General features: G+C 40.2%; 3 protein-coding genes and 1 pseudogene across 4 annotated transcripts; 3 read left to right on the top strand and 1 right to left on the bottom strand.

Moving 5' to 3' along the window:
- Window positions 1–22,330: 22,330 nt before the first annotated feature.
- Window positions 22,331–47,721, top strand: Muc91C (Mucin 91C). The gene is made up of 7 exons (XM_065225371.1): window positions 22,331–22,493; window positions 44,857–45,058; window positions 45,107–45,338; window positions 45,400–45,468; window positions 45,530–45,926; window positions 46,197–46,623; window positions 46,798–47,721. Exons 2-7 carry the CDS (start codon window positions 44,863–44,865, stop codon window positions 47,613–47,615), a joined length of 2,139 nt encoding a protein of 712 aa, XP_065081443.1. The 5' UTR covers window positions 22,331–22,493; window positions 44,857–44,862; the 3' UTR covers window positions 47,616–47,721.
- Window positions 47,722–72,932: 25,211 nt separating this feature from the next.
- Window positions 72,933–80,889, top strand: LOC135704015 (uncharacterized; annotated as a pseudogene).
- A 16,247-nt stretch (window positions 80,890–97,136) lies between these two features.
- Window positions 97,137–220,806, bottom strand: ChT (choline transporter). Its single transcript, XM_065225345.1, has 10 exons — window positions 219,328–220,806; window positions 144,749–145,533; window positions 131,156–131,263; window positions 130,580–131,034; window positions 130,379–130,508; window positions 129,993–130,314; window positions 120,718–120,760; window positions 110,633–110,862; window positions 110,418–110,529; window positions 97,137–98,984 (listed from the first exon to the last, which is right to left on the bottom strand). Exons 2-10 carry the CDS (start codon window positions 144,912–144,914, stop codon window positions 98,724–98,726), a joined length of 1,827 nt encoding a protein of 608 aa, XP_065081417.1. The 5' UTR covers window positions 144,915–145,533; window positions 219,328–220,806; the 3' UTR covers window positions 97,137–98,723.
- A 13,142-nt stretch (window positions 220,807–233,948) lies between these two features.
- Window positions 233,949–252,502, top strand: LOC135704001 (uncharacterized). 2 transcript variants are annotated; one of them, XM_065225364.1, is made up of 3 exons: window positions 233,949–234,125; window positions 245,531–246,407; window positions 252,262–252,502. In XM_065225364.1, the coding sequence occupies exons 2-3, from the start codon at window positions 245,591–245,593 to the stop codon at window positions 252,282–252,284; spliced, it is 840 nt and encodes a 279-aa protein (XP_065081436.1). In that variant the 5' UTR covers window positions 233,949–234,125; window positions 245,531–245,590; the 3' UTR covers window positions 252,285–252,502. The 2 variants fall into 2 exon arrangements, with proteins under 2 accessions (XP_065081436.1, XP_065081437.1); XM_065225365.1 differs by having other exon boundaries at window positions 233,950–234,125; window positions 245,531–246,423.
- Window positions 252,503–264,900: the final 12,398 nt, after the last annotated feature.

Genomic DNA, 264,900 nt, shown 5'->3' with positions numbered 1-264,900 from the left:
TGGCTACTATATCACACTGCAAAATACAGTGTTGCCCACAGAACAGCTGCTTGATCATGCCATAAGATTATCAATCTCTTAAGAGGTTACGCCTACCTGCAAACTTTCAAAAAATCGATTTTTTTTACTGTCCTAATCGAAAGTATATAAAGTCAAGAATATTTCCTCAAAAGATCAAGTTGATCCGATGAAAATTGTGAAAGTTATGCGACGTACAAAAATATTCACTTATAGTGGACTAAACCCAACTTGAAACTTTAAACGCGATTATCTCGGAATCATATTTTCAAAACCGGTGCCAAAAATTTCTCAAAATGTATACATTCGATTCGTCCGATTCGTTTTGATTTCTGTTCAGTACTATTTTGTGCAGTCCACGATCGTTCGGATTTCGTCTATCATTTAATTTCGATTTTTTACAGCCGATCAAAGACAAATTTTAAATTTTAAGGATCAAAAATCGGCACTTCAACTTTGAAAGACCGCCATTTTTTCAAAATAAATAAAAAAAAAAAACCGAACGATCAAGGACTAAAGGGTGATACGGTCAAAATTTGGTCAAGGGAAAACGCGTGTAAATCGGTGAAATCGTTTATTTAAAAAATCAAATTAAATTTCTTTTTCAAGTTCAATTAGTATAAAATTCAGGAAAAATATTCAGTTAGGCTTCCGCTTTTCCAAATCCGAATTGCCGGGCCTTACGCTTGACCCCTGCCATCAGATTTTGTACAGCCACCTTGTCCACCTTCTTCGCCGCAGAAAGCCAGTTTGCCTTAAACTGCTGCTCGCCCTTAGCAGTTTTTTTGGTCTTCTTTAGGTTCCGCTTGACAATAGCCCAGTATTTCTCAATTGGGCGGAGCTCTGGCGTGTTGGGAGGGTTCTTGTCCTTGGGAACCACCTGCACGTTGTTGGCGGCGTACCACTCCATGGCCTTTTTACCGTAATGGCAAGATGCCAAATCCGGCCAAAACAGTACGGAACAACCGTGTTTCTTCAGGAAAGGCAGCAGACGTTTATTCAAACACTCTTTCACGTAAATTTCTTGGTTGACAGTCCCGGAAGCTATGAAAATGCTGCTTTTCAAGCCACAGGTACAGATGGCTTGCCAAACCAGATATTTCTTTGCGAACTTTGACAGTTTCATGTGCTTGAAAACATCTGCTACCTTTCCCCTTCCTTTTGCCGTATAAAACTCCTGTCCCGGAAGCTGCTTGTAGTCGGCTTTGACGTAGGTTTCGTCGTCCATTACCACGCAGTCAAACTTCGTCAGCATCGTCGTGTACAGCCTCCGGGATCGCGCTTTGGCCGTCGTATTTTGTTTATCATCGCGATTTGGAGTCACTACCTTCTTGTAAGTCGATAGTCCGGCTCGTTTTTTGGCTCGATGCACGGTTGTAGACGATACACCCAGCTTATTTGCGGCATCTCGGAGAGAGAGGTTAGGGTTTCGCTTGAAACTACCGGCAACTCTCTTTGTCGTCTCAGCGGTTTCCGGTTTTCGATTTCCCCCCGATCCAGACTTCCTGGCTGTCGACAAACGTTCCCCAAACACTTTAATTACATTTGTAACGGTTGATTTGGCAACTTTTAGCGATTTTGCCAACTTTGCGTGCGAGTAGCTCGGATTTTCGCGATGCGCGAGCAAAATTTTGATACGCTACTCTTCTTGCTTGGACGGCATTTTGACAACTGAAGAGTGAATTCCAAAATCAAAATAGGAGCAACATTCTACACACACACACCTTCAAAATGAGGGGTGTTCAGGTTTTTTAAATGCAAAATTGAAAGAAATACGTCAAGTTGATATTGACCAAATTTTGACCGTATCACCCTTTAGTTTAACACATGCTTAACGATTTGGCATGGTTTTTTTTTATTTCAGATGATTACATCACAAACCGCAGTTGGCACCTCAAAAAGCGTTTTTTAGAACATCGTCTACGGGGAGCAGCCGTGCGGGGCACCAGGACCTCGTTTTTACAGCATCGACTGATAAATGTACCATTTACTGTGTGTTCAATAAACGGCAGAAAACCGATTTTCAATATGTTGCGTCGTTTTCGAGAAAAAAAAAATCCAAGCTTTCGCTTTTTTTCGGTCTTGCAGGTAGGCGTAACCCCTTAAACAATTAATATCAATTTAATTTGACATTTGGCTGAAAAACTATATGCTGCAAAGTTTTAGCTTAGGAAATTTCCCGTAAGAATAAATATAGAAATTTTCGAAAAAGTAATATGGAAAATGGGCAGAACACAATAAACAAAAAGTTTCGTTTTCCCATAGTAAATTCCATATAAACTGCGAATAGTTTGTGCCAAGTCAGTTTCTTACTAAATGAGTTTTAATTTTGGGAGGCTAATCAGGACCTGATTTGAAACCGTTTCAGATTTTGCATCAGACTAATATACACGGACGGATCGCTTTCCCGAGCCGGCGTCGGAATTAAAGTAGCCGGAATTTCAGCACCGATGAGTAGCAGCCTACCTCCACAATGCTCGGTTTTCTCCGCTGAAGCTGCGACCATTTTTGTTGCCGTTGCAACACCCTCGAACCAGCCCATACTGGTGCTCTCCGATTCGTACAGCGTGATACAAGCCCTTACATCTGAACCCCGACTCACCCCTCACAGATAAAAATTCAGAAATTTAATAGTGATTTAAACATTCATTCACGTAAACTTGTATTTCATTTCACGCAACCGAGCAACTTGTAAACAATGTTGTTTACAAAAATGGGCTTTTGTATACAATATTTGCTACATTGCATGAAATGTCACAGCACTTTACATGATATATAATGTAAACTTATATTATATGTGATGCTCCTTTTATGTGCATCATACTAAACAGAAATTTGCACTACTTTTTAACTGTGCTGGATACAGAGTATCGTGGAGCCCACACCTCCGAACACGGTGTATTCCTGGATCCCTGGGCACTGCGGGATCCCAGGAAATAGCAAAGCCGACAGCCTTGCAGGATCTGGACCAGCTGGCCCCCGTTACTTCGACGAAGTGCCACTACAGGCGATAATAGTCAGCAAAATGTGGGAAGCCTGAGAAGTAGAGTGGTGCCAATCCCAATCCCTCTTCATCCGAAGAATCAATGGAACGACGAGCAAGTGGAAGGATATGTCGAAAATACGGGGCCAGAAGGTGGTTTCTCGTCTTAGGACAGGCCATACAAGGATCGCACATAGTTTTGGTGGGACGCAGTTCCACGGAATGCGCTACGTTTTCGGAACCACTGCATCGGTGGAGCACATCCAGTGCCTGCGTCCGCAATACCAACATATACGGGAGCAGTACGCACTTCCCAACAGCATTAGGAACATACTGGGCGACGAACCTTCCCCTTTAGCGACAGTTATTTATTTTCTCAACTACGCTGGGCTATACAACAACATTTAGGTTTTTTAACTTTCCTTTGGATGACGGGACATCTTTGCTGGACGGGGGATGGTTGAGCTCCGATCTCTTTCAGATCCCCACATAACTTTCATGTACCAGATTGCTTTTTTTTTCGTTGCCTGTATTATTAGTCTTTTACTAGAATCTGTTTTAATTGCTCCTAATTTAAAGAGATGAACCAGCGGCTAAAAATCTCTCTAATAAAGACAAAAAAAAATGCATATTAGCTTATTGCGTGCTCTCAACTTAGTGTTCTAAATGCACTTGCACAGTTATTAATTGGGAGCTACTTCGGCCTAATCGCCCATTTTGGGCCTATTGAGCAGAAAACTTCAAATAAATCCATGATTTCAGAGTTAACAAGTCAATTATGCGTTTGGTACGATACTTTAGTTAATAAGCTACCGAACGAAGTCAATGAGAACGCGTGGTATGAAAGTTTGCACCCATTATTCCCAAAAACAAAAGAAGCGCTCCGACCGAATCAATTTGTATCTTCATCCGATAGGCCGAAGTGATTTCATGGGCTTTTCAATTGCGTTTCAATACGTAAGGCCGAGTTTAAAATCCGTAGGCCGAGTTTGGCGTCAAGAAGCAGTGTTGGACTTTTGACAATATCTCAACGATTGGTTTCTCGTTTTCAAATCTTATGGTACGTACGGAAAGGTAAATAAATTTGGAAGTCATCAGTAATAATAACATTCCGTTTGGTGCTAAACTGATCCAGATGAAGAAAGACTAAGTGCGGGTTATGCTTAATGGGGTATTTAACCCTACCAAAGCATGAATTTGTATATTGTGTGGCAAGCACAATGATACTCTATGCCCAGGGAAGTCGAGAAAATTTTCAACCCTCTCTTAACCTCGGGCCGGCTGCCCACGCACTCTTGGTGGACTCGTCGGGGGACAAGGTAGACCAATCACCAAACGAACAATAACTGGAAACCAACTTTCATGCACCTAGGGCTCAGAAATTTAGGAATAAGGAGATGTTCACATTGATTTTATGTTCTTTTTTTATTTAAATATACATGATGGTAGGGAAAGGAGGGGACATAGGGTAAAGGGAACGATGCGGCCATTCAGCTCCCGTTGACGTCATGCAAGTGTAGATAGAGAGACAGAGAGTTCTTCTAGCGACATACCTATTGCTGGTTACTCGGTGGTGGGATGCTTATGGAAGGAGGAGAAGCACATCGGTATCATTCACTGGCAAGCGGGGGCGGACCCGCCGGACCTCACCAAGCTGACACCTCCCTAGCGTTCGCTTCTCCGCTACACAACCGTGTGTAGCCGACCGAAATAGCGTAGTGGTCTCGGAAGCTACCTGCACCCAGGATGGGGATTACGTCCGTGTGTTAAGGGCCCTTTGGCACTTCCTCGGGGCCGAACGGAGATTAGTTCGGGCTTTCGTGACTCACGTGATACAATCTGGACCTCCGAGCACACTAGCATTCACTCCGGCAAACGACGATCTTCACTATTCCCACGTGGCTCCGTTGTCCGACCGACAAGGGTGGTTCACAGAGAATCTTCTGATTGTCCCAAATGCTAGCTCTCCAATAGCCGACTTTCCTCAACGAGTGGGAAGATTCTCTTGCGACGGCGTTACAGGGTTAGAGCGGCAATCTGGGGTCACCAAGACTCTGAAGATACCCTTCTCCCGACCGAGGAGGCCGTGATTTGGCGTGTAGATGACACCGAGAAACGTGCAACACCGTGACACTTTTCTTCGCTGGTTTAACCAGAGTCTTACTCGGGCACCGTGCAAATAACCGCACACTCCACGAAACGTTTTGGTCCTTCGTACTCAGATTCACCGCGTGTACGAACGGTCTAAATTCCTTCCAAGATGGCTTCGGGAAGACTATCAAAATCACTTTTCGCGACGATCTCCGTGTACTCTGTACACTCTCCCCTTAGCCGATCCCCAACTTGTCTTTCATCCCATCCTCTCCTTTTCGTACTCTCCCTCTCAACTCTCTTTCTCTCTCTTTCGCCGGTTGGCTTCCGGAAATAGGAAAACGTATCCCATTTCGCTCCATCGGAGATGTGCAGGGTGCACGTAATTTGCACACGGTGGGTTTATTAGTATTTATATTTTTGTGACAATTTTAGTGCGGAATTGTGCCGTCTTTTTTATTATTTACATCATGATCATTGGACAAATAACGCAAGCGCGGTTTAGATTGGTCCAATGATGTTTTTTTTCGTTTGTTGGTTTTCGATAACTTTTAGCTACATGCAAAGCTTTACATCAACTTAATATGGGGCTGGGTAACGAATTAAATAGGTGATAGATTTTATGTTAAACACAAATGAACGAAGGTGGTTTGAATATAGGTATATATGTACACTGATAGGCAAAATAAAGTGCCCACCCCATCATTTTTGAAATTTCTCTCATTTATTTGGTTCAAATTCAAATAAACACACCGTAGTCTGTTTCGATGTCTTACCTTTATTATTCTTTTAAAGTTACACCTATGGAATACTGAAAATATAAAGTTTTACTTGAAGTAAAAGAAAATCAATTTGGATTGAAAAAGAAAACAGTGACAAAAAAAAGTGCCCACTTCAAAAATCGGTATGTTTTCGATAAGTTTCCATCGGAAAACCCCTCGATTGTTTTTGTTTTGAAAGTTTGACATGTATTGAAGCAAACGGGTGGAACTGGTGCATTTGTACACGTGATCGCATTTGAATCAGTTGAAAAAAATGGAGGACGTAGTGATTTCGAAAGCAATTCCCGTGTGTATCCGAAAATTGGTTGTTCGTGATGTGCAAAACGGTGAATCGCACCGGTCTGTCGCTAGGAAGTACAATATCAGCAAAACAGCGGTCGGGAAAATTCTGCAGAAAATGAAATCGTTCGGATCAGTGGTGGATCGCCCTGGCAGAGGCAGGATGCGCAAAACGGATGCGAGAACGGACACCAAGATCATGCGTGAAGTGAAGAAGAACCCGAAGGTAACTGTCCGCGAGATCCAGGAGGCTCTTCAGCTAACAGTTTCCAGTCGAACTGTTCGTCGCCGTCTCGTAGCACAGGGGTTGAACAGCAAAGTTGCTCGGAAGCGCCCATTTATCAGCAAGGCAAACAAAGTCAAACGGCTTAAGTTTGCTAAGGAGCATGCTGATAAGCCCCTAGAGTTCTGGAAAACGGTTCTCTGGACGGACGAATCAAAATTCGAACTGTTCAACCGGAAGCGACGGGTTCGTGTGTGGTGTAGATCGGGTGAGGAGCTTCAGGAGCGCCACATACAAGGCACGGTGAAGCATGGAGGAGGAAATGTGATGGTCTGGGGGTGCTTTTCGTGGGGTGGAGTGGGAAGCCTGGTGAAAATCGACGGGATAATGACGGCAGATTCCTACATCGACATCCTGCGGGAAAATCTGGAAGTTTCGCTGATCCAGACGGGCCTTGAGGAGAAATTCGTATTCCAGCAGGACAACGATCCGAAGCATACTGCCAAGAAGACTAAGTCTTTCTTCCGGTCATGTCGAATTAAACCACTGGAATGGCCTCCACAAAGCCCGGACCTCAACCCCATCGAGAATTTGTGGGCGATTCTCGATGCCAGGGTTGACAAAACTGGTGTTACCAATAAAAATAACTATTTTGAAGCCCTGGAGCGCGCCTGGGAAGAACTAGATCCACAGCACCTGAAGAATCTAGTGGAGAGCATGCCGAAGCGCCTGCAGCTGGTCCTGAAGGCCAAAGGAGGACACATTAACTATTAGGCTGGTATTCTTTTACTTTATTTTATGTTTTCTGGAGTTAAAATGCAGTGGGCACTTTTTTTTGTCACTGTTCTTTTTTACACCCATTTTCATTTTTTTTTCTTCGAGTCAGTCTCTTCTTTTTATCTGGTATTCTATAAGTGAAACTTAAAAAGAATATAAAGAATAAGATATAAAAAATACTACAGTGTATTTACTTTAATTTGAACCAAATAAATGAGAGAAATTCAAAAAATGATGGGGTGGGCACTTTATTTTGCCTATCAGTGTACGTATATAATGCAAATATGGGTATTTAAGTAATGGTGAGCCTTCCTATGGCAAACAATTAAGTATTAATCTAGCTTCCTATAAATTAAATTGTGTGCATTGCAAAAGCTGTACAATCCAATCGGCTTTTAGCATTGTTAGAGGTTTGAAGATTGACCGGTAACACCGAAAAGATTCCCTCGACCGGACCGAGAATCGAACCCGCCACCTTCGGCTTGGTAATACCATGCCTTTACTGACTAGGCTATGAGGCCCCATACAACGTGACCTAACTATGAATAATTTAACCTAATTTGCAAGTACTCCACTCCTCCAGTGTCTGAAGACCAGCCAGGCGGTAGATCTCAGAATTTCGAGTCCACGGGGGCTCTTGAGGATCATTCTAATACCCCGTTCATATTACAGCGTATATCACGTGATATACGCTGTCTTGCAATGAGCACTCATACATCTAGTTTTCACTGGAAATCCTATGTATGAGTGCTCTTTGCAAGACAGCCTATATTACGTGATATAGGCTGTAATGTGGACGGGGTATTAGGATCTGGTTCTGGATCCTTTGGAGTTTGAGGTGATGGTACTTAGTCCAGCTCTCCAGAATTGGCGTTCCGTACTCAATGGCAGGGCGGATGATTTGCTTGTGGACAGCAAGCTTGTTTTTAATGGTAAGGGTGGACTTTCTGTTGATAAGTTGATAGAGTGACCTAATCAAGATGTTGCACTTGGATGATTTGTCCACATGGAAACGGAACAGCAAATTGCTCTCTGGGGTGAGACCAATGTAGATGACTTGCCCCGTAACGTGGGTAGATCACCTTTTCGTGGTACGTTACGGGATGTAAGATCTACCACCGATTCCTATTCCCGACTACTTCAAACTAGGGTAACAGGATTTTTCAGTATTCAAAGGAACACATCTTAGTCCTTGTTACTTTTTATTCCTTGTTGATAGTGACAAAACTCGACTTTGTCCAATGAGGATGATCTTGAAACAACACGCAGAAAAAAAAAACATAGTTCATTCAAATAAAGCACGATTCATTTCAAACAAAATTTTGAATAGAATATAGATCAATAAAATCCATAGAGTAATCCAATAAAAATATTGAATTGAAATAATGCCACCAGCTTTATTGAATTAAACATCGATTTTTATTGAATCAAAAAAATGTTTACTTGATTGAATCAACCTGCAGCATTTTTTAGAGCAACGAATAATTTTAGTTGTAGCGATTCATATTTTTTTATTGTATCAAAATCAAATTTATGTTAATCAATAAATATTGTTTTCCCTTATTTATTCTATTACAATTCAGGTTTTTAGAAAATTGCGAAGAATACGCTTGCTCGCATAAAAAGCATTCTTCGAGCGGGAATCAAATTCAATCATATCATTCAAATATGAAAACGTTAACGAACCAAATTTGTAACAATTTTATGGTATTACTGCATTTTGTTCCACGTCACCGCTGAAATTGTAATTACATGAATTAGTTTGATAATAATTTGAAAGAATCTACACAACTTGATAAAATTATAGCTTACATTTTAAGAACAATAATAACGGAGGCAAAGGCAGGAGGAACTTCTTTTCGTTTGCCAAACGATGCTGATACAGACTGACAGTTTGAAACGTGCACTTAAAAAATATTCAGTTAAAACAATCAAAGTAACCATTTCGATTGAAAAAATATATAATTGTTACAAACCAAATATCGTTTATTTAAATCAATCGCATTAATTATGCAATTCAATCAAATTAATATATTTAAAGTGAATGGAGTGCTCTATTCATTTAAAACTTTTTTATGAACAGAAACAAACCAAGGCATTGTATTAAAGAACAACAAAATATTTTGTTGATTCATTACAGAGCGTTTTTTCAGCGTGAAGGAAAAAATGAGTTAGTTAGTCTTCATCCATGTGGTTCCTAATCTTCTATTCGTTGTTCTCTAGTTTGAAGTGGTTAAGAGTCTACAATTGTCTGCGGTTGCAATTGGTTTTCAGGTTAGACAGCCCAGTACCTTGGTACTGCCTACGAATCGTGTTGTGGAGTCTAATGAGGACTTTAGTGGGCCTGTAAAAGTTCAGAGTATTACTCACCTGTCTGGATACTGGAACATGTTGCTCCCTGGCCCGGGAAATCGCTTCATCGATGGAGCGCAGACACCGGTCGATGTCGTTGGTCATTTCCGGGTGTCAACGCAGTGTTGGAACTGCGACCAATCTACCCGATGGTAGTTTCGCCGCGATGCTTGGAACTTGTTGTCTGAGGAACCCAATTCAGCCACCACCGGATAGTGGCCCGAGCTGAGTTCCTGATAGACGACAGGTTACGAGATGTTGTTGCCCATGCTGCTGATGTAGATATCGATGGTGGCGTGAGTGCCCAATATGTTGTACTGCGCTTCCTGCAGATCGTTGTTCATGATGGTGCCGTTTTGATTGCACCGAGTGTTGCCCCAAGCTTGATGTTTGGCGTTCAGGTTGCCAGCGATGATGTATTTTTGCCGCCGCCGTGTCAGCTTGATGATATCATCGTCGAAGGTCCGCTGCTGACCCATCCCTGTTGTTGACTTGTCTGGGGCTGTTGAGAAGCGTACTACGGCGATCGCGCTCACATTGAAGTTCCCCCCGATGCTGCTGCAAGGGTTTGTGGATCAAAACCAACCATTGTCCAGCTACCGTACGTCAACGAAGCTTACTAATACAAACATGAACCGAAGCTGCAATCGTTGCAACTGCATATGAGGGTCATGACCGGCAAATCCCCAGCAGAAATCGGCACCATCGCGAATCGATCTAACGAGGCCATATCAATTTAAGGACTCGGCAATAGCGGCCACACTTTGTGTTCTTTTCATGTAGAATAAGTAGAATAAATGTTTAGCACAGTAAAAATAAACTATGTATAGTGTGTAAAATAAATGTAGTGTTTTTAAGGTGAACCAAAGGTGTTATTTTCGTGTGTGCTAGTCGACAGGAGAAAAATATACCACAGTCCAACAGAAAATCAAGGAAACACCCCATAATATACAGTCCTCTCATCGAAGGCTCGAAGGTAAGGATCAGAGTACCAAGCATTGGTCCTTCGAACCGGATACCACGGGATTTGGATTGCTATTTTGATCGACACGGCTATGGAGCCGTAAGATTGTGAATTACCATCCATTGTTCCGACATAGTCTTCGATAGGCTATTATTCGCCGTAGGACGCTACTCAACAGGGGCAGTAAGTCGCAATGATGGTGATGGGGCCTAGCGATGTGCCGACTTCAACCTCGATGGCTTCGATAATATTGAGTTGAAAGTTCGGCAGAAGGTGGCAGTTGATATTACGCCTCACAGCAGCAGCTACTCCCCCTCCTCTTGCACTGGTTCTGTCGAGTCTCTAGAGCCGAAAGTCCGATAGGTAGATGTTGACTTCCGGCTTTAGATGGGTTTCAGTGATGATGGCAATGTCGATCTCGTTGGCGTTAAGGAAGTCAAGCAGTTCGATATGCTTGTTCTTCAGCGAACAAGTGTTCCAGTTTTCAATATTTATAACTTCACGTTCCATACTTAATGACAAAGGACAGGGCAGCATGAAGTTGTTCAGATCGGGTCTTGCACGTGCGCAGGATGATGATGACCTCTGCCACGAGTGTCACAAGTTCCTCCGAGGTAAATGGGGAATCGTCAACGGACTCACCTGACACAGCACTGGCATACAACAAAACAGGGGCAGTGGAGGGTGTTCGGCTGGTCCGCTGCAGCAATGAGGCAATGCTAGGCTGATCGACGGCCGGGGGCCTCTTACTCTATTGGAGAATACCCAGCGGGGTTGCTAAGGGCTCGTTGATTGTTGATGGAAAGCGGTGCTAGGTTCAGGACCAGTCGACGGGACTGAATTGCAGGGTACTGAGCATCAGTATTGGTCGGGGGTGCACGTTTTGCAGTGTTTACCGGTCTGGTTGCCTGTTGTCGCCTTTTGGCGAATATTAATGGATTCCGCTCGCTTGGAGCAGTCGCGAGTGGACGCACAGTGGTTTCCACCGCCGTTGGCACACTTTGGCTCGTTGTCATCAGCTTGACCACAGGACGCTGTCGGGTGGGTGCCTCCACATTTTTTCCTTGATTTGTTTTCCGTCGATCTTGTTTTCCGTGCTGAGCACCAAATGCTACCGACGCCAGGGAGGCAGCTCTCACACCTGGACTTTACCTATCGACTCATAAACCGGGGACCAACGGCCTCAGAACATCCCGGCGGCACCGACTGGGATTGAATCCAGGCCTGTTGGGGTGAGAGGTAATCACGCTACTCACTACACCATCGGCGCCGTTTAGCCTTCACACTTGTCACAGCGTGGCTTCATATGGCAATTCCTCATCGTGTATGGTTCTCCGACTTCGGCAATTCAGTTAATTTTGATTTATCTATGACGCAAGAGATTCGCGGAATCCCAGAGCATCATCGTTCTATGATTGCTCCGTCAACTTTCGCTGTAAATTTTGACCAAGTTGCAGGGTGGCAAGTGAACCAGGAAAATCGGGAAAAAGTCGGAAATTTATTTTCACCAGGAAAAACCGGGAAAAACCAGGAATTTCATAAGGGAAATAATCTTGTTTGTATAATTTAAATAGGTTTTAAATTTTATGTATGTCAAAGTTTCTTTTTATAAGCGGGTCAAAACTAACCATTTTGTTCAAGCTAAATCTTTCACACAACTAAACATTGATGAACAAAATTTACCCTGAGAATTTAGTAAATATATTTTGTATTTACTTTGAATGTAATTTTTTTCTCGAATCAATGGCATGTATGATTTGAACTTAATTGATAGCAGACTTAAGCAGTGCCGACGCGTAACTACTTTGAATTACCTGTGCAACATGTTCAATAAAAGAGTTCTATTTCTAAAAACTTCAGATAAGGCCTTCGAACTTCATGTAAGTTCTACAAAATTCGGGAAAGTCTTACAAGTTTCAGGAAAATCATGTGAACTACTGTGATGACCTACGACGGTCAGGAAATCTCTCCGAACCTTCAGAGAAGTTCTACAAATTTCAGAGAAGCCTTACGAACTTCAGGAAGTCCTTTAATCTTTGAGGAATAACTACGAATTTTACAGAATTTTCTACAGATTTAATGTAACTTCTACGACATTAAGGCATTGCTTAAAACTTAAGGATAATCCTATGACACTTATGGATTTTTTCCGAGCTTCAGAGAAGTCTTTAATACTCTTGAGAAGTCCTCTGAACTTAACATTGTTCTCCAAACTCAAAAAAGTTCCTAGAACTTCCGAGAAGTCGATTGAACTACAGGTATTCCTACGAAATTCATGGGAGCTCTCCAAACTTCAGGGAATTTCCAAGAAATTAAGGAAAGACCCACAAACTTTTGGAAAACCCTTCGATATTTAAAGCCTTATGAACTTCAAAGAAGCTCTTCTAAATTTAGGGTCCTCATTTATTCAGTTAAGTCCTTCAAACTTCAGGGAAGTCCTCAGATCTTCGAGAAAGTTCTTCGAACTTGAAGGAAGTCTTACGAACTTCTCAGAGTTTCTACGAACTTCGTGGTACTTCTACGATATTTAAGAAATTCCTATGAATTTCAAAAAACTCCGAACTTTAGGGAAGTTCTAAGATCTTAAAAAAAGTCCTTCGAACTTCGGGGAAGTACCATGAAATTCAGGCAATACAGGCAATACTACCTTAACGCTTCAAGGAAGTTCTACGAACTTTAGGGAGTTTCTATGAACTTCAGCAGTCAGTCTTTTTAAAAATAAGAGTTGTTAAACCAGCGTTGTTATAAAATCTTTTAATCATATGATTTTGAAATCATGTTGTAATCAAAATTCCTCTAAATAAGATCCTTAATCGTTGTTAATTTGCGGAAAATTTAAACAAACTGAAAATCCGTAAAATTGTTAGAAGCAAAGGTTTGTTTAAAGAGTCCTCATGCATATCACACTTTGCAATTTCACCTTGAGATAAACTAACCCATTGGCTAAAAATCTCAATAATAAAGTTAAAAAAAATCGCAGTTTCAAAAACAGAAATCTCAAGATTTAGGGGCTTATAGATCTCTAAATTTCAGACATTAGATAGGGCTCCGCGCTAGTCCGTCATATCTCAGCTTTTCTTCGTCATACACCCCTAAAATTGCTCATTTTTTGGTTTATCGCAAATGTTTCAGTGTCAATCGAAGTCAATCTTGTAAGCAAAGATGTTTTTGCAAAAACATGAGTGAAAACACTTTGCTATTATAGTTTTAGCACATAGAACGGAAATAAGCGCCATGATACGACGAAGTAGCGCGGCTCCCTACTAGCTTCTTTACAGCAAACAATCAGATTAAGATTTCACGGGCATTCACAAGAACCTTATTACCTATGTTGGTTTGTGAAATTCCGCATTACGCGAAGAGTTATGGTACAAGGATTCACGTTATTTTTTTTTATTAAAAATTGTTTTTTAAACACATGGTTTTTAAAACCAGGGAATTTTTAAATCATTGACCAGGAAAACCAGGAAAAACCAGGAGTTTCAAAATGGAAATTCACTTGCCACCCTGAAGTTGATTCCGCAAGATCGTTCTTCACATATGGATCACTAATAGAGGCGTCCGCTGGATTTGGTATTTTTAACGAATTTCATAGCGCCTCTCGAATGCTTCAAGCTCCTTGTTCCGTATATGTTGCTGAGCTGGTGGCAATACATTATACGCTAGAAACTATCGCCTCACTTGCACCGGATCACTACTTTATTTTCACGGATAGTATCAGTTCTGTTGAGGCTATTCGCTCTATGAGACCGGTAAAGCACTCCTCGTATTTTCTCATGAAAATATGAGAGCTTCTAAGTGCTTTATCTTTAAGACCTTTTGTCATCAATTGACCTTTGCATGGGTCCCATCTCATTACTCGATTTCGGGCAAAGAGATGATGGACTCACTTGCTATGAAAGGCGATATTTACGATCGACAAATCGCCTACGATGAATTTTTCTTCATTTATCGTTAACAGTCGCGAGCTGGCAAAATAAATGGAGTGAAGGGAGTTTGGGACGACGGCTATACTCGATCATCCCTACGGTGTCGAAGAGTCCTTGGTTCAAGGGGCTGGAGGAGGGACGAGACTCCATACGTGTGATGTCTAGCCTCATATCCAATCACTATTCGTTAAACGCTCACTTGTTCCGTGTTGGGCTGGGGGATAGCGATCTCTGTGAATGCGGACAAGGTTTCCAAGCAACCAAAAGTTTGGATTTTACTTGAGAAACGAACTCAAAAGTTCACATCTGGTTCAAATTTAGTTCCATGGAACTTTCTTGCTGATTAAGAAAGCACTACACATAAAAACAGAACTTAATGCTCTTTAAAGTAACGCCAAAATTTATTGGAACGTTTAAAGTTCAACAGAAGTTTCTTGTTCCCGTTCATTTGAACTGTGAAGTTCACAAAAAAGTGAATAAAGAACTTGTTTCGAACCTCTAACACAAAGTTCAATCTTAGTAATAACCGTACTTTTAAGCAGCGCGAAAGTTCACAATTAATCTATGTTGAACTTCTTTCGGAGTTTGAAGTACACGAAGTTCTAGATAAGTTCGACTTGAACCTTGACTTGAACTTGTAAACAACTATAGAAATGTCAATTTCTAGCAGCTTTTTCGTCACGGATCAATTTATCTTGTTTTGCGACACTGTTTGCGTTCGGCCAGAACAAAATGTGTCCACTTTTTGATATTCGCAGCCTTTGATCTGGAACGACCGAAAGCTCCTTACATCCTCGAGCGTTCAATGTTTCTACTACGGCGAATGGCATTTCTGTAAGTTAAAAATATATTGTATTTTAATATATTTCATTGAGGTTTGCGTTCCACTACCATACCTTGATCATTTTCTGAATAAAAAAAAGTCTCAAAACAGGTAAATTTACTACAATTAAGTCAAATTGTTTCGTACTTTTCGAAGTTACTGAAAACTTCTGCGGAAAACAAAACAAGCTGGCCGGACAAAATGGCCGCTTTTCACCACATGGTTCACAGGATGCAAACCCTTCCTCTTCCTCGATACAGGCAAATCAAAGGAAATAGCTCACATTTTTTAAATCGCTAGACTTAATGGGTATCAAGAAAAAAAAATTCAAGCAGTAATTGATAAAAGAACAAAGGATCATTTTTAGGCGTATTTCGACAACTCTTACACCAGTAACTGAGGGTTTAAAACGGGTAGCGGTGAATTTCGACAAAAACATTACCAAACCATTGATTTCAAAGTTTAGAAGTTTTGGTCTAGATTTAGTATTCAGCAGCAGGACAAATCAGCTGAAGTCACTGTTAGGATCAACAAAAGATTCAATAAATGTCTTAGGGAAAGCCGGAGTCTACAAAATCTCTTGCCCAGATTGCAATAAAACCTACATTGGTCAGACGAAAAGGACTTTGGAAACAAGGTTTAACCCTCCGTTACTCGCGCCAACTTTTGTAACACGAGTACTCGCGCGTTGTACTTTGTACAACAGTGTGAGTTTTCCATTGCCATTTTGCAGTCCAGCTATTAATCGATATGAAACCAACTGGTATGCCTTAACAAACTTGTTTTTAACTAAACAAGCTAAACTTTTATCACAGTTGACCCCCAAAAAATGCGGATAATAGAGAACACCGCGTAAACGGTGTCCGTACTACGTGGGATTTGACTTAATTGGTTACAACATGGAAAATCTCGAGATCCTGACCAGATAGAAAGCTACTGTATTTGGCAAAGTTGTTCAAGAGATCACAATTTTTTGCTGGTGGAGAGTAGTTCAGAATTTTCTCACTACGTAGCGCTAGAATACATGTGAAATTATCGCATGTGATATATATCGAGATCATGACCAGATAGAAAGTTACAGTCGTCGACAAAGTCGTTGATGAGATCAAAGTCTATTTCTTGGTGCACAATAGTTCAAAATTTTCTCAATGCGCGGCGCTAGTATGAACGTGAAATTCTCATACAAAATATCTCGAGATTCTGACCAGATAGAAAGTTACTGTCTTGGGCAAAGTTTTTCAGGAAGTCAAGATCTTTTCGTTGGTGGAGTAGTTCAGAAAATTTTCACTACGTGGCGCTAGTATATACGTGCAATTTTCGCATATACAATAGCTCAAGATCCTGAGCAGATAGAAAGCTACTGCAGTGTTCACTCGGCTGTCGACAAAAGCAGACCACTCTCGATGTGTGCCACGCGATCGTCTGTATACTCGGCAGCAACCATTGTGTGGTCCTCCTCATTGTTCTTCATCAGCAGTTCTTTCGGTCGATGCGTCGTCGACTTTGGAAAGCAACCGTTTCGTGATGAGTGTGTGAGTGCCGACCACGTTTTGCGTCCATTGCTGCAATGGACGCGCTCTGACCCTCGTTGGCGTACAACAATTTGCCATACAATGAAACCACTGGAAGCGGCTCCAGTTCTGATGGAGGAGGCTTTTTGGATAGCGGAAGATAAAGTGTTTATTGTGTTGTACCTTTTGACTATAGTTTTAAGATGTATTGTATAGTGACCAAGAATCCTCGGCTCTGTTAAGTTAATTCGGTTGAGCCTTATCAAATAAATTAATGAACAAAAAAAAAAAAAAAAAAAAAGAAAGCTACTGTCTTCGGCAAACTTGTTCAGGGAGTCAAGTATTTTTGGCTGGTGGACAGTAGTTCAGAACTTTCTCACTACACGGCGCTAATATACACGTGAAATTCTCACATAAAATATCTCGAAATCCTGACCAGATAGAAAGTTACTGTCTTAGGCAAAGCTGTTTAAGAGATCATAGCCTTTTTGCTGGTGAACAGTAGCTCAGAATCTTCTCACTAGGTAGTACTCGTACAAAACATGTTAAGTTCTCGCATGTGATACATCACTAGATCTTGACCAGATAGAGAGTAAATGTCTTTTGCAAAGTTGTTCAGGAAGTCATGATTTTTTCGTTGGTGGACAGTTGTTCAGTTCAGTTGTTTTCTCACTACTCGGTGCTAGTATACACATGCAATTCTCGCATATACAATAGCTCGAGATCCTGAGCAGATAGAAAGTTAATGTTTTCGGCAAACTTGTTCCGGAGATCAAGATTTTTTGGCTGGTGGAGTAGCCCAGAATTTTCTCACCACGTGGCGCTAGTAAACGTGTACAATTCTCGCGTATGCTATAGCTCGAGATTCTGAACAGGTAGTACATTACTGTTTTCGAAAAAGTTGTTCGTGAGGTCAATGCCTATTGCTTGGTGCACAATAGTTCAGAATTTTCACACTACGTGGCGTTAGTATACGCGCTAAATTCTCGCATGTAAAATATTCTGATCAGATAGATTTCGCTAGTGGACAGTAGTTCCAAATTTTCTCACTACGTAGCGCTAGAATACACGTCAAATTCTCGCATGTGGTTTGTTTCGAAATCCTGATCAGATAGCAAGTTACTGTCTTCGACAAAGTTGTTCAGGAGGTCAAAGCCTATTGCTTGGAGTACAAAAAGTTGAGAATTTCCTTAGCGGCGCTACTATACACGTGAAATTTTCACATATAAAATATCACGAGATTCTGACCAAATAGAATGTTACTGTCTTCGGCAAAGTTGTTCAGGGAGCCAAGGCCTTTTGGCTGGAGGACAGAAATTTTTTTTTTTTCACATTGCGCTTGTATACACGTGCAATTCTCGCATTAGATATATTTCGAGATTGCTAAACTGTCATCGGCAAAGTTGTCCAGGAGATTAAAACTTTTTCGTTGGTCGACAGTACAGAATTTTCTCACTACGCGGTGCTAGGATATACATGAAATCTTCGCATATTTAATATCTTGCGATCCTGAACAGATTGAAATTTACTGTATGTGGTAAAGCTGTTAAGGAGATAAAGATTTTTTGGCTGATGAACAGTAGTTCAGAAATTTCTCAAAAGTTGGCGGGCAATTCTCACATATCAAATATCATAAAATAAAAAATACAATTTATATCAGCCTAAGTGGGATAAGACAAATATATTCTGGATTTCTTTTCGTTCCACTTGTATACCTCTGATAAATTAGTGGTAACACGTATCTCAGATGGAAAACATTATCTTAAAAGATCAATATAACTGAAAATTCAACCAAATGAATGTTTAGAGTCAATTTCATTTAGACTAATTTCAAAATGACTTATCGAGGGGTCTAGAACAAAAAAAAAAATCCCTGTATTTACGTGTGCACGGACAACGAGACTAACTCAGAGAGTGAGGCACTTTTGCTCAGTTAAATATAGAAATTTATAAAACCGTACACTCCTGATCATAAGTTTAAAGACACCCCCTAAAAACATCCAATTTTCGTTCTTTTTAGAACATTTGAAATATTTGAATGGAAATACGAAGAGCCAAATTGCTCAATATCATTTTCAAATTTTGTATATCAAAGGTTCACCTTAAGTTACACTATTTTTCAAAATTTACTCTGAAGAATCATGATTAATTTTCTCAGAATTGAATTGAAAAAAAAAATAAATTAAAAGTAGTAGCAGAACCCTTATGCTTTACCATTCATACCATTCAAATAACCTAAGGAGATCAAAAATTGGACGTAAAATGAGAGAGCTTTGAACAAAACACATTTGCATGTTCATCATCCGGAAGAACTTTGCCGCATGTACAACTTTGACGATGACAGCTACTTCCTGACCTTAAGCTATAGCATATACAAATATTTTACATGCATACTAGCGCCACATACCGAAAATATTCTGAACTATTCACTGTTCACCAGTAAAAAAGCTTTGATCTCCTAAACAACTATGCCGATCATTGTAATTTTCTAGCTGTTCGGGATCTGGAGCTGTTGCATATATGAAGATTGCACGTGTATACTAGCGCAGCGCAGTGCGAAAAATTTGAACTACTGTTCACTAGCCAAAAGACCTTGACCTCCTGAACAACTTGGCACAAGACAGTAACTTTTTATTTGGTCAGGATCTCGAGATATTTTATACGTGAAAATTTCACGTGTATACTAGCGCCACAGGGTGAGAAAATTCTGAAACATTGTGCACCAAAAAATAGGCTTTAACCTCCTGAACAACTTTGTTTGCGACAGTAACTTTCTATCTGGTCAGGATCTCGAGATATATCACAGGCGAAAATTTCACATTTCACTAACACTACGTAGTGAGAAAGTTTTGAACAACTGTCCACGAACAAAAATTTTGTGATATCCTGAACAACTTTGCCGACGACAGTAATTTTCTATCTAGTCAAGAACTTGAGATATTTTATATGTGATAATTCCACATGTATACTAGCACCATGAAGTAAGAAAATTCTGAACTACTGTCCACCAGCCAAAAGACCTTGACCACCTGAACAACTTTGTCGTAGACAGTAACTTTCTATCTGATCAGGGTCTCGAGATATAGCATATGCGAGAAGTTTACATGTATACTAACGCCACGCGGTGAGAAAATTCTTAACTACTGTTTACCAGCCAAAAAGTCTTGACCTCCTAAACAACTTTGCCGAAGACAGTAACTTTCTAGCTGATCAAGATCTCGAGCTATTGAATATGCGAGAAAAGCACGTATATACTAGTGCCGCATAGTGAGAAAATTCTGAACTATTGGGCACCAAGCAATAGACTTTGACCTCCTGAAAAACTTTGTCACCCAACAAAAAGATCTTGATTTTCTGAAAAACTTTGCCGAATACATTTACTTTCTATCTGGTCGGGATCTAGAGATATTTGATATGCAAGAGTTTCACATGTATAGTAACGCCGCAAAGTGAGAAAACTCTGAACTACTGTCGACCTGCGAAAAAGCCTAGACCTCCTGAACAACTATGCCGAAGACAGTACCTTTCTATCTGGTTGGGCACTCGAGATATTTTTCATGAAAATTTCACGTGAATACTAGCGTCGCGTAGGGAGCAAATTCTGAACTATTGGGCACCAAGCAATAGACTTTGACCTCCTGAAAAACTTTGTGAAAGACAGTAACTTTCTAGCTGGTCAGGATCTCGAGATATATGTCATGCGAGAATTTCACATGTATACTAGCGCTACGTAGTGAGAAATTTCTGAACTACTGTCCGCCAGCCAAAAATACTTGACTCCTTGAACAAGTTTTCCGAAGACAGAAGCTTTCTATCTGCTCTGGATCTTGAGCTATTGTATATGAGAAAATTGTACGTATATACTAGCGCCACGTAGTGAGAATTTTTTGAACTACTCCACCAACGAAAAAATCTTGACTTCCTGAAAAACTTTGCCCAAGACAGTAACTTTCTATCTGGTCAGAATCTCGAGATATTTTGTATGAGAATTTCACGTGCATACTAGCGCCGCGTATTGAGAAAATTTTGAACTATTGTGCACCAAGAAATAGGCTTTGATCTCATCAACGACTTTGTCGACGACTGTAACTGGTCATGATCTCGATATTTATCACATGCGATAATTTCACATGTATTCTAGCGCTACGTAGTGAGAAAATTCGGAACTACCATGGATCGGAAATATAAGTAGTCAATATTCATCAAACAATTGTGTTTTGAACCACTAATCTTTAAACTTTCCTTTCAAATTACCTGCGCATTATTCAAGCGATAGTAATTCGGAAACAATTCTATGAGGAATATACTTTCCTTTTATAGAGCAGAACATGGAAAATATGTACCGCACTGTGCATCGGCGCCGTCTGTGACAAGTTTTAAGAGAATGCCATTCTGAGGAACTCTTCTGTTGTTTAGCTGTTGTTTAGAACTGGTTGTTTTCCGAGTTTCCCTGTCTTACCTCGACTAAAAACTGTATCGCTCTACATGTATGGTTATTGTAAGATTTCGAAGCACTCAAATTCCACGTCAATCCAAAATTCCCTGCTACACTAGGATTAATTAGTTCCAATCATCATCAGTAGGGAGACCCTACTGGGGTTTTTCGTGAAGAGAGGTACTGTGAGAACATAGCTTACCGCTGTATAAGAAAAGCGTGAATGAATATTTACTACCCTTGCTTGGAATATGTTCATTCTTATGATAAAATCGTTATTCCAACTAGCTCCAAGAATATATTAAGTGACACAAGAAACTATTTGAAATACTAAATCATCAGTGATTGATACCAAATTGTTTCCAAAAACGGGCGCACTGTGCATCTCACAACTTCTAATTGTTCTGCATTCACACGACCAATCGCAGTCCATTGACCATAACTGCTAACGATCATTCAATTATGTCTAACCGAATTAAATTACAAACCCATTTCCGTAACTAACGATCGATAGCACCGCGCGAATCCCACAGCGTACTGAGATTATCGTGCCGCTCTTCAGCATCTTCTCAGCTCGAGCGCGAGCTGCAAACGTAATCACTTGCCAAGCTCCAAGATTAAGACGCTGCGCTGGCTGAGAAGCTGCACTACCCGAGCAGTGCTTGAGAAACAAGACGAAAATAAAAATTCAGCTGATCATCTCCCCAAATCAGCCGTGACGAAGAGGAGTATTATGCTCCACCAAATAGCAAACTTCTCACTCTCACGTGGCTCATAGATCGCGCGTCTTCCACAGGTGGGTCGGTACGTATCTCCTTGGAACCAATGCTTCGTGCCTGATTCGGTTTCACTCTCGTTCACCAAAAGCCCCGTCGCGCTGTCTCGTGCGGAGAAGGGGCCTCATCTAGAAGTGAGCAGCAGCAGCAGCAGAAAAAAAATCTCCCCTAACCCCCGCGCTGAGATTGGTGGTGGGCTTTCCGTGTGTGTGGGACCCACTGTCTGTCGACGCTTCTTCTCACCCGATTCTGGCTGCCCAGGGGGGTCGCGACTGCTCTTCGGGCTCCGGGCGCGAGTCTCTAAACAAACGAAAAATTGCAGTTTTGTTTAGTTTTCGGTATAAAAGTGACGATTACTCCGATTTGAATATCATTCAGTTAAGTACATCGGTTCGGTTCATTAGTTTTTAAGAAACACAACACTAATCCGTTCCCCGTTCCGAGGATTACACGTTCATCAACCGTTTGAAGCATTCTTGGTAGCAGTGTTGGAAGACCAGCCTACTGCCAGAGACCAGCAGCCGTCGATTCCTGAGGAATAACCATCGAAGTAAGCCATCGATCTCTGAGCTTCTAGAATGGGGCATGTTTTGTGCCAGACAAGTGCAAAGTTTTCCGCTGAAAACTGTTCCAAACGAGATTTTCCCGCGCTAAACGAGTGATTTATCCAACGAAAACGGAAAATTGAATTTGTGCTTTAATGGGATGAACTATTTATTTTGTATGTGCAAACGGGAAAACTTTTACGTATGCAGCTCAGTGCACCAAGAACAGTGTGTGGGTGGGAGTGTGATAAAGGATGATAAAATTACAGTTTGAAAAGTGACTCGGGGCTTCGGGAAGCCCAGTGCGGATCTTCCAGTGACTGTGATTGAAAAAAAGTTTTCATCCCATTGTAGAAGGAACTGAACTGGATGTACGCCAATTAGCTGGCGGTTGTAGAACCGAGTGCACTGAGTTGAATTCATTCTTCCGGTTGCGCTGCATGGACTGGGATTTTGGTGTTTGTGAACGTTGTTTTTGGCTATGGGTGTTTAGCAACTGTGCCTTGCGAGGTTATGCATCTTTCGTAAAATATGTACTGTTATGAATGTTGATCCGGCTCAAACTCTGAACCTCAGCCATTTGGCTGGATTGTTCAACTTGTGTGGCTAGATTTAACTCAGAAAGTGTTGCAAACATCCTCTGTTTAAGACGTATAGGAAGAATTAATAGTATTACTTGTGCTTTAAAATTTAAAATGTAAAATTTTCATTCGTAACGAAATATTTTAGCACACATATTTACAGCATCATGTAATGAGTCAGGAAATTAGTGTGCCGTTAAAACTCTCGTTCAGTAAATAATTTAATTTTTAAAAAAATTATCAATGTCAGCCTAAAGCTTTTAAATTCCAGACATGTTTTTATTTTTTTCTGGTTTTGATCGCACGAAAAAACCGAGCACCGACTTTTAATAATTTGAAAAAAAAATAACACTCTTAAACAATATATTTTTTTTTATATCTTTATTAAGGAGACTTTCAGCCGTTGGCAAACAATATATATTTTCTATCTGCACTTCTGCTATAGAGAATTAAATCAATCCATACGGCAACGTAAACAATTGTACATATGTATTCACTTTGTATCTGTGGAATCGGTTTTGGTAGCTAAATAATAAGGAATGCTTGTTTAATTGTTAAGATGAATGAAGCACACTAGTTGCATTAGTCAGTGGCATAGAACAGTTTGTTAATCTTAACCATAGTGTGATCATAACTGTTGAAAAGCTTGAAATGTTTGCTCCACAGTGCTCAAACGGATCCAAATTGGTTCTTGAGCGTTTTCCTGGAATTCACTTTCCTCTTGGATACAACGTTCTAGCACTAATGAGTTTAAGTGTTTGATGAATGTCAGATTAATCAGAGGTTTTACTAGCTCCAGAAAGTCATAAAGGAAATCCAATTTTCATGTCTGAAAAGGATTTTTCAATTTAAGCTAAGTCATGAAATTTTATTCCATCCGTCCGTGGTTTTGCACAAACAGCAGTTCACATAGCCATTGAGAACTAACCAATAATGGTAAGAATTTAATCGTTTTTGGAAAAGTTCGGTTAGACGTTACCAAGTTAAAATATTAATCTTTTTTTCAATCTAGTTAGGATCATTTTTCATTTGTTAACGATACAGTAGGGTTCAATTTTCGCAATATTTGGCAGCTTTCTAAAAAAAATATAATTGCTAAGCTGTTTATTTTAACACGATCAAAATTTCTAAATTATCTGGAAAATCTATAGAAAATATAAATTAGAGTGTAATTCTATGCATCTAATCTAATCTAATCTAATCCAACACCAACACAGCCAGTTCTTGAAAGCATCCTGGAAAATGAAATATATATATATATATATACCAACATCATTTTTCTTGTCTATTTGATATATGTTTCACCTCAAAGATGCGTCACACATATCAAAACGGCCAGGCCTACTGTGGAGCATTTAAGGGGCAAGATGATTCAGAAAACATTCAGATCAGGTTAAGCTAATATGAAATATCACTAAAAGAGTCCCCAGGATCAGCCCTTGTGGTTCGCTTCTCCGTGACGTCGTGGCAAACAATTTTGAATTTATGAGGGTTCTGTAGACCATGAATTAGATTTGTAGCATACTTTAAAACCTCGATAATACTTACAATATTACTTGGGATATTAGCTGATTAAACAAAACATGCAGCCTTTATTGTAACTAAATACAACTAGAAAAAATTAACTAATAATTTACTTTGTTACTTCAACTGCCATTTTCTCAATCTTTTAAATTTGTCGATCCTCTTAACGGAATCCCTTTATGAAGAGCTTTGAGTGTGTTGGTTTATTTCCTTTTAATTCCGTTATAATTGCTAATCTTTTGAAAGATACGCGTATTTCGTCTACTACTTTCAGACTTCATCAGTGCCAAGTGGTGTTGAGTACTTGGCACTGATGAAGTCTGCAAGTAGTAGACGAAATACGCGTATCTGTCAAAAGATAAGGAATTATAACGGAATTAAAAGGAAATAAACCAACACACTCAAATCTCTTCATTTTCTCAATGCCTACTTTTTTCTATATGGGACTGATATGGGATTATAGGCAGTGTAGTGAGAGCACAGACAAACACCCAAGCAACCCACATGTCCTATAACAGTTTATATAATCTTTGTATGACTAGTTTTGGTTGTGTAGCAGTTTACTCAACATAATTCTGTGAATGTGTGTTACTCGGGCAGACATAACACATCGTCGCTTAAACATTACCGTCATATGTTGAGTACACTGTAGTGGGTAGTACGCTGAAAAGATGGCAGTAGTGTGAAAACGTCAAACGCAAGGGAATTGACTATGCGCGCCACAGGTGGCGGTACTACCAACTACAATACTTTTAAATTGACCGTTAAATGCTTGTTCCATGAACAACTTGTGAGTGTTATGTCTTGAGCATGAAAACTTATAATTCGAGCTGAGCTCATCCGAAGCAATCCTCGTCGTCAGTGATGAAACGAAATAATGTATATATAGCTAGCATAATCCTTACAATTTAAGAGTAATGGAATATTGCTCACCTATTACAATAACGAATCCCGCTCGTTGCATCAACGCAGTTCTATCAGTCTGCACTTAAATGTTGCCACAGTACAGTTAAAGTCGAAGAGGATGTAGAATTTGTTGAACCTAACCTAATTCCATTCAAACCTAACCTCACCAATTCACTACTATGGGGATTCAGATGGCCAATAATTGAAAATTGATTTACTCCAACTCAACGGAGGAAACCCTAGTAGTAATAAATCGGATATTCGACTCCTGGCTGCATTTTTCTTCTTTCTAAAATCAGCCTACACATTCAAAAGTAAACATTTAAACATTGGCCATTTTTTATCTACAAAAAGGCTAGATACTACCATTATTTTGCATACTGACGGAAAGTTAAAAAAATTCAGCCCAAACATTTCAAAAGGCCGAAATACATGTTGTAAACAATGGGTTTGTGCTTGACTTGGCTCTCTCGCACAAAAGTTCACACATGCAAAGTATCGACACTATCAGGTAGATGAATGTTGCCTCTACCAGCTGGTATCGTTAATTTGCAGAAGTGAGCTTTAATTTGCGAGAAATCGTTGTATACAAAAGCAGTTTTGCCCGAATGCAATGTTGTCAGTGAAATTTGGTTCTATATAATTTTCAATTAATGAAATATATTGTAATCCACATGGTTTCAGTTCAAAAAAGCATTGTTAAAAGTCACAATTTCTTCACAAAAGGGACCGTTCAAAAATGACGTAAGCAATTTTGTTTCCCTAAAAAAAAGGGCCACCTTGTTAAACGTGCTTCACGAGGCTCTCTTGAGATTCACTCATAATGTTTTTCTGGGCATTGATTAAGACCAGTGCTGATAAAAATCATTTCTTGCACACTCAACCACAGAGAACAGACATCCAAGCTTAAACAATTTTTTCGTAAAATTATGCGTAAGAATTAAAATTTAAATTGGGTTTGAAACACTAGCGCTGCCATACGGAATGTTGCGACTCGAGTTATCACTTTTGCAATTAATGAGTAAACTGAACTGAAATTTGGATTGATATTTTTGACCGCGTATCCAAATGAGCTGTCAAATCAGTTCAAAACAAACAAAACAAAACAACGGAAATTAATCGAGCTTCTGCGGAACCATTATTTTCGAATAAAAAACTAAGCTATTTTACAGTTTCCTGTAGATCTACAACTGCTTTTCGTTCCAATTTCAACTGGGCATAGTAGTCAGGAGCAAAATTGACTTTTGTTGAGTTCACTGGCGGCGTATCTTCAAATGATTAACTTCAATTAGCCCTCATTTAAATTCAGAAAATTGTGGTAAGATTTGAACACTGCTTACCCTGCATCCGTTCTTCCAGGAATTCAAAAAGCCTCCGGGGGAAGTGGTCGGAACATAACTTTTTCGTTGCAAGCGCTTGGACTCCACGTGAGAAGAAAATCTCCTGTAGTTCGGGCAATGCAACGTCCTTAGGAAAATGGTGAAAAGATTTTCGCTTGGTAACACCTTTCGACGTCGATGGGCTGCGGCACTAGCGCCACCACGATATTGCTAGTATCAAATGTCTATTCAAAATAGCAGTTGAATTTCTTACACACATTAGGAATTTGATTTGGATGTCTGTTGTCTGTGACTCAAGTTTGCTAAAAATAAAGACAACCTTAACATGCCAACTACCTGCATGAATTTGAATTTTGACATAACAGAATTTTTTGATCAAGGCAACCTCTTAGCACAGACAAACAGACGTAACTCTTCATTGTGTATCTTCGTTTACGCATTTAACGGTTGATTTGAATATTATCAGTTCCGCGAACTACTCGTCGCAGCGCTGGCATCGGATCACTTTGACATTTCTATACATTCTATAAAACTTTTATGCAATATTGTTTGCGAGTTAGCGAGCAAACTTGTTTTCCGCGAGAAGCCCGAGAGATGTCGTTACTGAGATCCTATGTTTTGAGATACTATGTTTTCAAGAAAAACTTTTTCAAAGAGTTACGTCTGTTTGTCTGTGCTCTTAGTATCGAAGTCAACATTTCAAGACCAACAATTGAAATTGCCTTAACTCCATTTTATAAACAAACCTTGTAAGGCCATTTTCTCGCGAACCGAAACCTTCTTTCGCAAACCTAAACCACAATCGGGTAGAGGAGAATTTCCCCTACCTGTTCATTATGTTGGTTTGCCTTTGCGGACTTCTGTTCGCAAGAAAATGGCCTTACAAGGTTTGTTTACAAAATGGAGTTAAGGCCATTTCAATTCTTGGTCTTGATTTCTTGATTACTTTTTCGAATGACGTATCAGCTTTTGTAAACAATGCTTTTGATCGTCAATTTGGCGTAACTGGCAGCTCGCCCACGCATACTAAATCCACTATCAAGTAGGGGAAAACTTCCCCTGTCTGATGGTAGTGTTGGCATGCGTGAGCGAGCTGCCAGTTACCCCAAATCGACGATCAAATGCATTGTTTACAAAAGCTGATACGTCCCTTTGAAAAAGTTATCGATATTTGTTTTTCTTCATTCGTGGCTGGATGTTCATTATAGCCTCTGTTGTTGTAAATATTAATATTCGTCTTCATCTTGGTGGGGATGATTGCAAATCTAGCTAGAGCTGGAATTAGGGCTTAACAGCTGTTGTAAACAATGACTTCTATCGATGATTTCTAGGAATTCAAGGCACGTCCATGCAGACTAACCTAACCATCGGATAGTGGAAGTCTTTCCCTACCCGATGAGGATGTTGGTTTGCGTGGGCGAACCTTGAATTTCTAGAAATCATCATGAGAAGACATTGTTTACAAAAGCTGTTAGGCCCTAATTCCAGCTCTATCTAGAAATGATTATTTTTATTTTACACAAATATAGCACTGAAGAACGTGTCGTGTTGATTTTTACACACAGATCAATGGCAAATTATTGCCTCATGCTGAATTGATGATAATATCTAGGGTTTTGGCTCTCTGGGGATCTGGGTCGACAATATTCAAAATAATCATTTAGCTCAAAATGAATTTGATTATTTTGCTTTTGAGGATCGCTTTTGATTTTTTGATAATTTTGGGTTGAATAATCATGCACTGGTGAATATCAACAAACTCGTATTCATTGATGGATAATGAACTTATTTGTTCATTTCGCTCGTACGTAACAGCGAAGATTTTCAAAACAAACGCAATTCATCTACACTGGGTTGAAGCGTTACTCTTTGTTTGTGAAGATAAACGATAAAAACATACACTGATTAAGACTCCATTAAGCCAGCAGATCTTCAAGAACTGCAGAGTAGTTTATAGAGATTAAAATATTTTGGATATATTATGTTTGGGGTGGCTTTATCAGTCTAGATGTAGAAACGATTATTGTTTACGTTCCCGACGTTTTGGCCGTAGAGTTTTGACCTTTTTCAAGGTAAAAAAGACGAACATCTACAGTCAAAACGTTGGGAACATAAGCAACAATCGTTTCTATATTTGGACTGAAAAAACCACCTCAAAAATAGTCCCAAAAATTTAGTAGAAACCATCCTTAGTGACTTGTTGATACCATTCCATGATGAGCATGATTGCAAAAGGATCTCTTAAACTTTACGGACTCATTGAGATTTTCAGGTCATTGTGCAATACTTCATTGAACATGTACACTACCGATCATAAGTTTAAGGACACCCCGAAAAAACCATGCAAATATGTTTTGTTCAACGATCTCTCATTTTACGCTCAATTTTCGATCTCTAAAGGCACAAGTGTTCTACTACTACTTTTATTTCAAAATTTGGCCAACCCAATTCTGTGAAAATCAGTCACGATTCTTCAGAGTAAATTTTGAAAAAAATTGTAACATTGGGTGAACTTTTAGAACACAAAATTTGAAAATTATATTGGGGAAAATTCGAGGAAAATTCCATTCAATACTTTTCAAATGATCCAAAGAGAACGAAAATTGGACGTAACATGACAGAGATATGAACATAACAAATCTGTTATGTTTTTTGGAGGGTGTCCTTAAACTTATGATCGGGAGTGTAGAACTTTGAGATATTAACTCCAGAAAAGTTTGGCGAGCATTGAATGCTTATTTGGACACCCTTTCATGATGAACATGTAGTCAAGAGATTCACTTTAGCTTCATGGACCATTTTCAGGACATTTTACAAGATTTCATTGAGCCTGTAAAACTTCAATATCTTGTTTGACGTTTGACGAGCATTCAATACTCTATTGATACCATTCCAGTATGTGCATGTTGTCATAAAGCTCTCTTGAACTTCACGGATTACTTCAGTTTATCAGTATTTTGTTCAAGACTGCGTTGAACCTGTCAGTGGCGTCGCCTTAACCTCAATCTACCTGTTCAATAACTCTCAAAACGTAAACAAACAATACAATATTGATTTCAATGGATATAAATCCTGTGCCTTTTGAAACCGATTGGAAGGAAAAAATGACTCCAAATAACGTTTTCAAAGTTGATTGAAAGGTAAACAGTGTGGTCACTCGACGCCACTGGAACCTGTATAGCTTTGTTATACTAACTTCAGAATAGTTTGGAGAGCATTCAATTTCTTATTACTACCATTTCATGTTGTGTTTGTTTTCAAGAGGCTAAAGACTTAAAGACTTTCCAGAAATTGTACAATACTTCATTGAACCTTTAGCAGTTCTAGATTGTAACTCCAGAATAGTTTGGCAAGCATGAAATACCTTGTATATATTATGCTATGATTTGCATGTTGTCAAGAGTTTCATGGACTCAAAAAGGATTTCATGACATTAGTGAGGACTTTGTTGGACCTGAAGAACTTAAAGATCTTAACTCCAGCATAGTTTCGGGAGCATTAGATATCTTATTGCTACCATTCCATTGTCAAGTGGATCTCTTGACCTTCACAGACTCATAAAGATGTTTTTGGATAATGTTCAATTCTTCATTGAGCCTTAAGAACTTTAAGATCTTAACTCCAGTGATTTTACTTCGAATGAAAACAATAAGTCTTCTTATTATTATTTGGATTTAATAAAGCTGGAGTCATTTAATATCTGGACGGAAAAACGGATGCATCTCGGAACCATCTTAATTAAATAATAATGTTGAGTACTCAAAATGAAGGTCATTACACTTTAAAGGAAAAATAGCGAAACAAATTATTCCGATTTGGTTTTGATGAAATCTCGAAATTTTTCGAATACATTTCATCATATTTTGGACAATCTGTTGGCTAACCTGAGCGGACGGTTTGTTCCACCATTTCTTCATCTCTGTCGCATCCCGAGTCACCTTTCCACTCTTCATCAACTTCTGTTTGACAATTGCCCAATTTTTCTCAATTGGGCGGAATTCAGAGCATTGATGTCCTTTTCGAAGAAATCTGCCCCGCTGTCTCGATACCACTGTAGAATTTCTCCGCTGTAGTGGCAACTTGCCAAATCAGGCCAAAACTTTACATGTCCATTGTGAGCCTTAATGTACGAAAGAATACGTTTTGTTGGGGCACTCCTGCTTGTACATTTTGGAATCGATAGTCTTTTTTGTCACGAAAACCTGCTTTGCTTTCTTGCAAATTTATCGGCAAAAACGAATTTGAACTTGCCTGGGACATCACCTCGACCAGTGGCTTTATAGAACATTTGTCCGGAAAGCTGCCCATAATCCATCTTCACGTACGTTTCGTCGTATATGAGGATGCATCCTTCGTACTTTGTAAGAACCTCATTGTACAACTTCCGGTCACGTCTTTTGACCAATAGATTCTGCTTCAGTGTCCTGTGTACTGTGTACAGTGTACTGGTCCGAAAAGATCGAAATCCTTCTCGCTGACGGCTCTTTCTGACGGTGCTTTGGCTGGCATTGAATTTGTTGGCGATATCATAATCCGACAGCCCTGGGTTTGCCCTAACCGTTCTCAGCACCTTCAAATGCAACTTCCGATCCTTATAGCGAATTCGTTTATTATTCAGTTCCAACCTGGATTGGGTATCAAGATTGGGTCTGCTTGTTTTCTGACAAACGTCAGTTTGCTCGTTTGTTTTTAACACCTAGCTCAGGTTGAGGTTCACACTGACAAAAAGTTCAGTTTCGCGGTTTCGATATTAGTTCCACTACCACGCTTGCTATGATCCTGCCGATCGATAGTATGCCACTCATGGGAAACGTTTGAAAACCAATTTCAACGACATCGCAATTTTTTAACCGGACCACGTCGAATTTTCCAAGTGGGTGTCTAAAATTAATTTTCGTTTCACGGCTTCCATCAAGTATAACTTAGCTGTTAAACAAAATGAATCGTGACAAACTTTTCAGTACTGAAAGAGGAAACATTTCAAAGCATTCCAGATCCGATCGCTAGGAGCACTGCAGTAAAATAAACAGTGCGTCCAGATATTAAATGACTCAAGCTTTACGTTCCGACTGGGACATTACGTCGGCCCTCAACTCAGTGTTCTTTGAGCACAGTTGTTAATTGAGAGCTTAGAGCCTGTACTACTTTTGCATTAGTATGATTGTGTGGCAAAGTATACCCGGGCAGGTAGAAAATGTTTCAATCCGAAAAATTCCTACTCAGATAAAAATATTTTGTAAATTTCAACCACCAACTGGAGCAGGATTTAAAATTTAAAATTGCACGATTAACTATCTGAAACTCAATTAATTAAAGGTTAAATTTACATGTTCATTTAAAGTCATACCGTTTCGAACTTTTAACATCTATGCAAAAACTCACATGATGTATGTAAAATTCAACGAATCTAATATTAAATACTTAATGTAAAAATAATGTTTATGTTGCTATATGTTTCAACTAAGGGCACAAAATACATCCATGCGTCAAATGTAAAATGAAAAAAAAAAATGCTATGTAGACCGTACTGGGAATCAAACCAAGTCACCTCTAGCATGGTCTTGTTTCATAACTGCGCCTTTACAAGCTGAGCTAAGGCAGGCCTCTGCAAGAAGTACACATAGAAATACTCAGAGGGAGAGATGAGCGAAGAGAAAATTTTGAGCCAAATGAACAAACTGCCAAAATCTAAGCAATCGAACATTCCCATTAGAATTTTTCAGAGGATTTCTTATTCTTACTACATTGATTTTGAGAGTATTGCAATCGAACAGAAATTAAAAAAAAAACCTTTGTTTCGTGTGCTTCTCAAATTCAACTAGTTTTTGGAATAAAAAACAAACTCTATTGATTAATTGAATTTATTTGGTTAATTAATAGCACCATGAAATGTGCCAAATATTCGAGGGGGACGACTCTATCTACGATGCAGAAAATATTGTGTTTTGCTGTGGCTAGCTGCGCGTACGCTGAGTAGATAGCAAGAAGATTTATCACAATTTTGAAGATTTCCTGCAAAAAAATGATGCGCGATGCAAGTAGATGCGAGAAATGAAAGAAGATTTTTCGAAAGAAGATTTTACCTAACATAATTTGTAGTTGTATTTCTTCTCCGACGTACGACAAGTTGATTTGGAGTCGTTAACGAATTTCTATCTGTGTCTATTATGCTGAAACATGGCCATCGATTCATTGATCATTTAGAGATCACGAAGTTAGTCATAAGCAAACAATGTGCCATTCTCGAATCAACTAGCTGCCGTAACCCGCTAAACATAAACGGATTCACGAGGCATCATCTGCTAACTGTTCCGCAAGCCTACAACTGTATTCCAAAAACATCTTCCGACAAGCGTGAGCCAGCTGCTCCATGCTCGCGCCATCAACGCTTCTTCCGACGACGACGACAACGTTCTGTCCCCTGCCTACCTTACCTACCTAGGCTACCTTCTTGTTTATTACTCCATTCAACCGGTACGGCCGCACTTTGATCACGTCACTGCTTTCCGCATGTTTCCTCCTCATAGCTATGGTAAGCAGTAGCGATGTGCTGAGATGGTGGTGATTTATTTGAATTTAAAATTCGCAACCGTTGTTGTTGGAGGGTCGTAAAAAACTTGCGCCCATAACAAGAGGCAAAAGCCGTGTCACGAACTTACTGCATAATCGGCACTGACAGCGGCGGCGACGGCGGCCGCGGTGGAAGACACTTTTGCATCACAGTACCTAGGTGCACTGCACGCTAAGAACAGATAAACCAAATGTAGGTTTAGTTCACCCAGATTGGGCGTGCATTTTTAACCCACATATGGGTAAATGAGAGTCAAATTTTCATAAAAATTACTGATATATAAATCATATTTACCCATATTTGGGTTAACAAATTTACCCACATTCTGCCTGCTTTACGTCCAAACTGGATGATTCCTTTGATCATTCTGGGTAAACTGATCTTAGCGTGTGTGGAGCAATCGGCTAGTGACTGGAAGAGATTCAAGATATACGGTCGCTGCTCGCCACAGACTCAGCGATGATGACCAGCAAATGAGCCGAAGCGGGCAGCGGGGTGAGGTGTAAATTAAATTAAGCTAACTAATTTTCTAATTATACCCTGTCTATTATTGGAGCAGGAGACATGGGATGGCCCCTGAAGCAGCGGTGGAGAGCTGTGAAGGTGGTATCTATTAAGATTATCGATTAATTGAGCGTTCAACATGCCACGATTCAGATCATGACGAAAGGGAAACGCACCCATTGCTTACGGGCCAATGGGTCCGATTGTTCGAACGGAAAACTGTGATGCACTTCAATAATGTGCACTTGTCGCTGGAAGCGATGACGTACAACAGTACATTACAAGCATAGACGGTGCATAACTTGCGGTGAGGTGTTACTTTATGTAATCGACATCAGCTGATTAATTTACTGTTGGTAGTAAAGTTGTCTTCGATGATGTTCTCCTCTTCTGATGCGAATTGGTATTAATAGAGGGTTTTATGGGCGATATGGTGGGAGGTGTGAATGTGGGAAATGCTACAACATTAGAGTCGTAGCTGAAATAACTACGACATAATGTCCATCCCTGATTTTGGATAAGTGTCAGTTCACTTACATTCGAGTAACTGATCTGGGCCAGGTTTGGCCTATATATACATATTACATAGTCATGGTGTCTGGCCGAACGGTCATTACGCTGAACTAAGTATTCGGGTATACACGAGATTAATAATTTTTTGAAATTTTGCGGGTTCAAAGAATGACCAATGGTATTTTGGAGATTTGCGAGCTTCTAGGAATGTTCCAGCTTACCCAGACCTAACAGTTTTATAAGAGTTTTGAGGCATAATTCAAGTTTTTCAGATATTTATTTTTTCTTGGTTCGAGCTTGGAAAAACACTAGAGTTCTCGGACTATTATTTCCACAGTTGCAGAAATTTAAAATATTCTCTGAAATTTTGAATATTCAAGTTTTGCAAATTGTTAAATTGTAAGATTTTGAAGTATGTTTCCTTCTTTCAAACATTCTATGGTCCTGATCATCAAAATCTTTAAAGTAAGGAGAAACTATTGTGTATTACAAAATGTTTTGAGTACGAAGCACTTGTGTATGCGACAAAAAGTGTTGCAACAATGATGTCACAAGGAGGCTGCATCGCTAATCGAGTAGAAGACGCTACAGAACTTCCCATCGCAAATCTTCCCTCCGAAACTCTCAGCTTGTGAGCGGAAGGTTACAAAAGATGAGAGTGATTGTTGTTTATTGATTTATTTGATAAGGCTCAAACGAATTAACTTTACAGAGCCGAGTATGGCAGTTACGCCAACGAGGGTCAGAGCGCTTCCATTGCAGCAATGGACGCAAAACGTGGTCAGCACTCACACACTCATCAATAAGCGGTTGCTTTCCAAAGTCGACGACGCATCGACCGAAAGAACTGCTGATGAAGAACAATGAGGAGATAACAGACGATCGCGTGGCACACATCGAGAGTGACCTGCTTTTGTCGACAGGCGAGTGAACACTGAGATGAGAGTGATGAAATCTGCTATTCTTTTTCATGTTATCATTCATCCGCTCTCACTTGCACACTGGAAGTACACGACGATCAATATCTCATACAAAACGGTCATCCGAAGCCTCCCAGAACGCACCTAATGCCATATCATCCACTCGCATGAGTAGATTTGGGTAGTCCCAAAGACTTCTGACTCTTCGGAAGACTACATAATCCAGAGTGCAAGTTAAAAAAGAATATATGAGGTTAATCGTTGGCTTTGTTCCGACTGCTACAGAGTATGTTGAGTTATGTTTTTGACTTATCAGTTTAACTAAACGCTAGATCATTTAGAAATGGAGCACTTTCAAAAGCGTATATTTTTTAACTTTTCTTTCAATCGAAAATTTTTCTAAGGATGAATTAAAGGTAATAACATTTTATTTCATTCAAATAACTGAAACAAATCATTCGTCGTTATTTCGAAGATATTCTCGCACTTTTCTGTTGATGCCGCTCACCAGCAGGGGCACACCTTCTTCAGTCACGTTCTTGGATAGCTGATTCGACTAATTCTTCATCCGACCAATGTCGCTGGTCACTACTCCCTCCATCATCAATTTCCGATTCATTATCGCCTAATACTTCTCTATCGGATGGAACTGGGCAGACTTTGGTGGATTCAGCTCTTTTGGGACGAACTGAACTCCATTGTTGTTGTACCATTGTAGCATGTCCTTGCTGTAATGGCAGCTGGCTAGATCTGGCCCAAACGCAATTGGACCATCATGGGACTTAATGAAGGTTAAAATCCGTTTGTTGAGGCACTCCCTTTTGTATACTTCCGAATTCATAGTCTTATCCGTCGCAAAAACGCTGGTTTTCTTGCCACCGGAACACATTTTCGCAAACTTATCCGCGAAATCAAACTTGACTGGAGTCCTTTTTGATTGGGTCGTATGTAACATTTATGTCAATTAGAGAGACGGGGTGTTTTGTTTTGGTGAACTAAAAATTGTTTCTATTTTCAATGAGAACGATAATTCTTTCAAAATTCCCATTAACTAACATCTCAGGAGTGTTGCTATCAACTGAGTAAGGTATTGATAGCGTTTCTGTTGAAAGTCAAACGTGTTTTAACTAATCAATACTATACGACCTTTTGCATGCCGTGTTTTTACATTCGATCGTGCGCTTTTTAGCGGTTTAAAAATGTATTATTATGAGTAATCACTCACAAAAACCGTAGTTATCATTTGATAGACCACCCACAACCGTTTAACATTGAATATTTGTAAAATTTGCACTTTTATCAGGAAAAAACAACAGGTCTTATGTACAGTTTTTACGCTTCTGTCAAATTTGTTACATACGACGATTGACACCCTCTTAGAAGTTAGGTGTTGTATGTAAAATTGAGCTATGTTTTGGTCAGTTGGCACATACGACGAATAGTTTTTTGACGATAAAATGAAACAGAAATGAGGTAGCGGTCGCAAATTTTGCCTGTAGTAAGAGTAAGCAGAGTAGGTCTGGTAGTATTAAAATGTCAATTTGTTTACATTTGTAACATACGACCCAATCAAAAAGGACTCCAGTGGAATCTGCCAGGAACCCGAGCAAAGCTGGAGATCAAATTGAAATCAAAATTTGCTGTTATGATGTAACTTATTTTGAATACTCCAGTTGATCTCATTTTGGTTGACTTAACGGTTAACACAGCAAAATTTTACACTGTTAAAGCAAACGGAAAACTAATCCTGCTTTTTAATGAAATCAATTTGATTACTCATTTTGCATTCATAATGTTTAACTGAATACGGGCTTGGCGTAGATGGTTAGCATCCATGCTTCTCACGCTGAAAGACTGAAATGCTGAAAGAGTCACATCTCACCCCGGGCAAGTCACAGTGTTAAATAAAACAAATAAACAATACTTATTAGTTCGACAACAGATGAACTTAAATTAAATTTTAATCAAGACGTTAACAGCAGAACTTCTAGTTTAGTTGCTTTCATTTAAAAAGTCTTGAATGCATAATGAAACCACAATATGATATCAGAATTATGTCGCAACAATTGAAATCAAAATGAGTTTTCAGTATAATAGGAACTGCAAAATTTAATATCGATTTGCTTCCATTTTGTTAACCGACTTTGCTCGGGAGCCTTGTCGCGAGCAAGGAGCCTTGTAGAATTTGAGCCTCGGCATTGGTTTGAAATCGGCTTTCACATCGTCGATCAAGACACATCTGACAAATTTCGTCAGCACCTGGTCGGACAGCTTACGGACCCGGGTTCAGGCCACTGTTTGTTGTTGGAAGCTTCAGTTGGAATGTTTACTTGCTTGGTAACATTTGAAGTCGGAGACGGATTTGCCGCACAGCACAGCGGGGTCAGCATTCAGTTCTTTCGCCAAATCATAATCCGAACAATTGGGATCAGCCTTGAATTTCGGTGCTTGGTTTGCACTTAGCGGGCAGTTGTGAGAGTTTTCTTGTACTTTATAATCACTCGCGCCACAGTACTTTTAGAATAATCCTGCAATTTTGCCAGCTCTCGAGTTGACGCTGATGAGTTTTGGAGGTAACTGTGCAGAATTTTTTTTTTCTTTTCGCCTCGCCCATGATGAATATATCTCGGATCCACGATAGTTTTAAACTTTGAAAAAATATACCTACACTGATAAATTGAACTATTCCCATTTTGCTTGAAATTTAATCAATTTGACATTAAACTCAGTTTAATCATATTGAATGATTAAAAATTAATCCTCTCTTTCTAAAAAATAAGCATCTGATATTAATCCCAGTTTAATCATGGTTGATTAGATTGTGGATTATCTTTTATTGAATAAATTTTAATCATTTTTGATTCTATTTTAATAATTTTTTATTGAATTTTAATCTTTTTTGATTATATATCAGTATTGAAAAAGAATAAAATTTAATAATGGAAAGATTATTTCGACTTTAATCATGCATGACTACTGCCGAAATAATCATGGCTCGGACTCAATAAGGTGAAGCGGGAAACTGCATACTTTTTAAGCTTTTTTGATTTAATTTATCTTTGAGTGTAGGAGAACTGCTTACAAACAACAAAACGCTGTCAAAAGTTTGCATATCCGACCACTGCGAGCTCCGCTATCGCCAAAATGAAGTGTCCCATTTCTAAATCTAGATAAATATTTCAAAAGGTCCTATCTGCATTGATCGATTCTCTTCATCGGCTTTCTCTTTCGTTAATAAGTCAGTTTCAAAACCTTTCCCTATTGTATTGGACGTTTTGGACGCTAGATAAGAAGCTCCTTTATCAAACTATGTGGTAAAATTAGCGTGAAATCTGTTTGCATAGCAGTTTTTATCACAAGAGAAAGTCGATGAAAAGAAAAGATTAAAGCAGATAGGACCATTTGAAATGTTCATCGAGAAATGAAATGCATGCTTGCTTTTAGCGCTACTCTATATGGACGATCAAATGTAAAATACTGTGGTAGCCACAGCAAGGTTCTGTCAAAACCTCAGCATTAAAACAACTTCATGATCCCCTCACCCGATCAAAACGTCGGGTGGAGCCGTAAAATTGTTTTAATTCAGATTAAAACTGAGACTGAGACTAAGACTGAGAAGCCAAAAACACTCACTTACCATGACAACTGAGTGTGACTAGCAAAGCTAGGTAGCAAAAGCTACTCCGCTTTGCACCTAGTGCAAAGGTCATAGCGAAAAAAGTTGGGAGCTATGTCAGCTACAATTGCAAGTCCAAAGGACCTCCAGAGCAAATTGCAGATAACCACCGTCGCGGAACTAGCACCCGCTGGAAATCATTATAAACAAGCCTATTCTACTTGAGAACAAATCAATCAGATCTAGCCCACAAGATCACTTCCCTTTTCCCTTCGTTGCCGTTATGTCAGTCTGAAGTCTATCATTTTTGGTTTCTGGAATGGTTATAATTTTCGGACACAGTAGGTGCTAGGGACCTCCCTTAGCTCAGTCGGTAAATGCGCAGCTACAAAGCTAGACCATGATAAAGGTGACTGGGTACGATACCCGGGCCGGTCTTGGAATTTTTCGGGTTAGAAAATGTCTCGACTTCCCTTGGCATAGAGGATGATTGTACTTACCTCACAATTATACTAATGCAAAATGGTACAGGCATGGAAGTGCATCTAGAACACTAAGTTGAGAGCACGCAATAAGCAAATTTTCCCTAAGCAATAAGCTTGAAATGGGAGGAAGAAGAATAATAATAAGAAGAAGGTGCTAGGCCTAAGGACTCCTATCCCCAGTCATGGATTTGCCATTTTTGCTTCCAGGGATTAGCATTTCATATTCAGCCGCTGGATGCTATTCCGACGTTGTTTGGGCCACTTCCTCATGGTGGATAGACGCTCGGTGAGGTTAAGTGAGCATAATACCGCGGATACACTTGTATGACAATCTATGAGCATTAGCTTTTTTGTATAATAAAACTCCCTTGTATAGTTTTTGTATAGTGCTCATAATTAGTATACAAACAATGATCATGCTCATAGCTTGTCATACAAGTGTATCCACGAAATAAATACTTATTGCAGTTGCAACTCACTTGACAGAGACTGTTGTTTCGAAGAAAATTCACAGAATCCACTATCAAATCTAGTGGTGGGCAAAATAGTTCCCCTTACTGAGCGGTTCTGACCTTTTCAGGTCACCACGGTGAACTTGTTCTTTGGAGCAGCTCTTCAGCTTGGACTTCATTGTTCAAAAGAAGATTCATTACGCCACTGGTGCTGGTTCACTAGTGCTGAAAATTTTTATGCTGACAAAAATCGCCAAGTGTCAAACACTACACACAATGCGAGCAAGCTGATCATGCTGAAAGCCAAAAAGTCAGTCAGCTTACAAATTCAGGAGCGCCTGGCACATCATGCTCACGTCCAGCTCAAGGTTCGCGCTCTCGCTCAGTGAACAAACTCTAGCTCAGCGGCTACATAGCAAACAGACTCTATCGTTCAGCTCCCGTTCGCGCTCTCGTTCAGTACAACCTGGGACGGGACTTGATAATCGGGTCGCAATTTCAAGCCAATTTACTCTCAAATCAGAGCCAATTCTATTGTCACTTTTAAAATAGACCAATGTAACATATCCACCATTTTGAGAAAATTGATGTTGAAGTTTGACAGATTATTATTTTAACTGTTTAGAAACAATACATTTTGCAATACTATTTTTACTATAATTTAAATTTCATGCTACAATATCGAAAAAACCCCATAGTACGTTTTGACTAGTCAAGTTGTGCATCGGACATGTTACATTTGACGATTTTTTTCAATGACTTAATCAATGAGTGCTACATTGGACGTTTTATTCTACATGATACATTCCCTTTCACAGACTTCAGAATATAGTACCTAACCTAACCAATGAGAACCAGTCATGTAAGGCAGTCCAATTGTCCGAAGTATCCATGACGTAACCATCATTTCAAAATGTACATTGGACAATTTTTGACCAACTCATCAAATTTAAATCGCTAAAAATTAGCAAAATTTTGCTGATTTTGGACTTGATGCAAACTTTCCAGCAAAATAAAACTACTGAAACATTCTGCAGTTTGAACTTCTGTCAAATTGAAAACATTTGACTGAATCTTCAGTAAATCTGTTTTTTTCTTTCTGATACTGCAGCAAATGTCTTTTGACAGTACTTAGCTGGATGTCCAGCAATATTTTTGTTTGGCACGTTTGCTGCAGTATCAGTAATATTTGATACATTTGTTTTCGCTTTAGTAAAAGTATAGATTAATGCAATTCACTGTATTGAATCTTTATTCAATTGTGTATTTAAATAAATCCAAGTAGATAATGAATAATTAATACGGTGAAAACATGCGATCTTGTATTTAATATTGACTCATTTAGCTTGCGATTCCAGGTAGAAAACCTTGTGAAGAGTGCTAAAATTATATGGACATATTGCTTAAATAATCAAATGATAAATCCAATTCTCTTACTTCGGTTCTCTTCCTGGTCAATTCGACTTGTAATCGCACGATGAATTTGTAAAAAAACGCACATTCTAAAAACTATGAACGCATTAATGTAAATCTCAAAACAAAAAACTTGTTTTGACAGATCATGTTGTTAGCTGAACATCCAGCAATATTTTCTAGCATGCTGATTATTTAGTATAAAGTGGTTTTGCTGGACTAAGTTCAGTTATCCATTTTGCTGGAGCTCGATTCAGAGGTTTGGTGTGTATGATTGATTATCTTAGATAAATGAAAGTAAATTTGGATGGGTGTTTTTGCATCACATACAATGATAGAAGAACAATAGCTTGTATCGATTAATTCGATTTGTTAACATTTGTTACTTAGTACCTTTTGAAAAGTTATGATCAATTATCGGATGATTGGCCGATTTGACTGTAGTAATAGTGGGATAAAAAGAACAAAGTGATCACAGTTACCTGACAGGCAGTGATGCCGGAATCAATGTTAAGTGCACTACGCGTTTTGAGCAATGGATGTTGTTGTTTGTTTATGATTGTTTTTATTTTGTTCATCAAAAAATATGTACAAAGTGCTATTACTGCGGTAGAAACTCCGAATCAAATAAAAATAAAAATAGAAACGTCATTCTGCAATGCTGGCAACATTGGTCAACTCCGTCAAACACTACGCATAAATTTTCGAAGGACGCTCATCAAAAACATGAACACATTAGAAGCTCGATTGTCAAGTCCCGTCCCGGAGTGCAACTAGGTCAGCTATCAGATCAAGTTTTGGTATGGTAAGCGAGTTAGCTACCAATTATTTAAAACGAGCTCATTCATCCTGGTCAACTAGTTGTTTGGCTAAGTTCATGAGCTAATTTCTCACCACACATGGGTCTCCTAGCAAGGATCTGGAAATCAGCAAAGTATACATCAAAGATGTATTGCTTGCATAGGAAGTAAATTTGGCCAGCATACACCTTCCGGTTGTATGAAACAGGTCAAACTCCGTCGTAATTTTTTTGTTTGGATAGATTTTATGGCAATATAGGTAACTTTTCACGAACTTCAATGGCAAAGAAATCACCAACACTGGCTGATTGGTTACACCTTCGAACCCTAGTATCTCCCATATCTTGCCCGTTTCATCCATAGGTAGCTTGCATTGGCATATCTAATTGGGATTCCTAGGAGTCCAGGCTCCCTCAAGAATGACCTAGGCCCTCTCCAGAATGTTTTGAAGTTTAATATAATTTAAACTATCGATATTACAATCTAGAGAGGGGCAGGAACCGTAGGCATCCCCGGATTACTTATTTGACATTCGCGACTATCCTTATATCCATTAACCGAAACCTACCCGTCCGGTAGCAAGCAGCCATGCTCAAAGCCCTTACTTATGTACTCAAGTGGTACATCGGATTCCCATGTTTTTCCAAAATTCCAAAATAGTAAAATCAAAGGCTTCAATGAGAAAGTTCAAAAGACTTAAAAGAAATGTCCAAAGGTCTTGGATCAGCAAATCTGATTCGATTATTAAAATTAACCTGCAGTCTGCTTCGAAGGTTTGTGGAACTCCTCATGGTATTTCCTGTATAGAGCTTTTCACATCCGCTTGTATTGGTGCGTTATGTGGGAGCATGTTAGTGAAAATCCTAGGAAAATACAAAACAAAAACGCTAAAACCGTACAGAATCATTTTTTACAACAAAACTACCCTCACTGAGGCTTAGGGGACAATGAAATATAGCTTTCGTCTGAACATACCAAGGGTGCACAACTTGAAGTTTTGACGATATTTCAGCGTTTAACGATTCACTTGCTACGAAACATGAAAATCCTTCAAGTCCACCAATTAACTGTAATTCCTTCGGTGATAGATGCAATTTGCCTCCAACTAAACCATTTCTAGTGGCTTTTCCTCATGCCATGTGATTCTACTATTAGATCACAACTATTTCAGAGGTAGCCCTGGTTTTTTTTCTAGCTATGCTACTCTCCCTGCAGCTTCATCCTGGATTGATCTGAGTTCACATTTATTAGAACTTAGTATCCGCACGTTACATGCTTAAGTTTTCCTACTGCATGCTTTCAACAATCCTAAGGTAAACGAATCAGCAAATATCAAATTTCAGCATCAAACATCAATGCTTCAATTTAATTTAAAAAAAAATACATCATCTGCTCTGGATTCAAACAATCGACACACTGTCATTTTAAAAAATCAACAAAAAAAACCTTCCTAATCATCTCTTTCTCGCTTGATGGTTAAATTTTCCACCAAAACAAACACAAAGTCTTAAACCTAGCCACAAAAGCAAATCACCTTCCAAAATTATTGCCCATCCCATGGCATCTTCGTTTCGCTATCCATGCTAAATTCGCTGTTCCGCATTAACTCCACTCGTCTCCGATGCTAGGTAAAAGCAGAAAACCAAAACAAAAACCCGCTTCAAACCACAGCCCAGCTATCCATAGCCTGACGCCCTGCCGGAGCTTTCCGCTAATCACCGTTCACACTATGCGCGGCAATGCGATCAATTGCACACCGGGAACCAAAACAGAGGGAGCAAGTGTGAATGTCGAGGTTCTTTCCCATCACAGCATGCCAAGCCGTCCGTCCGTCGCTGCTGGTCTTCCCAATCCCAACCCATTCATGTCGTCCGTTAGCAGTAGCAGCAGCTACTACAGCTGTCTAGTAGTAGCTGCTACCGCTTGAAAAAAAAACTAAACCATCCGTCTGTTCGCAATGTTCTCGCTTTACAGACCTCCACAAAAGAGACAAAACGCAAAACAAAGCGAAAAATAATTCAATTTGACAGCATAATTGCACATTTCTGCATCGACGATAACGATCGAGATGGCAACGGATAAGTGCATCTCGCGCTCCGCTCATTTTCTTGGCTTCGAATGGCTCGGTTTGCGAAAATATGTCTCTCGCTTGCCCAGGGAAGGAGAAGATGCGAGAAGATGAGCCGCGTTGCACCGTTTTATGGTTGCAGTAGCTTTGGAATTGCATAAGGCTTAATAATTCATCAATTTCATGTTCGGCTCAGATTGCACTGCTAACTGGGTGGCAGCTCGGTAATGATTTCCAACGGCTCGTGTCAAGCCAAACGATCGAAAAGTCATGTAAGATCTATGCCGATCTTTAGAGCATGCATTTTTTTTCGGAGGGGTTATGCGAAACGAAACAAAAACAATAAAGCACATGTAAACACACTGGCATCTAGGTTACGATCGTAAATATCCGACGCCACTCATCAGAATTGTTCGCTTGAAAGAAGATATACTAACAACCCCCGCAATAGCCGACAGATTACATTGTAATGTTTACAAGAAAAGCGCAGATTCCCGCGAGATTCCTATCAGACGATTATTTCCTACACATTCGTCGTGACGATTAATTGTAGGCCGCACGGCAGATGGAAAGGTTCAATCCATCACTTGTCAACACGTCGCACAACTCTGACCTCGTGAGATCTTTCAGCCCAAGCTAGGTTCTAATGTGTGAACTTTTCCTTTGTTCTTCTAGACGAGCATGAGATCGCAACATAAGCTCACAGCCCTTATGGTGCTGTGCTGTGCCCTAGGGCCAGCATTCGCCGCATCGCTAGCCAAACGAGAGGCGCCTCTTCCTGGTGGCAGCTATCTGCCTCCATCGAGTGGAGGAGGTGCCGGAGGTTATCCAGCAGCTGGTCCGCCGAGCGGCAGCTACGGCCCACCAAGCAGCGGAGGTGGACAAGGAGGTCACGGAGGACAAGGAGGTCACGGAGGACAAGGAGGACATGGAGGACAAGGAGGACAAGGCTACCCATCGGCTGGTGGTGCTCCATCTCAGCAATATGGTGCCCCATCACAGGGCGGACAGTCTCCATCTCAGCAGTACGGTGCACCATCGGGCGGAGCTCCATCCCAGCAGTATGGTGCTCCTTCCAGCGGAAGTGGTTTCGGAGGACGTCCACAGGGTCCTTCCCAGCAGTACGGTGCTCCAAGTGGTGGAAACGGTGCATCTCGGTAAGTCAATGCTAGAATGACTGTACGTGGAACAATCTACAAATTTTGCGGTATTTTACAGCCCATCTCAACAGTATGGTGCCCCAAGCAACGGCAATGGAAACGGACATGGATCGAATGGTGGCTCCCGGTAAGTTGCAAGTTACTCAAATTCATTCGCATGGCACTTAAAGCTGATTATCTTTCGGTAGGCCGCAAGCTCCATCTCAACAGTACGGTGCTCCATCGGGCGGTGCTCCATCCCAGCAATACGGTGCTCCATCGGGTGGTGCTCCATCCCAGCAGTACGGTGCCCCAAGCGGCGGTAGCGGTTCTCGCCCTCAGGCCCCATCCCAACAATACGGTGCTCCATCAGGCGGTGCTCCATCCCAGCAGTATGGTGCTCCAGGAGCTGGATCTCGTCCCCAGGCCCCATCTCAACAATACGGCGCTCCATCAGGCGGTGCCCCATCCCAACAATATGGTGCTCCATCGGGTGGTGCTCCATCTCAGCAATATGGTGCTCCTTCGGGTGGTGCCCCATCTCAGCAATACGGTGCTCCATCGGGCGGTGCTCCATCTCAGCAATACGGTGCTCCATCGGGTGGTGCTTCATCAGGACGTGCTCCATCTCAGCAATATGGTGCTCCATCGGGCGGTGCTCCATCTCAGCAATACGGTGCTCCATCGGGTGGTGCTCCATCGGGTGGTGCTCCATCGGGTGGTGCTCCATCCCAGCAATACGGTGCTCCATCGGGTGGTGCTCCATCCCAGCAATACGGTGCCCCAAGTGGCGGTAGCGGATCTCGTCCTCAAACCCCATCTCAGCAATATGGAGCTCCAGGAGCCGGATCTCGCCCTCAGTCCCCATCGCAACAGTATGGTGCCCCATCTGCTGGAGGTCAATCTCGCTCTCAAGCCCCATCTCAACAATACGGTGCTCCATCAGGCGGTGCTCCATCCCAGCAATACGGTGCTCCAGGTGCTGGATCTCGTCCTCAGTCACCATCTCAACAATACGGTGCTCCATCTCAGCAATATGGTGCTCCAGGAGCTGGATCTCGTCCTCAGGCCCCATCTCAGCAATACGGTGCTCCATCGGGCGGTGCCCCATCCCAGCAATACGGTGCTCCATCGGGTGGTGCCCCATCTCAGCAATACGGTGCTCCATCGGGCGGTGCCCCATCTCAACAATACGGTGCTCCATCGGGCGGTGCCCCATCTCAGCAATACGGTGCTCCATCAGGAGGTGCTCCATCTCAGCAATACGGTGCTCCATCTGGCGGTGCCCCATCTCAACAATATGGTGCCCCATCTAGTGGTTCTCCATCTCAGCAATACGGTGCTCCATCGGGTGGTGCCCCATCTCAGCAATACGGTGCCCCATCAAGCGGTTCCCCATCGGGTGGTGCCCCATCTCAGCAATATGGTGCCCCATCAGGTGGTGCCCCATCTCAGCAATACGGTGCCCCATCAGGAGGTGCCCCATCTCAGCAATATGGTGCTCCTTCTGCTAGCTCTCGCCAATCTGGACCTCCATCAACCAGCTATGGAGTGCCAGCCGGTCCATCAAGCGGAAGTGCCGGACGCCCATCTAGCCAATATGGTGCTCCTGCTCCTGGAGGCAGCGGTAGCGGTGGATTCGGAGGACGCCCAAGCCAGCAATATGGTGCTCCATCGACTGCTGTAGGCCAACCATCAAGCCAGTACGGAGCCCCAGCCCAGGGTGGAAGCAGCGGATTCGGAGGACGTCCAAGCCAGCAATATGGTGCCCCATCGACTGCTGTAGGTCAACCATCAAGCCAGTACGGAGCCCCAGCCCAGGGTGGAAGCAGTGGATTCGGAGGACGTCCAAGCCAGCAATACGGTGCCCCATCTCAGGGTGCAAGCAGTGGATTCGGAGGACGCCCAAGCCAACAGTATGGTGCCCCAGCTCAACAGGGAGGTAGCGGTGGACGTCCATCTCAACAGTATGGTGCTCCAGCCCCATCATCCCAATACGGAGCTCCATCTCAGTCTCAGGGTGCCTCATCCCGTGGAGGTGCTCCATCCCAGCAATATGGTGCCCCATCCCAGGGAGGTTCTCCTTCTCAGCAATACGGTGCCCCAAGCAGCGGAAGTGGGCACAGCAGTGGAGGACACCAGGCTAGCGCCTCCTTCGGAAACGGTTTCTCTCAAGCTTCGGCTAGCAGCAGTGGATACGCTTCCAACGGTGGATACAGCTCCGGTGGTCCTGGATCGTCCGTCCCAGCCACTCTCCCCCAGTCATACACACAGAGCGGAGGCTACAACTACTAAGCACTGACGAAACCTGAGACTCAGACAATGTGACACGCAATGATCATGAATGTGCCTTAAACGATAGAAGTTATGATTTTCGTTACTTATTGTTCCAAAATTTGCAACATTTTCCTCCTATCGATTTGACTATTTCCGGAAACTACAAAGTCACCACCAAAATACTCCCAAATGATCTGAGCAAAACGAGCTATCAACGAAACTGTGAAAATTCTAAACGGAACTATGTTTTAACTGTTTATGGTTAATTAATTTAAATTATTCTTATATTATAGCTTAATTTAATGTTTTTGTATGCTAGGAATGACAAAAAACTTGTTTTAAAGAAGAAGAAGAAAGCAAACGCTTTGTCAACAGAGAAGAATCATCCGAGAAAGTACGAATGCTGAAAGCGAGATTTCATCCAAGCAAGCTAGCTTACACGATTTGTACTGACACACGCACACATCTGCGGCGTATCAACTCGAACAAACTCACAACGACAAATACGCGCCAGAGGTATGCGCGCGAATAATACGTAATGCATTTTTTCCAAACAATTGTTATCGTCGCAAACTGGTTGTCCAAAATTTTGGATTCATTTTCATCAGGAAAATTGTTTCTCAAAGTTGGATGACGTTTGCAGACAGAAGAGAGCGAAGACGAACATGTGAAAATAAAAATGAAGCATTTGCAATCATCATTTTCCTCCATAAAATACGTAGTTGGTTTTCAAATTAATTTGTGTCCGAAAGTCAAGGTTGGTTTATATGGGTTCAAAAACGACTAAAATATAAACGTATACAAAATAATGAAAAATGAGCACAAAAAAATCATAAATTTTCCACTAAATTATTCAGGGGTACATCAATGAATAAATGAAAAGCCGCAATAGAATTGAAGAAAAAGGCATAAAAAAATTGAAAAGTTACTTTCGATAATTCAATAGTGATCGGTAAAAATGACGAAAAAGGCAAAAGCTAATCGCATTTGCTCAATTAAATATGGATAAAAGTACACTAAATGAAGCCATTTGAGCGCTTCCCAAATTACTAAAAGCAATCGGAGTTTAAAATATTTTCCAATAAAAATAGAAAAATGAGCAATGAAAAACTGAATAATCACAATGAATAAATCAAAACGGTCCTATACAAAGAATATTGGTACCAATAATTCAACCAAAAGTTGCTGTCAAAGCGTGTAAATTTTCCTAAGAAATAAATCTTAAAGGCGTCTAAAAACTGAAAGTGTTCCAGAAAACAGAAAGCAAATGTACGCTTGAAAACGAGAATGATCTATCGAAAAATATGTTATGTTCTTTGATACAAGAGAATTGTTCACACGGAAAGGCGAAAATGAGCAAATATTAATTAACAATATGCAATAAATAATAAAAATTTAGCAAATTAAATGCATGAGATATGCATGTAAAATTGAAGTTCATGAGCCAATAAATTAGATAAATTTGCAAATGATTTGTAAATAAAAGCAACACGCAAAAAACAACTGTGTCTCGGCTAGAAAGGTCGATGTCGATAAAGAAGATGAGCGAGTTTGATCGAAAATAAAAAAGTATCATTAAAAATGCAAAAGAAGCACTACAAAAAGCATTTTGAGCAATACAAAGACCACAAAAGTCACTATAAAGCAAAGAAAAATACCACGCAAATTTCCAAATGATCATAAAAATATCCAAAAAATTTCATGACAAACAAATCGAATCAGCCTTAAAAAATATGAAATGAGCAACAAACCTATTGAAAATGACGAATGAAAACATATTTTGAGCATTGAAAAACTCCTGGATGCGAATGAAAAGCGAAACTTTGAAGAGACACAACTGCGTAACAGTTGAAAAAGATGATAAGGCCAACCCTTATAAAAATAACCATAAAAAGGAGCTTAACGACGTGTTCGGGGTATCGTCCAAACCATTTGTGGAATAGTTTACGCATTCGGGTTATCGTTCGTTTATAGTATTTGTTTATTTGGGAATCAGATGAGTTGATGTGAGTGGAGCAGTATTGTTACAAAATGTTCCACAATGGCAGCGAACTTCTCAGAAACAGGAAATAACCATGGGCAGCGGTAAACCTTAACTTCATAGCAAACATTGAAACTCCTCTGGAAATGTCGATAAAGCAGACAACTGATTTGAATGATCCCTACTGGCAACCGACAATAGGTCTCTTTCCATACTTTCTGCAGCATGGGGTTTTCTTACAGCAATATACAACAGGGTGCAGCCAAAAGGATGTACGGAAACGGAAATAGTTTAGCACCGCAACAAAATCGCTTATAGGTATATGAAAGCTAGAAGCAAGGAAGTGGATAGGTAAAAAACGTTGCAGATTGGATTTTTCGAATTGAAGAGGACCATCAAAGACAACGAAACTGAATGGGAGAGAATGCAGCACAGGTGATTCAGTCCAGATTTAGGCTTTATTTCTCATCATCTCAAATAAAAGTTAACAAAGAGTATTGAAAAGAAGTTGACATTTGCTTTATTTCCTTCAAATATTGCAATTTTCACGAATTAGATGGTTTTGTGACAGCTTGTTACTTGAACACAGTATCATAGAAAAACAGCATATTTTTAGAAGAAAAAAAAATGTGAGGTTTGACGCATATGCCGAATCTGAAAAAGAAAGTTGAACTATAACGGATTTAAGGACATATTATCTACCGTCCCAGGATGACTGGCTTTCACAGCCACTTCAAACATTCGGAGGGCTCAGATCTAGAAGACTACTGGGATATCGCGCAACAATTTTGCTCACTCAGCACATCCAAATTTCTTGCCTGAATTTGCAATAGCCTCTAAGATTTGGGTTCTTGAATGCTTGAAGTGGCAGTGAAAGTCAGCCATCCTGGGACGCTGGATCATATGTCATTAAAAATACGAATATTACCTTAGGATCAACGTTAACGATCTAATCGATGATCAACGCTCGCTCATCGCTTTTGGCCTGCCAGCTGACGATGTGTTCGCCTCGGGCCGTAGTTTATAGCGACCGCGGGAAACAGCAGCAACTACGATATGGTGACAACTGTTGGTTTTAAAAAACGTGTAGCAGGTGGAACACCATGCACGTCAATCAATGTCCGTGGCATCCACCCGGTGAACGCAGCCGATACTTTGGCTGTATTCATCAAATGCAGTATACCGCGGATTGTGGAAAACGTCGATATCATGGATTAAAACGTCCTGCTTCTCATGTCCTGGGAGGAACGCGTACACCTTTCCATTGTCCCAGTCATTCACCGTACGGCATTTCTTGCCGCTTTGCAGCCAATCATGTGCCTTGCGCTCGATACTAATACCATACTCTCTCGCATGCTGGACCGTACAATTTGGCGCCGAGTATCTCTCCACTACGGTCAGAATTCGACTTTAGAAAATTCCGAACGGAACCCGTTCCTTCATCAGATGGCATTCTTTGATTGCTCTATTCACGGCCTCCAGGGCATTGTTCGTAGCTGGACAACCGGGCTGGTACGCTTCAAACCAATTTCTGTAGAACTCGTCAAACATATACTTGTCAAAAAAGCTTAAAAAGTCGGCGGAATCTTGATACTTTGCCTGGATACAGGCAAGGTCAAAGTGATGCTTCGTTGGGGAGATCTGCATGCGACTGATATCGGTTTGCACCTGGGCCATCTTATACTTCGAAAACTCCTAGGAGTTCTTCTTCAGATGCTTGCACACATTTTGCATCACGTGGAAAAAGCAGTTAACAAGCTGGGTATTCGACCCAAAGCTAAGGCAGCTTTTTTCAATGCGATTTCACCGTCAGAGATGAATGTCGCCACTGCCAGCGGTATTCCGAAGGCCTTGCACCTGTTTGCGATTGTAGCGAAAACGTAACAATAGTCCACCTCTTCTTGCCTCGTCACAGTAGCAAAAGCCACTGGGTGGGCATGTCGCATGCTATCAATAACGCAGATGACCATCAGGGGGTACCCCTGAAGGGTAGTCTTGTACGTACAATCAGCGGCAATGGTATCAAATGAAGTGAGCAAAGTTAATAGTTTTTTACTACTGTACACTACACGAAAACGGCCGTTCTCATGATCTATGTCATGACCGATTACAAAAGGTGTCTCCAGATCAGCTGGTACGGCTGAGCACGATTTGGCCCACTCTGCAAGCTCACCTAAATGTTGCAAATTAATTGGAATAGAGTCATATGTTAAATTACAATTAATTACAATACTTTGATGAGACAATGAATTCCCATTCCCACGCTCCTCCCCTGGTCCTAGCTTTAAACATTTCCCTCTAACCTCAAGAAGTGGGTGGTGGTGCGGTGGTGGTTTAGGGGGTTAAACGAGTGTTTTTTTTTTTGCAAAGCAATGTAAATAGATACAGGACTTCATTGTCATCTAGCAGCACAGCAAAAGGCAAAAGTATGTTCCCGCAAATTATGAAGTATTCGATTTTCTTTCAGCAAACTGGAGTAACTTACAGCAAAAGAAAAAAAAACAAGTTCGAGAACAAACATCTTACCGGTATACCTCGATTATTTGCACACAACACTTCCATCGCTGATTTCTTGGCAACTGCATCTCAATTACACAAACAATGTTTCCAATAGATAGGAGGATGTCTCCTCTATGAGATGTTACAAATCAACACTAATAAAAAAACAATCGATTGATTACCCAAATCATCGATTTATTCCATCCAAAACACGTCGGTAAGCAAAATAACCATAACAATTCTATTAAAGAATCATAATCTAACCATTAAAAAATTTGCTCCTCAATACATGTGTACAGTATTCACCTGAATAAAAAGAGTTTACTTTCCTTTCCCGTGCTTACGGAGAGAGAAGAGAAAACACTTTTATGACCTATAAGGCATTCCATGAGACGTTTCGCAGTTGAACTGACAGATAAAAAGCTGTGAGTGTGTGAGTGATCAGGTGTTGCCGATGCAAGATATAAATATAAACAAAGCAATTTTCAATGGGAAAGATCCATCAATTCAAGTGTGAACTGTAAAAAATTATCATGGAATGGCTTATTGTAACTGTCAAATCTACACAAATGCTACAAGAAGTTTGAATCGTATGCTTACGGTTTCTATCAGTCAAATTATTGACTTCGACTCTCAACCAATGATGCAACACTGTAAACCAGACGAATAGGAACCATGCCACGTACTGTGAGTGTTCGTTCAGCGTATCTTGAGCCAGATTATAGAACTTCGATTTACAGCAAATATTTCAAACATGTTAGCAGCATTATCAATAAAAACACATATTTACCGATTACCAAAGGGTCAAAAGATATGAAACAAAGGTTCAAACGTAAATTAGTTGGAGCTATTAGCTTGCTCACGCAACCTTGCACCACCATGTTTGGGAAATTTTATTCTACCTGACGGTTATGTTAGTTTTTGTGAATTAACTAAGAGATTCTTCAAATTTACGTTTGAAACTTTGTTTAGAAAAGTAGATACGGTCCATTTGACAATCATTGTATATCATTGTAGTATAGACTTCTCTGACGTTTGTAATGGGTTTCTTGCACTAATACTTATAATTTACCGAAAGTTCTTCACTAATACTTGTGCATTTCACAAACGTCAGAGAAGTCTACACGTTTAATAGGTAATAGTTGTAAACCTGTACCGAGCCACGCAACGCGAAGAAGAGAATAGTTCTAGACCAACAATGGAAATAAGAGGAACAACCAAACGTAAACAATGGCTTTAAACACAAATTTCTCGAGAATCAAAATACACCCACGCAAACTAACAATACCATTCTATAAAGGCGGTTTGCTCTATCAGATGCTGGTATTAGATTGTGTGGATGTGGTTTGATTCTCGAGAAATTTGCGTTTAAAGTCATTGTTTACGTTTGGTTGTTCCGCCTATTTCAATTGTTGGTCTAGAGTTTGTCGAGAAAAGTAATAACGTAACCCAAATAAAATTGTTATGGATATTTTGCTCAACGACGTATTCTGGGTATCATCCAAACCATTAGTGAATAAGTTCAATGATTTGGGTTATCATTCGTTTATGGTATTGTTTTTTTTTATTAGGGAAGGATGCGATCCACCACCTACGCAAAATTACATATAACAAATACCAATAGTATAATTACAATTAATAATGTTCATTTTGAGAGAAAAATGCGGTATGCAGACTATGTCAGCGGCGGAGAACGACCTTAAAATTTTCATATCTTTACTAGACATGTAGTTAATGAATACAAATGCAAGAATATAACTGAATAATGTCGTGTAGTTATCATTGGCGTAGTTAGGAAAAACAATCCGGAGGGGCCTGGGGGAGGGTACAACAAATGTTTAAAAATAAGGTTGGATTAAACTTGTTAATATACTGCAAAAAGCAGCAAAAACTATTTAAAAAAAACTCCTAGGTAAGGGGACTGACCCCCTTGACACCCCCATTAGCTACGCCACTGAAATGATGACAAAAATAATGCAGTCCAGATGTGCTCATACTTATTCTCAATTCTAATAATGATGAGGAAACTCTTACCTAACGACAGAGTTGCAGTGCCGTATATCTCAGCGGAAGCCTTTTTCACCGCGTAGTTTAAACGGTTTGTTGATATATTGGCATTTCGCACCCTCAAAACCTTCTTGATTTGTTTCTTCGGCATCCCAGCACGAAGCATCTCGTTTATGGTAGTGTAGTCCTCCTGTCGTAACGGCATTTTGGCTTTTGAATTTTCGTCCATTTCGTTGTAAGGTTTTCCCATAGTAATTTCCATACAAACTTCAAATGGTTTTTGCCAAGTCAGTTTCTTACCAAATCAGTTTAAATTTTGGGAGGCTAATCAGGACCCAATTTGGAACCGTTTTAGCACTGTGGAGCGGAAACTTCAAATTTGCATCAGTCTAATGTTCACAGTAAAATATCGACTGCAGCTCAATGATTACATAACATACGGCATAAAATGTAATCAAAGGCTTCAAATTAGATCCGGGTTAGGGACATATACCCTACCATGTTGAAACCTTCCACTAAGTTGAAGATAGCGCAGTTCTAAGAAACTTTGCTCGATGAACTGATGAGAAATCTATTTAAAAATTAAATAGGGGAATTTATGTATTCTCGTATAGCATTTTCTCAGCGTCACGCACGCATATCAAACCTTTGTAGGCCCTTTTCTCGCCAACCGAAGGTCGCTCACGCAAACCATCACCATCAATAGGTGTTGTTGGTTTAGGTGGGGGACCTGCGGTTGGCGAGAAAAGGGCCTACAAAGGTTTGCTTACAAAAAGCTTGTATGCCCTTTTCACATGTTGCCTTTGATATGACGTGTTTGTTTGATTACTTTTATCTACTGCTTGCTTCTCTATCTATTCCAATCGACATAATTGTTCAAAACTGTTTGAAACTGTTCGGCAACCTTTCCATTTGAACTGCGTGTTTCACCCCAGTAGGCCTAGGTTCAATCCCAGTCGGCGCCGCCGGGATGTTCTGAGGCATAACATCTCTGATCACGCCTTCTTTCGGAAGGGAAGTAAATCCGTTGGCCCCTGGCGTCGGTAGCATTGGTTCTCAGCACGGAAAACAAATCAAAGTAACAAAAAATTTGCGTGTTAAACAACAGTTATTATATCGGTAACTCGAAATCAGCCGCACTTTGAAGTGCGTATCTTTCATTTAAAGAAAAATCTGGCATAACAGGATTGCTCAGTCGTAAACATGTAATCAGATTGAAGCAGAAATACTGAGGAATCGTTTGAATACATTCAGCGAAGTGTTTTGATGGGAAAAAAAGTGAAATAAACATTTAAATTTTGGTTGCCGAAAACAGCCAATGGGTGCCGAAGCCGACGTTTACCCTACTCCATGAAAGGATGAGAAATCTATGTTCCGCATTCACAGCTAAATGAGTAGGCATAGGCAGTACTTTCTTGTTTTCATTCGTGTGTGTGATCCGGAATTTCTGACGATTTCCAAATTTAGAATCCCAACCCACAATTCCGGAGTGATTTGAGATTTGGGCGTAATTGCATTTGTAAACAAACACGTCAATCGTCGATTTCTCGCGAATAAAATCTCAATTTCGAAAACTAACAACACTATGAGGTAGAGAAATGATTCCTCTATCATTTGGTATAGTTATTTTACGAGATTGAGTTTTTATTGACGAGAAATCGGCGATTGACGTGTTTGTTTACAAAAGCAATTACGCCAAAATCTCAAATCACTATGGAATTGCAGTTTAAGGGAAAACAAATCACTAAACGGAGTAAAATTTCGGTCCATTACCTTATCACACAGGGTTTCCACTTGGGTTTCGGTAAATTATTCGATCCACTGGTCCAAATATATGAGTGTTGCCTTGTCCGACATCCTTTTTTTACTGCTGCTCCTACTCCTAGGTCTGCTGCTGCTGCTGCTACTGCCGGTCGGAGCGGGTGCTGATTAGCCAAATTCTGCTGCCTTTACCAACCAATCCCACACGGATAACGGGCATTCACTTGCAAGCTCGTAGCGCGGGGACCGTTCCGGAACGGTTACAACCGGATTCACACACGGAAAAGTCGAATGAAACCACTACCTAATTAAAACTTCCGAACTGACTTCCAATCGCAAGCACACTTCTAACAAAATGGCCGCAACGTTGTTGAAAATCAATCACGGACGTTCTACACTAGACTGGTCGAATGTCGACACCATTTCACTCCCGTCTTGCGTAAGAGCACCCATGGTGGGTAGAACATGGTGATACTAATAGCGAATTCGTTTATTATTCAGTTCCAACCTGGATCGGGTATCAAGGTTGGATCTGCTTGTTTTCTGACAAACGTCAGTTTGGTCGTTTGTTTATAAAACTTACCTCAGATTGAGGTTCGCACTGAGAAAAAGTTCGGGTTCGCACTGGGTTGGAACGATAATAAACGAATTCGCTATAACTCTCTCTAGTAAAAGTATGGACGACTGTCACCACAAAACTGAAAAAAAGATGTTCCAATCGAGCAAAGCAGTGCATTTTGACGGTTCGATTGGAACAACTTTTGACAGTTGTCCATACTTTTACTAGAGGTCTTTAGGTGATACAACTTTGTCACTATATGGTCGAGGAGATCGCGGGGGGGAAAAGTGCGGTTTTAGAGCAAATTGTAAACAAACGCGGACGCTCCTCCATAAAAAAAAATCGAGCATGGCTGAATCGACGGAGATGAGTTCGAGGTGGTGGATGAATTTGTGTACCTCGTGTACCCACCTCCGTACTAAATGTAGCATGTACAAGACGCTCATAAGACCGGTAGTTCTCTACGGGCACGAGACGTGGACGATGCTCGAGGAGGACCTGGAAGCACTGGGTGTTTTCGAACGACGAGTGCTTAGGACCATCTTTGGTGGGGTATGTGAGAACGGTGTATGGAGGCGAAGGATGAACCACGAGCTGGCGCAACTCTATGGCGAACCCTGTATCCTGAAAATTGCGAAAGCTGGACGGGTACGATGGACGGGACACGTTTTAAGAATGCCGGACAACAAACCCGCAAAAATGGTGTTTGCCTCGAATCCGGCCGGTACAAGACGAAGAGGAGCACAGCGAGCAAGGTGGTTGGACCAAGTGGAGCTCTTGGAAGTGTGGGACGGTCAATAAATTGGAGACAAGCAGCCACGGACCGAGTGAATTGGCGTAACATTGTGATGCAGGTGCAATCCTGAAGGATGTCGGACCAGGATAAGTAAGTAAGTAAAAAACTTCTATGGCGTACCCCATTCTGGTCGAAATTCTACACTACACTGAACCAAAACATCCGCCGCCCGTTGAATGAAATCTCATTCACCGTCAAGCAAAACCAGTGATTCCTGAGATTGAATGACAAACACGTCGAATGATTTTGTGATCAACAATAAGTGATTGCTGTTTACTTTTCAAACCATATTTTTTTCTTTGTTATCCGATAATCAGTTACATATTAAACGCACATTAAACATATGTTTTCTATCTTGAACCAAAATGAACATATTTCATCATAACCCCTTTATGAAAATTCATGAAATTATGAAATCATTAGCGATTCAGTGAAAAAGTAACTCCATTTTAAAAGAGCAGAAGTTATGAAGCAAGCTCAGTGCGGAAGTGCACATTTCAATCCGAAACTAGAATGTTGAATGTGCCAATGTTTCATCATTAAAATATAGAAAGTGTTTTGTTTTTTTTTTTCCTTGGATTTGTTTTACGTCGATCTTGTTTTCCGTGCTGAGCACCAATGCTACCGACGCCGCCAGGAATGCACCTGGACCTGGACCCTTCCTTATCAACCCATCAACTCATGAACCGGGGACCAACGGCTTTACTTCCCTTCCCAAGGAAGGCGTGATCAAAGATGTTATGCCTCAGAACATCCCGGCGGCGCCGACTGGGATTGAACCCAGGCCTGCTGGGGTGAGAGGTAATCACGCTTACCAGAAGTGTTTTGTTGATTTTATGTTGACCTCTGACGTTTTTATCTGAGTGGTGCGGAGAAACACGAAATGGTTGTCAAAAAGAATCCAACTGGTGCTGTCAAAAAGAATCCAACGATCTAGAGCTGCTAAAAGTGATACTTTTCTCATACAATCCCCGTCGGCAAAGAAAGTATTGTGGTCAATGTTGAAAATATTGTCATTTCGGCATTTTTTTACTAATATTCTTCAACAAAAAACTTGCTCAAATACTCGGATGTAAATAATGTAACGAACGAACGAACCTGCACGAACTGCTGAAGGAAGAATGCAAACAAACTTTATAAGAGTCATGTGGGTGTGCACTCCCAACACCATGTACACGTTATTTATGGAGCAAAGGGTGAACTTTCGACAGCATGTATATGCAAATTGTGAGCAGTGCATTAGCAAAAAAATTTGTGATATCGGAAAATTTTCAAGTTGTTTCCTGCTGACTTGCAAAACAAAAACGGCTGTGTTCGCAGTACCCAGGTTGTTAGTTATGAGCACTATATATGGAGTGATTAAAAAAAGGAGCACTTTTTAATCATTGCCAAAAAACAAAAAGGACGAAAAGTACCCATTTTATGAAGTACTTGTCGAATGCTCATTAATGAAAAAAGTTGGTTTTACTAATTTAATGAGCTAAGCCACTCTTCTTCAAAATGGGTCTTTTTACCCATTAATACCCGAAAAAAATAACAACAAAAATACATTAAAAAACAATGTAACAATAAGACGAAAATTATTGTCTTAACAATGATTTATTTTGTTACGTCTACAATAAATTTACCTTGATTTATGTTGTACTAAACCATAAATTTCATGGTAAATGGAAAATTCACAATATAAAAGGGAGGTGTTAAGTATCTTAACAATGAAATTATCGAGATTTCCCCATATATATTTTTTATTCAGTAACATTATATATTATTGTTATTTTACTGTTGGTTGGCGAATTTATTGATTAAAAATATAACAGTATACTTTAGAGTGTATGTGTTGGCTTGACAGATCTACTTTATTGACTTTAAAAAGAAATCGAAAAAATAAAACATCGCCCCGGGAAGGGAAGGGGGGGCCGGCGCCGGTGGTGTAGAGTAAGCGTGACTGCTCTCTCACCCCAATGGGTCTGGGTTCAATCCCAGCCGAGGTCGGTGGGATTTTTCTGAGGCATAAAAATCTCTGGTCACGCCTTCCTTCGGAAGGGAAGTAAAGCCGTTGGTCTCGGCCCTTATGCGTTGATGGGTACGATATCCTTAAGCAGGTGTGGAAGCTGCCTCTCTACACATTCGATTGTCGTCAATGGATGGCAATCGATGCCCGTCGGTGATTGGCACTAGATTGCGGAACAGAGGCCGACGTTAAATAAAGGAAAGTAAAAAAAAGGGAAGGGGGTGGTATGTCTGTTACGGGTGAGTCCTTTTTTACTGGTTATGGATTGAGATTTGATCCGGAACTTGTGAGAAATGCAGGTCAACTCCCCTGCACTCGATCTCCCAAGGTCACGTCTCCTTGGTGGTTGAGCGTCGGTGATAAGTTAATGCATTCGACTGGAGAGAATCGTCCATGAAATATGCTTCCACCTGAGAGTTCCTTCCTGACATCTTCAAGTGGTGGATTTTTGTATTATTATATTGTATGATTATTGACTGCACGGAAAAGGTCTGCATTAAGCGGGATTTAGATGAGGCAGGTGAGTTGAATTCAACTCAAACCGATCTGGTCGTAGGCGTTCAATTGAGGTGACTTGATTTGACTTGAATTGACTTGACAACGAATAGAGCAAGTCCGATATCGGTCAGATTTCTGGACGTTCATTTCGCAGTTCAAGCAACAATCAATACGAAACTAACGATTTTAAATTGGCTCACCACTTTAGTAGCCTATTGGTCCCAAGCAAACGATTAACGTACCCTATTCTAGTTGAAATTCTATTACTACACTATGTTTGTTTTGATTCGCTATGAAAGTTTGACATATAACATCAGGGGTGTGTGGATTCATGCAGAACATGCAGGGGTGAGTGAAATAGCTTGGGACTGCTTGGGACCGTTGTTCTGGTACTGAGTGAGCCAAAAATAATAATGATTTTCTTCGGGACCCAGTGGTCTTAGAGTTACCTCTATGGTTCAAGTGAGTTGAACGCTGAATTGAACCATCTTAACCCAGCTTTAAAGATGGTCTAGGATAAGAGATGAGCGGACGCGGACTTGCTGGTTTTGAGCCAAACGAACTGTCAAAGCATACAAGCAGTGCCTATCTTGATTACATTGGCAGTGTTGCTGACCCTCTCATAGTCTGCATGCTTCAATCAGATTTATTTTTATCGTTCGTGAAGTAACCCACAATGAAAACACACCAATATTTAATGTAACAACAATTTTTATTGTAATAAAGTTGTGCATTATTGTTCGAATCATGTTAACAATAAAATAAATGAAAAATACGATAAAAATCATTGTAACAACATTTTATTATGTACATTCATTGTACATGTAGGTAGCAGTTTTGCCGTTTTCGGAAGGGTACAACATTATAACAATCATTTTTATTGTCGACAATAAATATTAATGTTAGAGCATTGCTTCCACTGAAAATTTCACTGTATTTTTTTTCGGGTGGGTACTTTCAAATTAGCGTGTAATACCCCGTTCACACTATAGTCGCTATATAGCGACTATAGTTCACACTACAGCCTATATTACGTGATATAGAATTTCTTGATATCAAACGTCATACAAATTATTTCCAGTGAAAACTAGATGTATGGATGATGATATCAAGATAGGCTATATCACGTAATATAGGTTGTAGTGTGAACGGGGTATAAACCCCGTTTTGCGCCCCGTGGTGAAGGTGCTTTCAAGATGCTTACATATAGGTGTTCTTATGTGTCAAATTCACGATTCAGCCATGCTCGATTTTTTTTTATGGAGGAGCGTCCGCGTTTGTTTACAATTTGCTCTAAAACCGCACTTTTCCCCCCCGCGATCTCCTCGACCATATAGTGACAAAGTTGTATCACCTAAAGACCTCTAGTAAAAGTATGGACAACTGTCAAAAGTTGTTCCATTCGAACCGTCAAAATGCACTGCTTTGCTCGATTGGAACATCTTTTTTTCAGTTTTGTGGTGACAGTCGTCCATACTTTTACTAGAGAGAGTTATAGCGAATTCGTTTATTATCGTTCCAACCCAGTGCGAACCCGAACTTTTTCTCAGTGCGAACCTCAATCTGAGGTAAGTTTTATAAACAAACGACCAAACTGACGTTTGTCAGAAAACAAGCAGATCCAACCTTGATACCCGATCCAGGTTGGAACTGAATAATAAACGAATTCGCTATTAGTATCACCATGTTCTACCCACCATGGGTGCTCTTACGCAAGACGGGAGTGAAATGGTGTCGACATTCGACCAGTCTAGTGTAGAACGTCCGTGATTGATTTTCAACAACGTTGCGGCCATTTTGTTAGAAGTGTGCTTGCGATTGGAAGTCAGTTCGGAAGTTTTAATTAGGTAGTGGTTTCATTCGACTTTTCCGTGTGTGAATCCGGTTGTAACCGTTCCGGAACGGTCCCCGCGCTACGAGCTTGCAAGTGAATGCCCGTTATCCGTGTGGGATTGGTTGGTAAAGGCAGCAGAATTTGGCTAATCAGCACCCGCTCCGACCGGCAGTAGCAGCAGCAGCAGCAGACCTAGGAGTAGGAGCAGCAGTAAAAAAAGGATGTCGGACAAGGCAACACTCATATATTTGGACCAGTGGATCGAATAATTTACCGAAACCCAAGTGGAAACCCTGTGTGATAAGGTAATGGACCGAAATTTTACTCCGTTTAGTGTTTTGTTTTCCCTTAAACTGCAATTCCATAGTGATTTGAGATTTTGGCGTAATTGTTTTTGTAAACAAACACGTCAATCGCCGATTTCTCGTCAATAAAAACTCAATCTCGTAAAATAACTATACCAAATGATAGAGGAATCATTTCTCTACCTCATAGTGTTGTTAGTTTTCGAAATTGAGATTTTATTCGCGAGAAATCGACGATTGACGTGTTTGTTTACAAATGCAATTACGCCCAAATCTCAAATCACTCCGGAATTACGAGAATACGTAAATTCCCCTATTTAATTTTTAAATAGATTTCTCATCAGTTCATCGAGCAAAGTTTCTTAGAACTGCGCTATCTTCAACTTAGTGGAAGGTTTCAACATGGTAGGGTATATGTCCCTAACCCGGATCTAATTTGAAGCCTTTGATTACATTTTATGCCGTATGTTATGTAATCATTGAGCTGCAGTCGATATTTTACTGTGAACATTAGACTGATGCAAATTTGAAGTTTCCGCTCCACAGTGCTAAAACGGTTCCAAATTGGAACCTTATTTTTAAACATTTGTTGTACCCTCCCCCAGGCCCCTCCGGATTGTTTTTCCTAACTACGCCAATGATAACTACACGACATTATTCAGTTATATTCTTGCATTTGTATTCATTAACTACATGTCTAGTAAAGATATGAAAATTTTAAGGTCGTTCTCCGCCGCTGACATAGTCTGCATACCGCATTTTTCTCTCAAAATGAACATTATTAATTGTAATTATACTATTGGTATTTGTTATATGTAATTTTGCGTAGGTGGTGGATCGCATCCTTCCCTAATAAAAAAAAAACAGTACCATAAACGAATGATAACCCAAATCATTGAACTTATTCACTAATGGTTTGGATGATACCCAGAATACGTCGTTGAGCAAAATATCCATAACAATTTTATTTGGGTTACGTTATTACTTTTCTCGACAAACTCTAGACCAACAATTGAAATAGGCGGAACAACCAAACGTAAACAATGACTTTAAACGCAAATTTCTCGAGAATCAAACCACATCCACACAATCTAATACCAGCATCTGATAGAGCAAACCGCCTTTATAGAATGGTATTGTTAGTTTGCGTGGGTGTATTTTGATTCTCGAGAAATTTGTGTTTAAAGCCATTGTTTACGTTTGGTTGTTCCTCTTATTTCCATTGTTGGTCTAGAACTATTCTCTTCTTCGCGTTGCGTGGCTCGGTACAGGTTTACAACTATTACCTATTAAACGTGTAGACTTCTCTGACGTTTGTGAAATGCACAAGTATTAGTGAAGAACTTTCGGTAAATTATAAGTATTAGTGCAAGAAACCCATTACAAACGTCAGAGAAGTCTATACTACAATGATATACAATGATTGTCAAATGGACCGTATCTACTTTTCTAAACAAAGTTTCAAACGTAAATTTGAAGAATCTCTTAGTTAATTCACAAAAACTAACATAACCGTCAGGTAGAATAAAATTTCCCAAACATGGTGGTGCAAGGTTGCGTGAGCAAGCTAATAGCTCCAACTAATTTACGTTTGAACCTTTGTTTCATATCTTTTGACCCTTTGGTAATCGGTAAATATGTGTTTTTATTGATAATGCTGCTAACATGTTTGAAATATTTGCTGTAAATCGAAGTTCTATAATCTGGCTCAAGATACGCTGAACGAACACTCACAGTACGTGGCATGGTTCCTATTCGTCTGGTTTACAGTGTTGCATCATTGGTTGAGAGTCGAAGTCAATAATTTGACTGATAGAAACCGTAAGCATACGATTCAAACTTCTTGTAGCATTTGTGTAGATTTGACAGTTACAATAAGCCATTCCATGATAATTTTTTACAGTTCACACTTGAATTGATGGATCTTTCCCATTGAAAATTGCTTTGTTTATATTTATATCTTGCATCGGCAACACCTGATCACTCACACACTCACAGCTTTTTATCTGTCAGTTCAACTGCGAAACGTCTCATGGAATGCCTTATAGGTCATAAAAGTGTTTTCTCTTCTCTCTCCGTAAGCACGGGAAAGGAAAGTAAACTCTTTTTATTCAGGTGAATACTGTACACATGTATTGAGGAGCAAATTTTTTAATGGTTAGATTATGATTCTTTAATAGAATTGTTATGGTTATTTTGCTTACCGACGTGTTTTGGATGGAATAAATCGATGATTTGGGTAATCAATCGATTGTTTTTTTATTAGTGTTGATTTGTAACATCTCATAGAGGAGACATCCTCCTATCTATTGGAAACATTGTTTGTGTAATTGAGATGCAGTTGCCAAGAAATCAGCGATGGAAGTGTTGTGTGCAAATAATCGAGGTATACCGGTAAGATGTTTGTTCTCGAACTTGTTTTTTTTTCTTTTGCTGTAAGTTACTCCAGTTTGCTGAAAGAAAATCGAATACTTCATAATTTGCGGGAACATACTTTTGCCTTTTGCTGTGCTGCTAGATGACAATGAAGTCCTGTATCTATTTACATTGCTTTGCAAAAAAAAAAACACTCGTTTAACCCCCTAAACCACCACCGCACCACCACCCACTTCTTGAGGTTAGAGGGAAATGTTTAAAGCTAGGACCAGGGGAGGAGCGTGGGAATGGGAATTCATTGTCTCATCAAAGTATTGTAATTAATTGTAATTTAACATATGACTCTATTCCAATTAATTTGCAACATTTAGGTGAGCTTGCAGAGTGGGCCAAATCGTGCTCAACCGTACCAGCTGATCTGGAGACACCTTTTGTAATCGGTCATGACATAGATCATGAGAACGGCCGTTTTCGTGTAGTGTACAGTAGTAAAAAACTATTAACTTTGCTCACTTCATTTGATACCATTGCCGCTGATTGTACGTACAAGACTACCCTTCAGGGGTACCCCCTGATGGTCATCTGCGTTATTGATAGCATGCGACATGCCCACCCAGTGGCTTTTGCTACTGTGACGAGGCAAGAAGAGGTGGACTATTGTTACGTTTTCGCTACAATCGCAAACAGGTGCAAGGCCTTCGGAATACCGCTGGCAGTGGCGACATTCATCTCTGACGGTGAAATCGCATTGAAAAAAGCTGCCTTAGCTTTGGGTCGAATACCCAGCTTGTTAACTGCTTTTTCCACGTGATGCAAAATGTGTGCAAGCATCTGAAGAAGAACTCCTAGGAGTTTTCGAAGTATAAGATGGCCCAGGTGCAAACCGATATCAGTCGCATGCAGATCTCCCCAACGAAGCATCACTTTGACCTTGCCTGTATCCAGGCAAAGTATCAAGATTCCGCCGACTTTTTAAGCTTTTTTGACAAGTATATGTTTGACGAGTTCTACAGAAATTGGTTTGAAGCGTACCAGCCCGGTTGTCCAGCTACGAACAATGCCCTGGAGGCCGTGAATAGAGCAATCAAAGAATGCCATCTGATGAAGGAACGGGTTTCGTTCGGAATTTTCTAAAGTCGAATTCTGACCGTAGTGGAGAGATACTCGGCGCCAAATTGTACGGTCCAGCATGCGAGAGAGTATGGTATTAGTATCGAGCGCAAGGCACATGATTGGCTGCAAAGCGGCAAGAAATGCCGTACGGTGAATGACTGGGACAATGGAAAGGTGTACGCGTTCCTCCCAGGACATGAGAAGCAGGACGTTTTAATCCATGATATCGACGTTTTCCACAATCCGCGGTATACTGCATTTGATGAATACAGCCAAAGTATCGGCTGCGTTCACCGGGTGGATGCCACGGACATTGATTGACGTGCATGGTGTTCCACCTGCTACACGTTTTTTAAAACCAACAGTTGTCACCATATCGTAGTTGCTGCTGTTTCCCGCGGTCGCTATAAACTACGGCCCGAGGCGAACACATCGTCAGCTGGCAGGCCAAAAGCGATGAGCGAGCGTTGATCATCGATTAGATCGTTAACGTTGATCCTAAGGTAATATTCGTATTTTTAATGACATATGATCCAGCGTCCCAGGATGGCTGACTTTCACTGCCACTTCAAGCATTCAAGAACCCAAATCTTAGAGGCTATTGCAAATTCAGGCAAGAAATTTGGATGTGCTGAGTGAGCAAAATTGTTGCGCGATATCCCAGTAGTCTTCTAGATCTGAGCCCTCCGAATGTTTGAAGTGGCTGTGAAAGCCAGTCATCCTGGGACGGTAGATAATATGTCCTTAAATCCGTTATAGTTCAACTTTCTTTTTCAGATTCGGCATATGCGTCAAACCTCACATTTTTTTTTCTTCTAAAAATATGCTGTTTTTCTATGATACTGTGTTCAAGTAACAAGCTGTCACAAAACCATCTAATTCGTGAAAATTGCAATATTTGAAGGAAATAAAGCAAATGTCAACTTCTTTTCAATACTCTTTGTTAACTTTTATTTGAGATGATGAGAAATAAAGCCTAAATCTGGACTGAATCACCTGTGCTGCATTCTCTCCCATTCAGTTTCGTTGTCTTTGATGGTCCTCTTCAATTCGAAAAATCCAATCTGCAACGTTTTTTACCTATCCACTTCCTTGCTTCTAGCTTTCATATACCTATAAGCGATTTTGTTGCGGTGCTAAACTATTTCCGTTTCCGTACATCCTTTTGGCTGCACCCTGTTGTATATTGCTGTAAGAAAACCCCATGCTGCAGAAAGTATGGAAAGAGACCTATTGTCGGTTGCCAGTAGGGATCATTCAAATCAGTTGTCTGCTTTATCGACATTTCCAGAGGAGTTTCAATGTTTGCTATGAAGTTAAGGTTTACCGCTGCCCATGGTTATTTCCTGTTTCTGAGAAGTTCGCTGCCATTGTGGAACATTTTGTAACAATACTGCTCCACTCACATCAACTCATCTGATTCCCAAATAAACAAATACTATAAACGAACGATAACCCGAATGCGTAAACTATTCCACAAATGGTTTGGACGATACCCCGAACACGTCGTTAAGCTCCTTTTTATGGTTATTTTTATAAGGGTTGGCCTTATCATCTTTTTCAACTGTTACGCAGTTGTGTCTCTTCAAAGTTTCGCTTTTCATTCGCATCCAGGAGTTTTTCAATGCTCAAAATATGTTTTCATTCGTCATTTTCAATAGGTTTGTTGCTCATTTCATATTTTTTAAGGCTGATTCGATTTGTTTGTCATGAAATTTTTTGGATATTTTTATGATCATTTGGAAATTTGCGTGGTATTTTTCTTTGCTTTATAGTGACTTTTGTGGTCTTTGTATTGCTCAAAATGCTTTTTGTAGTGCTTCTTTTGCATTTTTAATGATACTTTTTTATTTTCGATCAAACTCGCTCATCTTCTTTATCGACATCGACCTTTCTAGCCGAGACACAGTTGTTTTTTGCGTGTTGCTTTTATTTACAAATCATTTGCAAATTTATCTAATTTATTGGCTCATGAACTTCAATTTTACATGCATATCTCATGCATTTAATTTGCTAAATTTTTATTATTTATTGCATATTGTTAATTAATATTTGCTCATTTTCGCCTTTCCGTGTGAACAATTCTCTTGTATCAAAGAACATAACATATTTTTCGATAGATCATTCTCGTTTTCAAGCGTACATTTGCTTTCTGTTTTCTGGAACACTTTCAGTTTTTAGACGCCTTTAAGATTTATTTCTTAGGAAAATTTACACGCTTTGACAGCAACTTTTGGTTGAATTATTGGTACCAATATTCTTTGTATAGGACCGTTTTGATTTATTCATTGTGATTATTCAGTTTTTCATTGCTCATTTTTCTATTTTTATTGGAAAATATTTTAAACTCCGATTGCTTTTAGTAATTTGGGAAGCGCTCAAATGGCTTCATTTAGTGTACTTTTATCCATATTTAATTGAGCAAATGCGATTAGCTTTTGCCTTTTTCGTCATTTTTACCGATCACTATTGAATTATCGAAAGTAACTTTTCAATTTTTTTATACCTTTTTCTTCAATTCTATTGCGGCTTTTCATTTATTCATTGATGTACCCCTGAATAATTTAGTGGAAAATTTATGATTTTTTTGTGCTCATTTTTCATTTTTTGTAGATGTTTAATTATGCTGCCGTTCAAAAACCATGCTTTATTTTCATACGATCAATTGATTGCAGCTGATCGGTAAAATTTGCATGTGTATTCGTATTAAAAAAAAGAAAATAGAATTTCCTGAGCTACTTAGATTGAAAATCACAAAATTTGGTTCATCAAGTGATCATACATACACAGCAAAAAATAAATTTTAATATTGCATCCAAGAGGATGCACCCCAAACGCTATCTTCGTTCATTTGAAGCATCAACTTCATGCATTAGCAGATGTTTTGGTTAACACATTGCTGACAAAAGATATCAACACTGATCGTAATTATAATCTCAACATACCTACTTTTTTTTTATTTGATTTGTTTTCCGTCGATCTTGTTTTCCGTACTGAGTACCAATGCTACCAACGCCAGTGAGACGACAGCTCCCACACCTGGATCCTACCTATCGACCCATTAACTCATGGACCGGGGACCAACGGCTTTACTTCCCCCTTATGAAGGAAGACGTGATTTTATGCCTCAGAAAATCTCGGCGGCGCCGACTGGAATTGAACCCAGGCCTTTTGGGGTGAGACGCAATCACGCTTTCAACTAAACCACCGGCACCGCCAATCTCAACATTCTGCGAATAATAAAGCAATCATCGAAACCGTTGTGCACTCCCTTCAAGTATCATGATGTAAGATAAATGCTGCATGAGTATAAAACAAACCAGCGAACTTTGATATTCCAAGCACATGATTAGACATTTTTCCTGCTGACCAGTCAATGGTTCCTTACTGTATGTAAAATGGTGGGATGAAAATGCCACAACAAGATGAAAGTTGTTGTTTCTTTTTACATTTGAACTTTACAGTGACAGTAAATAAATTGCCAACCCCGTGTACTGACTGAAGTCACGATGCGCCAATGACAATAATGATGACTTGTGGTCAACTTTAAAGGAGTTTCACTTATGTAAAGAGGTTATTTCATGAAAGGGCAGATCGTAGCAAGCTACGGCCTGTGGTGAACAGTTTAGTATCGTTTTCCCTTTCACGATATCAAGAGCAAATTTTCATTACGACGAAAAGTTATTCATATTGCCAATTAAACACATATAATCTCATAGTGATAGCAATGTTCAACATATTTAGCAGGGTTTTAATCATACAAAGCAGATCACTAGCTTTCATGCTAAAAATACTGGTTTTTGAGTCAAATGTTATTATACGTCGTTTTGTTGACCCCCCCCCCCCCCCCCCCCCATGTTACTTAAGGAAAAGTGTATTTACCAGGATATTTGGGAGAATTATCAATCACGTCTCCTTACGTGTAGTCCATTGATCATTTTAGCACCATCGAAACCATCTTAGCAACAAACAGTTCGATTTAGTCACTTTAATAATGAGAAAGCGAAACGACGAACGTGCACACACTTAAGACAATCGGCATCTCCATAGAAATCGGGTGTCTTAAGTAACATCGAAACATATTTTGATCGGAAGGTGATCCGGCTTAGATAGTCCGAGGTTTGACAGGAAAAAGTCCAGAGTGGAGGGATTTCCCGCCGGAGAGATGAAAGTGGGTTCGTCCGGAAATTGCACAGTGTACAGTCCATGTTGTGCGTGGTCGAACAATAGACATCCGTTCCGGTTCCTCTGGTAGTTCCGCCAAGCTTCATGGCGGGCGTTCAGGTCGCCCCCAACGATGAATCGAGAGCTAGTACGGGTGATGGCGGTCAGGTCCTTTTTGAATTGGATTCCTAGTCCATTGCTTGCGGTACACTGGCGTGGGAAGTAAACAGCGATAAACCGAACGTTTCCAGTTGGTGATTCCACATCCACACTAACGGCCTCGCTGATAGAAGTGTGGATGTGGGGCAGAGTGCAAAACTTGATTCCCTTTCTGACGATGACCGCTACCCCCCCCCCCCCCCCCCCTGGAGCTGGTGCGATCAAGCCGGATACTGTTGTGGTCAGGCAACCAGAAGCTGTCACCGGACTTTAGGTGGGTCTCGGTTAGAAGAACCACGTCGATGCTATGCTTGCGGAGGAAGTCGGCAAGCTCAATATATTTTGCTCTTACATAGCAAGCGTTCCTGGTAGCGATGGTTAGCGGTTTAGACACCATACTGGATGATGAACTTACCGAGCACTTGGATCTGTTCGGGCTTGTTGCGGCACTTACGCAGGGCACCGGTCATATTGATGAAAATCTCCATCAATTCATCCGCTGTGAGCAGATCGGGATTATTTGGTTGAGCTGTTGGTTGTCTCCAGAATCCAGGGAGGATGGAGAGCTTTGTCCAGCAGAAGATCCAGACGTTTCTTGAGGGGGGTGGTTCGCACCCTTGGATTCGCTTGTCCATGAAGAGGCGGAAAGTTCTCCGCCCTGAAAGCCGGGGCCTTATCCTTCCTTCGTGCTGGCTGATTTTTGGTGCGCGCCTGATTTCGGATGCGCTTGAAATCCTCGCGTTTAGGGCACTGCTTGTTGGATCCTTGGTGAGCACCACCACAGTTGACGTATTTTAACGCCACGGCTCCATCCGCAGGGCAGTTGGAAGTGGGGTGGTCTTGAGCGCAATTGCCACAGCGTGGCTTAATGTTGCAGTTGCGGGTGCCGTGTCCAAAGTTCAGACACCGTTGGCACTGAGTCACATCACGATGGCCGCCACGGTATGGCTCCCAGCGGACAATGATGGAATTGATGGAGCGGTTGGCTTTCAGCGCGTTGAGCGTCACCGTTCCCTTCTGGAAGTGTACCAGGAAAAGGCTATCTGGATACGCCTTCACATTTTCGTCCTTCCTTGTCATCCGATAGACGGCACTTGGGGCAAGCTTGTACCTGTCTCTGATTTCAGCTTCGATACACTTCGGGTCGAAGTTTGGTAGGCTTCTAATGACGACCTTGAATGGCTTCTCACCGGGAATGTCGTGGGTGAAGAATTCCACCTTGGAAGTCCTCAGGTGGGCGACGACCAAGTCATACTTCGCTTTGGTACGGAGCACCACCTTGGTGCCGACTCTGCACAACTTGTATTCGGCTTCACCCCCCAGCGTCGCTAGATCTGCGATGAGTTCATTAAGATGGGCATTTTTCACTACCAATGGAGGTAGCTTCACTTTTGCCGCACTCGGGCCGGCAGAATTTTCGTTGCCGATGGCGTCACCGAAATCACCGATGTCGCTGGCATTCGTCGTAGTGACATAGGACTGGCCTCGATTCTTCTTCCTTTTCTTGCTGCGTTTTTCCAACACAGCTGGCTGGATAGTCCCATCCATGGGGAGAACAGCAAACCTGTTCGAGGTAGGCACACCGGGGTTCTGGACTTTCGCCGGGCTTCGCGACCGATGCTTCCCCATTTTGGGGCACACACACACGCACGACACACCGCGAAAGAGAGAGCGCAAACACTATCGCCACGAACTTTTCAAACAACTCGAGAGAGCGAGCTAACACCGAACTGAACTATTTGACGATCAAGCAGAGAATGTGATGAGTTGAGGCTAGACAGCAGCGCTCTTTTATATTTTTTTCAGGTTAAAGCAGAATGATGTGCAACCAAATGGTACTCGATTATGACGACTGGGTTTGGGAAGAACGTTTATTTCATGAAAACATTGATAAAATTCTCACTTTTTATTTGTATATTGGACAATGCTTGACATTGTATATTGACATTCAATAAATTCTTGTTGAAAATCATTAGTCAGAATCATTGTTATTGTTGCGTAGAAAGATTTCTGATCAATTCAATGTTCAAAATCTTTCATAATTTTGTTACATGTTCCATTTTCGGTTTTCACAAAGTGAACTCATTGAGCTTTACCTCAAAGCCGTGTGTTAATTAGCTCGAGATCGCACCGGGCTGGCCAGGTAGTGTTCGATCGACCGGCCCCACGTGTCAAAGAGTCGAAGTTCAGCCTTGATACCAGGCACCGCGAGGAGTTCGCAACGACAGGCCCTCGCGCCATCCTACAATGATACCGCTGTCCGTGGCAGCCGTGCCATTCATCACACTCATCCAGCAGTCACGCAGCAAGTGACGCCGACGCGACGGCGCAACGACCACACAAAATGCTCTCCAGAGAATCTTGTAACCAAACTTGGAAGCAGGTGTGTAAGTGATTTTGATCAATTCTCTTCATCAACTTTCTCTTTGAAATAAAATACTACAAATTTGGTACGCCTACAATTCAAAAAAAGGTAAAAGTTAAGATAATAGATGATCGATCAATTAAAAGAACTAAATGCTCTTCACATTTGTTCCATTCACTAGCTCCTAGCACTAGGTCCTATGTCAAGCTTCCGTTTGTGCCCCTGGGCACAAACATCAGTATTCGACTGTTCACTATTTAGCGTACTATATGAACTTATAAACTTTATTCTTCAGCTTGGTGAACTTATTAATTCAAAGGTTGGCGTGGAAAAGAACAAGTGCTATTCTTCGGACCGTTAGCAGACCATATATTTCTCTTTTCTCAAAATTTCCCTTTTCCTTCTTGCTCCATTAGTCCCATTCCAAATTTCCCTTCTCCACCATGATCCGGGTGCTGGGTGTTGTTTTCGGTATGCTAAGTGTAGGTGTACAACAGTTGGTGTGTTTCTGTATTTAATTCGATCGTTCATACTGGAGTTCATGTTATTCAGTTCCCTGATTCCTATCTGTTTTATGTATATGAATAAGCCATTAGTGATTTACTATTCATTCACCATTCAATAAGTAACAATTTGAATAATGGTATCAATAATTCTAAACAAACATTAGTTCAATAGTTACTGATTACAAACTTTCATGGTTCTCAGACTTGAGCGCACCAAACAGCAGTATACTAGTGCATTGTTGTCTTGTTCGGTTTAGTGCTCACTCTTTACAGCACTGCTATCGCTCTGCTCGAGCTTTCTCCATAGGGCAAAGTACCCAAACGATAACACTTCATACGTGAAGTTTGCGATTTTCAGAGTTGGTTGGAAATTCTATCCAATCTGAAGCTTTAGTGTGATAATGTATCGGCTAGAGAAAGGTCTGAAGAGGGTAGGTTGATAGTTCCGCTAGAGTACGGCAGTATAAAAATTGAATAGAAGTTGAAAATGAGCAAAAGTAACACTAAAAACATAATTTCAAATGGTATGATAATTAGTTCATCGTATATAAGTACTACAACAGTACTATTTTAATTATTGAGTCATACTAATGTGTGATACGTGCAATATAAAACATAAGCGCACGAATCCATTTGGATTGTAAATTTGTTTGTATTAAATTGACATCACTCATGTATTCGGAAACACGTATGTAAAAGCGTGAAATTTTGATGACATATTTTGTTTGATAAATATCACAATTCAAGAATTTTATGTTTCAACATACAAATAAGAAGTATGTGGTACATTTCGTTTGGCAGGTTAGACATAATCAACCATTACAAAGACTTTGCATAGCCTGCAAATGTTTTGTAACAACATCCATAAGTTATCTAGTGAAAAATTATTCTATGAATTTTATAAACGTCCATATAAACCCATTTTGGGGGAACCACTGTTAAACTTGGTTTGGATTTCTTAGATTTCCGTGTTTGAACAACGAGAAACGACATTTTCCACATTTAATAGGTATATATAACAATACAACAGAAAGCCAACAGGCACTTCTTTCGGGAACGTTTGATTGAAGAACTCAGATAAAAGCGGCAGTAGCCAAATATATATATTTTTTTTAATTGATAATCAAATTTCGTTGGCAATCTGTTACATATGTGTTTGGAATGATTACTCAATACACTACGTATGTTTTTACCAGTTTTATAAAAGTTTTTTTTTCTAGTTACATAAACATGGAATATTTACATACTGGATATATGTTTCAGAATGTCCTAAGAATGTCATATTTTGGTTAATTTGAGACATTCAGGTACATCAAAAACTAAATCAACTACTTCTGGTTACACTGAATTAAAATTTCGTTTATACAACGAAACCGCTCGTTTGTTCTACGAATTTATTCGTTGTTTTCTGCAACGAAATGGATTTGTACATTGTATGAAGCTAGTTTCGTTAGAACTGCCACACTCGCTATCGCTAGACCCAACCAGCGGTCCACAAGTGTTGGTTGTGGAAACCGAAAAATGTGGAGTGTGTTAGTGAGGATGGGTAAAAATAACTTAATCATTGGAAGGAATAAATATGACAAAAAATAAAAACAGGCTCCAGACCGCACTCGACTCATGAACATTGCGACGAATGTTTCGTACCATTTATGAAAGATGTGTGTATGTAACAAAACACACAGAAAAAATGTACCCGACTTGAAATGACCGATCACAAATTTCCTGCAAATTATTTCGTGTGGTTTTCAAAAAATTAGATTGCTGTGTTTTTATGAAATCATGTGGTATCAAACTTGTCAATTTCAAGCAGAAAAATGAAACAAACTCGTCTGCAGGCTTTACAATAGTTTCTAAATCACATCTATCCGTGGTAACCCACTGTTCAAATGAAAGCTGATCAATGCATTTTTCCTCTAATTGTTTTAATAAAATGTTTTCTAATGCGGAAGAGTCTGGACAATCTTCACAACACCGCAGATAGCAATATGTTGTCTTGTTTTCACAAAGTAGGCTGTCAGTGAACGTTTTTACATCATTTAAATGGTTAAGTTTTTTCAAACTGTGTAAAATTAGATTGATGTTTTCATGCGTTGTGCACACGCAAACATTGTGGGTTCCAGAGCTGGTTAAAAGTTTACATTGCTTAGGGTGGAGTTTTGCAAATGAAGAGAATCCAATTTTTACATTGCAGTGAATTTCATTGAATCGTTTATAAGCTTCTCTCAAAGTCATCATTAGTAATCTTTTTTGAATGGCTTGTCGTTTTCCTTCTTTCTGCATGGACACGTAATCTTTTTGACCAGGCATTGCCCGGCTTATATCATCATCTTCAAAAAAATTTATGACTGCCAATTTTGTTTCATCACTTAAGGCTGTGCCATATTTTGCGGTTTTTGACGAATGACCTTCCTTTATCAACTTAGCCTCTGTTGCGATATATCTACTAGCATTAAATTGATCCATAACTTTTTGTGTTGACCATGAATAAGGCAATAACGATAAAATTAATAATTTTTCACTTCTTGCAGTGGATGCATTGGAAAACTTTTCCTTCATGATTTCTAAAACTTCTTTGAGTTCATTCACTTCGTCAGCCTCAGGCTCGAAGTTAAAAAGATTCTTTCTAATACCTTCGTTGATTTCACGGTGCTTCTTTTCGGGGTAGTGGATGTAGTTGAGTTTTCCCACGTCTATCGGTGATACCTGGATTCCTGCAATGCCTCGGTTGAATATCTCGATGTTGACTGGTTGAGTAAATTCTTGGTACGATTGAACTGAAGTAACTGATGTTATTGATGGTACAGTTGTAAGGCTTTCACAGCTCGGTACGACAGGTACTATCACTGTAGTTGGCATCTTTGAGCTTCCGGCAACATGCTGTTCCTCGTTTGAGATGAAAAGAGCTTGTTTATCAACACGAAGACGAAAGGACGTGCAAATGCAAAAACCAGTATCCAATCGATTTTAATTTCTGGATGGTAATATTCGAAATATTCCTCAGCTCTTTCGAGCACTTGACTTCCTCGAACGGCCGAATGCACCAGATAAAACATGCTCGTTCACTCATGTTGCTTCCTGTATTAAAAAAAATTAAAAATAATAATCTTTAAAAATGATTTCATTGAAATACAACTGAAGGTTATGCTTACCTTTTAACCAAATGGTGTTACACTTATTTCCTATGATAACTTTTTAAGATGTATGCGGTAAAAATCAATCTTTGTGATCAACTGCTTGTTTTCACCATTCAAACTCATTTAAGTATCAGATCGATAGGTATAATCTCTACATTAGGTACAGACAGATTTTTTTTGGTGTTCACTACTACAGTGTTGAGTATTTGACTTATTACCGTTAAGATCACTGATACAACTATGCAAAATTGAAGACAATGAATAAAAAAGAAAATTCATCGCTAGTTTGAGCATCATTTCACTTTTATTTAGTTCTAGCTCAATATTCATCAAATGAATTTTTTAGTTTTGTTAGTAACGATACCTTTTCATGGTATCAGATGTAATGAATCCTAACTTTTCAATAGGGCCTGTGTAGAAAAACACTAATGAAATAAACATATCTATATTGCAAAAACGGCTTGCTTGATTGCATTGGTGTCTTCGAGAAAGTTGTGCAAAATTAAAATGCAATTCTTGAAAAAATATACACGGTTGAAAAACATGTGTTTTTAATGTAAATGTAAAAATCGTGAAATTTTCAAAAAATCATAACTTTTTTGTTTTTGAGTTTACCATCACCAAACTTTGCCAGTTTGTAGCAAATATTATGAGCTTCAATGAGGCTTAAAAATGTAGTTTAAGTTTACCATCACCAAACTTTGCCAGTTTGTAGCAAATATTATGAGCTTCAATAAGGCTCAAAAATGTACTTTTTGAGAAATTAATTTTTTTAATAAGAAATATATTTTTTTTCATTGAAGCAAACGAATTTTTTTACAGTGTATATTTTTAACACTATTGCCAAAATAATATCTACAACTTTGCTCAAGACAGCAAATTAATCGAACAAAGCGTTTCAGCAATATAATTTTTTTAACTCATTAGTACTATTTTACACAGGCCCTGTTAGAAAAGTAGTCGTGATTCAATTTGAAGAACTGATAACACAAATTGGCATCTTTACTAAAAAAAATAACTGTGCAAATTTTCATCAAAATCGGAGCCGACAAATTAAAAAAAAAATTAAAAAATTCGTCAATCTGTAGAGAATTGCTCAGCTGAACCTAACGGTGTTTTTGAGATTGAAGAGATTGAAAAGAAGAATTCTGTCCTAGATGGTCATGCGAAACCAGAGATAAACGATAAAGTCAAGGAGCGTTTGCCATTGAGGCAAATTGAAGGCGGTGTCTCAGGTCTCTCCAATTTCGGAAGCAACGTTTTTCAGTATCGACAGTTTAGTCCTCAGCAACTGGAAGAGCTATTAAAAAAGACCATAACGGGCCAAAATATTATAAAAAGAGGATCAATCGGCCCACTCTCCATCGATAGCCAACGAGAACTGGTGCATATTATTGTGGAGTACCACTGTAGTGTGGGTCTACAGGCCAAGGAGGATATTCTCCGATGGTATTCGGAATGCATAGTTGCACTATTCAAACACGAAAAAACTGTAAGTACGATTATTAACCAATATAGTGGAGAACGGCTTCGGCCCTGACTCTTGCCACGGGTTTTTTTTTTCTAAAAAAAAATATTCAGCAATGTATTCAAAAGCTGCTCGGAACTTTGAAAACTAGTTATTCATTTTTTATATGCAAGTTATTAAAATTGTTGTTTCTATTTGCTTAGGAAACATATTTCATCCCACGTGCTAGTGGAAGAAAGAATCCAGGAGGCAAACTGTTTAATAAAATCGTCAACTTAAAGCAAAAAGCAGGAAAAAGGAAGTTCCGTGAGGAAGCACATTTGGCCGGACACCAAAGTACATCGGAGCCGGAAGCTTTTGAGAATGATCCCGCGGCTGAGGCAGCTATTCAGTGGCTGGATCAGAATACAAATCCGTAGACAACAGCCTTAGATAAATGGGAACTTTCGTACCCCATTCGTAAGAAGCAGCTTGGGAACAAGAAAATCATAGATGAATTGTACAGGCACTACAAACTATATCGGGACGAGCACGGATATCAAGCGGTGAGTTTATGCGGTTCTTTTTAATTATATATGTAGTTATTTTTATTAGAGGGAACTTACGGATTATTCTTAGTAATTAAAAGCCGTATAGTTTACATGAAATTCGATCATTTTATAAATATATATTTATTTAATTTCACAAATTTATTAACTTCCACCCAACAATACGATTAGGAAGGACAATTATATCATCGGCCTATCTTGAAACATAAACGATTACTTAAATGTCGAATTCTCATGAATGACAACATATCCACGCAACTAACTACAAAACACCCTGAAGGCCCACGCACATTAGATCCGGATCGGACACGTGGCGCAAAGTGACAGCTAAATCTATTGTCTAACTGTCAAATTTACGTCAACGCAACGCAAACGGATCTAATGTGGGTGGCCCTTGATAGAGCAGACTTTAATGTACCGGGTGGTGTAGTCAGTCAGCGTGGGTGTACTGTGAGTCGTGAGAAATTGACCATTAAAGTAATTCTTAACGTTCCGAGTAAGGCTCATCAGACTTGTTATTGAACGATACATAAATACCTATAGAACTTGCATCTGTACTGCTGCTGGTAGGTGAACAACACGGCCAATCATACCAACTCAGCGACTGAGATTAATTGACTCAGAGAATTTTCTTTCCATACGAAATTTACTCAGATTTGGAAAAAAAAACTGCAGTTACTCACAAGCTATGAGTAACTGCAGTTTATTCTAAATCTGAGTAAATTTCGTATGGAAAGAAAATTCTCTGAGTCAATTAATCTCAGTCGCTGAGTTGGTATGATTGGCCGTGAACCAAACTGATACGGTAGTTGTGATCGTCAATCTATGCTCAGACTAGTATGTATAGTTTATCCCGTTTATCCAAATTGGAATCATTGTGTCACTTATGTACTACAGTTATCCTCCGAAGAACGCGTTACCCATTGATTTCTACCCAACGCTTTTCCCGGCGGGTTTTCAACCAGTCAGTCTGTTGCATGTTAGTAGTGTCAATAGAGAACTAGTCAATCGCAGTTCTTCGGGGGAAAAGCTGTATTTGGAAGCACAGGAACATGCGCATGGATTGTTTACTGTCTGGCATCTGTGGTACTACGTTCCTGGTTGGCATCGTTCCATTCCGTTCCTGTAGTTGCACTGTAGACAAACTATCCGATACTGTTTGAGTTTTAGGTGAGAGTACTTAATACCTGCCTGTTAGGAAAAATCGAACGGCTAAAAAACATTAGAACTATTTATTTAACTTACTAGAGAAACCAGCAACTACAACTATCCAATAAACTATTCCAATCTGCTGGTACCAGAGCTTTTCAACGATTCCGGCATTACAAATTTTTATAAAAATAAAAACAAAACAGTTTAGATAGAGCTGGAATTAGGGCGTAACAGCTTTTGTAAACAATGACTTGTCTTGATGATTTCTCGGAAGCCATGGCTCTCACTGGCAAATCGACATCACCATCGAGTAGAGGAATACTTCTCCTACCCGATGGATATGAAGGTTTGTGTAGGCGTGCCTTGAATTCCGAGAAATCAACGAGAGAAGTCATTGTTTACAAAGGCTGTTACGCCCTAATTCCAGCTCTATCTAGAACTCACCTTGGTACTAAAGAGCCTGAATTTATTTTATTTCAAGCTGAACATTGCATTAGGTCCTAAGTAACATTGACAGATTCTCTTCGTCGACTTTCTCTTTGCATCCCCACGGCCATGTAAAGACATTCCCACTTAGTTTCAGCTCACAGATCGATAAAAGAAGCTTTTATGTAACATCTAATATAAAGAGCCTGAATTTATAAAGAGACGACATGTCAAAATTGGAACAATCGATTGTCTGACAAGGTCATAGGAAAAGTCATTCCAATCGAGCAGAAGACCTGTCAAATGGATAAAATGTCGCCTCTTTATAAATTCAGGCTCTTTAATCTAATACGTCAACCAGATAAAGAAACGGTTATGTGCTCAAGTTATAAACGAAAGAGAAAGTCGATGAAGAGAATCGATCAATGTTACTTAGGACCTAATGCAATGTTCAGCTATTCTCACTGCACACTACACGGCGAATGAGAACAACCCAAATTTGAGTTTAGTTCACTCATAATCGCCGAAAGTGCAGGAACTCAGCGATGAGTAAATTTGCCTCATGTTTTCCCAGGTTTTCCCAGGATTTTCCAGGGAAAAATTCCAGAATTCAAGAAAAGTAAAGATTGGATTCACTCAGTCTATTGGTACTACTCCGAGACTGAATAAAATTTTCGTCAATTTCCTCATTTTCCGGCAAATTTTTTAGGTTTTCCACAGAAAACCACGAGACAAATTTTACTCATCGCTGAGTTCCTGCACTTTTGGCGATTATGAGTGAACTAAACTCAAATTTGGGTCATACTCATTCGCCGTGAAGTGTAGTCTAATTATAAAGTATGTAACAAGGTATGGAAGTGCTTATACAAGTGCGTTTTTATGTTGTCAAGTTTCGTTAAATTACACATATTTTTTGCTATTACAACATATATACTTTATATTCTCTTCGAAGATTGACGTTGATTTTCGGATGATGTATGGTATCGACGATGGAGTTAAGAAGTGGAATTTGGCGTTTCCAAAACTGGTGAAATACCTAGATCGGCCATACAAAGACGATATTTCAAAGAAAATTCTGGAATGCCTAAAATCTCCAGAATCTGACTTAGGTAAGTAACCTGTTGTTATTTTTATTTAGGCCTGATTCCAAGTGAATTACTTATATTCTTTTAATTTAGATGTTAAACCCTGTGCCGTTCTCCTGCTTCTGAACAATGTTCTAAAACCAACAAAGGTAACTCGAAAATTTAAGCCATCGATTTTGGCAGGTCAGGAAGAAATCATATTGTTTGCGACATCAAACGACTTGGCTGCTGGCATCTTCACTAAATTCAACGAAGACTATTCTAAGTACGGATTTCAACCGGTTCCGAAACTGATATTCATCGGCGAAGGTATTGACTCTCTTGAAGGGGAGTTTCAGGTACGTTTCCAGGACTTCAGTTATCGATTCGATAGTGCAAGTAGAGCCATAGATGTTCTGGTTAAATTCTGTGCAGTTTTTGGTCTGGAGCATTCTCGTATTTCAAGACTGGTTTGGCTTTTTATATCCGCGTTCTTCTACAACGTTCCAGTGCAGGAGCAGTACGAGTGTATTAATAGTTTAAAGGCGTATCTTTTAAATTGAACATGTTTGCTTGCTTCATTGAAGGTTGTCTGCAAACGTTCGAAACGAGCAGTAACTATATTGAACATCTTCATAGCAACCACAAAACTCCGGTAAATTATCGTTATGTCTGTACATATCCAGAATGTAATCAGAAATCTTCTAATTGGTATTCATTTAAGCGTCATTGCATACGTCATGATAGTCGTGATGAGGAGAGCATTTCACCGGATACATGTTTAGAAAGTACTGATAATGAAACCGGGAAATAACGAAACCGATCATCAGCAAAATACAATATCAATACAAAATACAATATAATTGATGATTGATCAATTAAAAGAACTAAATGTTCACATTTGTTCCGTCCACTAGCGGTCCTACGTCAAGCGTCCGTTCGTGCCCCTAGGCACAGACCCTTCTACTTTTTTTCCCCAGTATTCGACTGTTCACTATTTAGCGTACTATGTAAACTTATAAACTTTATTCTTCAGCTTGGTGAACTAATTAATTCAATGGTTGGCGTAGAAAAGAACAAGTGCTATTCTTCGGATCGGTAGGAGACCATAAATTTCCCTTTTCGCAAAATGTCTCTTTCCTTCTTGCTCCATTAGTCCCATTCAGAATTTCCCTTCTCCACCATGATCCGGGAGGTGGGTGTTGTTTCCGGTATGCTAAGTATAGGTGTATAACAGTTGGTGTGTTTCTGTATTTAATTCGATCGTTCATACTGGAGTTCATGTTATTCAGTTCCCTAATTCCTATCTGTTTTATGTATATGAATAAGCCATTACTACTTCATTCCCCTTTCAATAAGGAAGAATATGAATAATAGTATCATTAACAAACAATAGTTCAATAATTACTGATTACAAACTTTCATGGTTCTCAGACTTCAGCGCACCGAACAGCAGTATACTAGTGCATTGAGACAGCAGTTCGGTTGAGTCATTGAGTGCTCGCTCAACTGCGATAGTTCCGCTAGAGTACGGCAGTATGAAAATTGAATCAACCTACCCTCTTCAGACCTTTCTCTAACCGATAGATTATCACACTAAAGCTTCCTGTTAGATAGCATTTCCAACCAACTCTGAAAATATTTTGGTCCTAGCTTTTGGGGAATGCCTACTCTGTCCAATGGCGTTGTTGGGTTGCCTGATTTATTTGTTATTTGCGATAAATGGTCGATTAAAGTGCAAAGTATCGTGTGGTGCGTAAAGTCGATGTGTACTTGCAGTTATTAATGTTGATAGCTTAAAGCCATTTCTATGTGTGTGAGCCTTCACAAAATTCCAGTGAAACATCAACCATGGTAATTATGCAACGTAATGCTGTCTCATTAACGGTTGTAGGGCTTGCAGCCACCATCATCATCCAAAACCACGTGTTTGGGTGTACTGGCAGTGTGTCTTTTGATCTATGTTTTCTTCACCCTCTCTTTATCTTCTTTCCCGCTCGTCAGATTGATACATGAGCTTTTGGATCGCGATAATGTCTGCTGATGGATGTAGGATTTTGTGTAAAGTCGCCCATTAGCCCGGGAAAACAACGACAACCATAAGCCAGCGAGCGGACCGTCAGTCTCAGTCAGTCAGTCAGTCAGTCAGTAGGGCAGTTATAATAACAATGGCATATTGCGCTTCGGTAACCGCACGCTGCTCGGAATGCTTCGAAGATGTTACATGAGATGCTGACGGATCGTGATGGGAAAATAATAGTCCTTCTGTCGCCTGTGCGATGAGGTACCGTAGTATCGTTTTATGAGTTAATTTGCCGCCATTGGGATCGTAAGTGTTTTGTTAGAGAATAGAGATGAACTCGTCTATTTAAATGGGAACGAACGATAAAGATCGTGTGTTCGGATCATGATCAATCATGTTCTGTATACTAAGATGATTGAGCAAGGTTCGTTGGATGCTAGAGCAATTAAACTGTGTACAGTTTATCCGAAAATTTTACAAATTTTGAGTGCTGTGTTAAAAAAAAAAAACAATTATGGTACTGTCATCATAAAACAATTATTCGTCCCATTTTTCCATGATAAGTGTTCATATATTTTTCCTTCCTTTTTTTTTCTGTCCCGTTAAATACTTTTAACAACAATTTATTCTTCTAATCTGTATGTCCTATTATAGTTGATATGTATCTGGTTTTCCATTTGCATCATTGTGTGGGTTCTCTTGGTTTTGTATGTGTTTTAGTTTACAGATATGTATATTTTCCATTATTCATTAAATACAGCTGATCTTCCTTTCTTCAAGTTTACTTTTCCCCTCATCACTCCCGTTTAATTGTTTATAACACTCTATTTTGATATGTTTATGATGTTTCCCACTTCTCCTTTACTCAACCTTCAAAGTTGTCTAACCGTCTGCCTCCTGTTCATTTCCTAGCCTCGCTCATAACTAATCAGAAAATCTGAACCAGCTCCTACATGGAAGCGACTAACAAGTCCGTCTCTTTCCATGTGTTAACAATCGTTAAACTCATTGATTCGATCCTACAACCATTTCTAACTCAATTCTCCCACTCGCAATATTCATCATCGAGAATTCAGATACAGTTAATACTACATTAGGTTTTGTTTTAATACCCTTCCCGTGTTGTTGTTGTTGTTCTTGTTTTTGTTTGTGTTTGTGTGTGTGTGTGTGTTCACCCTCAGCTTTTTTGTGTATATGTATAACCTATAATTACAATATTGTTTCCAGTTTAGTTGCTGCATCCTTTTCAATTATTATAACTCTTGTAATGTACACTTTATGTCTTGCTGGTCGTCTTTCGCTGCCCATTAATGCTTCTAATTCAATTTTTGGTTTTTAGCTTTGTTTTCTTTTGTTGTATATATATTTATATGTTTTTTCTTTTGCTCTCATTTACTTTGTTTCTTTGTTTAATGGTGTATAATAGTATAGTAACACTTGAGTAACAACAGGGGTGATACAATGAATTCCAATGAGATTTATTTTATGAATTTCTGAATGGATTCTCACTGCTGAGGGGAGTTACATGCTAGCGAACGATGATGAAACAGATTTTTTTTAAAGGAACATTTTTCATATAGATGGGAAAATGGTGAAGGTTGTTGTTTATGTTCAGCTTCTTCATTCAAAAGATATTTCAAACTAATCCAAACAGTTTTCCCATTGAATTCCCAAGAAATTCCCATGAGATACAGACGACATTCAAAAAGAGCAATGAAGAAGATATTACAAATGAATTCAAACTGTTTCTAAGGAACTTTAGTGATAGAAGCTACGGGACTCTAGTAAGAATTTAATGAATCAAAAAGATATTACATTGGAACTCTGATGGTAATCCAATTTCATACCTTCAGAATACCATTGAAGTATCTCCGGAATTACTTTGAATACTTTCAGGATTTTGTGAAATACTTTCAATGGATTCCTATCACATGGATTCCTTTGGATTACTTTGGAATAATTTCCGAGCACATTTGGAATACATTCTGGAATCATTTGGCAAATGTCTTGCAGTTCTTTGAAATACCCTCTGGTTTCCTTTGGAGTGCCTTCGAAATTCGTTTGGCATGCCTTCGCGGTTTCTTTAACACGCTTTCATCTTTTGAGCTATTTCAAAAGATTTCTAGAAGGTATTCCTATAAAGAAGATATTCTATAGAAATCCTGAATGTATTTCACAGAATTAAGAAGAGATTCCAAATGAATTTCGAAGGCATTCCGAAGGGATTCCAAAGGAACTTCGAAGGGATTCCAAATGAATTTGGAAGGCATTACAAAATAATTTCAAAGAAATCCATAGGGTATGACTTTGGGTATGACAAACACATCCAAAAGGATTCCAGAAGGTATTTCAATGAATCCCAGCAAGTATTCCAATAGTATTCCAAAGGAATACAGAAGGAATTTCAATTCCAGAAGGTATAGTAAAGGGATCAAACAAATAAGCAAAAGTAATTCTTATGGAATATTCTATCAATTTCCAATCGAAACTAGAAGGTATTCCAAATGAGTGCATATTAGAGTGATGCAAAATTTGAAATTTTCGCTCCACAATACTTAAACGATTCCAAATCGGATCTTGACTAACCTCTCAAAATTTGAACCCATTTGGTGAGAAACTGAGATGGCACAAATCATTTGAAGTTTGTATAGGAATTACTATGGTAAAACCAAAATTTTTGTTCATGTCTATCTAAAAATTCACCATATCAGTCTCCTTCAAAAGTTTTCAAATATACTTGTAGGAAATTTTCCCAGCTACAACTTTGCTCAAGACCCAAGGGGTAAGTCACTCAGCTCATTGTGCCGAAATTATATTCTACACAGTTTGGGCACATCCATCGGCACATTTTCGGCATACCTTCGGCACAATCTCGTTGGCATTAGATTGTAGTAAATAAAATGGGAGCACTGCTGGACAACTGTCATTGAAGTTTGTTCAGAACATTACGTGCTGTTTGACTGTATGTTCAGGGACATCTTCCGATTGAATATACCAGAGGAAGTCAGACCAGCAGTTCACTTATAGATCTAAATACGAAATGTAGGTTCTAGAGCGAACTCAAGAGGAAGAGGCAGTTTATCAGACCTCATTAGTACCCTTAATTCAAATAACTCTGCAACTCACACAAAACAAACTAAAGAAGTCTATTCGTCACCCTCTATAGTCGGTCTCCAACAATGCTCCCCACCGGTTCCAACTATTTCCGGACGAAATGCTAGGTTTCTGGTCTTCCTTTGAGGGCATTATTAAACACTAAAACACTGGACTTTTATTACCCTATGGATCACAAAACACACAAATTTCGCACACCCGCCACTTTCCGCGTCATCCTCAATCCGATTTATCCATGTGATTTCAAACCAAAACATTCAAGGTGTCAGAAATACCGGGTTGCCGGGATGGGTATTTTACAAACAATCGCAGCTTGCTCTATGACCGGCACAATAGTCACAGTTGCGGCACACTGACAAAAAAGATGAGCCAAGATAGGTGTGCGGAGTGACCTACCCCTAGTCAAGACCACTTTTTGATTAAATGCAAGGATCGAAAGTTTTCAATAGTTCAAAGAGCTGATGTCTTATGATCATGCTCAATCAACTGCTCAGCAGGCAACATTGGTGTTTCTGGGGCGTTGAATAGCGATGTGCGGTATAAGAGGTGAGGAGAAAGGAAACTAGTGGACTCTTTCATTCTAACGGTGTTCTTATTCAACAGCAGACGTGACGTCACGTCTGTTGCTGCATAAGAAGACGCGAGAACGAAAGAGTCCACTAGTTTCCTTTCTCCTCACCTCTTATACCACACATCGGTTGAATAGGACACAAAATGCATGGCTACTATGTCACACTGCAAAATACAGTGTTGCCTACAGAGCAGCTGCTTGATCATGTCATAAGTTTACCAATCTCTTAAATAATTAATAACTTTTTCCTGTCTCGTTTTACATAGAAATGATCTTGAGCAAAGTTGTAGCTGAGAAAATTTTCTATACGAATAGCTATTGACCTGTTACGCATCTCAATATGGAAAAAGACTAGAAGGTAATGAACAAAAAGTTGAGATTTCCCATAGTAATTTACATGTAAACTTCAAATGACTTGTGCGAAGTCTGTTTCTAATCAAAGGAGTTGTAACTTTGGGAGGCTAATCAGGACCCGATTTGAAACCATTTAAGCACTGTGGAGCGAAAAAGTCAAATTTTGCATCAGTCTATTGCATATAGTATTTTAATTGACCTCTGAAGGCAGCCCAAAGAGATCTAGAAGGTATTTTGAAGGAACTCAGAGGCTGCTCTAAAAGAATTTTAAACTTATTCCACTGGAATTTCCAAATTCAAATAAAGCCGGAAGGTATTCCAGCAAGGTTAAATTCTGAAGATATGCCAAATGTGGATTTTTGAAGATATTTATGAAGCATTCTCGAAGATTTGTCAAAAGAATTCCAAAGGTAGTCCAGGGAATTAGAAAATATTCTAAAATAAGTCAGAAGGTATTCCTAAAGACTTCTGAGGACACTCCAATGGAATCCAGATAGTGCTTCAAAGGACTGCAAGGAAGTCTTCAAAGGAATACAAAATGCATTCCAGATAAGATCCAGATATTCCAAAGTAATCGAAAGGAATCCCATAGATATTCCACAGGAATCCTGGCAGTATTTCACAGAATCCAGAAAGTATTCATATCAATTCCGAAGATTCTTCAAAAGAATTCTAAAGGCATTGGAATCTAGAAGAAATTTAAGGAATTAAGAAGGCATGCAATACCAAAAGAATATCACACAAGTATTTTTTTGGTATCCAAATTTAAATTTTGGTATTTACAAAGTATTTTGCATGCAATTTTTTGGTATTCTACCTCTTATCCCGGGAAGGAGAAAATAATTATTAAATAACTAATTCTGATCTGATACTAAAAAATGGTGTTGATCAGCATGACATAAGAGGTACAATACCAAAGAATAATACCAAAAAATTTCATGCAAAATACTTTGTAGATAACAAAAATTGAAATTTGGATACCAAAAAAATACCTGTGTGATATTATTTTGGTATTGCATTTGCAAAATTTGGTATTGTAATAGTATTGTGGGAACATTTTTTTGGTATTATTTTTTGGTATTTTAGGCTCATCCATACCAATTTAAGGTATCGAGATATTCGTTCCTGCTCGGGATGCCAGGCTGATCAACACCAAATTTTGGTATCAGGAACATAATTAGGTGTTCATAAGTTATTTTCTCCTGCTCGGGTTTCGAAGTTTTGTAGATTTGACTAAGATCCCTTGCATGCAGAGTACATTGAATCCACCTAAGATCAAGATCAGAAGATACTCGTTATTTTATTTAGTTCTGAGACTCGCTAGACATGTAATCGATAATTCTGGACGTTTTCTGGACTTACTAATGAAGTCCTGTGGACTAGTCTTCGATCGATGATGCTCATAGTTTTTATGAGCTAAGACAATCATAAGAAGTCTTGCAGAATTGTCAATGTTGTCCGTGACATAATCTTGTAATCCTCGATATCCACAATAGATCCAGATCATTCCATATCCAAGACATCGTCTTAAAATTCACTAGACAAAGAAATGAAGTTCGCTGGAATGGCTTTTAAAACCCTTCTTACTGAAACCCATCGTATTTGAATTCCAGAAGTTTCTAACGGGTATTTCAGATGTCCCCGAAGCGTTTGTTATGAGTGTTTCGTGTTTAGGCGTCAAAAATAGCAGACTTGGATTCAGACATTTCCAACGACGGAGATTGCAGACAATACCAACGAAGATTTCGTGAGAAGGAGAAGGGTGGCTGATGGCAGAAGCTGACCATTCAGGAGAAGAAAGTTCTCTACCGTGCGTCATTCTGGCAGACGTTTTCCGAAGCCAAGTACCCCACCGGCAAGCGGAAGATGAATCTTGTCTGCAATATCATCATGCTACTCGGGCAATGCTACAATCTGAAATTCCCACCAGCGGTAGTAGTAGCAGCAATAGACCTACAGTAGCTTCCCAGTGTCAGCAGTCGTGGTTAGGTATCTACTAAATTCGTCTGACTCCATACTGGTTGTAGTCGTTTGATGACTACCTTGTTGTTCCTTCATATTTTTTATTCTTGGTCATGCAGGAATCGCATATTAATTACCCTGAAACTGCTGCCGGTCAGGGATGCCATTCTCCCCAGTGTAAGCAGGGTGATGAGTTGAAAAGACACCTCGCACTATGACAAAAGCAAACTCACCCGAGAGATTTTTATTTTGTTTTCAGTTTCTATCGCTTCTCCCACTTCGCAAACAAATACAGTTTCTGATCTCGCACCTCCACCAGTCCAACACACCGGAGCGTATGAGTGATCACTATGGAGCACCGTAGAGAGTTCGTTTGCTTCACCGGGGAGAATCACCCCGGTGAAGACTTTGGTTGTTAGTTTGTTGCTAAGAGGAAGAGGAGACAACTGACTTCTTACTCTTTTATCTCTATTTCTATCTCTATCTCTATCTTACGCATTTCCAATCGGCCAATCACGAGCTGGTTCGCGCTTGACAGAAAAGTGATTCGTTTTCGCCCCCCGTATTGTCTTCTCTTCGTCTTAGGTTTGTTGCATACAAAGATTTTTTAAAGGTTACGTTTTCTTTTAACGTACAGTAGTCAATTATTTTAAAATTTGGTGTACACATTTTGGAAATGCGAATACGGGAAGTGCATCAGCGCACCATTATTGAAATTTGCTTCAGTTTAGTCTACAGACAGACATGGGACAGAGATCGATTAGGATCACAGCGGGAGTTCCACAAGGCTCCATCCTTGGTCCAACGCTCTGGACCGGGATGTACAACGGCGTGCTAACGCTGAAGCTGCCCAAAGGAGTTGAGATCGTTGGCTTGCGGACGACATCGTCTTGACGGTAACAGGCGAGACGCTGGAAGAGGTGGAAGTGCTGGCGACCGAGGTGATCAACATGATTGGTAACTGGATGTAAGGAGCGAAGCTGCAGATGGTCCATCATAAAACGGAAGTTCTATTGGACAGTAACTGTAAAGCGGTACAGCGGGAATCACCGTCGGGGGCATGCCATAACCTCAAAGTGGAAGACAGCGAGTGCTACAGGCGGAGGGAAGCCGGAAGAGTACGGAAAGTTGTGAGAGCGGAGTCGTTGGCTAAGTGGCAACAGGAGTGGAACACGGCAGAGAACGGTAGATGGACACGTAGACTAATAAAGAGATGAAACAACCTCTGGCTGAAAGTCTCGCTATTAAAGATAACCTAACCTAACCACGTAGACTAATACAGATTTTTTTTCGACCTGGGTGAACAGAAATCACGGAGACGTCAAATTCCACCTAACGCAGTTCTTGTCTGGCCGCGGCTGCTTCAGGAAGTATCTGCATCGATTCGGACACGCAGTGTCACCCCTCTGTTAGGAGTGTTGGAACGTGGATGAAACGCCGGAGCATGTGATCTTCGACTGTCCAAGGTTCGAGGCAGTTTTGTGAAGAGAGATGCCCGTGGAGAATGTCGTCGTTGAAATGTGTCGAGAGGAAGGCACTTGGAATGCCGTCAGCAGCTGCAGCGAAAATGGAGAGAGGAGCAGCGAGCTAGCCACACCAGAACACCCGATGAATATTGACGAGATGCCGCTTCAAGTTGAATACCGTGACCACTTTTAATGTTTCTTTTTCCATTTGCCCTGAAAAGCACAACATTCACAACCACCTTTTCGGTACTGTCCTCAAACCGCACTAAACTCAGCAACCCAAAGGCTTTCGGTGAAATGGCGTCCGATGAAATGGCATTCAGCAAAATTTTCCATAGTTAATTTTTTTTCGCCCTCCCTAGCTCAAAACCTGGCTACGCCCTTGTCGTTGTATACGTTTTTCAGCCATTTTATTGATGTTTTCACTCACTCACGTCAAGCTCTGCCGGAATCTTTGGAGAAACAATAACGCATTTGCGCTGCTATCTTTCTCACGGAAGTGAGTGTATAAACAGACAAAAAGTGAACTGTCAATATTCTCACTCTCTCGTGCTGTGTCTAAAAATCTCTCCAGTGGTGCCAGGAGAAATCTCCGAGGAGACAAGCAGAGATTCACCCCAGAGAATGATATCTCTTGCACCCGGGTGATTCTCCCCAGATAATTTTCAACTCTGCGCCGGTTCCGATTGCGTTTATTAAGACCGCGATTTACATTGGAACTGTTACCTCCGGTGTGGTTACCTTCACAATTCTGTTATCGGCATCTTTCTTAATGTTGCTGTTGCCGTCGGTGATACGAACAGTTGCGAAACAGCGTAGAGAGACCTCCACAGTCAATCGAATCCGAGTTCAGGGATGTGGGAGAAACATCTGTAATTGCAGATGTATCTGAAGAATGGTAGGATTGTTCGGCACCGAGGTGTTGTTAACACCGTACATTATCGCTTCAATGCTCCTTACCCATACAATTGACTCTCGGTCCGGATCCTATGGCCATCAAGTTAATACTTAATTCGAGTTAATTCTGGCCTACTCTGCGGGGCGTGGTGATTCTGAATAACATACGCCCTTTCAAATGCTGTAAAAAAACTTTTTTTTTGTTTGCCCCAACCAGAGATATTAACATTTGAAAAGTGCATATTTTTAGTATAAAAACGTCAATAACTCTTGATCGGCCAAATACATTGACAAGCTTTGCGCAGCAAAAATTTGCGCCTTCTTAAGATCTAAAAGTTATCTGAAGACACCTTTGCTGAGAAATTTGAAATAAGAAAACTAGAGCAAAAAACTGTTTTTTTAAGAGCCACCCTAACTCAATTTAAGAAAATAGCTCTAAATTGGCCAATTTAAGAGATACAAACAAGTTATTTTCAACAAAGTTGCTTGAAAATAGCTCAGCTATAACTTTGTTCAAGAATGTATACCTTAATTTATTCAAGCAATAAAGTTAGATTTTTGATTTTAATGATAATAGGAACCACCCTAGAATTCATTGTCATAAAAATGAGGGCCTAACTATAAGGAACAACTTTGTAGAAGAGACTTTTAGTCTAAAGTTTCAATTTCAGGCTCAAAACATATCATTCCACCTAAATCTGCATTCTGGACCACTGTGCAATGTACAGAGTTGGTTACCCCGAAAAAAAAAACTAAGTGTGCTGTGCTCGTGAACGGACGTGATTTATTCTCACGTCAAATATTTATATTTTTTAAATTTCTTATCCAAAAAGCGTGATGAGAATTCGTCGTTATTGTTGATGATTCTGGAGTGGACTAGTTGATCGTTTAAGTCATAGTGTGATTTATTGGGATTTCGCGAAAATAGACAATAGGACAAGCGCAGCTGGCCGGGTGGCGGAGCGCTACTAATTTAATGGTGGAAGGTTAGGGTAGACAAAGAGGAAAAATAAAAACATGTCTTTGGTGTGAGGAGAGATTTCCTAGAAACAAGTGGGGATAGGGAGAAAGTGGTGAAAACAGAAGTATTAGATTTATTAGAAGAATAGTGGATGAAGAGGATAATGGAAATAATACGCTATCGATATTGTTTTGAAGAGGAAGAATGATTCAGCGAAAAATTAACAGTGAATCTTCCGGATATTAGTGCATGGTGGCCGGAGAAAAATGTTTAAGGTAGCTGTTTAGATCACCGTGAGCACTTGGTGGTATTACGGGGCAGAGTTTGGTGAGATCAATCTGATTATAAATCTATTATAAATCATTTTTCCATATACTACTAAATACATGTCAGATTTGGAAACTTCTCGTTTCAAAATCTGAAAGTGTGTTTGCAGTACCATTATCAATATGATAACGGTAGTGTTTACATGCGGGGCTTATTGTAAGTGAAAGTAACCTCGGAATGGGCGTGACTCTCCAGATATTCTGAAATGGGTTGCTGGATCTGCAATAGAGCTATCACCTTCTAACTCCCGGACTAAAGCTGTCTACAATGACCATAAATGTGACATTGTAGAGAGAGTTCTTCCATAATAACACTGCGGGCCAGTGGGGGTTAGATGGAATGCACGCACGCACACACACTCACTTGTCTGTGTGTTTTCCGTATAAAAACTCTTTCGGTTGTGTGATACTTGAAAAATGAAGATTTTTAGCGGTTATCTCAATGAATTGATAAAGTTTGCGAATAGTTCTGGTGTCAAGGGGTACTCAACTTTGCACATCTCAATCTGAGCCGAGTATTTATCTATGCCGAGGCTGTGCCCAGCGTTGTGCTGAATGTGCCAAAGTGTAGCAATCAAGCTGTCAGTCTCAGTAACCCATGAGTTTGGCAACCCTGCAGTTATAACTTTTGAGATTATTTGTTAACCTTGTCAAGTTCTCACGGATGATTATACGAGTTATTTTTATATACTTGGTTCAACGATGCCAAACGAATGAGAAGATTGACAAGCGCTAGATCGTCGGCCACTGCTGGAACTGTTAGCCAGTATACGATGACCGTTGCCAACCTCGAAATTCTGCCCCTACACGAGAAGGAGAAGGGTGACTGATGGTAGAAGTTGTCTACCCATGAGAAGAAAGTTCTGTACCGGGTGTCATTCTGGTAGACGTTCACCGAATCCTGTATCATAAGTACTACAAGTACCGGAAAATGGAAGATGTGCCTCTACATTACCATCATGCTACTCGGGCAATCAGGAAGGATTCGACCAAAAATTCCCACCGGCAATAGTAGAAGCAGCAATACTCCTTCCGTAGCTTCCTAATGCCAGCTGTCGCTGTTGAGTACTGAATTCTTCTAACTCAGCTGTACAATTTTGGTGAGATAGTCAAACGACTGCGATTTTCCATGACTTTCAACTTTTGAACAACTTAAACAGGAGGTCCAAACCGCTGAGATTGATCATTAACGAATTTAAAATTTACTAGTATTGCTCTTCTTCGTCTTTCTGATGGCTCTCAACTTCTTACTTTAAATCCCTTGATCCACATCTTCCATCGACTAATATCCAACAGCATCCAAATGCTGGTCCAGGATCTTGATACCGCTTTGTCTCTGCTTTTTATTCATTCATATTTTTAGTCCTTGCTTGGTCTTGCCGGAATTGCATATTTATAGCCCTGAAAGTACTGGCGGTTCCGCTTGCGTTTATTAATACCACGGTTCCGATGGGCTTCGTTACCTCCGGTGTGGTTACCTTTGCAGTTCTGCAAGTAGAATCCTTCTTAAAGTTGTTAATACGGGATCCACTAACTCCACCAGCCTTCACAGTCAATCTAAACTCCGAGATGGCTCAGTCAGTGGACCATCAATCGACTGACTTTGACTAATATGTTTGGGTTTCCCGCAAAACATAAATCCTTTCGAAACTATGGACATCCGACAAATACCCTGTAGACAATTGTGTAATATTTTATTATGATTTAGGATAACCTTGATAAATTGACAACACCTCCCCCTTACTTTGAAGTAAGCAAAGTAGTAAACATTAGCAACGCTTGGCAAAATGTCAACACAAAGCAGTGATGCTGTTTTATATTATATTCTGTGCCATACTTGTCATCGTGTTCCCTAACGTGCCGATTAGTGGGCTACGATGTGCTTCGGCACACTGTGCAGAGTAGATTACCCCTTGTCTGGTGTCGTGTTTTCCCTCCGGTGTTTTGAACAACATCGATCACTGGTAGAAGTGCTATAATCAGAACATACTAAAGAAAAAAGTTCAAAACCAAGCAAGGACGATCTACGGAAGAAAATTGCCGCGTGAAGCACGGAATATACGAAGCGTTAGAGAAAAGGTACAAGGGATTCCAAAAGAAGCAGTCAACGGCGGCAGAAGAGCAGAATATGGTGAGAGCTGTCCAATTATTCTTTACAAATTAAATATCAAAATTAAACAAAATTCGGACCACGTTTGAAAAGAATATTTTCGAAAGTGGAAGTGTGTATGTATAACCAATGTCCATTTGATAATGGTGATGCATACATGCGGGGCTTATCGTGAGTGAAAGTGACCACGGAATGGGCGTGACTCTCCAGACATTCTGAAATGGGTTGCTGGATCTGCAATAGAGCTATCACCTTCTAACTCTCGGATTAAAGCAGTCTACAATGACCAGAGATCTTACATAATATCACTGTTGACCAGTGGGGGTTAGAGGAAATACACACACATATACATATTGGTTCGTTTCGTTGTTACAGTTTCTAGTATTGCGAGGGTCTAATCCAGGGTGCTGTATCTAATAATCGGTTTGCTATTGTCTTTGTACGTTGACGTGTGAACACTAGAGTGATGCAAAATTTGAAATTTTCGCTCCACAATACTTAAACTGACTAACCTCTCAAAATTTGAACCCATTTGGTGAGAAACTGAGATGGCACAAACCATTTGAAGTTTGTATGGGAATTACTATGGTAAAACCAAGATTTTTGGTCATGTCTATCTAATAATTCACCATATCGGTCTGCTTCAAAAACTTTCAACTGTACTTGTAGGAAATTTTCCCAGATACAACTTTGCCCCAGACCACTTTTTGATTAAATGCAAGGATAGAAAGTTATTAATGGTTCAATGCACTGATGTCTTATGATCATGCTCAATCAACTGCTCAGCAGGCAACATTGGTGTTTCTGGGGCGTTGAATAGGACACAAAAATCATGGCTACTATGTCACACTGCAAAATACAGTGTTGCCTACAGAGCAGCTGCTTGATCATGTCATAACTTTACCAATATCTTAAATAAATAATAAATTTTTCCTGTCTCGTTTTACATAGAAACAATCTTGAGCAAAGTTGTAGCTGAGAAAATTTTCTTTAAGATATGGCTATCGAACGGTTTCGCAGCTATATATGGAAAAAGACTAGAAGGCAATGAACTAAAACTTGAGATTTCCCATAGTAATTTACATGTAAACTTCAAATGGCTTGTGCGAAGTCTGTTTCTAACCAAATGAGTTGTAACTTTGGGAGGCTAATCAGGACCCGATTTGAAACCATTTAAGCACTGTGGAGCTAAAAAGTCAAATTTTGCATCAGTCTAGTGAACACACATATGTTGTTCACGATTTGATATTTGCACGTGAGTCTAAAAACCAAAGCAACCCGCAACATTTCTTCTCCTTTTTTCTTCTTTCACCGATGGACATCGATTGCCATCCATTGGAGGAAGGCAGCTTCCACACATGGGCCGGGACCAACGACTTTTTTTCCCTTCCGAAGGGAGACGTGACCAGAGATTTTTATGCCTCTGGAAAATCCCACCGACCTCGGCACCCATACCCATTGGGGTGAGAAAGTACACAGATAAAAATTCTGAATTTTAATTGTGATGTAAACATTCATTCACGTAGCCTTGTATTTCATTTCACGCAACCGAGCAACTTGCAAACAATGTTGTTTACAAATATGGGCTTTTGTATACAATATTTGCTACAAGGCATGAAATGTGTCAGAACTTTACATGATATATAATATAAACGTATATGATATGTGACGCTCCATTTATGTGCATCATATTGAACAGAAATTTACACTACTTTTTCGAACTGTGTAGTCACGTTTGCCACTACACAATCGACGCCGGCACCCATAATATTTGCATCAATACTTTTGAGTAGTGACAATATTTTTGTTCATGTGGTGCCTGCTTATTCCTCATCGGTGTTGACAACAGCAGCTGAGCAGGGTGTGGCAGACCTTTCTGATAGCTTACACGGTAATCCTAAAATACCCAATCTTGACTACAAAGCAAGTATTTTTTAAGGGAAACTGGGACTACCCATAAATGAGTACAATTTTACCTATTTATGAGTAATTACAACTAAAAAAATGAGTAGTAATTATTGATTTATGAGCAACAAATACTCATAAATGGGTAAAATGTTTACTCATTTAATGGGTAGTTCAAGCTTCCCTCAAAATGCTTGCTTTGTAGTCAATATTGAGTCTTTTATAGTCATTATTGGGTATTTTGCGGTTACCGTGTAGGGTGAATGTCTATGGAAGCTTTACCTTAAAATTTAAGAGCACACATGTAAACTCCCACTAAACATACAATAATAAAACCGGAACTCCACGTTTGCCGTAGTGCAGCAAACAAGGGGTTGCATTTTCATTGTATGTTTTGTGGGTGCTAACATGTGTGTTCTTGAAGTTTTAAGATAGTGTGCGTTAAATCCAGCGATTTTTGTATACGAGAAAAGATAGGACCCCTTTGTTTATGTAGATACCGTAAGGTACTGTAACAAATTTGTTACCTCTAAAAATAGTTCCAAAAAATAACTGTTTTTTGAGCTAAACTCGTAACAATACCTTATGATATCAAAATATGAACATATGAACGATTGTATGAAAACAGTCATTTCGGTTTTGGTTCCATAATGTGGTCCCAGGCATCGCTGTAAGACTGAAAATCGTAGCGGCATTTCTCGCTAATGTCGCTTATAACATCGGAAGTCGCAAGTCCAACTAGCGCACTTCGGTTTACTGCTGGTGCCACTATTTCATATCACTATAAGGCTTCCGTTGAGATTAACTTTAAGTGTTGGTGTGCTAAATTGGGTAGCTCTAAGTATACGTGTAAGAAAATGATCGTATGTTAACGTGCTCCTAGCACAGTGAATGCGACGGCATCTGGACAAAAGGTTTTATTATTTATTATTATTATTTGCAACCCATTAAAACTTGAGACATTCTGGAATGGATATCCAAGCTTCTTGCAATAACTACTGTCAGAATAATATAAGTTATGTTGAGAGAACTTAACATAAAAGGATATTAGTTTTCTAAAAAAATTTCAAAATTCAAACTAACCAATTTCCATCAGTTTCTTAATCCTGCGAAGAAAAAGGAACAAAATTTTAACAATCAATCATGAAAATCAAACACAAATGAACTGCATAGAACAACAACCTTCGCACACAGTCATGAAGCATAAAGTGAAGGCATAATAAATGATTGTAAAATTTCTTCCGTTCACGTTGACCGTATTTTTTTTTGCTGTATGTCTATTTTTTTTACGTTAGGAAGGACACCATTATTGATATGTATTAGGTTTGCTTCGCCAGGTTTCTTCTGATATGTATGAATCGTAATTGCCTGTGTTTCGTTACTTTGACTAAAGTTCAGTATTGGTTTGCTTTTGAATGTAACATCTACGGTCAATTATGTAATTTCATTTACTATACAATAAAATTATTTCTAGTGCTCTGTCATAGTTTATTTGTTTATTCGATAGTCAGTTCTATTTATTTTTATATTCCTTCTTACAAGCAATACACGTATTATCGATCTCTTGTTTTTGCTTATGAGTTTGAAAAAAGAACCTGTGTAGGAAAAATAAAATCGAGTAAACAAATATAAACAAGCAAACTTAATCATACACCCGTACAACAAATACATTTCACACATCTCTGTTTTAGTCACACCTCAGATTCAACAAATGGCTAATAACTCTTTTTCATTGACTATTCTTCTAGCACCTTTGACTGATTTTTTGAGATATATTTCATCTGATGGGTTTCACCTTTTTCTTTATTTTGAAACATTCACCTATATTAGCATTGTTTGTATCATTCAAGCTTTTCTGAACTAAATTAAAAAAATAAACTATGAAAAAGTAACAACCGCAATATATACTTTCACTTTCCATTCAACATTTGAGGGAAACTTGCAAGCTGTTTGACAGTTTGTAGTGGAAAAACGATAATACTTTTAATTCCTTTACTAAACAATATATTTGTACAATTGGTTACGTTGTTCCTGGCATTAAAAAGTAACGACTTATATCAACAAAACCCCTTTTATAATAGTTTCCTCAATGTTCCTCCCTTAACTGTATCGTTCTCATTCATCATACATAGATACAATTAACATAAGTTAATAGAAAACAAAATGTTGATTCTCTTACATGCTACTAAAATTGCTGCGTTTCGCTGATTTGATCCTTATCGCAAGTTAAAACTCTCGGAAACTCACACCCATTAAAGATAACATTTTAACCTCAAACCTGCAAGTCTGATTATGTATTTCAAGAACGATTTCCGTCTGTTAATGCTTTGTTTTTTTAAGCCCCTAATTTGATATGTTTCAGTTGCAGTAGTCCAGAAACTAAACACTAAAAACATTAATCTCAGTTTGATATGTATCGTTTGCTGTTTTTTTTTTAATTATCCCAAATATTTATGCACATCTCCTTCACAAACTACCCTTCCTAAATCATAACGCAAAACCCATAACGGCGCGTGCAGCAGCGGAAACCTGTTCCAGTTTTTCTTGCTACCCTAATTTAGCATGCAGCTATAGGGAAAGAGAGTGCAGAACACAACCTAACCTCGAAAAAGCATGTGTATTCTTTCCCATAGATAATAGATGCCCCTTTTCTATGTACCACTACTGTGTAATACTGGTGCGAGCAGTCCTTACTGCTGCATCCGATTTCAAAATGCCGTATGGCCCTGGATCCCGGGTACCACGCTGCCATCGCTCTGAAATACTCCACCACCTCCACCGGCGCCGGAGAATTGCTGCTGCTGCTGCTGCTGCTGTAGCTTCTCCTGTTCCATTTGTCGCTTGGCTTCCACCACCGGTAAGTCATCGTCCGCCTCCAGGGCCGGGTTTATTCGACCGTTTCGTTCGTCCTTGCCGACCATGGTGGCTGCACCGTACATACGCGTCATTCCACCGGCCATTACCGATAGCTGTGGAATATAATAGATGGAAAATAGGGAAACAAAATTGTTAGGTTAGTTTTGCGGTTTCCCCTGTGTTCATATGCGAAGCAAGGTCAATATGTTTGAAAGAAAATTGTGATTACAGACTTAACATAATTTTTGTTTTGTAATATTTATACATTTTAACCCATTATGTCCTAGGGTATGAAATTTCATACACAAAACTATTTACTGTGCAATTTCAATATCTGACAGATTTGCGATAACACTACTGAATAAATTACTCCTCACTCGACTCCTCAAATGTCTATGTGTGTTAAGATATCTGTCATTTTTTGTCATTTTATCTGTATTTTGAACTGTGTAAAGTTAAGAAAAATGGAAGCGAAAAAGTAAACACCACAATTCTTTAAATTTAGTTTTAAAATAATTGCCAGCCCCGTAACGTGGGTAGATCACCTTTTCGTGGTACGTTACGGGATGTAAGATCTACCACCGATTCCTAGTCATAACTTCTTCAAACTAGGGGAACAGGATTTTTCAGTAATCAAAGGAACACATCTTAGTCCTTGTTACTTTTTATGCCTTGTTGATAGTGATAAGTCCTCGGGTTGCCTGGACCGAGGATGATCTTGAAACAAGGAAAAAATGAGTTAGTTAGTCTTCACCTATGTGATTCCTAATCTTCTAATCGTTGTTCCCTAGTTTGAAGTGGTTAAGACTAGGGTTCTGATGCATGGTCATTATCGGTGTCATAGCTTGTTTTTGTTGTTAAGGAATCCAATTTTGACTGACAAAGGGGCGCGCCTTTGGAGGGTGTTCCAACTCCGAAGGGTATAAATAGCGGAACCTTTCAGTTAGAATCGATTCCTTGCGATGAAGGCAAGAATGACAACTGTATCAAAACCGAATACTTCATCATTTCTCAATAGTGATGGAGTAATACGACATGCACTAAACTAAGGACACGGGAAATACTACAATAGATCAAATTACTGGTCGCAGTGGTGTTATGTCCCGAACAGAGGAAAAAAAAAAATAATTGCCAATTCCTCCATCTTGTGACAAAACACTACGATTGGTGTTAAAAAAAAGTTATATCTATCACAAATAGACCTAATTTACTATAGAGGAAGAATAGCGCTGGTGTTCCCTTTGTTCCGATGTTGAATAATACCGGGTACAGAACTGTCAAACCAAAGATGAATACCTACTAATAGCGAATTCGTTTATTGTCGGGGTTAACACCAGTTCCTACCCAGTGCGAAACCGAACTTTTTGTCAGTGTGAACCTCAACCTGAGCTAGGTTTTAAAAACAAACGAGCAAACTGACGTTTGTCAGAAAACAAGCAGACCCAATCTTGATACCCGATCCAGGTTGGAACTGAATAATGAACGAATTCGCTATAAGATGAAACTGTCGGAAGAAAAACTTTCTGTTTTAGTGTCCTCTTTCACGGTCCCTTTCATCCAATGAATACCCCCCGTATGCAAGGTAATTTTGTGGTTTAGATGCACCCTCGGTAGAGAAAAAATTTTGCGCACTTTTTTATCAAAACAATCACACCAAAATCAGAGATGTCCCATTTTTGAATTACTCGATTAACAACATTCGCTGTGCTGTCATTTTTCCACCAATGAGAGTGTAGCACATGTTTGAAACGATCGGTGATGATCCTCTGAAGAAGTTATTGAGAAATCCAACTTAAACTCCTGCGCGCCTGGTGGCAGGAATAAGCACTAACCGACGGTGATAAGTCTGTGACAACCCTTGACAATTTCATTGATTGTTTGCAAAATTGTTTAATTTCAATGTAATTTCATGCAAATTTCTTGTCAGCATGGATGAACCTTGTACAAAATACATAACATTATTTTGTAATGCATTGTTCCTAAATAAAAAGCTACTTCAAGACAGTTAAATTACAGAAAACATGTTAAGGTTTGAAATCATCTGCCGATTGAACAGCAGACAAAGTTGGCCGACTAAATCCATCGACGAAAAACTATTAAATAGGCCGATTGCTCGGTGTAGCACCAGACGAAAAACGATTTAATCTGCTGATTAATACACCGACTGAAATTAATTTTTAAGTGGCAATAGATTTAGTCGGTGGACGAATCGGGTGATCTGGATGATGTTTGTTTATTTGGAAGATATTTTCGAAACAAAGCACGATAAAATTCAGAATTATATACCATTATTACGAGTACTACTTTTTTGCTCGGATCATGTTTTGACTCCCACAGAAACTCGCTAGAATAAATACAAAATAATAGTTTTTTGGTTGAAATTTCAAAAATGTATTCAGTTTGACACATTATTTCGGACTTATCACCGCTGCGATTGCAGCGCCACGGTGGCCGAGTGAAACTTGGATTTGTCAATTGCTTATATCGCCATGATATCAAGAGCAAATTTTCATTATGTCGTAAGTAACATTCGCACCAATCCGAGAAAAATAAAGTTTTGTTTTGATGATTGAAAAGTTATTCCTATTTCCAAGTAAACACATATAATCTCATAGTGATAGCAATGTTTAACATATTTAGCAGGGTTTTAATCATACAAATGCAAATCGCTAGCTTTCATGCTAAAAAATACTGGTTTTTGAGTCAAAAGTTATTATACGTCGTTTGGTGGCCCCTATTGTTACTTAAGTCAAAGTGTATTTACCAGGATATTCGGGAGAATTATCAATTACGTCTTCTTACCTGCAGCCCATTCATCATTTTAGGACTACCGAAATCATCTTAGCAACAAAAAGTTCGATTTATTCACCTTAATAATGAGAAAGCGAAACGACGAACGTACACTTTTCACGGGTTTCTCAGCGCTGTTACTTAAGTCAAACGGCATCTCCATAGAAATTGGGTGACTTAAGTAACATCGAAAACTATTTTTATCGGAAGGTGATTACGTCAAAAAGCAATTTGACTGGCAAATAAATTTAAAAATGGGATTTGATCCTATATTCGGACAGTATATAGTGTAATAGCAGGAGAATCGATTGACACTGATAGCTCGACTTTGTTTACCTTTGTTACATTCGACGTAATGAAAATTTGCTCTTGATATAACCGATTACAAATATTTTACTTTTCGGTTCGTTAATCGATTAATCGATTATTCGAATGTAAATCGGCCATCACTAGATGAATGTGAAACGTCATTTCAAATATAAGGACCATACATAAATAATAATACAATTTGAAAGGGACCGGGGTGAATAACAAATCACGTCCCCACGGTAACTGAAATAAACACGAGTGTTCACCGGTCAAACTGCATAGTTTTTTCTCGCTTTGACAGTTGTGTCCCTATTAGATGTTAGGAAAAGATGTTTCGACAGCAACGGCAGCGCTATTCTTCCTCTATAGTTTATTAGCTCTGTTCTATCACAACATCCGACAAAATATGTGACACAATATAAAAATTTTTGTTTGCATTTGAGTGTATGAAAATTCATACCGTGGGGTGATACGGTATTTTTTTTTTTCTCCATAGGAAATATCCACTTTCCGATAATCCTCAGGAGCTGTACAATATTCGGATCGATTAAATCGAAGATTCTTTCGAAAATCTAGTCTCAACGGAAAATCAAATCGAGTTTGTCATTGTGCCTCCAAACGGTGGAGGAGGTAGTGACGTGGATGACGGAAATAGCGATGCGGAGGAGCGCCCTTCCGACTTTGACGAACGTATGAATGTTGAGTGCAACTTGGAAAGTGATGAAAAGGAAGAATGTCCCCAAAACAGTACACGCTATTTCAAAACTACCCAAATTTGGGTAAAATCCACCCAGATCGGTCAAAACTGAACCTACCCAAAAATGGGTAAACTATGTTGGGAGTGACAAGTTGACAAATGGACAACATCTACATGAATTCGATCGACTTTGTTCATTTGTCAACTTGTCACTCACAACATAGTTTACCCATTTTTGGGTAAGTTCAGTTTTGACCGATCTGGGTGGATTCTACCCAAATTTGGGTACTAACGAAATAGCGTGTAGCATGAGCTCGAGCAAGAGGCGGAAGACAGCGTTGCCAGATATACCGATTTATCGGTATTTATACCGATTTCCAAACTAGATACCGATATACAGATAAGGTTCTTTAGAATACCGATTTTTAAGAATTTATACCGATTTATACCGTTTTTTTTTTTAATAATCAAAATTATTATTGCCTGCCCACGTTTGAATTTTGGAGAAAATTCTAAAAAATCATCTCTAAAGATGCCTTATGATTGATACTTTTTCGACTAATGTTTGCATTTCCTCCTTTTGATTGGCTACCCATCAATCGATGGCTCTTTCCGGTAATTCCTAGGGAACCGAGAAATATTTTTTAAACATTATTTAATTTTCGGACGTTTTTATTCATTTTTGTTTAACTTACTGAATTTCAATGAAATTGCAGAAATTATAAAGGAGTTCCGAGAAACTCAGGCAAATTCCGAAAACATCACCAATGTCCTGAGGGACTCATGCAAATTTAGGAAACGTAAGGGAAGTTACATGATCATTAGATTATTGTGAGAACATTTTATGGGAAGTTCTATGTTTTTTAATGGCAGTGTCGATAATTTTTAAAAATAAAAAAAAAATCAGGAAGATCAGAGAGTTTCAATGATGATGTTACAATAAATTTAAAAATGTGAGAGCACTTAAGAGATTTCGTAATCTTCAAGAAAGTCCAAAGACCTTGAAAAATGATTAGAGATATTCCGGTTTGCCCATTAGAATCAGGGAAATTCCCAGCACTTCGAGGATGACCAGAGAACTCCAAAACAGCTCCTAATTTCAGGAAAATTACAAGAACTTTTGAGGAATTTCAAGGAATTGTGGAATATTTCTAAGCGCATTTCAGGAATGTTTCGAAAAATACAAGGAAATTGCGAAGTCTTCAGGGATGTTAGAACATCCCCCAGGAAACTCTTTCTTCCAGAATTATGTCTTTGTTTCTTTCGACTGTTCCGTAAGCGGGCTTCCGACTTTCTTCAAATGTTTCTTCCAGTCTACCTTAGGAAGTTTCTGCCAGCGTCTCCAGGATGTTTAATTTATTCTCCCATAAGCCAAAGGTTTTTTTTTTTTTTGTTCGACTTCTATTGAAAGGTTTTCCCGAGCTTCTTCTGCCTTTTCCTGGAAATAGCTACTTCTGGAAATCTACTTTGCGTTAGCGTTAGCGTTGTTATGATATACTTCGTAGATTGGATACTAGCGACACTCACGTCTCTTCTGAAATTCTCAGTAAGACTACTTTCAGGAATAATGCTGGGGAGTAAACATTGGTTCCAATCTAAACAAGAGTAACAGAAGCATGACTGTCGCTATTCCCGGCCACGCCCATCTTTACCATAACTAGGGATAGGGAAGGAAATGTTGATGTAGTACTTACTTAACGAGAGGCCACCGACTTAGCGACACCCTCATAAGTGCTACGGAGTTGGAGGGTTGGGTAGGGTATTCGGTTAGGATTCACCTCAAGTTGGCGATGCAACCAAAAGTATGTATTGTTTATTTGTTGTTTATTTAATCTCTCGATAGCCGGCTATCGAAAGAACATATTAATTTTGTTTAGTGATAATGAATTTTAAGAGTCACGACGGAGAGCTTGGGATTAAACCCATGATTTTCTGCTCAGTAAGCAAAAACGATCCCTCCAGGGTCATCGAGCATCTCAGAACCATAACGCTTCGCGACAATGCAGGACTACGTTTTCGCTTGATATGCAAATAGTTTCCAAGATTAATGTTCAATATCAAATATACAAATGATGGTGGCGATTTATTGTGCTGTGGAAGAGCTTGAAATTAAATCCATGATTTTTTGCTCAGTAAGCAAAATCGATCCCTCCAGGGTCATTAAGCATCTCATGATCCACAGCGCTTCGCGTCAAAGTCCGAATATATGAATGAACTATCTATTATTGAATAACTATTATTTACGATAATTACATGAAAGAAATAAAATATAAACTACAAACAAAACGTGACTACTAAAATCTCAAAAAGATATTCTCACAAATATATTTCATGCAACCAGGAATCTCAAAACCATTAGACCCTATAATGATACTCTGCACATGTTAGACACAAGAATAGGGCAAAAAGCAAACGTCCGACTCACAAAACCTGCCAAATCCACTTGCAGTCACAATCAACGGTTCTACGAATCGCGAGCGCTCACGAATCATAAAACCACTGACTGCGACATTCTGAAAGCGAAATTGGCAGGCTCTATGCGTCAAACTCCCGCCCTCCAATCTCCTCCTGCATCCAACAACACAAATCTCCACTACAACACCTAACGAATAAAACTCCGAAAATCACTTTTTCTGCCTATCTTTCTATTAGGCCTGCGGACATGCGTTAGCTTCGAAACTTCTAACCAAACTAGGAAAATTTTCAGATCACAAAAAAAAACTTTTAAACGTAATTACAAAATAAATATTGATTATTTTACGCAAAAACGAGCACTTTTGTATCGTATGCTAAAAATAAAGTATTAATATAATTAAATGAAAAATTTACTAGAAAATCATTACTTTATTGGTGAGAAGTTTCTAATAAGCCCTCCCAGTTCCTCCGTATACAGAACAAATCTGATACTATAATCAGAATTGCTCAGTCTGCATGAAGCAGCCCATTTCATCAAGGAAGTTCTATTAACAACCAAGAATTAATCGTTTGAGGCATACTGAAGCATTAAGAAGGTGATATGTGTCACTATAGGAAATCATCATCGTTGCAAATATAAAGAAATTAAACATAACCCTTTGCTTCAGTATCGTCAACCTCCATGTCCATGGGGAGGGACTGTAACCGACGATCTTTCAAATCCGAAAACTAAAAACTACGAAAAAGTACTTAGGCCTTCATTAAGTTCCACTTTCACGCGACGTTCAATGACAGGGTCCTAAATATCCAGGATTACATCTGAAAATCCAAATCTGGCCAACGCCCACCTAAACCTGTTCTAGTTTACCTGAAATGACTAACGAATGGAAGACTTTGACTACCCAGCCATGCAATAGTCTCATCCGTGCCTTATGGCAACTTGATGATTCTATTGCGCTCATCTTTTGGCACCACCCAGGGGAGACTTGGTCCTGTACCCAATGCTTAACTTATCTCCATTCCACTCAGCTACTCGCAATTTCTTGTGATATAGTGGGCGGAATATTATTATATGAGACAATTCAATGCAGACGTCTTTCCAAATTTGGCAAATCGACAGGTAATCGGTGAGTTACCACGATAGTTGCTATTCAACAACTCGACAACGTCCCATCGTCAACGCATGCTATGAGAATTTCCCATTGCAGACGCCAACGAAATGACGTCATCGAGCTATCGATCAACTACCCTGGTTATCGCCTGGTACCTTATAGCACGATGCTAGGAGGCGAACCGGAAGAATCGATGAGCTACCTCTCCCCCCTACTTCTGGAAATCTACTTTGGGTTTCCGAAACTTTTCTGGCTTCCTTTGCATGTGACATCCGATTTTTTTTCCCGTTAGTTTATGTAAGTTTTCGGCACAAGTTTCTCAATTCGAGTCTTGGACGTTTCCTGGATGTTTTTTCCAGCTTTTGTCGAACTTCATCCAAGAGAGCTTCTTTCGTGTTTCTTTGGATGTTTTTTCAGCTCTATTCAGAAGCTAATTCAAACATTCCCCGGAGTTTTCTTGCAGAATTTTCCAATCATAGTTCAAAAGCTTAAATTTTTGCTTTGATTAACGACTTTCTCAGTCTTAAACACTGCAACGACTACGATGTAATCTGCCGGACATTTCGGCCATGGGTTATAGCTTTTTTTAAGGGAAAATATTGTTTTTCGTTATTGTCTATAGTTTAGTTGTTGTTGTGGCTGATTTTCCACATTTAATGATATTTAATTGAAAAAACTACTTGGTGACAATTTCGATCACCATTTGAGGACAACGATAATTTAAGAAATTAAATTAAAAAAATAAAGAGTGTTTTAACACTGAGAAAGCCGTTAAACAAATCAATTCCTCTCAAGTCCCAGTCATCACTATTGTTAAAAATTTTGCTTTTAAAAATTGCATACATACACTCATAAAATTTGACACATTTTTATTGGCGAATTTCCATGACAAATTCCACATGATTTTTATGTGTCATCACATAAACAGAATCCACTCAGAAGTACACATGAAATGTATGAGTCAAATGAATAGTATGTGTGGTTACTCATGAATTTTATATGGACAAATAAGAAGTATGTGTCCGATCCATATATATATATAATTTGTTTATCACATTGCAAAAATTCATGTGTAGGACACATAAGAATAATCATTGAATTTTTATTAGTGTATAAGATTAATTAAATAGTAAATACCGATAAATACCGATTTTTTAATACCTTCGATACCGATAAGCTTTAATGACGAGGCTCGGTAGCTCAGTGGTTACCGTTTCTGCTTACTGAGCAGAAGGTCGGGAGTTCAATCCCAGGCCCGTCCCCTTCCTTGCAATTTTTCACTTTGCCTTATTCTATACCCACTAGATTTTAATGAAAACAAATTCTTCTTTAACACCGTTCGCATCACTTACCACAGTGTGGGCCCTGATCTAAAAATAGAAATTGGATGAGTGCGCGCGCGCGCGTGTGTGTGTGTGTGTGTGTGTGTGTGTGTGTGTGTGTGTGTGTGTGTGTGTGTGTGTGTGTGTGTGTGTGTGTGTGTGTGTGTGTGTGTGTGTGTGTTTGTGTATTATAATCGCTCTACCAAAAACGATCCCTGCGTGTGCGTGCAACCTTTCCCCACATCCAACATCCCAGTGATTTCTCGTGGAAGCGCAGAGGATTACTCGGTTTCCTTCACAGCGAGTACCACGTCAACACATTCCTTCCCATTCCCTAGTTGACCTGTATTCGGACACGGCCGGCGCTGGTATTGCTAAATATTAGATCTCCAGTTCTTACACATTGAGGATGAATGTTAGTCCCAAAACATCATCTGTTGGTTCTCTGTGTAATTGCAGCTGATCTGGTAATAACAGAGCAGCAACCGTGGGCGGTCAATCTGATCTGATCTGATCTGATCTGATCTGATACCGATAAGCTTTAAAACAATCTGGCAACGCTGGCGGAAGATTAGACATTGGGAAAAGCAGAAATTTTCTTGCGTTTCGAATGCAACTGCGATTCTATGAAGCAGTTCATTCGGAACAGCCCTGTAGCGTTGTACGCAGTGGTGACGTAGGACTACGTAGTCTTATATAATAAATGTTATTTGTTAACTGCAGCAGGAGCTTGTGTTTTGAGAAGGAATAGGAATTTTACCGGGGTTCTCTCTGTTTATACTCTTTAATAGGATTATAATTGCCCTGAAAAGAACCTTTTGATATGAATTTAAGTAGGGACATTTAACTCTTTTGGAAAATCTTTGTGGCCCTGTAAAGGACCGATGGTAGTACAGGCCTAAAGCCTTTGGAAGATGATGATCACGGGTAGGCAGCTGGATCAGCAAACCAGACCGGACAATCAATGATTGGGCACTCGCAAGAATCTCGGCCCGTCTGCTGATGGGTTAAACTGGTGTCTGCGACAGGTTGGAAGGCCGCAGAATATCAGTGTCCACCCAGATAAAGCTCCTCCCCTTTTTAGTTTTTCTCGTTAAACTCCTTCTCTCAACAAGTCGGTAAATATTAGCCTTTAGCAGAAAGACGCTCAACACTTTTTTCGGCAATTTTATGTTCATGATTCTTCTTTATGCCTGTTCAGATAAATTAGTAATTTTATTTGTTTTCTCTACTGCGCTAAATCAAAAGAATAGAAATAAGAAGGGATAAATATTTAATCGAATAGCTGGATAAATCTTTACGATTAATCGTTAATCGAATAATTTCACTTTTAGGCATCCCTAGAAAATAGTGCAATTTCATGGTTTTTGGTGGTCCTTCGAAAATGTCAAACAGCAGAATTGCAACCAGCAAGTGTAACCCAAGAACCAAAAGCGGTGCGATGCTAGTTTTCATTGCTTTGACGACGACTGAATTGAGGGGCTTAGTAATAGAGGGGTGAAAGTCAATTCTCTTCATCAATTTCCTCTTTTGATGACCATGGCTTCACTTACCTATTTCGCACTATTTCTTCTATGCTCTGTGGACTTTTGTAATTTTGTTTACAAAGATTGTTTGCAAAGATATAACCCAAGTCTATCGTATCGCTGATTATGATGCCTTCCCCTACAACAACTGTCATGATTTGAAAATAGAATTCTCAGCCACCATAGACTTCAGCGGAAGCGCTTTATCCGGCGCCTGTAGATCTGTATAGAACTCGAGAAGATTCCGCCCAATTCAGTCAACGCCACACAGACGACAAACGTAGGCGATTCGATTCGTGATTCAAGAGCATATAGCATTACAGATCCCAAGTAAAAATTTTGGTTTTATAAGGGTTCTGAAGACCGTGATTTAGACTTGTAGCATGCTTTAAAACCTCGATAAAACTTGCAATGTTACTTGGGTATACACCTTTCAATATTCTATAAAGACCTGTGGTTATCCTATCAAAGTCCACACCAATTAAGACTAATGACTGACAAGAATATCCGAGGAAAAACGCAGGAGAAAATGTGAAAATTTCCATCCCGAAGATACTCGGCAAGACCGGGGGTCAAATTTGGCCGCCCCCTATGATAAGCTTGTTTTCTTTTTTCTTTTTTTTTTGTTCATTATGCATAACAAAATTGTTTATGTACCTCAACTCTCGCAGAAGATCCTGCTCTGATCTTTCGTTATACGCTTCGAGATTGGATACACACGACAGTATCAAATGTTATGTTCAGAAATAAGAAGTGTGTTCTGGAATAAAGCAGCAGCATTGGAAAAAGTTCACGATATTTCACGAAATTCACAAGGAAAAATTTCACGAGTCCTAGTGCATTTTGGTGAACTTTTCCAATACTGAATATGAAGATTCATCAAGCTATACATGCTCGATACTCATCGTTCCACAATTGAATCCGATCTTCGCAAGATGCATGGTACTCTTCTTTTCGTACGAATAACAGCATAGTGTAGGTGTTCTGCCATCCCCGTTGTATAGTCGGGTACCATTTGCTTGATATTGATAAAATTGTTGGTGTGGCCGTTAGAATTTATCATCCAGTTTTATGTATGACATTCTCTCACTAGTTTCATTTGTGAGTAAACAAAATATGGACCCGAGTAGTAAACCTTAGAAACGATTGGCAAAATGAAGCAGTGATGCCGTTTTATATTATATTGTTTATGTCCTACTTGTCAAAGTGTGCCTTAATGAGCCGAACAGTGTTTCGGCACAGTGTGCAGAGTTGATTGCCCCTTGCTGTCAACAGCAACATTTGTACATCAAAGGTTTTTCAAAAACGCTAGAGACTATTAGACAATATCTAACGATAGTTTGATAAATGCAGCAGTATTGTTGGATAAACTCACCTGTTCGCCTGAATCGGACGGCTCTCCAACCCGATGCAATTCCTCCGGAATGTTAACCACACAGCGGAAATAATCATACTTTGGTGCCAAGCGTCCAGTTTCGAAGACCCATCTGTTAAATAGAAAAAAAGAGAATATTCATGATATTTCAAGTTCGTAACCCGTCCTCCTCCCCCGAATATATAAACAGACAAAATTGAATCAATCACACTCACTTTGTCCACCAGGAGACGCCTATCAGCGTGACCAGACTCATAATCATTGCCATTGTGCGGAAGGGGAACATCTGTGTGGCGGTCTCCTCGACGTAGCCGGGATATTGGATCAACGCTGGCAGTCCGAGCATCGACTCTCCGCCGGACAGCCGCACCATGAATGCAATTATGTAAGCGGCCAGGCTTCCGTAGGTATTGCAGTGCTCCTTGAAGTGGACCACCATTAGGAGCTAAAGGACAGAAATAAATACGAGAAGAAACAGTGGATTCGGAATAAAAATCAAATCATACTACAGACCATTAGTTGCATCGAACAGTCTATCTCGCTATTTTTCGGTTTGCAGAATATAGAACAAAATAGATAAGCCTGGGGCAATTTCCCCAACCCACATGAGAAATTTTATCCCAGATACATGTGTATACAATACAAGACAATGACAATGAGCGATGATTGTATTATTATTGACGAAGGGTGCTACAAATGACGTCAGTTGCAATTCGATGTTCATTCACGTGGGGAAGGGATACGAATAAAGGTCTACGGTGGAAACGCGATCAATTAATCATATAAAGATTGTACTCGAAAAAATGCAACACTTTCTTTTGTGTAAAAATTGATGAAATTTTGAGGAAAACTAGTTTAGAGTGTAATGTTTACATGTGCAAAATCTTGTCACAATCTGTTAAGTAGTTATCGAGATGGCTTCCAAGCAAGAAATGCTTCGACAAAAAATTATGGAAGCGGTCGTGGAAAATCCTTACCAGTCCCACAGGTGGATTACGAAACAGTTTGGAATCGACAATTCGACCGTGTCCCGTGTGGTAAAATCGTTCAAGGAGACCCAGAAGACCCAGCGGCGAGCTGACAGCGCGAAAGCGAAAAGCGCGAAAAGCGCGAAAAGCGAAGACGACCGACCCCGTGAACGCAAGGAAGGTGAGGGATTACTTCAAGCTCAATCCGAACCTTTCGATTCGGGACGTGGCCAAGAAGGTCAATGAAGCGGGCCGGACTTCATGTCTTCAAGGTAAGGAAAGCGCCTAACCGAACCGATAAACAGAATACGGTGGCCAAATCCCGCGCCAGGAAGCTGTACTGCGAGTGGTTGGTGCAACCGAAATGCATCGTAATGGATGACGAGACGTACATTAAAGCGGACGCCAAGCAGATCCCCGGCCTGGAGTTTTTCGTCGCCTGGATGTTCCGGAAAAGTTCCGGAAGAAGAAGGTCGACAAATTTTCCCAGAAGTACTTAGTGTGGCAGGCGATCTGTGGGTGCGGCAAATTCAGTAAGCCGTATAACCAACCGGTGGAAACTAACGATTTTAAATTGGCTCACTGCTTGACTAGCCTATTGGTCCCAAGCAAATCGATTAACGTACCATCATAGAGGTAACTCTAAGACTAGAAGGTCCCGAAGAAACGTGCTCAACGTTTTAGCTCAGCTCTGGTACTCTCTTCGGTACCAAGCTAATCGATTCACCCCTCGAAACATAGAAAAATCCACTAACCCCTCATTTTATCTGTCATACATTCATAGCGAATCAAAACAAACATAGCGTAGTACTAGAATTTTGACTAGAATGGGGTACGTTAATCGTTTGCTTGGGACCAATAGGCTAGTCAAGCAGTGAGCCAATTTAAAATCGTTAGTTTCTTATTGATTGCTGGTACCATATTCCACTCAAAATTCTAGTACTACACTATGTTTGTTTTGATTCGCCATGAAAGTTTGACATATAAAATGAGAGGTTCATGGATTTTCCTATGTTTCAATGGGTGCATCGATTAGCTTGGGACCGAAGATAGTACCAGAGCTGAGCCAAAAAGTTGAGCATGTTTCTTCGGAACCTTCTGGTCTTAGAGTTCCCTAATTGGTGCCATATTGGAATCCAATATGAATACTTCCGGTAGGTGAAAAGTGTCCAAATACCACACAATATAGATGTTTTCAGACCGGGGATGACGGGTAGAGGCCGGAAATAGATGAATGATATCACTTCAGAAAAAAAAAAACGGAAGTTGCCATCTTGGATTCTAAAATGGCATCATCATCCATTTGTGGCCTCTATATTTTCTCAAAATACACATATTGTAGGATATTTTACACTTTTTCACAAACCGGAAATCGCCATCTTTTATTCCGAAATGGCGTCCAGACGTCGCCTCTATTCCGAAAATACCAATACACTCTCCCCCCGAAGAACGCGAACTCGGTCTACACGAATTCCATTTACGTTGGCCTCGAATGAGTAAATGGAGTACACGTAGCATATGGGATTTGACCTAATAGGGGCCAACATGGAATATCTCGCGATCATGAACGTATAGAAGGTTACTGTCGGCAAAGTTGTTCAGTAAACCAAGACTTAATGGTTGGTGGACAGAAGTTCGGAATTTTCTCACTACATGGCGCAAGTGTGCATGTATTAGTGATTTCCTTGTTTATGCCAAAGCTTGAAATCTTTGCCATCTAGGAAGTTGCTGTCTTAGGCAAAGTTGTTCAGTAAATCAAGACCTAATGGTTGGTGGACAGAAGTTTGGAATGTTTTAACTACACGGCGCTAGTGTGCATGTATTAATGATTTCCTTGTTTATGTCATATCTTGAAATCCTTGCCATCTAGGAAGTTGCTATCTGGGGCAAAGTAGTTCAATAGATCAAGACCTAATGGTTGGTGGACAGAAGTTCGAAATTTTCTCACTACGTGGCGCTAGTGTGCTTGAATTTGTGATTGTTTACGTTATAACTTGAAATCCTTGCCATCTAGAAAGTTGCTATCTTGGGTGAAGTTGTTCAGTGGATGAAGACCTAATTGTTGGTGAACAGAAGTTTCGAATTTTCTGACTACGCGACGCTAGTGTGCTTGAATTTGTGATTCCCTAGTTTACGTTATAACTTGAAATCCTTGCCATCTAGAAAGTTGCTGTCTTCGGGGAAGTTGTTCAGTGGATCCAGACCTGATGGTTGGTGGACAGAAGTTCGCAATTTTCTCACTATTTTTTAGGTTTTGATCCACTTAACAACTTTGCCGGAGACAGTAACCTTCTATATGTCCAGGATCGCGAGATATTCCATGTTGGTCCCAATTAGGTCAAATCCCATATGCTATACATGTACTCCATTTACGTGAATTCGATTTACGCGGTACGTATTACTCGCACTCTCCGGGGGGGGGAGTGTATTGTTGGGTATTTGGCACTTTTTCATGATCCGGAAGTCGCCATATTGGATTCCAAAATGGCGTCAATAATTTATTTCTGTCCCCTACACATCGTCCCCGTTTCGGAAATATCCATATTGTGGGGTATTTATTTCTACTTGTCAACAGATAAAATAGTTACCCTAATGACAATTTTCTATATCTAAACATCAAAACTGCTTCAAACACAAAATTAACGCAAACATCTCTTAAAGCTACGCTTATTTTTCTCGCGTGACACATTAAAATCGAACCCATAATAACAACTATTGAAAACGCGGCACATACTCAACATTGGTTCGTGTACGCCATAGTTGGTCCTCGAACGCCGGTTGTTGAAGAACGCATGCAGCCGGAGGTCCCGTCGTTGAGTGTTGATGTCAAGAAGACTGAGAAGTGTGGAGCAGTCGACGTTCCCTTGCAGAAGATCCGCAACGAAACAAGCCTTCGCCACATTACGCCTTCCTTCCAAGAGCTCCAGGTCGATGAGGTTACAGCGACTTTCATAGCTCGGCAAGTTACGCGGGTCGCGCCAACGAAGGTGTCGCAACGCAAAGCGAATAAATTTTCGCTGAACAGCTTCAATTCTATGGATGGCATTCTGATAGAATGGCGACCAAACAACGACAGAGTATTCCAGTATAGGTCGAACCAGGGAACAGTATAAAGCCTTCAGGCAATACACGTCCTTGAAGCTTTTGGCGAAACGGAATAAAAATCCTAGCTGCGATGAAGCTTTAGATACAACATAAGCAATGTGATCCTTGAACGTTAATTTGCAATCGAGCATGACTCCCAAGTCCTTGACAGTCGATTCGCGTTTCAAGCTTATTCCTCTTAAGGTGTAATCGTGGAAATGCATCGCCCGTTTACGGCCAAAGGAGATGACCGAGTACTTGGACACATTTAAAGACATCCTGTTTATCCGGCACCAATCATGAAAGACTTCAAGTTCTTGGAAATGAGCGTCTTGAGGCCCTTTTATTACGTAGTAGAGCTTCATGTCGTCGGCGTACGAGAGTTTAAGGCATTTGAGGATCAAGTTCACGTCGTTCATATACAACAGGAAAAGCAATGGCCCCAGGTGGCTGCCTTGAGGAACACCAGATGTAACAATGAAGGGTGGAGAAGCGTAGTCACCGATCTTAACAGTCATAGATCTGCCAGTCAGATAGGAGCGAAGCCAGGTAAGTAGACTCCCATGAACACCCATTTTGTCATATTTAGAGATGGTAATTTCATGGTTCACTCTATCGAAAGCTGCAGAGAGGTCGGTGTATATGGCGTCAACTTGATGGCCACGTTCAATCTCACGAATAATGAACGATGTAAAAACAGTTAGATTAGTTGTCGTCGAGCGCTTAGGCTTGAAGCCGTGTTGATCCTGAGAAATACTGTACGAGCAGTCTTGAACCAACTTTTCCAGGACAATTAGCTCGAATAGTTTGGAGATAGCACTCAATGCAGCTATTCCGCGGTAATTGGCGACAGTCTGCTTGCATCCTTTTTTGTGAACAGGGAAAACAAACGAATCCTTCCAACATTCTGGAAAAACTCCGGAGGTCATTGACAAGTTGAAGACCTTAGCTAAGGGCTCTGAAAGAGTGTCTAAGCAACGTTTCAGTACTAATGAGGGAATGCCATCTGGACCAGATCCTGTTGATGTTTTCATCGGTTTCCCGGCTGAAATCACCATGTCGCTGTGGATGGTGAATGGAGAACCAAACACCGACGTACGAGGGACATTACTCGTGGCAGCAGCAATTTCCTGAGCATCAAGAACTTCGTCTGAAAAAACGCTGCTGAATTGTGTGCGAAACATATTGGCGATATCTGCGACGGAGTTGGCATCAGTAACGCCATCAGTCATATTGGACGGCAATCCCGTTTCTTTCCGTTGCTCGTTCACATATCGCCAGAATTCCTTAGGATTAGCTTTGAGACGACTAAAGCACAGATCGAGCAAACGGTTGTTTGCATTCAGAACGCCATTCACTTGCTGAAGCCTTGCGGTTGAATACGCGTCAAGCAAGGAGAGAGAAGCCGGTCTGAACGATGAACGGGAATTGTCAGGAAAGAAGAAGCCGTGAGCATCGCTAAGCCACGATACAGTGCCAAGGTTGAAATCGCCAGGGTATTTGGCACTTTTACAGCTTTTACAACATACACAGGAAGTACATGTGCACAATAGCGCTGCGTAGTGAGAGAATTCTGAATTTTGAAATCCAATATAGTGGCTTCCTATTTTTTAAAGCCAAGATGGCAACTTCCGATTTTTGAAAAAAAATACTTATGAATATTCTACAATTGGGGTATTTCAAGATCGGAAACGTTGTGCATCAAAAATGGTAACTTCCGGTTTTATAAAATCTATGGTGGTGACTTCCAGTTTGTGATGATTTATTATTGTTAATGAAATTGATGATTTACGCCATTTTGGAATCCAAGATGGTTGCATCTGGTTTTCTAAGATCAAAGATGGCGTCTTTCGGCTTAAGAAAACTTTCAAATGCCCAACAATATGGGTGTTTTCGAAATGGAAACAACCATTAGAGACCGGAAATTGTTCATTGGCGGTGGTTCTAAGTTTTAGAAAAACTGTCACAAAGTACTCACAATATGTTTTTTAACAAGGGTGACTTACAAAGGCTGGAAATCAATGATTTTCGCCTTTTTGATATCCAAGATTTATCCGGTATATCCGGTTTTAGAAAATACCTGAAATACCTAACAATGTGGATATTTTCGGAACAAGAAAGTAAATCGATATTTAACCCCATTTTGAAATCGAAGATGGCGAGTTCCTGTTCTCGGAAAACTTTAAAATACTCCAAAGTATCTGTATTTTCCGGAACGGAGACGACGTTTGGAGGCTGGAAATCGATGTTGTAGGCCATTTCAAAATCCATGATGTTGATTTCCGGTTTTAAAAATACTTTAAAATACTCTCCAACATTGGTATGTTGGAACAGGGACATCGTTTACAGGTTAGAAATCGATGTTTGTAGTAAGTTTGGAATTCAAGATGGCGACTTCCAGGGATCTAAAAAAACTGTCATGTGCTCAACAGCCGGAAACCAGTGATTGATGCTTTTATTAAATCAAAGAAAATGACTTCTGGGTTAAGGACAAAACTTCGGAGAACCTAAGGTCAAAAGAGACATACACACTTAGTTTTTTCTAACGAGCTCGGCTGTGCAAATCTCGGCAAAAATAAAATACACTGAGATTTCAGCAAAAATGACATTTGATTGCTGAGTCACGGATAATGCTTACCTGAATATCAGCAAACAAATGAAATGTTTGCTGAAATCTCAGTAAAACTTTTTTTTATCGAGATTTGAAGTTTAAGAAGTTTTGTCCTTAACCCATAAGTCATTCCAAATTCTAGTCCAAATCGAAAAAAACAAAAGATCGAATGGTCAAATGTATGTATGTATGTAAGGTAGCCACCATCCCTTCAAAGATCTTGTCTTGTATGCAGCTCCACTTAATAGCAAGATCAATTTGAGCTACCGATCTGAATTCACAATATCGCTGTATGAAGGGCCAAAACGGAGGTGCGGACCCGTAAGCAGAAACACTTACACGAAATCCACGGGAATTTAAGAATCTTCTTCCAACGATACGATCCGACAAATCGAATAACACAATTCGCAATACTTATTAAGCTTCCTACAGGATGGTTTGTAAAGAAGGGCGCGTCAATCTCACTGAAACTGTTGAAGTAGAATTCACACCACCACAATCGAATCGGTAGGATAAAGAAAATGATAGTGTTTATTCCCTCCTAGACTCCGGTTGTCATACCACTCCATCGTCCAGTCCCAAGTCAAATGATACCCTGATGCTCCCTCCCAACCCAGTATTTATTTATATGTATAATGAAAATATATGTAATGGAGAAATGAAATATATCGAAACATTAAATATGAAATAATGAATATTAATGTATATAGATAAAAAAGTAGATATTCTGCAATGAAAATAATAATTATTTTACTTATAATAAGATGCAGCTCTATGTTTCCTCAGCTCACAATATCAAGTGGATGTAACACTAAAATTTCAAGGTTATATTAAGCAAATATATATTTTTATCTCTAATTACTAATAATGTAAGGATGTAAATGTAAGTGTAAAGTGTGATGTATAACTAACATGACTAACAATAAAATGGGATTACGAGAAAATAAAGGAAAGATCTCACCCGATAAGTTGCAAAGGAATCCATGACATCACGATGATTTCGAAGAACTCCAATAGATATGCTGCCGCTACTTCTTCAACCGGTGTTAAAAACAGCACTGTCGCCTTTCGGTTCTCACACAGCAGAGCAAACCTCATCAACCACGAATTACACTCAGCAGAGAAAAAAAGGACTGCATCCACTTTCCATCACCAATCACTCGCGACGCCAGCTTCTCACTGGCCGAATCAACTCGCGACCAACGCCGAAATCAGAACCAAACCAGGGATGTGTTCATAATTTATTATATAAATAATGCTCATGTTTAAAGTTTGCCATACAAGTGTATCCGCGGCATTAGACTGACCAACAGACGATGACTTTTGTAAGCCGTAAACTTGCTGATTCACGGCAACGTCGACCACAGAATCACCACCAAAACTCGCGACGGACACATTATCAGTACTTTGACCGGCTAATTTGCCAACCAGACCGTTTTCAAATTCGCACACGGTGACAAAAGATCGAATGGTCAAATCGATGAAAATCCAAAAGTTGTTGTTATTATTATCAAACAGCAGAAAACTGTTTTTTTTCTGAAAAAAATATTTCATCTATTGACTAAAAGATGTTCAAATGCCCAGATCAATCAAAACTGAACCAAAAATGGGTTAGTTAATTTGGGATATCATAGAGATTAGGGATATTGAAGTAATGGCGTATTCGTAATCTGCATTACAAATATAGTACAAATACAAAAATTGCACGGAAAGTCGACAAAAATCGTTGTGGTCAGAAAAATTAACATAACAAAATCCAAAAAAATATAGAACACTTGAGAAAATGTTCAAGCAGCCTTCCATCGATTGTATAGCTTTGGGTGCTGCGGATTCAAACGATTTTATTTTGTTACCGCAGTACCCAGATTCAAATGTACGATGAGGTAAAACTATATACATATATAGCCACAATGATGACCCTTTCGAGCTAAAAGCTGAACATTTCGAGAGCATAAGCATCCTCTTCCTACGAAGACTAGAGTGATAAATTGAATGTTCGATGTCACTCGAGAACACGACCCCAACGGTGGAAAAAGCTAGCTAGCTATCTCGTAACGTAAAGCGACAAAATATACCTACACTAGAATATAGCACAGACAACAAAAAAAGAAAGGCCTTGCATTGCCAGAGGCTTCATTGAATTGAAATGAGAGGAAAAAGACTTAGGAAATCCTGAAACACGAGAACCTATCTTCGCTTTTGTGGGTGACAGATAAAGCGGAAAGGGTATCCTTTCTGTTTGCGAAAATAAAGATTAACTCTTCGAGCACCAAACCACATCACGTTTCTCACTATTTTTATAATATGTTCGGTAATTTTCAATGGATATCTGATATTTTTTATCGGTGGAAAGGATACTAGTTCCTCTTTTTTATGATCGTTCAATTGGTCATGTCACATGGTGGTTGTTAGCTAAAGTTTACGATTTTCAATTTTTGTCAAGTCGGTAGACAAGCCGTTTTAACAAATTTAAAACTAATTAATTTCTCCTTGTGTATTTTTCGCTGGAAGCTAATAAAACTATCTAGTAGAGTGCTTTTTTTTAAATTGCGCTACTGAAAAATATTGGAATCTGAAAAAAAATGTGGGAAAATAAACTGGATTTTACAGCGTAATGACAAAAAAGGTATCAACATATCAATGAAAAAAGTTAAACCTTTCCAACGGTATAAAACATAGAAACGGTTAAATAGAATCCAAGATATGTAATATGAAAAAAGCGCGAGCCGAATTAATTTTTAGCTTGGTTCTAGAAGAGTTAAACAGAATTTTCTCGCGATTGCCGCCTTTTGCTTTTGCTAATATAAGTGATATTTCGTGTTTGGTATGGTTGCCATCAGGTTTACAATTGTCCGAATTTCCTATCAAAACTTTCTCGATCTTACAAATAACATTACATCAACGTCATCAACGATAAGATTCAAGTTATTTTAAAATATTTAGCAGCAACCCATCTCCGAAAGCACTTCCAGTAATGCTAAAAAAGAAAAAGTTCCAACAGCCCGAACAACCCACTTAGTATACTTGAAATCATTCACTCCGAACCACCCACCCAATGAAGGCGAACGAGCAAGCATCGATGTATATCCTTATAGTTTCAGCATACCGGGGCAGACATTGAAAACGGAGCCACACCGTTCACTAGAACTCGGATCGTATTCTCACCCGAAGAAAAAGTTATGTAAAAACAACACAAGTAGGGTAGGATGGTCTAAAACGCACTCCTGGGGTAAAATTGCCCCGCGCTGTTTTTCATAGCTTTCCGATTGCCAATACGTGAATTTAACGAGCAGCATTGCTAGTTCAGTACTTGAACTAGAATCCTGGCACAAAACATCTTAGAATAAGAAAACAACGAAAAACCGCGTGGGGTCCATTTTACCCCAAGGATACATAATGGACTGTTCGCTCCTAATGTAAATTAATGGATAGAATAGAGTGTAGAAAAAAAAATCGAGAGTTGATCGCTGTGTGCTCGAAGAAATAAAATTGAAGCGTAATGCATACTTATTTATTTATGGTTGATAGAACGAAAGCATTGCCATTTTTGTGCTGGTAAAACGAACAATCTTTCTTTTCTAACGGTCAGTACCAAACATTTCAATATAAAAGCTGCAGAACAAAGATAAGCACTCACCTGAGGAAACAGAATGCAGTACACCAAATCGGAGCACATTGACCTGTGAAGGGAAAGGAGAAAACGATGAATATGAGTATACAATGCTGAAAGACAATATTTAGATTTGATGGAAATGCAAATACTGTTAGAATATTACGGAGCAGCTAAAAATGCAAATATGAAGGTTATGCCATCACTATTGGGGTATTTCTTCAAAATGTCACGTGGCCTTTGGTCTGACCAAACGATGCGGCGTGCTTTTCGCTCCCCGTTTTTATGGGAGAAAACGTTGCGGCCTTTCATTCGGCACGGTCCTTCGTTTCGAAAAGCACAGGACACGTGAAACTTTGTGCAAAGACCCTTTTGGGGAAAACAGTAAGGCCGCGTGGTGTAACAAATCCACTGATTACTTTAATAGAGCGGTTCTCAAGGTAGGGTATATGTCCCTAACCTTGGTCTAATATGAAGCCTTCAATGACATTTTATGCCTTATCTTATGTAATAATTGAGCTACAGTCGATATTTCACTGTCAACATATAAGTTCAGAGATTCTTATTATTTGGATATTAATTAAGAACGACTGAAAATTGTAAAACTCACAATTTTAACATGAAAACGTTCCAGGTACGTGGATGTAATGTCAAATTGGGTCTATAAATGAGTGCAACTTCGTCCTAGAGCTACAAAGGATCGGCATTTTAAATCGCGCATCTTCTCACTTCTTATAATTCATACGTGACCACATTGACGTCACTTTCACTTCTCGCGTAAGAACTGATGAGGAAGAAAGAGACAGTGTTTACTTTCCGGTTGATCCAGACAACATAAATCATGATGCTTTTAGAATAAAAATAAAATCCTAATACATTATCTCACGACCCACATATAACGAACTGTCAAGTCAAGTGATGGCAAGCCGAACAATGCATTAGCTCCTAAGGGCCCATGCATTAATTATGTCACGCTAAATCGAGCAAAAAATTACCCCCTCCCCCCTACGTGACGCTTTTCCTATACCTAATGCATTGCTTGTCACAAAATCTTAGAACCCCCCTCCCTCCTTAGAGTGTGACATAATATATGCATCAACCCTAAGTAACATTGACAGACATTTATAGATTTTCTCTTTGCATCCCCACGGCCATGTATAGACACTTCCAGCTATTTTCAACACATAACTTCGATAAAAGAAGCTATTTCCTAGCATCTAATACGGTACACACAGCATGAAACTGTTGTGCAAGCTATTAACGAAAGAAAAAGTCTACGAAGAGAATCGATCAATGTTACAATGCATTGTGCGTCTTGATAGTTTATCGAAGGGCCAACATGGTAAATAAATCTGACTCATATTTGAATCCCGTTCACTCAAATTCGAAAAAAAATCGTAGGTCACTCATAGAATGAGTAAATTTTTTCTCAGTAAATATCACTCATACATAAGTTAATTTCATTCAAATGTGAGTGACATTTACTTATATTTGAGGAAAAGTTACTCATTCTACGAGTGACTTGCGTTTTTGCAAGTTTGAGTGAATGGTACTAAAAAATGTGTTATTTTCATTTGCCGTGAAATTTGCAGAATTGTTGCATGCTATTTCTAAACAACCCAAATTGGAGTAAGACCTACTCATATTCGTCAAAACCACACGAAGAAAAAGTAGAAGGGTCTGTGCGTAGGGGCACGTACGGAAGCTTGACGTAGGACCGCTAGTGGACGGAAAAAATGTGAACAAGTGAAGTTCTTTTAATTGATCAATCATCAATTATCTTAACTCTTTGCGTTTTTTATTTGTAAGCGTATCAAATTTGTAGTATTTATTTCAAAGAGAAAGTTGATGACGAGAATCCAAGAGACTGTCAACTTGAGTATTTTCGATACATCTACCCGACTTTAAAAGGTGTATTTTGATTTTTTGTTATTTATGAATTTTTAAGTTTTGTGCATTTTGGTATTAAAGTGTATTCAATTCACCCCTCACAGGATTTCCTTCAGAACTATATGAATGGGGCGGGGCGGAAAGTATCGTTTGTGCAGAATATGTAAAAAAGGAGGGACGACTTCGAGAGATTGAACTTGTGAGAGCTAATTTTCTCACAAATTTGATTTTATTGGCTTTCTGGGGACTGAATATACCCCCAAAGCGAATGATTTCCACTTCTCTCAAATTCTGTATGGATTTTTAACACTTGAGACCAGCGTGTTCTGGAAAATGGTCGGACGATGATTACTTTCACCAATACATTCGGGCCTACAATTCCACACCTTCTATAGAGACCAGGTTGAGCCTTGATAGCTAACTGCTTGCGGGAACTGATGAACTTGACAAATGTCCAAATAATACTCTTAACAAGTTTATGGTGGTCCTGAATAGGACCGTTTTGTAGTGATGGTTGAGCTGAGCACGACGAGCCACTGATTCCGATCCTAGCCTAGCGGTGGGACTTTTTCCTCCTTCTCTGTGGTTGCTCATATGAGCTCTGCAGCTCGCTGCTTCCAGGCAGCCTTTCGTTGTTGTTGTTGTTGTTGAAAGCACTCCTGCTGCTGCTACTACTACTGCTGCTGCTGGACTGGACACCACCACTTACGGTGATTGAATGAGCACCGTTCAGTGGGACCGCATCGAATTCGATTTTTAAGTCTGTGTTAGGGAATGCGCTGTTTTCAGACATTCGATGATAATTTTGATCACCATTGCAAAACTTGGACATTTGGTATTTTTAAATAGTGACCTATTGAAAATTAACTAAGTGTTCATTTAGCCGATTGGTAGATAAATTTCCAATCGTTTGACTTGCTTAGAATTAAAATCTATCTGCTATTGGTCGAAACCTGAACTCTTTTCGTAATGCTGTGCATTTTGGTTTTTTGAAAATGCGTGGATTCTATAGATCCTGTGGAGATCTATCTAGCCCTGATGTATGTGTTGGTAGAGGGAAAAATGTAAACTTTGCGGGAGACGATGTCTTAACACTCGAAAGCAATTTTGTGAAATATGAAGTAAATCAAATCCTAGCTAGTTCTGCATGATGATTTTGTTTGATTTTATTTATTTGTTAAGTCGCCGGGAAATACCAGCTGGTGATTTGTTTTTTTATGATAACTCCTTACTTGAAAACAGGCAAAAACTCACAAACAGGCTGCTTTTTCATGGTATACAATGTGATAATTCAATAATCAATAAATTAATTCAACATTTAGTGACAAACCATTCATAAATTTTGATAACATACGAAAAATTCTATAATCCACATTAAATTTCATATGTAAGCGCCGATTGAAACAATCTTTTTGACGTCACTACAAGGGTGATTGATTAAACGAAAGAAACGAATCGTGCGGAATGAAAGCCGAGGAAAAACTAATTGTACCAATATATTCAGGGTGCAAAGCTCTTTAGCACGACTTTTTGCAGCGAAATTTTGCTTATCATTACGTTTGGGCACATTTTTTACTTTGTACGCCCTCAGCCCATGCCTCTGCTTCACTTTTTGTACATATGATTTTGATTTTCCAACTTTGCGAGCCACATTACGAACTGATAGGTTTGGATGTTGCTCAATAATGGCTACCACCTTCTAGTTCATTTGTCGAGAGCATACTTTTCGATTTGTTCCGCTTCCAACTTTCCGATCCACAGCTAAGCGCTGGTCAAACGATTTGCACACACTAAACACGGTACTCTTCGGCAGTTTTAGCTTTTTGGTGAGATCGCGAACCGACAACGTAGGATTTTGCTACCGTTCGTACAAAATGCGTTTGCGTACTTCCACTTAGTGATGTCCGATTACTACTCGATTAATCTGTTAAAATAATTGATTAATTTTTAATCGATTTTTCAATGCCTCGATTATCTGCTAATCGATTAATTGGCTTCGATTATTGCACGATTATTAAAATTTTCATTGGAAGTAGGAATTGAATTTATTTTAGTGTACCACCAACCCAACAGAGCATCGATTAAACAATGTTCCATTCCAACTTGAAGTTCAGAACGTCTATTCTCTAAAGCACACGGCGAATGAGAACGACCCAAATTTGAGTTTAGTTCACTCATACTCGCCAAAAGTGCAGGAACTCAGCGATGAGTAAAATTTGTCTCATGGTTTCCTGTGGAAAACCTAAAAAATCTGCCGAAAAATGAGGAAATTGACGAAAATTTTATTCAGTCTCGGAGTAGTACCAATAGACTAAGTGAATCCAATCTTTACTTTTCTCAAATTCGGGAATTTTTTCCTGGAAGATCCTGGAAAAACCTGGGAAAACATGAGGCAAATTTACTCATCGCTGAGTTCCTGCACTTTTGACGATTATGAGTGAACTAAACTCAAATTTGGGTCGTTCTCATTCGCCGTGCAGATCAGACAATGAACCATTTAGTCAAGGTTATTTTTCACGCAGATGGCGCTGTCCCATTGGTAGTATGTAATAAAAATCCCCACATAGAAATTTGTATAAGTGGAAATAATACGCTTTTGATGCATATTCAAGTAAAAAGAAGTTGATGACATCCCTAATAAAAATAACCATAAAAGAGAGCTTAACGACGTGTTCGGGGTATCATCCAAACCATTTGTGTGATAGTTTACCCATCCGGGATAAAATTCGTTTAAGGTATTTTTAAAAATAATTCAAAGACTTTGTCGTTCACTTTTTTCTGGGAATTTTGTTAAACAAGCTAGAATTAAATATTTTTTTTTTCCCATGCACCGCTTTACAACCAGTCCCCAGAGCACAAAAAATTTAAAATTTGAGAAAGAAAATTCTCTCTCACGAGCTCAATATCTCGCCATGCCATGTATTTTGATGACATTTGATTTCTGATTTCCCCCTCACCGACAACAACATAGAGTACCTGACATGACACTGCAAAACATGTCTGGTACCTCTATATATGCATTTAGATTAACATCTGAAGTCCCACATTTTTTATATATTCTGCACAAAAGATACTTTCAGCCCAACCCCATTCATAAAAATCTGTGAGAAGTGAGCTATTTTCTGGGCAGAATGTGTGAAAAGAAGGGACTTTGGATGTTAATCTAAATCATATGTAGAGGTACCAGACATGTTTTGCACTGCACTGTCCTCTGTGAACAATTAACGGAAAACAGATTTTGCGTAGTTTCCGATAGATGTCACCGCAAACAACAGCAGTGACATCTGTTGGAAAATGAATGCAGAAGCCTGACAAAGCTGAGAAACCATTTGTCTGGCCCTCATCTCAACATGATATTATTCCTACAATCTGTTGGAGAAGATGTTTGGTTTGAGTAAGTCAGGGGAAACATGTCAGTATAACTCGAAACGTAAACAATGACTTTGAACTTCGATTTCTCTTGAATGACCACACACCCACGGAATCTAATCATAGAACAAACATTTTCTCTGTCAGATGATTTAGTTAGTTTGAGTGGGTATGTAGTCATTCAAGAGAAATCGACGTTCAAAGTCATTGTTTACGTTTCGAGTTGTACCCTTCTGACATGTTTCCCCTGAAGTGTATTTTATTCGTCGTAAAGATGCAAGTTGTCTTTTCTCTCACTATATTTCTAATAAAAATGTTAATAAGCGTTAAAGAGTAAAAGTGTATTTCATTGAATTGTAATATCTCGAAACAATAATTTACATATGATCCAAGGATGAATAATCTACAGCAAGTTAAAACACCTTCTAAAATATGTTGTTTTTTTGTTATTGGATAGTATAAAAATTAATCGATTATTTCGATTAATCGATAATTTCTTGTAGATTAATCGATGTCGATTACTATCAATAAAAAAAAATAATCGATTGGGAAAATCGGACATCACTACTTCCACTTGATTCGACGCAATTTTATCAAAGTGAACAAGAATGTAAACATGTTGTACCACGGAGTAATAAAACCCTCTAGTTAAAGCACAAACGAAGTGACAGACGGAGCGGCTCGAAAACTTTGGTGACGCACCTGCTATTGCAATTTTTCAGTGTACCACATGGCAACACCACTACTACTGGATTGTACCACATGGCAACACTACTACTAGATTGAACTAGCATTTTCACCAAATGTACTAGAATGTTTTGGTTCTATCTCTTTCATTCTACTCAAAACTGAAATGCATAAAAAAATGACAAAATGATACGCACTCTTTGTACACTGTCAAAGAATCATTGTACACAAAATCAACTTTGTTCAAATCAAAACAAAAAAACTAACCCATCTAGTGGATGATGGCATAAGCTTCCAAGAAAATTCTATTACAGTGAACCACATTATTTAAATGGATTTCTTCGCCAGTTAGTCGTCTGTCACTTCGTTTGTGGTTAAAGTGTGGACGACTATCACCACAAAACTGAAAAGGCTGATCCAATCGAGCAAAGCGGTGCATTCTGACGGTTCGATTGGAACAACTTTTGACAGACGTCCATACTTTCACTGTAGGGCTTTGCGAAATAGGCCTTTTTAATGCACCACCAACGTAAAGTGCGCCACGCGAGTTCGAGAAGAAACGTCAACCAAACCGTTTGTTTACATCAGAATAACTATTTTTCACAACGCAAATTAAAGCATTTTTAATTTAATATCTTGCCGATTTCCATCGGTCATCGTCTTATTGTACGATTTTCCACAGATCTGAATTGATTTGTACCTTAACTATTCACACACAAGAAATCCGGAAGATCATAACCACTAAAGCAGTTTTCTAATTTTCCATTTTTTTTCAACAAAAATATTCCTGAACACCAGCAGGATCTTTGCAAAAACGTTACAGAATTAAATTTTTCAACTGTAGATCAAGTTTTGGAGCATCTCTGATAAATCAATTTATCAGGAAAAGTAAAAAAGTGTTCCGTTTCCTGTCTCACGGTAGAAATTTCTGCTCACAACACTCTTTTTGACGTTTTCCTATTCATCACCAGAGCTTGAATCGATCGTTTAGTTTCTATTAAAAAGGCGTATAAAGTGGAGAGCTTCAGCTGTCATTTACACACCAAATTTCTTAAATCTTGTTCGGTACTTTTTTTGCTGGATTTGTTCGGTGAAATATAATTTTTACCGAATGCTTTGTAATCAATATTATTTTACCAATTTTCAAAAACTGCTGAATTTCCGTAATTTTCAGAAATTTACCGAAAACTGCAAATCAAATTTGCTGATTGAAACTGTAAATGGCTGCGATTCAGCAATTCTGTAAAATTTGTAACGAATGTACTGTAAAAATAATCTTTTACAAAAACAAACAGCAATAAAGTACAGTATTTCAGTAAAACTTACTGAACAGATTTGTAAACTTTGTACTGTCAAAAACAACCTTTGCTGCCATTTCGATGTTGAGTGTTCGGTTTTATGTTGTGTAACGTAAGGACTTTACTTTTTTTGCTAGATTGTGTTAAATTTACACCGAAAATTTAATTTGTTTTCATTTTTGGGTCAATTTCTTTTAGACGCCATGAATGTTAGGCAACTCAATATCCTCCTCAAAAGTGCTGAGTTCGGCTCAAAAGTCCACGGTTTGCTGAGTCCGGAGTCATTACTGATTTTTTTATGATGTTTTTACGAACGCAATATGGAAATGCCTATTAAAAATATAGGGGAATTTACGTATTCTCGGCAACCTAAGCAGCGACCATCTTTCTATATCCTTTTTCTCTCAGGAACGCACACATATGTAGTATTGGTTTGCTTACATTCTTTTGCTGTCAGCTGCTCTAACAATTTCAGTCGAAATAATTGTCAAAAACTGTTTTGAAACGCTTTTACAAAGCTCCAAACTTCTCTAGTGAGAGCGACTATTGTCGGCAAGCAGTTTTTCTTCGGCAACCGTTCCATTTGAACTGCATGTAAATCTGCTGTTCTATTATCGGCAACTCGAAATCAGCTACAATTTGTAGTGCGTGTGTTTCATTTCAAGAAAACCTTGCTAGATTACTTTTTCTCAGTGGTAAAAATATAGTCAAATTGAAGCTGAAAGCATAAAGAATCGTTTGCATGCATTCAGCGAAGTGTTTTCGTAAGAAAATCCAGTGAAAATAGTGTTTCAATTTGGGTTGCCGAAAATAGTCTGGCATGCCGAAGCCGTCATTTCTCCTAATTAATAAAATTTTAATTTTTATGATTTTTTCTGAAAAAAAAGTACAGTAGATTCGGTAAAACATATACTGAACGCTATGGCTGATCGTTAAGTAAAACTTACAGTCCGCAGGTCAGTAAATTTTGACAACTCATAAGCTAAGAAAATTTACCGAACGGATTATAAATTGAAAAATTACCGAATGCATTACCGAAAGTTCAGCTGTTCCATATTCGGTAAAAAATTACAGTATTCTGTAAAAAATCTTAGTGTGTAAGTCAAACATTTCAGCGGTTCGTGAAATATTTCAAAAACTACACTGAAAGAAAAGTTTCCAAAATTTAATGTTTACATTACTATTGTGTATTATTGCTGAATGAATGAATTATGTGCTTGATAGGTCCAAGTGACGGGTTAGACTTACATTACACCACGTAACACAAAGTGTTCAAAGAAATGGTATGTTACTCAATTTCTTAGGTCAATGCCACAGTGCACTGTGGGAAAAAACGGGCTCGTAATCGTACTTAGTTAGATTATGCTATTTTTAAGTCCTTCAAGACACCTATACCATTTTGTGCAGATCGCAGTAAGAGGTCCATTTTGCCTGATTCTCCCTAAAATGTATGAAAGCAGCTAATGAAACATTTTATAAAACTTATAAGGGATCGTCCATTAATAATGTTACACTTTTAGGGGGGAGGGGGTTTTGGAAACTGTGACGAGCCATACAAAAAAAAATATAAGGTCCATACAAAAAATGTGACAAAGGTTGAAAATGGGCCAAATTTGCGTGACATAATTGTTGGACCTTCCCTAACGCCCACGAATATACGCAACCTACATCGTGTATCAATTTCAAATCAGAGTCAAATTATTCCGCTGGACTGATTTCATCCTCATGTTGGTCCCAATTCATTAATCAAACCTCGGCATTCACCATCACCAAAAATGGAATCTTATTTCCCCAGCACACAAAGGCTGCTGCTTTTGACAACTGAATATTCACATAAATGGATATGTATTAAATACAAATGGATGCGATATACTGCTGCCCATGTGATTCCATTAAAATTAAACGAAAGAGATTCCATTTGTTTCGATGTGTCAGCACGAAGCTTCCGTATGACCATTTATTGTATTGTGGCATCAGCTAAAGCTATAGCACAAAAGCACTTTTCCCAAACAAAAGCACACCCCAGCAGCATAAAAGAACATGACATGGGGTACTCACCACAAGCCGTAGATGGAAGGTATCGTTAGTGCCATTATGGTGGAGAGGATGCCCACCACCAGGATCGATACGCGCATCACCCAAATGATTTCCATTTCGGAGGCACGCTGGCGGAAGATAAGCCGGTACACGTTCCGGGCGAACATGGACGAAGCGGATAATACTGACGAATCGGCGGATGACATAACGGCAGCCGATACGGCTCCCAGCCCGAAGAACGACACAAAGTCCGGTGTCAGGTACTGCAGCACCATCGGGAGGATCATACTTGTCTCCTGAGCCGTCAACGGCCAGGGACCTGAGTAGGCGGTTTCGTTCCAAGCTGTGGAATAGAATTTCAATTGAGTGTACGATAGGCGAAAATCTCCTGTTTGTAGGGTACTTACGAGTTGCCTTCGCAATCGCTCCAATCAAAACCGGTGGGATGGCCATCAGGATACAACCAAAAGCAGCCACGTACGATAGGATTTGGGCCCGTCCAGCTGTTTTACTCGAAAGTACACGTTGGAAATAAACCTGTTTGGGTAGAACGAAAAAAAAACTCATCCAACATATTCGATATTCAAAAGCCGCCAAAACACTCTCACCTGCCATGGAATACCACCAAAAACCAACAGCAGTCCATAATCGGCATAATACCAGTGATAGCCCTCGCCAATTTCACCGATCCAGTCGACGTCCATCGACGATAAGCTTTTGACGTGATCGTTAGTCCAAGCAAACGGAATGCACATCCACAGCCCAATGAAGATACAGAACAGCTGTATGACATCGGTGTAAGCCACCGAGTACAACCCTCCGAACAGGGTGTAGAACACCGCGATGCACGCGGACAGGATGACCGAAGTCGCCTGTTCCATGTCGATGATGACCGACAGGGTGGCACCGAGGGCAGCCAGGATTCCGGCGGCCCAGAACACCTCACCGCACAGGGCCGGCAAAAACAGCAGTCCACCCATGCGCTCTCCAAAGCTGTCCTGCAGCGGATCCAACATGGTGATGTAACCCTGTTTTCGCATCGGATTGGCGAAGAAGATTCCACCTAGCGAGCGACGGGAAAATAAAATAGAATTAAATTTCCCGGGTGAAATTAATTTTGTATATTTGCACAGTTTCATGTTTCGCCGAAATGGAGTATTCTGATAACAATTATATTAACTTACCGAAAACCAAGCTGAGTGCATATCCGAACGGTGCCTGACACCAGATCAGGCCGGATGTGTAGACTGCCTCCGCTGTGCCGTTGATGTAACCGCCGCCGACCCATGTTGCTGTGGAAGGAGTTGAAGGGCACGTTAGTTAGTGTGTACATATATTTGCAAAGTGCATCAGTCGTATGCATCCATGGTGGGATGGAGCGTAGGTGGAAAATAAATTTTAGGTCACTTCAAAATTCTATACAGCAGCAAAGGGAAGCTGTCATAATGCATTGAAAGAGGTTAACCACAACCGCAACATGTTTGGTATTCAAGGATGTATGCTTGAAACAGCCCTATATTGAGGGAGGAAATCCCTAAGCATACGTTGTATTAATTTTACACTGAAAATAAAAATGTGTTGGGATATTATAAGCTTTGCTTTCTATCATGTTTTGTTAGTAAAAACGACATGAATTTCAATTAAAGCTGTTAAAAATTAAAATAAATGTGATAGACGCAATAGCTCTAATGTTGGTCTAAGATTGGGTCCATCGCTAAAAATCTGCAATTTATCAACTTCATCTAGATGAACGCGTCATTGGGACGGTACTAATGGATATTTTTAGTCGCTATTGAAAATTTAGTCGATTGCTGAATTTATGTATAGGCCCAAATTAGGGGCATTTAGGCAGACATTACATCCATTTCCCCATATTTAAAGAACACTTTTTTATATTAAGATAAATTAAACCTCTTAATGTAATCCTTGAAGAGCTATTGCAGTGGGTTAAGGAATTTATTTTTAATTCCCTTAAAAACCTTTAATATGTTAGTGATTCAAAACAATTTGGTCATATTGAACCTTATTTCAAATTATATTTGAATATGGATTTCGTGATCTGCCGGCGCCGGTGGTGTAGTGGTAAGCGTGACTGCTTTCTAACACCCCAATGGGTCTGGGTTCAATCCCAGCCGAGGTCGGTGGGATTTTTCTGAGGCATAAAAATCTCTGGTCACGTCTTCCTTCGGAAGGGAAGTAAAGCCGTTGGTCCCGGCCCACGTATGTTGTGAATGGGTGCGATATCATACGCAGGTGTAGAAGCTGCCTTCCTGCACATTTGATTGTCGTCAATGGATGGCAATCGTTGTCCGTCGGTGATTGGCACTAGATTGCGGAACAGAGACCGACGTTAAATAAAGGACAGTATATGGGTTTCGTGATCAAATCTATATGTTTTTGTAGTCAAATTGTTTGTCAGTCTTAATTTTTGGTTTCTGGTATATAGAACCGATTTTGACGCGATTGGCCACAAGGAATCGATGCCGAATGAAGTCAGGTTTGGCCGTAGTACCGGTATGCTCTTCACTCATCTAAAATCATGGTTTCTTCCTGCATGTGACCTAACCCAGATGTTCCAGATACCGGTTTCGGTGGCCACAACCAACTTTCTCATGCAACACATCAAAACACATCAAATAAATACGTATAAATCAATACTTCGAATGTTTTGCCAATATTCTAGTGACTTACCCCAGATGTGTCGGGTACCGGTTCCGGTGGCCGCAATCAACTTACTCATAAAAATGGCCATGCGATAAATCAAAACACTTCAAATTGAAGCGTACGAAACGATTCTTCGAATACTTCACCAATGTACTACTGACTAGTGGCCAATGACCTAGTCCGGATGTTCCACCCAACAAACAATTTAAAGTCACAAATAAGCATACATATTGAATAAATGCTGTATAACAATGCTGAATAAAACAAAATGTCGGTGGATGTGATGTTAATAATCCCATTTGGTGAAATACTGAGATGGCACAAACCATTTGAAGTTTGTATGGGAATTACTATGGTAAAACCAATATTTTTGTTCATGTCTATCAATCTATTCACCATATCGGTCTGCTTCAAAAGTTTTCAACTGTACTTGTAGGAAATTTTCCCAACTACAACTTTGCTCAAGACCACTTTTTGATTAAATGCAAAAATCGAAAGTTATCAATGGTTCAATGTGCTGATGTCTTATGATCATGCTCAATCAACTGCTCAGCAGACAACATTGGTGTTTCTGGGGCGTTGAATAGGACACACAAATCATACCTAGTAGCAAAATACAGTGTTGCTTACAGAGCAGCTGCTTGATCATGTCATAAGTTTACCAATCTCTTAAATAATTAATAACTTTTTTCTGTCTCGTTTTACATACAAACAATCTTCAGCAAAGTTGTAGCCTCTGAGAAATGCCTATCTGAGTGTTTTACAGCTCAATATGGAAAAAGACTAGAAGGCAATGAACAAAAAGTTGAGATTTTCCATAATAATTTACGCTTGTGCAAAGTCTGTTTCTAACCAAATTAATTGTAACTTTGAGAGGCTAATCAGGACGACCATTGAAGCACTGTGGAGCGAAAAAGTCAAATTTTGCATCATTCTAGCGAGCATCTAGAATAAGCATCTAAAAGAAGCTTCTAAAAAATATTCCCTAGGATGCTTCTTAACACTCCAAACACGATGCAACCGGTAAAATGTGTAACGGCAAATTGGTAATGTTTGAAAAGTCATTACTCAGCAAATTATCAATAGATTTTAAACCTATTCATACCGAATAAATCTTTAAAGTCTTAAGTTTCAACTAGCGCCCATGGCCGGCTCCGATGGTGTAGTGGAAAGTGTGACTGCTTCCTCACCCCAATGGGTCTGGTTTCAATCCCAGCCGAGGTCGGTGGGATTTTTCTGAGGCATAAAAATCTCTGGCCACGTCTTCCTTCGGAAGGGAAGTAAAGCCGTTGGTCTCGGCCCATGTGTGTTTGATTGAATGGGTGCAATATCCTACGCAGGTGTGAAAACTGCATTTCTGCACATTCGATTTCCGTCAATGGATGTCAATCGATGTCCGTCGGTGATTGGCACCAGATTGCGGAACAGAGACCGACGTTAAATAAAGGAAACAAGTAGCGCCCATAGATTTCAAATTCGTCAATAAATAGCTGAATTATGATGTTTCAAACATTACAAGTTTGCCGTTACACATTTGACCAGAGGCATCGTGTTCAGAGTGTTAATAGGATTATTATAGAAGCTTTTTATGGAAGCTAATTATAGACGCTTACCCGTCGCTTCGCACTTCTAACTCAAAAAACAATGGAACATCATTTCAAGGTTTATGGAACAAAATCAAAAAGTTAGTGTCCAAAACATGAACAGTATATGTCTAATTTATGGATCATGCCTATATTTTTAAGAGCGCAAACTTTATTTTCATTGGATCATTTTCATTAGTTTATGGTTCATTGCTGAATGTTTATGGATCATTTACAATATGTGTATGGTTAATTCTTACAATTTCAATGCTCATTCATTAGATATTTAGCGGTACATTTTTACAATTGTGTTGCTAAATTTTACTGAAAATATGGATCATGTTTTATTTTTTATGGATTATTCACACATTTTAAGGGATTTTCACAGATTTTTTATGGATCATTTGGGTATATTTTAAGGAGTGTTTTTAAATTAGTTATGGATCATTTATTGGTTTTTATATTCAAAAGTACCGATTGTTGCAAATAAAGAACCCCAAATCAGCTTGCCCAAATCAAGGAGTGGTGGAAAAAAGGAGACTTCTACTCCTCCTGGATTCCGCAGAACTGACTTTACCCAGGATTTTCCACCTCTACCGGGGACATCCAAAACCCCTGATGCCCCAATTTTAAAAACAGAAACCCCTTCTTCATCTGGGTTGTTCTCATTTGATGACATTGTGGACGGTATTCTCAAAAACCTCAACATTTCTGATCCTCTGAAAAGCATTGTCCTCATATTGCTTCCCACTGTGAAATCCTTCTTGAAGCAATTGACTTCAAAATGGCCCCTTCTTGCAGCTATCATCTCCTTCGATGGATAATTTTCCAAACGAGGTCGGGAATTTGATCACTGTTCTTCAGTGGAATTGTCGAAGTCTTATTCCGAAATTAGATTCGTTCAAGTATTTAGTCCATTGTAGTGTATGTGATATGGTTGATATCAAGGTTGCAAAGACTCATTTTAGCTAAAACAATGTTTTTCTAAAATATGAAATAATTAGATGCCATGATCAAATTTTGAATTGGTAGAATACAAGAAGAGGTTGCAAAGAATGTGTTTGACATATTAAACCTGTTTATTTCACTTCATGAGAGTCACAATCAGCGATTTTTCACAAACTCACTCACTCACTCACTCACTCACTCACTCACTCACTCACTCAGCGATCAGCAAATCGCTGATTGTGACTCATAGAAAGCAAAATTTACAGGTTTTATGTTTCCAACGCATACTTTGTAACCTCTTCTTGTAAGTTACAAGTAAAACATGCCATCATACCATCTTTTGGTTTTATTATTCCGAAAAACATTATTTTAGCTGAAATGAGTCTTTGCAACCTTGGTTGATATAAAATAAAAATTTATTTACTCTAATTTCGTGTGAAGTCGACAAAGTGCATTTGGCAACACTGGGAGTCGACACACATGACATAACTGGACGATTCATACGCGCCGAGAGCAGTTGAATATGAGTGAGTTGTGATTCGTGTCATGGAAAACGAAGATCGGCTTCGAGACGACATCAGACATCAGACGAGGGAGAAAGAACAAATGATTGTTATGATGCTCTGGGATATAAGAGTGCAAAAGGATGGATGACTGGTTCATCGAGCTGATTCAGGCTGGCTAGTTGCTCGTCTCGCATTCTTGTGTCTAATTTTAAAGCGGATGGACGTAGCTGATCAATGCGGGATGGTTTGGCTGGCGTCGTTCCAGTGACAAAAGATCGAGGCTTGCAACCTCGATCTGAGTTCACGACAGTCCATAACAATAATTGCGATGCATTTGCCCTCTGTGAAACATGGCTCTCTTCAGAAATTAATCTCCCTTTTTATGATTTTAACATTATTCGATTGGATCGTGAGGATTCACGTGGAGGAGGGGTACTTTTGGGGATCAAAAAGTGCCATTCCTTCTATAGAGTGAATCTTCCCGAATTCCCCGGTATTGAAGTTGTCGCATGTCAGGCTACCATTAAAGGTAAGAGCCTTTGTATTGCTTCTGTATATATTGCTCCTTGAGTCTCTGTTAATCGTAAACAACTTTTCGACATATGTGCGGTACTTTCCGCTCCATGGTTGATCATGGGAGATTTTAACTCCCACGGTACAGGCTGGGGGGAGCTGTACGATGATAACCATTCTACTTTACAATACTTAACAATGGAGAAGTAACACGTTTGGCTGGTCCATCCTCGAATGGTAGCAGATTAGACCTCACCTTTTGCTCCAATTCACTATCGTTGGATTGCACTTGGCATGTAATCCAGGATCCGCACGGTAGTGATCATCTGCCGATCAAAATTTCGATTGCCAGTGGGTTCAACTCGTCAGAATCCGTTAACGTCGTGTATGATCTAACCCGTAACATCGATTGGACTAAGTTCCAATCCGCGATAGGCGATACAGTATCGTCAGTGGAAGAGCTTCCGCCGTTGGAGGAATATAAATTCCCCTCTAATCTCATCGTCGACAGCGCACTTCAAGCTCAAACACGACCGGTGCCGCGATCGTCAATTCGTAAGAAAACACCATCGCTCTGGTGGGATCAACAATGCACGGAGGTTTACCGTAAAAAGTCCGACGCGTTTAAACTTTTTCGGAAACGCGGAACAGGCGAGCATTTCGACGCATACACATCTCTTGAACGCGAACTCAAGAACCTCATCAAGGCCAAAAAACGGGGTTACTGGCGGCAGTTTGTAGACGGATTGTCGCGCGAAACGTCTATGAATACGCTTTGGAGTACGGCGCGAAGAATGCGTAACCGGTCTACTAACAACGAAAGCGAGGAATGCTCGGATCAATGGATTCTTAAATTCGCGCGAAAAGTGTGTCCGGATTCCGTGCCGTCGCAGTTGATTCCTCGCGAAACCGCGAATTCGGTAGACGAAATCTGTCAGCCTTTTTCAATGGTCGAACTTTCACTCGCTCTCCTTTCGTGTGGCAATTCTGCCCCGGGATCTGATTGAATCAAGTTCAACTTGCTGAAAAACCTCCCAGACGTCGCCAAGAGGCGCATGTTGAACTTGTACAATCAGTTCTTGGAGCTCAATATTGTTCCTGACGATTGGAGACGAGTTAGGGTGATAGCCATTAAAAAGCCTGACCCGCGTCGGATCACAATTCGTATCGGCCCATCGCGATGCTGTCGTGTATTCGGAAATTGATGGAGAAAATGATTCTTTTTCGCCTCGACAAATGGGTTGAGACTAACCACCTTCTTTCAGATACTCAATTTGGTTTCCGTAGGGGTAAGGGAACGAACGACTGTCTCGCGTTGCTTTCCTCGGAAATTCAGTTGGCTTTTGCTAAGAAAGAGCAAATGGCTTCTGTGTTCTTGGATATCAAGGGGGCTTTTGATTCAGTATCCGTTGAAGTTCTTTCAGAGAAACTCCACGTTTGTGGATTGTCTCCATTAATGAATAATTTTTTGTACAATTTGCTATCAGAAAAGATATGAGCTTTTCTCATGGAAACTCTACAGCTTTTCGATTTAGCTACATGGGTCTCCTCCAAGGCTCATGTTTAGGCCCCCTTTTGTACAATTTCTACGTTAGAGAAATTGACAATTGCCTTAGTGACAATTGCACGTTGAGACAACTTGCAGATGACGGCGTAGTGTCTATCACAGGGCCAAAAGAGGTTGACCTGCAAGGACCCTTACAGGATACCTTGGAAAATTTGTCTACTTGGGCTTTTCAGCTAGGTATCGAATTCTCCACGGAGAAAACTGAGTTGGTCGTTTTTTCTAGGAAGCATAGCCCAGCACAACCGAAGCTTCAACTTTTGGGTAAGCCGATCACTCATTCCATGTCTTTCAAATATCTCGGGGTCTGGTTCGCTTCTTAATGCACCTGGAGATCCCACATTGAGTATCTGAGACGAAAATGCCAACTAAGGATCAATTTCCTTCGATCAATTACCGGAACGTGGTGGTGAGCCCATCCACAAGATCTTCTGACGTTGTACCGGAGAACGATTTTATCGGTTTTAGAGTACGGTAGTTTTTGCTTCTAGTCGGCAGCTAAAACGCACATCATCAAGCTGGAACGGATCCAGTATCGTTGTCTTCGTATCGCGTTAGGATGCATGAACTCGACTCATACTATGAGTCTCGAAGTGCTGGCGGGCATGTTGCCACTATCCGTCCGTTTTTCAGAGTTATCTCTGAGGCTCCTCACCCGTTGCGAAGTAATGAACCCACTGGTGATCGAAAACTTTGAGAAGCTTCTGGAGCTAAATCCACAAACATGTTTTATGACTTTGTACTACCTATATTTAACACAGGATGTCAGCCCTTCACGAAATATTCCCAATCGTGTAGTCTTCTCCGATTTCGGCAATTCAGTGAATTTTGATTTATCTATGACGCAGGAAATCCGCGGAATCCCAGAGCATCATCGTCCTATGATTGCTCCGTCATTATACTCTGCAACTGTTGTTTTGCTATAGTTTTCTTATTTCAAATTTCTAAGCAAAGGTGTCTTCAAATAAGTTTTAGATCTTTAAAAGGCCCTAATTTTTGTTGCACAAAGCTTGTCAATATATTTCGCCAATCAAGAGTTATTAACATTTTTCTACTAAAAATATGCCTTTTTCAAATGTTAAAGAGATATTGGGGCAAACAAAAAAAAAGTTTTTTTTTCGGCATTCGAAAGGGCGTATATTATTCTCAATAATTTGAAAAAATTGGAGGTAAGTTATTTTTAAACTCGTATAAAATCAATTTGAATTTATACATATTTTTACTATATTTGGGCATATATTTTTTATAGAGACACCCTAGCTCAATTCAAGAAAATAGCTCTAAATGGGTCAATTTAAGAGATATAAAAAAGGTTTTTGTACAAAGTTGCTTGAAATTACCTCAGCTATAAGTTTGCCCAAGAATGTATACCTTAATTTATTCAAACAAAAAAGTTAGATTTTTGATTTTAATGATAATAAGAACCATCATAGAATTAATTATCATAAAAATGAGGGCCTAACTATAAGGAACAACTTTGTAGAAGAGACATTTAGTCTAAAGTTTCAATTTCAGGCTCAAAACATATCATTCCACCTAAATCTGCATTCTTAACCACTGTGCAATGTACTAAATAAAGCGAAGAAACATTTTTTTTTATCTAATATATCTAAAATATTGTCAGTAATGAATGCAATACTTGTAGTTCACTGGCTGTGGGAACAATAATGTTTATTTACTTTGGTACCCCGCTTGACAGTTCGATTGGTGCTTCTGGCTTCACTCTTCGCGGGACTCTTATTATAACATTAACACTGATCCAGTGTTGGCAAAATCAGAAATCAATTGATATTTTTCCGCTCTCATGCGCTCGCAATATCACGCGTGATATTGGAACAAAATATCATGCTTGATATTGATTTTACAAGCTCCTTTGATATTGCGAGACTATTCACAACGTGCAAACATCAAGCTGAGAGCTGACTCGACACAAAAATGATTCTATTGCACATCGTTTTCATAGAAAGATAAAGCATAGTTTGCTATCTCTTTTTAATCTTCACCGATGGCAGACGCGAAGGGACTGCTGCAAGCCGTTATGGAAGTTTCGGTTGCATTTGGGTGTAAAACAAATATCATTAAACGCAATCTCACCACAGTTTGGTGAGATTTGCAATTGGTGAGTTATGTTAGCTTGATATTCCGAGCTGCTAGAGTTTTTGATCTAATTTCCGTCCTACTAAGGACATCCCGCACTTTACCACGCTTTTTGGAAAGCGTTTGAACAAAACATGGAATGTTTTCATCAAAGATAACTTCTAAATTTATCCACCTTTCCATACGTACCGTTGGATTTGATAAAGAGTCAAACAATGTTGAGATATTATTAAAAATCTAACACTGCTTCTTGCTTCTAAATTCGTCCTACGCGTTTCAATTCCGTCCAAACGCATTGAAACGCCATTAGATTTCCTTCGTCCTACGGATAAACGGAGAAAAAGGGGATGCGCTAGGAGCATCTAGGAGGTTTTGAGATCAATGAGCGTAAATATGCATACAATGCGCTCTAATAGGATTTATGTCGTAGCTAATGAACTAACGCATCGGAACAAACGTATTATTGTTTTGTGCATGGTGAAATCATTGATATTATTGATGATTTCTGCTCGATAGAACGGAAATGGGCGATTACGACGAAGTAGCGCTCTTCCCTATATCACAGCTTGCAAAATCAAAGGCAGTAGTTTGCTTGTTGATTTTTGTCTACGAAAATCAAGCGTGATCTTGGGCTTTGGTGAGATTTTATTTTTTGATATTTTCCCAACACTGCACTGATCTATATTATAATAAAATCAAATTAAATTAGGTTTATTAAAATCAAGGTGTCGTCTGAGTTGAAACGTCAAACGATCTGGTCGACAGTATGAAACAGATCGTTCGGGCGATCGTCGCCACTATCTATACCTAATAACGCATTTTAAAAACCGATTTTAGGTATATATAGATATGTGTTGAAGATATTATACCTGATTTGAACAAAGAGAGTTGCTAAAGTTCGTTGAAGTATCAGTCAGTAACTGTTGGTTATAGGAATTCATCATCAAATTCATCAAATAGTGTGTTGAAAACCGGACGCAAGTGTATTCACCTTGTTTATTCTGCAGGAAGCCAAATTTACGTAAGTTCTTAATTACTCAAAAATGTCATCATGTTTAATGGTCAAATAAAAATTTGCTGTTTTCATGAAGCGCAAACATTCAATGCCTATGAATCTTTAGTAAACACATATTGTTTTGGTCGAAGTTTCCAAAACAAGGTAAACGGCTGTTCCCTATCACATGAATCTAAAAACTGTTTACATAGCTAGCAACAGGCGTTTTTGATAATCAGAAAATTCATATATAAAAACATTTTTCATTTTTTTTCATAATGAGATTGAAAAACTTTTTTTACATGTAAATATTCTCAAGATTCTAAAATGCTTATTTTCTGGGATTTTTAATTATAGAAAAATAAAAACGAGGTGGAACAAAATTTTTATTTTCGTTCGGTAAACTTCCCCGAGGACTGATCTAAGGGAGGCTCCACATACTTTTATCAGTGACTCTTACAAAAGTTAAATTTTGTTTGGACTGCGTTGAAATATTGTGGGAATCGTTTCGAGACGATTTCCCCAGGCGGGTACAAGAGCTGTTGTGTTTACAGCTGAAAGATTTTGTCTGAAGATTGTGCTGTTGGCAGTGAAGTTTGACCAAGTCTGTAGCTGTGGTACGGGACGAAATACGAAACGGCAAGTTGGAATCGCGAGTGGGTTGTTTTGTTCGAGTAGGAATGTTTATTTTTGTGTTTCCCTCCTGTGTGGGCGCGAAAGTAAACTTTTGTTGATTGATGAGTCTGGACTCTGAAAACTGGAAGTGCGATTGTGTGGACTTGAGTGACACTTTTATCGAGAAAAGTTATTGAATTGGAAAGAACGCTTTATGATAAAAGTGTCAAACTGCATACTGTGATGATAGCCAGCAGCTGCTGGTGCAAAGGAGATGTGGGACAAGCTCAAAAGCAAGCACCACACGGGCAACAATATTGTCAATACTCAAAAGTATTGACAATCATACTGATGCACCACCTTTTGTGGTTGTGATTTGACTCCGAATATTCCATCGGATACAACAATGTTAAAGAGGAGCGACCCTGTATTGATGACCCCCGAGAATATTGTTGAAAATATTGACATAAGCATATTGAAAATATTGACGAAACTTCGTTTTTTTTTCCTTTGGTTTGTTTTTTTCCGTCGATCTTGTTTTCCGTGCTGAGCACCAGTGCTACCGACGTGCCAGGAAGGCAGCTCCCACACCTGGACCCTACCTATCGACCCATCAACTCATGAACCGGGGACCAACGGCTTTACTTCCCATCCGAAGGAAGGCGTGATCAGAGATGTTATGCCTCAGAACATCCCGGCGGCGCCGACTGGGATTGAATCCAGACCTGCTGGGGTGAGAGGTAATCACGCTTACCACTACACCACCGGCGCCGTTTGACGAAACTTCTATCGTGTGGAGTGTTCTTAAGGCTATAATGAACGAGGATCGTTGTCAAACAAGATCCACATTTTGCGACGATTGTGTTCGATGCGTCATTCCCACTTGACAAAAACCTAACCCATGTCACTGATGAAGACTGCACATTGTAGTCGAAATACGTATCTTTCATGGATACCAAAATTATTTAGGTGGAATTAAATGGAAGATAATCCCTTTTTTACTGTTTTATGAATTAAACATTTTTGCTGTAAATTTGTTAATTTGTGTGCAGACATTTGGTTTCAAGTGTTCATAAAGTTATCATTTAGTGATACATCGTGTTGACCTTGAATCTAACCTCTAAAATATACTGCGCAGCTTTAATTCAACTGTTCGGTGTCGGTTTTTATTGCCTCCCGGGAACCCGGTTCTCCGAGTTCGGATGCTACACTTTCGGCAAGCGAGATCGGACCGGTTGGTGAATTAGGCCGGGAATGTGTAGATAATGTGTCCGTCGCGAGTTTTTGTGCTGATTCGGTGGCCGACGTTACCGTGAATCTGCAAATTTTTCGTGTCGGAGATTTCGAGCAATATGAAAGATGCCTCGCTGGATACGCCCAAGACTGGACGGGTAGTAGCTGGTGGCCGCGAAAGGTACCTGGGGAAAGCACTAGAAGCGAACTTCCTCCCAGATGACCATGGCAATGCAAGACGATTTGTGTACGTTGAAGGAAGTATTACGACAAAGGTGCATCACGAAATGAGATGCAAAGCTTAGAGAAAATCAACCCAGGGATTGGAGGATCAAATAAACATGGTGAGACTAGTCCAAATACATTGTAAAATTTAAAAAATAAAACTTAAACTAAATACGTGCCAGGTTTGAAAAGAATATTTTCGATCCTGGTAGCGTGTATGTAATGCCAATATTCATTTGATAACGAAGATACATACATCAGGGTGGCCAGAGAATTTTTCATTTTCAAATTCCCGGTTCAAATCTTTAAAAAACTCCCGGTTGTTAATATTCAACAAAAAAAAGGAAATTGTACGCATTTTTAAGAACGTGCTGAAAGGGATTTACTGAAAAGATAAAAAAAAAGTGATTTAAGAAGATTCCCAAGATTCTGGAGCTTTAAAATTTGTGTAGAGTCTGAAACTAGAACTTTTTTCAAAAATTGTGATTGAAAACAATCTTCGTGATGTACGATTTGGAGTAAAAATAATTTAAATGTGAGATTTTGAAAAAATTTCAAGATCACAGATTTGAAAAAAAAAATATCATTCTTATGAGTCGTGGAGTCATAATTGTCATGCTTTGAGAATTTGAAGCATTTTAAATGCTATAAAATATTACATAACAATCTATAGAATCTAGCGGGAAAACCCTGGAATTGTTAGTAAAATTTAAAAGAATTCTAAGTGTTGATTTCAAACAAATATTGAAAAGGATTCCCACACAGTTTTCGAAGGAGAAAATCTGAGCAGATTTCCAGAATAATTCTGACATGATATCCTTAGAAATTGTTAGATGAATTTCAGTGGAGAAGAATGCAAGTTCGAAATTAAATTGTTAAGTAATTTTAGAAGATTTAAAAAGGAGTTGTGAAAAACAAAACTTTGCGGAAAATCCCTACGTGATTCTGAAGAGATTTGTTTGACAGATGAATTTTAAGAAGAATTCCAAGAGAATTATGATCATAATTCAACAAGAAACAGAGTTCTAAGAGTATTCTGGCAATAATTTCAACCATAGTGCGAAAGAGAACTCCAACAAAATTGATTGCAAAAAATTTGCTGATAATTAGAAAGAAATTCTTTAAAATGCTCCAAAGGGTTTCAAAATAAATTTTCGAAAGATTTCTGCTGTTTTAAATAGAGTTAAAAGAAATTTCAAAGAAATAAAAGTCTCCGGATAGGCTCAAGGGAATTCTAAGAAGGATTCCAATTAAATTCTTAGAAGGGGTTGCAAGGAAATTCCAAAAGGAATTCAACGGTAATTAATACGCGGAGTGCTTTTTGGTTTAGGTATGGTTGGTATTGATATCATGAGAACTTTGAACAACGAAAAACGACTCTCCAGACATTCTGAAATGAGTTGCTGGATCTGCAATAGAGCCATCACTTTCTAACTCCCGGACTAAAGCTGTCTACAATGACCATAAATGTGACATTGTAGAGAGAGTTCTTCCATAATAACACTGCTGGCCAGTGGGAGTTAGAAGCAATACACACAAAGTTTGTTGGAGTCGTACAAACCGCTAGTGATTGCTCTCGAAGTCGGCCCAGAAGAGGAAGCAGGAGTTCGTGAAGGGTAAGATTTTGGATGAGTGGCGGAGAAGTTGCGAGGGCCGCCAGCAAGAAACGTTCGAAGAGATGGTGCTTAAAGCTGCAGTACGAATCACGTTACGCGATCACCTGTTTGCACGGCAGAAACCAATTCATAATTATTTTCCACCCACGAGGTTACCCATGTGATGCGAAAGTTTGCTTTTATAGGCCCCCAATAAAACATGAAGAAAGCGCCACCTACCTGTCATCGTGAAAATACCAACAAACAGTCCGATCGATCGCCCGGCCAGCATCACTTCCTCCTCGGAATCGTTTCCGGCTTCCTTCTTCCGACCTGCCCATATTCCGACGGCCAATATCAAGACATAGAACAAAACAATACTGATTACACCGGCAATGTTAATCATTTTGAGGCTTTTCGCTTTTGCTCTCCTCGAGAGTGCTCCCGCTAATTAGTGTCGAAATCAGCAGAAGTTTCCTTTCTGCGGTTTTTTCTTGCTGCTGCGTGCTATTCTCGGGTATAAAAGACGACAGCCCGATTAAATTGTAATCTATCAATCTAATCACGCCACACCGGGTTCGTGGATTGGTCACGTCGAGAAGATTTGTCTTGTTGTCCCACTGATTTAGGGGAAGTCAACCGGTGCTCCGGATCCGAAAGTACGCAATGGTTTTTGCTTCGGGTGACTTAATAATACTTAAAGCTTTATTTTTTTTTTCTTTTCGGGGGAGAGGGATGTGATGTAATAACGGTCGTGTCTGGTGACCGAGTGCGTAAGAGTCTTTCTGACCGAGGGTGAGCTTTTTTATGATCTTTCCACACTCCGTTGCCGCCACGAAATGTGTCTCTCGTTGGTTTATGATCTTTTTTTTCAGTACTTGAATAACAGCCAGAGGGGGCGTGAGAATCGTTGGCTTTTATTGTTCCGATTATTGTTCCAGGGCTTTTCGTTTTCGGGAGGTTTTTCTCTCCGTTGATGAGATGAAATATGTGCGATGCGAGTGAGGCCGAAGAATGGAGTGATGCTGAAACGACAGAGAGAAACGAAAACGAAGTAAATTAGAAAATATTGTTTTGCGATCACCAGACACTCAGATGTGCGAGATTGGGCCATTTGTTATTATAGGCCAATTAGTGTTACTTTGCTAGAGACGAAACATGCAATTCTAAACCAGAACAAATTGTTGACTTTTGTTGAGGAACTATAAATATGGTTTGTATTGAACCCGGCAAAGATGGGTCATCTGTAAGGTCAAACCAAACTCCTATACACAGAAAAAATCTGAATTTTTACCATCGCGTGAAATGTCCCCTTGTTTAACACTGAGCTATAGTTGGCATAAACAATTGGCTGATTTATGCGAAATCAAAAATATGCTCCATGCATGTAACAAATGAGATTTTGATTGCCTTTCTTTTTGACACACACCGGTAAATTACACAGACTCCTCCCATCATGAGTAGTTTACTATCAAGTAGCGGCACTGGCTCCTCTCCTTTTGTACTCTCTGTACTCTCTTTAAGTCTATACTCTCTGTACTCTGTATTATTTAACGGTTCGGACGATTTCGAAGATGTCGCGCAGCAGGAGAATGCATACGATGAGGGTTTCTCAGTTTATGAAAGTGAAACGGAATAAATTTAACCCGCCGATAAGACTACAAATAGAACATAATTTATTTCCCTAAAAAATTATTTGATTTTTGCATCATCATGTATTTAGTGACAAATTGAAAGGGTGAATCATGGGTTACTCTATATAAATATTATTCTAACTCTTTTCTGAAATGAACTTGGTGGCCCTGAAAAAGGGCCGTTTTGTTACGTTGGTGATAAGTTTTAACCTCCAAAATCGTACAGAGTGCGTCCCTGTCGCTACAGAGTGTAGACGATATCCATGGCCGTGACGGTTTTGCGCAAATCCAAGGAAAAAAACGGAGAGCATTTTGTGTGGTCGTTGGGGGCGTGTGGTTCTGAATTGGCAGGAAAATGTTCCGCAATTGCATCCTCCGTATTCGTACATGCCCGAAGATCGGAGTCGAATGTTACTTCGACTTGTTTCATCTAGGAACCATTCTCTGATGACTGTGTTGGGGAAGCAGCATATGCATGTTCGTAATTGGTGGATTTGTTAGGTACTTTGAAACTTTTGGACAATGCTTGAAATTTACCACTTTTTCAATAGTTTAAATTTAAAAATCAACAGTCAGTTTATCCATTGGTGATAATTTTTTTGAAATTGGTCCAGGGACAGCTAAGTTATTAACGTTTAAAATCTTTCATAATTTCATTTGTCGGTTTTCATAAAGTGTACCCCCATCTTCCCGAAAGACGTAGTCCTACGCAAAAAAAAAATTACGAACTTGCGGTTGCTAAGTTGAGCAAGGGTGTTGTAATGTGTGTGTGTGTACAATCTAACCCCCACTGTCCGGCAGTGTTATTATGGAAGAAAACTGCTTTTTATTACCCTTCAATTAAAGCAGGTTTAGTCCGGGAGTTAGAAGGTGTTAGCTCTATTGCAGCTCCAGTGACCCATTTCAGAATGCCTGGTAATTCACGACCACTCCGAGGTCACTTTTACTTACAATAAGCCCCGCATGTTCACTCTACCTTTATCAAATGGATAATGGTATCATAAACACACTTCCAGATTCAAAAAATATTATTTCCAAATCTGGCACGTATATAGTTTTGAAATTTGTTTAACTGTAATAAAACGATTTTAATGGACATTTCTTACCAATTTTGTTTCGAATACCTCTTGATTCATCTGCTGGCAGCACTTACTGGACCTTACCGGCGACCAACTCGTCTGCCCGCAAAAGCAACAACGCCTAAATCTCAAAGCTCTCCGGACGTCCCCTCGAAATTGCAATCGAGATATGTATAAGAACAATCTTCAACTGGAACGAACTCACCAAATCAAACGGCAAAAAAAGGGAACTCGTTGAGCAATTTTGTGATGTGGAATTTTCACTGAACATAAACCGCGAATTTACGAACTTCACCACTCCCAACTGCGAAACACGTTCAGAAGCACTTTTGGTACACTTTCGATCAATTTCTTTCGAACACACAAAAAAAAGTTTCAAGCAGCGAGCCAACATCAACACCGATTGTGCCGAACTCTTTCACGCACCTTGCAGCGCGTAATGCAGCCGAAAACTATGAACGTGAACGCACCACAAAACAGAGAACAAACAACCGTATCCAAAGGCGTTCCAATTTAGCAGAAACTAACATTTTTAGACTAAAATCCACTTCACGAAAACTAAACTGGGGATTCCCTAATAAACAAATACCATAAACGAATTGTATCCCGGATGGGTAAACTGGTTTGGATGATACCCCGAACACGTCGTTAAGCTCTCTGTTATGGTTATTTTTATTAGGGTTGTTCTTCATTAAAAGCACTTCAGAACGGGGAATCACGAGAAAAAATCTTCGCTTTTCGAAGTGAACTACTTAGTCATAGTGGACTCATATTCGAAAATCAAGTTGAGCAAGGGTGTTGTAATGGTCAATAAATATTCAACTTCCACTGGGTTTTGACACATCCCTGAGTTGAATTGGGACCAGAGGGTTGGTAAAGATCAATTTCAATCTTTGAGAAGGCGCTAGACGTTGTTGGTTGTGACAAATTTTAACCTCCTTGTCGCCTAGTAGGTTATTGAGTCTCTGAGCAGATGCCATACCTAATTGGGTCTGACAAAATTTAACCTCCAAGTTGATTGGTGCTTTATGGATGCTGAATCTAGTTGGGTCCAACTAAAATCAAACCTTTGTCGTGTTGGAACGCAGTTGAGAAAATGCAAGAATGCTAAAGGTTTATAAAAAGAGGATGATTTTGTTAATACTTGTAGTTCTACACGCAAACCAAAAATCTATTACATTGAATATTAGTTACATTTCCTATCATCCTCTGCAGCCAATCCCGCAGCGAATGATATAAGTCGACATCGCAGACGATGTAGGTAATCGTTTTTTGCCTTTTTTATTCCGTGTTCTGTCTATGCTTTCGACTAGACCATCAAGCTTTTTATGTAGGGGTAAGAGGGGCATAGTCAACAGGTGGGGCACTGACACCACCAACGAGCTGGGAACTGGCTTTGTGAGCTGGGTAAGATGCGTCAATCGCGATCAACACGAGAATGTGCAAGTTGAGGATTAAGGGCCGTTTCTTCAACTACAGCATCATCAACGTGCACTGCCCACACGAAAGGAGACCCGAAAACGAGAAAGAAGCGTTCTATGCGCAGTTGGAGCAGGTGTACGATGGCTGTTCGCAACGGGACGTCAAAATCGTCATCGGCGATATGAACGCTCAGGTAGGACGGGACAACAGCCTGCATGCCGTATCGAACGACAACGGCCAACGATGCGTGAACTTTGCAGCCTCTCGAGGAATGGTAGTACGAAGTACCTTTTTTCTCCGCAAGGATATCCACAAAGCCACCTGGAGATCACCTGACCAACACACAGAAAACCAAATAGACCACGTTCTAATCGACGGGAAATTCTTCTCCGACATTATCAACGTCCGCACTAGACTGATGCAAAATTTGACTTTTTCGCTCCACAGTGCTTAAATGGTTTCAAATCGGGTCCTGATTAGCCTCTCAAAGTTACAACTCATTTGGTTAGAAACAGACTTCGCACAAGCCATTTGAAGTTTACATGTAAATTACTAGTCTAGTCTAGTCTAGTCTAGTCTACACATACACAGCCAGTACTTGAAAGAATCCTGGAAAATGATAGAAATACATTTATCATTTTTCTTGTCATTATTAATGCCTGCTGCACATCAAGGATGTGAAACAAACAATAAAGCGGCCAGGCCTACTGTGTAGCGTTTAGTTAATTTTTGTGGAAGTGAATGTTTACCATGTCTACTTAATAAGTATAGACAGTGGTTAACATTTAATCCACAGGTAATTAAAGAGCGGGGACATACCGTACCAACCGCTCCGCATGCAGGATTTGAAAATAGACTATATAAATCGTTGGGAGTGACAGAGCTAAGAAAGTTAATGTACACTCCTTGGTTGTCCGATCTCCTGGGATGGAACACAGGTATTTACCCCTTGTGTTCGAGCGTACAGTTCTCCCTCCGTACAAGCGTGGACGGCACCGCCCACCCACTGCCATCCCTCAATCGATCCAGCCGACCTCAGTCGAAGGACAACAGAGAGCGGTGTGCGGACGCAACCCATACGGAGGGAATGCTGTATTCGCCTAGGTTATAGCGCCCTTGCTCGCTATTCGTTATTCGCTGTCTACAATGAGAAGAAACAATGCATGAACTTACAACACGCCCCGCATACACGTAGTACCGATATAAAATGTATATTGGTACTGCGTGTACACTTCCATCATCAAAGCAATTCCTGCTCTGTAGATGGCACGTATTTAGTAGGATGTCTCCTAAAAAAAATAGGATGTCTAAAATCCATAGGATGAAAGTTAAGTCTCATCCGAATCAAATGATTCCAAATGCTACGGATTCATAGAAATTAAGTTTAAATAGATAAAAGTAAAAAAAAAGGAACAATCTCACCAAATCAGTCCAAGTGAATCCTTTGCAAGCAGCTCTGACCCGCCTTACGGGGATCAATCCTCAGGTTTTTTTTTTTTTTTTTTTTTTTTTTTTTTTTTTTTTTTAACTCTTTATTTGTTCCAAATTCAAAATAAATTACATTTCATTTTAACCTAGGTGCTCCAGTTACTGCAATAACGTACCAGCCTTAATTGTTATGATATATATCTAAGTGTTTTTACATTGTTCATGTCTTGGCAATTCAGTATTTTAAACAGGTTTTTTAACCTGCATGTCAGTATAACAATTGATATCTTAAAACTAAAAACTAAAACTAATCTTATCTAAGTACAATCCTCAGGTTTAATATAGTCAATTGCTCCTTGACGCAAACACGAAGCGACCGCTCATAAAATCATACAACGCCTCATAAATAAACTGAACTTAAAAACTATCACTCGCGATGCCACAAATTTCTGGAGCGGGAGCATAAGCGAAATCTAATTTCAACTTCACAAAAGTCGAGAAAAAACGGAGCAAAAATTGATGGCTGAAAATTTTCCATCTTGAAGTTTACATGTAAATTACTATGGGAAATCTCAATTTTTTGTTCATTGCCTTCGAGTCTTCTTCCATATTGAGCTGCGAAACAGTTCGATAGCCATTCTTATAGAAAATTTTCTCAGCTACAACTTTGCTAAAGATCGTTTCTATGTAAAACGAGACAGGAAAAAGTTATTAATTATTTAAGAGATTGGTAAACTTATGACATGATCAAGCAGCTGCTCTGTAGGCAACACTGTATTTTGCAGTGTGACATAGTAGCCATGATTTTTGTGTCCTATTCAACGCCCCAGAAACACCAATGTTGCCTGCTGAGCAGTTGATTGAGCATGATCATAAGACATCAGCGCATTGAACCATTGATAACTTTCGATCCTTGCATTTAATTAAAAAATGGTCTTGAGCAAAGTTGTAGCTGAAAAAATTTCCTACAAGTACAGTTGAAAACTTTTGAAGCAGACCGATATGGTGAATTATTAGATAGACATGAACAAAAATCTTGGTTTTACCATAGTAATTCCCATGCAAACTTCAAATGGTTTGTGCCATCTCAGTTTCTCACCGAATGGGTTCAAATTTTGAGAGGTTAGTCAGGATCCGAAAAGGAATCGTTTAAGTATTGTGAAGCGAAAATTTCAAATTTTGCATCACTCTAGTCCGCACGTTCCACAATGTGAACAAAGATTTGGACCACTACCTAGTTGCAGTTTGCATGCGCTCAAAACTCTCGAAGGTGCATAACACTCGTCGAAGTCGAACGCCGCGAACCAACATTGAGCAATTACGGGACGCCCAGGACTACGCGCAGCAGCTAGAAGTTGCACTACCCACGGAAGAGCATTTTGGCACAGCTTCTCTTAAACATGGCTGGAGGGACATCCGTTCCGCCATAGGTAGTACCGCTGCAGTGGCACTAGGTACTGCGATCCCTGACCGAAGAAATGGCTGTTAGTAGCAGTGATGGCATAATCCTCACTCAAATGATTTTGTTTCGCTCTCAAGGGCTCCCAATCAGTGCTGCAAAATTTCGACACTAAAAACTGATAATAACAAAACAACCCTGGTCACTCATTTCAGCAGAGAGTCACCATCAGTAGCAATCAATATCAATTGTCAGTGATATTACTATCAGTGACGACGATGTGCAGTTTTTTCATTTGCTGAATTACTATCGAAATCAAATTAATTTAGCAAAACAGTTACATAGAACCATCAAAGTGAATACGAATCATCATCATTATCAGCCTGGAGAACAATAATGTGACACAGAATGCGCAAATTCACAGTTTTTTCACCAAGGGAATCTTTGTCACTGACAAAGAAAAGACTGAGATTTTGACAAAGGAAATTTTGATTTTCAGTTCTATCAGTGTTGCTGCTGAAATGAATTTTGTCTATATCCACTAAAGTTTTCTCAATGAAAATGACAAATCGCAGCACTGCTCCCAATATCAGGCATGATATTGGAATAAAATATCAAGCATGATATTGTTTTTACAAGCTCCTTTGATATTGCGAGACTATTCAGAGCATGTAAAATTGCAGCCACGAGTTGACTTACCACAAAATGATTCCTTTGCACATCGTTTTCTTAGAAAGAGAAAGCATAGTTTGCTATCTTTCTTTACGCTTCACAGATGGCAGACACGAAGTTACTGCTGCCAGCAGTGATGGAAGTTTCGTTTCGTGTTCGGATGTACAGCAAAAATGTTGAAGCTCAAACTCAACACAGTTTGGTTAGAATTGTAGCCGGGGAGTTTTGTTAGCATGATATCATAGCAACCGTATCACAGCTTGTCATCTGCTGTTGTTTGCGTGTTGAGTTTTTGGTCTACGATACTCAAATGAGATTATGCACATTGGTGAGATTAGATCTTTTGATATTTTCACAACACTGGTTAGTAGATGAGAAGAATACAACACGGGCGAGAATGCTGCAACACCGCACGAGATTGAATGTGGAGCGATACAGACAAGCGCGGAACAGACAAATCTCGGTTTTCCGAAGAAAGAAGCGTCAGCAGGAAGACCGAGATCGCGAGGCGATGGAAAACCTGTACCGCGTAAACGACACCCGGAAGTTCTACGAGAAGCTAAATAGTTCACGCAAAGGCTACGTGCTACAAGTCGATATGTACAAGGACTTGGACGGTAACCTTCTCACGAACAAGTGTGAGGTGATTGAGAGGTGGAAGCAGTACTATGACGAGCACCTCAACGGTGAAGCAGCAGAAAACGAAGGTGGCACGGCAATAGACCTTGGAGCATGCGCAGAAGACGACAGGCTACCGGCCCCTGATCTTCAAGAAGTTGAGGAGGAGATCGGTCGGAACAACAAAGCAACTGGTGTAGATCAACTACCAAGTTAGCTATTAAAATACGCTGGTGAAGCAAAGCCTAGAGCACTGCACTGGGTAATTGCCAAGATTTGGGAGGAGGAGATATTACTGGAGGAGTGGATGGAAGGTGTCGTATGCCCAATCTACAAAAAGGGTGACAAGTTGGATTGCATTAGTGGCACGATCTTCAGCTTCTTGGCTTCGCCGATGACATCGGCATCATGGCACGGAACTTTGAGACGATGGCGGAAACGTACATCAGACTGAAGGCTGAAGCTAGGTGGTTTGGATTTGTCATCAAAGACAAAACGCATGAAAGGAATAGGTTCTAGGGAAGACAATGTTAGCCTCCCACCCCGAGTTCAGATTGACGGTGACGAAATCGAGGTGGTCAATGAGTTCGTTTATTTAGGCTCACTGGTGACCGCCAAAAATGATACCAGCAGATAAAATCAAGGACGCATTATGGCAAGGAATCGTGTCTACTTTGGACTCCGGAGGACACTCCGGTCGAATAAAATTCACCGCCGCACGAAGTTGACTATCACAAGACGCTGATTATACCGGTGGTCCTCTACCACCACGAAACCTGGACTATGCTCGTGCAGGACCAACGCGCCCTTGGTGTTTTCGAACGCAAGGTGTTGCGTACCATCTACGGTGGGGTGCAGATGGAGCAGGCGAATGAACCACGAATTGCATCAGCTGCTGGGAGAACAATCTTTCCGTCATCGTCCACATTGAACAAATTGGGCGACTACGGTGTGCTGGGCACGTCGTAAGAATGCTGCACGACGACCGAGTGAAAATGGTTCTCGAAAGCGACCCAACAGAAACAATAATAAGAGGTGCACAGCGGGCAAGATGGATCGACCAAGTAGAATGCGGTCTGCGGAATATTTGAATAAATTAAAAGAACATTATTAAATGATACTACTATCAATTCAAGTAAAGATTGTATCTACTTATTACGGAAATAAGTGTATAAAATCCTCCAATGAATGTAACCGAACAAATCACGTAGCTTCTATGTGATAATCCTGTAACAGTTAAGCTTCATGAAATGAGTGCCCCTACATGAGAATCACGTAGATCTTATATGAAAAGTACGATGGAAAAAATCTACGTACACTTTCACGTAGCATTTACGTGAAAATTATTCTGAGTGTAGTACTGTCGCATTAATGGCTCTTCACTAATTTTCAACTTCTATTCAATCTTCACACTGCCGTACTCTAGCGGAACTATCAAACTACCCTCTTCGGAACCTTCTCTAGCTAATAAATTATCACACTAATAGCGAATTCGTTTATTGTTCAGTTCCAACCTGGATCGGGTATCAAGATTGGGTCTGCTTGTTTTCTGACAAACGTCAGTTTGCTCGTTTGTTTTTCAAACCTAGCTCAGGTTGAGGTTCACACTGACAAAAAGTTCGGTTTCGCACTGGGTTGGAACTGGTGTTAACCCCAACAATAAACGAATTCGCTATAAAGCTTCATGTTGATATTAGATAGCATTTCCAACCAACTCTGAAATAAATTGAATTGCCAGCATTTTACCGAACAGTTCGGATGAAGATACAAATTGATTCGGACGGAGCGCTTGTTTTGTTTTTGAGAATAATGGGTGGAAACATTCATTGGGGCCTCCCTTAGCTCAGTGGTGGCTGGGTTCGATTCCCGGTCCGGGCTAGGAATGTTTTGGGTTGGACTTCCCTGGGTATAAAAATATGATTGTACTTGCCACAAAATTATACTAATGTAATGTTTAATGTACTTGCCACACAATTATACTAATGCAAAAATGGAACAGGCATCGAAAGCTCTCAATTAATAACTGCGGAAATGCATCTAGAATACTAAGTTGAGAGTGCAATGAGTTTCAAATGCAAAGAAGAAGAAAAAAGAAGAAGAAGAAGAAGAAGAAGAAGAAGAAGGAGTAGAAGAAGGGTACAAACATTCACATCACGCGTACTTATTGACTTCGTACCAAACGCATTATTGACTTGCTAACGCCGAAATCATGGATTTATTTTATGTTTTCTGCTCGATAGACCCAAAATGAATGATTAGGCCGAAGTAGTTGTCTACCCTAATATCTAAGTGTGCAGCAGATGTCACAACGCCGCCACAACAGTGGGCACCTGGCTCAAGCAACTTAATCCTCCAACCGTTGGTTCTGCCTTATGTAAGACGAAACTGAAATAAATCATCATTCACTATCGACCTAACTCGGAGTTCACCACACACGGCAGACACTAATCCATCCAATAATACCGCTGTAATTCCACGGTGATAGATACCGGAATCAATAACAGAACAGAAAAAAAACACGTTCGCACGTCGTGGCCGGCGATAGCGGAGAAGACCAGCAGCCAAAAAGTCAGCTTTTATGTTACAAGAAAGCTCTATCATACACCCGGCTTGGAGGTTGTTTACAATAAACTTACGCTTCCTTTCCTTTTCGGCTTGTTGTTGGTTGGAGTGGTATAAAAAGGATAATAGCGAAAGAAAAATAGCACGGATCAAAGAATATGTACACTGTGGTGAAGCGAGAAGAACGCTGATGACGGGATTGATGAGTCTGCTGTGGTACGTGACATGGTCTTGATGATGGGGTCTTGGTTTGCTGATGAAGCGATTTAACGCGCTAAGTACGGTACGCGAAGATTTTGTAGGACGAGGAAAATGACTACGTTTTCCTATCTCCCATTATGCTTTATAAAGAGGGAACAATGGTTTTCTGTTTATGAAGGCTCCACATTTAGAATGTACTGACCATTACCCAGCCATAGTCATTGAAACATACATAGGACTAATCTCTTATACATACGTTATTATACATCATCTGAGCAAAAATCGATATACTTTTTTTCAATCCCGTAGACTTTCATCTCGTTTAAATCAAGATTTAAAGCAAAATAATAACTTCACTTTTGGATACTAAACTAAAAAATTGAGAACTCACTCCCATACAAAGACTCACCGAGGAGGGCTAAGATGGTGGTTTTTGCTAATGTAATTGCACTTACATATTTAAAATATTCCAGTGTACCAAAATTGAAGAAATTTTGGATTTCGGTTCCATGTTTAATGCAGATTACGAATATGCATTTACATCAATACTTCTAAAGAACCCAATTGTCTAGCATACTTAATAGAACACATTTTTTGACGATTGAAATCAAGAAAGCTTACTACTCTCCCGGTATAAAATACACTATACTCGGATCCAGAACACCTGTCAACAATAACACTAAATCGAATCACTACAACGAAACTGATTCGACAATATAAAATTAGGTGCTAAATAATACCTACTGAGCAACAAGCCAACCCATAAACGAAACTACGACTTGTTGACCTTGATGAGAACGAAGGGAAAAATATGTTTGAGTCCGGTTACCCTTCAGTGGATTACCCGAGCAAAGTATGAGATCAAACTGAAAACTATATTTGATGTTGTGGTGTCGCTGATAATGATTACTCAGGTTGCTGTCGTTTTGGTAATTTTAACGGATAAAATATCAATGACATCACATTGAAAACTAATTCTTCTATCAGTGAGAGCAAACTGAAAACTCAATTTAATGTACATTTTTCCTGTGAGAGCAAAACTGCAACAACATGTTTTTGAAGAGCAAATGTACAGCAAAATGATATCAAAATGTGTTATAAAATGTGTCAATCGTGTGAACTGATTAATCAAATGATTAAACCCGCTCAAAGTCCAGCATCAAAATGACAACAAATCGAAATCAAAATTTAATATCAACTTCAAACTGAAACCATAATTTGATTTCAGTTTTTCCGCGATTGACAAATTTGATAACAAATTATGTTTTCATTTTACTGTACATTTAGTTTTCAAAAATATGTTGCTCCAGATTTGTTTTCATTGCCTTTGCAGAGCTTCAAATTGATTACTCTCACTGATAGAAGAGTTAGTATTCATCAATATTGATAATTTACCTGACCTTAACGACAGCAACCTGAGTAATCATTATCAGCGCCATGATAACATAAAATTTAGTTTTCAATTTGGTCTCAGACTGTGCTCGGGTAGCAGCACGTGTTACACGTGGAGAATTTTTTTTTGATTCTAGCTGATGGTGTGTCATAATGGACATCAGTTCACCCATTAACATGGACACCGGAATTTCATGATGAATTGTATATTGTATGCAAACCTATCTTTCTAGTTCTCATAGATAAATAATTAGTTCTGGTGGTTTGTACGGGTTGTGACTATGCAGTAGAGTGATGCAAAATTTGAAATTTTCGCTCCACAATACTTAAACGATTCCAAATCGGATCCTGACTAACCTCTCAAAATTTGAACCCATTTGGTGAGAAACTGAGATGGCACAAACCATTTGAAGTTTGTATGGGAATTACTATGATAAAACCAAGATTTTTGTTCATGTCTTTCTAATAATTCACCATATCGATCTGTTTCTCGGTTTTTTCAACTGTACTTGTAGGAAATTTTCCCAGCTACAACTTTGTTGAGGACCACTTTTCGATTAAATGGAAGGATCGAAAGTTATCAATGGTTCAATGTGCTGATGTCTTATGATCATGCTCAATCTTAAATAAAGAATTAAAAAAAAAAAAAAAAACATGCTCAATCAACTGCTCAGCAGGCAACATTGGTGTTTCTGGGGCGTTGAATAGGACACACAAATCATAGTAGCAAAATACAGTGTTGCCTACAGAGCAGCTGCTTGATCATGTCATAAGTTTACCAATCTCCTAAATAATTAATAACTTTTTCCTGTCTCGTTTTATATAGAAACAATCTTCAGCAAAGTTGTAGCTGAGAAAATTTTCTATAAGAATGGCTATCGAACTGTTTGTGACTATGGCATGACCAGACATTCCCGGGTAACTAGCTCAGTAGCATGAGACCCCTGAACTGTGTCGCATGGCCGGCATGTTACTGCGTATTCGGAGGGGTTATGCGGACAAAGTATGAAACACAGGAATATTCACATTTTCTAAAACATTTATTTGCCCTTTTCTGTGGCGTGCGGTTGTGGGTTTTCACGTATATGTGGCGTGTATGCGAGGGTTTAAAATTTAGTACTCACTGCTGCAGCGGGATCTCCTACGGCGTCGCGATGCTGGCGTTGGCCCACACGGCTGCTCCTGCACTACCGTGTGGCCGGAAACTTGCGGCGCGGGCTGCAGAAAGTATTGTTGCAGCTTTGGGAGAATGGCGGATCTGGTGGCGTTCATCAGCCACATACGGCTCAGCAGGCGTTGCTGGCTCGTTTGGCTGGCAGGCGTCTTCCGTCGTTGACAAAATCGGCTGACCGTGGCATGGCCACCTTGATCGAGCCGAGACCGGACCCTCCTTGACAATTAAGGCCACCTGTCTGAGGGAATCGTCCCTGACGGACGATCGAGGATCATTTACTATTAGGCTCTGAAGCCATCTTGACTTCCGAGCCGAGCCGTGTAAGGCCGTTTTATTTACGGTACGAGGTGTACAAAATGTACAAAAGCACAAGAGGTCCTGAGAATTATCAAATTCAGTCAGGGAAATTTCCGTCAGGGCAATAAAAATCAATTACCTGAACGGAGGTAGGCTTTCCAGTCCAAACCCCACAAGGGGAGGGGGTTGTATTAAATATGCACTACACTTCACGATACCGGTCTACACGGACGCCTGATTACTTCTGCCTAATCTTTTAAATCTAAGATGGCTAGCTATTCATCATCCAATTTGCGCATCCATTGTTATTTTAAAGTCAAGATTTTCCTCCCTTCAGTAACGTTACGTTGTTGTTTGCAGCGGCACAAACCCTCTCGCTCTTGTGTGTGTCTACTGTTTTAGGTTTAACAAAACGTGAATTTTCCAAACAACAACAACTCATACAAACGAAAATCCACGGATTGAAACCAACTGGTTACATGTTTCGCAGCTCAATATGGAAAAAGAGTAGAAGGCAATGAACAAAAAGTTGAGATTTCCCATAGTAATTTACATGTAAACTTCAAATGGCTTGTGCGTAGTCTGTTTCTTACCAAATGAGTTGTAACTTTGAGAGGCTAATCAGGACCCGATTTGAAACGAAAGTCAAATTTTGCATCAGTCTACTATGCAGTCTGGCTAGATCAAACGATAAATTTTCACGTCAAACTGCAAAGCCAAAATCCGTACAAACCACCAATCAACAGTAGGAAAACCATGTATTAGTTCTGTTTTTACTCAAATTGTTACATTATGTACAATCAACGGTATTAATGAGAACGTGCTTTTCTTGCAAAATTCGATTAATTTAACATAGTTAAGGGAATACATATATGTAAAATCGACCGAAAAATCGATTTTTCAAAAGCGTTCGAATTCGATTCGTATTAGTAAACACGTATTCGTATAGTAAACCGTTGACCAAATTTTGTTCCACGCGTAAAGCGAACTGTCAAACTTGCAAAGCGAAACAGAGTGGATTTACGGGTCCCACGATGTCTCAGGACTTTATGGACCAAATTGGCTGAAATTTGGTGTGAATACTCACAAAATCCCGTGTGCATGACGAAGCCGGATTATAAAAGTTCATTTTTTTTTAATACAAAAATAAAAAAAAAACTGACGATTTTTAATATGAAAAACATAAAAATATGTTTATCTTTTTTTTTAAAAATCGGCCTTCGTCATGCATACGAGACCTGTTGACCGAGTCTTACCCCCTTAAATGAGACGATTTGGTCAAAGCAGTGATGGTATATCGTGCGACCCGTTTTTTCAAACCTTACTTACCTTACCAATCAGGCTAAGGCCTTGTTGTCCTCTGCTGTCCGAGGAAGTCGTCTCCACTCTACTCGATCCATGGCCACACTTCGCCAGCCTCGTAGTCTGCGAAGGGTACGCAGGTCGCCTTCTACTTGGTCGATCCACCTTGCCCGCTGCACGCCTCTTCTTCTTGTTCCAGTTAGGGCGCTTTCGAGAACCATTTTCACTGGGTCGGGATTCTTACGACGTGCCCAGCCCACCGTACTCGCCCAATATTTGCAATGTGGATGATGGCGGAAAGATTGTTCTCCCAGCAGCTGAGGCAATTCGTGGTTCATTCGCCTGCTCCATCTGCACTCCACCGTAGATGGTACGCAACACCTTCCGTTCGAAAACACCAAGGGTGCGTTGGTCCTCCACGAGCATAGTCCAGCAACGAGCACGAGCATATGAGGTCTAATCAGCCTCTTGTAGATAGTCAACTTCGTGTGCAGCGTATTTTATTCCACCGGCCCGTCCTCCGGAGTCCAAAGTAAGCACGATTCCCTGCCTTAATGCTTCTTTGAATTTCTCATGCTGGTATCATTTTCGGCGGTCACCAGTGAGCCCAAATAAGTACACGCTTCATCGACCACCTCGATTTCATCACCGTCAATCTGAACTCAAGGTGGGAGGCTAATATTGTCTGCCCTAGAACCTCTTCCTTTCATGTATTTAGTCTTCGATACGTCGATGGCAATCCAATCCGCCAAGCTACATTTCCGCCATCGTCTCAAAGTTCCGTGCCATGATGTCGATGTCATCGGTGAAGCCAAGAAGCTGGTTGGACTTCCTGTAGATCGTGCCACTCGCGTCTATCTCAGCTCTTCTGATCACACCTTCTAACGCGATGTTGATTAGCAGACACGAAAGTTCATCACCTTGCCGTAACCCTCTTCGAGATTCAAAGGGACTCGAGAGTGTCCCGATACTCGAACAACGCACATCACTCGATCCATCGTCGCCTTCCTTGACCAATCGCGTCAGTTTATCCGGAAATCCGTACTCTAGCATAATCTGCCATAGCTGATCTCGATCGATTGTGTCGTATGCGGATTTTAAATCGATGAACAAATGATGTGTGGACACGTTGTATTCGCTGCATTTCTGCACAACCTGTTGAATCGCGAAAATTTGGTCCGTGGTAGTGCGGGCATCCATGAATCCCGCCTAGTATTGCCCCACGAACTCTCTTGCAAATAGTGACAGGCGGCGGCATTGAATTTGGGAGAGTACCTTGTAGGCGGCGCTCAGCAGTGTGATCGCGCGGTAGTTGCAGCAATCCAAATTGTCGCTCTTTTTGTAGATTAGGCATACCATCCACTTCTGCGGTAATGTCTCCTCCTCCCAAATCGTGGCAAATACCCAGTGCAGCGCTTTAACCAGTGCTTCACCACCGTATTTTAATAGCTCACTTGGTAGTTGATCTACACCAGTTGCTTTGTTGTTCTTCAGCCGACCTATCTCCTTCTCAACTTGAAGATCAGGGGACTGTAGCCTGTCGTCTTCTGCGCGTGCTCCGAGGTATGTTGCCATGCTCTCGTCGGTGAACAGGATTACCGGATTTTTTCGCTTAAGGAAGTTCAAGATTTTCTTGCATCGTTCGACTCGTAGCTCCCGGATGCGGTTGGTAATCCTGTGAGTTTTTTTCCGTGCCCTCGACTTCACCCCGCAATCTTCCTTTACGATCTTCCGTGCCGTAAAGTCACTGATCCCGTGTTCCTTTGCCATTTTCCTTATTGAACGCACTGGATTCACCCGAATCTTCCTTTTCATAGCAGCGATAACCCTCGGAACCCGAACTGACTTCGGACGACCTGTGGCCACCTTCGCGCATAGTTGTCCTTCCTTTTTTTTCGGTCTAAACCCCTTTTGACGGTCCACCGGGACACTCCCACGGCGATTGAAATGTCTTTTTGCGACATTTGCACATGGGACCAATCACGAATACGCTGCCACTTCGTCATGGTGCAACTGTCAAACTAAGTAAATCATTTTCTTTTATACACAGCCTACTACGGTATGAGCTATAGGTTACGTGCATGCAAAGAAAACCAAGGCATTGCATGCACAGGTGAAACGGGAACCTTATTTGTACGATGGTGCAAACATTATCACGCATACGGTAGTTGAAGAAACGGCCCTTAATCCTCAACTTGCACATTCTCACGTTGATCGCGATTGACGCATCTTACCCAGCTCTACAAAGCCAGTTCCCAGCTCGTTGCTGGTGCCACAGCTCTGGTAGTAAGTAGCCGCTCGATGCCCGCTTTTTTTTTATACCTTTTGTCCTGTCCAACAAAGTTCCTGCAGTGCTTCGAAGTTGCGCGGTTGAAGTTCGTCATAGATTAATCTATCGCAGCCCGGGAAGCCGAGTGATTTGCAGTTCTATGTTTCGAGTTTTCAATCGTAGTCCTTATTTCGTCGCGTAGGTCTGTGCGGATTGTTCCGATCCGCGTTTCTTTCATCTGTATTTGCAACTTAATGTATTTTCCAGGGCGGCTTCATTAGTCACTAACTTCAAATAAGAATAGCTCAGCAACTTCGTTACCAAATGTATTCATATTTATTTTGTTTACAGTTGAAAATGTATATTTTGATGCCCTGAAAACAAGTTCAAAAACTACAAGGGACAACCCTATGGGGTTGTACGCAATGGTGACGTAGGACTACGTGGTCTTATATAATAAATCTTATTTGTTAACTGCAGTAGGAGCTTGTGTTTTGCGTACTAATAGGAATTTAAGCGGAGTTCTCTCTGTTTATACTCTTTAGTATGACGCGCTTGACTAAGAATGCCCACAGCGACTCACGAAGAGCTACTGATTCCGATCAATAATGGTGGGGCTTTTTCCTCCTTCTATGGATGCTCATGTGGGCTGCAGCTTGCTTATTGCAGGCAGCCATTCGTTGTATTATGATTGGATTGAATAAACACCGTTTGGTGAGACCGGATGGAATTCAGCTTTGAAATCTGTGTTAGGGAAATCGCTTTTCACAGGCAATCGGTGATAATTTTAATTATCATAGCAACAGTTGCACATTCGTGCAATTTTCAATAGTGACATTTTGAAAAAATAAGTCTTAAATTTAGCAGATGCGTAGAAATATATCTGATCAATTGGTGATAAAATTATTGAAATTGGTCCAGGGGCAGCTGAGTTATTAACATTCAAAATCTTTCAAAATTTTGTTACATGTTCCATTTTTGGTTTTCACAAAGTGTACCCCCATATAGAAATCTCAGACGTAGTCCTACGTAAAAAAAAAGTAAATGTGTGCTTATACCAATCCATGATTTTTTTAACGACTTACTTATATTTATCCCCTTAATTGAATGCAAATCAATTAATAACGGAATTGCTCTCTGAACTTCGATAATTATCATCGGAATTAAGTAGCCGCGTTGATAACTCTCCCATTAATTCTGACAGCAACATCAATCGCATAACCTTGGAAATCCCAAACCAATTACCAATTTGTCCACTGGAAACTTTATTTTTGCGAAATATGGCACACATTAACTGGGCTCCCCAGGTAAGGCCTGCTAAAAATGTGTCATTCATGTCTCCCCACAGGCGACATAACGGTCGCATTCCACCCAGAGCAAGGGGTGCACCGATCAATCAATGTCAGATGATAAACCCCTCCCATGGCCTTGATTTCCGGATGATACTGATTGGAGATGAGTTGCCTTCACTGGAGCCCATTATATAGGGTGGAGGTCCCTATCGTCTTCGGGGAACAACTACTCATCCAAGCTAATTTGATGATGCGATAATACAATCTAGATGCCTCCGTGAAGAACGTGGACGAGATGAGGGAAATGGGATTCATTTTGCCGTTTTGATGGTAAAACTTCGGCTATATAGATGAGATGGCAACTGAATAAATCAACTCGTTGCCGTAAAATTACTCTCGCCCTTTGTCTATGGGGAGTGGGTATGTAGGTCAGGAACGAAACGAGGGATGAAATATCAATCAAAGATTATTCAATTTTGATGTTCGCGGAATACGTTGTGTGTGTGTGTGTGCATTGTGCACGCAGAGAGTGTGGGAGATGATTATTTTCGATATCAATGTATTTTAATTGACGAAAAAAAGTACGATAAGTTCTTCGAAGAAGTCGATGAGATCAACCAGACCTGTGGTAGTGTCTACAGCCGAAAAGAAATTGGAAATTCGCTTGTCAGCACTCTACACTTTAATCGATGGAAATGACCGCTTTTCCAATAGTAGGTAATTTTGACACACATGCTTGTCCAGTATGCGTAGCAGGACCAAATGGAAGAATTGGGCCATCATTTTTCCATTCACAATTAAATGCTATAGAGTGGCTTTTAAGGCAATCCGCGAAAAAAACAGTGAAAGGGCAACCTGCTCTGTCACATCCCGAAGTGAAAGCAGGGGCCAGGAAAATTGCAAATCATTTTGAGGAGCATTTTAAAATGCAAATAAACCGGCCGAAGATTGGAGGATCTAGTAACTCCAACAACGGAAACATGGCCCAACAATTGCTCGCACAACTAAAGGTATTTGCTTCTATCCATAAAATTGACGAAGAACTATCGGAGAATATCCGGCTCATTAATTCGTTGTCCCTGAGTTCGAGAAAACTGGATTCAAAGAAAGTCACCGAGCTGTATTCAAAACTTGAAAAGAGAATTTTAAATGTATTTCCCTTTATCAGGAACCTTCCACCGTGTATGCACAAGTATAAATACCTTGCAGAATTTGCCGAAAAGCTTGTAAGTTTCTAGTTTAATTCGCTTTCCGTATATTACAATATCTTTTTTTTTATTTTGGAAGCCATTTACGTCAAATTTCATCGACGAGCAGTGCGGTGAAAAGTGCCACAAGCGATACAACTACTCCCGGCCCCATTTGAGGCTTAATACATCCGCCGAAAACAGCTTGTCTGACATGATGAAGTGTGCTATGTGGTCTGATCCAAAAATGTCTTACAACGCAAGAATACTTTATAGCTGAAGCAGAAGAGAACACAGATAGTGAACATGAGCTTAAAGACAATTCTGACAGCGATTATGATTCTGACAATAGCAGTAGCGATAGAAAAAGCGATTGGATCCATGAAGATACATTACATTAGTTTATTTTTTTTGCAAGGGTCCCTAGTGGCATAAATAATTGTTTTATTTTTACGTCTCCAGGACATCTCCATAAATGAAATATCTTTCATTTAATTTTCCATGTGTCCAGGAGTAAGAGAGCAAGGTCATTTCTACATTTGAATGCTGGAGTGTAGCTGCGATATAACAAGAAACTCCATAGATCTAATTACATCATCAAAAGTAGAGTTCATCAGCTCTATGAAGTTTCCTATTTTATCGCACCCATATTTCAGCATTGAGATTTTTCAATTATCATTTCCACTTGCCCTAATATACCATGTTTTTAGCAGGATTTCAGAGATACGCCACACAAACTTAAAAATAGATAATTCTGAGATAAAAGTGCAAACCCAACTTCCCGTATTTACTCGGAACTGTTTTCATTCTGTTTCTATGGATTTTTGTGCAACTACAGCATGGTTCCGTTCTTGGCCACAGTGAAATTTGACTTTTTAGCCTCCCATAAGCGTTGCTAATTTCAAAGCTGAAATCTAACCCAAAGTTTGAAGTTTTTAAATGCAGAGAATAAGCAAATTAATGGCATTGAAAACGTGTTTCCAACATCGGAACGTTTCTGTAATCCCAAAAATAGGTGACCATAAATGAATAATAAAAAAAACTACAAGGGACAGCTCTATGGGGTTGTACGCAATGGGGACGTAGGACTACGTGTTTTTATATAACAAATCTTATTTGTTAACTGCAGCAGGAGCTTGTGTTTAGTGCACGAATAGAAAATTTGAACGGGTTTATCTCTGTTTGTACTCTTTAGTATGACAGGCTTATTCCCACAGATAGATGGCCCACAGCGACTCACGAAAAGCTACTGTTTCCGATCAATAGCGGTGCGACTTCTTCCTCCTTCTCATGGGTTTTCATGAGGGCTGCAGCTCGTTGTGTTCTGCAGAACACCACCACTCACCACGCGGTGATTGAATAAACACCGTTTGGTGAGACCGAATGGAATTCAACTTTGAAATCTGTGTTAGGGAAATCGCTTTTCTCAGGCAATTGGAAATAATTTAAATCATCATAGAAACAGTAGCACATTCGTGAAATTTTCAATAGTGACATTTTGAAGAAAAACTATAGTCTTAATTTAACAGATTCGTAGAAAAAATCGTATCGATTGGCGTATTAAGAATTAAAAATCCATCATCTCGGGATCAAAAACAGACCACTTTCAAGCCATCACCGACTTTGGTTTTTGAAATTGCACGCCCACGCAAACCTATATTACCGTCGGGTAGGAGAAGTCTTACCCTACCTGATGGTGATGTTGTTTTGCGGGGTGAGCCTTGACTTTTAAGACATCATCGAAAGAAGTCATTGTTTACAAAAGCTGTTACGCCCTAATCAAGGGTGTCCACGATGAAATTGCCACACTATGAAATTGCTCTAACTTTTTAACCGTTGGGTAGAATTTAATGAAAATTTGGGTGGATTTAGTTCATAGTGCATTATTTACATCCTGTAAGTTTTAAAGTCCTGTGATCAAAACTCGCGGAAATGGAGTCGAAAGAACAGCTCGTGCGTGATAAAATCTTGCGCATTCATCACGAGAACAAGGATCTCTCGCATCGTTCCATCGCTAAAACGTTGGGAATCGCGATAATAGACCGTGCAACACCAAAAATCACAACCGCGTAGTTGGGGCCTTCAACCGAAATCCGAACGCCTCCGTTAGGGATGTGGCTAAGAAGCTGCACCTAAGCCGAAGTTTTGTCCAGAAGGCCAAAACTAAGGCTGGGTTTCGAACGTTCAAGGTACAAAAGGCCCCTAATCGCGACGAGAAGCAGAACAAGTCCGCCAAAACCCGTGCCAGGAAGTTGTACCTCAACATGCTGACGAAAGTTGAATGCTGCATCATGGACGACGAAACATATGTGAAGGCCGACTTCAAACAGATCCCCGGCAACCTGTTTTTCACGGCCAAGGATAAGTTCAGCGTTCCGGAGCATGTCCGCACTCAGAAGATGTCCAAATTTGCGAAGAAATTCCTGGTTTGGCAAGCCATCTGCACGTGCGGGAAGCGGAGTGCACCTTTCGTGACCCAGGACACGATGAACGGACAGGTGTACATAAAAGAGTGCCTCCAGAAGCGGCTGCTTCCTCTCCTGAAGGCCCACAACGTCCCAACAATCTTCTGGCTGGATTTGGCCTCATGCCACTATTCCAAGGACGTGCTGAAGTGGTATGCGGACAATAAGGTCAATTTCGTGCCGAAAATGTTCAACCCTCCCAACACTCCGGAGCTCCACCCCATCGAGAAGGACTGGGCGATTATGAAGCAGCACCTTCTTAAACGACCTAAGGTAGTGAAGACAGTCGAGGAACTGAAGAAAGTATGGGTTTACATGCAAAAAACGGTTGATTCACAGGTTGTGCAGAATCTTATGGCCGGGGTTAAGGCCAAGGTGCGGGCATTTGCGTATGGACTGTAAATAAAATACGAGTAAAATGGTAAGATTAATAGTTATTTCTCAATCCCTGAAAATTTGATGGCAATCGGATGAAAACTCGAATTTTGCGAATCAATTTTGTGTGTGGCAATTTCATCGTGGTTTACCAGCTCTATCTTGATATGGGAACTGACCGATTGATGACCTTGACAAATGTCCAAAAAATACTCTTTTACAAATTTACGGTGATCCATCACGAGATGGTTGAGTAATGCTGAGCTATTAGAGTGTTAAACACAGATGAGGCTGGTGAGCTGTATGGTGTTTGGAATGAGGATAACGCGCTTGACATAGATGGCCCACAACGACTCACGAAGAGCTACTGATTCTGATCAATAGCGGTGCGGCTTCTCCCTCATTCTATGGATGTGGGCTGCAGCTCGCTGCTTGCAGGCTGGCTTTCGTTGTGTACTGGAGAACAATGTTCAACGCAACGTGCCGAAAGCACTGCTGCTGCTGCTAAACACCGTTTGGTGAGAACGGTTGGAATCCAACTTTGAAATCTGTGTTAGGGAAATCGCTTTTCGCAGGCAATCGGTGCTAATTTTAACTATCATAGCAACAATTACTCATTCGTGCAATTTTCAATAGTGACATCATGAAAAATGATTAAGTCGTAAATTTAGTAGATGCATAGAAATATTTATGATCGATTGATGATAAAATTACTGAAATTGGTCCAGAGGCAGCTGAGCTATTAACGTTCAAAATCTTTCATAATTTTGTAACATGATCCATTATCGGTTTTCACAAAGTGTACCCCCATATAGAAATCACATACGTAGTCCTACGTTAAAATATACTTTTGTTTATTCGAAATTCGTGTAATATATGTTCAAAAATCGATTATAATGGTTTTAAGAATCGTTTGCTACCCAACAATTTCAAACTACCTCTCACCCGAAAAGATCTGGGTTTAATAGCAACTAAGCACAAGGAATTCGAAAATGTCTGGGTCAAAGCACTTATCGCCGATGAAATACACATTTTTTCTTCGGTTTATTTTCCACCTGAACATTCCCACAAGCAGTCTTTTGAACTGTTTTTTTTTTCTCAAATTGTGGAAAATATAATGTCAAATATGGAACCAGAAGTAAAACTGCATATCTATGGCAACTTCAATCAACGAAACGCAGACTTTATTACAGACTTTGTAAATGAATCATTTCTACTCCCAGTCGTAGGTGAAGACGAAACATTACAATTCGACAAAACTTATTTTGGTCTTAATCGAATTAACCATATAAAAAATCAACAAAATTCATATTTAGACCTTTTATTTACAAATTTTACTGAAGACGTCTGTGTGTATACATCATTAGCACCTTTATGGAAAAATGAAGTGTTGCACACAGCAATTGAATACTCAATATTCGTACAAATTTATTCTTCCTCCAGCGCCTGGGAATTCGAGGAAGTGCCGGAATACCATAAAGCAAATTACGAACAAGCCAAACGTAGACTATGTACAATAAATTGACCGAATTTAATAAGTATTGAAGGAAATTTCGATACTGAAGTAGAAAAATTTCACTCAATTCTTCAAAGCCTAATTTTAGAAACTGTACCAACAACAAAAAAAGAAGACGAACACAAAACAATAAACTATCCGCATGGTTCAATCAACAACTGAAAAATTTGAAGAATAAAAACAGAAAGCTCATAAACTATACATAAAAGAAAAAACTTAAATCAATCTGCGAAACTATCATAACTCATGCAACCAACTAAAAACAGCCATCAACTCTGCATATGAGGATTATAACCACAAAGTCGAAAATAAAATCAAGTCATGTCCTAAGAACTTTTGACGTGGGACTACGTCTGTGATTTCTATATAGGGGTCTTCTTCTTATTATTCGCATTTCAAGCTTATTGCTTAGCGCATATTAGCTTATTGTTCTAAATGCACTTCCACAGTTATTAATCTCAATTTCAAGCTTTCGATGCCAATGCCAATGCATGAATTTGTATATTGTGTGGCAAGCACAATGATACTCTATGCCCAGGGAAGTCGAGAAAATTTCCAACCCGAAAGATTCCCTCGACCGAACCGGGAATCGAACCCGCCGCCTTTGGCTTGGTAATACCATGCCTTTACTGACTAGGCTAAGGCTAAGGCCCCTACTATAGGGGTACACTTTGTGAAAACCGAAAATGGAACATGTAACGAAATTATGAAAGATTTTAAACGTTAACAACTCAGCTGCCCCTGGACCAATTTCAATAATTTTATCACCAATCAAACAGAAATATTTCTACGCATAGCAATGCTTCCGACTGTTGATTTTCAACAAGAAACTATTGAAAAAGTGGTAAATGTCAAGCATTATCCAAAAGCGTCGAAATAACTAACAAATCCACCAATAACGTACATGCATATGCTGCTTCCCCAACAAAATCATCAGATAATCGTTTCTAGACGAAACATGTCGTTGTAGCATTACTGCTTCCCCATACAATGCCATCAGAGAGCGTTAGTAGACGAAACAAGTCTCCGATCTTCGGACGTGTGCTATGGAATTGCGTAGCATTTTGCTAACTCATCGCCATATTCAGAACCACACAAAATGCTCTCCACAGTTGTAATCTTTTAACCAAACATGCAAGCAGGGGTGCAAGTAATTCTGATCGATTCTCTTCATCGACTGTCTGTTTCGTTAATAACTCGACGGCAAACACATTCATTGATTGATACGTTTGTTGTTCTGGATATAGAAGAGCATAGCAGAAATAGTGTGAAAAAGGTCACTTGTTGGTTGCAATTCTGCTGTTGGACATTTTCAAAGGACCACCAAAAAACATGAAATTACACTATTTTCTAGGGATGCATAAAAGTTTAATTATTGGATTAACGATTAATCGCAAAGATTTTTCCAGCTATTCGATTAAATATTTATCAAATTTTCAATAATTCACGCGCCTAACCGACATCCCTTCTTATTTCTACTCATTTGATTTAGCGCAGTAGAGAAAATAAATAAAAGTATTAATTTTATCTGAACAGGCATAGAGAAGAACCATGACGTGCAACAGTATCATAAATTCGCCGAAAAAAGTGTTATAAGTCTTTCTGTTAATGGTTAAGATTTACCAACTTGTTGAAAGAAGGAGTTGAGCGAGAAAATCTAAAAAGGGGAGGAGCTTTAGCTGGGTGGACACTGATATTCTGCGGCCTTCCAACGTGTTGCAGACACCAGTTCAACCCCTGTCGAGCAGCAGACGGGCCGAGACTCTTGCGAGTGCACAATCATTGTACCGGAGAAATGGGATTGTCCGGTCCGATGTGCTGATACAGCTGCCTACACGCAGAGATGCCAGGCTTATTTAGAAAAAATCTGGCAAAACCCGAAAAAAATGTCTGGCGAAAATCTGGCACAGCAAATTAATATAGGAAGCTGCCAGATTTCTCAAAAAATCTGTCTGGCAGAGCAAAAATTTCTCTGGCTGTGCCAGATAAATCTGGCAACCTGGCAACGCTGCCTACACGTCATCATCATCTTTCAAAGGCTTTACTACCATTGGCCCTTTCCAGGGCCAAACAGATTTTCCAAAAGAGTTAAATTTCTGAACATGTCCCAACTAAAATTCATATCAAAAGGATCTTTTCAGGGCAATCATAGTCATACTAAAGAGTATAAACAGAGAGAACCCCGCTCAAATTTCTATTCCTACACAAGCTCCTGCTGCAGTTAACAGCATTTGTTATATAAGACCAGACCAGTTAATAACATTTGTTACATAAGAGCACGTAGTTCTACGTAACCATTGCGTACAACCCCATAGGGAAGTCCCTTGTAGGTTTTTAATTATTTAAACACGAAATTAAAAAGTAGCAATTTTCCTTCGTGAATGAATTTGGATGCAAATGTAGGGGAGAATTCTTCTGAAATTTGCAAACTTCTTCACAGAAGTATACACCACATTTTCCGAATGTGGATTAAAAGGTTCAGTGGTTCATTAAAAGGTTCAGTCATAATTTCGAAGACCCATACACTATTAAGCTATTATATACCACATACACACTAATCGAGTCAGTATGGTTTTACTGAGTTTTTGAATTGCAGAACTGTTCGGTAAAAGTTTAAAAATCTGTGGAAAATTTATTAATGAGAAAATTTGTTCTAAACTTGTACATACTTAGTTATGTTAACTCCATTTAATGATATAAAATAAAACTGGTCGATTTCATTGATTCCTTTCGGATACCGGTCATTTGAATTTTTACCGACTTTTTCAGCAATTCAAAAACCCAGTAAAAAAGTACTGACTCCTGTAAAAAAAAATCTTAGTGTGTATGTAAGGCCAATTCTGGAATACTGCCACCTAGTATGGAATCCATACATTTCCATAAAGGAAGAACGCATAGAATCTGTCCAAAAACAATTGCTTTACCTAAATTAAATTGGACTACATTTCCATTACCATCTTATGAAGCACACTGCATGCTCATCAATATACAAACACTTAAAGAGCGCCGCCAATTTGCAATGCTTTTCTTCGTCAACGACATTATTTCAATGCGTATAGATTCGGCAGAAACTCTCGCACAACTAAACTTTTACACACCTTGTCGATGTCTTAGAACACGGAATTTATTTTCTGAAAAATCGTACAGAACAAACTATGCAAAATCAATGGAATGATGCGCCTGTATAATTTTCATTGCGGAACTATTAACATCACTATGTGCAAGCAGCAAATAAAAACTAAGCTAAAACAGAATAGGATTAATGCATAGTATGTAAGTAAACATTGTAATAATCATTGTATGTAGTCTACACTGGCTTGACGAAATGAATAAGTAAATAAATAATACCAGTCGGCGTAAGTAAAGCCGTTGGTAGGGTCCATTTAGGTGTAGGAGCTGCCTTCCTGGCGCCGGTAGCATTGGTACTCAGCAAGGAAACAAGGATCGACGAAAAATAAATAAATAAAAAACAATGTCAAACATTTGTTCTCCATAATAACTGTTCAAAGTTTTGACCAAAATTTGATGTTGTATAATGTTAACCAATTTTAAAGTATCCAATTTTAAAGTATTTTTTGGTGAAAAATATCATCATTTTAAAACCTTTTCACATATTATTTTTACTAGCGGTGTTGGTGGTGTAGTGGTAAGCGTGATTGCCTCTCACCCCAGCAGGCCTGGGTTCAATCCTAGTCGGCGCCGCCGGGATGTTCTGAGGTATAACATCTCTGATCACGCCTTCCTTCGGAAGAGAAGTAAAGCCGTTGGTCCCGGTTCATGAAATTGATGGGTTGATAGGTAGGGTCCAGGTGTGGGAGCGGCATCCCTGCCTGACGTCGGTAGCATTGGTACTCAGCACGGAAAACAAGATCGACGGAAAACAAATCAAGGAAAAAAATATTATTTTTACTGAGACCTTGCTCTCAAACGGCATTTGGATTAAAAGTGAAGTTATTTTCATTTCATGATATATTTAAAAATATAGAATACGCCATTCCGAAAATGTTTGGAACATTCAAAATGGGTGGATTTAAGCACAAACATGTAACAGACAATAATGCACACTTTCATGTAAATTTTAGAAGGTTGAGTCTGATATTCAACTTTTATTGCTATTTGGCCTGGATCAACTCACCCCTTGACCGGATGAGATATCACTTCTTTATCCAATGCAATCTATTTAATTGACACCTTTTTTGTGCTGCTTCAGCGGTTTCGCTTTGAGCATGAATTCAAATTACAACCCATTCACGTGAAACAATTTAAAAAATTAGGAAAAATCAGTCTTGCAGAAAAAATGTCTCAAATAAGTTCAACTTTTCACGCTTATTTCGATCGAATCTTGAAAACGGTGTTGATATTCATGGGGAATAAATGGCTCCTAATGAAGAACAATAAACGTAGGCACGTCGTTGAAAGAAAAAATCGAAAGATCAAAACAAGCGGAAGAGCCAAGAAATCAGTAGCATATATGAAGCAATCCGTTGCGTGTGAGGTGAATGGAATGAAAATCAAAATACCTAAATATACCAAGTAGAAAACCTGCGCGCGGGTGTACGGTGAATGACCTTGAAAGTTGTGTGCTACTCCTACTACTATACACATAGAACGAGATTGTAGATGTTTTTGGGTTGAAGGACGAAGGAAGAAGGCTCAAAAGCATGGCCTTTGTGCGTTCTCAATTCATTCGCCGCTCGTCGTGGATCAGACGGAAGAAAATTCGGGAAATTTGTAGAGTGCGCTTTCGCGTTCGCAGCTCGCTTTCATTCATTCCATTTCAATTTTGACGGAGCTAATTTTATCCTAAGCCATTCGCAGTTTCCACCCTCTTTTCAATAGCTTATTCGAAATTGGCACTCGCGTGTACGGGCGTGATAATGTAAAAAGGCTGCTAAGTGGTTCACGACGTATTAGAAGATTTAGGGAAAGCCAGGGTTAGCAGACAGCGAGATATGTCGATTTATATTTTCCTGCCAAATTTAAATTTTCAAGAAGAGCATCAGAAATTTATCAAAATTAAATTAGAACTGAAAAGCCTCCGAACTATCACCACCCTCCCCTATATGTATACACAGTACTTAATTCATTTCCACACTCCTTTCCATTTTCATCATTCCATCACCATCAAAGAAATAGCTCCAGGCAGGCAGAAACAGACACAGACGTAGACGTTCCTAAGAATGGGAAATGTGCGCGCAGGAATGTGTAGGGGGGCAGCTTTTCCAATGTTTGAACTAAATCTGAATATCCTGCTGGCTGCGATTCGTTCCATGTAGGTCGATAGTCGGCTCGCATCGTTCATTGGCTGCCTGGCTGGTTTGCGGTTCATTCTTCTTCATAATAGGATTTTCACAACATATCGGTAGTGTTGGAAGCGATTTTCACCATTATTGTTATTGTTGATATTATTAGCGGTTGATTGAGCAATATTCGACTGTATGTATTTATTTTTTTGATTCTGGTGCTGTTTCGTGAATAATAAAACAATAAATGTGCATTGTATCCTTGTAATGCTAGCAGTGCACGTTCAATCAGGCTAATTTAATCAACAGCCATATTGGCATAATGCACCGATGAACAACACTGAAAGAGTTCCAAGCGTCCAACAGATGACGTTAATTTCAATTGGTTAAATAAACAGGGTCTACAAGCGCTTGCAACTTGAGTTCATTAGATTATTAGGGATTAGTTTTTGACATTTTAATGCTACTCATCTTCATGTCGGATTATGAATATGTAAATACTCCAAGAAACAATGAAATAACGAAAATATACAATTCAACTCAACGTGTCGAAAATATATGAGTCAAACACCTCTCTTCACCAGCGACAAAAGACTTAGACCATCACCTACACCATATCCAACAACAACAACAACAACAGCGAGCAAATGCATTGACCACGCTAGAAAGAACAATCACGAACCACACCAACAAATTCAACCCTCATCATTCCTTTCTTCGCCAAGCAATAAGCCATCAAATGACATCTACCAAATCTGCTGACGGAGTAGCACACGCAGCGACAACGAAGTAGAAGTAGAAGTGCTAGGTAATCAATTATGATTGTAGGAAAAGCTTGTATGATTTGAATTGAAGTAAAATTAATTTAATTATTGTTCTGAACATCGTAGAAAGTAGTTCTTTTTTAAAAAGTCTTCGAAGTACATGTGTTATGTACCACTTTCAAGACTAAGCTATGTACCACTTTCTGGACTAATATTTTCGAAGACTAGTGATAAGAATATCGATCTATTCATATTAAGATCATTTTTAATGAACCTTTAAGTAAAACTAAATTCATGGTAATTTTGTGGAATCGAGCAAATGAGAACATCTCTGTTGTAAATGATGATGAGACGATTGATCGCGTTCGGGAGATTATTGATTGATTGATTGATTTATCTTTATTAATGAGGCTTTCAGCCTGAGGCTGGTTCGATTCCAACTTAGGGAGATTAAATCAAGCTGAACAATGCATTAGGTACTAAGTAAAATTGACAGATTCTCTTTGTCGACTATCGCTTTGTATCCCAGGCATGGAAAATCATTTACATTCATTTACATTCATTTGCTTCTAACTTTTGTCATCAACAGCATTCCGCAAAATGATGTATAGAGCATTAGTAGGTTTTGTTATTAGCTGCAACTTTTGCCCATAACTCAAATGTGTATCTCTTATGCATCACGAATTAGAGTGGGCAGAACTTGTTACTGTTTTTCAGTGAATGTAAAATACATTCACTGAAAAACAGTAGTGGATTCTGTTCGCTCTGGTTCGTCATGCATAAGAGATACGGATTTGAGTTGTTAACAAGTTGTAGCTAATAACAAAACCTACAAAATCTCAATATATTATTTTGCGGAGTTCTGTTGATAAAAAAGTTAGAGGCAAATGAATGTAAATGAATGCACGAAATGAATGCAAATGATTTTCCATGCCTGCTCACGGCCAATTAAAGACATTTCTAGTTTTTTGCACACAGATCGATGAAAGAAGTTTATATCTAGCATCTACTACGGCAAATATAACCAGAAACAGTTATGTGCTCAAGTTATTAACGAAAGAGAAAGTCGACTAAAGTCGATCAATGTTTCTTAGGACCTAATGCAATGTTCAGCTTGAAATATCTTGGCGTGATTATTGATGAGAAAAGTAAGCTCAACTCTCACATACATTTTCAAAAAAAAAAAATTGCAAAGTAGCATGGAATTATATGTCGATTAAAAACCCATTTAACTATTACCAGTAAAATACAACTAAACAAATCAATAATGTCTCCTCATATGGACTTTTGCCCTTCCATTTAATTTTTATCTAGAATACAGCGCTTGCAAAATAATAAAAGAGGGGAATTTACATATTCTCGTCAATCTAAGCGTCCGCACTTCTATTAGAATTTTCTCAGCGTCACGTACATATATGACGTGTCTGTTTGTTTATATTCATCTGTTGCATTCCAATCGACAGAATTCTTCAAAACTGTTTGAAAAGCGTTTTTACAACGCTCCAAACTTCTCAGGTGAGTGTGACTATTGACCACTTTGTCAAGCAGTTTAGGCGAGACTTTCTACCAGCGATTTCACAAAACTGGACCAACTAATTTCTATTTTTTTATGAAACGCACAAATTTTGGCTACTTTGGCTAAACAATCTTAAAATAATGCATTATTTCAAATTTCGAGTGGTAGTAAACGTCATTTTAACTGCTCGAATGAAGTGGTTAATTGTCGGCAGCCTCTTTTTCTTAGGCAACCTTCCCATTAGAACTGCGTGTTAACCAGCTACTCTGTTATCGGCAACTTGAAATCAACCCCACCTTACTTTTTGGATGTTCAAAGTGTACTACCCCCTTAACGGTAACTTTTTTTTAACAACCGTTGAAAAAGCAGAATCCTTCAGGTCATATTAATCAATGAAATATTTTTTATTATTCAGTTTCATTGTGGAAAGGGCACAAAACCTGTGCGCTAGAACCGGAGGTTACTATAGGAAAAATGAATGTAACGATTATCATCAACGATAAGTAAACGAATGTCAACAATACTGATTGATAGAAAAATTGCTGATGAGATGACACTCACTATGAACAAGAGTGTAAACTGCACGCCTGATTGAGTGAAGTGGTGAGTAACCAACTTTCATTGTCAACTGTCAAAATCAACTGATACGTTTGCTTGAGTGAGTGTCCGATTCGAGAGTGATAAAATAAAAAAAAGGTGGCTATGATCAGTCATTCCGTTACTTCTACAGTGACAGTTTTCAAGACTGTCGTATGCTTCACTAAAGAATCGTTTGGATACGTTAGGGAAGTGTGTTGATGGAAAATTTAACGTTTTACGTGTGTTGATGGGAATTTAACGTTTAAATTTTGGTTGCCGAAAACAGTCAACGAGTGGCGAAGCCGACATTTACCCTTATGCTTTTGATTTTGATATGTAATAGCTTAACTTCCTCAAGTTTGATGCTGGACGCTTTAAAATGGTTGCCGGAGTGGCAAAGAATTGTATATTTGACTATGGTGTTGATTTTTAAAATGGTTGACGGTTTGCTGCCTCGATATTTGTGTGATCGCATTGAAAGAGGAAGTGACTTTCATAGATATGATACTTGAATCGCGGTTGAGCTACGAACGCCACATTTCTTGACTTCACAAAATTCATTTTATGTTACAGGAATAAATGTTTTCAATTCGATGCCTAGACCACAGACAAACAGACGTAACTCTTTGTAAAAGTTTTTCTTGAAAACATAGTATCTCAAAACATAAGACCTCAGCAACGACATCTATCGGGCTTCTCGCGGAAAACAAGCTTGCTCGCTGACAGGTGAACAATATTGCATAAAAGTTCCATAGAATGTATAGAAACGTCAAAGTGATCCGCTTCGGCGAGTAGTTCGCGAAACTGATAATATTCAAATCAACCGTTAAATTCATGAACGAAGATACACAATAAATAGTTACGTCTGTTTGTCTGTGCCTAGACACATTAAACGTGCAACTGAACTTACAGAATTTAAGAAACATTGCATTTCACACGTTAAAGCTGTCTTATGAACAGTTTTTTTTTCTCGATTTGTTTTCCGTCGATCTTGTTTTCCGTACTGAGTACCAATGCTACCGACGCGACGCCAGGGAGGCAGCTCCCACACCTGGACCCAACGTATCGTCCCATCAACTCATAGACCGAGGACCAACGGCTTTACTTCCCTTCCGAAGGAATATTGATGTACTGCATAAATATAAGAATTATGATTTATGTGCGCCACTGATCATTTCAGATTTACGTACATTAAATTTTGTTACTAATAAAGACTTGTGCGGATTGCTTCATGTGGGCTATGACGGACCTTTTGAGAAACATTCAAGTTGTTTAGAAGTTCCGCAGGGAACTTTAAGATACTTTAAAGTTGCTAAGAAGTTCCGCTGGGACTTCCTCGTGTGCTTTCTATAGCTCCTTAAGTACCCAGAAAGTTGTGTTGGATCTTTATATGCAGTTTGGAACTTTTGGTTGCTTGGAAGAAAGTTCTGTCGGAACTTTATTTGAACTTTATGGAACTTAAAGGTTCAGACGGAACTTTATTTGAACTTTATGGAGCTTGAAAGTGAGTTTTATGGTTGAATGTGGAAATTTTGGCTACTTGGGAAGAAGTTCCTCGTTGGCAGTGCAGTTTCGAACCCCTTCGGATACGGTGGTGTTTAAAGTTTGCTCTCTGTTTTGTGCGTGCGTTGGTTTTCATAGTTTTCGGCTGCATTTGCCTGATCAGCGCTGGCACTCTGCCTCCCGGACGCTTATACGTGTGCGATTGGTGGTTTTCTCGTTTTCCGAGAAGTTTTAGAAAGAAAACTTTATTCATCATGTTTGCAAGCATCAGAAGATTTGGTGCTATCTGCTTTGTTTGATTTTTTCTCCCGGACCAGAAATTTGTGGCATCGTGAATGATAATTTTAATTTCAGTTTATGATGTTGGTTTGTTCGCAACTACTTTTGAAAAAAAAATTAAGTGTTATCGATCGAAAGTGTTCCAAAAGTGCTTTTCAACGTGTTTCGCAGTTGGGTGTGGTGAAATTCGTGCATTCCCGGTTGATTTTCAGTGGAAATTTCGTATTACAATATTGCCCGCCGATTCCTTGTTTTTTTTTTTGCCGTTTAACAACGACGGGTGTGATTTTGCGAGAGCTTTGTTTATTGGATCCGTTTCTTTGAACGGCTGAGTTTTTTTTTTGTAACCAGTGGTTGTAAGTGTGCCTGCGAATTGCATTGCCTCCTGGGAGGCCGGTTCACCGTGTTCGAATGTCATGCTTTCATCGTGTTGTTCTATCGAGAGTCTTTCAGAGACGATAGTTTTTGTTTAACTGCAGAAGGATATAAATCGTCCTCTAATCTATGGGAGCTCTTCGAAATCGCCGTGAAGTCATGGATTCCTTTGCAACATATCGGGTGAGATCTTTTTTTTTTGTTCATTCATTCCATTATTATATGACACATAATATGCTGGGTATGGGACGTTCCAACCAGGGCACCCGATTGAAGCGATTTGAATGGGGAGAGTGGAATTGCTAACTTCCTGTCGTTAACAAATCATGAATTGAAGGCGGGCTCTTCTTCCCCACTCATTGCGACATCCTCTAGTGCGATGGCTTGTACATTACCGGGTTGTAGGATTTTATTGTTGGAAGGAGATTCTCTTTGATCCCACGGCCTAAGTGTCTCTGCTAACGAGTTTTTGGCCCTTCATACAATGGTAAATTGAATACAATCAGGTGTTTTACTTGATCAAGTCGTACGAGGTGGACAGTCCACTGTCTAATGGTTGTGCCTGCAACAATGAGTGGTTTCCTTTACATACATACTTGGGAAGCAGCTTCTCCTTTTGACATTAACAGATAAATGATTAATCACCTTAGAAGTGCAATCCAAAATGTTTTGTATCAAACATTTAATATTGAGCAAAGTTCCGAGATCATCAGGAAAATCCAGAGAATTACAGAGATGTTTAGTGATTTCTAGGCACTTTCATAATATTCAGGGATGTTTTGAATACTTCGAGGAAGATTAGAGAACTTCAGAGTAGTTCCATTTAGAAATTGCAGGAATTTTTAAAAGGCTCCGAGGAATTATAGAAAATTTCGAGAATTTCAGGATTGTTCCAAACAATTTAGGAAGTTTGCGAGTTCCTCAGATAAGTTCCATGCATTTCAGGAAAATTGCTGAAACTTGAGAAAACTTGAAAGAACTTCTGGGAGATTTATTTTTCCGTAAATCTAACGCGATTGAGACCTGTCATGGTTGTTATTTATGGTCACTCCAAGAGTAACCAGCTCCAAAGTTCTGAAAACATGAATATCAGGAAAATAGTGGCGCTATATGTAAAGAAGTGTAGGATATAATTAATTGAACTGTAGGAAATGTTCTGGTGCCCCTGGGGAAGTGGCCAATTCACGATATGAATCAAAACCCATCGTGCGAAATAGCAAACATCAGGATTTTACAAAACTTGGCCGGTAATGACCATATTGACGGCTTTCGGCTACACTAGGTTTCCCGGGCATGTTAGATTTATTTATTTATTTACTAGTCGTACAGATTGAACTTTTCTACTTATAAACGAGATATTACTACTAAACCTATTTCTATAAACGTTTTTAGTCATGTAAAAATCAAATTTGTCACAGACAACATTGCACAAGCCCCCTAACCAGCATCTTCGATAAGGATAACTCCTCGATACGTTTAACACCGACCAGCAATTCATACCTGACAAGCGAACCGGACAGCAACAACGATCGACTTGAAGGGAGGGAAAGTGTAGTACCCCCTTCACTCTCACTGGAGAGAGCGCAGCAGGCCGGAGGACCCGTCCGGGACGTCTTACCCCAACCCGTTGATGGAGAATCCCCCTCTGCGGTCGATTATGAAGCGATAGAACAATATACCACCTACCCTATCATAATACCACCTCGTTTTTTACCCACAACAATCGAAAATTCGCCAGCCAATACAAGCGCTTTTGATAACCCCGTCTCACAACAACGTTTGGATTACAATGATGACCTACGCACGAATACTGACAACGAAGGTAATCGGTTTGGAAGTGAGGAAAGTGAAATACCCCTTCCAACGCAAGTACAGCAGACCGAAGGAACCATCCGGGACGTCTTTCTCCAGCCCGTTGATGATGAATTCACCGCTGTAGCCGATGAAAACTACGACACAACACTGGAAACTTGGGATAGACGGCAGGGGGAAGGTGTATCCCTTCTTTGCCCTGGCCGCCGCCCTACACGAGCAACCAAAATCAACAGCACCCCGTCATTCTCTTCATTCCGAGCTCTTCCATGGATTTCAACGCCTGACAGCACCATAGCAAGCAACGATACTACACAAAGTCTTTCCCCAGTGTCGGCTGTTGCCGGCAATTTGGGAAGAAATCGTGTAGTAGTTTCGGCAACGGCTGACACTGTGGGGCAAGACGTCCCACAGGTCAGTCCCATCACGATACAACCGCTAAAAGGTACTGCCGTGCCCAATATCTTTACAGATTTTGTTACATCCCCACCAGAGCTATATCCCGGAGAAAGTCCTTCAAGCGACGCGCCGCCAACACGAAGACCATCACTATCCTCATCGTCGTCCATCACACGGTCAGCTAGTATCAGTTACCACGGTGGCTGCTTCGCACTTCAGTGGAATATTCGTGGGCTCAGGGGCAACATCAGTGAACTGAAACTCCTCATAGCTGAGCTCGAACCCTGCATCATCGCACTCCAGGAGACCAAGGTGAATCAGACTGTCGCACCACCAGACTACATCGGCAAGAACTACACGCTACTGTTGGAATCCAATAACACGCACTACTGGCAACACGGGGTTGGTCTTGCTGTCCGAGAAGGCATACCTTTCGAGCGACTGCAAGTAGACACCTCCTTACACCTCGTCGCTGTGCGCATCCACACACCGATTCAGATAACAGTAGTCTCTATCTACGTCCCGCCGAGCTCAACACAGTGTCAGGATGCGTTAAGTGATCTACTCGACCGACTGGAAGGTCCTATCATGTTTCTGGGAGATTTCAACGCTCATCATCTAGCATGGGGATCACAAACAGTGAACGCGCTCGGCCGTTTTATCTCCAAAGCTACTTTGGACAAGCGGCTGGTAATTCTGAACAATGGCTCACCCACTCGCATCGACCCGGCCACAGGCAACACCTCTGCAATCGATTTGACCTTCTGCTCCGAGAGTGTGGCTCGCAGATTCACGTGGCGAACCCTACCGGACACGCACAATAGTGACCATTTCCCGATAACAGTTTCTATTCCTGGGTGGTCATCCTCACGAACGACACGGCGGAAATGGTTGTACGATCGCGCTGATTGGTCGTTATATGAACGTATCACCGCAGAAACCATCCGGCCAGATGTTGAATGGGACGTAGACAGCTTCACGGAGAAGATAATTGCAGCAGCAACTCGTGCCATACCGCAAACCAGCGGCCGTATGGGGCCTAAAGTGGTACCACGGTGGTGCCCTGAAGCGAAGGCGGCGATTCGACATCGACGAAAGTGTCTTCGATATCTGCGGCGGCTGCAGACATCTGATCCTGATCAACCCGCTGCATTGGCGAGGTTTCAGGAAACCAGAGCTGTAGCACGGAAGGCGATAAAGGAAGCAAAAGAACGATCGTGGGAGAACTTCGTGGCCAAAATTGCACCAAGCAGCACGACAACCGAACTGTGGCGAACGGTGAACACGCTACGTGGCAGCCGACAACAACGTACCGTCGCACTCAAGCGATCGGATGGCTTCACCGATGACCCCGAAGAAACTGCGGAAGCGCTAGCCAGTTTTTACAGCGATAGATCTGCGACCTCCAGTTACCCTACTTCTTTTCAGAAGACTAAGGCAGCAGCTGAAAGAGAGTCCATAGATGTTTCGCCAAACACGGACGACGTGTACAACAGCGACATTACCCTAAGCGAACTGCTATGGGCTCTCGAGAAAGAGCGAGCTGCCTCGACAGGACCCGACATGATAGGGTACCCAATGCTTCGACGTCTACCTTTGTCCGTGAAGATGACACTGCTAGAGCTGCTCAACCGGATCTGGCGTAATGGAGAGTTTCCCACCAGCTGGCGAAATGCAATCGTGGTGCCCATTCCGAAGCCAAACTGCCTCGATACCGGACCCGCTGCGTTCCGTCCAATCTCGCTCACCAGCTGCATGGCGAAGCTGCTTGAACGCATCATAAATCGACGACTGATCACCGAGCTAGAGTCGAGCGGGCGACTCGACAAACGACAGCACGCTTTCCGTGCCGGGCGAGGCACCGACACGTACTTTTCCGAGCTCGAACGAACGCTTCCAAGCACAGACGAGCACTGTCTGATAGCATCCCTGGACCTGTCGAAGGCTTACGACACCACCTGGTGGCGCGGCATAATCCGCACTCTGAGGTCATGGAGAATACGTGGTCGGATGCTGAACATGATGAAAAGTTTCCTCTCGGAGCGAACGATCCAGGTATCCATTGGGGGGCATATGTCTCGCCAGTATCCGTTGGAAAACGGAGTTCCGCAGGGCTCTGTCCTGTCAGTGACGCTGTTCTTCATCGCGATGCAGCCCATCTTCCGAGTAGTGCCCAACGGAGTCTTCATTCTTTTGTACGCGGACGATATCCTCTTAGCAGTGCGAGGTGCTAAAACTGAAGGCTTACACCGAAAATTACAGGCTGCCGTCAAAGCCATCAACAAATGGACGAAAAGCGTTGGTTTCACTGTGTCGGCAACAAAGTCACATGTCTTCTACTGCAGTCCGAACGCACGACGGGATCCCGTGCGAGATATCTCTATCGAGGGAACTCCCGTGCCAAAGACCAACTGGCTGAGGATTTTAGGTGTAACCATGGACCGAACGTTATCCTTCAAACCTCACTGCAATATGGTTAAGAAAGCATGCGAATCTCGGTTACGGATTTTACAGATGATCGGTGCAAAACTTCCACCTGGTAATCGGACCTCTCTGCTGCAAGTTGGGTCAGCCATAGTTACTGCGAAGCTGCTCTACGGGATTGGACTTGTTAGTCGAGGAGGGCCAGCAACCTTGCAGACTCTCGCTCCTTCCTACAACAAAATCGTTCGCTTCGCTTCCGGAGCATTCGTGACGAGCCCGATTAACTCGGTGATGGCCGAAGCTGGGACTCTACCCTTCGAACTGCTAGCAGCAAAGACCACAGTACACATTGCCATCCGAATGCTCACAAAGAATCCAAACAGCAGCAACCTACCTCTGATTACACGCGCTTCAAATCGCCTCCAAGAATTAACCGGTTCAACGCTTCCTGCTGTCGGTTCACTCGTGAGGCAGAGCAATCGCTTGTGGCACGCACGAAAACCGACGATCGTGTGGGATGTGAAAAGAAGCATACGCGCTGGAGACCCACCGGAGAAAGTTCGTCCAGTTCTTCGACAATTACTGGAGACTCGCTTCCATAGTTCAACCAACAATCAATACGAAACTAACGATTTTAAATTGGCTCACCACTTTAGTAGCCTATTGGTCCCAAGCAAACGATTAACGTACCCTATTCTAGTTGAAATTCTATTACTACACTATGTTTGTTTTGATTCGCTATGAAAGTTTGACAGATAACATCAGGGGTGTGTGGATTCATGCAGAACATGCAGGGGTGAGTGAAATAGCTTGGGACTGCTTGGGACCGTTGTTCTGGTACTGAGTGAGCCAAAAATAATAATGATTTTCTTCGGGACCCAGTGGTCTTAGAGTTACCTCTATGGTTCAACCATCGTCTACACGGACGGCTCCAAGTGTGAAGACACGGTAGGAGCTGCATTCTTCTACGAAGGGCTATCTAGGACCTACAGTCTTTCGAACGAATGTAGTGTTTTCTCTGCGGAGGCCTACGCTATTAAAATGGCCGCCACCATCCCTAATGTTCAAAATGAGTTGGTTATTCTCACGGACTCCGCAAGCTTCCTACTGGCTTTGGAGGCTGGAACTTCCCGGCACCCTTGGGTGCAGGAAGTAGAGAGAATCGTGCAAAGCAAAATCCTCCGTTTCTGCTGGATTCCTGGACACGCCGGCATCAGGGGAAACTCTGAAGCTGACCGACTAGCCAATGAGGCTAGAAGACAACCAGCCATCGACGTACCGATTCCAAGCGAGGATGCGAAAAAAGCGGTGAAACATGCGATACGTGGTCAGTGGAATAGGCAGTGGTTTAGCACAACAGAATCGAAGCTGAGGAAGGTGAAATTCGACACGCACAGATGGACAGAACGAGGAAGTTCAGCCGACCAGCGTATGCTTACACGTCTGAGAATCGGCCATACGCGACTAACCCACACGTTTCTTCTGAAGAAGGAAGCCCCACCGGTGTGTGAATGTTGTGGCACGGTGTTGGATGTAAAGCACATCATTCTTGAGTGCAGGAAATACGACGAAGAGAGAAGGAAAAATGACATCAGCACCAGTCTACGTGAAGCTCTGGACAACACGGAAGAAAGAACAACACGAATGCTTAATTTCCTACATGAAACGGATTTGTACAAAAAACTCTAGAATAACAAATTACAAGAACTTTAGAATAACAAATTGCACAGGTGAAAGAAATATTAAGCAACACGAAGTAGAAGACTAGAATAACAAATTAAAAGAACAGTAGAATAACAAATTACACAGGTAAAGATGGTAGAAAGATGAAGAAATTCGTGAAGAAAAGCGAAGTAGGAGAGTAGTATGAAGTGAAGCGAAGGAGAAAAGTAATTGTTGGAAGCAAAGAAGAAAAGAAGAGAGAAGCAACTGAATTGTAGCACTTACACTAACAAAAACACTTGCACACCATACACAATACACCAAACATCAAATCGAACGGACATGAATGCATCGCGGAGATGTAAAATGTCCTTAATAAACAAACAAACAAACAAACATTGCACAAGCGAAGACACGAATGGAAACAACCCGTAGTTAGTTCTGTGGTACGAGACTGCTATTTGAACTGAGTTCCGGAACCGTCGGGGAGAAATGTTTAGCGGATTCTGTGCGAGAAGTTCAGCCTGACACACAGTGGCTCCAACCCTATGAGCTTGCATCGGTCGGAATAAGGATGGAGATTAGTCGGATCGTTCCAGGGAAGTTGTTTCAGTGCAAAAAGTAAGAACCGTTTCTGTACCCGTTCTATCATAAGAACATGAGCTACATAATCAGGGGACCAAATTGGAGCTACGCACTCCAGAATACTAAGAACCAACGAGAAATAGAGCGTTTTTAAAGCGTGGATGTCGGTGAACTCAGAAGCGTGGCAACGTATGTCATGTTCGGATATATATATAATTTGACTTCATTCGAGTTGTTTAGCGATGGACGACATGGACAGTCCTGTGTGCCAAATGTGTTCAGATGCCATATCATGAATAAAGTGACCGTGGCATCTCTATAAAACCATTACAAGCCAAATTTGTAAAATCATGATGTTTGATATGTCACAATGCGGGTTTTGATTCATACCGTGAATTGGCCACGTGGGGCTCCGGAATATCCCCAGGAGGGCTAGTGTGACCGTTGACTGTCAATAAGGCCATTACCAGCCATGTTTTGTAAAATCATGAAGTTTGAAATGTCACACGACGGGTTTTGGTTCTTGTTTAGAATTGGCCGTTTCCCCGGAGGCGCTGGAACATGCTTGGAAGGGCTAGTGTGAATGTGAACTATCAATAAGGCCATTACCGGTAGAGTTTTGTAAAATCATGAAGTTTGATACGTCGCACGGCTAAATAATTACCAGTTTAAAGTGAATGTTTCTAATGAATTCTTTCTTAATCATCATGAATGCCATCACTATTCACTACCCGACTAACAATTTTCGCAATGTAAACGATTTTCTCATTTCATTTAGCTGTATTCAAATGTTATACGATATGAGGAAATCTTTACTCAACCTATACAAGCAAATCTGGCGAACTTAGTCAGCTACTTATGGCTGTTGTGACGGTTGGGACAAGCTCTTATTGCATATCTACGCTTGTATACAGCTGTTATCCTGCTGTTTAGTTGTGTGCAGTGTTGGGAAAATATCAAACAATCAAATTCCACCAACGCCCAAGATCACGCTTGATTTTCGTAGACAAACATCAACAAGCAAACTACTGCGGTTGATTTTGCAAGCTGTGATATCGCAGCTCGGAATATCAAGCTAACAAAACTCACCAACTGCAAATCTCACCAAACTGTGGTGAGATTGAGTTTAATGATTTTTGTTTTACACCCGAATGTAACCGAAACTTCCATAACGGCTTACAGCAGACCCTTCGCGTCTGCCATCGGTGAAGATTAAAAAGAGATAGCAAACTATGCTAAACTATCTAAAAAAAAAACGATGTGCAATGGAATCATTTTTGTGTCGAGTCAACTCTCAGCTTGATTTTTGCACGTTGTGAATAGTCTCGCAATATCAAAGGAGCTTGTAAAATCAATATCAAGCATGATATTTTTTTTCCAATATCGCGCGTGATATTGCGAGCGCATGAGAGCGGAATAATATCAATTGATTTCTGATTTTGCCAACACTGGTTGTGTGTGAACTTGAAAGGCGCTTACTTAACCTTTACCCGATTGTCCAATAATCACTACACAGTTTTCATTCAGTGCACATGAATCACTTTTCTCGGCTAGTTAATTCAGCTTTGTAAAGGAGCAGAGTAAAAGCTGTAAAAATGCACTAGGTCTAAAAATAAACTGTCTACTGTAAAATAGCTTCTGAAGTAGCGCTAACTCAGTTTATTAGTTGAGTACAGGTTGTTTAGTTGTTGAAAAAGCACTTTTGGTGTTAATTTTTTTCAACAAGAGTGGTTGGTTGTGTAGAAGCCAACAAATGAGTAATGTATTCACTTTCTTAGCTTTGTTTTGCAGCTAAAAGTTGAAAGTTGATTAATATTTGAATAGAAGTGACATTAGCTTTTATTGGCTGATGTTATTCAGTGCGACTGACAAATTGAATAATGGTTGTGAAAAAGTTAAGTAAACGCTCTCCAAAACTATTTTGCTTGTAGCTGTATCTGCAGCTTTGTATCAGCTACTTTACAGGATAACGCTGGTAAAGTTGGCTTATAAAGCTGAAAATGTTACTTGTAAGCCTCACATATAGTTAATCGTGGATTATTTTATTCTGACCAAGATTGCTGAGGAGAACGATATTTTAATTCGATAAAACTTAAAATAAAAGCTAAAGATATAAACAAAGTTTAACTTAGTTTAAATCTTGTCGAAGTTCACGCAGCCAGTACTTCACACACCATGATTATCTTCTTTGGAACTGTACAAGAAATATTCAGTAGTAGTACTGCGCGTTTCAGATCTAAAAAGATCAATTTATACCGTCTTTCTGTTTTTACAGATTTAACGGATCAGACAAAATATAACAGTGCCACGGTGTACGGGGCGCAAGTTTATTGAAACAAATTGGTTTTAAACTTCTCAAACTATGGGAGACTATCCTCAAAAATATTGACCAAGTGAACGAATCATTGCAAGCAAAACCGTCACCATAGACATGGCAAGTAAACTTATCAGAGGCTTGCAAACATCCTTTGAGGAAATGAAAAAGGATGCAGCTATCCAGTACACAAAGGAAAAATCCATTCTCAATGGCGTCGACAACAATTTCAATGTAACTAGACATCTGTGGCCATGGTTTGTTAGAGGCGCTACACAAGACGAGAACCTTCTATCTAGTCCATATGTCAAGTTTGGGCAAACAATTAAAAATTATTATCACACTAGCACCGCCTGGTGAGTTAATTCTGAACTGAACTCTTTACCATAAATCATCTGAACAACTTTACTGAAGACGGGAACCTTCTATCTAGACAAGATGTTAATTTAGGGCAAACAATTCAAATGAATATTACACTAGCACCACCTGGTGAGTGAATTCTAAGCTAAAAATCTGATCCTTAAGATAGGTCTTGTGCATCTGTACAACTTTGCTGAAGATGGGAACCATCCATATGAGTCTGATCTTTAGATATGTACCCCTCGTCTAGGGTGACAATTAATAACCCACCCTTTTAACGTGTTTGCCATGAGCGTGTGCCTTGTCTGTTATGATTTGTTTTTGTTTTGGTCACTCGCTCGGCAACATACTCACCACTGCTTTATTTGTAAATATTTTAATTTGTTGTTTTCTAAGTAGATTTTATTCGTGTAGGCATGTTTTTAGGATTAGAATGCAGTGTAAAAATTATCATTTTGAATTGTCTCGCGTCTAGAATAAAATTAGGTCCCATTTCTCCTCCCGCTGCAAAAGAAGGCGAAAAATATAAGCAGCATGGCAGTCGAGCGCGGTTGCAGGAGAACGATGGCGGTTATGTGATCGTTCGTTATTGTCCATGATTGGGAGTACGACAAAGGAGAAAGATACGAACCACGTTTAGAATACGACGCGTTTTATTTGCCCCGTCCGTTTTAGTGGAAACGAGAAGTTGGAGTGCCGTTTTTGTGGCATGTGTCCGCTGGAGGGGTAATGAGCTGCATAAGCGAAGGGTGTTGGATCGCCGCCAAGGGAAGCTAAGCTTAAAGGATTCTTTCGCTTCCCATCTAATCACTAAGGATCCCCGAACACCGCCGTCCTCAGCCAGTAGAGCCAGTCTCGCCACCGCAGTTAAGAGCCAAGGAGAGACGAAGCAGGCCGAACCGAAGGAACGTGACTGCAGTGACTACCGGGGCCATCTACGGCGAGTAGTTGGTTCGGTGGTTCGTCACCATCGTCGCCGGGGGGGTTCTGATAAAAGAGCCTCGCTCATCCCCCCGCTAAACGCCAAGGACCGCTGCTAGGCAGCTAGGAGTGTAAAAGGAGACGCTCGGCACAGACCATGTCTGGAGCCGACGTGAAGCAGTACGAACAGCAACCACCGCTGCTATCGTCGAAGGGCCCCACCGAGTGACACCGAGGACAACGAGGAGAAAAGGGAAAGGTTATAGAAGAATAGACGTCTTTGAGGGAAGTACTCTGCTCGTAGCCGCTCCGCCGTAAGCCACAACTTACTGATAGCGTTATACAATGTATATTTAAGATGGCGCTACTTGATCATTTTAGTGTTAGCGCCATCTAGTAAGTGTATTAAAGAGTGTTCAATAAAAAATGAGAATAATTTCAATACCTTTCTGTAATTAAAGTAAAGAGCGTAATATTTTTTCTCTCCAAGAGAATTGCTCTCTGAACTCCCTAAAAATGGGTGGCATGTTTCTTTTCGCTCGGGTGCTGTCAGTTCAATCAAGATGGCATCGAAACAGCAAGCACTCCGCGAGCGTGTTGTACGGTTTTACGAAACGCATGGTCATCGACCACTTTCGAGACGAATACGGGCCCGTGAGTACAGTTTACCGGATCCTGGCATCCCTGAGCGTGGAGCGGAAGGCCGGTAGCGGCCGTCCGGCGAAGATAATGACGAAGAAGAAGAAGAAAGCGTTGAAAAAGCAGTTCGACGGAACGAGTGCGTGACGTCGGCCGAAAATATCACTGCTCCCATACCTTGATTCACCGAACCCTCAAGATGGAGATCATCATCTGTCGGAAGAAGACTCGGTCCCCCGAGTACACGGACGAGGCGATAGCGACCGTGAAATCGCAGTACCAGTGGATAACGAAGAACTACCGCAGGACGTCGTGCGTGCTGGACGACGAAAGTTACTTTCCGCTCTCGAAGACCTACATTCCAGGAAATGACAGCTACTATTCCAGCGACAAGACGGCCACACCCCCCGAAGTAAAATATAAGTTTAAGCATAAATTTGAAAAAAAAAAGTTATGCTGTACATCGCCATATCGGACAGAGGGATTTCAAGGCCGTGGTTCAAGCATGGCGGTCTGGCTATCAATCAACAAGTATACCAGGAGGAGCGTCTTCAGAAAATTCTTCTGCCGTTCTTAAAGGAGCAGCATGCGGACGGGAAGTACGTCTTCTGGCGGAACAAGGCGTCTTCCCATTACGCCAAGAAGACGCTGGAGTATCTTGAGCAGAAAAAGATACCGTACGTGCCGAAAGAAAGGATCCTGACCAACTTGCCCCAGTACCGTCCCATTGAGATTTTTTTCGGCTCCCTCAGTGCCCTAGTGTACAAAAGGACCAAAGATACGAAGCAGTTGACCACGATGATCCGGAAGATGGACGTCAGTGCCGTCCAGTGCTCTTGTGAGAGCATCGCTACTAAGTTGCGTCGTACGGCTGACCAGAGTCCCTTCTCCAATATTCATTGACGTTTTTTTTTTAAGAATAAACATTATATTTTTTAAAAAAAAAACTCAATTCGTTGAAAAAAAAAATTTTACTGGCTGTATGACTGAAAAAAAAATCTTATTTTTTTTATTGAACATCCGTTATGTCACACTATCCATAGTTTTGAAGACCTTGTATTCTCAAATATATTTGCAGGAGGAAGCAACATCCTATATGGTTGGGAGCTCGTGATATAAACATCTCTAGCATAAAAATATGCCACTTCATTGGTATATTTTTACAACAACCCCTACTCCCGAGAGATCCGGCTGATAATTTAATCAAAAAGTCCATTAATTTTACTTTGCCAATCATTTGAATTTTTTGAAATCCAGTAAGTATTTCAATAAAATGTTTCGAATATATAGGGGAATTTACGTATTCTCGGCAACCTAAGCAGCGACCTTCTTCCTATAGCCTTTTTCTGTAAGGAACGCACACATATGCAGTATTGGTTTGTTTATAATCTTTTGCTGCCAGCTGCTCTAACAATTTCAGTCGAAAGAATTGTCAAAAACTGTTTTGAAACGCTTTTACAAAGCTCCAATCTTCTCTAGTGAGAGCGAGTATTGTCGGCAACCAGTTTTTCTTCGGCAACCGTTCCATTTGAACTGCATGTAAATCTGCTGTTCTATTATCGACAACTCGAAATCAGCTACAATTTGTAGTGCGTGTGTTGCATTTCAAGAAAACCTTGCTAGATTGCTTTTTCTAAGTGGTAAAAATATAGTCAAATTGAAGCTGAAAGCATAAAGAATCGTTTGCATGCATTCAGCGAAGTGTTTTCGTAAGAAAATCCAGTGAAAATAGTGTTTCAATTTGGGTTGCCGATAATAGTCTGGCATGCCGAAGCCGTCATTTCCCCTATGTTCTCTAATTTTTTTTTTTTTTTTTGAGCAGATTGCATCTAATATTATATAGCTCTGGTGGACGCACCTAATCACGAAAGAATTGGTAAAATACATCGACAAATAAAAAAGTTACTGCTTTTCAAAGTGGTCTGTGGTCAAATTGACCCCAAAGTACAGACAAAGGGTTAACCACTTCTAAATGTACCATTACATGACTGGAAGTGCAATTCAAATTATCGGTGTTTCCCCGTTATCGCTAGTTTCACCGTATGTACACTCAAAAGGAAAGGAAGTCAAGATAGACTAAATAGGATAGGTATTCCAGTAATAGAGGTAACTACCCCATTTCCAGCCTATTAAGCACAACCCGCAGTTAGTCTTCCTTAATCTAGCGCAGTTTAGCACCAAACGGAATGTTATTATTACTAATGACTTCCAAATTTATTTACCTTTCCGTATCTACCGTAAGATTTGATAAAGAAAAACCAATCGTTGAGATATTGTCAAAAGTCTAACACTGCTTCTTGACGCCAAACTCGGCCTACGGATTCTAAACTCGGCCTGGGTGCAAACCTTTATATCACGCGTTCTCATTGACTTCGTTCCGTAGCTTATTAACTAAAGTATCGTACCAAAAGCATAATTAGCTTGTTAACTCTGAAATCATGGATTTATTTGAAGTTTTCTGCTCGATAGGCCCAAAATGGGCGATTAGGCTGAAGTAGATCTCTACCCTATCTATGTTTGCGGCAAGTGAATGTAAATGAATGTAAATGATTTTCCATGCCTGCTCTGCACCTATAATTGTGGTAGGGTTGCTATAATAGTCGAATCCATCAGAAACCAATGCGTTCTACTAATAGGAACCCAAGTTAGCAACTACACAACTACTGGAGCAATCACAGTGTAATATTTTTCTAGCAAACAAGAGGTTCAATGCTATAGATTGACGTATAAAAATTTTATGCACACAGTTTATATATTTTTTTAAATTATAAAATGTCTTAATTCTTCAACTACTGGCTCATTCACTATGTAAAATTTGACCATAATATAAAAAATCAACTTGTGTACAAAAGCATAAGCAAGAACTGTAGATTTTAGAAGCTATGAAATCCTCCATCAAGACAGATTTTTTGTTTATCGATGCAAAGTACTGTGAGCTTAGTAATCTTTCATTTAATAACGGTGGAAATCTTCAAAAGACACTAATTCTAATTGGAGCGTAATAGAAGAAGAGTAATTTATTTCGAAAACGTTCGACTTTCAAATGTATCATTGGTGCAATAAAATACTCTTTTCTTATGTCAGCATTCTAAATCGGAAGAACTTAAGCAAGTCGATGATCATAAATCACTATCTTTCCAAGTATACGCTAGAGGAAACTATTCAATAAATAATGCTTATTGCACGTCTACACTCGCGCCATATCATGGCGAGACGGTAAAAAGTGTTCAACAATAAACAGTAACGATTCCAAGCATGGAAGAACCAGATCAAGGAAGTACAACAAAAAAGTAAAAGTATGTTACGATGAAAAATGCCCTTGATCATATCAAGACGTTACCTAGAAGAAGAAAAACGTTGACCTTTGCGACGGAATAATAAATAATGACAAAGCCACTAAAACAATTTTCTTGTAGGACGTTTCATTCGATAAGACAGTCCTCAAAAATTCAGTTGCTACGTATCGCTTTCCCTGTGAAATATCATCCTCAATACCAATGGTTTTCCGGAGAATAAACAAAATTAAGAATCAACAAAAAATAATTAATTTTTATTAGTTTCTATTTATAAATCCAACCTCATGCTTCCTTCGGCACGGACCAACGAATTTGGCCATTCACGTTCGTGTGTATAGTACCTACGATACACAACTCACACACGACCGAAAGAAACAAAAAATCATATGTAACCATCGGCGAAGCGCGTACGTCAGCCATCGCAGTAGAAGACCACCATCATCAGACTCTCCTCCATGGCCCACCCGCCCCGCTCGCCCGGCCAGAAGAATCGGAAAACACATGTTGTCCTTTTGCTTTCGCCGTCTCATCCATTAGCGAGAGCGAAATTTCCTTCCGATGCTCCCGATCCAGCGAATAAATGGCGCGAGAGTGAGCGAAGCCCAGTTGTTTATGAAATGTTCGTCCTCCCATCGCCCAAGCGAATCGGCAAACCACCCACCCATTTTCGGAACTCACCAACACATTCATGATGAGCTGGAAAAGCTTTCAGGGGTAGTTCATCGTGGAAGCATGCCGCGATTTCAATGCTTTCAATGCTGGAAAAACGGGAGAGTAATAGAGTGTACATTCATTTTACAAACAATGCTCTCTTGCATTCTCTCGCTCTCAGAATTTCGCCATGTTACACATGACATGTGACATTCCAGCACATTTGGAAAGCAACCAAAGAAGCGAATGTCCTTATTTGCAGATTTGTTTACCTCCGCTGTGAACACAAATTTTCCCGATGGCAGATGGCGAGTGGTAACTCCTACCTACGCCTGCCTACTCTTGGCAAAGCAATTGAGGTTAAGTATAATTTAAGATGTAATTTATTCAGCTCGAAGCAACTGCGAGACGCCTACGTCACACAAGACACGGGCATATAGTTAAATGGTATAGCCCATCACGTGGTTCACAGAGCATAAATAAATTTGCTGTTCATGTTCAATTGATACTTTCAGGATCGGATTAGGAAAACTGTAAACTCGATAAGATTATCAACCGGGCCCAGAAGTTAAAATATGTTTGTATAGTTAGAGATGCATAACGTCAAATGTAAGACTTAAAGTGGACATTTCTTACACGAAATATGAGGAGAAGAAAGTATAGAGTTGATAGTTCCCTAGTGTGAAAATTGTATATAGAAAGTAGAAAGCGAGCAAAGGACAATTTTGAGGAAGGAATGAATCGGGTAGATCATCCCCTTACCAAACTCATCCGTTGATGAGGGATGGTGAGGGGTGTCCAGTGGTGGCGTATAAAATGTATGTGCATACACCAAAAATCTAGTAAACTTAATGGGCATACTGACCACATTGGCCCACACAGGCATGTTCAGGTGCCCCGTAAAAGTTGGCGATTTGCGACCAGAACCGCACGTATTTCGTGCCGCTGGTTTCAAGAGGTTTGAAATTAGTGATGCACCGAATATTCGGCCGAATACTTAGGCCGAACTTCAAGCATTGCAGTCTCAACATTTCGCTCAAACACTATGTCAACCACTTGTTATGTGGGAAATGGCCGAATATCAGTTGACATCATGGTGAAATAACGGCGCCGGTGGTGTAGTGGTAAGCGTGATTACCTCTCATCCCAGCAGGCCTGGGTTCAATCCCAGTCGGCGCCGCCGGGATGTACTGAGGCATAACATCTCTGATCACGCCTTCCTTCGGATGGGAAGTAAAGCCGTTGGTCCCCGGTTCATGAGTTGATGGGTCGATAGGTAGGGTCCAGGTGTGGGAGCTGCCTTCCTGGCACGTCGGTAGCATTGGTGCTCAGCACGGAAAACAAGATCGACGGAAAAAACAAACCAAAGGAAGAAAAAAAATCATGGTGAAATCACCGAATATCTGGCCGAATAGCACTATTCGGTGCATCGTTATTTCAAATACATTTTCTAATGCAAATGTAATCTGAGCAATCAAATGCCGTTGGATTCTTCCTGCGCAAACTACCGGAAGTGCCCAATTTTGCCCGTTTCTTCCTATTTTAAGGCGAAATTAACTGTTGTTTGGCTTTATATGCAGCTGCTGGTGATCTACAGCCAAAAAATGCACTGATTTATATTATAGAAGCCAAGAAAATCTGCTTCAAATAATTTCACACTGTGCAATTCAATAAATTAGCCCATTCTGCCTAATTTTTCCCAAAATTTGTTATTTGAACTGAATTGAATACTGCCGCTAGATTTTAGGCACAAAATACTTTATTTTCTATGTGAAAAAAACAGACGAATTAATTGGAGCATGAGTCGGATAGTATTGGCCACGGTAAGTAGCTCATTTTGCCACCTTTCCCTCAAAACTGGCTATTTCAACTAAAGTTATAATAACTTTAAATACTGCCTCTAGATTTCAGATATAAAACATATCTCTTCTTATGTGAAAATGGCAACAAATCACTTCGAGCATACATCGGATAGTGCAGACCACGGGAAGTAGCTCTTTCAGAATGTATAAAACATGTAAATAGCTATATCAGGCGTAACATTTGATAACGGCACAAAAGCATTTGTAAATAAACTTTTTAAGGCCCTTTACACGCGAACCAAAGTACGCCCACGCAAACCAATACCACTTTCGAAAAGGTGAGAGTTGCCGATATTCGATGATGTCGTCCCGTTCCTGCATTACTGCTACAACTAATCGTACGTCTTCCGGAGATCTCATGACTGTTCCAAAGAGCAATTCAAAAGGACTTCGGTCAAACAATGATTCCATGGATTCTCTCCACCTGTCCATTTCCTCGAGGAACACCAGTCGTTGTCAACAAGTGCTCAGTTCTTTCAGCTTCACAATAGTCCTGGAACGCTGACGACGTGAATGCTGCTCCACGATCAGAAATGATTCTCGACGGATTTCCAAAAGTAGTTTTCTGGATCTCCTTAGATTGATACTTTCAGGATCTCTTAGATGCTGTTAATGGACCAAGATGGTGGGTAGGTCATCTTTGGGAATTGGGTGTAGTAAACCTTCCTTATTTCCGGCCTTTCACGTTGCCAAAATGCATGGAACACAACTTTTAACGATTCTCTTCAGCTTGGTATCCCGGTTGAGCCCCCATTTTTTGTCAATCCCCGAGACAGTTTCTCAGCAAACCACAGATGACCACTCACGAATTCGGATCGAGAATAATAACTTAACCGCTACGTTTAAATCAAGAGAAACAAGAAACTATTGAAAAACTGGTAAATGTCCAGCATTGTCCAAAAGCGTCGAATTAACTAACAAATCCACCAATTACCTAAATGCAAATGCTGCTTCCGCAGCACAGTCGTCAGAGAGTAGTAAGTAGACGAAACAAGTCGAAGTGGCATTCGCCGCCGAACCTCGGGCGCGTGCGAATAGGGAGGATGGAATTGCGTAATATTTTGCACACTCATCGCCATATTCAGAACTAAACGCAAATTCTTCGAGATAACCACCATCCGTCGTCTGGCTCGCCGTGGTGGTGTCTGACGCATCTCCGGTCTGATTTACGAGGTGTGGCTGAAGGTGTTCCTGAAAAATGAGATCCGTGATGCTGTCACCTACACTAAACACGCCAAGCGTAAGCGGCCATGGATGTCATCTACGTTTTGAAGTGACAGAGACGCACTCTGTTTGGTTTCGGAGGTTAAATCATCACCGACTTTGGCAACAAAACGGCTCTTTTCAGGGTCACCAAGCTTATTACAGTAAAGAGTAGAAATAGAATTCATCTGCCTGATAGTCCATATTCAGAACCAACGATCACACAAAATGCTCATGTAATCAAACTGGAAGCAGGGGTACAAATTATTTTGATCAACCTTGATCAACTTTGAATCGCCACGGCCGGATATTTTCGATGGAAGAAGCAACAATCTAGCATCTAATTCGACGAAGACGGCAGGAAACATTTGTGAAGCCGAGTTATTTACGAAATAGATTGTCGATGAAGAGAATCGATCAATGTAGATAGGACCTATTGAAAAGTGACGCGAGATTTGTTTTCCGTACTGAGCTCAAATGCTACCGACGCCAGGGAGGCAGCTCCCACACCGGGACCCTACCATCAACTCAACCGGGGACCAACGGCTTTACTTCCCGAAGGAAGGCGTGATCAGAGATGTTATGCCTTAGAACATGCCGGTGGCGCCGACTGAGATTGGACCCAGGCCTGTTGGGGTGAGAGGTAATCACGCTAACCACCGGCGCCGATATCTATCACGGCGAATGAGAAGGACCCAAATTTGAGTTTAGTTATCTCATAAATAAGAAATAAAGTGCAGGAACTCAGTGATGAGTAAATTTGCCTCATGTTTTCCCAGGTTTTTCCAGGATTTTCCAGGGAAAAATTCCCGAATTTTCTGGCCGATTTTTTAGGTTTTCCACAGGAAACCATTTACTCATCGCTGAGTTCCTGCATTTTTGGCGATTATGAGTGAACTAAACTCAAATTTGGGTCGTTCTCATTCACCATGTACGCAAAAGGAAAAGAGCTAGTGTCGCTACTTGATAGCAAACTACTCATAATGGGAGGAGTCTTTGTAGCTTTTATACCACTTGGTTGCACATCATTCTGCTTTAACCTGAAAAGATATAAAAGAGCGCTTCTGTATGGCATTAGCTTCATCATTCGCTGCCAGACTGTTGAGCAGTTCAGTCGATTTGAATTCTCTCTAGTTTCGTTCGTTCGTTCGCAAGTCGAATTAGCTCCGCGTTGTCTAGTGACGCTCTCGCTGACCCAGCCATGGGTAAGAAATCGCGCGGTAACGCGAGTGCCGGCTTATCGGGAAAACAGACTCTCCCAGGAGACGGCGCGACCACCGAGCCAGCTCAGAAGAAGCAGAAGAAAACCCCATTGCCCGTCCCGACAGGCGTTGCGGATCCGCAGCCGGGGCCTCCCGGAACTAAACGACCCAGACCTGAAGACATCAGCGCCACCTCATCGGCAGCAAAAAAGCTGCTGAGCAACAATCCGTTCTCCGCCCTGCAGAACGGAGCCCAGCCGCAGTCGGACCCTGAGACGGTGCCTAAAAAAGTTAAGTTGCCACCCTTCTATGTGAAGGGCTTCCCTCCCGGGCTATGGGAGCAGCTGGATTTCTACATTAAGCAGGGCCTTCGCTGCACCATTCAACGGTGCACGGAAGGCTACAAACTGATGGTCTCGGCCGAAAATCACTACAACGCAGTCCAGGCCCTCTTGGACAGGATGAAGCTGGAGTACTTCTCCCACGACGTCGAGGCCACCAAGCCGCTGAAAGTGGTGCTGCGCGGGCTCCACGACATGGACACCACCACCTTAATGGACGAGATTAAGGCGAACGGCCTCAAGCCGGTCGAAATCCACAAGATGACCCGCAGCAAGGCCATCAAGTATCGTGACCAGCTCTACTTGGTCCATCTGCAGAAGAACTCCACAACCGTGAAGGATCTCCATACGACACGCACACTGTTCCACATCGTAGTGAAGTGGGAGCGGTATAAGCCAACCCACCGTGGCGTCACTCAGTGCTCGAACTGCCTATTGTTCGGGCACGGCACCAGGAACTGCCGCATGGCCAGCCGCTGCATCAAATGCGGCAAAAACCACAAGATCGACGACTGCGACAGCATCGAGGAAGCCGCTCCCACATGCGCCAACTGCGGTGCTGCCCACAAGGCCACGAGTAAGGCCTGTCCGAAGCGGGCCGAATACGCCGAGATCCGGAAGAAGGCCTCGTCCAACAACCAGCCCGGTCGCAAGAAGGTCCCGGAAAACAACGCGCAGAACTTTCCTCCGTTATCACCGGTCCAACCACGGCCAATTCCAGTGTTGGCGCCGCTCCCGCTCAACCAACAGTTGGCTGCTGCCCAGTCGGCTGCCGCTGCAGTACCCAGTCAAGCCTCCGGCCCATCGACGGATCCCCCTGCTCCGGGATTGGCCGGTACAACCGGTGAAGCTACAGACGATTCTCCGCTGTCAACGGATGAGATCGTCACACTGTTGGCCCAGGCCATCATCATCAAGCGCACCTGCGCAACAAGAACACAACAGCTCCAAGCTATCATCTCCTTCGTCGCTAATTATGGACCGTGAACCCATAAAGATCGCCAACTGGAACGCTCGCTCCGTAGGGGCGAAAAACATTGAGCTTGCAGACTTCCTCCGCAAGCACGACATCGACGTGGGCCTTCTCACCGAGACTCACCTCAAGACCGGTGACAGCTTCTGGCTGCCCGACCACAGCATTGTCCGGCTTGATCGCACCAGCTCCAGGGGGGGCGGTGTCGCGGTCATCATCAAGAAAGGCATCAAGTACTGCACCCTACCCCACTACCGCACTTCCATCATCGAGGCCGTTGGCATAGAGGTGGAAACATCGACCGGAAACGTCCGGTTCATCGCCGCCTACTGCCCCCGGCAATGTACCGTTAGCAATGGTACAGCACAGCAGTTCAAGAACGACCTTGCCATCATAACCCACACCAATGCCCGCTTTGTAATCGGAGGGGACCTGAACGCCCGGCACGAGGCCTGGCGGAACTACCAGCAGAACCAGAACGGCCGCCTGCTATTCGACCATTCCCAGCATGGTCTCTATTCCGTCTGGTTTCCGGACGAACCAACCTTCACATCACCGACGGGCAACCCATCGACGCTGGACCTGTTCTTGGCAAACACCAGATTAGCCAAGCCGGTTGCCGTCAACGACCTGAGTTCGGACCACCAACCGGTGCTGACCGAGCTGGGCTACAACGTGGCCCCTGCACCGTGCCAGCGGAAGGACTACCATCGAGTCAACTGGGTTCAGTTTCGACGCGTGGTCGACCGCCACATCGACGACAACCCACCGCTCGACACAGTGGATGACATCGACCGGGCCCTGGAGGGTCTCCATCAAGCCATATCCGTGGCTGACGAAGAGTGCGTTCGACGAGTTCCTGTGAGGGGTAAGTTTCAAGCAATTGATTCCCACACCAAACTCTTGATTCGGCTCAGAAATGTTCGTAGACGCCAGTTTCAGTGGACTGGGGATCTGCAGCGTAAATACGAAATGGTCGATCTGAATCGGCAGATCGCTTCCAGAATGGTCTCAATCCGGAACGAGAGTTTCGGGCGGCTCGTTCAGAACCTGGACGACCGTTCCAGACCATTCTGGAAGGTTGCCAAGGTGCTGAAGTCTCACCCCAAGCCCATTCCACCACTTAGAGTCAATGACGAACGGCTTATCACCAACGAAGAGAAGGCCAATGCGATTGGGGAGCACATTGCCCAGTCGCATTTGCTTGGCTCTAAAATCCCAAGTCCACTCGAGAACCAGGTTGCGCAGTGCGTCCTGACGTTAGATGCCTCCCCTTGTGCCGTCCCTCCAGAAGAACGGATTACAGAGGAACAAATTTGCTCAGCGCTGAAATACAGTAAGAACATGAAGGCTCCCGGGTTTGACGGAATATTCAACCTAGCGTTGAAAAATCTCAGCCCGAGGGTGTACTCGCTGCTAGCTGCCACCTTCAACAGATGCTTGGAGCTGCACTACTTTCCAAGCATCTGGAAGGTGGCAAAAATCATCCCGATCCGCAAACCTGGGAAAGACCCTTCACTACCGTCAAGCTACAGACCGATTAGCCTGCTCTCAGCGCTGAGCAAGCTGTTCGAAAAATTGATCCTCAGCCGACTAAACAAGTTTGTGGAGGAACATGACATTCTTCTTCCGGAACAGTTCGGGTTCCGCAAGGGGCATTCCACCAATCATCAGCTAGTGCGGGTGATGAATAACATCCGAAGTAACAAAGCTGTATCCAAGTCCACAGCCATGGCCTTGTTAGACGTCGAAAAGGCGTTTGACAATGTCTGGCACGACGGACTTATATACAAGCTTTGTAACTCTAACTTTCCACCATACCTTGTGAAAATCACCCGTAACTATCTCCAGCAAAGGTCGTTCAGGGTGTCGTTGAATAGTTCCCTTTCGGGACAATTTCCGATCCCAGCAGGTGTTCCGCAAGGGAGTCTGCTGGGACCACTGCTTTACAGCATCTACACGCCGGACATCCCTCCTCTAGGAGACGGTTGCGTGTTCTTTCTGTTTGCAGATGACACCGCGATAGCTGTCAAGGGTAGGATGCCTCGTGAAATTACGAACAAGCTCCAACGATGCCTTGACACCTTTACTGATTATGCCACCACGTGGAAAATCAAAATCAACGCCTCGAAAACCCAAGCGATCATGTTCCTTCACAGACAATCACCAAAACTTAAACCGTCTCCCTCCTGTACCGTAATAATGGATGGTACAAGGGTCGAGTGGTCCACTGATGTTACTTATCTCGGGATGTTGTTCGATGAGAAGCTCCTGTTCCGCTCGCACATAGAGAAAACCCTAGTTAAGTGCTCCGCCTTGGTTAGGTGTTTGTATCCGCTCATTTGCCGCAGATCCCGCCTCTCAAGGCAAAACAAACTGGCTGTTTACAAACAGATCATAGCCCCCGCGATCTTCTATGCCGCCCCGGTGTGGGAATCGTGCGCTCAGACCCACAGGAACAAAATCCAGGTTGCACAGAATAGAGTGTTGAGGATGATCCTAGATCGTCCATTCGACACAAGAATAGCAGACCTCCATCAAGAGGCAGAAATTCCCAAAGTAGATTCCAAAATTGATGATATGACAACTAAATTTATTCAAAAATGCAATCTTTCTGAACATGCTTTAATAAGCAATTTGTACATAGTAGGTTAAGTGTATATAGTAGAGTAGGTTAGTTTTAAGCTGTAAATAGTAGTATTAAGTAGTTTCTCTTCAAATTCTAAAAACAAAACAAACCAATCCCACCAAGGTGGTCGACCGTGTACTAAGTCTAGGACTAATTCTGTAAAACAAATTTTGAATTTTGCCCATACCTAAAGATGAAGAAATCATTAAATCACTTAGTAAAAAATTTATATGGTAATCGTCCACGTTAAACTAAAATAAAGATCATTTAAACTAAAATGGCATTAGCTTATTTTCACTTCGGACAGCGTGGTGAACAGCAATTGCAGCTGTAGGAAGGTGGTGGCTAGTCCACTCCTTCACACCCAACTAAGAGATGAACTAGCCTATGGCTAAAAATCTCTCTAATAAAGAAAAAAAAAAAAACTTCACACCCAACAAGCAACATTTGACTGGTCGTGGCAAAGGAGGAAAAGGTCTGGTAAAGGAGGCGTCAAGCGTCATCGCAAAGTTCTTCGAGATAACCGCCATCGGTCGTCTGGCTTGCAGTGGTGGTGTCAAACGTATCTCCGGTCTGATCTACGAGGTTTGCTGAAGGTCTTCCTGGAAAATGAGGTCCGTGATACTGTCACCTACACTAAACACGCCAAGCGTAAGTGGCCATGGATGTCCTCTTCAATAAAACGACCCTTTTCAGGGCCATCAAGTTTACATCAGTAAAGAGTTGGAATAGAATTTATCTGAGCTTGTTTGTCCATATTCAGAACCACAAGCCCCCAACGACCACACAAAATGCTCTCCAGAGTTGTAATCTTGTAACCAAACTTGGAATCATGGGTGCAAGTGATTTTGATTGATTCTCTTAATCAACTTTCTCTTTGAAAAAAATTACTACACATTTGGTACGCCTACAATTCAAAAACGGAAAGAGTTAAGATAATAGATAATTGATCAATTAAAAGAACTAAATGCTCTTCACATTTATTCCATCCACTAGCGGTCCTACGTCAAGCTTCCGTTCGTGCCCCTAGGCACAGACCCTTCTCCTTTTTTTTTCGGTTTAGGTTTTCTTGAATTTCCACACGATGGAAGAAAAAAGAATATATTCAAATCTGCACACAAGATATGAAAACCCGACATGGTCCAGTACGAGGATCGCAAAGGAGTTGAAAATGGACAAAAACCACCGTCTGTGCAGTGCAGAAACGTTTGTCTGTACCCCGTAAGGTGTAATCAAAGCGTCGAAGCGGTATAGTGGACCGAATCCTGCGTCAGAACGTCATGAAGGCTTTCACAGTGAATCCAGAACTTTTGGACGTGAATGTGGTCAACAAACTCAGTGCTGTTCGCAGTACAGTTCGGAATATTGTATTGGGCTATTAAGCAACCGAACCGGGCCGTAATGCTGGGTTTAGACTAGACAAGTTAAATGATCAACTCAGTTGAATTCAATTGGCTTGAAAACTTGAGCGTGGTTCAACTTTTTTCAATTCAAGTGAGTCTATCAAGTCAGTTGAATGACATGGCTTACACGTTCAATTCGCGTTCAAGTCAGTTGAATTCAATAGACTTGATCAAGCCCTGTCTAAACCCAGCTTAAAGCAAAAGATTACAGCTTAAACACGGGTCCGAAAACTGTATGCCGGTGTATGTACGATGAAAAGTATGTCAAATTGGACTTGAAACAGCTTCCGGGATAGAAGTTTTATATTGCTAGGACTCGCGGAGATGTTCCTAAGAAATATAACCAAGTTTTCCGGTAAACTGATGATTTGGCAAGGAATCTACAGCAGTGGCCAGAAGACTCCGATTTTCACCACAACCAACAATATGAACGGAAGTTATACATCAACGAATGCCTGAAAAACGTAGTATGGAGCATTGTCGTTCATTAGGTCCCACCGGGGCCCCGTCAAGTTGTGGCCAGATTTGGCAAGTTGCCCAATCGAAATGTATTGGGGTAACATCAAAGCTAAACTGAAGAAGAGTGGGAAAATGGCTAAGGATGCTATTTCAATGGCCAGATACTGGAAAAAAGCAGCCGGTAAAGTTGACCCATATTGTATCTCTTGATTACAATAAATGTAGAACATTTTCTTCTAATAACGTTTTATTCTAAACCAAACAGATTCTGAGATAGATTCGATTGAAAGCGTACTGATTCTAAATTGACAGGGTTTTTAGGTATAACTCTTTATTTGAACTGTATTGATAGTACTTTCGAATACTGCCGCTAGATTTCAGTCATAAAACACATCATGTCCAATGTGAAAAAGATCAACGAATCGATTGGAGCATCTATCGGATAGCGCTCACCACGAGAAGTAGCTCAGTTTGCGGCATCGCTTGCTTCCATTGGTCTTCTGGGCTTCCGGGGACGTCACATTTCTATTTCATATCCTGGATCAACAATAGAAAAGGGCCCATCAGCATTTGTAAACAAACCGTTCCAAAGCCCATTCCTCACAAAGCGAAGGCCACCCACGCAAACCAGCACCATCATCGGATAGGAGAAACTTCCACCTACACGATGATGGTGTTAGTTTGTGTGAGCGGCCTTCGATTTGTGAGGAATGGGCTTTGGAACGGTTTGTTAACAAATGCTGATGGGCCCTTTTCTATTGTTGATCCAGATCTATGTATATACCTTGTAAACCTGTGCCACAGCTCCACAGGGAATTTCTCCCGGATGACATCCATTACTTTACCATGTTTCCCCAGCACCAACGTTAGATCGCGGTCCGTAGCCTCCGGTGGTAAATCATAGAACTCTCGAGCATATTGAACGTAATCCTCCTCATGTGACATGTATACACACTTAGTTTTTTTTCTACCGAGCTTGGCTGTGCAAATCTCGGCCAAAATAAGTTTTACTGAGATCTCAGCAAAAGTGACATTTGCAAGTCTCGGATAGAATCTCAGCAAACAAATTAAATGTTTGCTGAGATCTCAGTAAAACTTTTTTTGCCAAGATTTGCACCACCAAGCTCGGTAGAAAAAACTAAGTGTATACCTCTACTGCATTTTTCATTCACATAATGAAAAATCAAATCTTCCCAGTTATGCGTCAATGCATGCAGCAGTGATTCATCTGACTTGTACTTTGAAGGTGCTTCTCCTCCACAATCTGGTAAGTTGCTTCCATTTGAACGGGATTCGCTTGCAGTGCCTTTATAAAATTGACGATTTCGTCCATCTATTGGAAAAGCTGAACTTGATCGTATACTTTTTTTCAACGCCCCTCATAACTTGCTTTCAACGGAAACATAAGAAATGTACATACAAAGCACATCGAAACGCATACAAACTGTCGATATCGTGATCGACACCGCTGTTGCTGCGTTCAGCAGAGAGCAAACTGAATACAATAATACAGTAATGACCCGATTTTGAAAACCTTTTTTAATGTTCTACTAAACCCATGCACGGTTTCAGTGGTCTTATTGCACTAGGGTAGCTAATCTAATCTAATGTAATCTAATCCTAACACAGCCAGTTTTTGAAAGCGTCCTGGAAAATGATGGACATACTTCCATCATTTTCTTGTCTATTTGATATAGGGGAATTTACGTATTCTCGTCAATCTAAGCAGCGTCCGCACTTCTATTAGCATTTTCACAGCGTCACGCACATATATGACGTGTCTGTTTGTTTCAATTCATCTGCTGCTTGCTTCTCTATCCATTCCAATCGACAGAATTCTTCAAAACTGTTTGAAAGCGTTTTTACAACGCTCTAAACTTCTTAGGTGAGTGTAACTATTGTCGGCAGCACCTTTTTCTTCGGCAACCTTCCCATTAGAACTGCGTGTTAACCAGCTGTTCTATTATCGGCAACTCGAAATCAGCCCCATTTTGTATTACGTATGCTCCATTTGAAGACAAATCTGGCATAACAGGATTGCTCGGTCCTACAAATATAATCAGATTGAAGCTGAAAAACTAAAGAATCATTTGGATACATTCAGGGAAGTGTGTTGATGGTAAAACATAGTGAAATTAACGTTTAAATTTTGATTGCCGAAAACAGTCAATGGGTGCCGAAGCCGACATTTACCCTATGTTTCACATCTAAGATGCGTTACACATACCAAAACGGTCAGGCCTACTGTACGGCAAATAAATTTAAACACGATGCTTCAGCTCCCAATAAATGGATGAAATCTCGATGAACATTTCAAATAGTCCTATCTGCTTTGATCGATTCTCTTCATCGACTTTCTCTTTTCATAACCACTGCTATGCAAACAGATTTCGCGCTAATTTTACCACATAGTTTGATAAATGAAGTTCTTATCTAGCGTCCAAAACGTCAAATACAACAGGGAAAGGTTTTGCAGCTGAGTTATTAGTGGAAGAGAAAGTCGATGAAGAGAATCGATCAAAGCAGATAGGACCATTTGAAATGTTCATCGAGAAATCCCAACTAACAATTTTCACAATGTAAACGCTTTACTCATTTCATTTATACAGCCTCAAGCTGTATTCAAACGTTATACGATATGAGGAAACCTTTACTCAACCTCTATACAAGCAAATCTGGCGAACTTAGTCAGCTACTTATGGCTGTTGGAACGGTAGGGAGAAGCTCTTATTGCATATCCATTAACGCTTCTTTACAGCTGTTATCCTGCTGTTTAGTTGTGTGTGATCCCGGTTATCCAATAATCACTACACAGCTTTCTCTTGAAGCCTGGTTAAATACTGTTTACGCTTTTTTATGAAGGAATTTATTGAGTTTATTTTGCTGTGATCAAATTAATCGAAATTAGTTACAAATCATCACCAAGTTATTTACCCTGCACCGGAACCTGAATCGAACTCGAAACGACCTCATTGGCAAACCTTGACACTACCAACTGTGCTACGTCAACACTTTGAACTTTTGTAAACAAATCATCATTCCCTTCTACAACAAAATCGCTGAGTAGAGGCTTTATAATAGTGCACACTGCACTCTGCTCTCGACTAGTTATTAAAGAGCAGAGTAAAAGCTGTAAAACTGCACACGTTTAAAAATAAACCTAGTTGACTGTGAAAATGCTTCCGAAGTTGCTCTAACACAGTTTATAAGCTGAGTACAGGTTGTTTAGTTGTTGAAAATGCACTTTTGATGTTTATGTTATTCAGCAAGAGTGGTTGGTTGTTTAGAAGCCATCAAATGAGTAATATATTCATTTTGTTAGCTTTGTTTTGCAGCTACAAGTTGAAAGTTGATTAGTGTGTGTATAGAAGTGACATTAGCGTTTATTGGCTGATGTTATTCAGTGCGACTGACAAATTGAATAATTGTTGTGAGAAAGTTGAGTAAACGCTCTCCAAAACTATTTTGCTAGCTTTTGCTTGTAGCTGTATCTGCAGCTTCTTTTCAGCTACTTTACAGCACAACACTGGAAAAGTTGGCTTACAAAGCTGAAAATGTTAGTTGGGATGTGCACATCTCGAACAGCACCGATCTCAATTATACAAGGACTGACCCAACCGGCTTATTGGTATTAGTGAAATGTGGAAATGTTTAGTGGTTTTCATATTTCATCACAATGTTTATATTTTTACACAAAACAGCTGTTTTCTGTGACGTCTCGTCTGATTTTCGCAGCATGGAATGTTTTGCAGACGTGACGGCGTCATTCGGTTGATCAGCAATGTTTACAACATTTTTGCTTCTAACACCAGCAAGCTGGCTGTTGTTCCAGACCTTGTATGATTGATATCTGTACCGTACGTCCATATATATATATATATATTTTTTTGGTAATTTTTTGATTGGTGGGTCGTTGGAGCATTTAGACTAGAAAGGTTGTGTAATGCATCATTTTCCACTGACGGTTGGGACATTATGAACACTAACTCTTGTCCTAGCCTTTTATGGCTTATGTTTATAGTGGAGAAGGACAGATGGAAAAGGATTATATTTCAAGAAAAAAAATTCAAATAGCCGTACCTACTAATGTGAACAAAGAGGTTCATTCGAAATTTTGGTCAAACTCTTAGCTCACCCTTACAAACTAACACCACCATAATGTTGGGTAAACTTTACCCTACCTGATGATGGTGTATGTTTGTGTGGGAAAGCTTATAGCGAATTCGTTTATTATTCAGTTCCAACCTGGATCGGGTATCAAGATTGGGTCTGCTTGTTTTCTAGCAAACGTCAGTTTGATCGTTTGTTTTTAAAACCTGGCACGGGTCGAGGTTCGCACTGACAAAAAGTTCGGGTTCGCACGGGTTGGAACTGGTTCCAACCCCGATAATAAACGAATTCGCTATTAGAATTTCCTAAGAGAAGAGGTGACAATACGGGGGCGAAAATGAACCACTTTTCTGTCAAACGTGAACCAGCTCCTGATTGGCCGATTTCATGAGCGTTAGATAGAGATATAGATAGATAAAGATAGAGATAGAGATAGAAATAAAAGAGGAAGAAGCGAATTGTCACTTCTTCCTCTTAGAGAGTTTCGACAAATTGACGTTTGAATCTATAATGTCTACAGATATTAATAATCAACCGAAATCATTTCACCTTCACTCGGCGTAAACTGTCAACTAAACACATTCATCTTCATTCTCTGTCATTCTTTCTTCTAACTTCTTCAAACCACTGTCGACAAAGTATAAATCTCTCCTTCTCCATCTCATAATAGTGTTATTATAACCTACACAGAGAAAAAAATTACCCTAAATTTAAGTTCTTTTTACTTAATTTTGGGTTATTTTGAGTTTTGCATCCCACTCTCACTTTTTGTTGTTGTCAAAAACGGAACGAGAGATTCGACTTTCTCATGACTATCGTTCAATAAGCTACTAGTGAGTATATGAGATATTCTCAAATTTGAGTCAATCGAACTTAATTTTAGGTAGAAAATACTCACGAGTAAGTAATTATTTTTGCCGTAGTCAAATGTAAACTACTATAAGCGGTTTACTGAAAATTAGCTTATTGAACGGAACATGGGAGATGGGTGAAAAGAACTTAATTTTGGGTAACTTTTCGGTTCCGTGTATATTCTTGTTTTCGTTCGAACTGCGTTTTCCTTACAAAACATTTTTGTTTTGTATGGAAAATACGGTTCGAACGAAGTCAAGAATAAGGATGTATATATACTACTCAAACAATTATTTCAAGAGCCATTTGTGAAAAGGACATATAAGCTTTTTTGTAACCAAATCTGTGTAGGACCTTTTCTTGCTAACCGAGGGTCGCCCACGCAAACCAACAACATCATCGGGAAGGGAAAGTTTCCCTGATAATGGTTTGCCATGGTGTCATATGGGTGGCGAGAAAATGGCATAAGAAGGTTTACATAAAACTCATATGCCCTTTTAACATGTTGTTCTTGATTTATTTTCTTCTGTCTATTACACTCTCTCCTCAATTGATGATTCTTGCTCCTTATGAAGACATGATTTCTTCACCCCTTGAACCATACACAACCTTCTTCCTAGCGTATTTGCAAATTTCCCTTCGTTAAGTTTCTCCGGTCACCAATTCTAGATTACTAATGTTGAATTTGATTATTATGCAGGTTGGAACCAGTTCCAACCCGTGCGAACCCGATCTTATAGAGCTTTTTGACGTTTAATCGGCGCACACTACTGCACCATTGAAATCGAACGAGTGCGAGCAAGAGGGGAACAGATTAGTGGGAAAACAAACCGTCCATTCATCCATGTGTGCTAGATAGAGAAAGACGATTAAACGTCAAAAAGGTCTATTGTCAGTGCGAATCTCAACTCAATCCAAGCCAGGTTACAGCAACAAACGTTCACAGTGATGTTTGACAGCCTTGTTACCCGATCCAGGTTGGAATTGCATCAAAAACAAATTCGATATAACTGTCCCCCCCGTACCCCCCCCCCCCCCCCCCCCCCGTATTGTATCCGCCAACAACTGGACAAAATTTGAACAAATTTGTTTATAATTTCGATTCGAGGGAGAATTTTAAATGTCGCTGGAAAGCGCTCGTGTGAAAACAATCAGCTCAATTAGTTAACATAAAGCCAAGAAATACCAGTGGGTGGACGGCAACAGAAACACGCTCTTGCGAAGTGGGTGATTTGCGTATTTTTAATAATCCTGGTAGATGATCCTTTGAGCTCATAGGATTCATAAGATTGCGAGATCCTTTTTAGCCAAAGAAATCGAAATGAATTTCATAGATTTACCTTAAGAAAAAATGTTGACAAAAAAATTAAAAGGTGACAGACCGGAATCGAACATTGGACATTAGCGTTATGAGACCAATGCTTTGACCACTCGTCTATTTGCTCCTTGTGTAAGAAAATAATCTTTCATAAGTCCCGCCAAAGATAATTCCTGCGAGCAGCAAGCGTGTTTTCCGAAATCGAAAACACTCGGCTGCGGTGTTTCCCGAAGTCAGAAACACTCGGCTTTGGTGCTTGCCGAAGATCCATACACCGGTGCAAACAATTCTCGATGAACATTTCAAATAGTCCTATCTGCTTTGATCGATTCTCTTCATCGACTTTCTCTTTTCATAACCACTGCTATGCAAACAGATTTCGCGCTAATTTTACCACATAGTTTGATAAATGAAGTTCTTATCTAGCGTCCAAAACGTCAAATACAACAGGGAAAGGTTTTGCAGCTGAGTTATTAGTGGAAGAGAAAGTCGATGAAGAGAATCGATCAAAGCAGATAGGACCATTTGAAATGTTCATCGAGAATTATGCACGGGCACCGGTAGCCCTGTTCGCTGCGTTTGGTGTTTTCTATCGAACACTGGTACGGAGCCTACACCTCAATGCTCTTGGTGGTGTGTAAAAAAGGTAGTAGGTACGCAGTGTAGTGTTGCGTTTAGACATGCCTGCTTCAGACCATTGACACGTACCTACGCCTGTAGGTATGCGCGGAGCAATAGGCTGTTTCTATGCACCACCAATGTAGAGTGCGCTAGGCGATTATGAGAGGAAACGTCAACCAAACCGTTTGTTTACATCAAAATTATAATTTTTACATCTCAAATTAACGCATATTGCTATGCGTATCTTGCATATTTATATCGGAAGGGGTCTTATTTTATTATTTTTCACATATTTTAACGGATTTACAGCTCAAATAACACCACATTAAAAATCCGGAAGATCATAACCGCTGGGGTAGTTTTAAAAATCTTCACTTTTCTTAAAATATGTGGAAGCACCAGCCGGATCACTAGCCAAACAAAAATCGATACAGAAAACAAAATATTCCATGTGGATGATGATTACAAGCACCTGCGATGCATAAATTAATCAGAAAAGGTAACAACATTTTCCTCTTCGTATGCTTCACGGCGAAAATTTCAGCCCTCATCACTCTTTTGATGGTTCCCTTATTCACCACCAGAGGCTGAAACGATCGCTTAGTTTCTATTGGATTCGCCTATAGGCCTAAATTTGGCAAACAAATGAATAGGTTCGTTTCGTTTCCCATACATTTTCCCATACAAAATTTAAAACTCTGCCGCAAATCCAGATTTTAACCAAATTTGTTCAAATTTAGCGAAAAACTTTTAACGAAGAAAAACCAGATTTTCATAAAAATTGATTGATCCACCATTTTGAACATAGTGTGTATGGTTGCTAACTTAGATTTTCCATTAAATCACGATATTTGGGGGGAAACCAGGTTGAAAAATGATAAAGGGTTTTCAAAAATTTTACAAAAAAATATTTCTACAGATATTTTCTAAAACACCTTTGATTTCTAAAAGCATACCTGAATGTAAGTATAAAGATGGTGGTACCGTAAAACGGGGTATCTTTGATAATGCGAGTAGCTTTGATAGTATAATATAAAGAGTAAATTTAATCGCTGCGCTTTTTTCAAATAAGAAACATTGGTTGCATATTGTAGCTTAGGGTATTTCCGTTGATATCGTATAAAGATTTTATGTAGTATGTGTTGCATATTTTACAAACATATTAAAAAAACAATTTCCAATTTAACAGGCGAAAAACTGTTTGAAAAAGCACTCGAACCATCACTTATGAAATAATCAGTTGTATATGTCTCCACAAATCTATTTGGTCTTAGGACATTACCTCGATTACCATTATCCCGAAAGTCATTAGCTCGAGTGAAATTACGTACCCCGAATGCCAGTACCTATCCCTGAATTTTATTAATACGCTCACAGACATAATTTAGTGCATCAGTGCAAAGCCTAGTGAGAAAAACTCACGCACATTGCATCATTCCAGTACCATGATAGCCAAATCTAGAGATATAACACAGAACAGAAGGGGAAGTGCAAACAAATCGGTGAATCAAAAAGTGCTCGTTTTTCTGCTCAACGAGCGATGTGATGTGGTAGCGTTCCACATAGGCTTTCTATGTGCACTCACACTATCATAGCATGCTGCCTATCTTAACTGCAGGCCGAAGATGCCTTCTACCGCTAGGTGCGCTAGTGTTCGCAAATGACCAGTGGAGCCACTTTCTGATTTGAAGTTCCACTCCTGTGGATATAAGTTACGTTTAACGCACGCACACTATATTGTGTTCAACACCGTGTAAAGTTGTTTATTATTTTCCTCTGCACGGTTAGAAAAAAGTTACCAAAATTAAGTTCTTTTCTAACCAAAAGTAAGTTAGTTGTACCCAACAGTAGGTAAATATGATTATACTCAACGTTGGGTTCCCACACTTTACTACTCCTGTTGGGTGGTTTTGCTCCTCCGTTTTTGACAACATTAGAAGGAAAAAAGGAGACAAACTAGTCAAAAGTAGGTAAAAGTGAACTGGCCGTTGGGTACTTTTTTCTTACCGTGTAGCTAATCTAAAAAATGTATTGTTAGATTTGTCAAAATTAATTTGCCAGCGATTTGTTATGTATTTTCCTCGGATTTTCACTAACACGCTCTCACATATCTCACCAATACAACCGAACGTGAAAATTTCTATTGTCTAACCTGCTTGATGGCACTGATAAGTTGCGTATGAATACATTGTGATGCGAGAAATCATGATTTTAGTCTTTTTTCAAAAGAATCTTATTCTTCTTTGACTTTTCTTACTTCCCTACTGGGACTTGATGTCGGCCCTCAACTCCAGCTCAACAATGCATTAGGTTCTAATGGTGGTAAGCTCCAACCGGTATTATCATAGAGGTAGCTCTAAGACCAAAAAGTCCCGAAGAAACGTGCTCAACTTTTTGGCTCAGCTCTGGTATTATCTTCGGTCCCAAGCTAATCGATGCACCCCTCGAAAAATAGGAAAATCCACGAACCCCTCATTTTATCTGCCAAACTTTCATAGCGAATCAAAATAAACATAGTGTAGAACTAGAACTTCGGCTGGAATGGGGTACGTTAATCGATTTGCTTGGGACCAATAGGCAGTCAAGTAGTGAGCCAATTTTAAACCGGTTGGTATTATCCTCGGATTAAATCCCGATGAAGAATGTCCGGCTGTGTTGATGTCGACATCAGATTTAATCAATGGGACTTTAAGCAAATATTTTGCAGATCATCCAAACAGGGACGGTATTAAAGGTAATCCGAAGTGGAGCTTACCGGCATAAGTAATATTAGCAGATTCTCTTCGTCGACTTTCTCTTTGCATCTTCACGGCCATTTTAAGACATCCTGAGCTCATATTAATTAACCCAAGGATAAAAGCACTTGATTCCTTGGCATTACAAGCTCTCATTTGCTTTGCCTCCATACAAATGCAGTATTTTGTTGCAACTGCATGAAACAGTGCATGGTCATGTTCACTCACATGAAAGCATATTGGAGGGAAGCACCAAAGTATGGGAGAGTGTGGGAGTCAATTTAGCTGCACGAAAATGTTTGCTGGATGACCTTTTTTTTCTTTGGTCTGCTAATGCGCGCCTCAATGTGGGTGGCAAATTGTAGCATGAGATGTTTATCACGATTCGCTAAATTAGAGATGAGCGGAAGATTGAGTTGACAGCTTTCTTTTTTAGTTGACAAGGATTTCGCTTTCCCGCACAACAATAAAGGGCAATTTACAAATTATTCTTATATTCACATGACATCGTAAATCAGATATACTTTTCCTTACTGGCGAGAAACTTGAGCTCAAAATGTGATTCACTACACTATACAGGTAAAGAATGTACACACCAAAAATTGGTTATTGGAAAATGTGTTTCTAAAACTAATACAGCAGGCCTGTCCAAAACTAAGGACCGTATACACATTAATCCGGACACCTTCAAATCACTGTAACATTTGAAATATTGCACGTAGGAGTGAAAAATTTCGCTGAGGTACAGTTGTGTTCGATAAATTAGCAGCGCATGCCGATTTACATACAAAATGATCAATTTTGACATGATGTAACTTTGTTAACTTATGATCAATTGAGCTGAAACGTTTGCCAGAGAACTACAAATATGTTCAATTTTACGATTGCAAAACATAAAATTTTTGGAAGCACCTGCACCAAAGTGAGACACCTGGTAAAATTGTTCAAAATAATAGCAGTACTAATAGAGTGTTCACTCGGCTGTCGACAGAAGCAGACCACTCTCAATGTGTGTCAACCATTTTTTGGTCCTCCTCATTGTTCTTCATCAGCAGTTCTTTCAGTCGATGCGTCGTTGACTTTGGAAAGCAACTGTTTCGTGATGAGTGTGTGAGAGATGACCACGTTTTGCGTCCATTGCTGCAATGGAAGCGCTCTGACCCTCGTTGGCGAATATGCCATACAATGAAAGCACTGGAAGCGGCTCCCGTTCTGGTGGAGGAGGCTTATTGGATAGCGGAAGATAAAATGTTTATTGTGTTGTACCTTTTTACTATAGTTTTAAGATGTATTGTATAGTGAACAAGAATCCTCGGCTCTGTAAAGTTAATTCGGTTGAGCCTTATCAAATAAATTAATAAACAACAAGCAGTACTAATAATTTTAATTTCAGCTTAGCTTTGAGATTTTAAATTTTGCATTTCTCAAAATTCTAACAATCCCCATCCAATTAACAAATGTACATAATAGGTAAAAATGAATCCTTTAAATTTGTCGGTATGAAATCAACTTCCTCAGAGCAGTCTCGTTTTGGACAGCTTGAAGCTGAAATAGGTTTTATTATAAGCATTAAGATTGGTTTAGATTTTAAATTAGTTAAATCGAACGACAACGGCCAACGATGCGTGAACTTTGTAGCCTCCCGGGGTATGGTAGTTCGAAGTACCTTTTTCCCCCGCAAGGATATCCACAAAGCCACCTGGAGATCACCCGACCAACACACAGAAAACCAAATCGATCACGTTCTAATCGACGGGAAATTCTTCTCCGACATTATCAACGTCCGCACGTACCGCAGTGCGAACATAGATTCGGACCACTACCTAGTTGCAGTATGCATGCGCTCAAAACTCTCGACGGTGCATAATACACGTCGAAGTCGAACGCCGCGACCCAAAATTGAGCAACTACGGGACGCCGGAGTTGCCCAGGACTACGCGCAGCAGCTGGAAGTTGCACTGCCCACGGAAGAGCAGCTTGGCGCAGCTTCTCTTGAAGATGCCTGGAGGGACATCCGTTCAGCCATAGGTAGTACTGCTGCAGCGGCACTAGGTGCTGCAGCGGCACTAGGTGCTGCAATCCCGGACCGAAGAAAGGACTGGTTTGACGGCGAATGCAAACTGTTAGTAGAGGAGAAGAATGTAGCACGGGCGAGAATGCTGCAACACCACATGAGATTGAATGTGGAACGATAAGGACAAGCGCGGAACAGACAAAACTCGGTTTTCCGAAGGAAGAAGCGTCAGCAGGAATACCGAAATCGCGAGACGATGGAAAATCTATACCGCGTAAACGACACACGGAAGTTCTGCGAGAAGCTAAATAGTTCACGCAAAGGCTACGTGCCGCAAGCCGATATGTGCAAGGACTTGGACGCTAACCTTCTCACGAACGAGTGTGAGGTGATTGAGAGGTGGAAGCAGTACTATGACGAGCACCTCAACGGTGAAGCAGCAGAAAACGAAGGTGGCACGGCAACAGACCTTGGAGCACGCACAGAAGACGACAGGCTACCGGCCCCTGATCTTCAAGAAGGTGAGGAGGAGATCGGTCGGCTGAAGAACAACAAAGCAACTGGTGTAGATCAACTACCAAGTGAGCTATTAAAATACGGTGGTGAAGCACTGGCTAGAGCGCTGCACTGGGTAATTGCCAAGATGTGGGAGGAGGAGATATTACCGGAGGAGTGGATGGAAGGTGTCGTATGCCCAATCTACAAAAAGGGCGACAAGTTGGACTGCTGAGCGCCGCCTACAAGGTACTCTCCCAAATTCTATGCCGCCGTCTGTCACCATATGCAAGAGAGATCGTGGGGCAATACCAGGCGGGATTCATGGGTGCCCCCGCTACCACGGACCAAATTTTCGCGATTCGGCAGGTTCTGCAGAAATGCCGCGAATACAACGTGCCCACACATCATTTGTTCATCGATTTAAAATCCGCATACGACACAATCGATCGAGATCAGCTATGGCAGACTATACACGAGTACGGATTTCCGGATAAACTAACGCGATTGGTCAAGGCGACGATGGATCGAGTGATGTGCGTTGTTCGAGTATCGGAGACACTCTCGAGTCCCTTTGAATCTCGAAGGGGGTTACGGCAGGGTGATGGACTTTCGTGTCTGATGTTCAACATCGCGTTAGAAGGTGTGATCAGAAGAGCTGGGATAGACACGAGTGGCACGATATTCAGGAAGTCCATCCAGCTCCTTGGTTTCACCGATGACATTGACATTATGGCACGGAACTTTGAGATGATGGCGGAAACGTACATCAGACTGAAGGCTGAAGCTAGACGGATTAGACTTGCCATCAACGCATCAAAGACAAAATACATTAAAGGAAGAGGTTCTAGGGAAGACAATGTTAGCCTCCCACCCCGAGTTCAGATTGACGGTGACGAATTCGAGGTGGTCGATGAGTTCGTGTATTTGGGCTCACTGGTGACCGCCGAAAATGATACCAGCAGAGAAATTCAAAGACGCATTATGGCAGGGAATCGTGCCTACTTTGGACTCCGGAGGACGCTCCGGTCGAATAAAATTCGCCGCCGCACGAAGTTGACTGTCTACAAGACGCTGATTAGACCGGTGGTCCTTTACGGCCACGAGACCTGGACTATGCTCGTGGAGGACCAACGCGCCCTTGGTGTTTTCGAACGGAAGGTGTTGCGTACCATCTACGGTGGAGTGCAGATGGATGACGGAACGTGGAGGAGGCGAATGAACCACGAATTGCACCAGCTGCTGGGAGAACCATCCATCGTCCACATCGCAAAAATTGGGCGACTACGGTGGGCTGGGCACGTCGTAAGAATGCCGCACGACGACCCAGTGAAAATGGTTCTCGAAAGCGCCCTAACAGGAACAAGAAGAAGAGGCGTGCAGGACCAAGTAGAAGGTGACCTGCGGACTCTTCGCAGGCTACAAGGCTGGCGAACTGTGGCCATGGATCGAGTAGAGTGGAGACGACTTCTTCGGACAGCAGAGGACAACAAGGCCTTAGCCTGATTGGTAAGTAAGTATGATCCATAAATTAGACGTACATTATTCACGTTTTGGTAGGTGTTCTAGTTATTGGTAGACGTTCCTATTATGCTGTGTTCCAATGATAGTCTATAGGATATACATATGTTTTTCTTGTTTTGAACCCTTTTTTTAATTTGATCAATAAACCTTGGAAAATTGCTACATTACTGCGTAGCTACTCAGGTGCTGTCTTACAAGTGCGTGTGCGTGTGTGTGTTTTTTTTTTATGTCAGAAGAGCGGAACGATGGGCGAGCGTCTAGAATAAGCTTTTCAAAGAAGTTTCTAAATGAAGCTTCCATAGGAAGCTTCTTAAGAATATTATTATAGAATCTTCTTTTGGAAGCTAATTCTAGACGTTTGCCCGTCGTTTCGCACCTCTACCTAAAATACACGGGCAGGACAGTAAATCTAAGTAGACATGAAATGGAGCAATTTTTCAAGGTTTATGGATCAAAAAAATTGTGTCCTAAACATGAATAATATACGTCTAATTTATGGATCATGCCTATATTTTTAAGAGCGCAAACTTGATTTTTTATGGATTACTTTCTTTAGTTTAAGGATCATTGCTGATTGTTTTATGGATCAATTGCAATATGTTTATGGGTAATTCGTAAAAGTTCAATGCTCATTCTTTAGAAACTAAGTGATACATTTTTACAATTGTGTTGCTAAATTTCACATAAAATATTGATAATATTGATATTTTTTATGGATCATCCACACTTTTTAAAGGATTTTTTCCGATGTTTTATGGAACATTTGGATGTTTTTAATGGAACGTTTTTCAATATTTTATGGATCGTTTCATCAATTCTAAAGGTGCATACTTGAGACTGCCCTCCAAATTCCATGAAACTCAGCATAATTGACACAATGGACACATCAATTGACCAAAATCAGTTATGTCAAAGTCAAAGTTATGAACTTTTTCCTAGAATAATTTTTAACCACACTGTACTTTTCATATTTTTTTATAAATTTATGACTATTAAATCTGTGAACAAATCAATGAACTCAAAGACCCCATTGATTTCAAAATGATTGAAACGCACATGTACCCGGAATTCTATGCCGCACATTATTTAATTATTAATTCAGAATCCGTTCGATTTCACCGTTATTTAGCGGAATCAATACGGGCTATGATCTTCCCGTTATACTGACACGCTTCATCTATTGAATAATTAATGTACTAATTTCACGCATTACCCACATGTATCAAATTTCATCGGGAAGAGATTTATCATCATCATCATCATCATCATCGTCGTCGTCGTTCTCAAATCACCTGACGCCGTTGTTTTCTCATTCGGTACCGTGGCTCGTGAACCCAGCACAAAGTAAGGTTATGTAACTATCCCCAGCAAACAACGAAAGAAAAAAACGAATACACAAGAATTCCCTTACGTCAGAGGGTGGCTTATCAGATGGAAGCCCTCCTGCCCGCACAATAGTGTTGGTAACTCACCTTCGAAAAGACGGTGCACAAGGACCTCTCCAATTACTGGCTCACGTGAGTGATTCGGTGTAGATGTTGAATGGCGACTGGGAAGACTACTCTATATAGCTCTTCCTTTTGCACTCACTCGTGTGCTAGTATTTTATAATTTATTGACTTTGTAAATGACAAGCTTTTCTTCCGCTTTCGACACTTGTTTTGAAATCTTAGAACATTGATTTGTAGACTTTTAACACATCACAGATATTTTACGCGTAAAACGTTACACTTAGAACTAGGATTCAACACTTTGATAGCGACCATTTTTTGTTGCTTCAGATTCTTGTTAGTTGTGTATTTTCGACCTTGTGGCTGGTTCGACGAAATGGCTACACTATTACGTATTAGTCTCTATAGTTCACACTTCGATGTTAGACTGCTGCGATCGGGATGGATGAAGTGACGAAGATGGAGGCGATCTCTGTGATGGGATCCACTGATGTGTGCTGTAGAACCGTGGCGGTCAACTGTTCAGAGAGAGCAGCTGTCACCCCAGCGTAAGGATGTCTTCTGAGACGGAGAGTTTCTTGTTCTAAAACGTAGCCCGCACATGTGCGCCTTCACCGAGATGCAGCCTCAGATTGCTCCGGCCAAGTGAATTCCAAACAACATCGATTCAACGATCCTCCCTGTACCATGGAGGTTCGTTCTCTCTCTAGCTTTTGAGGCAGCCAAGTCGCTTCTGAATTACAACTTTCCACCAATTAAACTCTCACCACAGATGCTGTTGTCGGTCTACTCACGCTCGTAAACGCTGGGACACATATTCCACCAAGACACACGGTTTTCCGAAAACGTTCGATATGAATGAAAATGGTGCACACGCTTAACCCACACAGTCTCGGGTTTTTTTTTACTTTCAACTTTCCCGTGCAACTCTCCCGAACATCACTCAATCGCTAAGTTTGCTTTCGAAGCTAGGTATGAATATGTATCCTAAATGTGTTACATAATCACTTCCTTCGGTAAGAATCAAAGCAGGCTATTTTTGCCACTGTGAAGCTTCTTCTGCGGGTCTAAGAAGGCTGCTGATTAAAAGTCCGCCTGCTACGACCTCGTGATGACCCCTTTTTTAATTTACAATGCGCCCCCTTCCACAACTTGCTCGTGGAAAACTCTCACCGTGTGCTCCCGCACCTTCTCTTCGGATGTGGCCTCGAACAACGGATTGAAAAAATTTCCACACTCGATTCGTACTCTGGAAAATTGTAATGGCTGACGGCAAGCTCCTGCACTTTATCGTTCTCACATTGCTCACACGGACTTGAAAACTCTTCAAACCCCCGCCAATTACAACCGAAAATCAATTTATCACCTTCCGTAACTCAAAAGAAATGATTAAAACTGGCACTTGTCAAGCTTCCACCTTCGGAAGAAGCCTAGTTCAAAACCTGGAGGACCAAGGACCCCCGGAGCACGGCTGTATGATAGAACGGAAAATCCGACCGACTTTTCCAACGGTGAAAATCAGACTGTGACCAGCAGCAGCAGACCGAGAGCCTCGCGAGAGACCACATCAGTTATCGATCGGAAAAGCTTTTCCCGAAAATCGCACACATTCTCACGTAGGTCTTGGCTCCTCCATGTAGATATGAAGGTAGGTACATGGAATGCCACGGCGTGACGTCAGTGAGATGCTTCCTTCGAACAACGGCCTTTGCGAGTGAGAGAATGCGAGAACAAGCGAAATGAATGAACCTCTGGCGACAGTTAAGAACATGAGCACAAACAACACGTCGCTTCGGAGGATGAGGTGGAATCGCGGTGTGATGGAGTGAAGGCAGGACAACTTCGCGCGCGCAGGGGCGGAAAAGTTCATGTGGGATGCACAATAAGGGAATTTATATGAGTGGGAAATAATGAAAGCAGGTGCAACGAGTGGGTTGCCTCAATGAATTGGTGTAATGCATTTCGGCGGTATGTGCTGCGTAGGAGTATAAATGGATCGTGCTCACAGTAAAACATGCTGGAGTGAAAACATGTTATTTATCATGATTGTCGGTTGTTCTAAGGGAGAATCAATCGATTTTGTTGAAAATTTCCTTCTTAGACAATGAATGTGTAGGCCAGATCCAATTATGAGGCGGCCAACAAGAGTTATAAATTCTTATAAATGTGTATGAATTAATGTCCCCGTAGGAGGAGAGAGGTCTGAAATCTATTAAAAACTGACCACATGGTTTGTGGATAGCCCCTCAAACTTGGGAATTTCAACTGCTAATATTTGAAGGTTGAAAACTCAGACCTGAATCTGGGGGAGGCAGTTTTGCGTTAATTTTAGCTATATGTAGGCCAGGATTCATCATGTTTGCAAAATTGCAAGCATCAGAAGATTTGGCGCTATCTGCGTTGTTTGTTTTTTTTTTCTCCCGGACCAGAAATTTGTGGCATCACGAGTGATAATTTTAATTTCAGCTTATTTACGCGGTGATGATGTTGGGGTTTTGTTTTCGTTGGCGCTGATTTTATCTGTTTCCGCATATTTTTTAACTGTAACAAGTTAAAAATATTAGTTTTGAATAGTTTTGTGTCAGCGAGTGCGAATTAATCTCCACGACTATCAACCGTCCTCAGAAGTGGCCCCCTTAAAGGGCATTAGTGTTTTTTATCACACATGGCTGGAATAAATTGGATCATTCTTCGACTCCGTTTTTTGTTTTGTTTTTTGTTTGTTTAATTTTATTTTAAACAGGACTGGAATTTAAATTTAGGAGCTCGGCTAGCTTGGCGGCTGCCGCTTTTGCTTACTGAGTAGAAGATCGTGGGTTTACTCCCAAGCTCCTCGAGAACAAAACAATTATTGTGGGATTCTTATTAGTCAAAAATAGTCGGATCTAACCAGAGCAAAGTTTGAGATCAAATTGAAATTTCACTGATAATGATTACTCAGGTTGCTGTTGTTTTGGTCGTTTTAACGGTTAAAATATCAAAATTGAGAGCAAAAAATCTTCCTGTGACATCACATTGAAAACTATTTCTGCTATCAGTGAGAGCAAACTGAAAACCAAATTTGATATCCATTTTTCCTGTTGATAGCAAAACAAGTATTCAATTTGATGCTATGCTGAAGCAATGAAAACAAACCCGCAACAACATATTTCTGGAGAGCAAATGTACAGCAAAATGAAAACAAAATAAGGTATCAAATTTGTCAATTGCGTAAACTGAAATCAAATTATGATTTCAGTTTGATGTTGATATCAAAACTTGATTTCAATTTGCTGTCATTTTGATGCTGTACTTTGCTCGGGAACACACCACCATTTGTTGTACGCCTGCCGTAGTTACGAATACTCTTCCACAGTCGATTGTTGAATTAGAAAAGCTTTGCTTTTGGTTATTACTTTTTCAGTGTATTGTGCCAGTGCATTTTACTTTAGATAGAGTGTATATGTACGTTTATAGCCTATTGTAGTTTTATCGTTGGAGTGGATTCCATTAAAAAAAATGTTTATGATTTGTTTACAGTACTCATCTTCAAGAATGTCGGATAATCAAAGTGATGTTGTTTATTGCATTGAATGTAAAAAAAAGTAGAAGGGTCTGTTCCTAGGGGCACACACGGAAGCTTGACGTAGGACCGCTAGTGGACGAAATAAATGTGAAGAGCAGTTCTTTAAATTGATCATTTATCTATTATCTCAACTCTTTCCGTTTTTGAATTGTAGGCGTACCAAATTTGTAGTAATCTTTTTCAAAGAGAAAGTTGATAAAAAGAATCAATCAAAATCACTTGCACCCCTGCTTCCAAGTTTGGTTACAAGATTACAACTCTGGAGAGCATTTTGTGTGGTCGTTGGGGGCTTGTGGTTCTGAATATGGACAAACAAGCACAGATAAATTCTATTCCAACTCTTTACTGATGTAAGCTTGTTGGCCCTGAAAAGGGCCGTTTTATTGAAGAGGACATCCATGGCCACTTACGCTTGGCGTGTTTAGTGTAGGTGACAGCATCACGGACCTCATTTTCCAGGAACACCTTCAGCACACCTCGTAGATCAGACCGGAGATACGTTTGACACCACCACGGCGAGCCAGACGACAGATGGCGGTTATCTCGAAGAACTTTGCGATGACGCTTGACGCCTCCTTTACCAGACCTTTTCCTCCTTTGCCACGACCAGTCAATTGTTGCTTGTTAGGTGTTTCAGGTTAAAGCAGAATGATGTGCAACCAAGTGGTATAAGGGCTACAAAGACTCCTCCCATTATGAGTAGTTTGCTATCAAGTAGCGACACTGGCTCATTTCCTTTTGCGTATACGGCGAATGAGAACGACCCAAATTTGAGCTTAGTTCACTCATAATCGCCAAAAGTGCAGGAACTCAGTGATGAGTAAATTTGTCTCATGGTTTCCCTAAAAAATCTGCCAGAAAATGAGGAAATTGACGAAAATTTTATTCAGTCTCGGAGTAGTACCAATAGACTGAGTGAATCCAATCTTTACTTCTCAAATTCGGGAATTTTTCCCTGAAAATCCTGCAAAAACCTGGAACACATGAGGCAAATTTACTCATCGCTGTTTAGTGTAGGTGACAGCATCACGGATCTCATTTTTCAGGAACACCTTCAGCACACCTCGTAAATCAGACCGGAGATACGTCAGACACCGCCACGGCGAGCCAGACGACGGATGGTAGTTATCTCGAAGAATTTACATAGTTGAAGATGCTAATTTCAAATAACAGACTGTAGTGGTAATTTTTATACGATAGATGGAGTAGATGAAAGCATAGAGTTGATAGTTCCGTTAGAGTACTGCAGTGTGAAGATTGCATATAGATATTAGAATAGCGAGCTGGAACAACTTTTTAAGGAAGGTACAAATCGGTTTTTTCATCTCTTTTTTCCAAACTCCCCCTTTGGAGAGGGATGGTGAGGGGTGTCCCCCCCCCCCCCCGGCACCACTGGCAAAAGAGATGAAAACCGACCCGCTCAAGTACCAACTGTGTGTTTGAAACAGTTCTACCGATTTTTACCGCGCTTCAGTTGTTATTTGAAGGAAGGCACTCTCTTAATTATCAAAATAACAATGTGGTCGTGAGGTACAAATCACTTTTGGAATCATTCGGCTTTGTATGTATGAACACCTTTCCAACCAGGCCTATAAGCTCGAACATTCTTGATCGTGTTATTTGTAGAGCTGATGATAATCCACGATCAAGAAATGATACCATCTTTACTGATGTAAGTGACCACTGTATGCTTATACCACAGACAAACAGACGTAACACTTCAATGTGTATCTTCGTTCACGCATTTAACGGTTGATTTGAATATTATCAGTTCCGCGAACTACTCGCCGCAGCGCTGGCATCGGATCACTTTAACGTTTGAAATGATGAAATGATGATGGTCCCACCTCTTACCCCTACAAAGGTTTGAGCTGGACGATTTATCTTTAAGATAATTATATATGACATTTTAACCAGGTTCGCAAACAAAATCGAACTGGTTTCAGTTACAGATATAAATTCCCTCTAGAGTTTACAGTTGCTTCACAGCGATATAAATGTGGAAAAGCTCTTAGTTCGCCTTTTTGTCCACCTAAAATATTCATAAGTATTACAAGCAATCAAGAGTTAATGAACAATCAACAAAGCATCCTATTACACTAGCAACCCCGCAATCTGATGCTATCATAATTTTCAGCAATGTCAGGAATGCTCACGAACATTTGTCAGAAAACTTACTACTAACTCAAGGTATATTTCAAATAAGCTTCAAAATTGCATTTTTTTTTTATCAAATGTTAAATTCAGTCCTCTATATCCGTAATACGCGCGTGAGGCTCAAACCTTTGTAGACTACTTTTTTTTAAATGAATCTACTATTAAATCAAATATTAAAAATCCACCCTCGTGGCGAACAGAAATAGTTTTTGCAGTGCTACAATAATTATTAAAAAGTCGTTATGACAGCTATCCATATAAAATAATCCGTTAGAGATAACTTCGTCAAGATACATAATTTGTCAATTCATAAAAAAAAACACTGGATAACTGTTCAAAAGACAGTTTTAACGTGTGAAATGCAGTGTCTTTTAAATTCTGTAAGTGTTGCTAAACGTTTGATATGTCTAGGCATCGAATTGAAAACATTTATTCCTTTATAATATAATGAATTTTGTGAAGCACAAGTCAAGAAATGTGGTGTTCTTATTTCAACCGCGTTTCTAGTATTATATCTATGAAAGTCACTTCCTCTTTCAATTCGATCACACAAATATCGAGGCAGCAAACCGTTAACTACTTTAAAAATGAACACCATAGTCAAATATACAATTCTTTGCTTCACCGACAACCATTGTAAGGCGTCTAGCATCAAAGTTGAGGAAGTGAATCTATTACATCTCAAAATCAAACGCATTATTTTATTCTGCAAGCGCTGTAATCTCGATATTTGTGTTGCATTGGCCAGAAATAAAATGGAAGAGCAAAAGTCAAGATGAGGAGAGATGATTGATTTGTATAGCTGTATTTTACTGGCAATAGTTAAATCGTTTTTCAGTCGACATAGAATTCCATACTTCTTGGCAATTTTCTTGATGGCATTGTCAATGTGAGAGTTGAACTTAAGTGTGTTATCAATAATCACGCCAAGATATTTAATCTCCCGAACGCGATCAATTGTCTCATCATCAATTACAACAGAGACGTTCTCATATACTCGATTCCGCGAAACCACCATAAATTTAGTTTTACTTGTATTCAATTTTAACTGCTTACACTTCAACCATCTACTTAGAGAACGCAAATCTTCATTCAAGTGTAAAACGGCATGCAATGCTGCAATGAATAACACAGTATCATCTGCAAAAAGATTAATGTCGCAAAATCGTAAAACACGTCGCAAGTCATTAATATACATAATAAATAACAGGGGCCCCAATACACTTCCCTGGGGCACTCCAAGGTTATTCCCCACGGGACTGGAAACAGAATCATTAAAAACAGTCCGTTGAGTTCTGTCAGACAAATAGCTTTCAAACCATTGATATGCAGTACTCGTAATTCCAAAGCGCTTGATTGATCTTAACAATAAGGGCCTAGAAATTGTTTCAAAAGCGCGTTTAAGATCCAAAAAACAGCAACAATCGTATCTTTACACTCCAAGTTATTTTTCCACTTCGTTAATACCAAATTCAACGCGGTTTCACAAGAATGACCTTCCCGATATCCCGATTGTTCTGGTATCAGCAAACTATTACTATTTAAATACTCCAACAGCTGGCCTTTAACAACAATTTCTAAAATTTTCTCGCTAAACCACTCCATTCTCTTGGAAAAACTATAGTTGAAGCAAGTACCAACATGCGAGGTTAAATTCGATTCAATTATAATAGACGATGATCTTCAGCTCTTGATCCGTCTGAAAAATGTTCGTAGGAAGCAATATCAAAGAACACGCGATCCTGCTATGAAAGTGATATAGCGGGATGTTCATAAACACATTAAAAAGCGATATCTGCCCTGAGGAACAAAACTTTTTTTAAATAATGCTTCTAAATTAGACGCGAGTTCCAAATCCGAATCAAATGCTTAAAGAAGGTGGTAAAATTTTGATCACAAACTTGGAAAAAGCTCAAAAACTTGCTAGACAATTCGAGAGTTCCCATAATTTCAGTTTGGGTCTTAATATCAACAGGACTAGAGAATCAGGTTGCTCGGGATTATCTGAATATTTTCTCTCGAGAAAATATTTTTGATGATTCCTGGGGGGCTAATTTGGACGAAGTAAGATCTATAACTCAAAAGTTTCATAATATGAAAGCTCCAGGTGATGATGGAATTTTCTATATCTTCATCAAAAAACTCCCAGAGAGTACCTTGTATTTCTTGATAAAATTATTTAACAGATGTTTCCATTTGGCATACTTTCCTAATAAAAGGAAAAATGCAAAACTTGTTCCAATTTTGAAGCCGGATAAAAATCCAGTTGATGCTTCTAGCTACCGTCCAATAAGTTTGCTTTCTTCAATAAGTAAAATTTTTGAAAACATAATTTTGAATAGAATGATGCTTCACATAAAAACGAACTGAGTTTTTGCAGATGAGTAGTTTGGATTTCGCCATGGGCATTCAACTACTCATGAACTCTTAAGAGTTACAAATTTAATTCGCTCAAACAAATCTGAAGGCTGCTCAACTGGAGTTGCTCTTCTAGACATAGAAAAGGCATTCGGCAGTGTTTGGCATGAAGGTTTGATTGCCAAATTGAAAAAGTTTAATTTTCCACTCTATATTATAAAATTAGTTCAAAATTATTTAACTGACACAACTCTGCAGGTAAATTATCAAAATTCCAAATCCGTACGAGCAGTGTAGTATTCTTGGGCCTATATTGTATAACATTTTCACTTCGGACCTCCCTGATTTGTCTCAGGGTTGTTCGCTGATGACACAGGCATTTCCGCTAAAGGAAGAAGTCTTCGTGTTATTTGCAGCAGACTGCAGAAAAGTTTAGATATTTTTTCTTCTTATTTACAAAAATGGGAGATTTCTCCCAACGCTTCCAAAACTCAACTTATGATATTTCAACATAAGCCTAGAGCTTCCTTTTCGAAACCTAGTAGTAGTCACATAGTCACTATGAACGTAGTTCCAATTTCTTGGTCAAGTCAAGTGAAATATATTGGATTAGCACTTGACCAAAAATTTGATGGGGCCACTGATCAGGAGCTCTCACCAGTGTGTCTGTAAACTTTAGCTTCGCTAGGTGATGTTCCACACGCCACTTCCAGGTGGGAAACATGAACTCAGTACCTCCCTATCGCCCTATTGCCAATATTGGTATAGTACACATTCAAATAGGGTAGGGTGGGGCAAGAGTGCCACCTTAACAATTGTACGTTCTATATATGCCAAGTAGTGGATATTTATAGGAGTTTCTACACCGTATTGCAACTTCATATTATTGCCTTCATACATCAGCAATGCAATGCAAATTATATCTCGTTTAAAGTTGTTTACGATTTTTTCAAAATGTCATCTCAAATCTTTTTTTGAAACTGCAATGGGGCAAAAGGGCCATGTGTCTTAAATTGAGTGAAATCGATTAATGCTTGTTTTTAAACATAGCCTTTTGATTATTAATCATGCTAGCAACAGCTGTTATTGTTTACTCAATTTTACTATTGAATTTTACAATATTATTCAATAGATAACAAATGAACTATGTTTACCAATGAAATCAAATGAAAACTTTTGTTGATGATATTTTATGTAGCTAGTTTTCTCAAATTTGGTGAAAACAAGCTCACCGAAGACTTAAATGGGCAATGAAGCAATTTCTTTTACATTTTTGTATAATTTTATTCATAAATATAGGGGTGGCACTCTTGTTCATTTTTAAGAAAATTATGTTTGACCAATTATAGGAAATATTTATCTATTCTGTGTTATTGATGTTCCAATTAATCATGATTAGTGATACCACAATGCTGGAATTGTAGGAAACAATATTTGGAAATTCTACAATCCTTATTTTATGATGTCTAATTATTATAAGTAATTTCGATTTTGACACATCAGTACAAAATCATTTTTTGCAATTTTTGTAATACTTCATTTTGGACAGAACTTTCTATAATGCTGCATAGGAACACCATTCATAGTTAAATGAGTGAATAAGCATTGAAAACATGTTTATTTTCTTAATTTTAAAGGGTGGAACTCTTGCCCCACCCGACCCTACTATTAGCAGGTTGTATGCAAGTGGCAAAGCTTCTACTTTGCCACTAAAGCTTCTCCATACAATATTGCATTCACGTATACCAGTTACGCCTCGCATCTCTTACAAAAGTCATCCGATGTGTCAGTATTGATCTAGATCAGTTGAAAGCTATTAGTTGAATCATAAATTCAGTGCCAACATTTCAAAGGGGCGTAATTGCATTTGTAAACAATGGCTTTAGCCATAGATTTCTCGCAAATAAAAGCTCACTCATGAAAAATAATAACACCACCAGGTAGAGGAATGTTTCCTCTACCAGCTAGCATTGTAATTTTGGAGAGGTAAGATATCATTCACGAGAAATTGACGGCTAAAGTCATTGTTTACAAAAGCAATTACGCCCCTTTGAAATGTTGGCACTGAATTATTGATATGGTTTGCGCTTCACTATTCGTGATGGTGATAATATCAGTGAAATGTATATTTTAACTAAATTTACTTTTAAAGATCACATTGAGGGCATTCAAGCCAAATGTAACAAATATATAAAATGTTTCTATCCTCTTATAAACAGAAAATCCAAACTTTGCCTTAAGAATAAACTTCCAATATTTAAACAAGTTTTTAGACCGGCCATGCTTTATGCTGTGTCAATATGGTCTAGTTGTTGCACTACCAGGAAAAAAGCACTTCAAAGGATTCAGAACAAAATTCTGAAGATGATTTTGAAGTTGCTACCACAGAGGAAACTCTAAGACCAGAAGGTCCCGAAGAAACGTGCTCAACTTTTTGGCTCAGCTCTGGTACTATCTCCAGTCCCAAGCAAATCGAAACACCCCTCGAAACATAGCAAAATCCACGAACCCCTCATTTTATCTGTCAAACTTTCAAAGCAAATCAAAACAAACATTGTGTAGTACTAGAATTTCGTCTAGAATGGGATACGTTAACCCTAATAAAAATAACCATAAAAGAGAGCTTAACGACGTGTTCGGGGTATCATCCAAACCATTTGTGGGATAGTTCCGGGATATCCGGGATACAGTTCGTTAATGGTATTTGTTTATTAGGGAATCTATTTGCTTGGGACTAATAGGCTAGTCAAGTAGTGGGCCAATTTCAAATCTATAGTTTCGTATTGATTGTTGGTACTACCAACCGGTGGAAACTAACTTACTTTATACTTAAATAATATTAAATTTTAGTTCTTAGTTTTAAGATGTAAATTGTTATACTGACATGCAGGTATATAAAACCAGTTTAAAATACTGAATTGCCAAGGCAGGAACAATTTAAAAGCAGTTAGATGTATATATCATAACAATTAGGACTGCTAAGTTACTGTATTAGCTGGAGCACCCAGGTTAAAATGGAATGTAATTTATTTTAATTTAGAATTTCAACAGTTTTTTTTTATCATTTGCAGGTGAAAACAGTCTTCGATGCAGCGTACCACCACATAGATTTTAAGATCATCAGCATATACGAGCTTGCACTTGTGACATGCAGCGTCATTGAAGAATAACACAAACAATAACGGTCCCAAATTACTTCCTTGCGGGACACTGGACGTGCTGGGAAATGGTGATGAAACATAAGATCCGTGTTCTGCCAGTCAAGAACGATGACAACCAGGCATGGAAAATCATTTGCATTCATTTCGTGCATTCATTTACATTCATTTGCCTCTAACTTTTTTCTTGAACAGCATTCCGCGAAATGGTATATAGAACTTATGTAGGTTGTGTTATTAGCAACAACTTTTGTTTGCAAGTTAAATTCGTATCTCTTATGCATGACGAACCAGAGCGAACAGAAGCCACTACTGTTTTCCAGTGAATGTATTTTACAATCACTCAAAAACAGTAACAAGTTCTGCCCGCTCTACTTCGTGATGCATAAGAGATACAGATTTGAGTTATGAACAAAAGTTGTAGCTAATAACAAAACCTACTAAAATTCTATACATCATTTTGCGGAATGTTGTTGATAAAAAAAGTTAAAGGCAAATGAATGTAAATGAATGTATGAAATGAATGCAAATGATTTTCCATGCCTGATGACAACCACGACACCAATCGATTTGCGGCCCCCAACCGCGATAGATTGCAGAGCAACACTTTATAATTAATTTTGTCAAAAGCCTAGGGAGGCGACACATCTAAATCTCAAGTCTAGATGCTCAACAAATCTCCCACTAGCGAATCAATCTTCGAAAAATCTTCTTTCATTCCTGACATCTACTTGCATCGCGCTTCATTTTTTTGCAGGAAATCTTCAGAATCGTCGTCAATCTGCTTTCTATCTACTCAGCGTGCGCGCAGCTAGCCACAGCAAAACACAATCTTTCCTGCATCGTAGATAGAGTCGTCCCCCTCGTCAAAAGCCACCTTTAAGTCCGTATAGATTACGTCAACCTGCGCTTTATCTTCCATAGCCGACAAACAGGTAGTAATAAGATCCAGCAAGTTAGTAGCAACAGACCTACCGGGAATAAATCCATATTGATCTGACGAAATGTGGTTTTTTGTAGCGCGTAAAATTTGATCGCTGACGATAATCTCGAGAAGCTTCGATACGGCACAAAGGCTGGTTATCCCAAGGTTATCCCCACCACTTTTGTGCGCAGGAAGAGAGATCAGCAAAATTAAATGCCGAGGTAATCAGTTGTTGGAGATTTTACCGAGATAGATTGAGTGTGTAGTTCAAAAATTACCGAACAGTGGAGGCCTGGATTATTGTGAACATATATTAAAAGTGATGTTGTTAAATTTCTAAGTAAAACATACGAGAAGAACATGTAAATCTAGATTATATTTTTCATGTCGATAATTATTGTAACACCCATATCAGGCATAACATTTGATAACGGCACAAAAGCATTGGTAAACAAACTTTCTAAGGCCCTTTACACCCAAACCAAAGTACGCCCCCGCAAACCAACAACATCATCGGATTGTGGCAACTATAACCTTTCCGAAAGTGGTATTGGTTTGCGTGGGCGTACTTTGGTTTGCGTGTAAAGGGTCAGCAAAAATTTGTCATGCAAATAGGCTTATAACATTTTATAAATCTGGCCAGCGTTTACTTGTTCAGACTACAGAGAACATGTTATTATAGACAAGCAAAATTACATCAAGATAGCCTTATAACATGTTATAACTGCTCAGTCTGGCCAGCGCTTAAGTCTCATTCAATGATACCCTGAATCCCAATCAATACTGAGATCTCAGTACAATTTACTGTCATACCCTCGGCACCCTTATAAATTTTGTATGGATATTTTGCTAAACGACGTGTTCGGGGTATCATTCAAATCATTTGTGTAATAGTTCTATCATTTGGGTTATCGTTCGTTTATGATATTTTTTTATTAGTGCAGTCCAAATCTCTGCAAAATAATCCAAGGAAACAAAACCAGCGTGTATGAAGATTCACCATTAGCTCATTGTACAGTGTTCTCCCCTAACATTTCCATGTTCATACTAGAAATACTCAGAGGGAGAGATGGGCGGAGAGAATGTTTTGAGCCAAATGAACTGTAAAAATCTGAGCCAATCGAACATTCCAATTAGCATTTTTCCGATGATTTCTTATTCTTACTAGAATAAACTTGAGAAATTCAATCACCTTTATGTTTTGTGTGCTTCTCAATCGTATTTTGTTTTTTTCGCCTATCTCTCCCTCTGAGTATTTCTAGTTCATACAGCGAAGATAATAGGCCCCTCACATGATAAAATCACGGTGGCAGTTTTTTCCCGGTAATCCATTTTGGAGAGATATGCCTCTGTCAAAATCCGGTAAAGCAAAACTGTCAACAAACCAGTCAAAACAAGAATATCCCATGCCTGCTTGTGTGCGTGATGTGAAGGATTCCGTCTGCTCTTTCGTTCCAACCTGTGTTGTTTATACATATGCATAGTGACTGAGTGTAGCTGATTAACAAGGTGAACACACTTTGTCGATGTTGAACGTAATTACGTTTATAGTTGTATTTAAATGTTATTATATCAGTGCTAACATTTGAAAACGGCGCAAAAGCCATTTGTAAACAAATGGTTTGTGGGCCCTTTACTCGCTACCCGAAGAACACCCACGCAAACCAACAGCATCGTCAGGAAGGGGAAAATTTCCCCTACCCGATGTTGCTGTTGTGTCGCGTGGGTGTACTTCAAGTAGTGAGTAAAGGGCCCACAAACCATTTGTTTACAAATGGCTTTTATGCCGTTTTCAAATGTTAGCACTGATATTGTCTGTTGCGTTGATTCTTCCAAATACACGATGAAAACTCCTTTTGTTATTATGTTTTGGCTGCGGCCTCTTGTAATATATTAAGATTATTATTGACATTTAAAACTACTAAAATAAGAATACACCTAAGTTTTGATCATTATTATTGTTACACCCTCAATATTGGTAAAAACTCACACAATCAATTAGTTGCGATAAGCAAAACTTCGTTTGTTTGCTGAGAATTGACCATTTCTACAGAATTTCTGCAAAATAAAATACAGAGCAAAAATTAAACTGTGTTAAAAATTAAATTGGCAATACAATTTAAGTGAGTATAAAACATGTATGCAAATTTCGATGCAACTTTCAACAGAATCGATTTATTTGCAATTTAATTCCCAAAAAGTCGAAGAAACTTGAAACACAGTAGTAAAACATGAAGTAAACACATTCTGTCTAACTGAGTTACGCGTCGGTTAAAAACTACTTGAAATGTGTATCTTTAGGAATAAACGATTTTAAATAGCAATACCAGACTATCGAAGTGTGCGATGATATCATCATTCCGATGTTCTGTCAACAAGTCACAATACAAGGAAAGTTTAAAATAATGTTACCTAGATGCGTCATCTTTGACGACGGGAGACGACATTCGGTGCGCTCGCCACATACAGCAAAAGTTTAAGTAAAGAACTCAGTGTCTCGATAGTGAAGATAGATGAAAATTCTACGTGTGGATAAAATCTAAGCAAAATTTATCGTAAAGTGGTGTATTTAGTTGAAATAAAAGTGATTTTTCGGCTAACTACCGCAAGGAGCAAAATTTGGACTGTTTGAGTCGTTGAAATAACTTCTAAATAGGTAAGGACAAATGTACCGAAATTTGCCGACCAAAATTTTCTCCATTCATAAAGAGGCAAAGGAAAATATAAATGGCTGCGGAGATATTTTTTTTCTTTTATAGGTGCAGTCATTTCAATTATTTTCGCTGTAGTTTTATTATTCTTGAGTAAAGCTTTTCCAATCGGTGGGTGTTTTTGTTTTTGTTTTGGTTTTGGCTATAAATCAAATTTATTTTATAAAATCAGTGATGATTATTTGTAATTTTTTTTTTTTTTCTAATCACGCGCAACATCTATAATTTTTTCAGCTGTATGATTTATGCGTGAATTGATTTAAAATGTTTACTGTGTTAATAATTTCTACTAGTTTCATGAAGAAAAACTGCACTTGAATGACTTTAACGCAATATTGATGTGCACGTAGAAGAAAGTTAATTAGGAAAAATTAAAAATAATATCAGTAACCTGTGACTTATTTTTAAACCAATTAATTTTACGTCGTGTTTTTTTTTTTGCAATGAGTCATTGAGTTGTCATTGAAATCATAAAAGTTCATTGCCGAACTAAACAAAGACTTAACTTTTTTTTTCTTTTCTTATTTGGACCTTAAAAATCCAAAATCCTCATCAACCATTTATTATGATTTTGAACAATGTTTATGAGTGTGATCATTTTTTTTTCTTCTCAAAGCAGCCATCCACAAACCAATGTTTTGACCTGTTTTAATTGATGACATAGTGAGGGTTCTATTATCATGTAGAAATATCCAAGTAGCCTCGAGCGATGTCTTGATTTGTGTTCAATTTTCTTCAGGGGACTGCTAAGGTGACAGTTCACTGTAGCCACCTTCTATTGTGGTGTTATGTCGTTTTCGTTTTTGCGGTGTAGTGCAAGCAGCAATAAATGCGAATCATTGACAGCTTGTTTGTAAACAAAGGTGCAACCGATATCCGCACCCTGAATTATTTCGGTATATGGCAATGTAGCTACATCACTAAAAACCAAAACTACATTAGGGGCAATTTAAATATGACGTCCACTCTTTGGGGAGGGGTCCTAGAATATGTGACAGTTCATGTAATAGGTATGCACTAAGAACATTTCAAGAGCAAATTTTCATTATGTCGTAAGTAACATTCGCACCAATCCGAGAAAAATAAGGTTTTGTTTTGATGACCGAAAAGTTATTCCTATTTCCAAGTAAACACATATAATCTCATAGTGATAGCAATGTTTAACATATTTAGCAGGGTTTTAATCATACAAATGCAAATCGCTAGCTTTCATGCTAAAAAATACTGGTTTTTGAGTCAAAAGTTATTATACGTCGTTTGGTGGCCCCTATTGTTACTTAAGTCAAAGTGTATTTACCAGGATATTCGGGAGAATTATCAATTACGTCTCCTTACGTGCAGCCCATTCATCATTTTAGGACCACCGAAATCATCTTAGCAACAAACAGTTCGATTTATTCACTTTAATAATGAGAAAGCGAAACGACGAACGTACACTTTTCACGGGTTTCTCAGCGCTGTTACTTAAGTCAAACGGCATCTCCATAGAAATTGGGTGACTTAAGTAACATCGAAAACTATTTTGATCGGAAGGTGATTACGTCAAAAAGCAATTTGACTGGTAAATAAATTTAAAAATGGGATTTGATCCTATATTCGGACAGTATATAGTGTAATAGCAGGAGAATCGATTGACACTGATAGCTCGACTTTGTTTACCTTTGTTACATTCGACGTAATGAAAATTTGCTCTTGATTTCAAAGATTGTTTTTATGTATCCACACATGAATTTTTGCAATGTGATCAATAAATGATCCCTAATAAACAAATACCACAAATTAACTGCACGGCAAACCAGAACAACTCAGCGACTGAATTCAATTGGCTCAGAGCATTTTCTTTCCATACGAAATTTACTCATATTTGGAAAAACCTGCAGTTACCCATAGTGAAATTCAATCAGCCACCGGCTGTTGTCGTAATGGTGATAACAAATGCAAACAGCTGTCAAACATTTTCAGTTTTGAAATTGAAAATTTGCCTTTTTCTGTAAGTTTTGGTGATTAAAAAGCTTATCAAATTATAGGAAAAGTAGTCTTCTACAAAATGGTAAGTGGTTTCAATATTATAATTTCTTGCAATCAGGAAAAAAGTTGTTTTTTAGACTACGTAAACGCAAGCTCCACCACATTTTCTTTGTTGTTGCAGGTTCGATGCATTATCCCGGGATGCAACGAGGACAAATTTCCACTTTTTCGGGTTCCGAACTCGGGGAGCAACAAATATTCGCAGTGGAGAAAGGTTGCCACTGTTTACGGAATAGGGACTGAGCGAATATGCTCCATCATTTTGTTGAAGAAGACTGTTTAGAATATAAGTCCTAAAGTTTGTTGTCGTTTGGTAATTTGAGATTAATTTCAGGTGGCCGCTCCACGGCATGGGAACTTTGCAGCACAAACCCATTCCCGTCAATTCTTGCTTTGCTGCTGATCTACTGGTGTAGCCCAGGCACACAATATGCTAGGTTTTTAAATCCGCTAGCATGAAGTCCCAACATCCAGTATATCCAGCAGACGTGGACGTCAATTTCGGGATGTAAATCTGCAGTCATACAAAACATAACTTGAATAATATCGGTGCATCTAAAAACGCATTTTCATTAACTTTCAACGACATTGTAATGAAAATTAACATAACATTACATTATTCGACAAATTTCCTACATGTATCATTCATAATAATGATCGTATCTCACTATTTTGAACTTTTTTTCAATAAATTATCATTCAATCTCTAGAATTTGAGCCGGCTGTCATAAATTTATCACCATCGACTAGTACTATTTCCCGCCACTAGTGACCTATAAATTTCACTTACATTCTACTATAGCTGAAGTTTTTTATAAATATGAGTAAAACGTATGGCAAGAAAATGTTCTGAGTCAATTGAATTCAGTCACTGCGTTGTTCTGGTTGGCCGTGTGTATCCCGGATGTGTAAATTTTTCACAAATTGGCGTCTTGCAGTGAAACTTTTCCAAATTTTCGCCACCTACATTTTGAAGTGAGAACTACTAGAAGGAGGATAGTTTCCAAATTATCCAAGTAAAACAGATGATTTTTGGGGCAAATCGGTACATAAAGAAAAACTAATAATTTCCAGCGGATATTTTTGCTTGAATCGTGTAAGAAAACGTGTTTGCAAACTAACTGTTATTATTTCGGTATGGATCGGAGATGTTTTCATGGAAAATTATGCATAACAAGTTTGCACCCACATCTAAGGGGTTACCTCCTGCGCAGCTGCATTTTCCGGAAAATGGTGAATATGTGCGATTTCCACTAGGATGAAAGTGGAAATTAAGTGAATTTATTTAGGAAAGATTGTATCATGCTGGTGATAATAGAGAAATGGTTGTATAGGACGCCAATATTCAATAAATTTTCATTTTAGCCTTTTTTAGGTAAACATATTGATACTCACAATTTGCGACGGAAAACGCAACGACACGCACCATACTATAAAATGGTGCTTGATGGTTTATAAAGTAATAACAAGATGACAAATCATCTTTATTTTGAATAATTGAGCAATTTACTTTTGTTTACATCATATGTACGATGCAGCATTGATGGAGCTGTGAAATGAAATGAATATTTCTTATGAAAGTTCATCTGGAAAAGTCAAAGATGCACATCAGTCTGATCTTCAATTCGAATGTTATATTGGAAGGATTTTACGCAGGCTTGATGATAATTATGATTTAATGCTAATTTTCACGAATGTTATATGCAGTCTGTCAACATTATCATCATCATGCAGTGGCGACATCTACATTGAGCTTTTACGGCAATCTTCCAATACCTCGAACACGTCGTTAAGCTCTCTTTTATAGTTATTTTTATTAGGGATGTCAGACCCAATATGTGTACACATAAATTTCATGTGTACTTCTGAGTGGATTCTGTTTATGTGTGGTCACATACAAATCATGTGGAATTTCACGTGGAAATTCTTCAATAAACATGTGTCGAATTTTTTGAGTGATGGGAAAAAGCGTGACACAAAGAGGGGAGTAAACAAATCGACAAAGTGCTGGATGTCATATTTCTCACCCCAATCGGTCTGGGTTCAATCCCAGCCGAGGTCGGTGGGATTTTTCTGAGGCATAAGAATCTTTGGTCACGTCTTCCTTCGGAAGGGAAGTAAAGCTGTTGGTTTCGATTGCCATCAAGTGCTTGACGTTTTTTAATACTTTTCAGTATTTAATGCGCCAGCTTCACCACAACTACAAAAAATTCAAAAATTGTGTTGATATTGTAAGCTTCAAAACTATGAAATATAGCGCAAGACAATCGGTTAACCGATGGAGCGTTATGTTTCTGGAATCCTTCAAAGCTGACAATGCAGACTGAATTTTGTTTGTTGGTTACATTTTAATCATCCACTAAATAAACAATGTTTTATTATCAATTAAGAAATTGAATTGAATCTCCAGAGACCAACCAGCTAATGGCCGGGAAAGTCTCTTTCATAAACTAACCTAATCCATTTTAAGTTGTATTTTGACGTATTTATGATTGATGGTAATGAACTCTATAAAGATTTTTTTCTAAGACATTGGTAATTTTAACACATTACCGAAAAAGTACGATGATTCAAAATGATCCATTTTATGAAGTACTCGTTAATGAGTAAAGTTACTTTTACTCATTTCATGAGTTAAGCCACTGTTCTTCAAAATAGGTACTTTTTACTCATTAATGGTACTTGAGGATTAGTGTGTATTCAGAAGTATTCAGTACCATCTACAGGGACAATTACACCTAATGCGGATATTTTGGATTTCACCCCTTCTACAATCCTTCGGGATTTTTATCATCAACATTAAAAATTTAATCAATAAAAATATAAGTACGATTGTCTCATCGCAGTTATTGTTTGATTACTAGCTTCAAAAATCTCTATTCATTTCAAAAAATGAAGCACGCCTCATCAAAACAACTTCAAACACGTCGACAGTGTCGGCTAGGTATCTTTAAACATTAAAATTTAGAACATTGTACGTAAATTCTTATTGAGAATACTCTTGGACTTCAGTCCTGCATGAAGCAGATATCTTCAAATCTTGAAATCTCGATTTATAAACCATGTTCCGGGAAATTTCACTAAATTTCACCAGCTCTTAAAGATTTGGTATATTTAGAAAATATTGTCAGAAGCAACTTTGCAGAGAACGCTACCTATCTATTTGGCTGAGTCAGCTTTCTATACAGAGGATTGAAATTTTTTGGAACATAACAATGGATCAATGAAAATGCTGAGGTTTTGACCAGGCTTGCCTTAACTCCTCGAACTCAGATTATGCCATATAGATGCTCATTCATCATGAGCTAGTTCATCCCTCACAAATAAAGCGCAATGATGTCAAATCCAATGAGCGCAAAAGAGCTCGAGCTCAGATTGATGCTCAAGCTGGGCTTCCTCAAACACGCATCACGATGAGTGATGTGGGATTCGTTCTTGAGTGAGGCGTGATTTACATCTGAGTACAGCGGACTCAACCAATGTGCTTGTCAACTGGGAGCCAGTGTAAACTGTCAAACGGGAGCCAAACATTCAGAAGCTACAAAAGTACTTACTCTTCTGTTCCATTGCCAAAAATTGTTATCTCTTAGAAATCAGAAATTCTTTTTCGTAATATTTTTATTTGTAAGCTCAATAGTAGAAACCAACGAGCCACGCGATGAAAGCATATGAAACAGCACAGTTTTTATGACTCAGTCGGGATTTCAATTTCAATAAAACATACTTTGGCGAAACAGGTACGAATCAAACTTTATTAGAGTCATGGGGGCTCGAACACACCCCTCAGCGCAGGCGGGATTCAACTGAGGAATAGCAAAAACAATTTTACACTTGAGAGAATTTTCAAGCAATTTTTCATTGGCTTGCAAAACAAAATCGGTGGACGCCGCAGTACATCGGCTCTGCTTACCAAACAACATTTTGAACTTCGGGGCGTTTGCCGAGAATATAGACAGTTACCCTACGAATGCAATTGCAACTTTGGAGTTACGGAATATATGCATAGTCCATTCTATGCGCACGAGTCGAGTATTGCTGGTCCGAAAGTGAAGATAACAATAACAAACCATTTTTTATTTTGGCTGAAGTGAAAGTGAGGATAACAAACTTCGCGCTTGGAAATGAGATTACGCAAGTGTGCGTGTTATAAACGTCAGAAAGGTCAATGTTTTTTTTTCATTTCTTGGTTGTGCACTTCTTTCTCGAATACAATACAAAATCATTCATTCATGCGCGCACTGGGAGAAGCCATCAAGAGCCAAGCTCTCTACGAATACATCACGAAACTCCAAGTTTACTGCTTTGCGCGAGCGCATCACGAAGTTAAAATTTCTGCTCGGTATTCAGAGTCGATTTACACCAGTGCTGCAAAATCTCGACAGTACACGGTGATATTGACAATTCTGCTTTGGTCACTCATTTGAGCTAACAGTCATAGTCAAGGCAAACCATGTCAATTGTCAATGACAATGGTGTCAGTGACGAACATGTGCAGATTTGTTTATTAGCTAAATTTGTAACGAAATTAAATAACTTGAGCAAAACAATTAGGGGAAACGCTCCTATAGTTGCGGTACGTTAGAAGCGTTAGGTTCCTATAGTTGTGTATGGAGTCTCCATACACAACTATAGGAACCTAACGCTTCTAACGTACCGCAACTATAGGAGCGTTTACCCTACATGGATAAATTTTAATGAACAAGTATCTACGTCCTGAGCTACTTGGATAACAATAATGTGACACAGAATGTACTAAATTACACTTTTTGTTACCAGGTGAATCTTTGTCATTGACGAAAAAATGAATGAGATTTTGACGAAAGTCAGTGACTATGTGACGGACAATTTTGTTAATATCGCGCGAAAGTCTGTCAATGACAATGACAAATCTCAGCACTGATTTACACCCTCTCAGCAATACTATAGTCGCTATATACATAGTCTGGTGGATAGAATTTCGATTTATCAAAAAGCGGAACCAATTCAATATATTTTGGACCAACAATTGAAAAGGTACTATCAACTTTTATAAACAAAACGTTGATTATTCTTTCCTTACAAATCGAACGCAAATTACCGGCATCATCGAATAGGGGAAACTTTCCTCAACCCAAAGATGGTGTTAGTTTGCGTGAGCGAGCCTTGAATCACGAGAAAAGGGTTTCCGAAGTTTTCTTCGCAATAGCTGATGTGCTCATTTCTGTTGTTGGTTCTGCTATTTTACAGCTCAATTGGTTCCCGAGATTTTATCCGCCAGACTATAAATATAGCGACTATAAGCATAACGGGTTGGCAAGAGCCCAGCTTGAGCATCAAGCATAGCTCAGTGAGAGCAAAATGTATCAACATCAAAATATGCTGGAGTTCAGCTTATTGATGACTCTTGATGGATCTTTTGGCAATCCTGGTTTTGACAGAACTATGCTGTGGCTACCACAGTATTTTACATTTGATCGTCCATATACAGTAACGCCAAAAGCATGCTGTGGTGGGTTCAAAACTTGACCATCTAAAATGATCAATAATCATCCTATTATTCATATTGATCCTTCAAATCTCTACAAACTCTCTATAATTCCGATAAGAAATAACTCAAATGTGTCTCCATAATAAAGGGCGAACACGAAATTATTGCGACACCGAAAATGTCATGCCCATTTTTTTTATAATGTTTAGAATCAAACCAAAATTTTAGGGTAGTTTTATACATATATTTACTTCAAAAATCAAAAGAAAAGTTAATCGATGGAGCCTTGAGTGTAAAATTGAACGCATTTTCGCTTGATGCCCTCCATCAAAGTCTTTACAGTGTCATCCGGTACCAGTTTCTCAGTTTTATTTTCCATTTTCTTAACATGTCCTTCTCGTCTTTGACTGTCTTCTTGCTCTTCCGAAGTTCCCGCTTCATTATTGCCCAGTACTGCTCCACCGGGCGCAGCTCCGGACAGTTTGGCGGATTCATGTCCTTTGAAACAAAATGGACAGAATTGGCCTCATACCACTCCAGGACACTTTTAGAATAGTGGCATGATGCCAAATCTGGCCAAAATAGCGGAGCTTCGTCGTGCTGCTGCAAGAACGGCAAAAGGCGCTTCTCGAGGCACTCAGATTTGTAGATCTCGCCATTTACTGTGTCCTTTGTCACGAAAGGCTCACTCCTCAGCCCGCAAGAGCAGATGGCCTGCCAAATGAGATATTTGGAGGCGAACTTCGACATTTTCTTCTTCTTACATTTGTCGTCCACATCGAACTTGCTCTTGCCGGTGAAAAACTCCAACCCCGGAATTTGCTTAAAATCGGCTTTTATATACGTTTCGTCGTCCATCACACAGCAGCCATATTTTGTCAGCATCTTCTCGTAGAGCTTCCGTGCCCGAGTTTTAGCCGTCGATTGTTGCCGCTCATCGCGGTTTGGGAAGTTCTGTACCTTGTATGTATGTAGTCCAGCTCTCTTCTTTGCATTCTGGACGTAGCTCTGCGACATGCCGATCTTTTTAGCCAAATCACGGCTTGAGACGTTGGGATTTGCTTCAATCATCCGCTTCACCTTTCCCTCCGTCTTTTTGTTCTCCGGTCCCGGTTTTCTTCCAGCTCCTTTGGAACCGCTTCAACACTCTGGAGACGGTTGAATGGTGAATGTTCAACATTTTTCCCAACTGCCGGTGCGACAGGTCAGGAAATTCCAGGTGTTTGGAAAGAATTTGTTCTCTCAGCTCGCGTTGGTTCACCTCCATTTTCGTTGAATCGAAAAACACGACTTCGAGTTTGACAGCATGTACACAATACACATCAATGAGAAAGTGTGCAAAATTTGGTTGATTTTTACCCAATGGTAAAAAAGTTATGTCAACAATCAATACGAAACTAACGATTTTAAATTGGCTCACCACTTTAGTAGCCTATTGGTCCCAAGCAAACGATTATAGTACCCTATTCTAGTTGAAATTCTATTACTACACTATGTTTGTTTTGATTCGCTATGAAAGTTTGACAGATAACATCAGGGGTGTGTGGATTCATGCAGAACATGCAGGGGTGAGTGAAATAGCTTGGGACTGCTTGGGACCGTTGTTCTGGTACTGAGTGAGCCAAAAATAATAATGATTTTCTTCGGGACCCAGTGGTCTTAGAGTTACCTGTATGGTTATGCCCTGTTGAATGTGTCGCAATAATTTCGTGTTCGCCCTTTAGTGTATAAAATAGTCCAATTAGAGTTGAAGTGACATTCACTTCAGGATGGTCCTGAAATCTTACTCATAGAAACTGTCCTGAAATCTCTCTAGATGTTCCACCCAACATAATTTCCGAAAATATGTCCATGAAATTCTTTTCAGGAATTTCTTAGAATGATCTTCGAAGTCCTCTTGGAGCTCTTCCCGGAATTCCCGTGAAACTCTCCAAAGAATTGATTAAGAATTTATTTTGAACTATCCTTAGAATTAAAAATAGTTCAAGTTTTGGCTGCAAAGATGGCGCTGCGATACACTGTACTGTAATTGTAATACTGTATTGAGCAAAGTTGTAGGACGTAAAATTTTATAAAAGTTAACGAAAGTTAATATTATATATGGAACAATCGTTCAAAAGAATACTTTTATAATTTTTCCACGATCGGTATGGATCAATCCAATCTTTTCCAGATCACAGTTCTCCAACTGATTATTGCCCATAAAGGCAGGCAGTGCTGGCAGATCTAGTACTGCACTGCAAATATTGTATGCATGTTTTTTAGATGAAATGTTTCCAACACAACGTTACACAATGTAAGGGAATAAAAATGAGATAGTAAAGCTCCAACCGCCAAGAAATAAAGATCATTTTTCAAATTAAATAAAGTGTTGGTGAGCTTGAGTGCCTACTCCACCAACTTTGCCGTTCCGTTTTTGGCGACTAGTGTTCGTGTGTGATCCCGAAATACCCCGCCGGAAAACCACGATCCTGCCCTAACAATGCTATTGTGTTAAGTGCATTAAAAATATACAGCGTATCTCAAAATTGAGCGTACAGCTGTCCGTGTATTTCAGAAATAAAACACCTGTACGAACACAAGTTAAAAAGATAGATTCCTAAATTTTCGGCTGCTGGCTCATCAACCATTTATTGGTTATCGGTATAGTACTGGGCTTATTTGAATGAGTGTGTAAGATGTTAGAGCTATTTTAGAAAAACTAGATTTCCTAACAAAAATAAAACACATTTTCTTGAAATACAATGAGCCAAATATATTGAAATTTTGCTAATCTGTAGTCATAATAGAGATCTTTAAAATGCCGCTAATTTTACTAAAATCCGCCTACTATGAAAAAAGTTGAAAATCGACCGTTTTACTGAAGTTACTCAAACTTCATACATACTCTGCCAATAAAGAACAAAGTTATACCATTGAGGTAACTCTAAGACCAGAAGGTCCCGAAGAAACTAGCTCAACTTTTTGGCTCAGCTCTGGTACTACCTTCGATCCCAAGCTAATCGGTGCACCCCTCGAAACATATGAAAATCTACGAACCCCTAATTTTATCTATTTTTTTTTTACCGGAATTTATACTAGAATGGGGTCCGTTAATCGATTTGCTTGGGACCAATAGGCTAGTCAAGTAGTGAGCCAATTTAAAATCGTTAGTGATTGTTGGTTATACTAATAAATCAATAAATAGTTGTTCAACCACTAGCCAAGATTTAAAAAATCTATATACTCACAGTCTTTCAAAAAATTGCTGAAAGCTGATTCTGGCCAGTTCCCTGGCGGTTTCCGGGACATGTCCAAGACACTCAATATGGATGCCATTGATCTTTTATTTGAATTAGCATGTAATTTGATGTGCTGCATGATAAGTTGTGGCTCTACTCATATGTTGACCATTTCCTTGGTAGTACTCCGAATAGCGCGCACTTTTAGGTTTGAATGACAAATGATACTTGATGTTATGGAAACCAGAATGAATCGTATTTAAAGAATCGAAGAGTGTATTTGAAATAATTATTCTACTGTCGGTTCTGCTGGCTGCGATGTACTGAAAGAATCGTGCGTGCCCCAAAGTGAGATGACATCATTTTGCGCGGAAATGTTTGACAAAATGATAAACATTCCACTTCATTTGTTCCGGGGTTTACTTTACCTTCCGAACCTCTTGTATAACAATGGTTGCATTGTTTGCAAAACTGTACATTGTATAGTGCATTCCTGCAGTTCGCTGCTCATTAGACAACGGCGACTTAAGCTGTCAAAACTTGTTTTAAAATCCACTTTCAATTTTTTTAATGAACTAATTCAGCAATATCTAATTAATCCAACTGACTCAAAAAATATCTTTATCACTTGCAGAATCTCTCCGTGTCGCAATCAGCACTCGTAACTGCCAACCGAGGCAACGATTCCAGCGGAATGAGCGAGCCCATTGAATCTCGCGGTGCTGCTGCTGGTAGCACGGGTGCAGCAGCGGCCGCTGCTGCCCTTGGTCATCATCACCACCACCATCATCATCAGTATCAAGGTAGTATTGAGGATATTGATCGACAGCTAGAAGCCCTCGATCAGGAAAGTGATTCGGATTCCGAGTCCCTGGAGGAACTGGACGCATGTGAAAACATTGAAGTGGTTAACCGAGCCGGCGAATCAGCCGACGACCAAGCCAGTTCCGGGTTGGATGTTACCGTTCGTTATACGATATGTCTGTTTTGCAAGAAACCCTTTCAGCTGAAGAAGGAACTGAAGAAGCATCTATTTGAGCACATGAAGAACTTGAAACCAATGAAGGAGAAGAAGATCGTAGAGAAGAAGTTCAAATGTCACAAATGCTTCAAGACGTACACAGAGAAGGCTCGTGCCGAGAAGCACATGAACAAGTGCAAGAAGGTATCCAAACTGCTGCTGGATATGAGCAACACAACATCCGATGGCAATCGGATACTAAGCGGTGGGAGTGACTATGAGGGCGGTGGTGGTGGCGATAAGAAGAAGGGTGGTAAATTCCGGGAACCTACCTCACCGAGATCATTGGTTTTCGATCCGGAATCGGAACAGGACGAGCGATGGGAACATCGCGAACGGAATACAGTGGTGCATTTCGATGAGCGGAACATTGCACGGGGTGGCAGCACAGACGAATCGCCAACTTCACCACCACCCGTCAGTGGTGGCGGAGCCGGCGGTGGTGGGGGCAGAGGAGGCGGAGGATCGTACTACCAGCAGTTCCAGAGGTGTAAGTAACGTGGCGTGTAAGTAGTTTTGTGTTTTGTTGACCATTTGCATTTGCGTTTGTTTGGAGGACAATTTGTAATTCCTATTAAATTGGAAAACTAAATTGAATTTCCGTCAAACTAAACACAACCCGCCTTTACCTCTCTTTTTCGAGTGGAAAAAAATCTGAAATTTATACCGAATTCAGTCCTTGAATCTGAGATCAAATATCGACATTGATAAGATTAAATTTGTATTCGCTCCAATTTAACCTTAAAAAAAGATTTGTCCAAATTTTTAAAAGGTTTTTAATATTGCATAAATTATCATATTATTTTATTATTATTTTTCAATATCCGTGTGTATCAGGGTGACCACTGAACCGGGCAAACCGAGAGAGCCGGGAAGTAATTCAATTTTCTAAATCAAACTAACTAACTAGAAGCTCAGTGAATTTGATAGAAGCTCAGCAAACTTCGTCGAACATCAGTGAGCTTCGTCGAAGGGCAAATAATTTTGTAGAAGTTCAGATTCATCAAACTTTATAAAAATTTAGTTAATTTTGTAGAAATTCGGAGAACTTCATTGACGTTCAGAGATTGATCTTTAACTTCAGGGGCATCGTAGAAATACAAGAAAACTTTGTAGAGATTTAGAGAACTTTGTAAAAATGCTGGAAAATTTTGAAGAAGTGGGAACTTCATAAAAGTTAAGGAAACTTTGTTTAATTTCAAGGATCTTCATACAAGTTCGGGGACCTTTATTTGACTTCTTCTTCAACCCAACTAAGGTCGGGTGGGGCAAAAGTGCCAACTCCTATGATTTTGAAAATTAACATGTTTTCAATGCTAATTCACTAATGAAACTATGAATGAAGTTCCAATGCAGCATTATAGAACGTTCGGTCCAAAATGAAGCATAACAAAATTTGCAAAAAATCAACATAGTGTAGTACTAGAATGCCGACTAGAATGGGATACGTTAATCGTTTGCTTGGGACCAATAGGCTAGTCAAGTAGTGAGCCAATTTCAAATCGATAGTTTCGTATTGATTGTTGGTTATCCCACACTCACGATATAATCATCGCTCCTAACAACGCTACGAAACCTTGACAAATCAACTAGAGACAGAAGGTTTCTGTCTTCAGCAATGTTGTGCAGATGGAAAAGAATAATTATTATCGTATAGTAGACAGCTTAGTTCAGAGTTCCATCAACAATCAATACGAAACTATCGATTTGGAATTGGCTCACTACTTGACTAGCCTATTGGTCCCAAGCAAATCGATTAACGTACCCCATTCTAGTCAAAATTCTAGAATGTTTTTTTGATTTGCTATGAAAGTTTGACAGATAAAATGAGGGGTTAGTGGAATTTCCTATGTTTCGAGGGGTGAATCGATTAGCTTGGGACCGAAGAGAGTACCAGATGCTTTAACGATCTTGGGTCATTCGTGACTTGTCCGGGGTTGAGATTTAAACTCGTGGCTTTGACGAGAGGTATGGATGCTAACCGCTACGTCGGGGTCGCCCCCGTCACATTGGATGATCATCTGGGTCGTATGATACGCGGTGAACGTATTCTCTGGGATAACTGCGAGGCGAGAGTGCACAATACACGCACCTCGGCCTGGTACCGCGGGCACGATGTCCCATGAAAAGATCCTGTGGTGATGGCTCCTTCGGCTTTGGTGCTGGCTTGGTAACTGAGTGAATTTCAGTTGACATCAAGAATGAATTGAACGCCAGACGGTTTCCGGCTGACATCGGCATATCATTGGAGACCGGTCAGATTCCGATCGGCGTCACGATTGAATGCGGCATTTCACAAGCTGCGACGGACTTCGGTTCGTTGGCTTGATCGTCTTTAAATTGCTTCGGATTTGCCTTGATCGTTTCGAAAGGATTAAACAGCTTGCAAATTGGAATACGGAAATCTTTTGATTCGAACTTCTTCACGGTGGTTAGCTTTAGTTTTCTGGTTGTAAGCTCTGTAGACCTTGGAACATGGACAACGTCCCTCGGATCGAGCTTCATTTTGGTATACTGGCTAGGTTTCGTTGGTGTCGGGATTAAGATTGTTTCTTGCTGATCAGGCATGGATGTTATGGCACTAGGTTTACCGTCAACTTCGGTATGCGGCATAATTTCTTGATCCTTTGGAGGTATATGCAACGAATCCCTTGAAGAAATGATCAGGCTGGCGCTATCGAATGGATCTCTCAATGGAATCTTTGGTGAAGATGTAAATTTCATAGGACTGCACATCTTTGAGACAAATTGAACTTGCTCCACTGGAGAAATCCTCACCGGATACCGTAATTCTCCGAATACCGGACAGTCTTTTAATCCGTTCCATTTTCAATGAAATATGACACTTGGCAACACAATAATTATGTTAGATGAACATGGACAACACCATAGGATCCTAATAAAATTTTCGTGGCATTTGAATCGTATTTGGGCTTATAAATCAACATTTTAAAGTGTCCGAATTTTTGGACTAAGTGTCCGGATTTCGGTGCATTACGGTAATGTGGAACGATTTTTAACAGGTTTGTATCTGTCCTCGGTTGTTCCTCAGATGATTTTAAAATGGGCTCCAAATTGGCCGCCTTGGTTTGATATTTTCCTAGAAGCTTTCTTACCTTGCTGGAATTAGGTGAGTTGCCACATGATCGACCTGACCAGATTGCTTCCTACTCTTAACGATTCTCTCTTTCATTTGGTCCGGATGTTCGAAGACTGCTTCAACAAGTAGTGTGGCATTTGTTGTTATGCCTGTTTTAGATATCCTTTCTGTTGTGGTGCATTGTTTTGTAACAAGTACGCTTTCCATATAGATAGTTATTTATTTAGTTAGTTCAGAATTCATATTTATACAATATACTCATTTAATCAAATTGCATGAAGTTTCGTTTTTTCAATTAAATTCATAAATGTGTTCACCGCCAAAGAATACCCACTCATGTTGAGTTACACTTGTCATACAAAATGAGTTCCCTGCGTTCAGATGCAAGCGCAAAATAAAATGTAACTGCCTGTTGAGCGTACCGACACGACCACGTCGAGAAGCGGACATCGACCCGTCAAATTTCCATTTAAAATGCGTTGACCTTTTTTTTCGTTCGGCTTTGCGCCCTTCCCCTGAATTTCGGAGAGAAATTGTCTGGATGCTTGAACAGCTCGTTGGAAAGAGATACTGCGAAGCCCTAACAATCAGGTGCACAATTGCGAGAATTTTGGCGTTCGTGAAATTGGACTTCGTTCAATTCCACGATTCCGGGGCAAAGTTATGTACTAGCGGCTAACTGAGGAATGTCCTAGCTGGAATCGTTGAATTCGAATCGACTTGTGAAAGAGGCAAGAATGGTCAGTTTTCTTATCGTGTCGTTGTGTGTTTAATCAGAGACAAGTTAGGCAAACTCTAGCTAGTGCAGTGCAGTGGGCGGCAAAGTGTGTGGATTAAGAAGTTCATGAGGTTCGTGGCAGCGAAAGCCATTTGCCGACACAACACCTTTCGTGAGAAACCGCTTTTGACCCCACCTGTCGACTTCGGAGTATCCCCGAGGCACACGTGGTCGGAAGAGGTCGCGTCCGTTAATCTATGTGACCTGGACAGGCAGGCCAAACGAAACCGTCATCGGTATCTGTCGGAACACCGAACAACCAACGCAACACGTGGTCGTGGGTACGGACGAACGAATGCACGTGCCGCGTTCCCGCGTAAGCCCGCGCTTCCGGTGAGTGAGACCAATCAGCATCGTATGATCGCATCCGCGATAGTTTCTGGGCCGAAGTAGTGCGTACGCAGCTTCGGTACCGCGCGCCGCCGTCTCCTCATCAAGCTGTAGCGACATAAACCCTAGGTAGTCAATCGTAAGTGAGTGAGTGAGTCAACCGCGCGCCGCCGTCTCCTCATCAAGCTGTAGCGACATAAACCCTAGGTAGTCAATCGTGAGTACATGCATGTAACCCATTTCTCACGTGAGTACATGCATGTAACCCATTTCTCATTGTATCGTCCATGCGCATGAGACCGAACGAAAGTCCGTGAGAGGCTCACTGAATGGGTTAACCAGTGAAAACCCGAAGCACCCGAAGAACATGAATGGTTAGGAGGACACACGCTGAACACACGTCTGGGATATAGCATTGGTAGTGCACACTAAAGGATAGGAAAGAGGAGAGGAAGGAGGAGAGGAAAGGGAAGGGAAGATAAAGGCCTAGGCAAGCAGACATGTAGAGAGCAAACAATACACAAACGAATGTACCGATCGGAAAAGCTTATTCGAGTGGAACTTTGGTGTCGAGATGAGCTTAGGTAAAGGGCAACAATTGTGATGTTCCCCTAAATAAATACCGTTGATTGGGTGTTCATGGTTTTCTTATGATAGCGTACTAGGAAAAGCTCTCAGGTTTTAACGTTTTCGGGGGTTTCCATGTCGTTCCGTTCGCGTTGGTAGTTTACTGGGATGATCAGCCCGATTCTGATCTCTGGCGTCTCTCGAATCTTAACAGTTGGTACGATAGATCGTTCTGGTTAGGCCCGTGATGTAAACCCCGCTCACGTGACTTCTGTTCTGGACAAATTGTTGTTCTTGTGCACCTGTAATTTTTAGGGACTTCGCGGGAAATCTTCTCGGGCGAATCTTTCCCACAGCCAGTCAGCATTCTCCCCGTATCCGGGAAACATCGACCCGATCCTCAGGAAGGTCTCAGGCCGGGCAATCCTGCAATCTGCTGGGTGGTCTCCCTTTGGGAGTGGCGCTTAAACCACCCATGTTGTGAACGGAAAGCTCGACAGGCTGGCGGGTTACAGTTTATGCTGCCGATGAAGCTTCATGGTTGTCAATACAAAATACAGGGAAACTACTTTCCTTGGAACTAATTGTTGATAACACTAGTACAATCTTTCTGTTTGTTTCCTGCCACTGACGGTATGCATTGTGGATCATGTCGACGTATGTTTGCAGTCGTGCAAGAGGAATTGCTTGTTGGAGGTGTTTTGAGATTTTTGTGATGCTGCGTTCCATTAATCCCTGAAGTATGAAAATACCTTTGAGCTCAATTCGGTAATCCATTGCAGAAATCGCCAACTTAAATTGTTGATCGTTGGCAGTTTGCAAAAACCATACGTTGGAACGATCCACACGATGGTTCATTGTTTCGATGTGTTAGTTGCTTGCATTAGATAGATGCTCAGACGCAGATTCGTTCTTCCCAAGCTCTAGCAGCTTGCATTTAATGTTACATGGTTGGAGCTTAAATATGTTATGAATCATTAGCGCTGGTGATGTTTTCGGCAGTTTCAAGAACTGGATCGCATTGCAGGGGGTTGGATGGAATAGAATTAGGTGAACACTCTGATTTGTTCGACGCGGAAAATAATTCGATACTATTCGCTGGCGCGAACACTATTAACTATTAACCGAGATCACTGGAAACAACTGGACTTTCTATCAGCAATTTTGAATATATTTCAACAAACATTACGATTTTCTGCGAATGGTCTTTATGTAGTCAGTGTTCTAGATGAATCAGTCTCAAAATATCGTTTTATTTCTTAGTTTAAGTGATAGTAAATGTCTTACTAAACGTCTCGAATGAAGTGATTTATTAGTCAAATAAATCGAGAATTTTGAAAAAGGGTTTCCTATCATTCAACTATAATCATGAAGCTATATTTTGATCTTTATGCTTTCCATTACATCCCAGCAACTTATTGCCCCATTATTCCTCAAATATGCTGCTGAAAGTCGTCTCAAAACTGCTCGATCTAGTGATTGGGGCTGTAATTATTACAGTATATAGTTTACTCCATTCGGGTTGATATTTCTTCTTCTCACATTTCTTTACATGTATGCCAACCAAAGACGGTTTACGGAAAGACGAGTGATCGGAGCTTCTAGCAAGTGTTGTAAGGGCAGAAAGTCGCTAGTTCTATAAGGATCCATACACAGTATAGAGTTATGTAAGTTGTAAGTTGTGGGAATACATATATATATATATATATAACAAAACAACAATATACGAGGGCCGATTATTTGTTGTTTCATGTTATGAACGCTATTAACACTAAATGACTGAGCGAGCTACGTAGGTCAGAAGAAGAAGGGAGAGGAATAACGGAATGAAATTGCATACAAATTAACATGAAGAATAAAATTGCAGAAAACTCAGGACTCAAACACAAACACACACAAACGTATGAATCAATACAATGAGTAAAAATAAAATAGAGGAACATAGTAAGCGAAACCCATTTGGGTAACGCTTACTAACAATCTTGTTTGCAGAATAAAACAATAGTAGCATCTTACTAGGAAGTGCGCAGTAAACAAATAAGAATAAATATACATTAGCGGTTGGTTCAGGAGTGCCGAGGGACGAGTTGGGAAACAAAATCGTATATTATTATTACTATTATTAACATTAATTTATTTAAACTGATAATAAAGATTGTGATACTTGCCACATACAATTATAATTATTGTAATTTTTATACATTCTTGTATTATTGTGAGCTCAACCGAGAGCAGGTTAATGCTAATGATCGATATCTGCATTTTTTTTCATTACTTGGTAATCGAAATCATGTTCTTTCTAATCAACACCCAACAATATACACATTAAGTGAACTTGAATTGCACGACTACATACAGTTCTAATATCTCGAACATACTTTTTTATCTCTTCTCCATTCAATCCAGTCAAATAGACTGAACTTTCCCGAAATTACTAAAATCTGAAACAGTCACCATTCTGGAAAGGTTATTGCACTAGATGATACCCTCTAGAGGGTTGAATGAAACATTTATGATGAACCACTTCATTTTTCTAAACACACTGTATGCAATCAATCTTTGGTGAGTGACTTTTGGAAAGTCGGGAGTGGCCTGGTTGGAACTTGAGAAATTTGGCCTAACTTTTTGGTTTTGAAGGCACATTTCATCAATTCCAAGCTAAAAGGCTCTTCTTGACCTTCCATCAGGCCAAATTCAAGACTATAGACAACATAAAATTTAAAACTAGTGCAAGTGCTATCTACGATTAAAGTTATCAAATCCTAACTAGTTAATGTAAGTTGAATATCCAATAAACAACTATTTATTTTTGTTCCATTTTGAGAAAAAAAATAATACGGCAGAAATGAAAATAGATTGGAATACCTACACAAATTACAAATAGAACTTATCCTACCCAAGCAAGTGTGCGTGCATTTTAGTAAAAACAAAACAAACATAGAGAATGACTACAAGCAGCTACATGTATAACATACCGAGATACACAATTAATTGAGTGGAAAGTGAAGTCTACTGCGTCATCAGTATAAGAAAAGCAAGGAAATCGACGAGAACAACACAACAATTGTGAAATGAAAGAATGAAATACAAGCAAACAATAAGCAAGATTTGTGTCTGTATAATTGTAAGTAGTGGATATACATTGAGGAGGGAAAATATTAGGATTTTAATGGAAAGTAGCAACTAAAGCGAAATTACAAAAGTATATATCAGAAGGCGGTTTTCAGTCATTTTCTGTCTAAAACGTATGTATATGAACGACTATTAGACAAGTTGTATGTTAGTGTGAGTGAGTGTGCGCGTTAGTTTGTACAAATTCAAAAAATGTCCGAAGCTAAGCAAGTGCGACTGTACTCTAAAGGTATGCACGCCGGAAAGAGCAAATGCGTAAGTGTTTTAGAAGCATATTTAATGAAAATGGAAATCATTGGTACTAAAACTTTTCCCACTTGAATATTCCCCCAGTATGGAGCATCTTCTCGAGGTCAAATCAATATGATCGACCATCTCGATTGTTTTTTTGTGAAGCTCCTGAAGCCCCTCAAAACCCCAGCCACCCCTTTCTTAACCGTATTTATATGTTTATCTAAACAATCTCCGCTACCTAACAATAATAAAACGCTTTTCTCAATAAAAGGAAATACCGTTGCTTCGATGTCTATTGATACGAAAGTGAAAAGTAAACAAAAGCTACATTCTAATTTATCGGGAAATAAAATCAATTACAACAATATTCGAAACCTAAAACACTCATTTTTCTACAGCAAAAACAATGAAACACGAAATCCAATTATGAAGCGAAAATGAAGTTATATTTGTGTGTAGAGCTAAAAACTAACGGAATGGAAGATCAAAAATAAAATCCAATTTGCGAGAAACCAAAACATCACAAAAACAACAATGGTAGACCACTGGCCAGGCTAGGGTGCCATTTTCCAGCTATATCTGAAAACAAACGGTAATTCAATAAAGTCAAACCCCGTGTTAATGTATGGAATTCTTTTTCTCGAATGTATTAAAATAAATTATGCATATAAATCTCAAACTGTAACTGTGTACCGTTCGTTTGTCCGAAAACGTGCCGTCTTTAAATGGATTTGTTTACTACATGTAAACTGCCTAGAATCGCACATCTATCCCATATGGATTTTCGTCAATTTAGAGATAACAATCACAGAGAAAAAAAAATTACCCTTAATTTATTTTCTTTTTACTTGATTTTGGGTAATTTGAGTTTTGCATCCCACTCTCACTTTTTGTTGTTGTCAAAAACGGAACGAGAGATTCGACTTTCTCATGACTATCGTTCAATAAGCTACTAAAACCAAGCAGCGCGCGTTACACGTTCTAGACGGTACTCGGCAGTTGCGTATGAACCTTTGTGAAAGAAAGTCAAATAAAACTAAAGCTTGAGGCCGAAAATATTTAGTGTAAAGTGATTTCGTAAATTCCGAAAAGAACGTGATAATTCCGCCTCCCCCCGGACCCCCGGCAGATTCTACAATTGGCGCAGCCGGTGCGAAATATGATGGATGCTGAGAAACAGTGGCCACTAGAATCGTTCAACGATTCAGTTGATGCTTCTGATTTACGTCGAGAGTGGGAGGAATGGCTGAGGGCATTTGAACTAATCCTGGAGTTGAAAGATATTGATTCCCAACATGAGAAGCTGGTGTTAATATTTGCCCGAGGTGGACGAGGTCTCCAAAGAATTTACTACAATTTGAGACCAGTGGCGGATGAGATCCACCCAGAACCGGTAAAAATTCCGCTAGTGCCACAGGAGATACCCGAATACGACAACGCTATTAAGCGCTTGAATAACTTCTTTATCGGAAAGCGTAACGAACGTGTTGAGCTTGAAGTGTTTCGTTCGTTGAAACAAACAGCTGATGAACCGTTCAACCAATTTATTTTGAAACTGAGAACGCAAGCAGCCAGATGCGATTTTCAGAACCGTGAAGAGAAGGAAATTTTGCAGCAGAGACAAAGGTCTCGAAAATGTCATGAACCTAGATGAACTCACAAACTACGCGGTCAATCGAGAGATTTTAACCAAGCAGAAAGGAAAGCTACACCCTTTTGGAATAGACTCCAATGCTACCTCGATTGCTTATGTGAAGCAGGAGGCAAGCACTAGTGGAAGGTCCACGTTCTACAGTGGAAGATCATTGATGAAGAATAGGCGTCCAGGTATCGAGTGCGACCGATGTGGATCATGGAAACACCGTAAGGACTCCCGTGATTGCTTTGCACGTAATGCGCGGTGCAACAATTGTGGTCGTATTGGCCACTTCGCAAGGAAATGTCAAACGTCGGGTCAAGTTAACCGGAGTGGACCGATCAAACCTCGTTCTTGGAAGCGCTCATCGGAGGCAAATTCCATCCGAGAGGAAGCTCACCCTAAGGAGGAACGGATTCGCTATGCTGGATCGGATGATACACGTGAGGCCGACATTAGCAACAGTGGGGTGATTACTTGCAAGATCGATTGTCATCCGGTAGAATTTTTAATAGACTCCGGGGCAGCGATTAACACGGTTACCGACCAGGTTTGGAAAACGCTTGCCAAGAATGAAACCGCACTTTACAAAAAAAAAGTTTCATTGCGACAGGCGTGTTTCCGCATATGCTAGTCAAGAATCACTTGAAGTCTTGATGATCTTTGAGGCATGGATATCGGTGAATGACACCAAGCCTAAAGCATACGCAGAGTTTTTTGTTATTCAGGGAGCAAGGAAGTCGCTGTTGAGTAAAAGAACAGCTGAAGACCTTAAGGTTCTGAAGGTTGGGCTCGGTGTTAATAACATCGACCTAAAAAGCGAAGCTTTCCCAAAATTTTCAAACATCCTAATAAAGTTGTCAATCGACAAAACTGTCCCTCCTAAGAAACTGGCATATTTGAGAATTCCAACCGCTATGGAGGAGGTGTTATTGTGAACTTCGATGACATAGTGGTGGCAGGGGAAACCAAGGAGCAACATGATGCTAGGTTAGAGGAAGTATTATCGATCCTTCGGAAAAACAACGCAACACTCAATAAGGAGAAGTGTTCAATCGGCGTAAAGCAGCTTGAGATCTTGGGATACAACGTCAGTGCAGCTGGGATAAGCCCATCGGATGATAAGATTTCAGCTATCCAGGGTTTCAGACAACCAGAAACAAGAGAAGAAGTTCGTAGTTTCTTGGGTCTCATTAACTTTGTCGGACAGTTCATTCCTCATCTGTCTACCAGAACAGAACCTTTACGGCAGTTCATGAGAGGGGATGTAGATAATTTCGGCGAGGACCAACAAAGAGCGTTTGATGACCTCCGAAACGAATTGTCGGGCACTGTTCACAGATTAGGATTTTTCGATCCAAATGACGAAACCGAACTATACGTTGATGCGTCCCCAGTAGGCCTGGGTGCCGTTCTCACTCAAAGAGACAGCTTCAACACGCCGCGAATAAAAAGTTTTGCATCGAAGGGTTTAACGAAAGCGGAAAGAATCTATCCCCAAACACAGCGTGAAGCTCTTGCAGTCGTCTGGGCTGTGGAGAAATTTTACCCCTACTTGTTTGGCACGGAATTCACTATATCTACCGATCACAAGACTCTGGAATACATTTATGGTGGTAAACTTCGGGATAGCAAGCGTGCTTGCTCTAGAGCAGAAGGCTGGGCGTTACGCTTGCAACCGTATAATTTCCGTATAAAACACATTCCAGGCTCAAGCAATATTTCAGATATACTGTCACGACTTTGTCCACAGTCTGAATCCGAGAAACCCTTTGACGATGAATCTGATCATTATCTGTGTGCTATTGAAGATAGCTTAGCAGCTATCACCCTAAATGAAATTCGAAATGAAACAGCTAACGATGAAGCCTTAAGCACCGTCATTGAAGCAACCCAAAGCCAGCTCTGGCCACCAAACCTTTTTCATTATCAGTCTTTCTCCAAGGAGCTTGGAGTAATCGATAGTGTGGTAGTTCGAGATGACCGGATTGTACTCCCAGCTAAACTACGAGGTAGAGCATTGGATATCGCTCATCGAGGGCACTCAGGTGTGGTGAGCATGCGTCGAAACCTCCGTGAAAAAGTGTGGTGGCCTTACATGGACCGTGACGTTGGTGATCGAATCCAGGAATGCGCTGGATGCGCAGAGGTGAGTACCTATGGTCCTGCAGAACCGATGATAAGGAAAGAAATGCCAGAACGAGCGTGGCAAGAAATAGCAGTCGATTTTTTCTCTGCGAAGGAATGCGCTACCTTCCTTGTGGTGGTTGACTATTACAGCCGTTTTTTGAAGGTCATCGAGATGAAAGGTACCACAGCATGTAAAACTATCGATGCCCTTGAATCCGTTTTCATGGAACAAACATATCCAGAGACAATCCGCAGCGATAACGGTCCATCGTTCTCAAGTGAGGAGTTTTCAAGCTATTGTGTTCGAAGAAATATCCGGTTGATCCGCACCATTCCCTACTGGCCGCAAATGAATGGGCTCGTTGAAAGGCGAAACCAGGGTATTTTGAGAGCACTTCGAATTGCCAAAGCGGTGAATGCAGACTGGCGTGGCGCAGTCAAAGACTATGTACATATGTATAACACGACACCCCATACGATGACCGGCAAGGCTCCACTGGAATTGCTGACGGGAATACCAGTAAAAGATCTCTTGTCATCTTTGAGAACCGAGCCCTATTGGAACCGCGATGCTGATATGCGGGACAACGACGCTATTAAGAAGATGAAAGGAAAGATTTACGCCGATAACCGCCGGTATTCGAAACCGGCTGAAATCGTCGAGGGCGATACTGTAATGTTGAAAAACTATGAGACTGGAAAGTTGGAACCCAACTTCAGACTTGAGAAGTTCAAGGTTGTTAGAAAGAATGGTAGCGATACAATTGTGGTGAATGAGGAGGGCGTACGGTACCGACGTCCCGTTTCTCACTTAAGGAAATGGCACAGCACTTCATCGAAAACCGTTCAAAGTTCTTCTGCGGGAGATGAAGCATCCGAAGCAGAGAAGCAAAAATCTCGAAGTGAACTTCCGGAATCATATGCCGCCAATGCGAGAGAAGAGGAAATGGCACAGGATAACGAAACAAAAGAAGAATTGACATCTAAGCGTCCGAAAAGGGCACGAAAGTTGCCAGCCAGATACGATTAGAGGGTAACCTATTTTTTTATCTCTTTTGTATAACTTTTGTATTACAACATATTTGTTTTCTTTCATTTGTTTTTTCTTCCAGAGCAGAAAAGGGATTGTAGAATCAGGATCTAATCATTTATCCTCAGTATCCCTTATCTTCATGCTGCGAGAGAATCGTTGAAGAGACCGAGAGAGAGAGCAACCGAAGACGAATGAACGGCAGCCGAACGTATGAACCTTTGTGAAAGAAAGTCAAATAAAACTAAAGCTTAAGGCCGAAAATATTTAGTGTAAAGTGATTTCGTAAATTCCGAAAAGAATATGATAATTCCGCCTCCCCGCGGACCCCCGGCAGATTCTACACTAGTAAGTATATGAGAATCTCAAATAGAATATCTGATATTCTCAAATTTGAGTAAATTGAACTTAATTTTGGGTAGAAAATACTCCTGAGTAAGTAATTATTTTTGCCATACTCAAATGTTAACTACTATAAGCGGTTTACTAAAAATTAGCTTATTGAACGGAACATGGGAGATGAGTGAAAAGAACTTTATTTTGGGTAATTTTTCGATTCCGTGAACGCTATCCACTATCAATTTATTGCAGGCCAGTGACAAGGCCTATACCAACAGCAGCGTTTGACAGTAGGCAGCATGTCCCGGGCTTAAATCACTTATTTTGCTGTGCTGGGCCCGCTGTCACTGTATAACATGTTGCCTACGCGCCGGCATCTACTTTCATAAAGGGTGTATTCGTGAAAAATGACACATACATAAATAACTGCCTGTGGACTTGGAGACATACTTCAAGTCCCCGCGTACATCGTACGGGCTAGGCAAAAATGTGCGTCTATCTTGTAAACTGTCGCTTTAATGGCCCTTCGCTCATTTTCAACTTCTATTCAATTTTCATACTGCCGTACTCTAACGGAACTATCCACCTACCCTCTTCTAAAGATCATTCTCTAGCTAATAAATCATCACACTAAAGCTTCATGTTAGCATTTCCAACCAACTCTGAAAATCGTTAACTTCGCGTATGAAGTAACATAAAAAACACTTTGAATATAAACAACTGTAATTTTTTAACTGTTATACCAAATGACTTGAAATTTTCAGTGACGAATGTTAAGTCCATAACCTAGGGGCCATTTTTCACGAATACACCCTTTTTATGTGATAAAACTACGGACTTTGATCGTGAAACATGTGAAAACATCATCAAATCAATTTGTTCCAACAAGCAATCCAATGGAAGCCCCCGGGGGTTCCCCCATTCCCGCCAGCGACCTGCAGCCGTCCCGGCCCTGTGTGCGGGCCTGGTGAAGGGGTCTTCCAACCACTCGTTTACGGCAAGTATGAACTCGTCCATGTGAATTCAACTGTTGATCCGCCACTTCGTTTCAGCTCATCTTCGCTTATGGCCACTACTTCGAGCCTTTCTACGTCAGGTGATCTTTCGCTGCCTGATAGTTCACCGTTCTCTCGTGCGGATCCTGGACAAGTTATCATTGACACGGCTCGCACCGAACCCTCTAGCGGTTTACGTGTCTACTATCAGAACACCAGGGGGGCTCATGACTAAATTGGACGATGTTTATCTGGCTGCGCTTGACGGGGAATATGACGTTTATGTATTCACGGAAACTTGGCTCGATGGGAGGATCAATTCAGTGCAACTGTTTGGTGACTCTTTTACTGTCTACAGATTAGACCGTAATTCATCCAACAGCATTCGTACTCGCGGTGGTGGTGTGCTCATCGCTGTTTCCAACGAATTCGCCTCCTGCGTAATCTCCAACGAACTATTTACTACAATTGAAGCGGTTTGGGTTAAGGTCAGCCTCACTTCGCGGGACATCCTCATTGGAGCGGTGTATATTCCCCCTGAACGTCGACATGACTGCACCACAATGCAGCTTCATCTGGATGCTACAGAATTTGCATCGTCCATGGCTGATATAACGGATGTGCTTCTTCTGCTTGGTGATTTTAATCAGCCTGGGCTTAGCTGGTCACCCTCAGGCCAGGGTTGCTTGTTGACGGCACGGCTTTTCATGGACTGAGCCAGATAAACCTTGTTCCCAATTTCCAGTCTCGTTTTCTTGACTTGGTTTTTGTTAGCGAAAGTGCACTTCTGGACTGTGTCGTCGCAGAAGCGCCTGATGTCATCGTTCCTCTTGACAATTTCTACACTGCTTTGGATATATCTATCGCGAACGGATCTCAAATCCGTTTTGATGAAACCATGACTACCACTCGGCTCAATTTCCGGAAGACCGATTTCCGTTTGCTGAGACGTTCCTTGTCCCGGATCAACTGGAACGTGTTGAATGACCTTGATATCGATACAGCAGCCGCTCGCTATAATAGCCTTTTGCGCGACTGTGTTTGTGCTTCAGTACCGAAGTGCCAACCTCCAAGAACACCGCCTTGGTCTAACCAAAGATGAACGCTACTCTCCGCAACCTCAAACGAGTGCGATCTAGAGCTCTCCATGCTCTCACTCATCGACGATGTACCCTTACCAAGCGAAATTTTTCAATTGCCAGCAATGATTATCGCCACTACAACCAGCTTCTTTACAAGAGGTATGTAATTCGTACTCAACATAATCTGCAATGGCACCCTAAGGGATTCTGGTCGTTTGTGAATACTAAGAGGAAGGAAACTGGACTGCCGTCAAAAATGTTTCTCGGCAATGACGTAGCATTGACAACTGAGGACAAATGCAGCCTATTTGCTAGGCACTTCTTAAGCGTCTTCTCGAATGACTCCCCATCGCAAGCAGAAATTGAGCGAGCCGTCCGTGATGTGCCAACCGACGTCGTAAACATGGATGTTTTTGCCGTAGATGTACGAATGGTACTCTCTGTGATGAGTAAAACCAAATCATCATTTTCACCAGGTCCGAGTGTTATTCCATCTGAAGTCCTAAAAAAATGCTCCGATATCTTAGCTGCTCCGTTGTCCTTGCTCTTCAACCTGTCACTTCGTCAACAGAAATTTCCCGCACTATGGAAACCACAAACGAAGTGACAGACGGAGCGGCTCGAAAACTTTGGTGACTAACCTTCTATTGCAATTTTTCAGTGTACCACATGGCAACACCAGTACTACTGGATTGTACCACATGGCAACACTACTATTGGATTGAACTAGCATTTTCACCAAATGTACTAGAATATTTTGGTTCTATCTCTTTCACTCTACTCAAAACTGAAATGCATAAAAAAATGACAAAATGATACGCACTCTTTGCACACTGTCAAAGAATCATTGTACACAAAATCAAATTTGTTCAAATCAAAACAAAAAAAAAACTAACCCATCTGGTGGATGATGGCACAAGCTTCCAAGAAAATTCTATTACAGTGAACCACATTATTTTAATGGATTTCTTCGCCAGTAAGTCGTCTGTCACTTCGTTTGTGATGGAAACGGTCTTCCCAGGTGTTCCCTGTTTTCAAGAAAGGAGACAAACGCAATGTGGAAAACTACCGTGGGATTACCTCGCTTGGGGTTGAATCTAAGGTGTTTGAGTCGCTGATAAATGAGAGATTGTTTGCTTCCTGCAAGCACTACATAAGTACATGTCAACATAGTTTCTTTCCTGGCCGCTCCGTGGAAACTAATCTCGTCAGCTTTACGTCGTTCTGTATGGAAAATGTATGCAAGAAACTTCATGTGGATGCCATCTACACTGATCTTAAAGCTGCGTTTGATAGAGTTGTGCACGACGTTCTGCTAGCAAAGCTTGAAAAAATTGGATGTTCTGTTTCCTTCTGCAACTGGCTTAGATCGTACCTCGTGCAACGTGAAGTTACTGTATGCATTGGAAACTACTCATCGTACTGTTTCTCGAACAGATCAGGAGTTCCACAGGGTAGCACTTTGGGACCAATGCTCTTCTCTTTATTTGTGAACGATGTAACGTTTATTCTACTACGTGGAGGTAAAGGGTGATACGGTCAAAATTTGGTCAAGGGAAAACGCGTGTAAATCGGTGAAATCGTTTATTTAAAAAATCAAATTAAATTTCTTTTTCAAGTTCAATTAGTATAAAATTCAGGAAAAATATTCAGTTAGGCTTCCGCTTTTCCAAATCCGAATTGCCGGGCCTTACGCTTGACCCCTGCCATCAGATTTTGTACAGCCACCTTGTCCACCTTCTTCGCCGCAGAAAGCCAGTTTGCCTTGAACTGCTGCTCGCCCTTAGCAGTTTTTTTTGGTCTTCTTTAGGTTCCGCTTGACAATAGCCCAGTATTTCTCAATTGGGCGGAGCTCTGGCGTGTTAGGAGGGTTCTTGTCCTTGGGAACCACCTGCACGTTGTTGGCGGTGTACCACTCCATGGCCTTTTTACCGTAATGGCAAGATGCCAAATCCGGCCAAAACAGTACGGAACAACCGTGTTTCTTCAGGAAAGGCAGCAGACGTTTATTCAAACACTCTTTCACGTAAATTTCTTGGTTGACAGTCCCGGAAGCTATGAAAATGCTGCTTTTCAAGCCACAGGTACAGATGGCTTGCCAAACCAGATATTTCTTTGCGAACTTTGACAGTTTCATGTGCTTGAAAACATCTGCTACCTTTCCCCTTCCTTTTGCCGTATAAAACTCCTGTCCCGGAAGCTGCTTGTAGTCGGCTTTGACGTAGGTTTCGTCGTCCATTACCACGCAGTCAAACTTCGTCAGCATCGTCGTGTACAGCCTCTGAGATCGCGCTTTGGCCGTCGTATTTTGTTTATCATCGCGATTTGGAGTCACTACCTTTTTGTAAGTCGATAGTCCGGCTCGTTTTTTGGCTCGATGCACGGTTGTAGACGATACACCCAGCTTATTTGCGGCATCTCGGAGAGAGAGGTTAGGGTTTCGCTTGAAACTACCGGCAACTCTCTTTGTCGTCTCAGCGGCTTCCGGTTTTCGATTTCCCCCCGATCCAGACTTCCTGGCTGTCGACAAACGTTCCCCAAACACTTTAATTACATTTGTAACGGTTGATTTGGCAACTTTTAGCGATTTTGCCAACTTTGCGTGCGAGTAGCTCGGATTTTCGCGATGCGCGAGCAAAATTTTGATACGCTGCTCTTCTTGCTTGGACGGCATTTTGACAACTGAAGAGTGAATTCCAAAATCAAAATAGGAGCAACATTCTACACACACACACCTTCAAAATGAGGGGTGTTCAGGTTTTTTAAATGCAAAATTGAAAGAAATACGTCAAGTTGATATTGACCAAATTTTGACCGTATCACCCTTTAAATTGTTTTTTGCCGATGACTTGAAGATTTATCTAGTCGTTCGAGGCTATGCCGACTGTTTAGAACTACAAAACCTTCTTGAAATCTTTAATGATTGGTGTGAACGTAATTTTATGGTCCTGTGCGTCTCAAAGTGCTGCGTAATTAGTTTCCGTCGAACTAGGACTGCCATTTTGTTTGATTATAACGTTGCTGGAACTGCAGTGCAACGTGTCGATCACGCTAAAGACCTCGGTGTCATGTTGGATGAAAAGCTCACATACACTCGCCACTTCTCAACCACGATCGACAAAGCTAATGGACAGCTTGGATTCATGTTCAAGATATCTAAGGAATTTCGTGATCCTCTGTGTTTTAAAGCCCTTTACTGTTCATTGGTACGCTCACTACTGGAATTCGCGTGTGTTGTCTGGAATCCCTACCAAGCTGTATGGAGTGGACGATTCGAAGCTGTTCAATGCAAATTCTTCAGATACGCACTGCGCTATCTTCCATGGAGTGACCCACTGAATTTACCACCGTATGCTGACCGCTGTCGTTTACTGGGTTTGGATACTCTTGCTAAGCAACGAAACATATCGCAGGTCGTCTTCGTTGCTAAAGTTTTACTCGCAGAATATGATGTTCCTGAGTTACTGGCCAAAATTAATCTGTAATCGAGAACCTTGCTACATGAAGTAGTACATGCAACCAACTATGCTGCAAACAGTTCCTTTGTCGCCATGATTCATCAATTCAACGAAGCCTCTGACCTATTTGACTTTGACATCAATGCCTCGAAGTTTCGTCATCGTTTGCTGT

This window comes from Ochlerotatus camptorhynchus, unplaced genomic scaffold (genome assembly GCF_037179485.1).
Source record: "Ochlerotatus camptorhynchus isolate MF236.1 unplaced genomic scaffold, CSIRO-AGI_Acam_v1.1 ptg000228l, whole genome shotgun sequence".
In the NCBI taxonomy this organism is placed as follows: Eukaryota; Metazoa; Arthropoda; class Insecta; order Diptera; family Culicidae; genus Ochlerotatus; species Ochlerotatus camptorhynchus.
The sequence above is the reverse complement of the archived record's forward strand: the minus strand, read 5'-3'. Positions and strand labels throughout refer to the sequence as shown.

Excerpts from the sequence above, each read along its gene's own strand:
- Muc91C (XM_065225371.1), top strand. The coding sequence starts at position 44,863 with ATGAGATCGCAACATAAGCTCACAGCCCTTATGGTGCTGTGCTGTGCC. Across the intron at positions 45,059-45,106 it reads CGGCCCACCAAGCAGCGGAG|GACATGGAGGACAAGGAGGA; the intron begins GTGGACAAGGAG and ends GAGGACAAGGAG. Across the intron at positions 46,624-46,797 it reads TGCCCCATCTCAACAATATG|GTGCCCCATCTCAGCAATAT; the intron begins GTGCCCCATCTA and ends CCCCATCAGGAG.
- ChT (XM_065225345.1), bottom strand. The coding sequence starts at position 144,914 with ATGATTAACATTGCCGGTGTAATCAGTATTGTTTTGTTCTATGTCTTG. Across the intron at positions 110,863-120,717 it reads ACTGCATTCTGTTTCCTCAG|CTCCTAATGGTGGTCCACTT; the intron begins GTGAGTGCTTAT and ends TCTGTCCTTTAG. Across the intron at positions 98,985-110,417 it reads CGTCCGATTCAGGCGAACAG|CTATCGGTAATGGCCGGTGG; the intron begins GTGAGTTTATCC and ends TATATTCCACAG.
- LOC135704001 (XM_065225364.1), top strand. The coding sequence starts at position 245,591 with ATGAGCGAGCCCATTGAATCTCGCGGTGCTGCTGCTGGTAGCACGGGT. Across the intron at positions 246,408-252,261 it reads CTACCAGCAGTTCCAGAGGT|ACGGTTTACGGAAAGACGAG; the intron begins GTAAGTAACGTG and ends TGCCAACCAAAG.